Here is a 288358-nt window from a genome sequence, read left to right as displayed (position 1 = left end):
TTATGTTTCTGTTGTAGTATTCCTTTAAGTGCGAACCAATCACATCCATATCTGTGCCTTGTCATAAGTATGTGTGTCATAAGTGTGTATAAATATGCATGCCTCTTCGGATCTATTTCATTTAAGCTTGAAGAAGAACCCTGTGTTGCTTTGAACGCTCACATTAACATCATGTATTTTTGTTAGCCATTAAAAGGTATCATATCTACAAGATTACTTGGTTTCTTTTACTGGGAATAGTCACATTTTGCTCTACTGGCTAACACGGTACCAAACGTTTGTTTTCATTATCTCTAAACATAAATCAATCAGACTTGCGAGGGTAATTTAAAAGCTAAAATCCTTAGGATAGGGTTACTAATTGAGCCACAACACATCACATTGCTAGGACCGTATTTCGAGTTCATGCTGTCCTAGGCACTTTTCATGCTCATGTCGCCTATCAGTAAGTCAGGTAAAAACTGTTGTCCATACACTTTAGCTGCCTGCCTGTTACCATGCTGATATTGTGGCACTATGTTCTAAGACCCATTCTACTAAGGTGCTAACTATCAATGCCTCCTGTATTATGTCCCAAGCTGATGATGGCCTTGTAAGAGGTCGGTTGTAAAATTTTAGTCTTGTGGCAAACACACAGCACTGGCCCTTGAGTAGCTTCCCATCCTAAGAGAGAAACACACGGTGCAGCTGCCCATGTCCACCTGTGACAGACAATAGCCACTAAAATATCAGCAAAATTGCATTGGTCATGTGCAGCCAGACATGCCATATTTTTCCACCCTTAACATATGGGAGTCTATGGGAGGTGTGCAAATGCACTCACAATACACAAGAGCATGGGCAATACGCTGCGTAAAACCACGGGGAAAAGAACACATCCGGACCTCATTAGGCTACATAGCCTTTAAAATCAGGGTGATGGGTGTAGCACACACATCTAAACATGCTTTAAGCGTGCGCAAAAACGTACAGCAGTATGCGCAGACATGTACGCAAATTAATCTCAATCACTGCACAAATATGTTGCGCTGAGGTGAACATGTTTGTGCGTATGCTTGTCCTAAACCATCCTTCAGATGAATACACCACTAGAACTAACCTGTGTGTGTATATATATATATATAGCACCAGAGCCAACCTCAGACCGGAAATACAGCAGCAAAGCCAAGTTCATACCATTAAGGCCTCCTTCCCACGAACGGATTTCCGCCGCGTAATTCGCGGCAAAAATCCGCTGCGTTGCCCGCAGCTATTAGGTTCTATTGAACCTAATAGCTCAGGGCACACGGTGCGGAATTCCACCGCGGAATTCCGCACCGTGAAATCTCCCATCCTCAACCGTGGCATGCTCTATTTGCCACGGGTGTACGCGCAGACGGCTTCCATTGCAGTCAATGGAAGCCGTCCGTTCACGCTATCTCCCGCTGTAGCACAGCGGAAGATAGCGTGAAAATGCTTCCCCGCCTACTACCGCCGCGTCATATGAAGTGGCCGGAGCGTCACATGACACGGCCGGTCGCGTCATGTGACGCGGTGTGCGTGTCATGTGACGTGGCCGGTGCATCACATGACGTGGCGGTGGGCGGGGAAGCGTTATGCGGGAGCGAGGACGTCGAATCCGCTGGTAAGTATGGGGTCTCTGGGGGGGCGCCGTGACGGGCTTCGCCGCAGAATATTCTGCGCCGGAGCCCGTCACGGCCGTGTGCAGCCGGCCTAATACTGCAGCAGAACCAAACTCGTAACATAAATACAACCCAGAACCAAGCTCATTACATATATACAGCTCCAAAACGAAACTCATAACATAAATACAGACCCAGAATCAATCTTGTACCATAAATACAATACAGGAATATATTAAGCTCATAACATAAATGCAACAACAGAACCAATGGCATAACATAAATCCAGCACTACACCCAACACCATAACACATATACACCCCCAAAACCAAGATTTTGCCATAAATATAGCACCAGAATTAAGATCTTTCTCTATGTAGACAATTTCAGAGGAGCATATTAAAGTCGCATTTTTGGATTTAAGATGCTGTATGTGTGAGCTAATAAAAAGCTTGAAACTGGCCGGATAGTGTTACAGTGCAGTTACCCCAAGTGACACAGTCAATGCCTCTACAGAGTGGAGCCTCCCACCTTTCCTTTGCTATCTGAACCCAGACTGCTATGAAAACTTCTTCCAGCCAAGACTCATCTCTGCACAGTCTTCTTATCTTGCTACCTTCAATGCCCCTCTCAGCATTTCCCTTATAGTAATAATGTCCACTCTATGACCTAACTTAGTTATAGCGCCCACTTTGTGGCTCCACTTCATTACAGTGCGCAGTCTGTAGCCCCATCTAGTAATGGTGCCCACTCTGTGGCCCCATCTAGTAATAGTGACTTTTCTGTGGCCCCACATAATAATAGTGACCCCTCTTATCTTTAGTAGCCCCTTTGTGGCTCTACTTATTAATAGTCACCCGTCAGTGGTCCCACTTAGTTACAGTACCCACTCGGTGGCCGCACTAGGGAGACAGGGATAGCAGCACTTAGGAGAAAATAAAGTAAAACCTCTTTTATTGCTTTTAGTCCCCTAATTATAGGACGCCCACTACCTACTAACAAATACTCCCTTGCACTTGGCCAAAGATTGCAGTATAGCCCTGTGACATTGCAACTTAATGACAGTGAATGTGCTAGCATTGCAAGGGAGAAGTTGCCATGACCCGTCAATTGCAAGCAATGCAGCAAGTCTAGTCTGTGTGAAACAAGCCTAAGGCTACATCTGCGTGGACATATTTTCTGCTTCAGATTTTTTTGCAGATCCTCGGCAAACTCCGCAACAAATCTGCTGTAAAGTTCGCCTATGTTGAATGTGGAGTTCTTGTGGATATTCGTGCTTGGTCACTGCAGTGTCACCCCGACATTCAAAGGGGTTAAATTTGCTGTGAAAATCTGCAGTGTAACTTCCCTTTAGCCAGTATAGTTTCTCTTTAAGTAGACCATGGGCCGCTGGTCACACAACTTGGGCCGCACAAGTGCCCAATAACTATAGTCAGCAGTACCAGCTTTCTGTGCCCAACATCACTGTTTAAGTCCCCACAGCTTGTTTCTACACACCCTCCTCATCGTGCTGCTACTCCCTCTCACATGGACTATACCTCAAGATTTGCCAATGCCTTACATGGACAGCTCCTCGTCCTCCCCCTCATTAAACACACAACTCCTGGTGCTTCTACCCTTTCTTTATTCAGAAAGTTTCTGAAGGTCCATTGACAGCTTCTCATCTCTCTTCCCTCTCAGGCTGGCTTCACAAGATCAGATTCCTATTGCGGAATCTGTGGTCGGCGTCCATGCGGAGGATCTGCAGGACATCGCACATATTAAAAACTATACTTTCACATCTCTAACCCCATTATAAAACATTCCCTCAAAGTCTGGGTTTCCATAAAGTACTCCGGCAAATTAATCTCCCATCACTTATCCCTCCTACCATTTTTGCATACCTCCACCGGATCTTGACTCCCCATTGTTCTTTGAGAGTTGGATAAGCAAAGGAATATCCAAAATACACCACTTACTTTCGTTAAATGGTATAATTACATTCCCTGCCCTTCAGGAGAAATCTTCTGAAATATTCCGCTATTTACAACTCAAGAATTTTATATCCTCTCTTCTCAAAAATACAAACTCCCCATTAAAAACAATCCCCTTCGAAACATTCTGTCTCAAATACCCATAAACAAAAGGTCTTATCTCACAAATATATTCAGGCCTGGGAAATACCTTGGACCATTCGCAACTTCCATATGTAGCAAAATGGGAGCGAGATATAGGCAACATTCTAGACGATGATGAATGGTCCCAGATTTGGAGATCAACCAATTGGGGTGCCCGCAATACACTGATTTTAGAAACTTCGTATAAAATCCTATTGTACTGGTACTTAGTCCCTACAAGAATTTCTCACGCGATTCCAGGCCTTTCTGAAGACTGTTTCTAGGGATGCTCCTCCCCAGGATGTTCCACATATGGTGGTCTTGCCCTCGAGTCAAAAGACTCTGGATTAGGGTCTACTTCCTCATCTATACAGTAACTAATCATAACCTGTGTAAAAACCCATGGGAAGCCCTACTGACCAAAGGGATTACAAATATATGTCCAAACTCTAGAAAGCTGATTTCGTTCTTATTCCTAGCTGAAAAACAAATTATTGCTAAATCCTGGCAAAAACCCTAACTAGACTTCTCCCAGGTTAACCGCCGCATTAATTGGTACCTAATTAATGAGAAATTAACAGCAATATTAGAGGATAGGTACGACAGCTTTCTAAATATTTGGACCCCATGGATAGTTACACCCTCCCTACAGTGGAGGCTGGCACCTCAACTGCACTATAAATACAAAGCTCGAAAGATAACCTCGGGGATCCCTCCCCCCCCTCCTTGGGTTGCTGCCCCATGAGAGAAGAACCCCCCCTCCCTACCCCATCCCAATACCTGCCTAGCTCCCTCCTTCTCCCCTACTGCAAGTTGACCCTGGCCAGGCCACTGAGATTCTTGAATCGTTTCTACGAAAAAAACAACAGTGAAAGGCAGAGAAGAATCTGGCTATAACGGATTATATTCCTTTGTAAAATGGAAAATTTTCAATAAAAATTGTTAAAAAAAACTATACTTTTGCTTAGTCCTTGTGGAAACAAATTGCGTATTGCACGTGCAGTGGAAAAATCGCAGCATGCTCTATTTTGCTGTGGATTGTGTGCGGACGACCTCCATTGAAGTCAATGCAGGCCGTCCGACCTGCAGCCCATCCACAATTAACATTGCGGATGGGCCGTGGGTACCCACGTCATCGCCTAGTGACCGTGTGGGAAATACAAGTATTTTAAAATAAAATCTAAATCTATACTGTGGTCATCCGTAGTACAGATTTTGCAGGTACACAGGGTTGTCGGCCGGGGCCACAGCCTTTTCCGCTGCGGGATCCCGCATACGGAATTTGACCCGGTGATATGGAGCCAGCCTTACACAGAAGGACCCAGGACCTTCACCTTGGACTGACTTCCTCTGGTTACACTGTTGCTGGTTCTGATCCAACCAGCCAATGTAAGTTAAACTACTAACACTGTCTATAAGTTCCATGGCAGATATCGGTGTAAAGCTGCAGAGTAGAGGAAGGAGTTTCTCTCTGTCTGCTGTTCAAATAGACAGTGCCAGCCGCTACTCCCCCTATCCTGCACAAGCTGTATTGCAAACAGGAGAGGGGGATAGTGGGCTATGTACAGGACATAATTAGACTGTGAGGTGTGAAGATGGCGGGACAGTTAGGGCGCCGTGGACCCACCTCAGGAGCCTTGGGCCCTGGTAACCAACCATTCTGCCTCTATAATAAACTGCCATTAATCCATGGTAGGACAGAGAAAAAGAAGCGCACCAGGTAATATTACTCCTCCTTTTTTCAGCTTGGGATAAATTTTGCGCATTAGGTAGTCAGAGAATTGCTATGGCCATCTTGGAAGACGAAATGGGGGCGCAGGCACCCAGGATCTGCAACACAACGCTAAAAACAGAGTTCGGCAGCTAGTATTACTGTCCACCTACAGACAAATTCAGTTACAGGCCTGCAGGGTTATATTAGGATGCTTTCACAGAAGACAGAATAAGCTGCACAGACATTTCTGCCCTACAATGTTATCCTTTTGGGGCTTGAATTCTGGATCTGTTAAAATCTATGTACCTTTATACCAAAACTAAATTCCACAGCGGAACGTTTTCTGCAGCAAAATTAAGGATGTCTTTCAGAATTGTTGATGTGGATTTCTAACACACAGGTGATATAATTCTGCATTTATGGTCTGTGGAAATTTCGCAAAACATTCTGCAGTTAAAAACGCAACAAAATCCACACTGATTCACAAAATCTGCAACTGTGCTGTGTCCTGCAGACTAATTCTATCACATGTGAAAGCATCCTTAACCCCTTCATGATGCGGCCTTTTAGTTTTTCCATCTTCGTTTTTTCATTTCCCCTTTAAAAAAAATCATAACTCCTTTATTTATCCATCGACGTCGCTGTATGAGGCCTTTTTTTTTGCGGGACGAGTTGTAGTTTTTAATGGTGCTATTTAAAGTACCATATAATGTACTAAAAAACTTCTAAAAAATTCTAAACATTATTCGGGGGCTTTAACCGTCGCTGTCAGAATTGACAGCGGCATTTAAAGGGTTAATAGCCATGTACGGCCGATCGCGGCTATTGCCCGTGGGTGTCAGCTGTAGTAAACAGGTTAGAGGGGTTAAAGGTTTTTTTGTATTAAACTATTGATGACCTATACTCAGTCAGCACAGTTCATCAATAGTTGACTGCTGGGTGTACACCAGGGGTGTTCCTAAAGGCTTGGGGGCCAGGGTGCAAAAGTATAGCTTGGGGCCCCCCCAGGGCCTCGGCCACTCTGATAGATATGATATAGATAGATAGATATGAGATAGATATAATTGACAGCGGCATTTAAAGGGTTAATAGCCATGTACGGCCGATCGCGGCTATTGCCCGTGGGTGTCATCTGTAGTAAACAGGTTAAAGGGGTTAAAGGTTTTTTTGTATTAAACTATTGATGACCTATACTCAGTCAGGACAGTTCATCAATAGTTGACTGCTGGAGGTACACCAGGGGTGTGCCTAAAGGCTCGGGGGCCAGGGTGAAAAAGTTTAGCTTGGGGCCCCTCCAGGGCCTCGGCCACTCTGATAGATATGAGATAGATAGATAGATAGATAGATAGATAGATAGATAGATAGATAGATAGATAGATAGATAGATAGATAGATATGAGATAGATATAACATGTAGATATGTGAAAGATATATAGATAGATATGAGAGTGATTGTGATTTGAAAATCCGCAACATGACTATTTTCCACTCCTGTAAGTGAATGCGCTTTGTTAAAACCCCATTCACTTACATTGTACTGGACATTACTGCAGGATTTTGGCTCGAATTCTGCAGCAATTCCACTCCGTGAACTCACCCCACCTGTGCTCTACATTCTGCTAACTTCCACTCCTGAATTTTCTCATGCTGCATCAGTTCACTGGTATGCGAAACCCCAGAAAATCAGGACATGTTCACAACGTTGTGGAAATACTTCAGGGTTTTTGCAGCATTTTACTGTACCAGCAGTGTAAATGAACTTGCGGTGCAGATTTTAAATCCACATTTTGTAATTTATGCTGCAGATTTTCAGTGTGGATTTCACTTCTTCAAACAGGAGGGTAAAATCTAAATCAAGATCTGACTCCTTTCCTTTTATCCAACAGAAAGTAGTTTGAAGACAGCACAAATTGTGCTTTATCAGCCTACAACGGGATTGTAACAGACCATAAAGCCATGTCAATCTACCCCAGCTTCAGGACCCCAAAATAACAAGCTTTATGATCCTCACATTGTGTTTATGATATATTAAGAAGACCATGAGGATATGCTGACATCACAAGACTTTTAATTTCCTTTCCTTCTATATTTCTTCTACATTCTTACTCAGAAGCGGATCTCTTTATTCAACAGTATGCCTAATGCACCCTATATCTACACACACACAGATACTAGCTGATGACCTGCTCATGCAGCTTTATATATACTATCCTTTTGTATAAAAGATGGCTGGACCATAATACAGAACAAACACTTTTTATCTTCTGAGTCATTTGTATTTCCTCAGATTGCAAGCTTTTGCAAACAGGGCCTCCCCCCTACTGTTTGAATTACTTTTAATTTGATTTTATGTTATGTCTGCTTTTGTCTCTACATGTACCCTCTGATTTGTCAAGTGCTGCTATGTTGTCACTATATAAATAAAGATGAATATTAAAAAGACTATTAACTGCTAATTATTCAACTTTTCTAAAGTTTTCTATAAATACCTCCCAAACTCTGTTCACTGCTCATCTGATTTAGGCTATTTTTACATCTGTGTCAGAGACTCCGTTCGCAACCTCTGGTGCAGATCTGGCACAAAAGCCAGATAGATCCCATCATAGCCAATTGGATAGCTTGGATCAGGCATATAATGGAACCAAACAACGGAAAAAAATGGGAGGCCGTCGGTGCATGAGTAAATATGCCCCGAAAGAGGGCATTTATTTTTGAGAATCCATTTTCATAAATTTCATTAGGGAAATCTGAGTAAATGGGGGCGTCCTCTGTTCAGGATACTGATTATTTGGCCAGAGTGAAGAGTGGTTTCAAGGAGCATCTCGCTTTTATTCAGTATTACACAGACAACCCAGCAATTTGCTTTACACAGGAGTGATAGTCGTTCAAATGAATGTGGGGTGGCTGGTGATCCTTTTGGGCAACTGCCTCCATTCACAGTATACAGGAGTCGCTCAAACATTAAGCGGCTCTTGTGTACACAACCTGACAGTTGCTTGATTTTTAGTTCTGCTAAAAACCAAGCGATTGCGACAGGTGATCGATTTCCAGCTCAGTGGCCTGTCAGAGGCCACGTGAAACACGGGAAGATTATTGCCCGAATTCTCTGTTTCCAGTGAGAATTTGGGAGATAACCACCCAGTGTAAAGGTATCTTAATAATTAGGGATTGTCCACTATTGAGTGATACTATTGATATCAGCTTTTTATGTCTGTATGATATTTCCCTTCTGTGATTTTTCTGATATTAGCTGGTGTAAAAGTCCAAGATAATCAATGAGAAACAATAAAACTGTTGTTTATCGTTGATTAAAATTGGTCACACAATTTGCAAATTTGCTACATGAAAAGGTTTGCCTTTCGACCTTTCCAATTTATGTACAATTTGGCCACATCAAATTAACATTCGCAATGGTGGCACCTGTACAATAATTGTAACAATGTCAACATTCACTCAATCATCATAGCAATATTCCGAACTATTGTTTCATAAATTGTGGTGTGGAAATAAAGCTTTACAACTATCCTCTTCTCACACATGTCTAGTGGATTTCTCCTATGCAGCCTGCTGTATGGAATACTCTATCTAATCTTATTAAACTTACCCCTACCCTTACTATACTCTTCTCTACCATATATTATGTCATCAGCAGGGATGCAACAATGGCTACTGCTAGCATATTGTAACTTTATTTTACCAGGACTCTTCTTATTTATGTGTTTCTATATGGATTTAGCTGAAGTGTGCATTAAACTTCTATGTCCTGCAATAAACAGCACTATTTAAATTACAGTAGCATATTATTAGCTTTTATTTTTAAACATTTTTAGTGGTGATTTGCTAGATTGTTATTGCATTATTATAGCTATTATCATTGACTAATAATAATAACTTCTTTTAAAAGAAAAAGAAAACCTGAGTTATTATTAATCTGTCTAAAATCTGTAAACATGAACATGAACATGAAAAAAAAACTCCCCAAAAGCACATACACCACCAGCCAATATTCTTTGCACTTATTTAATAAAAACAGGAAATGGACACAGACAGGACAGAGGGCATACAGAGACTAGAGACATAGTGTGAACAAAGCCTTCTAGTAGTTATTTAGATTTTTTTTGCAATAAATAATAATCCAAGAGTTATGGATAGGCTAATACATTGATAAAGATATCCGCTAAAATGCCTTGTGCAAAAAGTTTCTTTCAAGTGGAGTGATAATTGAAAATGTGTACATTTTATTGAAAGATCAGAAACCATTAAGTGGTATAAAAAAAATCAATAAGGCTAGGGCTAACCGCAACAGAACCGCAATAAGTTGTAATACATAGGCTGATCACAGGGCTACACTGCAATCTTTGGCAGCGCGACCCCTGTTGCAGCCAAAGTAGCCCTAGCCTAATGGGAAGCATGTGTCATGGTACAACGCACTATAACGGAAGCCGCATCTACAGTTTATGATGGCCCCCTCAGACTAGAATATCTCTGTGTAGCCATCCCCTTCATCATGCCGCTTATTATATAATGTGATCATAACTTTAAAATAAATATTGCTTATTTAATACCTTTTAAAGGATAAATCTCTATTTGCAGGTGTGATAAGTAGTGCATATATCAGAGTGAGTATAAACCAAGAAGCAGTGATTCTTATATATAATAAGACGCTAACATTGTGCTTAAGCTAAGTAGCAGTACTGCCTTCTTACCGTCTTGAGGAATTCATCTTGATTTTGTCCAGGATATGACAGCTTATTTTACTCCTCAAACTTTAGTGTGAAGAGCTCTTTCAGTGTCTCAGGGTATGCGCCTTTGAGGTCACAGATATTTGATTTAGCATCTTTCTCCGTTCCAGCTTGTAGTTAGTCAGAGTTTATTTCCAGAGTTCTTTGTCTATTACACTGGTCCACTGGCTCTAACTATATCTGGTCCTGTGTTTTCAATGAATACAACCCCCTAATCCTTAGGACACTCCCAGTTAGAATTCCTGGCTGGAAGTGCCCATAAAGATATGACTGATGTTGTCAAGCGTTGACTTTGCAGCTGCTCTCAAGAAATGTTTCCTGAATAAGCCAAGAATGATCTCACTACAGTTTCAGTAGATCTGCCAGCGGTCTTTTTATTGCCATAAACGAGACAATCAACATATTTCTACCATGTTAAGAGAAGTTGTACATGAAAATACTGAAACTACGTAACACCTTTAGGGCTCCTACACACTTGCGTTTTTTTAACGCAAATGTCTAATGTTAAAAACGCACAGCACAAAAATCGCAAAGCACAAACTTGCGATGCCTTTTTAACATTAGATAGTCCCATTGACATGTACGTTAAAAAACACAGCGATATCACAGCGTTAAAAAAACGCAAGTGGGTAGGAGCCCTTAAAGCTGTTGTTAATGAGATTTGATGATAATATCTACTAATTAACCCCTTAACGACCAGCCCATAGTGATTTTACGTCCTCCCGAAGTGGGCTTTATTCACTGAGGACGTAAAAACATGCCTCCTGCGCAGAATAAAGCCCCTCGGGCTCTGGACGTGACAGCTCCATGCTGTCGGTGCCCGCAGGTAGCCGACAGCATGGAGCTGTCATCCTGGGCTGCGGGCAGTCCCCCCCCCGGCATTGCGAATGGCGCTATCCAATGGATAGCGCCGATCACAATAAAGTGTAAAAAAAAGTAAATAAAGTTAAAGATTCAGCTGCCCTGATGGATCGGATCCATCAGAGCAGCTGAAAATACTCACTCAGGTTCCCCGATGTCTGCTGCAGAGAAAGGGTCCTCCGGGACCCGGCGCGGCTCTTCTGCGCATGCGCGCCATACGAATGACGTCACACGCGTGGGCAGAAGAATGGGAACTCCGGGGAGTTTAAAATCTCCTGGTTCCCGGCTCCTGAAGGTAGCCGGGAACCAGGAGATGTCCCCGGGGACCGCGGTGATCGCGAAAAACTTTTAAAAAAGTAAAAATCAGCTTAATTTCACGGATCCATGAGGGGAGGTGAAAATACTCACCCCCCGGTCCTCAGCGGCGTCCCGGTCTTCCGGGACCTGAGTCCCCTTCTGCGCATGCGCGCCCGATGATTGACATCGGGCGCCTGCACAGAGGGGCTCAGGACCCGGGAAATTTAAAATCCCTCTGCTCCTGACTGCCATGTGTAGCCCGGAGCAAAGGGATGTCACTGCAGAGATGATCACTGTTATCCAATGGATAGCAGTAATCATTTAAAGTGAAAAAAAGTGTAAAAAAGTAATAAAAAAAAAAGTTTAAAAAGTAAAAAAAAAAGTTTCAAAAGTAAAAAAAACCTTTAAAACGCTTACATTTCATCTCCCCTCACGGATCATATCCGTGAGGGAGGATGAAATTACGTACCTAAGGCCCCCGGATTTATCCGCGGACCTTACCACAGCTTCTGCGCATGCGGCCGTCGCCAAAGCGGCAGACGCATGCGCAAAAGCCGTGGATTGCCAGGATAACTTAAAATCTCCCTGCTCTTGGCTACAAAACTTAGCCGAGAGCCTGGAGATTTCACGGGGGGCCGCGGTGAGCGGTTCCTGATCACGTGTTCGCCGTCATCTAATGGATAATGGCGATCATGTAACAGTAAAAAATAAAAAGTTAGTTTCATCTCCCCTCACTGATGCGATCGGTGAGAGGAGATGAAACTTTTTACCGGAGGCCTCCGTATTTGCACCCTGGCGCGATCTTCCTCCGTGAACTTTCCCGGATTCTGCACATGCGACTGCCGGCAAAACACCGGACACATGCGCAGGAGTCAGGGAGCCCAGGAAACTTAAAATCTCCTTGCTCCCAGCGACCAATGGTTGCCGAGAGCCTGGAGCAGTGAGCTTATTGAGCGGTCGCCGGTCACGTGACAAAAAGGTAGCGATCTACCTTAGGCCAGTCTCACATGACCGGATACGAATTACGGATTCCGCATGCGTTTGATTAGCGGTAATATGCAGATCAATCGCATTGGATTACACAATTTCGCTCACATTAGTGGGTCGGAATTGCATAATCCACTCGCAGAAAAGAGAACGCAGCAGGTTCTATTTTACTGCGGATAACCGCAACATAAAGCCCATTGTGCTCCATAGTCGCGGATATACCCGCTGCCCATACGCAACGACATTGTACTACTGGTACCCGCGTCATCGCTAAGCGACGGTGCGGGAAATACAAGCAAAAAAAAGTACTGCGCATGACCGCCCGTGTAAGTACGCAGTTATGTGCAGTACATTATGTGGCCGTACGTAGGGTCACAGCCGGGCTCACAGATGGGATCTTCTGCGGGCCTCCACAAGCAGATTCCGCCTACGGCTGCGTGAGCCCGGCGTTATTCAGACCGCTACCTGTAATCCGTAATTTACAAGAAGCCCCGGGAACGTTCGCCTTCATGCAGTTCCAGGAGCAGCTTGTTGAGTGCCTTCTGTGTGAGACCGCCGCACTGCAGCAAGATTACAAAGCCTCACAGAGCGCCACTTTTTACACCCCATCCCCGCCGCTGAGGTCACGAAATACCCCTAAGCGAGAGAGGAGGGGGGATACCCGGTTTTCTTGCCCCATGTACCCATCTCAACCAGCCTCCGTAATTACCCCTGTCTTTGGACATAAAATGCGGTTTATATTATTACTTTTATCTAATATTTAGGGAATGTCAAAAAATGGGGATGGCGGAGGGGGGGGGGGGGATTATTTTTAGGAAGTCAATTATTTTTCCGGATAAGTGGGCAATGGGGCCTTGAATTTATTCAGTTGTACCCTGATATCCAGCGGGCATTACCTCCATTATGGGCCTAGCGATGTGTCTTGTAAGTAGTTTAGGGCCACAATGGGTATGTTTCTGAACACGGGACAAATGGGGGTATCCATTTTGGGGTGAAAGTCTTCATTCCTATGTACACTGTACAAAAAAAACAGTTTTTAAATTGACAAAATTGCCAAAAAATGAAAATCGTAATTTTTTCCTTCTGCTTTGCTTAGATTCAGTCAAATACTGTGGGGTCAAAATACGCAGTACACCCCTAGATGAATTTGTTAAGGGGTCTAGTTTTCAAAATAGGGTCATTTGTGGGGGTTCTAAATCGTTTTGGCCGCTCAATGTCTCTACAAGTGGGCAAGGGGGCCTGGAATTTATTCAGTTGTACCCTGAAATCCAACGGGTGCTCCTTTCATTATAGGCCTAGCCATGTTTCCTTTAAGTAGATTAGGGCCACAATGGGTATGTTTCTGAACATGGGACAAACAGGGGTACCCATTTTGGGGTGAACGTCTTCATTCCCATGTACACTGTATAAAAAAAACAATTTTTAAATTGACAAAATTGCCAAAAAAAATGAAAATCGTAATTTTTTACTTCTGCTTGGCTTAGATTCATTGAAAAACTGTGAAGTAAAAAAAGTCATCGTACCCCTAGATAAATTTGTTAAGGGGTCTACTTTTCAACATGGGGTCACTTGTGGGGGTTTTAAATCGTTTTGGTTACTCAAGGGCTCTACAAGTGGGCAATGGGGACTAAATCTCCTTCAAGCAAAATTTCTGTTCCGAAAGCCACCGGTTGCTCCTTTCATTTTGGGCCCCATTGTGCATACAGACGTAATACTAAGGCCACAATGGGTATGTTTCTGAACACGGGACAAACAGGGGTATCCATTCTGGAGTGCAAATCCTCATTTTCATGTGTACTATAGAAAAAAGTCCTGTCTTTAAAATGACATATTTGCAAAAATATAAAATTTTAGTTTTTCTCTTCTAAATTGCATTGACTCCTGAAAAAAAACTGTGGGGTTAAAATACTCATGACACCCCTCAGTGAATACATTAAGGGGTGTTGTTTTTAAAATGGGTTCACTTGTGGGGGTATCTATCATTTTGACTCCTATGAGCCTTTGGAATCTTGGCTTAATGTAGGAAAACAAAGTGTTCCTCAAAATGCTGAAAAGTAATGTTAAATTTGTACGTCTTCTAAATGGTTAAAAAAAAACGAAAGTTTTTCCAATGTGTACCCAAAATATAAAGTAAATGGATGGAAATATTTATCTTAGCAAAAATTTCTATATTATGTTTGCACATATTTGAGATATTGCAGTTGGAAATGTGAAAAAATGATGATTTTTTTCAAAATTTTCCAAATTTTGCCGCTTTTAATAAATAAACACAAATTCTATCGGTCTTTTTTTCCGCCTAAATGAAGTACAACATGTGGCGAAAAAAACAATGGCAGAATCGCTTGGATATGCAAAACCTTTCTGGTGTTTTTCCATGTTAAAGTGACACATGTCAGATTTGCAAAATTTGGCCTGGTCATTAAGGCGCAAACAGGCTTGGTCACTAAGGGGTTAATAAAATAAAAATAACACTAATAATATGACCATTTGTACATGGAACATTCTAGTGAATTGCACACATATTTAAAAGGAATGGTTTACTTTCAGCCAAAAATATAGCGTTGTTTACTTACTGTATGTAAATGTGAAAGCGCTAAAATCATACAGGGAAAAAAACTAAATATGTAAGGAAAAGATCAAAATTGCTAAGGAGGAGAAAGAAAGATTGATCGCCAAAGAGAGCAAAAATAACCTTAAACTATTCTTCAATTATATTAACAGTAAAAGGATTTGCACTAAGAGCACTGGCCCTTTAACAAATAATGCAGGAGAAATTATAGAAAACGATGGGAGGAAGGCAAATCTATTAAATAGTTTCTTTTCAAGTGTATTCATGAACGAAAAAGGAATGTCACACGAGATGCAGAGGAATAAAACAAACCCCCCCACTAAATATTCCATGCCTAGCACAGGAGGAAGTGCAGAGCCAGTTAAAGAGGATTAAAATCGATAAATCGACGTGCCCAGATGGAATACACCCAAGGGTTCTAAGGGAACCAAATGACGTGATAGCTAGACTGCTATTTCTTATATTTATGGACACTATCAAGACAGGGGTTGTACCATTGGATTGGTGTATTGCCAATGTGGTTCCAATACGCAAAAAGGGGTCCAAAAGAGAGCCTGGTAACAACAGGCCGGTAAGTCTTACTTCAATAATTGGAAAAATATTCAAGGGGTTTCTAAGAGATGCCATCCTAGAATACCTCAAGGAAAACAACGGAATAACTCCTCATCAGCATGGGTTCATGAGGGGTCGATTATGTCAGACCAATCTGATCAACTTCTATGATGAAGTAAGCTCTAGGCTGAGAGAGTCTATTGATCTCGTATATCTGGATTTCTCTAAAGCATTTGACACCGTGCCGCATAATAGGTTGATATATAAAATGAGACAGCTCAGTCTTGGCGAAAACGTGTGTATCTGGGTTAAGAAGTGGCTCAGAGATAGAAAGCAGAGGGTACTAATAAATGGATCATGCTCTGATTGGGCCACCGTCTCTAGTGGGGTGCCACAGGATTCAGTATTAGGCCCCATTCTGTTCAATATATTTATCAATGACCTGATAGAGGGACTGCACAGCGGAGTATCAATATTTGCAGATGATACAAAATTATACAAGGTAATTAATACAAAGGAGGACTATATACGGCTGCAAATGGATAAACTGGGAGCTTAGGTAGAAAAATGTTAAATGAAGTTCAATGTTGATAAATGTAAGGTTATGCACATGGGCAGAAGAAACGGATGTCCCCAATATACACTAAATGGGGTACTGCTAGGGAAAAGTGATATGGAAAAACACCTGGGGGTACTAGTGGATTGTAGATTGAATTGGAGCAATCAATACCAGTCAGCAGCTGCAAAAGCAAATAAAGTCTTGGGGTGCATTAAAAGAGGCATAGGGGCGAGGGGGGAGAATATTATTCTTTCACTATATAAGGCACTTGTCAGGCCTCACATAGAATACTGTGTACAGTTCTGCACACCGGTGCTCAGGAAAGATGTTGCGGTGCTTGAGGGGGTTCAAAGAAGAGCAATTAAAGGGAATGAGAGGACTGGAATACCCAGAGAGGATAACAGAATTGGGATTATTCACCCTGGAAAAAAAAAAAGACGGCTAAGGGGTGATCAAATAACTATGTATAAATACATGAGGGGACAATACAAGGATCTCTCCCATGATCTGTTTATACCCAGGACTGCGACGGTAATGAGAGGGCATCCACTACGTCTAGAAGAAAGCAGGTTTCATCACCAACACAGAACGTTTTTTTTTTACTGTAAGAGCAGTTAGACTGTGGAACTCTCTGCCTAAGGACGTGGTGATGGCAAAATCCATAGAGGAGTTTAAGAGGGGACTTGATGTCTTTCTAGATCGCTACGATATTACAGGATATAGACATTAGGTGACCAGCGGGTTGTTGACCCGGGTCTTACATTCTGGTAGGAACTATCAAACGTTGATCCAGGGATTATTCTGACTGCCGTTATGGAGTCAGGAAGGACTTTTTCCCCTGAATGGGCTGAATGGCTTCTGCCTCGTTGGGGTTTTTTGCCTTCCTCTGGATCAACAAGGGGGGTTGAAACAGGCTGATATAGATGGCCATTGTCTTCATTCAGCCTAACATACTATGTATGTTACTATGGGTGCCACCTTTACTGGGTGTAATGGATACCTGGAAGAGGATGAGATATGTCCCCCTGATACCAAAACCACTGGTAATATATATAATTTCCTATAAAATTACACAGCATGAAATGACCCTTGAGCACTTTACCATATCATTACTCAACAAGTACAGTGAATCAATTCATATCCGTATCATAACCTATAGGGCATGCTTCATTGTCTTGAAGTGCTCTTAGTCTTAGGTCTCTTTCACATGGGTGTAGGCATTTTTACGTTTGACTTCTAATGCCTACATAGAGGCAATTGTAAGCTTTGCGCAGAGTTGGACGCTGCAAAAATGCCTCCCCCTCCCTTTTTTCCCCTGCTTCCATAGGAGTCTATGGGACCGGCCTATATTGGCCAAAAGATAGTTTCAGAACTATCTTTTTGCCCAACGTATATGCGTCGGCGCGTATTTTCGATGCATATGTTCCATTTTTAAATGCGTATGTTCCATCAGCACCGGCCCCATTGAAAGCAATGGGATAGCATTGCGAACTTCTGCCACAGCTGTGGCAGAGGATTCATTCATCCCCACACAGAAACGTCACTCCCCGGCCGCCGGCTCCACTCTGCGCATGCGTCTGCTGCCCGGCAGCCGGCACATGAGAGAGCCGGAGTTGCTGGAGCGGGTGAGTTTCGCGCTGCTCTCTGCAGGCGCTCGGGTCCCGCTGCGGCCTTACTCTTTAACCCCTTTCTGAGATTTGCTGCACGTGTATGTCAGATTTCGGATGTCAGTGTATGAAGTAGGCTGAGGAGCAGAGCCTGCTACAAACCTTGCAGATGACAGCAGACCCCTGGACACAATTGCCAGGATCGGAGTGTGCAATGCAGTGAATGAATTCTGTGGCGAAAATCTGCACCAAAATTTGATTGGCTAACTTCACACAGGTGAGTGTGATATCGGGCCGTGAATATCGTGATATGGCGCTTGCCACCATGTGAATTCCCCATGGATGTGAGGCGCTTTTATGTCAAAAATGGCTCGCATCACTTTGGGGATGTAATGATCCTCCTCCGCAGCTGATTGCGGTATTTCTCTCATTGTTTTCAATAGCAGACATCGCATCGTGTGCACGCAGAAATATAGAACATGCTGCGATTTGTTTCCCTCATTGCATCGCAGTGCCATGTGGGAAATGTTGCTCATCTGTATGACCCCATTCAAAAAAAATGGGGTCCATGTTTGTGCAGGATTTCTCACATCGCACAAATCTTGAGTGACTTTCTCGCCCGTTTGAAGGCAGCCTTAGGGTGCATTCAGACGACTGTATATCGGCTCGGTTTTCACGCCCAGCCAATATACGGTGTCCTCATCTGCAGGGAGAGGAGGCTGGAAAAGCCGCGAGCAGTCCTCTGAGCTCCCGCCCCCTCTCCACCCCCTGCACTATTTTCAATGAGAAGAGGCGGGACGGGGGTGGGGCTAATTTCTGGAATTTAACCCAGCCCCTGTTTTGCCTCCTCTCTTTGCAAATAGTGCAGAGGGGCGGAGAAGGGGTGGAAAGGAGAAAGAGAGGGGGCGGAAGCTCGGAGCACTGCTCCCGCCTCTTCCAGCCTCCTCCCCCTGCAGAGAGAGACGTGAAAACCCAGCTGATATATGGTCGTGTGAATGCACCCTAAGGGCGCCTACCCACTGGTGTTGCCGATTTTCATGCGTGAAAAACGCAGCGTTTTTCGCACGCTTTCCGCACGTTTTCCGTGCCTTTTTCGTGGCGTTTTTTGCGCCTTTTTCGCTGCGTTTTTCGTTAATTTCCATTGACAATCATGGGTGCATTAAGAGAAAAATAAGGACACATATGCAACTGACAGTTCCTATGTGAAAAATTGCAACGAAACGAAAAAAAAACCCAAATGGACAAGAACACATTCTATGCTAATTGCTCTTCAGAAAAAAACGCAAAATGCAATTTAGCATCGCAGGAAAAAAAATCGCCAGTGGGTAGGCGCCCTTAGGCTTGTGTCACACGAGCGTATTTGCGTGTGCATTTGCACGGGTTTTTGTCCATCAGGCATTGTGTATTCACATGCGAAACAGCGTTTTTTACGGTACTTTTTATGCGCAAAAAAACACACCGATGCTCTGAGGGTGCATTCACACGAACGTATATCGGCTCGGTTTTCACGCCGAGCCGATATACGTTGTCCTCATGTGCAGGGGGGGGAGGCTGGAAGAGCCCAGGAGCAGGAACTGAGCTCCCGCCCCCTCTCCGCCCCTCAGCACTATTTGCAATGAGAGGAGGCAGAATGGGGGCGGGGCTAAGTTTTGTGAATTAGCCCCGCCCCTGTTCCGCCTCTCCCCATTGCAAATAGTGCAGAGGGGTGGAGAGGAGGCAGAGAAGGGGCGGGAGCTCAGTTCCTGCTCCTGGCTCTTCCATCCTCCCCCCCTGCATATGAGGACGACGTATATCGGCTCGGCGTGAAAACCGAGCCGATATACGTTCGTGTAAATGCACCCTAGGGCATTGAAATGGCCAATTAGTTCAATGAGTTCAAGATGTCTTCTTTTCCTGTGTTATTGTGCAGGAAAATAGAGCATTCTGCAGGGTTTCTTGCGCGCCCAGAACGCGTATGTAATACATGCACTTGTGAATTAACCCATTGACATCGAAGGATTCTATTTTCCGTGTATTTTGTATGTGCAAAATTTTTGTGCGCAAACACACCTGTGCGACAGATTCAAACGGACATATTTGCACGCGCTTTTACGCCTGAAGAATTTGTGCATGCATGATGCAGGAAATAGAACCTGTTGATTTCAACTGGTTCGCTCACGTGTGTGTATTTGGCGTGTGCAATTCCATCATACAAAAAAAAACTAATTGGCCATTTCAATGGCTGAGAGCATTGGTGCATAACTCATGCACGCTAAAAGTACGGTAAAAAACGCTGTTTTGCAGGCAAATACGCAAAGGCGGAAGCACAAAACCTGGTCCAAATGCGCACACAAATACACGTATACTTATGTGAATCCGGTCTATGATGTGCGATCCTATCCTTAGAGGGTCGCATTTAATATAAAGTAATTAAGGAAAATAATAGGAAGAAAAGGGTAAAAAAAGAAAGCATAAAATACAGCTGTTTCTCTCCATGCAACCCTCTGAGGAATGAAAAGAACACAATGACTATCAGCCTGCGAGTGGAGGACGACTGTGGCCGGATAGCGATCCATTATTATCACAGTAATTGTAAAGAAGGTCCTTATGGAAATAAAACTACACTTCCCATCAGGCATTGCTGTACGTCCTGCACGTACACTCCGTGGTCTTTAAACCAACCAATCACAGCTCTCTAACTCCTCACGTGGCTCTTTCCGAGGTCGGCGAGAAGTTTGAATTGTGCAGTCGTTAGTGGTGTCCGGTGTGAGTCTCCTCGGACTACCAGGTGCGGGGACTTCCGTGGTGGGTGCGGCGGCTCTGCGGCTCGCATTAGATGTGTCGCACTAGTTCCACATCGGCGGCTTCTCCCGTGTACGCGGTGCGGCGGGGCTAGCTGTATTCACTGGTGTGCGGACACGACGAGCAGCTGTGTGCAGTAGTGTCCCAGCTACCGGGTGTATCATAGGGGCGCCGCCCGCTGTCAGCAGGACCGGTATGTAGGCTTCCTGCACACAGGCAGATTTGTATTGCCGAGTACAGAGTGGGGTTCAACCTCCGGATTCTGCAGCAAATCCAGTCCATAGCATGCTATGAGAAAACCACTTCCTACCCACAGGGGAGAAATCGCAGCATGCTGCAATATAGTGTGGGCACTGAAGTCAATGGGAGGCAGCCGTTCCGCAGTTCTCCTTGCGGTATGGCTGCAGGAGCCGTGTCATAGTGACTGCGCAGCGACCTCTCAACTGCGCATGTGCCAGCTGGCACATCTGCAGCGGAGCAGGCTGCGTTATTGGCATAGCGACGGTGCAGCGTCCCCTGTATTGCCCTCTGAATGGCATATTTGCAGCAGAGGAAAAGCGCGGTGGAGCGGTAAGCTGTGGGCACCAACCTGGCACAGTAGTTCAGTGAGACTTCTGCAGCCGAGGCAGAGTCACAGCCTGCCCTGTCCGGCGTGGGTTTTTGAGCGGCTCCGCTGCCTGTATTCTGCTGCGGCCATCTCTCCCCATAGAGAAGAGAGCCCGCAGTGGATATGGTGATGCAATTGACCTGTTGCGGCTCTGAATTCCGCGCTGCATGTCGGGTTCAGCACGGTTGACTGCAATGGATCAGCCGCAGCATGCAGACGAGGTTTTTGCAAATCTCATCCACTTTGCTGCTTAATCTGGGATTAAAATTGCAGGTGGAAATTCTGTGCAGAAAGTCTGTGTGGAAATTCCGCCCCGTGTGACACCCCCCCCCCCCCCCCCCCAGCCCCGGGGCTTCTGCACACTTGTGTTTTTGTCGCGTAACCAGTTATGACCCTGCTGCACCGGGTGACAAATCCTTTAGATTCCTGCGAGAATCGAAGCAATTCTGGTTCAGTGTAAGTGTGTGCCTGAGCGATGAATGAGAATTCGTTCATTCGGTTTATGCATGCAGAAAACTGATCGCTGTATCGGCATGTTTACTGTGAATGAAGGCGGTCTGGAATGATGCCCAGCCGCTCCACCTCCGTTCACTGAGCGATGATCGCCCCTGTATCCAAGCGCAGCAACAGTTATTGGTGGGTGACGTGTTGGGTATCTGTGCCCAAAGGGTCGCCTTATGTAAAAGGGCCCTAAGCTGCACCTCCCAACATTTGAACACTGAAAGGACAACTGTAGTGGTGTGCTGCTGCCAATTTGTATGACAGACCATGCCACTTTTTATGCAAAACTAAACCTCTGTATCCCATAATGGAGAGCGGCAGCTCTGGATGAGTTTCATAGGTAGTATAATACACTGCAATACTTCTGTATTAGGCCGGGCTCATACAGCCCAAAGCATAAAACACTGTGGGGGTCCTGCAGCGATTTACAGCTGTTGAGTCGGCCGTGACCCTCCTTACTGCCATGTATGGTGGCAAAATTGTAAGGCGCCATGACCGCAGACTCACATGTGCTGTCATGCACACATATAGGCCGCCTGCAGACGGGCGGGTCGGATCCGGCGTCGAGAATTCTCGCCGCGGGACCCGACCCGAGCGCCTGCAGGGAGGAGCGCGTACTCACCCGCGCCCCCGGCTCTTTCATGTGCCGGCTGACGGGCAGCCGACGCATCCGTACACCGGAGTCGGCGGCCGGGTGAGTGACGTTTCTGTGCGAGGCTCTAGGAGCCCCGCACAGAAATAGGACATGCCGCGGTTTGTTTGCCGCGCGACATTTCGCGCGGCCAAACCGCGGCCGTCTGCATAGGAGTACGTATTGTAATGCACTCCTATGCAGGCTTTCAGTGGCGGAAATCCCGCGGGATTTCCGCCCGTGTGCAGGCGGCCTTACGGTGCTCATATGCAATGTAATTGTGTATAGGCGTGCCTATAAAGAACAAGGGGCTCTATATCGCGTGTATACGCAGCAAAGTGGAACATTGTAAATAAATAGCCATGCCAGAATTGCAGACTTTAGCTTTTTAGTTTTGAAAAAATATATTAAAAAAAAACCAGTGATTACTGTGACATGTAGTGATGCCAGGCAGGCAAAACTACATGCAGCTCACTGCAGATTGCTATGGTTTTGCAGTCAGTCACTGACCACTTGGTTTTCACTGGTGAAAATGTGTTTTGTTTTGTTTTTTTTAAAAAAAAACAAACAAACTGCATTGTATAGCCACAGCAAATGGTAAAATCCCTGCAGTTTTGCTGCACAGTAACTGGTGGCACGCTGCGGTACGTATGAACCAGAAAGGGCTGTCACCAGGAGCATGAACGCTTACCAGTCTGATGTAAAAGTACAGGTAAGTACAGTTTCTCACTGGGTTGCACTTAATAAATTAAAATAAACTAGGCTACAAAGTGTGCCCGTGCCAGCTTACTAGTGCAGCAAACTGCTTAGCACTGATGTTACCCCTGGCCAGACCCCAAAACTATATTGGATATTCTATACACAGTGGAAATGTCATTTGCATAACCTCCATACTGTCACTGAACAAAACCTGCTATACAAAGACCAACATGACTAATAATACTATAGAAGGGCTAATAATACCGTCATACTGTGATCTCGTAATACTAATGCCACCATACGGTTACTGACTAAAGATCAATACCCCACTGCATGAGGGCCAAATACTGCCACACCAAGACCATGTATTACCGCCACATAGTGATTGAAGAATACCACCTTATTGTTACGCAAAAAACCCTCCAGTAAGACCAATATTGGTCTTTGACCAATGGAAGACCAATATTACCGAAATTCAGGGATCATATAGCGGTAGCACTACGTAGGTGCTCTGCAGATGGTATAAGTAGTGATTGGCGGGAATCCCGAGCAGCCGATCTCCACCAATCGTCTGACTGTGCCGCAGCACCCGTACAAGCGCGGTGACCCTTCAATGTTTTCATCGGGATGTGGTTGTAATGGTGCTGCAGAGCGCTGCATTGTTTGTAGCTGCCGTTCTGAGTACTGCAAGCTTGCTTCGAGTGAATGGGACAAGCCACTAGTATTTGGAAGAGCCGCTATCAATGGCGGACTGCTGTATGAACATTGAAGGGGCAGTAGCGCTCGTACAGCTGCTGTGGCACCTTCATTCAGCTGATCGGCCGGGATCCTGAGTGCAGATCCGCACCCTGAGGATAGGCCATCAATTTTACTAAGTTGGATAACCTTTTAAGGCCGCAGGATATATATTTATATTGTGGGGGCACAGAGTTTATATAGAGTGGAATTGAGGGGCCAATCCCACTGCATACATAATGGGTGCCAGCTGACACCCGCCCACAACAGCTGCAATTGGTGCTCATGTTAACCCTTTAAATGCAGCAGTGACTCTTAACGACATTTATATGCCCCAATTTCTATTTGGGGGTCCCAAACGGGGCTAGATGGCAATTCTCAGCTGCTCAGCGTGCTTTGTGGGAGGCCCGGCCTGACCCTGCAGCTAGTTTTCTATGACTTTTGCAGCCCTAAGCTTGCTGCCGGTTGGGCAGATTCCCAGTTCAGGTCTGTATGTATAACTAGAGGTAGGGGAACAATGACTTCCGAAATCCAGGACTGGCTGTTGGGGGTGGCATGCTTAAGCACCCGATTGCTATCCCAGCTTCTATGACTTCACACTGAACGGAGGCGGACTGCGCCGGAGATCTCTTCCAGCCGCCCGCCTCCATTCAGAGATGAACGACTGCCTGTTTGCATGGGACAGCTGGCAGGTTCTTGCGTCTCCATGAACTGAACGGCAAACAAATCGGCATTTGTTCAGTCATTGATGGGGTTTACAGTGAAAGATCAAGCGATGATATCTGGTTCATATAAAAGGGCCCTTAGTGAAGGCAAATACACCTACTTTATGGGGGAGAACAACTGGCTCAAATCTGTCAAAGCCTTTTTATGTCACGGCAGGTTTAGTCTAATATCGAAGTCCTGTGAAGAGTGATATTTGGGCAATTTACTCACAGCTGGACTTCTACTCTATTGGCCAATGTCGGAGAAGCTGCAGATTCTGGCCATTTAACTCCTTGATGGTATATCTAAATGCTGTAGAGGGAGGGGGGACTACTGTCATCCATCTGCTTCCCCCTGTAATGTGATCCGTGGGGTGCTAAGTGACTGTTAGTTCTCTGACTGCCGTGACAAAGGCACCAAGTCCGCCATGTAACTTGGCCCATGTTGCAGGCAGGGTCTAATAAGGCTGCCTGTCATAGACATAGTACACCGCACTGCAATATTGCAGTGTAGTGTGTACATTCAATCAAATGTAAAAGCCCTCTTGGGGCTGAAAGTGGTTAAAAACGGTTTAATTAAAAATAAAAACATTTCCCCTTCAGAACCCCTCTTAGTTATAATCTGCATTTATCTAGAAATATTTTCTGTAGGACAGCTCTTAGGGAGTCAAAAAGTAGGGATTTTTGTTTTGGCGTAGGGAAGGGAAACCACTGGTGGCTACCAGCTCAGCACTCTGACAACTCTGCCGGACCAATCCCTGTATTCAGGTTCTCGATGGGTGACATTGTGCACCTTCTGTGCTTGGTCGGTCATTCATCATTTAGAAAGATGTTTAGTGAACTTTCAGAGTAATCCCCTTGGATGTGGGATCCATGGTTCCCCTGGCGTGTGAGCTAGAGGCTTATTCCCCACTACCTGTTGAAGTTGGGATACAGCTGTTTTCTGGGGGGATAGCGTTATTGCGAACCAAATTGAAGAGATGACTTTCCCATAAGTATGCTTGTAGTACTCTCATTTACGTTATATCCTTTCTCTAGGTGGAATAAATCCAGACGGTTTCCACAATGGATGCGGGTCGCGGTAAGAATGCTCTGGTTTAGTTTTATGACAAATATTTCATTACTAAATTCAGATTTGTTAATAAGCAATAATTGGACTCTATTCATTTAAAGAGTTTGTCTTGTTCAGTAAGCTTTTTTTGTATGTCCTTTTTCAGAGCATTTTAGGCCAGCTTCACACCTGTGTCAGAACCTCCGGTTGGTGGTGCCATCGCAGATCCGGCTGCAAATGCCCAAAAAATGCTGCGTGCAACGCTTTTTCTTCCATCTTAAAACCAGGCAGCTGGGTGTACCCCAGTATAGTCAATGGGGTCCACCCGGCGCTGTTGGGTTCACTACACAAACAGAACCGTTCAGCCGCAGGGGTTACCCTTTCCTGCTCCACAAATGGATCAGGAAATCGGAATCCCCGGTGCAGGTGTGAAAGCACCCTTAGGCCTCCCTCACACACGTTTTTGTACAGTGTTTTCAGTGCTGCAGTAAACACTGCACAACGCTCCCATTCATTTCAATGGGGCTGCTCACACAAGTGTCAAAACACAACGTCTTCAACACTGAGCTTTGACATTGATGCATGTTCTATCTTTGGCCGGTTTTGGCTCCGCGTTGCCCATTGAAATGAATGCACAGCGGTTTCAGCGCTGCCAAAAACGCAGCACAATGAATGGCTGTGATTGGTGCATCCAGCGCTGGTTGTGATTGGCTGAGTGGCAGCCAGCTCAGTCAATCAAAGCAATCTTTTGCTGGAGGCAGGGTCTTCAAATTCCTTCACTAGCAAAAATCCTCTGTCTGCTAGACAAGTGCCCAGCAGCCAGCCCAGAACTACGGAGAACACTGGTGGGGACTCTGACTGCACCTGCTAGGTGAGTATTTATTTATTTTTTATATTTTTTTTCCTTCGAGCGTCTTTTGGCTGCGTTTTCAGCAGTGCTGAAAACGCAGCCAAAATGTTAGCATAATGCATGCCAGCGCTGCTGAAACCGGGCTGCAACAGCAGTAAACACAGCACTAGCACTGAGAAACGCTGCGTTTCTGCAAACACCTGTGTGAGCAAGGCCTTAGGGCTTATTCACACGTCTGTGATTTCACTGCATATTACGCACGCAATGCACTGCCGTGTGATACACGGTTAATGGAATCAATAAAAGTAAATGGATTTTCATTGATCCATTCATATTAGCATGTAAAAGCTGCGTATAGATACGCGCTTGAAGAAGGTCGCAGCATGCCGTTTTACTGCGTATCACGCAGCGTGAGCTCTAGATCTTTCTATGGGTAGTGTATGTAACACTGTCAATGTGCAATACATAAGCAACGCTGCTTTTAGATAGTGGGGAATTTTTGGCTGTGTTAATAAAAGTAGCTGTACTCAACTAATTGCAGACAATAGGAGGCCACAACAGTCATGTGATCTCCTGGCATCATGACTCCCATCTGAGCTGTGATGCCAGGAGAATTGCATGTGACCACTGCAGTAATCAGGTGGGTAGCCTTCTGTCAACAGAATGGGAGAACCACAGGAGCTGCAGCACTGGTTCATGGAAGGAGTAAACAGGAGAGTATGGCTACTTCTGTTCTTTTAACACATTTGTAGCCATGTTTAAAAAAAAAATAAAATTTTAAATTGTTCTTCATGTGGGCAACCCCTTTAAGACAGATATATGAAATACCAAGCTAAGTAAATCTTTCTCATAGTTTTATGCAAAACTTCACTGCCTTAAAGGGGTTCTCATTAATAAAAAAAAAAAAGTTAAAAAATTCTATACTTGCCTATTCCTCCTCTGTCAGTTTACTTACCTAATCTTCACCTCCCTTATCTTCTCCTGGCTCCTGCAGTGCAGGGGGTCACCTCACCTCCAGCTGGCTGATTCTTCTGCTTCCTGTGAGGCTAAGTACACTGGTTGGCAGTCTTTTTCCTGCCAGCCAATGTATGTTACGTCACAGCTCACAGGCCAGCAGGGGGAGTGCCGATCTACTTTATTGATTGCTCATGCGAGCTCTCTGAAATAGATTAGCATTCCTTCCTAGCCAGTGAACACTACAGCACAGGGACGTGACCTTCACTGACCCGGCCGGAAGGAATGTGAGGAATGCCAGCTTCATAACAAGTCAGCCAGCGTGCGATGAGCTGACCCGGGGCACTGCAGAAGCTCAGCTTGGAGAAGATGTGGTAAGGAGACTGACAAGGAATAAAAAGGTGAGTATAGAATTTTTTATTTTTAATTTCCTATATTTTTTTGTGTCAAACTAGTGCACATATATGCCTGCTTACTACAGGTGCATGAAACTGTATTGTTAACATGTCACAAGGATAATCCTAATCAATAAACTGAGGTTATTTAGTTTAGAAAAAAAAAAAACGGCTGAGGGGCAACCTAATAACTATGTATAAATATATCAAGGGACAATAGAAATCTCTCCCATCTATTTATACCCAGGACTGTGATGGTAACAAGGGGGCATCCTGTACATCTAGAGGAAGGAAGGTTTCTACACCGACATAGAAGGGGTTCTTTACTGTAAGGGCAGTGAGACTATGGAACTCTACCTGAGGACATGGTGATGGCAAACTCGATCAGTCTAAGAAGGGCCTGGATGCCTTTCTTGAGTGATACAATATTATGCTATCATTAACTTCAAAAGGGTTGTTGAAACCCTAGGATTATTCTGACGGCCAGATTGGAGTCAGGAAGATTTTTTTTCCCCCATAAGTGGGGGAAAATTGGCTTCTACCTCATTGTTTATTTTATTTGTTTTGCCTTCCTCTGGATTAACATGGGGGGGGGGGGGGGTGATGAGCTGAACTGGATAGACATGTCTTTTATTTTATTTTGGGGGGGGGGGGGCTTACACACTATGCAACTGTTACTATGGCATGTCATAAAGACATGTCAGAAGGTTTGGGAAAGATTGGTTGCCATTAAGTCCTACGTTTTACTTCAAGTTGATGAACTTTTTCTTTATTTAAATGCTTTAACTCTTATCTTTTTTTATTTTCTCTAGATTTTACTCTTCTGACTGATGAAAAATTCGACTTTGATATAACTCTGTCTCCTACAAGGTAACTGACTGCCCTCTGTATAGAGGGGTTGTCTGCCTTTTCTACTGGTGACCTCTGGATAGCTAATTAGTAGTTGATGGATGGGGGGGCTGCCACTCCGGAGCCCCATCCAGCGTGCTTTCAGTGCATCGGACCTGACATGGTAATCAGTGGACTGCCAATTTCACTCCCATTAAAATCGTGAGAGCCGTGCTGCTACTCCACTGGTCAGGAAATCACATCCAGTCCTGACCAGTGGAGGAACAGCACAGCTCTCCCATTATTTCAGTAGTGAAGCCTGCACTTTCCCTCACCTGCTGAGAACGTCTGGCTCACTGCACTGGACGATCAATGATGGATGGTCGGAGCATAGGTAATCAGTGGAAAAGAGGGCAGACTACCTCTTTAATTCTGAGATTTATGTCCTAGATTCATACTTACATGTTTTTTCCAATAGTGCTAAAGAAGACAATGAAGACTGTGATGATGAAGTGTTCATTGGGCCATTGGGGCATAAAGAGAAATGTGTTAGTGCTGCATCAAAGAGTCAGCAGTCTGAGGAAGAAACCTCTCCGCTGAACACGGAACAGGTGGTGTGGAGTCCGCTGAGTGGTGATAAATTTGTTGAAATTTTTAAAGAAGCCCATTTACTTGCCCTGCAGTTGGAATGTTTTACGGTCGATGACCAAAAGAAAGGAGAACCTGCACAAATAGTACCAAACCCAGCTGTGGAGAAATTTGTTCAGGAGTCCAAGTCAAAACTGAATCTTTTTGATGCACTTAATGAATTTAATAAAACTCCAGTGGCCATTAAAAGAGAGACTTATTGTATTCAGGATAGTCCGTTCCACCAGCTTCCCCCATCAGTTCAGCAAAGCCTTACAGGATCTAACAGAAAAGCTGAAGAGTCATGTGCTGCTGTATCACAGAGCCTCAGTACCCCCTTGAAGGTACCAAAGCTGATAAAAAGCCACTGTTCATCTCCACTTGCACAGAAAACTAAAGCTCTTCAAGTAAAAAGTGTTGGGCCGTTGGCAAACAATAGTAGAACTGTAACCAAACTTCAACCGCTGAAGGCGCCTGCTGTACACACGAAAAACAACCGTTTAGCTATTGAGAAGGTATCTATTAAAATGATTTTGTTTTCATGACTGACGTCTTTGTATATACTCACAATTAAGCTTTTCTGCAGCAAAATCTTCAATACAGCGTTAAGGATGAGATTCTACGTAGCAGATTTTGGAGCAGTTCTACAATATTTGGTGTTAGTTTTGAAGCATTTTTTTTTTCAGTTGATCCACAGATTTTACCCTTGCAATTGAAAGGGTGAATTTTGCTGCGGATCCATGTGAAAAGTTGCACCAATGGTGTAGTTTAACATGGATTTTGGCATAAATTCTGCTGCAAACTTTCTGCTGCAGCAAATCTGCACCAATTCCACTGTGAACGTACTGTAAAGGCTTAATGCCACTCTAGGCACTTCTAGCGTATACACAAAATATCACTGTAGGCCGTAGCTTGTCTAAGAACTTGTAATTTTTTTTTCTGTTAATGGGTTTACCATCATAGAAAACAGATAAGCTTATACTTGCGTCTCCTGTGCCATTCTCTGTGCCTAGTCTTTGTTTTGCTGGCTGCAGTCGGTCTGTATACGGTATGTGAAGGCTGCTGCATTCAATAACAGACCTCAGTGTTTGAGTGCTGAGGTGTGTGATTGGCTGTAGTAGCCTGTGATGTCCCATCCATGGGCTGCTGCAGCCTGTAAACACTGTTTTGGGGTGACCCGGAGGTGTTGGAGATGCTGGGACCCAGGAGGAGTCTGCATTGCTTGCCTGTTGCCTTCTATGATGGAGTGTGGAGTTAGCAGTTATTTATCTGCAAAACGGCTGAAAGAATCCCTTTTTAAAAAGGCTGTCTGCCCTATCTATTTAGGAAGGAATCATAGCTTTTATTAAAACTGTCAGGTGCAATGGTGAATTTCATCATTAATTCCCAGCTGTCAAAGCCCACCCAAGCTTGCTTTATACAGACCTGAGTGCTTGATTTTATGTAAGATTGTCACCTTATTGACCATTAACTTGGGTGTAAATACTGTGGGGAGTCATTCAGTCGCATACAGCTGAGCCACCACATAACACTAAAGATGAAAGCAGGAACTTTCTGATAGAGAAAGGTTGGAAGAATGTTTAATGTCAGTCTGAATAGATCTTTATATAGATATTTTTTTTTCTTCCTCGCAGCCCAAAACTGTTAGGAAAATCAGCCCGGCTAGTAAGAAAAATATGACCAGTATGGGTTCCACTGAGGATCTGCTTTCTGATAAATCCAGCATTGGATCTGATATCAGCGATTCTTCCATCAATACCAGCATTGTGGGCCCAAGCAAAAGGATTCTGCCAATGCCAAGCAAGGTAATTGCTCGGTTAATAACTTTGATGGTCTGTCCAGCCAACACTACTTAGATTTAAAGGGAACCTGTCGCCTCCCTGCAGCACCATTACCTAAGTTGTGGTGCTGTTTGAGGTGACGGGATGCCGGATGATGTGTATTTTTATACTCTCCTGCTGAAGTCCACACACCACACGTCTGACTTCAGATTGCCATGAGAATGCTCTCCCATAGACTTGTATAGGAGGGCATGTGCACAGCAGTCAAGAGTTGGATTCTTGTGCAGGACTTCAGCAGGTGACAGTGCGGCATGAGTATTAAAACAAAAGACAAGTAAAATCGCCCGACATCCTGTCTCCTCCCCAAATGGCAACATAACGTAATTAATGGTGCTGTAGGGAGGTTACAATAACTGTCAACACTTGTTAAAACTTCTACGTCTCTATAGAAATTCTGTTCAGAATGAGTATTTTTTTCATATTGCATTTCCTTTTGAAAAGAACTTGCTTCAAAGCTTATTAACCCCTTAAGGACACTGCCTATTTTGGGCATAAGGATGCAACGATTTTTTTTGGGAGATTTTCACCTCCACTTTTCAAAAACCGTTACTTTATTTTTCAATCGACTCGGCCATATGAGGGCTTGTATTTTGCGTGGCAAACTTTGGTTTTTATTGGTGCCATTTTTGAGTAAATATACTGTAATGTCAAACTTCTATTCAATTTTTTATTTTGCTAGCAGGGAGACAAAACGCATCAATTCTGCCATTGTTTTTTTTCTGTGCAGGATAACTTTATTTTTATTCACGCGAATAGGGGAACGAGCGCAAAAAGGGTTTTTTTGCAATTCTTTTTTTATGCTTTTTGTATTCCTGTAGGGGACTTGTAACATAGCAGCTATGATAAAGCATTGCGGGAATTCTGTACTGCAATGCCTTATTGCTTGTAATACAGATCATAGGAAATAGCAAGCCAGGACACCTGTATCTGGTGTCCTGATGCCATGGCAACCCATCGGCCCTCCACGATTACATCGCAGGGGTCCGTTGCATTCAGAGGGAGCATCTTCCTTCTGTGAACCCTTTACATCTACATAGATTGTGGCATGCAGGGAGTTAAAAGTGGCAATCAATGTTGTCCTTGATCTGGGTGTTGCAGGAGGCTGGCTGCCGATCCTGTGCCATCCACATGACTTGTGATTACGTCATGTCGTGTTAAGTACCACGCTGCCATGACGTAACGTTAAGGGGTAAAAGTTATAACTAACGTAAACTGAAATGGACATGGTGCCACATTACTTACGAACGGCATGCACTCTTGCATCCTACTGAACTATGTACATTTATTACTAGCCGATCTTATAGATTCTGAATTGTCATTTTATCCTTCCAGTTTGGGTTAAACAAAGCACAGTTTAAAACCCCATCAGCTATGCCCGGCGTCATAAGGAATACATCCTCCTCTTCCTCCTCCCATTCCAGTATGAATGCTAGTCTGAACTCCAGTTTGTCCTCTCCACCTGCAGCTAACGGTAGGACGCACTCCCCTTGATAGTCATTTGTTGTCCTCGGCTCTTTGGATCTTTTACTAATTTAGACTTCTCTTTTCAGCCAAACTAAATACATCTCTGAACACGTCTGTCACCAGTTCAAGACTAAAGCCAAACCCAAATCGGCTTGCACTTGTTCGCCCTCTTGGTGGCATAAGGTCTTCTTTAAAAACCACCACTGACTTGCCTAATGGTCCTCTAAAGCAAAGTGCAGCAGCCAAACCAGCTGCTAATAAGTCGTCTTCAGTCTCTATGTCCCAACAGCGAACTCCAGCTGGCAAAATTCAGAGACAATCGTCTGCTCCCAATCTGCAAAAACTGCTTCTACCAACTAAAACTGAAAATGCTGTAAAAGGAACAAGTGCTAAACCCCAGGCAAAGGTAATGCCTACTCCAAATAAACTGAAGTTTCCACAAAAGCAGGATGGTAAGGGCTTATCTATTTCAGGTCTGAGCTGTCATTATTTTCCCCTTGATACTTGGTCAGTAATACTTTGCTTTTACATATATTTCCATGCAGGACTGTCGCCTGATATTGCTGTGGGAAACTCCAGTAAGCCAACACGGCTACCATCTTGTGGTGAAATTGGCAGGTAATGAGCAGTGCAGCTTTTCTATTATGTTTATTCCCACATTATAAAGTGGTGATACAACACTTTAGGATTCTGGGGAGGGGGTGTCCAACCCCAGAAACCCCCATCAATTCTTAGAAGAAAGGAACCATAGTAAGTCTAGCATTGCCTCACCCTTCACTTTTTATCCATACATAGTGAGACCAAGGTTGCCAACAATCAAGAATTTCCTGGATAGTCCATGAAATTAGGAGACTTCTTCCAGTGTCCTTGAATTTATATTTTTTTCGTCTAGTGGCACTCAAGCAGGTCACTGCAATTTGTTATTGTCCTAGTAAGTGCTTGTAATGAGTTCATATCACTGTCAGACCTAAACATGTATCACTTATACGCTTCATTATAGTTTTCCTATTTGTCTGTGTGCTTTTTTTTTTTTTAGTTTAGAAAAATTAAGGTTGGCAGCCCTGCGGGAGACCCTAGTCATTCACTTAAGGCTGAGCTAACCAGCTGCGTGCGCCACCATGCAGGGAAAACTGAGTGCTGCATCCCTTTCTATTAGCACTCTGGCACTTCCATTCTTTGGTAGGGGTCCCAGAGGTCAGACCACCAGTGATTATAGTGGTGCTGGCATATACTGTACCATTTTGATAAAATGGTACCAACCCCTTGTTACGTTAGAGGCTTCATGGAATTTGATTGGTGTAGGTACAGTGCTGGCTATAGGGGCAGATATATAAAGTTCTGCAATGAAACTTTTTGTTGCCCATAGCAACCAATCACAGAAACTTAAATTTTTCAAGGAAAACTATACTGATTGGTTGCTACGGACAACAGATATAAATCTTCCTCACTGTGTTTTTAAAGACTTCATTATTATTATTATTTTTTTAATCGCTCAGATGCTGTGGTAAGAGTTTGACTACTATTTTTGCTTCTTTAGTAGCATTGCTGAAAGCACACCACTGGCAACCACAAGAGGAAAAACAACCAATTCTAATATAGCATTCAGGGGTATGTCCTCTACTCCCATCTCAAAACCTGTGTCTGCCTTGCCAACACCCATTAGTCGCAGAACTCCTGGAATTGCAACACCGAGAACTATCCCAAGACCCATTTCTACTCTGCGACCTGCAGCAGCTGGCGATAGATCTGCCAAAATGTCTATTGGGTAAATGAATTAAAAGTATTTGTTTGCAATTTACCTTTTTTTATTTATTTTTTTTTCCCGTGCGCAGAACATTACTGGCCAGACTTCTCCGATTAGTTAATGGGTGTACCTGGGTCCCACTGGTAAACTGTCATAAAGAGAAACTTAGTTGCTCATAGCAACCAATCGCAGCATGGTTTTCATTTCTTATACTGCCGAGGTAAAATAAAAAAGGAGCTGTGAGTGGGTGCTGTGGGCAACTAAGACGGATCTTTTAGGGCTCATGTCCACGGGCAAAATAAGAATTAAAATCCGCAGCAGATTTTAACTCTTCTCCTGCCCGCGGATCCGCGCCCCATAGGGATGCATTGACCACCCGTGGGTAGATAAATACCCGCGGATGGTCAATAAAAGGGATTTTTAAAAAAAAATGGAGCATGAAAAAATCTGGACCATGCTCCATTTTCGTGCGGGTCTCCCGCGGGCTTCTATTGAAGCCTATGGAAGCCGTCCGGATCCGCGGGAGACAAAAATCAGAATTTACTCACCCGCTCCGTTTCTTCTCTTCGCCGCGGCGCCATCTTCTCTCAGTCGCGGCCGGATCATTTTGCTTCGGGCTGGCGCATGCGTGGGGCACGTCACCGACGTCATCCTGCACATCCGCCGAAGAAAGAAGATCCGGCCGCGACGCAGAGAAGATGACGCCGCAGCGAAGGAAGTATCCGGAGCGTGCGGGAGGTGAGTTAATTCTGATTTTATTATTTTCAGCGCTCATGTCCGCGGGGCAAGAGGGACCCGCTGCAGATTCTCCATGGAGAATCCGTAGCGGGCCTGATTTTCCCCGTGGACATGAGGCCTTAGTGTTTCGTAAATCTACCCAGAAGTCTCTCCTCTGCCACACTAGGTATCCATGGCCGGCCGTTGCAGCACTGCTAGTTTCTTTATGCTACTTCAAAAGAGCTAGAACAGCACTTCTTGAGACTTCATTCTGCTTTGAAATTTTTGCCTGGGAGAGACCTTGCTGATGTAGTATAATTACCATGTGTCTGTGCTGTACTCAGTGTGACATCGCATGTCTTCCACAAGCACTTTGGTAGCAGTTTAGCTGTTCCTCACCCAGTTCTAGGTGCTTTCACATGTAGCAGAAGCACTGTGGATTTGTTGTGGAATTTTTAAAGCAAAACCGCAGGTTAGAGTAACAGTACAACTACAGGATTTTTCTTTTTAAATACCATTCACTTTAATTGTAAATGTTTCTGCTGCACAAAACACGCAGCGTTTCCACAATGTGTGAGCATACCCGTAAGCATTTTATACTGCGGTTTATTTCCACCTCCGGATTCCGCAGCAATAACCCTCCATAGGTTGAAACAATCACCTGTTTAGTATAATTGGCTAATCATACACCTGGCTATAATCCTACAAAATCCCTGACTTTGTAAAAGTTTACCAAGAAGAATTAATGCGGTTTTAAGCAGAGTGGTCACAACAAATACTGACTTCATTTAGTTTTGTTTTGATGAGCCACTTTCAATTTTGTTAGCTGACAAAAACAAACTATTGACATTTTTTATATTTGGCAGTATTTTTTCCACAACTGCCTAAGGCTGCCTGTCCACAGGCGTAGCGATATCCCACAGCAGTTCTCCGCTGCGGGAGTTGCTGCCGGGGAGCAGGAGCCAGCAGACGGTTCTCTGCACTGAGCCTATCTGACAGACAGGCTCACCGCTGCAAATCGCAGCATGCCACGATTTGCCGCCCACGAGCGGAAATTGCTCATGGACAGGGGGGGCTGCGCTTTCCATAGCGTTGCAATGGAAAGCGTTCCCTGTGGCCGGATTATCTCTGCGGGGAATGCAATGAAAATACGCCTAAAACACTTGCACAGTACTGTATCTGCAAGGGTATGTGCAGATACCAGATTTCTTCTGCTGCAGTGGGTCTGATGTGTAACACAATGCATTTGTTTCCTGCATGCGGAAACTGCAATTGATGAAAAATTTCAGCATGCTCCATTTTCTTGCGGTTCCCGCACGGAAAGCTTCCGTTGAAGTCTATAGAAGCCATCTGACCCGCGGCCCGTCCGCAATTGACGTGGACAGGCTGCAGATTCTGCGGTGTTAATTGACCATCCGCAGTACAGAAAAGATAATATAGGTACGTGTGAATGCCAGCTGGGCACAGTCTGAGTCCGCTGTGGGTTCCAACCAGGACCTGTGCATGTGGCCTCAATCAGTAGCTAATTTGTGTGTGCACATGGAAGGGGGAGGATGACTTTTCACTCACTCCTATAAAGTGGTATCTGAAATCTGCTTCTAGGTCTGCCAAATGTGAACAGAATAAGCCTGAAGTCACCAAGAGTCCGTGCTCACCTACTGAGGAAGACCATGCTGCTTATAATACGATATGCTGCTCCTTGAACTTTTCTCCAGAGAAGACGCCTGCCTTCGTGGCACCAAGTCAGGAGAAACAGTCAATGGCTGAGAAACCATCAGAAGTAAGATTTACCACGTGTACTAGATTGTCATCCTTAGTCTGCATATCTTCAGACACTAACATGTTCAGTTCTTAACTAGGTTTTGTTGATTGACATCGAGGTGAATAAAAGTAATACAAAAGTAAGAAAGCCTTCATCCTCCGATATGGACAGTCAGCCACTTATTGATCTCTCAAATACCCCTGAAGTCAACAAGAGGCTTGCCCTACTAAAACCAGTTAATAATTGGCAGGTAAGTTACTTATATGTTACAATAGCTCCAGCCTAACCCCTTAAGGACCTGAGATTTTTAACTTTAGTTTTTTCATCCCCCTTCTTCCAAGGACCATAACAAAGATGGCCACAGCGCTATTCTGACTACCTCATGTACATGACATGCTGCTCACTCCTTAAAGCGGCATGATGTAGTGCCTTATTCTAATTGGCGTTCAGTGTAAATGCATGCCCTGACTGAACTATGAATGAGAATTTTTGAGTCTCGTTCGCCGTTGAGTTTCTACATGCAGAAAACTGAACTGATTGGCCTGTGTAGACAGGCAGTCCTTGACTTATGAATGACTGTCTGCTTACTGTGAATGTAGAAGGGCAGGCCAGAACGATCCCCGGCCCACTCGTCCTCCATTCACTGAGCGATGCTTGTTCCGATGTAAAGGTGCAGGGTTCACCTGTCTGGCATCTACACCTGACAATTGGTCCTTGTAAAAGGGCCCTCAGTTGCTCAGAGAAGCTGGTGCAGCAATCTTTGTTTGCCCAGGCCTGAGGAGTTGCTTTAAAATGACCAATTCTTGAGTTTACTTCTGGCTTTGGCTAAAACTGCATGAAACTGCTAGAACTGGCTTTATAAAGAAAAATGTGGGAAACCGTAATTTACCAGTTTTCTTTGGTAGTAACCCAATTTTTTTTTCAGTTGATTGATCTGAGTTCGCCTCTCATTGAGCTGAGCCCAGTACGGAACAAGGAGAATTTTGAATATGATTCTCCACTCCTGAAGTTTTAACAAGAAAGAATGCTGGACTGATTCATAAATGAGCAAAGTGGAACATTGCTCACAAGACATCGCCTAACCAAGGGTGTTTAATACTCCAATGGAATTAATGTGTTTGGGTGTTCTCAAATATGATGCAGCTGATGACTTCCTGGGCATCGTGCACTACACCATCATGTGGTTTTATTGTCAATCACATAGTTGTAAATACGAACTTTAGCAAAAGTGGAATAGTAAAAAAAACCTTTTTTGTGCCCTTCATCTGCTGCCAGTTTTCTGTACAACCAGATCTCAGCCTGTACATTTAGCGAAGACGGTAGTTTGCCATGTGAGCATCATGAGAAATAGAGCCGGCTTTGTACTTGTAGAGCCAGCTTTATTGGTGTGTGGACTTGAGTTTTCAGTGCAGAAGACCTATTCAGAGCTTTACATACATTCATGGGGGGAGGGGAAGGGGGTGCATGTACTGGCTGAGCCATAACTGAAGGAGGATAGAGGCTGAAAACACGAATGACACAGTAGAAAAATAACAAAGCTTACAGCTCTGGTTTGTTCCACCGATGGCAGCCTATGATGCTGTTTAGGGTTCAGCATTAAACCAAGGCAGCCTGAAGGGAAGGCTGGATGTGGGGGCGCCTGAACAATGTGTGAATGTAGCCTAAGAAAATGAAATGATCCGCATCTGTCAATTCACAGGAAAATAAGTATTTATTAAACTGGGACATGTCAGGAGAACCCAACAGTCCTTTTGTACAATTTCTCTAAGTCAATGCAGGCTTATTTGTATAGTAGACATGGTAAAAAAAAAAAAACGGGTGCCCAAAGTTCTTAATGCATTTATGGCTATGAACATGCGGTACACTTTAAAAAAAAATAAAAATGTTTTAAATATGCAGTAAATGAAAAGAATGGAATGTAAAACGATTATCAATACTTGATTCTGTTATTTTATATATACCTTTGTGTGGACTAAAGACTTAATAAATCTTTGTATTGTGATTTTTCTCTTATTTGATGTACAGTATATAATCTTTTATAAAAGGGATTTCCTGGGATATTCTAATAATGACCTAGCCGTAAGCATAAGCCAATCACAGCCAGCACTCTGAATGGCTGTGATTGGTTCAATCCCTGCCTTTCCTTGAGCGCTGACTGTGATTGGCTTAGCGGCTTCCAGTCACAGGGAGCACTTCCAGGAGGCAGTGGGGATTTTCGAAACCCTGGCCAGAAGAGATCACTGCCGGAGACCCGAGGAGAATACAGCCTGTGTGTTTGTTTGTGTTTGTGTTTGTGTTTGTGTTTTTTCTGCAGCCAGGGCTTAAATTTTAGCTTTGACAGTAGGATTTCCTACTGTCAAAGTTGCACCGCACAAAATCGCGTTTTCATGCGATGCAACATAGGAAGGCTCCATAGGGAAACAAAACCTTACGAGTCGCGTGCATATAGCGGGACCCGCGGGGTTTTTGTGTCTGATTGTTGGATGCTACTCAATATCGCATGTGTGAAGTAACCCATAGGAAAGCATGGGCTTCTCATACATGCGATTTGTAGCCCGTGTGAACGAAGCCTAAGCTGGCTTCACTCGGGAGTAAGTGTATTGACTTGTGCATTTGCACAACAAGAGTTGCATTTTTTGCATGCCTATATGTATTTTACTGTGTTTTTTTTGCTTGTGCAAGAAAACATGCCATGCTCCCATTAAAATTAATTTTAATTGGTTTGTGCTATTTTCGTGTGCAATATGCTTGAAAATTTAACAGAAATGTGTGCACAAATGCATGTGATCAAACTCCTTAAAATCAATTTGTTCTTTCTACTAGATAGTAAAGAGTTTTTAGTAGTGTTAGCCAGTAGAACAAAATGCAATTGTTCTCAGCAAGAGAAACCAAGTAATCTTGTAGATCTGATACTTTAATGGCTAACAAAAATACATGTTATAGCAAGCTTTTGAACCTACTTGGGGTTATTCTTCAGGCTGAGGCTGCATTCAGACGACCGTATATCGGCTGGGTTTTCACGCCCAGCCGATATACGGCGTCTCTCTCTGCAGGAGGAGGAGGCTGGAAGAGCCGGGAGCAGTGCTCGGAGCTCCTGCCCCCTCTCCGCCCCTCTGCACTATTTGCAATGAGGAGGTGGAATGGGGGTGGGGCTAAGTTCTGGGAATTAGCTCTGCCCCCATCCCACCTCTCCTCATTGAAAATAGTGCAGGGTGGTGGAGAGGGGGCGGGAGCTCAGAGCACTGCTCTTCCAGCCTCCTCCTCCTTACTTACAGGCGGATCGGAGGGCAGTGGGTCAGCCTGTCCTCCCTTCCTTGCCAGACGACTCCCGGGACGCCACATGGGGTGGTAACCCCCGGGCCAGGTTCCTCCCGCGGCGGCCCATGGGGGTACAAAGCGGGAGCCTCAGTCCCCCTCGTCCTCCCTGCAGAGTTACAGCGCGGCACTCCAGGAAGCCCTTCGGCGGGGCGCCGCGTTACGTGTCCAGCGCGATGACGTCATCGCGTCTGCATCAGGAGCGGAGGGGGCAGGGCTTAGCGCAGGAGCGCGAAAATTTAAAAAGATAGGAACCTGAGAGAAGCCAGAACAGACCAGCACTACAGGTCGCAAGGTGTCTGCAGCACCAGTATAGTAATGAGTGCTCCAGCCCCAGAGACAGCTGAAGCCTCAGCGGCCGTAAGTAGCCAGTGCGGCAAAAAATACAATGCAAATATCCAGTGTATTGTGTATGGAAAAATTGCATATTTACCTGCAAAAATGCTTTATTTGTCAGGGGGATAAAAGACAATTTCCCCCCCCCCCCCCCCTCCCAGAACAAAAGAAAATGCGTGGAATGCGGGACAAGACTGTCAGCTATGTACCGGAGGCCTCTATGCAAAGCATGCGTAGCTAGGCTACTCAAAGAGGAATCGGGGGGGGGGGGGGGGGAATTCATGGAGGAAGTTAGGAAGCTGGTGAAAGAAGAGGTTAGATCAGCCCTAACGTCACAGCTGGCGCCGCCAGCGAAACGCCAGAAAAGGGCGTATGTTCCTGACGAGCCTTCTGACTCCGAGAGTTCTATTGGGTCAGAGCAAGAGGAACAGGCGGCCGAGGAGTCCTCAGATAAGGAGGACTACAAAAGATACTTATTCCATCAAGACGACTTAACGGAATTGATTGTCAGTCAGGGCTACACTAAAAATGGAAGAGCCCAGAGAACCACGTACCTTACAAGATGAGATATTTGGGGGACTAGGGGAGAGGCGCAAGCATACCTTCCCTGTCCACAAGAATATCACCAAAATAATCCAGAAAGAGTGGAGGAAACCAGACGCAGGCTCCTTCTCCACTAGAGGAGTAAAAAGAAGGTACCCATTCGAGGAGGAAGTTTGCGCAAGCTGGGAGGAAGTACCTAAGGTAGACGTCCCAGTGGCCAAAGTAGCCAGGAAAACGACCCTGCCCTTTGAGAACGCCGCACAGTTAAAAGATCCCATGGATCGCAAAGCTGAGGGCCTTCTAAAGAAATCATGGGAGGCAGCGGCAAACATACTTAGGCCAGGGATCGCAGCCACTTGTGTGGCGCGGACTCTGGGGGTATGGCTAGAACAGCTACACCTAACCAATAAGACGCCGAGGGAACAGATGCTAAATTCCCTTCCGATCCTGCGTATGGCAACAAATTTCCTAGCGGATGCCGCGGCCGAAACTGTCAATCTCTCGGCGAAAGCTACAGCCCGGTCTAACTCAGCCAGAAGAGTGTTATGGCTGAAATCGTGGTCAGGCGACCTAGCCTCAAAAAATAAGCTATGCGCCCTCCCGTTCTACGGCCAGTTTTTGTTCGGACCGGACCTTGACAAGATTCTAGAGAAGGTGGCCGACAAAAAGAAGGGATTCCCGGAAGAAAAGCCACAGAGAGGGAAGACCTTCTTCCGGGCCCCAGTGTAACAGCCCGAGGCCTACCGAGGCAAGGGCAAGACAGGCCGCTGGAGTTACCCCAAGGGGGGCAGAGGAAGGAACATCCTCTTTAACCCCCACCAGGGGGAGCCAAAGCAGAGACCCTGACGCCATCCCCCCAGGGGCCAGGCTGGGGGGCTTTGTGGATCAATGGGCCGTGATTTGCGAAGGCCCATGGATCCCAAAGATCTTACAGCAGGGATACCGGATAGAGCTGGTGTCCCTCCCCAGAAGAAAATTCGTTATCACGGGAGGCTCCAAACAACAGTTACACCTACTAAGGCAAAGCGTTCTGGACCTGCAACAACTAAACGCAATATCCCCCGTACCGCAAAACGAGGAAACCCAGGGCCATTATTCCAGGCTCTTCCTAGTAAGAAAACCCTGCGGGAAACAGCGGATGATAGTGAACCTGAAACCTCTGAACACCTGCATCAGATACAGAAAATTCAAGATGGAGTCCATCTCCTCAACGATAAAGTTGATTCCCAAAGGAGCCTACATGGCATCCATCGATTTAAAGGATGCTTATTTCCACGTACCGATCCATGAGGGGTCCCGGAAATACCTAAGGTTCGCAGTGGATATGGGCAAAGGAATAGAGCACCATCAATTCAGATGCCTGCCCTTCGGGATCTCCTCAGCACCCAGAATCTTCACCAAAATTATGGCAGAGGTAGCCGCCTACCTGAGGAAGAAGTCGGTCCTAATAGTACCCTACCTGGATGATATTTTAATAATAGCAGAGTCCAGAGAACTCCTAATGAAACACCTGAGGATAGTGCTAGAACTTCTCCAGCCTAGATCCCGACAAGCAGAAAATGTTTCTGGGTATAACACTCAACTCTGAATCGCAATGCTCCTGCCTACCCGAGGAGAAAATACAAAAAATCCGACGGCTAGTCAAAACCTTTCTACGTAGACGATTATGCACAATTCAGAAAGCCATGTCTCTCCTGGGAAGCTTGACGTCATGCATTCCAGGAGTGGCATGGGCCCAGGCTCACACCAGAGCCCTGCAAGCCTCAGTCCTATCCACGTGGGACAAAAGGCAGTCCTCTCTAGGGACTAGAATGTACATCCCAAGCGCGGTGAAAACATCCTTGCGTTGGTGGACATCTCCAGAGAACCTGCGGAGAGGGGTTCATTGGCTACAAAACCCAGCCACTCACATCACAACAGACGCAAGCGCCTGGGGATGGGGAGCGCATGTGGGGAACCAGTTCTTTCAGGGCCCATGGCCTCGAAGGACAAAAGAACAGTCCTCAAATTACAGGGAACTACAGGCCATATGGCAGGTCCTACAGCAGTTAGGGAACTCGCTACGGGACCAGCATATAAAGATACTGTCAGACAATATCACCACGGTCGCCCATATACGACACCAAGGGGGCACAAGATCTCCCGCCCTGCAAAACATCGCACAGAAAATTTTCCACTGGGCAGAGGGCCGGATCCTCTCGATCACGGCAACCCACTTGAAGGGGACGCTAAACCAAAAAGCGGACTTTCTCAGCAGGAGGCAAATAGACCCAGGAGAATGGTCTCTCTCCCTGGAAGCATTCAGAATCCTGACCAACCAGTGGGGGACCCCACAATAGGACCTGTTCGCAACCAGGGAAAATGCCAAAGTAAGCAACTTCTTCTCCCTCCGGCCAGGAGATCGTCCGACAGCAGTAGACGCCCTAGGCCAAGACTGGGGAGAGGGGCTGGCGTACGCCTTTCCTCCTATACCGTTGATCCCCAGAGTCTCATAACATTTCAGAACCCAGGTATGCACACTAATCCTGGTGACCCCCTTCTGGCCCAAGAGAAGCTTGTTCGGTCTTCTAGCAACATTGAGCATCCAGGACCCAGTCACCTTCCCTACCTGGACAGATCTTCTATCGCAGGGCCACTGAACCATCCGAGCCTAGACAAGCTCCACTTAAAGGGGTTGTCTCGCGAAAGCAAGTGGGGTTAAGTACTTCTGTATGGCCATATTAATGAACTTTGTAATATACATCGTGCATTAAATATGAGCCATACAGAAGTTATTCACTTACCTGCTCCGTTGCTGGCGTCCCTGTCTCCATGGCTCCGTCTAATTTTGGTGTCTTCTTGCTTTTTTAGACGCGCTTGCGCAGATGGGTCTTCTCCCTTCGGCTCCGCTCGGCAGCAGCGGCGTTTTGGCTCCGCCCCCTTGTACGCATCATCGCGTAGCTCCGCCCCCGTCACATGTGCCGATTCCAGCCTCCTGATTGGCTGGAATCGGCACATGTGACGGGGGCGGAGCTACGCGATGACGCGTACAAGGGGCGGAGCCAAAACGCTGCTGCTGCCGAGCGGAGCCGAAGGGAGAAGACCCATCTACGCAAGCGCGTCTAAAAAAGCAAGAAGACACCGAAATTAGACGGAGCCATGGAGACGGGGACGCCAGCAACGGAGCAGGTAAGTGAATAACTTCTGTATGGCTCATATTTAATGCACGATGTATATTACAAAGTGCATTAATATGGCCATACAGAAGTACTTAACCCCACTTGCTTTCGCGAGACAACCCCTTTAACAGCATGGCTCTTGAGGAATCCTCACTAAGAGAGAAGGGATTCTCAGAGAGAGTAGTAGAAACGTTAATGTCCAGCAGAAAAAAGACGACCCACCTTATCTACCAGAAAGTTTGGAGAAGGTTTTCCTCATGGAGACAGGGAAGGGATCGCAGGGATTCTATCCCGGACATACCTCTAATCTTAGAGTTCTTGCAGGAGGGCCTAGAGATGGGCCTCTTTCCAAGCACCCTGAAGGTCCAGGTCGCAGCCCTTAGCGCCATATGTGACACAAAGTTCGCAGACAACAGATGGGTCAACAGGTTCCTAGCAGCAGCAACTAGATTACGGCCTAGGCCCATAAATCTTTTTCCAGACTGGAACCTTAATTGGGCTCTAAGGGCCACGACAACGGTACCATTCGAGCCGATCAAAGCACTACTGATAAAAATGCTTACTATCAAGACCATTTTCTTAGTAGCCATCACCTCCGCAAGGCGGGTTAGCGAGCTGCAGGCCTTGTCCATTCGCCACCCGTTCCTGAAAATCTCGGACACCAAATTAGTATTTAAAACGGACCCGGCTTTTATGCCAAAAGTAGTATCACATTTTCATAGGTCCCAAGATATAATAATCCCCTCATTTTTTAGTAAACCTAAAAACGAGGAAGAAAAAACCCTAAGCTGCTGGATGTTAGGAGAGCAGTCCTAGGCTACATAGAGGCGACAAGCCACTGGAGGCAGGACGACAACTTGTTCGTCCAGTTCAGTGGCCCAAACAAAGGGAGCAAAGCAGCGAAAAGCTCCATAGCCAGGTGGATCCGCCTAGCCATCATAGAGTCCTATAAGGCCCTCGGGAAGGAAATCCCTTTAGCTCTTAAAGCCCATTCTACAAGGGCAGTGGCATCTTCATGGGCTGAACACAGCTCAGCCTCGGTCGAGCAGATACGCAAGGCCGCAGTCTGGAAGAAACCCCACACGTTCGTTAAGCACTATAGGGTAAAAGTGCAGCAGGACGAGGACATGGCCTTCACACTGCTAAACTCCCTTCCACCTGCATTCTCCGGCCATTGTCATTGGCTCCCAAAGGAGCCCATGCAGCAGCTGATGTATTCCAGCCCAAAGGATAGTTCCAGGACTATCATTTGGGCCTGACGGAAAACCGCCCAACGTTATATTGGCCGGCCAGGCACTTTTATGTCACGGGAATACGGCCATGTGATCTGATGCATTGGAATGCAATGCATTAGATCATAGCGTATATCGGCTGACTGTGAAAACGGCGCCCGATATACGCTTGTGTGAAAGAGCCCTCAATGTGTAATGGTGACTTGTATTTCCCTGCACATATGCATAAACTTACAATTCTCAGTGTTAAACCTCATTTGCCACTTTTCTGCCCACGCCCCCAGTTTATCCAGATTCATTTGCAACCACATCCTGCCCTCTCTTGTGTTATTACATTACATAGTTTTGTATCAAATGCAAATGTTGATATTTTACTGCATAATCCTTCTACCAGTTCATAAATAAATAGATTAAAAAGAATAGGGCCCAATACTGCCCCCCATAATACCCCACTAGTAAAGGTGACCCAATCAGAGTATGCACCAATTATAACCACCCTCTGCTTTCTATCACTGACCAGTGACTTACCTACTTACACACATTCTCGCCCAGACCAAGCATTCTCATTTTATATGCCAACCCTTTATGCAGCACAGTATCAAACGCTTTGGAAAAGTCCAGATACACAAGATCCAGTCTAGTACTCACCTCTTCGTAGAAGCTGATCAGGTTGGTTTGACAGGAGCAATTCCTCATAAACCAATGCCAATATGAAATTTTACAGCTAATTTCCTTGAGGTTCTCCAGGATAGCGTCTCTTAGAAACCTGTGAAATATTTTACCCACAATAGACTTACCCATTTTACCCATAGTTAGACTTACCAGCCCGTAGTCTACAGGTTCGTCCTTTGACTTTTTGAATATTGGCAGTACATTTTAAATGCACTAATCCAGTTGCACAGACCCCATCAGTACAGTCATTAAATATAAGAAAAAATGGTCTGTCTGTATCACATTACTTAATTCCCTTAGACCCCGAAGGTGTATTCCATCAGTACCCTGATTAAAAAGAATTCAAGAATGGTCTGTGCCCTCTTATCCTGTTCTGGAATTCTTCTCAAGTGCAAATTAACCACATCATGTCTGTGCCCTCCCATGTGATCATGTGTATATGTATTTATATAAATGTCTTCAGATCTGCTCCATTAAGCCTGAGGAAGAACCCTGAAAGGCTCAAAAGCTCGCTATAACATGTATTTTTGTTAGCCATTAAAAGGTATCAAATCTACAAGATTACTCGGTTTCTCTTGCTGAGAACAATCACATTTTGACAGAAACGTCTAATCTAATGATATCTGCAGGTTTTGGCTTTCCAGTTTATATCCGGATAATTAAAGTCTCCCATAATGATTCCCTCATTGTGATTTTCTGCTTCATCTATTTACCTTAGTAATAGGTTTTCCGTGGCTTCTGTTATATTTGGTGGCCTATAGAAAACCCCTATGATGATTTTATTACTGTTTTTCCCTCCATGTATCTCCACCCATAGAGGCTCCCATATATATTCCTGGTATGTGAGCTTTAGTGCTGTTTCAGACGACCGTATATCGGCCGGGTATTCACGCTGGGTGGGGGCGGAGCTAATTAACGGAAACGTAGCCCCGATCCATCCCGCCTCCTCTCATTGAAAATAGTGCAGAGGGGCGGAGAGGGGGTGGAGAGGAGGCAGAGAGGGGGCAGGAGCTCAGAGCACTGCTCCCAGCTCTTCCAGCCTCCTTCCCCCTGCAGAGAGAGACGCCGTGTATCAGCCGATAATACAGTCGTCTGAAACCGCCCTTAAACAGGATTTTACATAAACACAAGCCCCTCCCCCTTTCCGGTTTTTACAATTTCTTCTAAACAAACTGTAAACCTGTAAATTCACTGTCTGGTCAGAGCTTTCATCCAACCAGGTCTCAGTTATTCCTACTTTTTTCACATGTGTAATAAGTGTGTATGAAACACGCAGGTCTGAATGGCCCAATCTAACTCAACGGGATTTTAGCTCTGCGTAATACACAGGCTAAATACACTTGTGTGAGTGAGCCCTGATTGTCAGTGCTGTATTGCAACGGGCGGTCTAATGTTACTGTGATCCAAAACTTTTGGAATTTTGGCCACAGGTCAGAGTTGGAATGTGACTTTAACACCAATGACTGCAATGCATCTCCAGTGTGACTTGTCTGCAATTTGGCTGTTTTTTTTCTAACTGCCAAACCGCTGCTCAAACAGTCATGTGACCGCAGGTCACCCATGTATTGTTTACACCACGTTTCTAAACTTAATGTCACACAATCAAAGTCGTCATGTAGCTCTAGCTGTATACATGACGCCCAACGTGACTTTAGTCCTGAAAATATGTAGACCCCATAAATTGTATGATAAGCCTGATTATATAGATGCCCAAGAATACCCATATTACCGGGCTGCTCAACTTGTAATATGAATTGAAGCACCGCCATCTAGTGGCAACTGCTGGCTTTACACGGGCTCTTGTCTGTCTCCAGGAACTCGTAGTCTGGGATGAGTTTCTGGTCGGGACGTTATGAGCCTGACACCGGCACAGTGCTGCGGGGACCGGCGTGACTTTGCCGGAGGAGTACGGGTGACATGCAGTCGGTGCGGCGGGTGGTGTGCGCCCTGTCCGGCGGGGTGGACAGCGCGGTGTGTGCGCTGCTGCTGAAGAGGAGAGGTGAGCGCGCCGGGAGGCCGGCCAGCACTATGTATAGCCTGCCTGCATGTATATATATATCGGGCACCCGGGAGTAGCACGGCGCAGTGTGCCGCTAATGGGGAGGGTGCCCGCGGTTACATTAACCCCTTAACGGCCAGGCTGCTTCGTACCTGAAGGACCAGACACTTTTATGTGGGGGTCTTTTACTGCAGGATCCTTTTTTTCTGTTCTTCAGCTATGAAACTATGAAAATCAGTTTTTTTAAAGCTTTTTACCCGAATAAAACAAAAAAAAAACTCAGTGAAAATAGCCATATATGTCACTGGAAAAAATGTAGCAAAAATAATTTTGGTAGCTGAAGGAAAAAAATAGGGCAGTAAAACCGCCACATGGGTAAATCCCTAAAAAATGTCTGGTCCTTAAGGTACAAAACAGGCTGGTCCTTAAGGGGTTAACATCTAAGTCCCCCGAGACCTCTGAGGTCACTTCCACTATTTTCTTTACTTATTATTTGACACTTTCGGACTGGGGCATCCACAGAGCAGCGGCCGTACAGGGCAAAACATCCCCTGTAGTGATGATAGTCACTGTCAGAGCTGGTCAGGGTCTTCTAGGACCCTGTAGCTCTGTTGTGTCAGGTGATCCCAGCGATCACTGGGATGAATAGCAGAAGTAACACTTCCGTTTCCTCGCTTTACTACATTACGCTTATTGAGCGCTATGTAGCCTTCAAGAGAGAAGGTAGAAGTGGTTAAAAAAACTGCTTCTCCCTTCTCCTCTGGGTCTTTGGCTGTGTATGACAGGTGAGGACGTGACCTGCTCCTTGAACATTGCAGGAGCTTTAATCCAGCGCCACATTTTTTACTATCGGCTGGGATTAAAGCCCAGGACTAAGCGCCATATATTTATGGCGCTTAGTCCTTAGTGGGTTAATAAATGTGCCAATTTTTGGTGTTATTGCATCAAGAAAGAAATGGACTTTCTACTTTGCATGGCTATGAGGGCACCGCCGCTTTTACCAACACAGACTATTTTCCTTTGTGCCTGGACTGGCAGTTAGATGTATTCTCCAATACCACCGGAGAGCTGGCACAGTGCCCACTACGCTGCCCTCAGACTGGCTCATGTACGCAGGAAGACCGAGGAGCGATGTGATACCTGCAGCCCACGGGGATCGGAGGAAAGGAAATGGTCCTTGGCTCACTGAGAGGAGCCATGGCTATGAATGAAGCCCCTCATGGTGTTCATGAAGACGCGCTCCCGGTTTTCCTGCAGTCATGGAATCTGTTCCTGTGGACTAGCACATTTCGCAGCACTGGTCCTCATCTGTGGGACCAATGTCTTCTAGATGGTAATGAACAATCCCCGGTATCACACTCCTATATTTCCATTACTAGGTTATCAGGTGACGGGTGTCTATATGAACAACTGGGACGTGGTGGACGAGCACGGTATATGCAGTGCGGAGAAGGACTGTGAGGACGCCTACCGAGTCTGCCAGACGCTGGACATCCCCTTCCACCAAGTGTCCTATGTGAAGGAGTACTGGCACGAGGTGTTCAGGTGAGGCATCTTCTCGGCACTTGGTGCTTCTCCTATGTGCTCTTGTATAACATACTGGCTCTTCATTTCAGTTATTTCCTGAGTGAATATGAGAAAGGAAGAACCCCGAATCCAGACATCCTGTGCAACAAGCATATCAAGTTCAACCACTTCCTAAACTATGCTATTGATAACTTGGGTAAGACCTTGTGGAACCAACGCTGATCACATTGTAGAGAGTGTTCACACGCAGCAGATTTCTTGCAACTAACAAATCCGTTCCGTGCATTCTGGTGAGATTGTCTGTGCGGGGTTGTCTGCAGGCTTCCTTCAGATAATTGCAGAGATGTAGATAGCAGGGGCCAGTGGCCCTGGTATCACTCCAATTGTGGGGCCCATGCAGATTCCTGGCCGAACCTGACTCTCTCAACTTTATAGGCCATAGAGTCCCTGCCCTACCATTCTACAACCAGCAGGCCGCTTCATAAAGGAAGTCGAGACCACAGACATTCCAACATCCTTGCAATATGCTGCTGTGCCGGGCAGGAAGAGCACACTGCCCCTGTCAGGGTCAGGTAAGTATATGGTTTTTTTTCTGTTGCATAAGTTGCTGTTTGAGGGCACTATATCTTTTTTTTTTTTTTTTAGGGGGCATACAGGATGCATTACCATATTCTAGCGGGCACATTCTAGGTATTAGAAATTGGAATAAGATATCATGGAGATCTGGGCCAGATGGCAAAATTGTTTGACTCCAGTCAGAGAAATGGGCTGTAAGTAACAAGATTGTACTGCAATCACCCTATTTGTAGGGTGCCTGTGTAGAAGGCCACAATATTGGTCTTTATTTAACCACTGTGATTAGAAAGCATCTCTGCAATTACGAATATGGGTTACCTGGATTGGGACCCATTCAGGATGTTTTCCACCCCTGGCTACAGCACCTGGATGATTGGGACAGTCAGGAACATTTCTTCAGCAAATCTGCTGCGTGTGATTCTTCACCTCTGTCTTTGGGGCTGAACAACAGAAAAATTGGAAGTGGTGGACCAAGACAGTGGAGAATTGACTATATGACTAAGGCCTCATGTCCACGGGCGGATTTTTGCTGCGGAATCCGGGGCTGGCACCTGCCTCTGGATTCCGCAGCAATAACCTTCCATAGAATGCTATGGTAAAAGGATTCTTTATTAGAGATGAGCGAGCGTGCTCGTTTAAGCCTGCTACTCAAGCGAGAAGTAGTCTTTTCGAGTAACTGTGTACTCGCCAGAGCAGCATGCGGGAGGGGGGGAGTGGGGGGGAGGGAGATCTCCCTCACTCTCCCCCGCATGCTGCTCCGGCGAGTACACAGTTACTCAAAAAGACTACTTCTCGCTTGAGTAGCAGGCTTAAATAAACACGCTCACTCATCGCTATACTTTATGCACATGAGTGGAAACTAGTCGTGATTGAAAAATCGCAACATGCTCAATTTTACTGCGGTTCCCGCACGGACCGCTTCCATTGAAGTCAATGGAAGCCGACTGATCCGTGGCACGCCCGCAGTTGACACTGCAGATTCCGCGGGAAAAGCTAAAAGCAGGAGTAAAAAAAAAATCTGTACTGTGCATGTTCAACAGCGAGCTGTGCGGACCATCCACAGTACAGACGAAGGAATCTGAATGGCAGGTACACAAGGACACCACTGCCATCAGGGTTAGGATTCCGCTGAGGAGCTCCTGCATGCAGATTCCGACCCGGCCGTAGACATGGGGCCTAAGAGTTATAATATCTTTAACTACAGAATAGGCTTTTCTTTTTACCATAATAGGGGCAGACGCCATAGCCACTGGACATTACTCACGAACATCACACGAGGATGAAGAAATATTTCAGCACCAATATTCAAGGGGTCCTCAGACTCTTTTTAGGAACAGATTTGAAAAAAGAAACTGTAAGTAGTAGTGTATACTATGTTATATGAATAGTTTGTGCATAGGTATAATTGGCGTGCCCCGTCCATCACATACATGGTTGTTAACCTCATTTTTTCTTGATCTGTAAAATAGATGTGAAGCTTCTTCAAGCCGCTGACCATTTTAAGGACCAGACCTTCTTCCTCAGTCAGATATCACAATATGCTTTGAGAAAAACATTATTTCCACTTGGAGGTTTAACAAAGGACTTTGTGAAGAAAATTGCAGCAGAAGCAGGATTCCACCATGTTTTAAAGAGAAAAGAGGCAAGGACTTCTTTATGTGCAAATTCTAAAACTACAGCATCATCAGTCGAATAGTTGCTCTCTGGAAAAAGCTGAAAGCCTCGGTTTTGTTCACAATATCTGTAACCACCCTCATAGTCCTATATTCATCTTATGGAAATGGCAGCATGATACAAAGGGCCTATCCATGCACTAAACCAAGGCGCATGGACAGCTTCAAGTTTATCAAGCTGATGATGATAGTGGCAATATTCGGTATTCCAGAAGATAAAATTTGTTTTCCACCAGCTGTGGATGTCCATTTGGATGGAAGATCCAGAACTAGGATATGTTTCTCGTTTGATTAATTGAAAGGACACTAAGGAAAACAGTTAGCGCCTCCTATGCAGAACATACCAGTCTACAGGCACTGAGCTAATCAGTTTTAACTTGGTGTCAGCAAGAGGCAGGCACCAATCTGGTTTCCAGATCTGTTTCTACCAAATGTTTTCAGTTTTGATAGATTTTCTACAGTTTTTTTTTCTTTCTTCCCTACAGATCAGCGCAACAGAGAAAGAAAGGCCTCTCTGTCCTCCCAACCACCAGACGAGGGAACAGCACTGAAATGAGTCAGACTGTTGCCTCTCTCTTGCTGATGGTCTGACCACAAGGGGACATGCCAGAGGAACAGGAGCACTATGTTACCCTAGCGATGAAGACAAATCCGTGCCAGCTAGCTCCTGCCTGCCCGCCTATCAAAGTGTAGAGCAATGCAGTAGAGCTGCACCAGTGCTTTCAGTCTTCATGGCAGACAAGTATATCTGTTCCTCGGCCCCCTCATTTTCTTTGGTCATTCCTTCAGTCTTTTGGGCTCCCTGTGGAGGAAGTCCTTCTTCCCCCTTTACTCTCTGTTTTTATTTCCAAGTTCTCATCTTGCCAGAAGGCCACTGGGAGCCTTCCTCTGTGTCCCACCCTTTTACTCAAGCCCTTCTGGAACCCCGACCCTCTCCATCTTCACACTCCTACCCCACTGGTCAGCTGAGCCTCTGGTACCCTGGGCCTGCGTCTGACGCCGGAGTGGACTGTTTAATTTAGCTCGTCTCATGGCCTACTTTTCAAGTCTAGAACGTTGGTTCTACTACTATCCCTTGCGCATGGTTAGTCCAGGCCTCTCTTTAGTCTCCTTTTTTCTCGTCTTGGCCTTTCCTAGCTCTAGGTTCTCCTGAGGAAAGACTCTTGATCTTCCTTAAGAGTCATTTCCCATTCTTTTTGCCTCTCAGACTCCTTTTGAAATCTGGACATGCTTTGAGATTCATGGAGGATACTCGTCTTACCGTTCCTGAACAGGGTTCTTGAGAAGGGGCCAACCTTCCCCCACCTCCAAGAGACATATTTAGGAAGGTTTTAGAATCTGTTTGCATTTTCATGTACGTGGTTACACTTTGTATTCAGTCATAGGTTGTTCTAGACAAAGCATCCGATTGGGAGAGGCTATGCAACTGTTCTAGAGCACGTGTGCTCCATTTCAGAAGACAAATGGGTTCTCCTATCCAAAACCAAAGTATTCTGACTGTTCCCCAGTTTTCTGACCCCCCCCTCCCCCCCCCCTCCTTCCCCGTGTGCAGATTCAGAGCATGAGGTACATACATGGGGATGGTGCCTTTTAATGCCCTTTTGGACAACTATCTCCAATTGGACCAGTTCTTTCTGTGGCACCTTGCATGCAAATTGATTTTTCTTCTCCCATCTCCGAACCATGGTCCCTTATTCTTATTTTCTTCTGCCTTCTCAGTTCATAGTGGCAGTACGTCCTTTGTTTATAACTCTCTGGACAAAGAGAGGTTTTTTTTTTGTTTGTCTTTTTCCACTCCAGCACACAAACCATGACCTTGGAACCCCAGGAATGCTTTTTCTTCCCGTTCTATGTTCTATGCTACAGCTGTGACATTTTTTTGTATCCCTGTATCCAGTGTAGCAACCTTCAGGAGTTGGTTGGACCTTGCTGGGGCACTATCTGCCATCCACTCTCCCAGGGTGGCTATTCGGCCAACTACCTCCATTGGTAGCTACTGTTTCATAGTGTTTGGATTTCCTACCCTCTGCATTCATCAGCTCTGCAATTATCAGTACTCTTCTGTCGCTGATGTACTAGTTTTCGGTTATTCCAACATTCCACGAGTAGCACAGGTTCATCGCCAGAATGAATTCTAGAACCCGGATTCCCTCATAAACCTTCAGCTTTTTTTTTTCTTTCTTACTAGATCTGCATGGAACAAACTTCCTGAGTGGGTGATTCAGGCCTGGCCTGATATTCTAGGCATGTGAATGTTGTCTTCCTCATTCAAGACACCCCCTGGGCCCATTTCAACTAATGCTACATTTGCTTTTTTTTCTCTCCACTCTTCTTACCTTTCCACAGTCCCACTGTAGTCATAGAAATAGTCCTTTGTCCTCCTGCTGAGCCTGGTCCCCAGCTTCAAGGTTGCGTTCATGGTCCCCTCTGTTCTTGTGTGGGCTCATTTCTCCTCTGCCCCCATTCTTTGTTTGTTTATTCTCACACCTATACAGGCCATCCCCTACTCTTAAGATGTATTGTCCTTCTGTGGTACCTCTCATTCATCTTTTTTTTAGAATCGGGTGGTGTGTTTTCCGATGTCTCTTCTGCCCCTTTTTTCTGGCAATATATGCGATTTATCTTTCCCCTAAAGGGATGATTCAATAGGATATAATGCAGCGTCTTATATCTGCCTATGCCTCCTTTCCAGGGAGTGTTTTCTCTATGTGAATGCTCAGTTTGACTTTCCCAGATTGTCACTCCCTTCCAGGGTGATGCTGCATTGCCCACCTTCTATATACTAGCCCTTTCCATCATACAAAGACACTGTGCCTGGTTCATCATTCTTTTTTTCCCACCCCAGGACGTCCCATTGTTTCCTCTGTCCCCCCCAATTAAACAAACGAGAAAAGAAGATTTTTGTACTTGCCGTAAAATTTTTCTCATAGTCTTCTTTGGGGGACTTAGCAACCTCCCATTGTGAAGGTTATTTTTTACTCCTGGTGGCGTTTCTTTGTTTTTCTTTTATGTCATGCTTCTACTACTGGAGTATAAACTGATTAGCTCAGTGCCTATAGGCTAGATATAGTCAGCATAGGAGGAGTTAACTTTTTTTGCCTCAATGGTGGTTTACACCAGACGATTATCAAACAAAATGAGTTCAAACTAACGAAAATGTGCGATAATCGTTATGTCTAAATGCAAAAACATCCTTACTATTCATTTACTTTTCATTATCGCTCACTTTCAATCAGCATAAAAATCATCGCTGGATAGCTGACTTGTCGCTGCGTGTAAACGCTCAGCGCCTCGCATAGAATGGGAAGCACTGAGTGTGAAGCCATCAAGAAGTCGGTGGTGACGCTCTGCACGTGCGCTCACAACCTTAGTGGTGATGTTGGCGCTCGTTCAGCCATTTAGCTGACGGCCGTCCCTTGTAAACCCTGCAGTAGTGTCACGCCTCCTGGTGGCAGCAGCCTATACCCATAGTTTCCTGTATCCCCCAATGAAGACTAGAACAGACTTTACGGTAAGTCTAAAAATCCTCTTTTTCCCAATGTGTGTAAGCCTTTTATTCTGACTGACTTTGAGACTCTGTATGCAGTTATGTAATTGTTTGGTTTTCACTTTTTCCTAGAGCATGGGGATTTGTTTCATTGGTGAGAGAAACTTTGAAAAGTTCATCCTTGAGGTTAGTTTATGGAGGTTTGCAGTAAGACTGGAGTATCAGACAGTTTTTGTGGCAGTTTTTTTGTGCCAAAGCCAGAATTAGATTAAAAATAAAGCAAAAGTATTGAAGAAAGACTGACACTGCTCCTGTGCTTATCTCACATCTGGCTAAAAAGAACTACATCAAAAACTTCCGTGAAAACCGTATGTGTGATAAGTAGTAAATGTTATGTGGCATTTATCCCTTCATATAGAATTTTTTTGTATTATTTTTTTTTTAGTATTTAGAGCCCCAGCCTGGAAACTTTGTTTCAATTGAAGATGGAAAAATCTTGGGCACTCACAAAGGTATTGTTGTTCCTGTGCAAATGTGTTTTTAAAGTTTATTTTACTTTAATTGCTTTGAGGTTCATATGTTTCCATGTGTAATATATAAGGGACACAATATGCAATATATAGTATGGCCTTCACTTCTAATATGGAGGAGCATGCGTGCAAAATGGAAACATGCTGTACGCTGAGTAACGCTCGCCATACGTTTGACAATATTGCAGATGATGAATTGGAACTTTGGCACATGTTAAAAATGTTTGGCAGATAGACAGCTGTGATTCCCCACGGAGCTTGTGTACAAGCCTCAAAGTGTGGCTTCACCAAAGCTGCAGTGTGCTCTACAAATGATGTCACGGATGGCTGCTCAGTCCTTTTATACTGCAATTATCTAATTAACTCTGTTAGCGGAATATGTAAGAACTGTCCAATGATAAAGAAGATTTTAAGAAGTCTAATTGTATTCTTGTACCATCAGGTCAGCAGCGACCTGCTGTCAGCTGTGTCATAGACTTGGAGATACAGTTCTGTCTTACAATAATAGTGTATTAGATGAGGATGCCTTTTAACCCCTTAACGACCAATGACGTACCTGGTACGTCATGGAGCGTCGGGGTATGTATGAAGAGAGGTTGCGGCTATTAACCATTTAAACGCCGCTGTCAATTCTGACAGCGGCATTTAAATCCCCCGAACGATGTTCGGGGGTCCCGCGCGGCCCCCCCGCGGTGAGATCGGGGGAGCCTTGCATGTATCATGGCAGCCGGGGGCCTAATGAAAGGCCCCAGGGCTGCCTTAGCAGACTGCCTATCAAGCCGTCCCCGTGGGGTGGCTTCATAGGCTGCCTGTCAAAAAGCAGTATGACGTAATACTATAGCATTACGTCATACTGCAGGAGCGATCAAAGCATCGCATCTTAAAGTCCCCCAGGGGGACTTCAAAGTAAAGTATAAAAAAGAATCAATAAAGTTTTTTTTTAATTGAAAAAAAAAAAAAGTTGTAAAAGTTTAAATCACCCCCCTTTTGCCATATCTATTATTAAAAAATCTAAATAATAAATTAAAAATATGTATTTGATATCGCCGCGTCCGTAAAAGTCCGATCTATCAAAGTAGCACATAATTTTTCCCGCACGGTGAACGTCGTCCGAAACAAAAAATGAAGAACGCCAGAAATGCACTTTTTTTAGTTACCCTGTCTCCAATAAAAAACGCAATAAAAAGCGATCAAAAAGTCATATGTATTCCAAAATGGTACTATCAGAAACTACAGGACATCCCGCAAAAAATGAGACCTTGCTCAACTACGTCGACGGAAAAATAAAAAAGTTATCGCGCGCACAAAATGACCACAGAAAATAATTGAAAAAAATTTTATGTCTTTAAAAAAAAAAAAGAGGAGTATAGTAAAAAAAAACCTAAACAAGTTTGGCATCGTAGTAATCGTACCGACCCATAGAATAAAGTTATCATGTCGTTTTTGTTGCCATTTGTGCGCCGTAGAAGCAAGACGTACTAAAAGATGGCAAAATGTCGTTTTTTTTCCATTTTACTCCACTTAGAATTTTTTAAAAGTTTTTCAGTACATTATATGGTACTTTAAATAGCACCATTGAAAAATACAACTCATCCCGCAAAAAACAAGCCCTCATACAGTGACGTGGATGGATAAATAAAGGAGTTATGATTTTTTTAAAGGGGGGAGGAAAAAACGAAAATGGAAAACGAAAAATGGCCGCGTCATTAAGGGGTTAAGGGGGTTTTCCCTTCATGGACATCTGAGGTGTCGCTGGAATATGCCACCAAAAGTCAGATCAGCAGTGGTCAGACTACAGGCACTACTTCTGGTCCTGAGACCACGGGGGCGCTGTTCTACGTTTTTGATTGATTTAGTCTCTTTACATTAATGCAGTTATTTCTGTATCTCCCATTCACTATAGTGAAAAGTGACCGTGCAGGTAACAGACTTGGACTGAACAGGGAATTTCTGATTTGCAGATCAGAAGCGTTCATGCTGAAGGCATTTCCATAGCCAGTCTATGATGAACGTTCTGAGCTCTGTTACAGATGTTGTAGTGCAACTATTTGGGGGCACATATAATGTATTGTATAACTTTTCTAAATTATCTTTGGAAGGTGGGGATAAATGACAAATAACTAAAATCGGAATTCCACTGCTGTTTCTATGTGTTTTTTTTTATTTTATTTTATTTACCACGTTTACCGTACAGTATAAATATGTTAACTTTATTTTATTGGGAAGCTAAATAGTAGAGGAAGGGGGCACAATCCGAGGTTAGTTGGCAGGAAAATCAGAAGCAACATCAGGAAAGATTATCAGGTGCTTGGAACAAACACCCCACAGACGTGGTTGGAAAATAAGTGAATAAATACAAGAATCCAAGCGTGTCTGGGATAAACGTATATCTATCCTATGAGTACCTGTCAAAGTAGCTGTATGAGGTCGCGTTTTTACAGAATTAATTAGGGCTCATTCACACTACCGTCTCTTCTGTTAGGAGCCTCTAGAGCAGATTCTTTGACAGCGTTCAGCTCTGTTCTTCCTGACAAAACGATGGACACCATGAAAGAAACCCAACGCCCCTTCCCATTATAGGTCAGCAGGGTCCATCGGATCTAGAGGTTTCCACTTTAATGGAAACCATGACACAGATGTGGTAGAGCCTCATGTGTAGTTTATTTTATCCTCCCAATTAATAAAACATTTTATAAGTGAAAATAAGTTTTATTTGGTGTTGCATGCATAATACACTGCAGTAGCCCTGTATTGAGGTGCGTAGTGATCAACAAGTTTCTGTCACATGTCTATCGGTCGTGACAGTTATTCAGGCTGCATTTTGTGAGCGTCTGTGTACTACTGTACTTTGTGTGGCAGCTGAGTGACCTCTTCTACTTTTTGTCAGGTTGGTTTCTGTTTACTTTGGGTCAGAGAGCAAGAATAGGTGGCCTACGAGATGCATGGTTTGTGGTTGATAAAGATGTTGCCACTAGTGATGTTTTTGTGGTGAGTACATCATTCATCTCAAAGTTAAAGTATAACTAACCTTTTAAAAAAGCTTTGACATGTCTTAGTGATGTGTCAGAAGTTTTGATTGGTGGGAGCTTGGGTGCTGAGATTCCTACTGATTGCTAGAATGAGGGGGCAGAACCCTTCAGCTGAGTGCAGAGACCATTCGGCTGTCACTGCAAGCAGAGTACGAACTCCATAAACATTCTATGGAGTCCGTACACATTTTAGTGATTGGTGAGGGTCTGTACACCCAAACCTCTACTGATCAAAACTTCTTGTCACTATCGCATGTCAAAAGTTTTTGAAAAGGTTATTAGCCCTTAAAATGTAATTCTTTTCACAGCTATAAAGTCTTCAGTTTAGAAATGCAGTAAGTCTGCCATTTTGAATAAGTTGTACCAAAATTCAGTTTTTTTTCGCTATAATAATTTTTTTTATTAGGGATCCACAAGACCTACAAAGATAAAAAAGAAATCTTACATAATATACCAATGTTTACATTTTTACATTGGATAGGCACATCTTGAATTATATGTTTACTACGCAGACACATTAGTTAATTAAAACAGATGTTTTAAGATTAGCACATGCATCATGTCATTTATTATTGTAAAATTCAGGGTTTTTTTTCATTTAGCCACAGGATAGGTAATAAAAGTTTGATCAGTGGGGGTCTCTTCGCTGAGTCTGCACTGATGCTCAGAATGGAGGACATGTGTCTTCCTCTTCTCGACATTGTGGAGATACTTCCCCCACCCACAGTGCTGTAAAATCCAACAGAGCGATGGCTTTGCATGCGTAGTGCTGCTACATTCATTTTCAGTAAGGCTGACAGAAATCACTGAATGCTTGCACTTGGTTAGTTTCACTAGTCCCATTGAAAACGAATGGAGCTGCGCATGTGTGGCCATCGCTCGATTCAATTTCCTTCTCATTTTATGGGGTATAGTAAGTCCACAGTAAGGCGGATAGGGGGACACGGGACCCCCATTTGTGATGCTGAGACCCACTCCCATCGGACTTTTATTACCTATTCTATGGATGCGTAATAAAAGTTAATTCTGCTACAGCCTCATTAACCCCTTCAGTGGCACACCTGGAAATTTTCTGGGACTAGCTCCGCTGTCTATAGTGATATAGCCAAAACTGGTTGCTCATTGGGACCTAAAATAGCTTTGTTGTTAAGAGTTTAATACAGCATGTATTTTTTTAGTTAAAGGCTACAAATACCTTATGGGGGGGATTTTTTTTAACATAACATGTATTTTGGGCAAAAAAAATAATTTTTGCAGTAGTGTTTGATTCACAATTTTGCACCGTTTTCTGCAGCTTCTACATATCACTGTATGTAGTAACTGCAGACTGACTTTCACTAAGAGATTCATCAGTGAAGCTGGATTTTTCTCTCTTCTGAACCTTATTACCAGCTGAGATTGATAGGCTGTAGAGTGATCAACAAATATTTGTGCGTATGTTTTATTCTGCGAGGGCCCCGCAGTTTTAGTGTTATCTTATTGAGTGTTTAGGCTCTTTACCTTTGTTGATCTTAAATATCAATAGCAATACTTCACAATATATTTTCTATACATATTTTCATTCATTTATAAGTCTCCTGGAGACCCAGTAATCTTGTTGCTCAATACGGTTTTGGGGGTGTCTTTGGTTGTTCTGCCAAAGCACTTGTTACCATTGTGGAGCCCTTTCATCTACTGTATTTAATGCCATCACTTACCTAACAGGGTGCTCTACAACACTGGGTGAGGAGAGTTGCTGAGCACATGACCACTACACCGCAATCAGGAGCCGCCGTGACCCTTTACTAACACTTTTAGGATTCTTTTACCATTGATTAGTCTCTTTTAAAGTAACCCTCCAGGAAAAATCTGAAGATGCAGTTCTTTTCTCTAAGGGAAGATGGCCACCCCCAAATATACCTCTCCTCATCATTCCGGAGAGCCATGGGGGTCCTTACGTGGACAGCCTCTTCAGTAGAAAGTGTCCAGTTATTTTGCCTACAGGTTCCAGGGCAGTTTATGACAGCCATGGTTTCAGAAATGGTGCAGCCAACCGAGCTGAAGGAGCCACCTACAACACCTTGGGGTTGGGGTAGGTTCCTTCCCTTGGAACCTACCCCAACCCCATTTTCTCAGGTCACTTTTGTCTTTTGAATATGTTGGACTCTAAACCTCACATAGACAATGATTTACTGTTCTCAAATTGTGTTTTGAAGGCCCCGTGTACAGATCACCCGGCCTTGTACAGGGACTTACTGCGGACTGACAGAATGCATTGGATTTCAGAGGAACCTCCTGCAGAGCTGGTGAACACCAAGATGATGGAGTGTCATTTTAGGTTTCAACACCAGATGGCGCTAAGTATGTTTGCTATAGCACATAAACTATTACTGTCTTCTGCCTGAATTGAGCGATCATTATTGAACTTTACATGACTTTTTTCTTTCTGATTATACATCATGTTCAGCTATATTAGAAATGTGTTTACAGAGGATCTGCCTCTTTTTATGATCTTTTATACTACAGATCTTCACATAGTATGTTAACTTTAAACACATGCCCGTGGGACAGTTGTCATGCGATATACATGGAGTCCCGGCATGGACTTCACAATATGTTACACTGATGGTGTGTTTTATTGTTTCAATTTTCTTTGCTTGCTTTCAGACAGCTCAAACATTCTTGTTTACCTCCAACCTGTCCTGATTGTGTGCTGCTCACACAGATTCATACAGGGCAGGTTTAAAGGTTTTCTGGGATTTTACTATTGATGACCTATGCTCATTGGGTTCAGCCTCCTCATTGGGAGCTGTGCCAGTCTTTACCAACCTGGGTTGCTGCAATGCGGATAGGGCTTCTAGGTTCATCTGTACTGACAGCGGGGCTGACAGCAGCTGATCGCCGGGAGTACTAAGTGGCAGACCCCCCCCATCGATCAACTCTGGAGGATAGTTTGTCCCTAGTAAATTCCCAGAAAATCATGGTAAATGGTGTTATATTATGCTGTTGAACCTGAATACAAATTTGCTGTGAAATCAACATGATACATTTGGATCTTGTTCCAGAGGTACTTGCCTGTTTCACCCACTGTAGTGAATGAAATCCATAGTGCAAATCTGCAGCCTTTTCATAACAGATTGGTAAACGGAAAAAAAGGTTTGGTTCCTTGTCAAGCAGTAGAGAAATCTGTCATTGCTCTCAGGGCTTATTCAGACAGGCTTATTATAGCGGTCGGGTTTTAACGCCCAGCCGATATACGCTGCCCATCTCTGCAAGGGGAGGAGGTGGGATGGGAGCAGTGCACTGAGCTCCCTCTCCGTCCCTTGCCACTGTTTGCAATAGGACGGGGACGGAGCTACGTTCTGTTCCGCCCCTTACCATTGCAAACAGTGGAGAGGGTGTGGGAGCTCAGTGCACTGCTCCCGTCCCGCCTCCTCCCCTTGCAGAGATGGGCAGCGTATATCAGCCGGGCGTGAAAACAGGATTGATATACGCCCATCTGAATAAGCCCTCAGTAAGAGTAAAAAAGGGCTAACAAAAAGAAATAATGATAAATGGAGCAAGCTTTCAGGACTGCTTAGGTTTCTTCATCCTGCATACTAAAGACCAGCCTGATGAAGAGACCTAAGCAGTGTCAAAACCTTGCACTATTTATCATTTCTGTTTGTCAGCCATTAATAGTCGTCATGTACAAGATTATCTAGTTCCACAACAGATTGGGCATGCTGCATATTTCAAATTCCGCAGCATGTATAAAATCCATGGGGTTTGTGTAACTTGCGTTGTGCACCACTTTGTTGTGGATTTTCAGTGCAGCTTCTGCCACGTGTGAACCTGCCCTAATGGGCTAGAGAGTTCATGTGCCTGTGTGCATTAACATCTAGTTGGTCTGTACAAGGTTTACCCCCTGGATTTACAGAAGAATGTTTCCATACTTTGATTGTAAGCAGACATTTTGAAAATGTTGGCGAAAGTAAAACTTATTATAAAATGTAATTATTTTACAGTAGTAAGAGTAAGCTGTATTTCCATAATCTAGAACCCCCCCCCCACCCACTAGATATTTTTAAGCAATTTTCATGTGTCAAGCGTGACTTCAGGGAAAGTGTACATATTGGTTAGTACAGGGAGTGCGCAGTGTTTATTATTTCATAGTGCGATAAAAATAGTTTTAATGTGTTAAAACTGATATTTCCAATCCCGTCAGATGTACTCGGCATGTAGTGCTGCTAACACGGGGACAGTTTACAGCCTGCTGCTAAGGAATATGTGACAGAATTGGAAATGTCAAGAAGCAAGTCTCAGCAAAACAAAAAGATATCCTATAATTTCTCTAAGGCTATGATCGCACATTGTGGTGTTTATCCCATGTGCAGCCGCTGCGTTGCAATGAACAAACTCCGCTGAAAATCTGGAGTGTTTCCACAGCAAATGGAGCATGCTGGGCATCAGAATACTCGCAGTGTGACCGTCTCTCGCTGTGGATTTTTTCCGCTGTATGTAATGTCATTTGGTAAAAGTCCCATTCATTGACATTGCTGTGGAATTTCAGCTCATGTCCTGCAGCAACTTCACTGTGTGAACTCTCCATAAGGCCGGATTCACACAAGCGTGTGCGTATTGGCATGCACAATTGCACCATGTTTTTGCACATTGAAGGTTGCGTTTTTTTCCTTTACATGCTTTTTTTCTATTTTACTTTTTGCACGTGCAAATTGTGCAAATTTGAGTGTGAAAAAATCTGCAGCCATGTTCCAGTGCATTGAAATGGCTAGTTAGCCTAATTGGTTTCAAATGTTCATTTTCCAGCGCAATTGCGCAGAAAAATGGAACATGCTGCTTATTTATTTATACACAAGGAATTACAAGCTCCAGCCCATTACGCAGGGGTCAGAACAGTTTTTTTTTTGTGGTTTTTTTTTTTAAGCTCCCAAAACCAAAAATAAGGCAACGTGAAGAAAGCCTAATATTGGCTCATTTAGTCTGCAGTTGGTTAGAAGTCTATGAGTTTTATTAGGACTTGGAGAATCTTCTTCAGGAATCGCCTGTATAGCATCAGACTGATTCGTGCTGCAGAGTATTCAGAGTAAGCCTATGGCCTTTATTTTCAGTTTTGTGCGTCCCAGGTTTAGGATAAAAACAATTGGCATCGGGTCAGACCGCTTCTGCCTCCTGTGTACAGTGCTTGGCTATACGTTCTTTGTGGGACAGGACACACATCCATATTTGTAGCCAGTGCCGGAGGTCATTAGATTTTGGAGGATGTCTTTGCTTGGCATGCCTGTGTGATTCTAGCAGCTCTTGGGAATTATGCTGTAGGACTGGTTGCTTGATGTAAGGCACCCACAGTGTTCTGTAATCCCCAAGAAATGTGCTGCCTGTCACGTCTTGTTGCCTAGCTTACAAATTATGTCTGAGACTTTTATATTTTCAATGGCTACATTGTTCACAGGGTGAAGTAAAGTTATAATTGCCATGGGCATGATATGGGATGTAAACTATAATTAACGCTGTGCACAGGGTTAGAATCACCTGAGCTTCATGCCGCTCTTAAAGATCCACATGTACATTCTAGACACTCATGCAGCACTTTCTACAAGGAACATCACGTGGGTAAAAAGATGTGGAGATGGGAAGATTATTTTGAAAAGTAGGGAAGTAATAGTAAAATGATCTTACTTACATGTGTGTTCTTGTGTAAGTGTGATATTTCCTAACAGACTCCTATATTTACAATTTCTAGTTCCATGTGTACTAACCTTAAACCAGGATGGCACAGTTTGGGCAACATTAGTAAAGCCGATAAGAGCCCTAACACCTGGACAGGTAAGTAAGAGATTGGATTCTATACTTTTTGGCAGTAATTTCTCATAAAGGCAAAAGTCCTTTTTTACACGCATAGATAATCTTTCAAACGATTGAAAGTTTTAGCAATCTTTTTGCATAAAGTGTTAATGGCCACTGCTGGCTATTAACACTTTAGCATCTTTATTTGCATATAAATGGGCTTCCAGGAGCTGTTTGCAGAGCCCAGCCTGTGATTATTCAGCTGGATTGTTCTCATTGCGGGTGTCAGCAGAATACAATGTTAACTGCCAGCTCCCCGCGGAGATAACAGCCTGCGGTCTACTGACAGATAACAATAATATGATATAATAATCTTTATTTATATAGCGCCAACATATTCCGAAGCGCTTACGATAAAGGGGAAATAACAAGACAACTCTTATATGAAGTAATCAATTGATGGAAACAGTAGGGGTGAGGGTCCTGCTCCAACGAGCTTACATACTACAAGTAATGGGGTGATACAGAAGGTAAAGGGGCTGGAAATGTGCACCGTATGGCGAAGTGGAGAGTGAGGGATGCTATACGCACAGACAATGGTAAGGCCGTATAGTGGCAGAATCAGGATGACTAAAGCGGTGCGTTTTTAGAGCACGCCTGAACTTTAGCGTGTCAGGTCTTGCCCAGATATTTTTTGGTAGCGCGTTCCAGGGGAAAGGTGCTGCTCTTGAGAAGTCTTGGAGGCGGGAATGAGAGGTTCGAATTAAAGGGGCATTCAGTCTGATTTCATTAGCAGAGCGGAGGGCACGGGCTGGGTGGTGAATTGAGACGAGGGAAGTAATGTAGGGCGGGGCGGTGCTGTTGAGGGCTTTGTGGAGGAGGGTGGTGAGTTTGAATCGTATTCTGTATTTGTTTGTCACTGAAAGTGCCTGAAACTAAAATATAACCTTTATTAATATTAATGATAAAAAACCAATACTGCTAAGGCAGGATGGTTCCGACCTAAACGGACACAAAATGACAGACAACCATACAAAACAACCACAAAATTAATTGCCTATGGGATTAGCGCAATTTGCTTAAGTAATTAGAATGACTCAAATACAGAATTTTAATATATTATTTAAATTGATAATGATAAGAGGGGCTACCAGATAAGGTGGTGACCGTAGCGGGCCGTTATCAGGTATACAAGGGACCAGAAAGTGGTAGCGCCTACTGAGATAACTCCATGTTGTTATGCATTAATAAGAACATGCCTATTGATGGAAAGACACTGTTCCAAAACAACGAGAGCGTCACTCATAAAACCCTAAGTGGTGGATAATGACAATTAGATCATCCACACTAGACAAATATTATACTAGTACACTCGCTTATGGGAGCACTGTACTGAGTCCGTAACCTTATTTGTTACTAGACTTATTCACTTCCCCATAGGGTCATCGATCTGACAAGACCCAGTTCTTAAATTAGGTCAAAGTCTGTATCATCGGAAACAGGCTAGAAGGCTGGACTTGTAATGACAATTAAGTCAGGAGAAGTCCAAGCTACTTATAATATATGTCAATTCGCAAAATTGCAAATTTGATGAACATATAAATAGTTAGCTGAAATCCAATGTGGACCAGGGCGAACAAGATCGTCCGTAATCGTCAATCGTCAACGCGTTTCCGCAGCGCAAGACAGATTATTTGGCGCGCTGCTTCATCAGGACGAAAATAAGACTGAATGATGCCCAAAAATTGTGCGATGCCAATCAACTGCACACAATTTTTGTTGCAATGGGTTCGAATAGCAAACAGCAGTTGCACAAAAATTGCGCGTAAGAACTGGTTTTTTAATGCGCCAATGTAAGAAGGCTGGTAGATTAATTGCACATTATGTAAAAGCAAATAGAATGGTTTTTAGTGTAGTGTAATTAATAACACTGCTTTACACTAAACAGACGACTGTGGAGGCTGATTTACACAAGCAGATTGATTTGCGATTATAATGCAATCAATCTTGTTGCCTTACACTAGACAGTCGACTGTAAAGGCAACCCGATTGGTTTGCAAATAGTGCAATTGACCATGCTGTTTTATATGAACAGACAGCTGACATAGCAATCCTTATGTTAGATAGGTCCATTAAATTGAACACTATTCAACAAACATAGGTGCTAGTGATTAAACAGTCTGAACACCTGATACTTGGCGTTTATTGTCCCAGACTGACAAAAGAGCCAGGGAGGTCAATTAGAAATTGTGATGATAAATTTTCTAACCTGGCTAAAGTACAATACGGTCCTAGATGGTGACCGCTATCTAAACTACACTACCAGCCCCTGTGAGGCATTATTTCAAACTGTCAGACCATTAATATTAATAAAGGTTATATTTTAGTTTCAGGCACTTTCAGTGACAAATAGTTTAAATTGCTCGAAGAGCCTTGGTTGTCACAGTGATTAGTATTCTGTATTTGACAGCGCCAGTGCAGTGACTGGCACAGGGCAGAGGCGTCCGAGTAGCGGCTGGACAGGAAGATGAGCCTGGCTGCCGCATTCAGGATGGATTGAAGAGGGTAGAGTTTGGTGCAGGAAAGGCCGATCAGCAACGAGTTGCAGTAATCGAGCCGAGAGTGGATGAGGGCAACAGTGAGCGTTTTTAGCGTGTCCATGGTGAAAAAAGGGCATATTCTAGCGATGTTCTTGGGTTGCAGCTGACATGTTCGGGCCAGAGATTGGATATAGGGGGTGAAGGAAAGATCAGAGTCGAATATGACCCCAAGGCAGCGGGCGTGCTGTCTGGGAGTTATGGTGGTGCCACAGACTGAGATGGGGATGTCAGGATGAGGTCTGTTAGTAGATGGTGGAAACAGGAGGTGGTCAGTTTTTGAGAGGTTCAGTTTTAGGTAGAAAGAGGACATCGTTTTAGAGACAGCTGACAAGACAGTTGGTGGTGTGTATCATCAGCATAGAGATAGTACTGGAAACCAAATCTCCTCATGGTCTGTTCAATGGGGGCTGTGTAGATGGAGAAGAGGAGGGGGCCGAGGACTGAGCCTTGGTGGACCCCAACAGCAAGGGGAAGAGGAGGGGAGGTAGAGCCAGCAAAGCAGACACTGAAGGAGGGGTCGGATAGGTAGGAGGAGAACCAGGAGAGAGCAGTGTCCTTTAGTCCAATGGAGCGAAATATACTGAGAAGAAGTTTGTGGTCAACAGTGTCGAATGCTGCAGAGAGGTCGATTTGGCTGTCAGGAGGTCGTTTGACACTTTAGTCAGGGCGGTTTCTGTTGATTGTTGGGGACGGAAGCCAGACTGTAAAGGGTCAAGAAGAGAGTTATCTGAGAGATAGCTTATAAGGCAAGAGTAAACCAGGTGTTCTAGTAGTTTGGAGATAAAGGGCAGGTTTGAGATGGGTCGGTAGTTGGCAGCATTAGTCGAGTCAAGAGTCGGTTTCTTTAGCAGCGGTTATATGATAGCATGTTTGAATGAGGATGGGAAAATGCCAGAGGTCAGAGAAAGATTGAATCTAGTGGTGAGGTGGGAGATGACCACCAGAGAAAGGGACCGCAGGTGTGAGGGAAGAGGGTCGCTAGCGCAGGTGGTGGGGCAAGCGGAGGAGAGCAGTCTGGAGACTTCTTCCTCTCTTGTTGGTTTAAGTGCAGAGAGTGAACAGGAGCTAGATGCAGTACTGACGAGACTAGGGTCAGGGCTAGTCTGAGATTGGAAGGTTATTTCCTGACGGATGTCGTCAATTTTCTTTTTGAAGTAAGTAGCCAGCTCTTCAGCACTGAGATCCGTCATGGGGAGCTGCAGTTTTGGGCTGAGAAGAGAGTGGAAAGTGTCAAAGAGTCTTTTAGGGTTATGGGATAGTGATGAGCTGAGAGAGGTGAAGTAGACTTGTTTGGCATGGTGGAGGGCAAGGTTGTATTTTCTGAGCATGAATTTAAAGTGGAGAAAGTCTGCAGGCTTTTGAGACTTTCTCTATGCCGTTCAGCATACCTAGAGAACCACCGGATGAATCGCGTTTGAAGCGTGAGCCAGAGTTGCCGCAGTCTATATATCGGATGGCTTGGGTTACGGGGGGGCACCACTTTATTCAGGGCATGTTTGAGAGCGGTGTTATAATGTGCGGCAGTCAGGTTGGGGCAGGAGAGGAGAGCGATGGGGGACAGAGAAGACTGTAGAGACTCAGCAAAGTTTTTGGTGTGAATGGCCTGAAGGTTTCTGCATGTACGGGAGGTAGGAGGGTCTGGGGAGATACTAGGAAGCTTAACAGAGAAAGAGAGGAGGTTATGGTCCGAGAGCGGGAGAGGGGAGTTAGTGAAGTTGGAAGCAGGGCAGAGACGGAAGAAGACCAGATCAAGAGTATTACCACTCTTGTGAGTGGGAGAGGCTGTGAGTTGTGAGAGACCAAGGAAGGACGCGAGCGATAGAAACTGAGAGGCAGATGGGGTTGTTAGTGAGGATGTTGAAGTCTCCTAGGATGAGGTTTGGGATTTCTCAGGAGAGGAAGTGGGGGATCCAGGTGGCAAAGTGTCCAGAAACATGCGAGGAGCACCTGGGGGAAGCGATAGATAACTGCTACTCGCATGGACAGCGGACGGAAAAGCGGTAGGGCATGTACCTCGAATTATGGGTTGCGGATAGGTTATCAATAGTTGATCAGCTGGGGTCTGTTGCTCGGGATCTGAACGATTAGCTGTGCAGATGCATCTGTCAGTGCCGCAAATACTCAGAGGTCTGAGTGGAAGCCTCTGCGCCGACCTCCGTGTAGTGGCCAGTGCTTATAACTGCAGGCCCAGCTTGTGTTGATTTCAATGAGAACCATGCCTGGAGTTACAAGCGCCGGCCACTACACAGAGGTCAGTGCAGAGGCTTCCACTCAGACCTCTGAGTATTTACAGCGCTAACAGCATGCACTCGCTCAGCTGATCGGTCGGGATCCCGAGCGACGGACCCCAGCTGATGAACTATTGATGACCTATCCTGAGGATACGTCATCAATAGCATTCTCCCTGGAATACCCCTTTAATGGAATGACATGTAAGGGTGTGTTCACAGCAGATTTCACCCATTCAATTTCAATTCAGATGAAAGAGGAAAATCTACTGCAGATCTGTAGCCAAATCTTAGAGTAAAGCAGCAGCGTGTGAACACAGCCTAAAGTAGGACTTCAGCCCCAAAACCTGAGCCATATGGTTTAAAATGTTGTGCATATCAGATGCTCATTAGTTAACTTTGGTAACCATGGTTATATATAATCTCAAGGAATGTCAGATGCGGACAATATGTCTACCAAATGTTAGCAACAGACGCTTCCAACAATATCCGCTTCCAGAAGAAAATGTATTTTGCATCGTCACCAATCGGAATGATTTTGTTTTTAAGGAAAATATTATAAAGATGAACAATAGGGGGTAACAGGCTGAGCTGGACGGGCATATGTCTTTCTTCAGCCTTACATACTATGTCACTATGAACTGCATTTGAATAGAAGTGTCGCCCATGAGGAGTGGGCAGCAGGCTGGTTTTCTTGGAAGCAAAGAGATTTCTGTCATCTGTTCTTCCAAAACTGTAGTGTAAATGCACAAACGGCGTTTATAGCATGATGACTCTTATCACGCGTCTACTCCTCCCAGCCAGGAGTTAGCTGTGGCCAACAAAATCCTTTCTATGTACACAAAGCATAATTGGTGAAGCTAGGTAACTGTTCAATGCTGTGTAATATAAGAAATTGGCATGCCTGCCTTTAGTTACTAATGCAGATGACTACATGTCTATATTCTAATCTCATAACAAACACATTGTATACTGTACTACTGAGACCATCTCTAATTGCCCAATTTTGATGATGCCCATCATTGATCTGCCCCCTCAGTGTTTCCTCATGAGTTTATTCCCACATACACTTAAAAGCTATGGATGCAGGTTTTTTCACTTACATGCAATATATATATATACTGTATAATATATAATTTTTTTATAAGTGGAAGTTGCAGAAGACTGCAAAATTTTTAATCCTTCGACATTTGCAATAATGATGGTCAGCCCAAGTTACATGCATTTATGTCTAAAAAAAATTGCCTCTCAAACTTGTCCATAGGCCTTTCAATGATTTTTGAGAAATAGCATTTAGTCTTAAAATAAAAAATGAAGCCCCAGTAAATAAAATCCAGGACATGTGACTAGCAGCCCAATGGCCCTGTTAAGCTGCTCCTAAATTATATCTGCATTTTGCCGCTTTCACATGGCCGATAAAATTGCTCAAATCTCACAGGAATGTGAACCCCATTCTTTTGAATGCAATCATGTGCGTGTCATTTTAATTTTAGTTTAATTCTCAGTGAGTGTGTTTTTACGGCCCCGGGGATTAAAACCCAGCAATCCAGGATGTAAAAAGGCAATGAAGATCAGAACTAGAGATGAGCGAATATACTCATTTCGAGTAATTACTCGATCGAGCACCGCGATTTTCGAGTACTTCAGTACTCGGGTGAAGAGATTCGGGGGGCGCTGGGGGGCAGGGGGAGGCGCGGCGGAGCGGGGGGTAGCAGCGGGGAACAGGGGGGAGCCCTTGGGGGTAGCAGCGGGGAACAGGAAGTACTCGAAAATCGCGGCGCTCGGGCGAAAAAGGGGCGTGGCCGAGTAGGTTCGCTCATCTCTAATCAGAACATATTGGTGCAAAAGATACTAATACACTGTCTTAATAAGACAATGCAAACCTGGTCTGAAAATGCACCAGATCTCACAGAAACTCTGCAGGATGATAGATTTTCTGCATCTTTAAATATTCTACTATAATTTTATAACACCCGTTGGTTTAGTTTTTCTACATATTATGGCACATTCTGACAAATAAAGGTTCAATAAAGCCGTGTCTCTTTTTACAGACTTGGCAAACAGAGCATCTAAAACATGTAAAGCATGTAACAGGATTTTCTGGCACATTTTCAATAGTACATTCGCCCCATAGTCTATAGGGAACTCCTCCAGCTAAAAAGCTAGTGAATGTGGGATTGTATAGGTTTATTATTGGCCGCTGAGCAGCCAGTACTGGAGCCTCCAAGCCCTCTAGTCATCCCGTTGTGCGCTTTGGAACAGTTTGTTTGTTTGCTACAAGCTTTCAGCGTTATAATTCTTGTTTATTTTGCTTATTTGCCAGTTTGCGGTTTTCTACAAAGGACAGGAATGCCTTGGAAGTGGTAAAATTATGAGGCTGGGACCTTCACTGTACACATTACAAATGGGCCAAGATAGAATGAAATCGGCGGCAAATCTAACAACAAAGTCTGTTAAAGACGCGGATCCATTAACCTGACTGCTGCAATCTCTCTGGCTAATTGGAAGAATTCAATCAAACCCAAGCCAGCCAATTATGGAGGCACGAAAGCACACACTGTCTCTGCGGTAATTAAGGAGCAAGTTCTGACAGATAGCGGCGTGGCAGCCTACCTCTACCTCTTCCATACACAATGCTGGATTGTGTTCCACAGACAATCTGTCAATCTGTCTGGGAGAAAAACTGTCCAAAGACAATTACATTACAATCCTATTTTTACTTGAAGACTGTCAGACTGGACAACTAGTGTAATATAAAGATTGTTTTGCATAATTTACTGGTTTTAGTAATGTTTTTCAATTAACATTGTGGTAATTTTGTGATCAAACAGAGGTAACTAGAAGAAACATGTTTAGTATTCAACAAAAGATAAAAGACGGAAGTGTTATAAAGGTTCATGCGCATGCTTGTATTACCTCTAACTTGGCCAAAGCCATAACATGTAACCAAATACAATGGGGGTGCAGGGGAGCCCCAAAGTAGTAAATTGATATAAAGACGCCATGTCAGGCCATTACACCACCTCTCGCAATGCACAAATCTTGTGCGATTTTCTCGGCCGTGTGACAGTGACCTTAAATCGACATTTACAGGCTAGAAATTTTTGACCGTAGATGTTGAAGCATCAGCTGTAGCCAATGATGGATCCACAAGGCTTCACAGATTCTGCCAATCACCCCCACTTTCCTTGGTCTATCTACTCATTCCGGAGCATAAAACGAGAATACTGTAACATCCTGCACATGCTTGTTTATAGAATGGCGTGCAGCTCCAGAGGAGTGAAATAATTTCTTTATATAAGAAAGGGGCTCTGCTAGCCTTACTTTTAAAGAGTGTGACGTCTAACCAATGCATTTTTTAATTTGGCACATTTTACATTGGATACACTAAACCGTTTGGCAGTTCATAAGGTATTAATAGCCGTTCTCAGGCCATTGTGCAATTTAACCCATTAAGGACTAAGCACAGTAAATATATGGTGCTAGGTCCTGGGCTTAAAACCCAGCCGTATGTAAAATTACGGTGGGGATTTAAGCCTCCTGCTCTGCAATCAATCAGAGGCACGACGGGTTGTCAGCTGTTCCTTGTTTTATATAATGGGCATTACTACCTGGCCATTTATGCCATGACTAAGGACTGAATAGAAGGAAACGCATAGGGATCCATTGCACTGATGGGCCGCTGATTATCTTACTTTGTTATTAATATTCCAGAATAAACTGTTTTTTACTTTTCCCTGATGCCTCCTTTTTCCTATTCTAGTAAAATTCCAATAATCCAAAATCCTCGTGACCACCAAGTTGCTGGCTCATTAGATTTTTTGGAATGGGTTCATGGGCTTTTTTTTTTTTTTTTTTAAATCAGATCATTTTTATTGAAATCACATTTTTAAATACAACTACCCCTTAGTTTCTATGCATTCATATATGCATAAGTATTAGAGATGAGCGAACGTACTCGTCCAAGCTTGATGCTCGTTCGAGTATTAGCGTGTTCGAGATGCTCGTTACTCGTGACGAGTACCACGCAATGTTCGAGTTACTTTCACTTTCATCTCTGAGACGTTAGCGCGCTTTTTTGGCGAATAGAAAGACAGGGAAGGCATTACAACTTCCCCCTGCGACGTTCAAGCCCTATACCACCCCCTGCAGTGAGTGGCTGGCGAGATCAGGTGTCACCCGAGTATATAAATCGGCCCCTCCCGCAGCTCGCCACAGATGCATTCTGACATAGTTCAGGGAAAGTGCTGTCTTGCTGGAGTTGCTATAGGGAGAGTGTTAGGAGTATTTTAGGCTTCAAGAACCCCAACGGTCCTTCTTAGGGCCACATCTAACCGTGTGGAGGCTGCTTTTTGCAGTGTTGCACTTTTTTTTTTTTTTTTGTATATCGGCCGTGCAGAGCATTGCGTCCTGCAGTAATTTTACATTGTCCAGGGCCAGTAGTGGTGAGGCAGGGACAGAAGACATATTTAGTGTATATAGGCAGTGGGCCTTTCCAAAAACATTTGGGAAAAAAAAATCTATTTGGGCTGCCTGTGACTGTCCTCAGTGTACTGGGTCTCTGCTGGGGCTAGTTGTCCTAATTCATACGCAGCCAGCTAAGTGTTACAGCAGGCTTGCCAAAATTCTTTCCTGGCTCTGCTGTGCGTTCCTCCCAGCCTCCTCACTCCATTACAATGACACATTCTGAGGAGCAGGCAGACTCCCAGGAACAGTTCTCGGGCCCCTGCCCAGAATGGGCAGCAATGGTTCCGAATCCTCTCCCACTGGAGGAGTTTGTCATGACCGATGCCCAGCCTTTGGAAAGTTCCCGGGGTCCGGGGGATGAGGCTGGGGACTTCCGGCAACTGTCTCAAGAGCTTTCAGTGGGTGAGGAGGACGATGACGATGAGACACAGTTGTCTATCAGTGAGGTAGTAGTAAGGGCAGTAAGTCCGAGGGAGGAGCGCACAGAGGATTCGGAGGAAGAGCAGCTGGACGATGAGGTGACTGACCCCACCTGGTTTGCTACGCCTAGTGAGGACAGGTCTCAGAGGGGGAGGCAAGGGCAGCAGCAGGGCAGGTTGGAAGAGGCAGTGCGGTGTCCAGGGGTAGAGGCAGGGCCAGACCGAATAATCCACCAACTGTTTCCCAAAGCGCCCCCTCGCGCCATGCCACCCTGCAGAGGCCGAGGTGCTCAAAGGTCTGGCAGTTTTTCACTGAGAGTGCAGACGACCGACGAACAGTGGTGTGCAACCTGTGTCGCGCCAAGATCAGCCGGGGAGCCACCACCAACAGCATGCGCAGACATATGATGGCCAAGCACCCCACAAGGTGGGACGAAGGCCGTTCACCGCCTCCAGTTTGCACCGCTGCCTCTCCCCCTGTGCCCCAACCTGCCACTGAGATCCAACCCCCCTCTCAGGACACAGGCACTACCGTCTCCTGGCCTGCACCCACACCCTCACCTCCGCTGTCCTCTGCCCCATCCACCAATGTCTGTCAGCGCACCGTCCAGCCGTTGCTAGCGCAAGTGTTGGAGCGCAAGCGCAAGTACGCCGCCACGCACCCGCACGCTCAAGCGTTAAACGTGCACATAGCCAAATTTATCAGCCTGGAGATGCTGCCGTATAGGGTTGTGGAAACGGAGGCTTTCAAAGGTATGGCGGCGGCGGCGGCCCCACGCTACTCAGTTCCCAGTCGCCACTACTTTTCCCGATGTGCCATCCAACATTGTACGCGCCCTCACCAACGCGGTTACTGCCAAGGTCCACTTAACAACGAACACGTGGACAAGCACAGGCGGGCAGGGCCACTATATCTCCCTGACGGCACATTGGGTGAATTTAGTGGAGGCTGGGACAGAGTCAGAGCCTGGGACCGCTCACGTCCTACCCACCCCCAGAATTGCGGGCCCCAGCTCGGTGGTGGTATCTGCGGCGGTGTATGCTTCCTCCACTAAACCACCCTCCTCCTCCGCAACCTCTGTCTCGCAATCAAGATGTGTCAGCAGCAGCACGTCGGCAGCAGTCGGTGTCGTGCGGCGTGGCAGCACAGCAGTGGGCAAGCGTCAGCAGGCCGTGCTGAAACTACTCAGCTTAGGAGAGAAGAGGCACGGCCCACGAACTGCTGCAGGGTCTGACAGAGCAGACCGACCGCTGGCTTGCGCCGCTGAGCCTCCAACCGGGCATGGTCGTGTGTGACAACGGCCGTAACCTGGTGGCGGCTCTGCAGCTCGGCAGCCTCACGCACGTGCCATGCCTGGCCCACGTCTTTAATTTGGTGGTTCAGCGCTTTCTGAAAAGCTACCCACGCTTGTCAGACCTGCTTGGAAAAATGCGCCGGCTCTGCGCACATTTCCGCAAGTCCCACACGGACGCTGCCACCCTGCGCACCCTGCAACATCGGTTTAATCTGCCAGTGCACCGACTGCTGTGCGACGTGCCCACACGGTGGAACTCTACGCTCCACATGTTGGCCAGGCTCTATGAGCAGCGTAGAGCTATAGTGGAATACCAACTCCAACATGGGCGGCTCAGTGGGAGTCAGCCTCCTCAATTATTTTCAGAAGAGTGGGCCTGGTTGGCAGACATCTGCCAGGTCCTTGGAAACTTTGAGGAGTCTACCCAGATGGTGAGCGGGGATGCTGCAATCATTAGCGTCACCATTCCTCTGCTATGCCTCTTGAGAAGTTCCCTGCAAAGCATAAAGGCAGACGTTTTGCGTTCGGAAACAGAGGCGGGGGAAGACAGTATGTCGCTGGATAGTCAGAGCACCCTCCTGTCTATATCTCAGCACGTTGAGGAGGAGCATGAGGATGAGGAGGAGGGGGAAGAGACAGTTGACCCACTGCTGAGGGTACCCATGCTGCTTGCCTGTCATCCTTTCAGCGTGTATGGCCTGAGGAGGAGGAGGATCCTGAAAGTGATCTTCCTAGTGAGGACAGCCATGTGTTGCGTACAGGTACCCTGGCACACATGGCGGACTTCATGTTAGGATGCCTTTCTCGTGACCCTCGCGTTACACGCATTCTGGCCACTACGGATTACTGGGTGTACACACTGCTCGACCTAGAGCTGTGAAGCTGATAAGAACCTCATCTTCCACGGTTTGACTCTGTTAGAATGAAATATGTATGCTCTCAGTTGACCTGCAGGCTTCTTATTCAACCCAGGGTGTGGAAAACAAATATGGCAGGGATTAAGTAGAATAATAGATCTGAATGCAGCCTGTCAGCCATGACATTTGCATATGCTTGATGAGTGAACTGCTGCAGCAGAAGAGAAGGCTGGGAGCTCTGGACACAGGTAGGACATTCTTTACTACTTCCACATTTTAACATTTTGGACTTTTCCTTCACGGGTTTCTTATGTTGGTAACCAAAGTATGCAGCCAGACATTCATTCGTATTCGTATAACTGAAATCCACGCATGGTTACAAGACACGGCTGAAACCTTATCGGCTGGATCAGGTTGCCAAGCTATTGACTCGAGCTTGACATGCAGACAACAGCTCTTTTGCTAGACTAGAATTTCTTGTGTGTTATTGGCTGGGTATCTATTGTGTACATTCACAAAGCTTTAACACACTCAGGCGTACATGACCTAAAAATGTCCAGCACAGAGTCGGTATTATCATGTTTTAGGGGAATTAGTCGTGAATTTTTTTATTCTACACATTCTGCATCACACTAATGCTTGGCGTACCGCACCATTTAATACTCTCACTTGGGTTGACCCCCTTTTTTTTTGTTTAACTAAACTGTCCTATTAAGAAACAAGGAAAAGTAAAACTACTTTCATTGTCCCTTCTTCTTAAAGAGTCAGAAGAGTGAACTTTATAGATGCAGCTAAGAGAATTACATGGTCACCAACTTTTCAAACAGCTTGTGCTTATATGATAACTCTCAAAACTATTTACTTTACCTTAAATGCTATTTTTGTGCTGAAAAATCCTTCTAAAGTGCTGGCCACTAGAGGTCTCCCTTTTAATTTGCTGTCCACTGCCGTAGTCAAGTGTGTCACTGTAGATGGCAGAACAAAAAGTGGAGGAGGGGGATGAATCATTTTGCTCATTGAAATGTATTGCGAGCAGTGGGGAGGGGCGAAGAGAATGAGACACTCACAAAGCCTGCAGCTAATGTAAGTTAATGTTTACAGTGTTTTGGCTACAGAACTCGCATCTCCACTGTTCAGTATTGCTGCAGTGTTCTATATGGTAATGCATGTGTTTGTGTGTGTTGCAGACAGTTTTAGACAAGGATCTGCAGTTCTCTTTGCCCCAGTATATAGAACACAGCATAACAGCACCCAGACTCCACCACCAGTCCCAAGAGAATAAGAATCAGATATATACCCTGCAATGGGGAAAAATACAGAATACAAGTCATATAATTTCCAGAAATTGTGTTATTCCTCATAGACACACAGGGCAGCTTATTCTGAAAAGTTAGGTATGCTTTAAAGCATACCTAAATTTCTAGAATAAGCGGTCGTGTGTGTATTCTGCAGGTTGTATCTCTGAATTTGTTTTCTTTGAGCTGGTGGGAGGAGTGTTATGCTGTGTTCTATACACCATGCAGAAAAGACTGCAGATGGTCAAGACTTCAGAGATTTTTCAGCATAAAAATCTACATTTTAGATGAAGCAAATGGCACTTTTGCTAGTTATTTTTTGCATTATTTTTCAAACAACTCATGTTTGTGTTATCTAAGTGGCCATTTAACATGCTAGGTTGAGAAAAGGCGAGTTCTGGGCAAAATATTGGGGTGATTCAGAGGGAGGGTTTCAGACAAAGCAATGGCCAAAAGTTGAGATAGAAGTGGGTTGATTGCTTTTACACATACTGTAGAACATTTGATTAACATTGACTTCAACAAGAACACAAATGATCCAGCTCTTATAATAAAGGAGGAGATAAAGTGGAATTGACAAATGTGGCATGTGAACTGTTGTGAAGGAGTCTGAAGATCCAGAGCTGTTCACTGCAGTGAAATAGGTGATCATCCAAGAATGGCCTTTCATGTTCTCCTCTAAACAATAAGGCTCTTGCACACTTGCGTTTTTCTTGCACATTTTTTTTCACACGATATCGTTGCTTTTCTTTTTAACACAAAGGTCAATAGGACTTTCTAATGTTAAAAGCACATCGCACAAAAATCGCAAAGCACCAACTTGCGATTTTTGTACAATGCGTTTTTAAAATGTTGAAAAACCTCCCCCACACAGGCATTTGCAAAAACACAGCATTTTTTCAATGCTGCATTTACTGGGGTTTCAGCCTGGTTTCAGCAGCACTGGCATGCGTTATGCCAGCGGTTTCAACACAGCTGAAACACACAGCCAAGGATGCTGGGAAAAAAAAGCCATTGCAGGTGCCATCGGGGTTCCCGCCGATGTTCTCTGTAGTTCAGGGACGGCTGCTGAGCCCTTGCCAAGCCAAGCAGCAGATTGGTGAACGGGGTGTTCTCTATAGAGAAGCAGGGGGCTAGTGCTTCTCTCCTTTTCCTCACCTGGGGATATGTGTCCTGAATAAGCACAGGCACAAAAACCCTTGCGATACCGGCTTAGCGTCCCAGTATGCATATTGCATAGGACGAACCGGCTATCCAATCTCTGGACAGAGACGGATTGCTCCAATACTACTTTACTCACAGCATAATACTGCATCCCTATGGTATGTTTCTGTGAGTAGTAGCAGCTTGAACATTCCCGTATCAGTCCTGAACACCCCACGCCAGACATTCGCATTCAAGGCTGATTTGGGTCATTAGGATACGCTATCTCTGGCAAATCTCAAATTATTGCTTTTGTCAATAAGAGAAATTTGAGTATCGAACTTTCTACCCAGGCTAGACCTGATCCTTTGAGAAACCTGCTGCATGAACAGGCCCTCCAAAAATTAAGATATTCGTTTCTTTATCAATTGGTCTATTGGTGACCTCATGATATCATCTATACTGTCTCTACTCAATCCCGATTTATAATGCTCCTGATGATCCACGAGAATTGAAGTGGTGAAACGCGTCGAGCAATTAAATACGAGAATCAGCATACTAAAAAGGGAAATTTGAATACGCTTGGGCCAAGTATTTACACTACGACCCTTATCTATAGAGGCGAGGCCGTCCTATACTAACCGGGAGACTCTCTCTGGAGGTTGGCATCATACATATCTAGCAACCTCGGGAGATGATCCCTACGGCCAAGGCCAATTCCGACTATCCATTTAGGAATTGGTCAGGTACCTCTACCCTCCTTTGAAAAAAAGGGGGGGGGGGGGCAAAAAAGAATTGTGAAGAAACGAACGTTCAAATCACTAAAAATTGCATCCATCTACGGTGTGTGGGCTTTATAAATAAAAAAGACCAAAACAACTGGGGATTATCTTACAAACCCCAAGTACCACTATACCCCTGCCTCATACATTACCGGCTTTAAGCAGGACAAAAAAACTTCGTGGTCGCCGGTGACCAGATCACACAAACACCCACACACACAGCACAATTGGATGCCCATCTTTAGTGACGGTGTGGTTGGATGGTATTTACCACGCCCCTTACTTACTTTTTTTGTTTTTGTTGTTTTATGTGTTGTGCCCCTATATGTGCATTTTTAAAAAGTTCAAAATAAAAATTATATTTTTTAATTCAAGTCACCACTGTGAAAGGGCTACTCAAGTTAAATTTGGAGACTTTTTGCTCTGCCTACTCTGTGAAATATTGTTGAATGTATATGTTCTTGCACATGTATTACAAAGGGGTGTGATGGCCCGCGGGTCTAGTGACCTGAGCTCACGGTATCAAAGATCCCAGAAGGGAACAAGTGTCTTAATATACCTTTACATGGGCCGATAGTCGCCCAAATAATTGGTCAAATGAGTGATTTCAGGCAACTGTTGTCCCATATACACATGGCCACAAACAGGGCACTGAGCGAGAGTCCCTCGGTTCTCGCTAGTTGTTCTTTTTCAGCTCACTGAGGGAGAAGCCGCTCAGCGGTCGTTCTTTTTCAGTGTTCCGCCTCCATTCCCTTGAACGGCTATCACTCCTGTCTGAAGCACAGGAGCGGGAGTCACTGGATCAGCTGTTGGGCACACAGTTGTCCAGTGTTAAGAGTGCTTCAGCCTAAACATATATAGCCAATAGTGAGGCGTTTTGTCTGCCTGGAATTCCCCTTTAATCATCACATAAATAAAACATTTTGCAAATTTGCAATTTACTTTTGGTTCAGTGTTCCTTACCATTTCAATAAATCTTGCTATGACTGAATGAGAACACTCAGACAGATTTACTAATTCCGTCTAAGAGCTAGACAATGCAAACGTAGACCAGGTAGTCTAAAAGTATTTAGCTACAGTGCTTAATCTGAAGTAGTCTGGGACACAACCTCTGCCTGCCATCTCTGTAGCCTGAACCAATGATGAGACAAGGGGCATTTCCTAGACTACATCACACTTGGCACTATAGCTAAACTATAGAATCATAGAATGTTAGAGATGGAAGGGACCTCCGGGGTCATCGGGCCCAACCCCCTGCTCAGTGCAGGATTTACTAAATCATCCCACACAGATATTTGTCCAGCCTTTGTTTAAACACTTCCACTGAAGGAGAACTCACCACCTCCTGTGTTGACCTGTTCCACTCATTGATCGCCCTCACTGTCAGAAAGTTTTTTATAATATCTAATTTGTGTCTCCTTCCTCTCAGTGTCATCCCATTGCTTCTAGTCTTTCCTTGTACAAATGAGATTGGGGCTGATCCCTCTGCACTGTGACAGCCCTAAGACCTGTGCGGCGTGAGCACGTTGGAGCGGCCCCTTCAACGCAAGCGCATCTAATCCAGGGGGAAGGCGGCTTTGGTCGGCGCCATGGAGACGGGGACGCCAGCACCGGAGGGGATAAGTGTATAACTTCTGTATGGCCAATATTTAATGCACGATGTATATTACAAAGTGCATTAATATGGCCATACAGAAGTGCTTAACCCCACTTGCAATCGCAGGACAACCCCTTTAAGTCTCCTCTCAGCCTTCTTTTTTGCAAGCTAAACATTCTCAGATCCTTTAACCGTTCCTCATAGGACATGATTTGCAGACCGCTCACCATCTTGGTAACTCTTCTCTGAACTTGCTCCAGTTTGCCTATGTCTTTTGTGGGGTACCCAGAACTGGACACAGTATTCCAGATGAGGTCTGACTAAGTAAGAGCAGAGGGGGATAATGACCTCACGTGATCTAGACTCTATGCTTCTCTTAATACATCCCAGAATTGTGTTTGCCTTTTGGCTGCTGCATCACATTGTTGACTCATGTTCAGTCTATGATCTATTAGTATACCCAAGTCTTCTTCACATGTGCTGCTGCTTACCTCAATTCCTCCCATTGTGCTTTCTTTATTTTTCTTGCCCAGATGTAAGTCTTTGCATTTCTCCTTGTTAAATACCATTCTGTTAGTCTTCGCCCACTGTTCAAGCTTTTCTAGATCTTTTTGAATACTCTCTCTCTCTTCCCTAGTGTTAGCTATCCCTCCTAGCTTTGTGTCGTCGGCAAATTTTATCAGTTTCCCATTGATTCCCTCCTCCAGATCATTTATAAAAATGTTGAACAACACTGGGCCTAGGACCGAGCCTAGTGGTGCCCCACTTGATACATTCTTCCACTTGGATGTTTCAGCCATTTATGACCACTCTTTGAGTACGATCACTCAGCCAGTTGTGAATCCACCTAACAGTTGCTTTGTCAATCCCATATTTGGTCATTTTTTCAATAAGTATGGTATGAGGTACTTTGTCAAATGCTTTACTAAAGTCAATATATACTATATTCATTACAAATACCTGATCAACCCAGTCGGTGATTCTGTCATAGAAGGAAATTCGATTCGTCTGGCATGACTTGTTTGTTACAACCCCATGCTGGCTCTGGTTAATTACTCCATTTTTATCCAAGTACTTGCATACATGCTGTTTAATAATTTGTTCAAAATCACAGTTCTATCCTACTAGAGCTGAGCTAAAAATGGGAAGATCACCCCTGTAGGTACTAGACATTTTTGAGTAGCTGACTGGAGATCGCTTTAAGGAGATTTATCTGGAATACAGACTGTTAACCGTTATGGGGTGTAATACCCGAGTGTCCTAATAAAACCGGGGTCACAGATTAAAGTCATTATTAATTCCCCCTCCACTGTGGCTAACTCCACTATATATACCTTGCAGCGCACAGGCATTAGTGGTTGAATCTGTGTATGAACTATACACTTTGAATTCACTTCCACATACATTTGTCACTGGCAGATCTAATAATAAAGTAGTAATGGGCCAAGACACAGGGACAAGTTGAACATTTTAATTTACCATTCCATCTTATCAGTTCAGTTTTTTCCAGTGTTTTGTACATTAATAAATATACATGTAAAAAATCCAGTGTTTAGTATTTGTCATAAAAATAATTTTAAAAATTAAAAAACACCTTGTCAATATTTAACACTTATTTGCTTTTCCAATCATTGAGCAGGGTGACAATATACATTTTACATTCTTTCTCTGCAGTGGACCTATGTACATAGATACTGCATACCATCTGACTCCATGAATGCACTGACGTAGACAGAAACAGTATAAAATATTCTCCAATGGACATTTTTTTTAAAAACCATCAACTCTAAAACAGGTATGAAGGCAATAAGAGAATGTACACAGGGAAAAACAATGATTAAACAAGTGACTTGCTATAAGGCACTTCACGGACCTCATATATCTATTACATGTGGAGCAGTTGAGTTTCTTTCAAACGAAAAAACCTTCCTACTTAATCAGTGCAAACCTCACATATACTTGGCCACGCTGGGGAGATGTTGACACACAGCGCCTTGGGGGAAACTGCTGAATCTAAGGCCGCTGTCAGATAACTGTGATACCCAGATCTCTCATGGTTCTACTGAACCAGAATTACCATAGAATCCTATGGTGATCCAAGTCCACAGCAGTGACATTACCAGTGTATTTACAATTCTCTGTATACAGTATAAATGTTATTATATGCCATACTGCATGGCAAGTACAAACTATATAAATTACCCGATACTACAGAGGGTTACAAGGGCTTAAATGGGTTGAAACGTGTGCGAAAACAGTTTCTCTATGGCAAAAACACAATAAAAAGCTCATACTTGCCTCTCCCTGCTGGTAGCTCTGAGTCTTCCCTGTGACATATTGATTACAGGCTGCAGTCAGCCTGTGATATCCTGTAAACAGGCTGCTGCAGCCAATGACAGAGCTCAGCAAACACTGAGCCCTGTCATTGGCTGCAGCAGCCTGTTTATGGGAAGACAGAGGAAACCCAGAGCTAACAGTGTGGGACTTGAGAGGAGAGGAGAGTATGAGCTCTTTATTATGTTTTCACATAAAAGTTTTAAATTGGACAACCCCTTTAATAATAAGGTTAAAAGTGCTAAAACTTTGCAGTACACAGTCTTTTTATGTATTTCCTACATTTAAAAAAATACTACAAAATTCATAATATAATCTCCTTTAATCCTGCCCTTTCTCATATTGGAATCAAAACAGTGCCAAATATATAAAGAACAAGATTCTGTGCATCTCGGGAGCACTTACCTTCTCTCCTCACAATCTGTAAGACTCTGGCTCAAAGATGAGGCCCGTTACCTGTACTATCAGTAGGAATATGGAACCCTACCCTCAGCTGCAAATTAAAGATATCAGGGAGCGCCATGGTCAACTTTCGGTTTACTTTTTTCAATACTTTTTAGGCTTAAATGCTCCTTTAAAGTCTATGTAACCAACAACTCTTAAGACTCGTTGTTCGGCGATGCCTTGGAAGAACATTGACCTTCACCACACTGGTTCCCTGTGGACAATTTTAACAACCTTTTAACAGAATGCACAGTAGAAAGTTTCAGCACTTTTTGCAAATCCCAGACAACTCCTTCAAACTACCTTGACCTCTCTGTAGCACAAAATGGCTACCTGGTGTATGCATAGACTACAATGACTGAAAAGGAAAACAGAAATGCTATGTTGTTCCTTCCAAAACAAAAGGATTCAGTAAAATGAAAATAACACATCCAGTGATTGGTTATTGCTTTGTTAGTTGTATAATAAGGGTTCCTTAAAAGAATAGCAGCACCCAAGACGTGCGGGACAGGACTTTGAAAGGACATGTACTGCAATACAAAGTATTGCAGTACATGTTGATTCTGGGTACGATTCACCGCACACAGTTTGTGCCTTTTTTACATGGAGCCGGACAACACATTCCAGCAGTACACGATATGGAGGAAAGCTCTGGGAAGATTTACAACTGGACGGATATTCATAGAAGGCCTCAAATCCCAATACAAAAAAAAGAAGGCAATCATAGTGAACTGATGTAACGACAAGGACAACAATTACTTGGCAGCACAATTACAGGATTTTTGTCGTGACTTAGGGCACAGATTTGTAGAATAATCACCATTAAAATTTTCACTTTAAAATAAAAAAATGATGAATTTTCTGAAAAATAAATGGTTAAAATTCAAGTAACATTGTGCAATCTGAATATAAAAATATCTCATCAGCAGGTCTCAGTATCAAAGGAACAAACTAGTCCTGGTGGAAAATGTACAAAAAGAGCTTAAGTCTTCATACAAAATATATAAAAATATCTACAGTCCGTGTTATAGATTTTTACATCGGGTGAGAATTTAAGACACATTAGAAGTGGTGAAATGAATGAAGGGCACTTGGTGTCGTATTCCGGTGCATATTGTTCAGAAGGCTGGAGGGTCACATTGTGACAGAACACAAGAAAATCAGCACTGACGGGCCGTCCGTAGAACGCCGATTTCAACATAGTAGTCCCATTGTATTTACATTAATTCAAGAGCCGTTAGCTTAGACTGAAGCTCGGAGCAGTCTGCTCTGCAGTGTATGGCTGTGGGGGTCCACCAGTCTCTACGGTTATGTCCTTGTCATCCAGGGCAATGGAACCTTGCTTATCGTCACACATTTGGCACTGGGTGCTGATAGCACAGCCTTCCGATATAGATGTGTATTAGGAAGCAGTCACAAGTCTGCCATATTAGGTCATTGCATTAGCAACAATATATCCTCAACCACGACACTCGTGCTTTTCTGTATTATCCCAGGTGTTGAGGGCATCACAAGCTTGGGGCGAGGCTTCCTGATCACTACCAGCCTTCACGGTTTCCTGATGATTCAAATTGAAGTTTCATTACTGCCGCTGTTCATAAAAGAAGGGATCATGCGAGGTTAGGGTTAGAGAAGAACTTCATATGTGCATGATGTTAGTTTGTCGGTCATGCAAGAAGGGAAAGTACTGACAGAACAAGCATGGAAATAGAACCCTGCCCGCACCAACTGGCCGTGTTATGTCCCGATGCAAGGTCACTAGTGATGCGGAGATCTATTTACCAATTGTATTGCTTTACAACATGTTCACCATATGTTAAAATCTGACTTCATGTCCAAGGGAAATCAGATTGCTTGTTACCCTATAAAATAATAGGACAACTTGCCTAATGCTCACGGGCGGATTTGAATTGCAGAAGACCCACAATTTAAGCAGCCCATTGGGAAGCATAAGAGTCCACACATGAATTAAAGCATGCAGACTTGTTTTGCGGACCTTTTGGTCCGGAAAACAAATCGCAGCAAGCTCCATTTCAGTGCAGTTCCCCCACAGACAGCTTCCATTGAAGTCAATGGAAGCCGTCCGGATCAGAACAGCTGACACTGCGGACGGGCCACACATCCCTAGGGAAAGAAGGAGTTTAAAAAAAAAACAGACAAAGAACTCCACTGCGCATGTGCACCTGAGCTTCCACACACATCCACAGGGAAGAAAATAGAAGTACCGGACAGGCACGTAGAAGACCCGGATGGGTAAGCAGTGTCTTCAGTTGCGAACAGGGTCGGATTCCGATGCGGGCTCCCAAATGCAGAATCTGATCTGCCCGTGGACAGTGGTCTTTAGGCCCCCTGTCCACGGCCAGCGATATTTTGCTGTTGGGGGACGAGAGGGAAGGGCTGTCAGGTCTCTCTGGTGAGCCTATCTGACAGATAGGCTTACTGTGAAGAATCGCAGCATGCCGTGATTTAGATTGCTATGATTCTCCGCTCGTGGACGCCGCCGCTGCGCTTTCCATAGCAACGCTATGGAAAGCGTTCACTGTGTTACCCGCGGCCGGATTATCGTCACGTGTAACGTAATGAACAATGGCCTGTGGACTGCAGCCTAAATCAGAGTGCCAGTACTCTGACAATACACGGGACAAGTGGGCAATCCAGTGGCATACAATGGAAGTAGAATCTGAAGGAGGGGGTTAAGCAATGTGCTTGTATTTGTTTTTCCAATGTGCTATGTTATTAGTACTGCTGCTAACACCCATGAAGTGGCGAGGGTAGATGTGGAATTAAGAGCACAACATTCTTGCCTATACATGTCAGGGATGTATACAGTGTACACCACCGGCTTGGATGATCAGTGCTGATGAAGAGCTCACACGGCTCATCTCCAGGGCAGCACAAGTATTGAAACACTTTCATACTGGTCTTATTCCACACACAGGGGAATGTATTGGGTAAGACGACATAATCATACTAAGTGCCTTGGATAGCACAGCTGTTAAAACAGCCTTTGGTGTTACTGTAGCTATCATGCACCCACATTTAAGGCCAAAGACACATCGCTACATTTTCAGGCCATGTGAGGTGTCTGTATTCCGCACACAGCCCTATTATGGTCTATGCGGGCTGCACCTCAGTTTCTTGGGTGCAACCCACATATGGCCGTCTGCTTTTAGTCTTCGTGTGATACATTTTTAGAGACATTCTGCTCCATATACCACTGAGGCACTCACGGTTTCGGCACCATTGCTTTATAGAGCAGTGTTTCATGTATTTGATATAGTCCCCCATTTATGCATATTTATACTTACTCTGAATCTGAAGTTTCACCATTGGTAGGCGCCACCTGCACACTCATTGCTATGCCGTTGAGCTGTTCTCGAGAATGGTCTCTCCGTGAGTTTTTCAGGGTTATGGCATTGTCTGTTACTGGACGGACACCATCATTCGAACATACAGAGGAAGTCCTTGATGAGATTGTACTTTGATTATAGTCGGCCAACTTCTCGCGCAGACGATTTTTCATATTCTTGTCCGTCAAAGGTGGCGGGTACGTGACTTTGTTCTTCAGAATTCCTATTAAAATCAATTTAAGAGGTAATAGAACGTAGTGCACATGAATAAAATATTATGAGCCGACTCAGGCCACGTTCACATAGAGAGTTTGTGTGGCGGTTCATTGGCTCGAATATTTTGCTGTGATTGCCGCATATAGCATACTAGTCATGGAAGGCCAGGAGGTCTTCGGTTTCCCATTTTGCTAGTGAGGCTAGATTAGGACTAGCTGTAGTCTAGAGTATTTTGCAGTATTTATATCTTATCTTATCATCAGTAAATGAAAACTATGGGGCAGATTTATGAAAGCGGTTTAAAAGAAAAACCCTTTATTGCCCATAGCAACCAATCACAGCACAGCTTTCATTTTTCAAGAGCAGTATGAGTGAAAGTTGTGCTCTGATTGGTTGCTATGGGCAATAAAGAGTTTTTCTTTTAGACCGTTTCATAGCTTTTCCCCTTTGTGTTGTGGGCAATCTGCCAGTCATTGTCTTCTGTTGTAATAGTACAGCAAGACCATGGCCTCTCCTTTATAGATCACTATACAGGGCAGATAAGAGTCCGTTTACCGCATTGTGCTCTGGGCACCATTACAACATGCCATGTTATATTCTGCCACAAATCTTATACTGTACATTTTAAGAGGGGCCTTGGGTGACGCACGAGGAATGGGTCATGTATGGCTTCTGTGTTCTCGAGTAAACCTGACATGTCAGGTGAATATATGGGCAGGACGCCTATGAAGAGAACACATACATCACTGTCACATGAGAGCTGGATTGTTATTGGCTATATAAACAGAGAGAATCATTCCTAGAAATTAAAGGGGTTGTCCCGCGCCAAAACGGCTTTTTTTTTTTCCCAATAGGCCCCCCGTTCGGCGCGAGACAAACACAAGGGATGGGTTAAAAAAAAAAAAAGTTTAGTACTTACCCGAATCCCCGCTCTGCGGCGACTTCTTACTTACCTTACCAAGATGGCCGCCGGGATCTTCACCCACGATGCACCGCGGGTCTTCTCCCATGGTGCACCGTGGGCTCTGTGCGGTCCATTGCCGATTCCAGCCTCCTGATTGGCTGGAATCGGCACACGTGACGGGGCGGAGCTACGCGATGACGCGTAGAAGGGGGCGGAGCCAGAACGCCGCTTGTGCCGAGACCCAAGAGAAGGGAGAAGACCTTTAACTTCTGTGGACAGCAGTCTCATCTGATCCAAAGATGTCTAAACATGGTCCCAATATTCAAGCCAATGTGGCGCCAAGATTCAAAAAGGGGTCAAAAAAGGAACCTGGAGATTACAGGCCGGTAGGTTTTTATGCTTCGCCTAGACTGAACTGATCATTCAGCAAATCGTTCAAACGAGCGAAGCTGAATGATTACATTGTGCTACACATTTTTAAAACATTTCCATACCCGAAAGTAATTGATATGTTTCTGTAAAATTAAAACATACTGCTTACACTGATAAAACTGACTAATAAACAGCTGACACGTCTCACTTTCAAGTTATTCAACCTCTTAGTGGCCAAGCTTTTTTTAACCATTTAAAAAAATCGTAACTTCTTTATTTATCCATCGACGTCGCTGTATGAGGGCTTGTTTTTTGCGGGACAAGTTGTATTTCTCAATGGTACTATTTAATGTACCATATAATGTACTGAAAAACTTTAAAAAAGTTCTAAGTGGAGTAAAATGAAAAAAATAAATAAATACAAATTCCGCCATCTTTCGGTGGGTCTTGTTTTTACAACACACAAACTGCAACAAAAATGACAACTTTATTCTATGGGTCAGTGCGATTACTACAACAAAGACATTTAATTTTTTTCTAAATTTTCTGCCGCCATCTTCTGCGTGCAATAACATCCACATAGTTGTGGAGGGGCTCATTTCTTGCGGTAAGTCATGTAGTTTGTGTTAGTACTATTTTGGAATACATACAACTTTTTGATCGCTATTTATTGCATTTTTTCTTGGAGACAGAATGACCAAAAAAGTGCATTTCTGATGTTCTGAATTTTTTTTTCAAACGACAATCACCGTGCGGGATAAATAATGCATTACTTTGATAGATTGGACTTTTATGGATGCAGCAATACCAAACATGTATTTTTGTTTTATGATTTTGATTCTTTTTATTTAGTCTAACCAATGACCTGAAAAAAAACAGTTCATTAATTACAACTAACTGGTGGATGATACGCAGTGTTTATGCCACGTGGAAACATACCCTATATGTTACATAAACCTACCCTTAGCGTTCATTCAGTATGCGGTGTGTAACAGTGATTGCAAAATAGTTGCTCATTATTCTTTTTATTAGGCAAGGTTAATGGCGAGCCGACTGGATTAATTGTATAATTGTATCGGCATATTTCCAAAAAATACAATACAACGGCAATTGGATTACATTATTCCCCATAATTGGAAAACCTTACGTGGCAGAAAAAAATGGATATCATATTTGAATTCAACTCACTAAAGTTACTATAAGCCACCTATCTGCTTATCGGTTACAAAAATTGTGTTGCACAGTGTAATTGTCCCGTTTAAATGAAGCCAATGACTGAATGACCAATGAGGATCATACTCTTATCATTCGTCGTTCAGTTTCACTCGGCATAAAAATCAGCACCGGTTCATGCACTTATTATGCAATTTAAACACTGAATATTCAGTGTTTCACATACGAATGTGCAAATAAGGAAGATGGAACAATACCTCTGCAGCGCCACCTATTGGATGACAGCATTCCTTCAAATCAATGCTTGACCTTTTATACTGAGCAATGATTGGGAATTGAAAGTGTAGCCAGAATCCACACATAGACATGGATTCTGGCTTGGCTTTTAATTCCCAATCATTGCTCTACAGACCTGTATAAAGGGTCAAGCACTGATTTGAAGGAATGCTGCCATCCAATAGGTGGCGCTGCAGAGGTATTGTTCCATCTTCCTTATTTGCATATTACTCAGAAGAGCATGGGTAGCCTTGTAAGTCTCCTCACTCACCTTCTTGGTGCTCTCCCTAAGGAGAGACATTACCACTCCCAACATAGGAATATGAAACACTGAATGATTAGTGCACAAGAACTGCACGATCTTCAAAGAGAATCATGCAGTCTAAACACACTGCCCAAGCGCAAACAAGATGGTGATGACATCACTAGCTCATTCGCTTGGACAAACAAGAATAGTGAGATTCTCAGCCCATGTAAAAGAGTCATTACTTCTATTGTGGGTAAAATGTTTGAAGGGTAACTAAGATGTAATCCTGGAGGACTTCAAGGAAAATAGCTGTAGAACTCTGTATCGGCATGGGTTTATGAGAGACTGCTCCTGTCAAACCAACCTGATCAGCTTCTACGAAGAGGTGAGTACTAGACTGGACCATGGAGAGTCACTGGATCCTGTGTATCTGGACTTCTCCAAAGTGTTTGATACTGTGCCGCTTAAAAGGTTGGTATATAAAATGAGAATGCTTGGTCTGGGTGAAATGTGTGTAAGTGGGTAAGTGCCTGGCTTAGTGATAGAAAGCAGAGGATGATTATAAATGGTACATACTCTGATTGGGTCACCGTTACTAGTGGGGTACCACAGGGGGCAGTATTGGGCTCTATTCTTTTTAATGTACTTATTAATTACCTGATAGAAGGATTGTACAATAAAATATCAATATTTACAGATGATACAAATCTATGTAAAGTAATGAACACAGGAGAGGACACAAGGCAGTTGCAAGAGGATCTGGATAATTTGGGGGCTTGGGCAGAAAAGTGGTAAATGTGGCTTAACACTAATAAATGTAAGGTTATGCACATGGGCAGAGGAAATATACACTAAATGGGAAACCACTGGGTAAAACTGACATGGAAAAGGACTTGCGGATGAGCGTTAACTGTAAGCTTAACTGGAACAACCAGTGTCAGGCAGCTGCTGCCAAAGCAAATAGGATCATGGGGTGCATCAAAGGAGATATAGGAGCACGAGATGAGAGCATTGGGAAAGATTTATAAAATTGTCTAAGATGAAAATTGTCTTTGTTGCCCGTAGCAACAAATCACATAGCAGATTTAATTTTTAAAAAAGCAGACTCTGAAATGAAAGCTCTACTGTGATCGGGTTGCTATCTGTAACAAAGACAGTTTTTTATTTTAGACAGTTTTATAAATCCTCCCCATTCTTCTTCCTCTTTATTAGTTAATAGTCAGAGCACAAGAAGGACATATCAGTGCTTTAACGGGTAAAAAGGTAGGCAGCTAAAGTAATTAATGGAATGGGTGGACTACAATACCCAGAGAGGTTATCAAAATTGGGATTATCTTGTTTAGAAAAAAACAGCTGAGGGCAACCGAATAACTATGTATAAATATATCAGGGGACAATACAGAGATCTCTCCCATCATCTGTTTATACTAACGACTGTGATGGTAACAAGGAGGTGCCCTCTATATCTAGAGGAAAGTAGGTTTCTACACTGACATAGAAGAGGGTTCTTTACTGTAAGAGCAGTGAGACTATGGAACTCTTTGCCTGAGGATGTGGTGATGGCGTATTCGATGAGAGTTTAAGAGGGGCCTGGATGTCTTTCTTGAGCGATACAATATTATATATGTTATAATCATTTATAACTTAAAGGGGTTGTCTCGCGGCAAACATCAAAATTTTACTTTACCCCATTCCCCTTGTCACCCCCCTGGCATAAAATAGCAATTTAAAGCATTTTTTAAGCCGCTTGCTACTCACCGATGTGCTGAAATGTGAAGTTTTAAAAATCTTCTGCCTAAGATGGCTGCCGGTCCTTTCCCAGGGATGCACTGTGGTTTTCTCCCATGGTGCACCGTGGGTCTTCTCCCATGGTGCACCATGGGCTCTGTGCATTCCATTGCCGATTCCAGCCTCCTGATTGGCTGGAATCGGCACACGTGACGGGGCGGAGCTACGATGACGACGCGGTGAGCAGCTCTCCGGCACGAGCGGCTCCATTCACCAGGCAGAAGACCGCACAGCGCAAGCGCGTCTAAAAAGCAAGAAGCCAGCGAAATTAGACGGATCCATGGCAACGGGGACGCTAGCAACGGAGCAGGTAAGTGAATAACTTCTGTATTGCTCCTATTTAATGCATGATGTACATTACAAAGTGCATTAATATGGCCATACAGAAGTGTATAACCCCACTTGCTGCCGCGAGACAACCCCTTTAAGAAGGGTCGGTGATTCAGGGATTATTTTGATTGCTGATTTTGGAGTCGGAAAGGAATTTTATTTCACTTAAAATGAAGAAAATAAGCTTCTACCTCATTGTTTTTTTTGCCTTCCTCTGAATCAACGTTGGGGGAATATAGGCTGAATTGGATGATCATGTCTATTTTTCAGCTTTACACACTATGTTCCTACTGGATGGTGTGTCATTCCCAGAGCATACACTTATGGCATATCCATAAATGTCTGATAGATGCGAGGCCCACCTCTGGGACGCCCACCTATCTCTGGACAAGGATTCCCTGACTCTATCCCAGCTCACTTCTGCAGACACCAGTTACCCGGATTTTGAAAACAGACGAACTAGTTGTTCTACCCCATTTCCGTAACTACCACTCACGTCTATGGAAGTTACAGAAACATCATAGAACTGTCAATCCCGCTGTTTACCTGTCCAGCATGCGTGGCTGCATCATTAAGATCAGTTAATGATAGTCAACGTTTTCCATCCTAAAATGGGCTATAAACGAATAGTTTGTATTGGCATCCTCAAGACAATAGCAATAGATGCAGCATTGCCCACAGCTGCCCATATTGAATCGCCATGCATGTGTTAACAATAAAGAGGAGAGGCCAGTCAGTGGGCGGCCCAACCCCTGGCACCCCTACCGATCCTCACAATAAAGAGGCCACAGCTTTTACCAGCTGTATGAATAGCTGTACCTTTCCTGAGCTCTGGCTGCTGGTTATTTTGATTGCTGATCAGTTTGCCATCTTTGTTCTGAGCTTCATTCTCCTTGTCATGAGGGGTTTCTCCACAGTGATTGACCTTGTTTTCATTGTGCATCTCAACATTTACTTTGGTTTCCACTTTCAACTTGCATTTGCCATTCTGATCCTCACTGTCGCTGGCCGTCACGCGGTCAGCTGGCCAGTAGGGTTTAACATGATTCGGCACTGCATCCACTGTACACAGAGGTAAGACAGGAGTTTGTTAGGTAAAGATATTAACCCTCTCCAATCCAATTTCCCCACCACTCGCACACTCCCCAGCTTTTAATTATTTTTGGTTCATTTTGGATTCCTGGAAATTACTTAACAGAAACACATCAAAATGAACTGTCATAATGATTTTATTAGCAATTTTTTGAAATTTTCTAATTTCGAATCCAGTGTCAGCCCTCGACATTAAGATTTCCCTGCATAGCTCTGATTAGGGCCGACATGTTTCTAACAGTATGCAGGACAGAGCTCCGATGTCTGAGGCGGTTCTGCATATGTATGCTACAGTAACAATACAATATGTATGTCAGAGTAGCAATTTTAAAAGAAACGTAAATGTTGCAATCCATTTTGGTGAGGCAGTCTGCGCTTTTACTGCAGTTTAAAAAATGGAATGCAACGGAGAATTGACAAACTGATTGGAACTGAAGGGCTTCAGGTTTAATGCATGTCTATAGGCACAAAAACGGAAGCATTTCCTTACCATTTAGCTGCTTCCATGACAGAACAGCTATACGGAAACAAAACCGCTAATGTGAACAGGCCCTAATCACATCAGGTTGCTTTTTTGGTGTCTCTTCTGCTACTTTTTAAATAAATTTCCTCAAATAACTTTCCATTTTCAGGACTTGTTTTGCACCAGCAGATTGTGTTGGTTCTCAGTAAGTAATCTTGTAGATATGATACCTTTTAATGCATTAGTGCTTTCTGATTACCTGAAATTGGAAGTACTGGGTGATCATTACCTTTCGGGGTGCTATGAACTGGTCCCCGCTCATTATTTTTAGGGCTAGTTGGCTTCCACTGTTGCTCCGTTTCAATCTCCTCCTCTTCGCTGTCCGAAGAGCGAGAGGAAGCGTATGAGCTGCTGTGCTCATCCATGGAAAGCTCACTGTCCGAGTCAGAGTCCTGCCCTATAAAGAAGAAGCAATAGTCACAACTGCTAACAATGTTCATGGAATCTATTAGACTATTCTAAAAAGAAATTGCTGGAGCAACAACTCATGAAAGTGTAGGGAATATTAAAAGGAAATATACATGATAATGAAAATTATTTTAGAAGGTGGACCAGATTTCTTACCATGAGAGTGCATGCGGTTTATGTGGAAGAGGGCAGCGTCAACTTCTGTTACCCCGGCACGGGTCTGTCCTGAAGACAAGCTAAGCTTCTGAGCCGCTTCATCCCTGTTTTTAGTAAGCATTGTAGAGTTCATTAAAATATATCTCAAATGGCTTACACAGACCAAGAGACCTGCCATGCTCTACTTCTGACAAACAGTAAGCAAAGGAAAAAGTATATTATGTATTACATGTAGGAGATACATGGGGGAGTAAGTTCTGTCTGCCACAATTATCAACTCAGCTTACTAACATGCAAGCCAAGACCATTCAAGTCAAGGAGACAATCATTTATTAAATAGGCTTATGGAATTACATACATAGAAACATGTATTAAGCTAGTGGATAGTACAACATGTATTACACATTTTGTACTATACAACAGATTAACACAAGGGGAAGCCAGCCATGCAGAAAGCAGCACCTTTATTTTGCAGTACATGTAAAGAAATGTAGTAGCTGTATTTCATTTCACATTTGGGCCTCGTATGTTACGTCTGATCTATACTCTTATATATAACAAAAAAACATCTTTCTATGGACCAATATATGCCAACGGACTTTACAGGTAAAGTCAGTGAATGACTATATAGAAAACAAGTGTGTGTGGATCCAATATTACTATGGCATATGTTTTTAAAGTTTAAGTTCGGACCAATCTGAAAAGGTGAAGGAAAAAAGAAAGAAAACAAACCACCCCGCCTTTCTAAAAAATTGGTCTGAACTAATACCGAGTTTTTACCAAATGCATAAATTGAGAGAAGGGTCCATTAAGCTGAAGCCTGAAAACAGGTTACAATACACCTAAAATGTTTTGATCATATTTCTGCACTACCGGTCGAAAACTCTCCACCATAACTACATGGCCCAAAAGTGCAGTGAACAGATCCTCAGCTATCGAGATTGTTACTTAAATAGACAGTTTGCAGTCTGCAGAGTAAAGACTTCTAATTCTGTTACCCAGCAGTCCTGGCTTCATACTGTCATTCAGTTGTTTAGAACTTTCACAAATCCCACTTTTAATACATCAGCATTATTGAAAAAGCACACAAGCCAAGCGCCATGCACCCGCCACCGCATTACCTGAGGATATAAGCAAGGTAGCTATTGTGGCTCTTGGCTGACCTGACGGTGCTCTCCAGCGAGACTGTAGATTCTCCAATGCCTGTCCTGAACATGTTGGGGTCATAGGTGTTATTGCAATTTAGTGTCTGCTACAAATGAAAAAAACAATGAAACTCTCATTAATAGTTTCCACGTTTCTATTTCTCAATAGCTTTTATAAATGAAATCTACTTAGTGGCAGCTGAACACCTGCTAAGCTCAAAGGTTGACACTTATCACCCTTGGTTCACAAGTTCTACTGACAACTGATGAGCAATGCTTATATAGTTTGACTTGAAAATGTCCTGCTAAATTTGGCAAGATAAATCAAGTTAAGGGGGTTGTCTGGGAAGCAGACAACATTGCAGCAGACAGGTTTCGTACTACAAGCATAGCTCCCATTAAACTTAATGGGAACTATGTCTTCAGAACCAAACCGGCCTGCTGCAATATGGACAGTGCTATCTGCAAGGTCCATGTTGACAGTGGTCAGCTGATCGGTGGGGACCTCATCTGATCAACTACTGATGACCTATCCTGAAGATTAGTCACCAGGAGTAAAAGTCCCAGACAACGCCTTTAAAGGGGTTGTCCCGCAAAAGCAAGTGGGGTTATACACTTCTGTATGGCCATATTAATGCACTTTGTAATATACATCGTGCATTAAATATGAGCCATACAGAAGTTATTCACTTACCTGCTCCGTTGCTGGCGTCTCCGTCACCATGGCTCCGTCTAATTTCAGCGTCTAATCGCCCGATTAGACGCGCTTGCGCAGAAGGGTCTTCTCCCTTCTGGTCCGTCCGGGCACGAGCGGCGTTCTGGCTCCGCTCCCTTCTACGCGTCATCGCGTAGCTCCGCCCCGTCACGTGTGCCGATTCCAGCCAATCAGGAGGCTGGAATCGGCAATGGTCCGCACAGAGCCCACAGTGCACCATGGGAGAAGACCCGCGGTGCATCGTGGGTGTAGATCCCGGCGGCCATCTTGGAGGAAAAGAACGAAGAAGCTGCAGACAGGGGATTCGGGTAAGTAACATTTTTTTTTTTTATTTCATCACATCCCTTGGGTTTGTCCTGCGCTGAACGGGGGGCCTATGCAAAAAAAAACAAAAAACATTTCGGCGCGGGACAAACCCTTTACCTTTATGTAAGAAAAAGCGTATGCTCTCACAAGATGCAATCTCTCTCTCTTTACTACTGAACCATGGGTGATGACAGTATTATGTGAAGTAATTATAACAGACATGCTAGAATCTACACATATTTGACATTCTACAAAAACTCCATGAAGTGTGCTGAACAATCTAATAACATCACTACTAATACTTTAGTCATGTTGCTCAAACTGTTAGGCGCCCCCTATTTGTTGATAAGACACATCTCATCCGCGGAGGCAGTTTGGAAAAAAATAATCAAAAGCTTCACAGTCACTTCTCTGGCTGCACCAGTCTCTGGTGTATGAACACTACAGACTCATTCTGTGAGTATGTGTGAATATATTCGTGTCAGCATGGACTTCGTACAACAGTTTGATGGCCTAGGCATCATCATGATGTGGTTGACAGCCCGAGAAGAAAACATTTGAGAAGCTATGCTTTACAGTTAAACACGGGGACCATGGGGGAAAAAAATCTAATGACATTTAAATATTCCAAGGAGAATTATGTAATGACTTTTGTAACATAGGTGCTGCAAAACCACAAAGGGGAATTAAGGCAACAAGCACTTACAAGGCTATTGCTAAATGTCTTCAAAGCTATACAGACCCAGATACATTTTCAAAATGAGATCACAACTTTTAAACAGGACTTTCCACAAACTGCTCTGAATATTCTGAGTGGCATCCACAGAGGGCAGTAGAGAGACATCAGGGAGGTGACTTACAGTTAACAGCGTGGCTCTTGTTGTCGCACTGTCATCTGCAAGGTATTTCTTTCCAGTAAACGTATTCTTTAATTGCTTTCTGACTTCTTTGTTAAATACACAGTGGAAAAAGAAAATGAAGAGTCCCTGCAGTTAGAAAAGGTGAAGAATATGTTCAAGTTAGCGGTCTTTTTAATGGTCCAAGAACACAAATAATGTGACCTGAAGAACTTAATGGCGGCATTCAAGTGACATGGAGCAACCAGCTATGCACACTTTGGTTCAAACCTACATGTTTAAGGTCGGCTGTCTTGCCCCAAGACCAGAATGAGCCTACAAGACTAGTTAATCTGTTAAACAGCCTACGAGGAAATTAGTAGAATTATTTGCTATATCAGTAGTGTTGGGTTTACAAACTACAATTACACTAAAATCTAATGTCCGTATCTGATGACACATTTTTAATAGGTCACATTGATTTAATTTACACACTGGGATCACAGAGACTGCAGACTTGTCTCAACCCCCTTGCATACAATTTTCTGGAGAACTTCAAAAAGTGTTTTCCCCCTGCATTGCTTTAAAATTCAACTCAACTTCTGATCAAAAAGGACGTACAGGAGAGCAGATCTGCATAATGTCATATGAGGAAGCCTAAGGAGGGACTGGCTAAAAAAAGTGGTCATCACAAGGGGAAAAAAAACCCACCCACTGTGCCTGTGACATATCTGAAGGGGTGTAGATGGTGGCTTATACTGAAGCAAAGTCAAAACTAGAGATGTGATGACTGCCAAAAGAGGTAACAGCCCCACGCATGTGTCTGAGCAGTAAGCACACATGGGGAACCAAAGAGAAAGATTGGGAAAATTGGCTTTAAGAAAAAAACAATGTGGAATGTGAATTAGTCACTCTAGATGTCCTGGTTAAGTTGACTTTACAGGTGAACAGACTATCCAAAGAGGAACAAAGTCAAGATGGGTTGCAGGATGTGATAAACGAATGGGTTACTGTGACAGAATGCATAGTTAATCTTAGGCAGCTTACCTGCATACAGCTGAAGATTGCGAAGAGGTAGTGAAAGGTCATCACATCGCTGTTGACAGCCATGAGTCCCAGTAACCACGTGGCACTGATCAGAAGCAGCAGGAGGAAAGCTGTTCTCAGTGTTGATCTAGAAACATCAATTTCTCCATTAACATGGCATCTATATCATGAAATGCACTAAAACCCTTCTAGAAGTTCGCAGTCTTCAGTATCTGTTTATATTTATGACATATACTACTTTTTCTTATTAAAGGCCAGGTTTGTTACTTCTATGTATGTTATGTACAACTGTATGATCGACATTGGTTTAAATTCTCTAAACTTACAAAACACCGGTTTTCTCAAACGCCCGTTGCCTCCGTCCACATGATCTCTTCACAGCGAGTACAAAGATGACGGTATTTATCTGGAGATGAAAAATATCATGGTAATGCCATGCCAGTAAAATGCTCACTTAATATCCACGACACCTTCAGCAGATCAAGATACTTCATACAACCACATTCTATCTTGCTGGTGCTATTCTCTACTCACACCCATTGATACAGTTACTAATAAAGGAGCTCTAAGTCCACAGAATTCAGTCTATTTCCCCAGTACAAAATATATTGAGAATTCTCTTGGGACTAAAAAAAAGGAATTAATTAACATTGAAAAATATTGAAAGACATATCTTGGCCTCACCACTAAAACTGAATGGTTCTGTTCTACAATTTATTCTGATTACACTTACGGCAACTACAACACCGATGGGGCCAGCAAAACTCCAGATTAGGGTGTCATGTACTGAGAGCCAGCAGAAGTCCGGGTTTCCATAGCCTTGAGGATCCAGGCCAACAGCAAGCCCTGAAAGTGAAGCATGAAATGCAAATTAATTAGAATTATATCAAGCAGATGAGAGAGATTAAGAATAAAGAGATGCATTATGGGAATGCTAAAGCCATGTATTCAGCTCTGTTCCTATAGGGAGATTGGGATTATAGCATGGCAAAAAATACTAATGGTAATAGACTCTTAAAGGAAAATCTGAAGTGTGAATGCTTATCACATTGCCCCATGTACAGCTGTAGGCCATTTTTTATATTACGAGTTAGTTCTATTTCTCTTGCTTTGTTTTATTGTGATTTTTAGTATAAAACAGGTTACATATACAACAGTTACAGACTAATCATTGGAAGTATGCGTTAGCAGAAAAGATGTAAAACCTCTGATAATACTGCTAAACTTACCAGAAGTTATACTGGTTTTACCCTGAGTCACAAAAATGAACCGATTTATAAACATTGTAGTTCTGCATCACTTACAGAATTTCCCCAGCCACTTAACCAATATATAAATCAGCAGAAGGAACTGTAATATATTCCCCTACAGACAGATGTCTATGTTACCAACATACAAGAGGTATTAGTGTACCATGTCTCCACCGGAACTATGGGTGGAGGCATAGGTTGGCAGCCTTGAGTTACAGGGACGGCCCATGTGATAGGCAAATTTGGTGATTGGCTGCTGCAGACAGACCTTCTCGGGGCTGGACTGCCTCCACCCTCAGAGCGACGGCCGCGCTAGGCTACAGCCTCCATCATCCTCTTTCTTCTAGGGCTTCTGCTGTACAGCCGCTATCTTCATCAGCCAGTGGCTGTATCACCGGCGGCGGTAGCTGACGGCCGCCTCTGTAAAACCCGGCAGCTCACGGAAGCAGAGATAGGAGGGGGAGAATACACTGCAGCCCGTAGACAAGTGGCATTGCTGCTGACACCAGGGCAGCTGGAGGCAAGGCCGGCATGGAGGCAGACAGCGGGTCCGGCATCACCGAGGGATGGGAGCAGATAATGTAGAGCCCCAGTGACGTGTGTCATTGGAGGACGGGAGCGGACATCGGAGAGCAGCAGGTAGACTGTCAGAGGGAGAGCGAAAATCTGAGAGCGCCAGTAACACCTCTCAGCAGGGACAGCTGTAAGCAAGAGGGAGACGAGATCCTACATAGGCAGGGACAGCTGTAAAGTGGATGCTGTGGGCATCACCTGGAAGTCAGGACAGCCAACCCATGTCTCCACCCATAGTTTCAGGAGAGACATAGTACACTAATACCCATACAAGAATGTGGTGGAGGGAATATTGCAAGACTGCTTAATAATGGTAGATATCAATAATTAATTAGTGCAACAAATACAGTAACACAGGCATTAGTAACACTGGGTGGTTCTCCATCTGCTGCTCCAGTATTATAAGCAAAGGGTCAGAACATGTCATACCATAAAATAGAAGATGAAGCATGCACTATGAGCCAAAGCTCTGTGCTGCGCCTCATACCTGTAATAATGGCTGGTATCCCATAACCAATCACGTAGTAGAAGCGCATGTGACCAGTGTCAATGTTCCTCACTTCTGTCAGCATACGGTAAATGTGAAGCCCTTCCACAAACATCCAGGCAAAGGTGCTCATGTAGAAGTAATGCAGAAGGATGGCAATCACTGTACAGACAAACTATAGCAAAGATAGAAAGCCAGTTAACAAATTGGTTGGTGCAATCTTCATCTTAAAACATACCTAATTCTGCAGAATAAGCTGCCGTGTGTAGAGTAGTACCGTACTAACACTATTTCTGGCCATTATATGACTAGTATCCTGTATTTTTCCTCTTCCTCCCCTCCGTAGGGTGTAAATCTGATTCTTAATCCTTTTAACTGGTGGGAGAAGCTACACACATGTAACATCATCATGTAAGAGTGTACAGCAAGACTGAGCAATGTGCATGTGAATAAACACCAGCAGATATCTCACCATGAGCTCCTATAGCACCTCTCCCCTTCCCTCCTCCCCCTCTCCTCTGCTTTTATAGACATCAATGAGCAGATGACTCTTTGCACTCCTACACTTCCTGTTCTAACATAGTGTGTCTCCTGTCATTTGACATCAGGCAGTGGACAACACTTTAGTGATTTTTCAGTACAAAAAACATCATTTTAGGTAAATAAAGTAAACTGCAGTTTTACTAGTTATTGCACTGGCTACAATATAAGCTCATGTTGTCTAAGACGTAGTATCCACTTCAATCTATGCCTAAGCAGTTAACCCTCACATTATTGTTTTAGGAAGAATGACAAGTTGTTCATAGTAACAGGACTCAACACCAGGAGAAAAGTCAACACAATAGGCGTATGACTGCAAAGCAGATCAACCCAGGACATCCGAAGGACTGGTTTCTTTCCACTATTGATACTTGCGTAGAGTTCAATGCTAAATAAAGGCTGTTTTTCCACTAATTCTGCATCTAGAAACTCAAATAATGATGCCTTTACTAGGAAAGAAACCCGATGTAGAGCAAAATTATTACTCACTTAAGTCCTTTTGTTAAGGGGGTTTACAGCCGCTCCCTGAAACAGTATTGTTTGCTAACAGAAAGGCAATAAATCAGGCTGGGAGCCAAGCAGTCATGAATTATTTCAGCTCCAGCATTCCTGCCCCGTCTTGGGTTTACCAGTGCAGAACGTGTCAGGCAGCAGATCAAGTGCAGGTACTTAGATGATTAATCTGGTACCACAATGCCAGGGATGCCTGACGGTACCAGTGCCAGATGGAAAAAACATCCAGTTGTGAAATAGCCAATATTAATTCAGGCATGGGAATCTGCTTGTAAAATTAGACTCTACACAGACACCTCATATACTGGCCAACAAACTGCACCATTCACAGATGGCAGATCAACTATCAATGCAGAGGACATAAACTTCCATAAGTTGGGATTTCATCCATCAGTACAACACAATGCACATGGAAATACGCTCACTTACTGGATTTTCAGTCTGGTTGATGCCAATGAGAAATATCAGCTCAGAAAAGAAGAGGGTCGCCACAAGGTTTTTGTGGATATTGTGGATGTTGGATCGTAAGGTTCGGATGATCATAAGCAAGATGAAAGTCAGCAGCAAGGCCGCCAGTGAGACTGACACAGACGTGTAGGTGATGATCTTCAGAGGAAGCACCTCACCATTCTGTTGTGGAGACAGTTCACACATCATTGTGGCAAACACAACATTGGTTTGGACTATGCATACAAATGATGTATTGAGAAAGGTTTTCAAACTATCACAAGCAGGGCAAAAGTAAAAAAGGGCGGAGCATTGTGGCAAATGGCCCAGGGCCCCCCATAATCTAAGGGTCCCCCGCTCCAACACTACTTTCAGCTGCCCATCCATAGAAGGAAAACAGATTGTGAGCTTCTGAAAAACACTCCGGCAACACCACATCGATCACACATGCACCCTCCTATGGCATCTCTTCAGCTCCATCTCGGGCACCACTCTACTATGTCATGACGTTGTCCAGTGTCAGGATGTGGCGTACAGTGGCACAGACAATGTCCTGACATTGACCTTCAGGACACAGTACACTTGTGCCCAGACTGATGTGGAAGAGAATCTATAGGAGGGTAAGTATATACCATATGGATGCAGCAGCAGCAATAGTTGTCTAGTCTAGGGTCAGATCATAACATCTAAAGAAAAATAAATAAATTAAAAAATTTATATAACAAAAAAAGTCTTAAAAATGTTAAATATAAAAAACAGATGTATTTATTAGATCATTTTTGGATAACCTATACCCTTTAAATTGTCTAAACTCCCCAGCCTATCAGACATACCAGATCTGATGTGAAAATATAACCCTTCTTTCATTTGGTAGACGATACCACTAACTGCTGTCCTAATCCCAAACCAACTTTAAAAACAGTGTTTTGTTAAGCCCCCCGTCCACAACTATCCGGCCCCTAACTTTTTTCCTATTACCATGTAAATTTCTATATAAATTATGAGCACTTTGGACGGCCATGCTGCCCGTAGTTTTGACCTTCTATTCTACATACAGTATACGCTACTGATAAAACTTCTGTTTTACCAAAAAGATTTATAGCAGCAAACAATGCAGGGAAGAATGTCTACAAAACGCTTGTGCACCAGAAGGCTGGTGGCTTTATGAAATACCCATAAAAACTTCATTTAGGTTCAGACCGCCAAGTCCAGTCTGCCAAGTTCTCTATCAATGAAGAACTGATACTGTGAGAAAGTTAATCGGTAAGTTCTGCTGTAGAATAGGACCGGTGGTGGTTAGCACTTTTGCATGCAAGAGATAGTTTTCTTCTCTGCAACTTACCTCTCGCTTGGAAATGTCCATCATCACTGCAAAACTGGTCATATGATTACACTGGCAGGTAATGTGGCTTTTATTTCTGAAGACCAGTTCGCAGCCTTTGGAGGACCACCCTCCTGTGCCACCAGTTCTTTTTGGAAAAAGAAAATAAAAATGTTCTAATCTTAGTCAACTGATACAACTTTCTTAATTGTGGAGGCAGAAACCAAAATTGGCAGCAGCACACAAAATAAATTCACTATCAGAGGTATACAAACCTATAATCTAACCACATTAAATAATGCAAGGTTCTTAGTATATAATTTGATCAAATTACATTGGCCCATCTACCAACGTCCAGGTGACCAAGCTCTCAGATGGGTCCTAACATTAATACCAGGTGGCTATCTTAACCTGGGAAAGCTGAGTTCCTACCTCTCAAAATGCTCCTCTCTTGGGACTAAGCCTACAAGTAAAACCGGTGAGGGTAGGATACTATATAGATGTTTCAATGGGAGGGACAGGAGGTAAATGGGCGGCAGGTGTGCACGACCCAGTGAAGGCAGCCAAAGCTTCACAATATTTGTATAGAAAGAGAAAAAAGGGGGGGTCAGCACTACCCAAAAAAATTGGAAATATATCCCAATAGAAATGTATAGGTGCACGCTAAACCATGGCTGCAACACACAGTAGAGGCAGAAACCAAAATTGGCAGCAGCACACAAAATAAATTCACTATCAGAGGTATACAAACCTATAATCTAACCACATTAAATAATGCAAGGTTCTTAGTATATAATTTGATCAAATTACATTGGCCCATCTACCAACGTCCAGGTGACCAAGCTCTCAGATGGGTCCTAACATTAATACCAGGTGGCTATCTTAACCTGGGAAAGCTGAGTTCCTACCTCTCAAAATGCTCCTCTCTTGGGACTAAGCCTACAAATAAAACCGGTGAGGGTAGGATACTATATAGATGTTTCAATGGGAGGGACAGGAGGTAAATGGGCGGCAGGTGTGCACGACCCAGTGAAGGCAGCCAAAGCTTCACAATATTTGTATAGAAAGAGAAAAAAGGGGGGGTCAGCACTACCCAAAAAAATTGGAAATATATCCCAATAGAAATGTATAGGTGCACGCTAAACCATGGCTGCAACACACAGTAGAGGCAGAAACCAAAATTGGCAGCAGCACACAAAATAAATTCACTATCAGAGGTATACAAACCTATAATCTAACCACATTAAATAATGCAAGGTTCTTAGTATATAATTTGATCAAATTACATTGGCCCATCTACCAACGTCCAGGTGACCAAGCTCTCAGATGGGTCCTAACATTAATACCAGGTGGCTATCTTAACCTGGGAAAGCTGAGTTCCTACCTCTCAAAATGCTCCTCTCTTGGGACTAAGCCTACAAATAAAACCGGTGAGGGTAGGATACTATATAGATGTTTCAATGGGAGGGACAGGAGGTAAATGGGCGGCAGGTGTGCACGACCCAGTGAAGGCAGCCAAAGCTTCACAATATTTGTATAGAAAGAGAAAAAAGGGGGGGTCAGCACTACCCAAAAAAATTGGAAATATATCCCAATAGAAATGTATAGGTGCACGCTAAACCATGGCTGCAACACACAGTAGAGGCAGAAACCAAAATTGGCAGCAGCACACAAAATAAATTCACTATCAGAGGTATACAAACCTATAATCTAACCACATTAAATAATGCAAGGTTCTTAGTATATAATTTGATCAAATTACATTGGCCCATCTACCAACGTCCATCTGAGAGCTTGGTCACCTGGACGTTGGTAGATGGGCCAATGTAATTTGATCAAATTATATACTAAGAACCTTGCATTATTTAATGTGGTTAGATTATAGGTTTGTATACCTCTGATAGTGAATTTATTTTGTGTGCTGCTGCCAATTTTGGTTTCTGCCTCTACTGTGTGTTGCAGCCATGGTTTAGCGTGCACCTATACATTTCTATTGGGATATATTTCCAATTTTTTTGGGTAGTGCTGACCCCCCCTTTTTTCTCTTTCTATACAAATATTGTGAAGCTTTGGCTGCCTTCACTGGGTCGTGCACACCTGCCGCCCATTTACCTCCTGTCCCTCCCATTGAAACATCTATATAGTATCCTACCCTCACCGGTTTTATTTGTAGGCTTAGTCCCAAGAGAGGAGCATTTTGAGAGGTAGGAACTCAGCTTTCCCAGGTTAAGATAGCCACCTGGTATTAATGTTAGGACCCATCTGAGAGCTTGGTCACCTGAACGTTGGTAGATGGGCCAATGTAATTTGATCAAATTATATACTAAGAACCTTGCATTATTTAATGTGGTTAGATTATAGGTTTGTATACCTCTGATAGTGAATTTATTTTGTGTGCTGCTGCCAATTTTGGTTTCTGCCTCTACTGTGTGTTGCAGCCATGGTTTAGCGTGCACCTATACATTTCTATTGGGATATATTTCCAATTTTTTTGGGTAGTGCTGACCCCCCCTTTTTTCTCTTTCTATACAAATATTGTGAAGCTTTGGCTGCCTTCACTGGGTCGTGCACACCTGCCGCCCATTTACCTCCTGTCCCTCCCATTGAAACATCTATATAGTATCCTACCCTCACCGGTTTTATTTGTAGGCTTAGTCCCAAGAGAGGAGCATTTTGAGAGGTAGGAACTCAGCTTTCCCAGGTTAAGATAGCCACCTGGTATTAATGTTAGGACCCATCTGAGAGCTTGGTCACCTGGACGTTGGTAGATGGGCCAATGTAATTTGATCAAATTATATACTAAGAACCTTGCATTATTTAATGTGGTTAGATTATAGGTTTGTATACCTCTGATAGTGAATTTATTTTGTGTGCTGCTGCCAATTTTGGTTTCTGCCTCTACTGTGTGTTGCAGCCATGGTTTAGCGTGCACCTATACATTTCTATTGGGATATATTTCCAATTTTTTTGGGTAGTGCTGACCCCCCCTTTTTTCTCTTTCTATACAAATATTGTGAAGCTTTGGCTGCCTTCACTGGGTCGTGCACACCTGCCGCCCATTTACCTCCTGTCCCTCCCATTGAAACATCTATATAGTATCCTACCCTCACCGGTTTTATTTGTAGGCTTAGTCCCAAGAGAGGAGCATTTTGAGAGGTAGGAACTCAGCTTTCCCAGGTTAAGATAGCCACCTGGTATTAATGTTAGGACCCATCTGAGAGCTTGGTCACCTGGACGTTGGTAGATGGGCCAATGTAATTTGATCAAATTATATACTAAGAACCTTGCATTATTTAATGTGGTTAGATTATAGGTTTGTATACCTCTGATAGTGAATTTATTTTGTGTGCTGCTGCCAATTTTGGTTTCTGCCTCTACTGTGTGTTACAGCCATGGTTTAGCGTGCACCTATACATTTCTATTGGGATATATTTCCAATTTTTTTGGGTAGTGCTGACCCCCCCCTTTTTTCTCTTTCTATACAAATATTGTGAAGCTTTGGCTGCCTTCACTGGGTCGTGCACACCTGCCGCCCATTTACCTCCTGTCCCTCCCATTGAAACATCTATATAGTATCCTACCCTCACCGGTTTTATTTGTAGGCTTAGTCCCAAGAGAGGAGCATTTTGAGAGGTAGGAACTCAGCTCTCCCAGGTTAAGATAGCCACCTGGTATTAATGTTAGGACCCATCTGAGAGCTTGGTCACCTGGACGTTGGTAGATGGGCCAATGTAATTTGATCAAATTATATACTAAGAACCTTGCATTATTTAATGTGGTTAGATTATAGGTTTGTATACCTCTGATAGTGAATTTATTTTGTGTGCTGCTGCCAATTTTGGTTTCTGCCTCTACTGTGTGTTGCAGCCATGGTTTAGCGTGCACCTATACATTTCTATTGGGATATATTTCCAATTTTTTTGGGTAGTGCTGACCCCCCCTTTTTTCTCTTTCTATACAAATATTGTGAAGCTTTGGCTGCCTTCACTGGGTCGTGCACACCTGCCGCCCATTTACCTCCTGTCCCTCCCATTGAAACATCTATATAGTATCCTACCCTCACCGGTTTTATTTGTAGGCTTAGTCCCAAGAGAGGAGCATTTTGAGAGGTAGGAACTCAGCTCTCCCAGGTTAAGATAGCCACCTGGTATTAATGTTAGGACCCATCTGAGAGCTTGGTCACCTGGACGTTGGTAGATGGGCCAATGTAATTTGATCAAATTATATACTAAGAACCTTGCATTATTTAATGTGGTTAGATTATAGGTTTGTATACCTCTGATAGTGAATTTATTTTGTGTGCTGCTGCCAATTTTGGTTTCTGCCTCTACTGTGTGTTGCAGCCATGGTTTAGCGTGCACCTATACATTTCTATTGGGATATATTTCCAATTTTTTTGGGTAGTGCTGACCCCCCCTTTTTTCTCTTTCTATACAAATATTGTGAAGCTTTGGCTGCCTTCACTGGGTCGTGCACACCTGCCGCCCATTTACCTCCTGTCCCTCCCATTGAAACATCTATATAGTATCCTACCCTCACCGGTTTTATTTGTAGGCTTAGTCCCAAGAGAGGAGCATTTTGAGAGGTAGGAACTCAGCTCTCCCAGGTTAAGATAGCCACCTGGTATTAATGTTAGGACCCATCTGAGAGCTTGGTCACCTGGACGTTGGTAGATGGGCCAATGTAATTTGATCAAATTATATACTAAGAATCTTGCATTATTTAATGTGGTTAGATTATAGGTTTGTATACCTCTGATAGTGAATTTATTTTGTGTGCTGCTGCCAATTTTGGTTTCTGCCTCTACTGTGTGTTGCAGCCATGGTTTAGCGTGCACCTATACATTTCTATTGGGATATATTTCCAATTTTTTTGGGTAGTGCTGACCCCCCCTTTTTTCTCTTTTTTTTTCTTTTTCACTTTCTTAATTGTGGGTATCCATAGAAATGGATGTCTGTGTAGAATAATGAGACGACTCTACAAATGATAGATATTAGAGGAAAGTAGATACTTACATGATAGAGTGGTTCCAAAATACGCACACAGGTTTGGTCCTCTCCTCAGTTTCCAACATTGTATACTCCAGTATAATTGGTTTGTCCAGCTGAGATGGTAGTGGATCCCCTTCAATATGCACAGATGCACTTACAATGGCCGTGTTTATAACTGGTCGGTTAGGAACCCTGGGGCAAAAGAGATACAAAACTACCAATGAGTACAAGTTTAACAAATGATTTCTTAAAGGGTCATCATGTAGCTATACCCCTCCGCCCCATGTACATATAAGTGGGCTAGTGTTATCTTGATCAGTTATTTTTTTCTATCTGAAACTCCTGGTCCCTTTATCTCCAGATGGTCATGTGATCTCAATTCTGACCAGCTCAGATTTATTTGGAGTTATGCTGCCTAAAACAAGTCAATTTCACACTCTGTATGATGCTGTTACAAGGGCCCTAACACAGAAACTGCATAGAGGGGGACACAGGCACTTCAGTCACAGTTATTGGTGATGATCACACAGCTCTTGTCACACAGTTATAATAGAGGAGATCACAGCTCAAGTCACACAGATATAATAGAGGAGATCACAGCTCAACTTTCAGACCGTATAATTTAGGTCTGTAGCTTAGTTAGTTGAGTATAGAAGGTAATGATAATTAAACTGTCCCCCCAGCAGGCAGAATGGTATAACCTCAGCTAATGCATCATGGAATAGATTTGAAAGTGAAAATCTCACTCTCATCATGGTAATCATCAGACAGTGGGCTGCTCTGCATGGAAGTGATTGCAATACCCAGAGGAATCATCTAGAGTGTGACAGGCAATGAGATGAGGGGGAGGCAGGCATGAAAAAATGTGTTTTGTCAGAGTGGCCCTTTAAATTGCAGTTAACATCCCTTTCAAAATGTGCTTTACTGAGGTTTATTTAACACTTAGGCGTTACATTTAGTTTGTTTATAAAGCAGCATAGTTTTTCAAGGAGTTGAGCCTCTCTTTACTGTTCACGGGTTTTGCTTATGAGCACATGATTTTTCATGCTGGCCACACAGGCCCATTTTAACGGTCCAGAGAAAAAGAAGCATTGGTAGGGAGAAGTGCTTCTGATTTCAAAAAAGTTCCTAACCATAGACCGATATTACAGTATCACATTTCCCTCTTCTTATAGAAAATGGGAACGATGATGTTCTCAATTTCTGCATCCTTGGCCCATTAGCAAACACACCCACATACCAGCCTGTCTATGTTCATCTATCCTTATGCCTAGGTTTATTACTCTTCTGGCTTACTGGACTGTAAGCAGTTACGTTATATTCCACCATCTTGAGACATATACAACATAAACTACAGACTCACAGGACAAGAACAGCATACATGTACATGGCAAAGGGGAACTGGAAAGGTGTTGTTCACTCTGAGAGTACCTTAAGCTCCTGCGGTCAGGATCATAGTGTTCTGGTAAGAGCTGTCCCAAGGACCGGTATACTATGACCATAGCAATAGCGTGCTGATTGGATGGATCCGGTTGCCTCTTTTTACGTTTGGAGAGATGGGAGTCAAATTCCTCATCACTGCTGGGATATTTCTGGTTGAAAGGCTTAACAGTGGGCAGAGCTATAAAAAACAAATAGTTGGGGTGTAACCATGTGGATTATTACAATGTAATTATGTAAGCATCAAACTTTACATCAGGCTGTACACAAGAGTAAAATGCTGGGATTAATAGGCAAGGCAGCAGAGTAAAATAAAGTTCCACAATGGAATCTGTGGACAACTAATAGAATTGCTCTGTTTCCATGGAGATCATTAATATACAATATATACAATGTAATTCTCTGCAATGACAGATGTGGACAGTCACCGAAAGAACTGGTATTTATTAGCTTCCCGGCAGTCCTGTATTACACATCTACGAGAGCACTGTAAGGTTTTTTTTTAGTCGCCGAGATGGTGTGCATGCCATTACATTAAATAGCAATGGTATATAATCAGTTCCATCTCAGCCTATACCAGTACATCATTTACAGCATTCACTATATGTCAATCATGAAAGGATAACTTGGTTTCCCTCTTATTTTCCCATCACTATGAAAGCAAGTAATGAAGGAAAGTGTTCACATAAGTGCTACATTCATCTCTTGACGAGCTGCTAATCCCCATTATTCAGCCATACATTCAGTCAATTTCCCTATAGACTGACCAAAGTTAATTTCCCCAAGATAAAGATGACCGAGGCTCCGTTGTTTTCCTCGGATGACACCAGAGCTGGCTCATGTATTTGAAGTTTACACATCTAGATCTTGTAAAAAGATTTCCTTTGGAATCACACGTCCGGTCATGTCTTTTCTGCACCGTCACGCACATTTTACAGATGACACATCTATTATATATTCACAGTACTGTACAAACGTTTTAGGCAGGTGCGGAAAAAATGCTGCAAATGAATAATTTTTTTCAAAGTTGGTTGACTGACCCCAATTTTTCTCCTCCAGCAGGACAACAACCCAAAAACATGCAGCCAATATAATAAAGAACTAACTTCGGTGTAAAGAAGAACAGGGATTCCTGGAAGTAATGCTATGGCCCCACAAGGCCCTGATCTCATCATCAACTTTACCTGGGATTGCATGCAGAGACAGAAGGATCTGAACAAGCCTACATACCTAACACAGGAGGAGGTGCGGAAGCGTCTAAAGAAAACTAAAATTGATAAATCGCCGGGCCCAGATGGATTACACCCAAGGATACTAAGGGAACTAAGTGACGAGATAGCTAGGCCGCTATACCTAATATTTCTAGACACTATCAAGACCGGTGTAGTACCATTGGATTGGCGCATTGCCAACGTGGTTCCAATTTACAAAAAAGGGAGCAAAAGTGAGCCTGGTAACTACAGGCCAGTAAGTCTCACTTCAGTAACGGGAAAAATTTTCGAGGGGATTCTGAGAGACGCCATCGATGAGTACCTCAAGGAAAACAAGGGAATAACTCCTCACCAGCAAGGATTCATGAAGGGTCGCTCATGTCAGACAAATCTGATCAGTTTCTACGATGAAGTAAGCTCTAAGCTGGACCAGGGAGAATCTATTGATCTCGTATATCTGGACTTCTCTAAAGCTTTTGACACCGTGCCACATAATAGGCTAATATACAAAATGAGGCAGCTCGGACTGGGCGAAAACGTGTGTACGTGGGTAAAAAATTGGCTCAATGATAGAAAGCAGAGGGTGGTAATAAATGGTGCGTACTCTGATTGGACCATAGTCGCTAGTGGGGTGCCACAGGGTTCAGTTTTGGGCCCCACTCTGTTCAACATATTTATCAATGACCTGATAGAGGGGCTGCACAGTAAAATATCAATATTTGCAGATGACACAAAATTATACAATATAATTAATACAACGGAGGACAATGTGCGGCTGCAAACGGACCTGGACAAGCTGGGGGCTTGGGCAGAAAAATGGCAAATGAAGTTCAATGTTGAAAAATGTAAGACTATGCACATGGGCAGGAGTAACGGATGTCACAAATATTCACTTAATGGGGTACCACTAGGGAAAAGTGATATGGAAAAGGATCTGGGGGTATTAGTGGATAATAGACTAAACTGGAGTAACCAATGCCAGTCAGCTGCTGCAAAGGCAAATAAAGTCTTGGGGTGCATTAAAAGAGGTATAGGGGCGAAGGACGAGAACATCATGCTTCCATTATATAAGGCACTTGTCAGGCCTCACATGGAATACTGCGTACAATTCTGGACACCGGTGCTCAGGAGGGATGTTGCGGTACTGGAGGGGGTTCAAAGAAGGGCAACTAAACTAATACATGGAATGACGGGACTGGAATACCCAGAGAGGCTATCCAAATTGGGTCTATTTACTCTAGAAAAAAGAAGGTTAAGAGGGGACCAAATAACCATGTATAAGTACATGAGGGGACAACACATGGATCTCTCCCGCGATCTGTTTACACCCAGGACCACGACGGTAACAAGAGGACATCCGCTACGATTAGAGGAAAGTAGGTTTCATCACCAACATAGAAGGGGATTCTTTACTGTAAGAGCAGTTAGACTGTGGAACTCTCTGCCTGAGGAGGTGGTGATGGCAAAATCCATAGAGGAGTTTAAAAGGGGACTTGATGTCTTTCTGGAGAAGAAGGATATTACAGGATATAAATATTAGGTGAAGTGTCAATCCGGGTATACAGGCAGGTAGGAACTATTAGGGGTTGATCCAGGGAACAGTCTGATTGCCATTAGGGAGTCGGGAAGGAATTTTTTCCCCAAAAGGGCTAATTGGCTTCTGGCCTTGGGGTTTTTTGCCTTCCTCTGGATCAACAAAGTAGGATAGACAGGCTGGACTAGATGGACATTGTCTTCATTCAGCCTTACATACTATGTTACTATGTTACATGTGCAGAAGATCTGTGGTTAGTTCTCCAATACAATAAAGGAATGTGAGTTCCTTCAAAAACTGTGTACAAGTATAACTAGAAAAAGTGATGCTGTTTTCATCACACCAAATATTGATTTGATTTGGACTCCTGTTAACACTTTTACTTTTGAAAGAATTTTTAATTTGCAGCATTTTTCCCTCAGGTGCCTAAGGGCTCGCACACACTTGCATTTTTTAAGGCAAATGTCAATAGGAGTTTCTAATGTTAAAAACGTAAGTTTGTGCTTTGTGTTTTTAACGTTAAAAAGTCTCATTGATATTCACATTAAAAAAACGCAGCGTTAAAAGACGCAAGTGTGTGGGAGCCCTAAAGCTTTTACACAGTACTGTATATATAAACATTGGCAGCTTTTACTGTCCATCGATATATACTATGGTATATCTCCACTCCCACTTGATAGCAGTAGCTCGTATAGTGTTGTTAATATTTGTGTGGCTGTTTCTGGTACTGCAACTTAATCTCAAGTGAATGAGAGCTCGAATCATAGGATCCTGCAGAAAAGAGCAGTCAAGGACCCTGCTGATAAAAAACTGGAGTAAGGATAGGCCAACAGTGGTTTACTGTGGAAAACCCTTTCAAAATCACAATTCACAAAGTCTGGAAGCTTAATTGCATTACTGAAATCACAATTGTGAGATTAGCAACTATTTGTCATTTGATAGTCACCCACAGTGGCTCAGAGTCCGAAACTGATCATTTGTAGTACTGCGTTTCCTTGAAAATAAGACACCGTCTTATATTAATTTTTGCCCCAAAAGAGGCACAGTGTCTTATACTTACCTAGCCAACGACTTCCCGATCCCTCGCACTGGCCTGTGGCACTGTGGCAGGCTGCCATGTCCTCTACGCTGACAGCATTCTCTTCCAGGTAACTAACGGGTCTTTGAATGCCCCGCCTCCAGCAAGTGAGTGCTGTAATAAGATCACGAGTGCCCTGGCTCAGCCAATCAGAGCTGGCGCTCAATGAGCCAATCACAGTTATTAAGTGATGTCATTCACTGAATAGCTGTGAATTATCGAAAGCCGGCTGCGATTGGCTCGTGATCCAATCACAACACTCACTTGCTGGAAGCGGGGTATTCAAAGCCCCGTTACCAGGAAGAGAATGCTGTCAGCGCGGAGGACACAGCAGTCTATTGCAGCGCCAGAGACCAGACTGGGATGCCGCCGGCTAGGTAAGTATTGCTTTTTTTTTTTTTTTGTGGGTAGCTAGGGCTTATTTTTGGAGGAGGGCTTACATTTCAAGCCCCCACCTCCCCTGGGGTAGGGCTTATTATCGGTGTAGGTCTTATTTTCAGGGAAACACGGTAGACCGCCTGACTCTTTTGACTAAACTCTAGTATAACTTTGTGTTTTTAAGGTGATGTGTGGTACTGACATAAATACATGTGGAAGTTAGCAGCAGTGATTACTCCCAAGACCTTGTTTGTGCTGGCTTAACTTCATTAGATATTAATGTGAATAGGGAGGCAAAGCCTTGTAATATCTAGAAACAGAACTATATCAAATTACAGCAAGTGTCAAGAAATACCCATTACCACTGTAAGCGTATTTATGCGCACATTTGCGCGATGTGTGTTGCATGTTTGCACACGTCTGTGCGTATTTTACTGTATTTTTTGGGCCTGCATGCCCTGCCCATTTGCGCATGCAAAGAAACATGCAACCATGCTCCCATCGATTTCAATGGGCGATTAAGTTTCATTAAATCTGTGATATTTCCGTGCGCAATATGCATGAAAATAGGAGATGCTGCGCTTTTTTGTGCAACTGAAATGATTTTGCAAAAAGGCATGGGTGACCGTAAGCATTGAAATCAATGGATTCTATTCACTGCGTATTGTGCGTGCAAAATTTGCATGCATAATACGCAGCTGAAATGCATTCATGTGAATAAGCCTGTAGTTGTATTTACGAAGATGAATGAAAAAGACTGTAATTGTACCTTTTCTTTCAGGGGGCTTAAACAAAGTATCCGGGAACAAGACTGAGGACTGCAATTCTTTAGGGTAATCTTCATATATCTCATTAAACTCGGGGACTTTGGCTCCACTGAAATTCGCCTTGTCAAATATGTCTACAGCAATAACTGGAGGGAAAAATACAGAATTAAAGGGATGAATTACATTCTAACTGCAAACCAAAAGCCTTAGTGGAACATTATTTGTACAACCCCAATTCCAAAAAACTTGGGATGCGGTGCAATGTTTAAAAATGAAATGGAAAATGTCTCCTTTTATGTTCTATTGTGAATAAGATAGGGGTATGTGAGATTTCCACATCATTAAATCCTTTTTTCCCATTACATTAATGTACATTTTTTTTATTTGGGGTTGTATTATATCGTTTTCAGTTTTCCTCCAGGGATCTTCAGAAAATATATGATGCGATCGTGAAACCCTAAATAACTTATCACTGGAAAGAACTAAATTACCATATAACTTTTATTAATATCAATGGATAAAATGATCTCGGCATATCAGCATCAAACTAAAACTCAGTATTTCAATTTCTATATTAATAGCATATAGAGAGAACAGTCTAGAAACTCCTGTGCCACTCAATGATTTACTGTCATTTAGACCAAGCTCTATAGAGATGAGCGTGGATTCACGGGAGCCAAATTACCATAGGGGCACACTGAGGACCCCCTCTTAGTAATAAACGTGCAGTGATGATGACAATGTGTCCAAATACTGAGGAATAAACCCCAAGTCCGTATCCTAATGTATAGTTGGACTACAGCAAGGACATAACGGTTCTCTCCTATCGTTATTAAGTCACTCCTACTATCTCATAAGATGTTGACCAACATAGGGAATAGAAAGTCTATGAAGAGGAGAGATGGACTGTTGTTATCAAGTTATCCTTTATTCTTGATAGATCTATAGATATGAATATCGTATTAATAGGTCTGTGTGTACAGATGGTGAATTGTATCACTCGGGCCACATGGTATACATTGATAATAATACCCCAACCCTAATTCACTGAAACCTAATAGGTGATGCAAGATATTAATAACAGCATCATCAAAGTGGATCAGTAAAAAAGCCAAGCACTCCAAGTGGAGGATGCAGAAGACAAGCGGGGTGGCCCCGTTTGTCTTCTGCATCCAGCTGTTCCCCGCTCGGTGTGTCCGTCTGTAATAAAGTTGAGCGCTCCGTGCCGGGTATGGAGAACACAGCTGGACCGCTCTGTTCTTCATACCCAGCCTGTAATCAGGGAGCGGAATACAGCTGAAACAATAATATCTGAAATAAATGTAAAGAGCTGCTGTTCTTGAAGTGGAAATCCATAAAAGCCTTTATAATAAGAAGTGCTACATAAAAAGGGTCAGATGCAACATAGACATAGGACGCGTTTCGACTCTGTAAAGAAAGAGTCTTGATCACCTAATTTGGGAAGTTACATCACTTCCTTAAATATCTGACCATTTTTTTTTTAATTCCTGATGGAATCCTGAGCCAGACACTATACTGGGAGCAGCACAGACATCAATGGGTGAGCGCTTTTTCCTTTATTTATCGTGAAACAATTGTATCAGCTGTATCCCGGTGTGAATTGCTGATAACTGATCGCTTATCTTTCAGCATGCTGAAAGACAATGATGATCGGCGGCTTAACGAAAAATGCACGATATCCGTGCAGTTAGACACTACGATTATCGCTCAAAAGACGGCTTTGAGCGATTTTTAAGCGAAAATCGCTGCGTCTAAAAGGGCCTTTACTGATGGATTTACTATTGCAGGGTAATACTCACTGATGTTTTTAGTGACAATGACAAAGGGCTTCATATACGTCTTTTTCATGTTCCGTGCCATGTTGTTGGCATAGTCTTCATAATGTTTCAACAGGTGTGCTGTGCCCCCTTCAGTCCTCTGGATCTGGTCCCAATGCTCTTTGTTGCTGTGATCTAATATTATGCTGCCTGCATAGATGACATTCTGTAAAATGAAGTATCAGAGTGACATTAACATTACAGAAACAATTAAAAAAACTTAATTACCAGGATGTCCTCATCTATATTAATTAGGCAGTTTTTTTTTAATTGTGTCTCAGTGGGCATGTATTTCACCTTCCTTCTTTCTCCCCTCAAGATTGCCAGATTGTGCAAAACAGGGAATTTGGGAATACGGGAGGGGCTTATACTCTGCTTCACTCTTCTGTCAGTAACCGTGGCAGAGCAGCTAAATCCCCTGCCAATTCCCACTTCAGGGTAGCAGGTATCCAGGAAGATATAGACCCTATATTTTCTGACAGATAGTACTAGGTTTGGTAACCTGATAAAGGACTGAAACTCAACGTCATTTTGTCTCTGCCATATTGGTTGCAAAGTGCATTACTTACCAGTAATCCCTTAAGAAAGCTTTTCAGTGGTAATTCTTAGCCAAGTTCAGAGATTACGGTAATTATTTCACTAGAAACCCAACACTCCTTTGGCTTCAAATCTCAGTGCTCTTAAATTATTAGGACTCAGTTTCCAAAACTCTTGAGAAGAGTGAAAGCGGCTTAAAGCCCCAGGCAGCAGACATATTAACCTGTCTTCAAGGAACACTGATGATCTTTAGATACTGACCGCCAACAATCTGCCTTATATCAGACTTACATGTCCCATTATTTACCGTTCGTTAAGAGTTTAGTTACCATAAAACCTCACTGTATTCTATACAACTGCCATCCTCAGAAATCCAATCTGGAGACAGTTGGGGTTGCAAATACACTATAATCATAAAACATAGCTATTGGAAATAGTGGAGACATAAAATCAGGAGTACAAGCGCGTAAATTGAGAATAAAGGCTGTGAATTCACTATTCACTATATGTATACATATGAGGTCTAAAGCCATTCAATTGTTTGAATGACTCTTCATTGTTTTTAATTATTTGTATATTTTATATATATTTTTAAGCACAGAAAAATATGCTTTTTTTGCCATTTATACATTCATCAACACTAGCGTTTATAAGGTCCAATACTTTACTCAGTGCTGTACAATGTGTATGCTGTCACTGGTTGCATGATATAATAATACATTACAATGAAGAGGACACAGTATATCGAATGAAGCAAGATGCGTTCTGCAGTACCATGAAGTGCTATGTAGAGCAGGTAAGTATACCTCATTAAATTCCACATCTCTAGTTGCAGCCAAGTCAAAGCCTTGCTGCTGGCTCTCATATTGCAGCACCCTCACTAGCATCTGATAGCTGGTTCTGATGTCATTCCCGTAGAAAGACGTAGTCTGGTTGGTTGCATTCTGCAGGACTCTGGCGATCTCAATGGACTTGACGCCATCCAAAATAGTCTCGTTTCGGTGAAGCTTTTCATTCTGCAAAAAAAAAATCGAGACTTAGCTGCTGAGTGTACAATAAGCACAAAGTATCACGTTCACAATCCATATTATTTAACTTTCGTAAACTATTGAGTATTTACAAACTCACCAGTTATAATACATGTGAATGAGAAATGTCATGCAAAAGCTGGTGTGAGCTCATTAACAAGTTTATGTTACTTTTATGCAATTTCTGTGTGAGCTGTGCACAAAACTCCCCATTATTGGCACTAACCGCACAAAACGTTCTAAGCATACCATCAAGTATATTGGTGTTGTGGAATTAATAGGAGACGTATAGCAGCAGCACAAGACATGCACATTCCTGGCATTCATCTCAACAAAGTGTGTTTGTGGAGCTGTGTACATAGGCTTCAGGCCGTCGGTGAGAGAAGAGTCACTTTACAAGAATATCCATTATTGAGCAGTATTCAGACTAAGACAGGCCATGTACAGAACCAGGGCGCCCATCAGCATATGCTAGTAAAGACTAGTTTTAATGGGACACAAATCGTTTTGGACAAATTTGTTTATTATGAGAACTTATTGTAGAGATTGCAAGTAATAAAGAGGAACCAGTCACAGTGACAATGTAGTCCAATCTACTGACATCATGTTATACGCTGGAGGTGCTGAGCAGATTGATATATATTTTTCTGGAAAAACATTTAGTATAACTAGTAATTTATCCAGTTAAACCTCTGCTCATTCTGGGTTTAGGAGTCCAGTGGGTGGTCCTTCCAGTGATTGATAGCTATCTGTATGCATAATGATACAGGGAAGGCTGTCAATTACTTAGTAGTACCGCCCACTGGACTCCTAACTCTAGACTGAGCAGATATCTTCAAGCTGCTTGTGTGTAACGGTACATAATGGATACATGAGCTGTTCTGATAACAAACTGCACCACAGCGGGCTAACATGTATACATATTAGATCTGTTTAGCAATAAATGCTGCCCACAGATTGGGCTGCATTCACGTTAAAGTACAACTAAGTATCCAGTACCAGTGACATCCAAACATCTGGCTGCCTGGGTAATTTGGGTCAGATGTAGGCTTCATAAATAGTTTAACTGCTTTGTTGCCTACCAATGGTACATGAGCATGCTGAAGAAGAATACCACGTGAGATCGTCCATTCTGTTTGCAGCATTTCTGTGCAATCTGATGCAGCTTGCCCCTGAAAGGTGCGCTTGCATAAAGGAGTTTAGGACAGGGATGTTAAAATGGACTTTGTGTCTGGGAAGCTTAGTAGGGCTCTTACCAGGGTTTTTAGTTCCAAGAAGGTCAGAGTGGTGCAGTTGAAGAGTTCGGGAGGGAGCCAACCCTTTTCCTCACTACAGTGCCGGATCGCATTCCCTAAGGAAACAAATGTATGGGCTAAACATAATCCTAGGTACTCAATGCTGTACAATATTTTATTTAATCATAGGCTAATTATTATTCATCAAGAACCAACAAGAATGCAACATGTTATAAAAATAGAGAATACACGGCTGTACTGGAATGTTCTCTCCAGTTTTTCATGGCTTTGATCAAGACCACTTGCCTCGCTTCACTTCTGAATGGAGGAAAAGAATGGACATCTTTTTTGGGCGCCATACAATTTTGTACCCCTGGATTGGCACCCGGGCCAATGATCTACGCATCATGAAGACTTCAAGGCTTCTTCCTTTCAAGAAGGCACTACATGAATGCACCACAGCACTGATAGCCGAGCCCATAGCATTTGGCTTGTGTACATACAGATTATTAACCCTTTCCAATCCACTGTCTGGCGTCTGAAGACATTCTGATTGAACGCTGTACAGCTCCGATGTCGGAAGACGTCCGGCAGGGTATTCTTACTGTACATTACTGGCCGCTCTGTTGTTGAGGGCCTCTCCAGCATGTCCTATACCACAGTACTGGCTCTAGCCAGCAGATGGCGCCATTGTATAATGGCAGAAAGAGAAAGCCCTATAGGAAACCCTGAATCCAAAATTGGATTGCAAAGGGTTAATATAGGAGCTAAGTGTCTGATTACTGATAAACATTATAATATTTTACACAATTTGAATACACAAAGTGATACGAAATAACTAAACTAAAATAAAGTTGCTTGAGAAGATCAGGCGTTTGGTCTTATCCAATGGTGTTTTACATCATGCTAATTGGATGGGCGTTTCTGACACAGAGCTGGTGGGATCTATGAAACATCTGTCAAGTCTTTTGGCTGGACGTTTTATATTATAGGTCACTCTGTACAGATTTCCCTCAGCGAAGCAATACAATGACAATCCTTTCACGGCATTTAAACGGTCAGTTCTCAGTATAATCAAACCATAGTAACACATAACCGAGGACTAGCTATCAATGGAGACTCATGAAGCGCAGAGTGTTATGGCAGCATAATGCAGTCCTAAGCTCTTGCTCATGACCTAAAGGCTGCGGATTCAATCCCCGCATGGTTCAGGTAGCCGGCTCAAGGTTTACTCAGCCTTCCATTTTTCCGAGGTTGGTAATATGAGTACCCAGCTTGCTGGGGGTAAAGATAACAGGGAAAGGCAATGGTAAACCACCCTGCAAAAACAATCTGCCAAGAAAACATCACCCTAGGAGTTGGTCATGACTTGGTGCTTGCACCAGGGGGCTTTACCTTTAGCTTATCACTATGACTTTACCTTTAGCTTATCACTATACTTAGTATTTTTTTTTACACTTTTATGTTTCTGCTTTATAAACTCATCTAGTAAAGTGGTCCTGTTTTTTAAATCAAAAAGCATAGTGTTACAAAGCTCTATGAGTCTCATGCATCAGTAGCTGTCACATATAGTATAAAGCATTTTCCCAATAATTACATTGCCATTGTACTTGCTGCACTTCTGAGGAGATGAATAGTCTGAGGTGTGCAGGGTATGACTTAGAGTGTAAATAATTTAGTGTCTAGCTTGTCAGGCCTACTGTGCACTAAACTGGCAGTGCATAACTCTGCAAGTAATGGATGGGGAGGGAAAAGAAGTAGTGGGTGAAAAGGAACCTTCTGTAATTATCAGCAATTATAGTGTCTACCGCACATATGTTTACCGTGTCAGTGCTCTTTAAAAATACATTATGCTCTGATTTACAATGGAAGCTTCCTGAACAGTTTTATTCCGGAACATAAATGAGGTAAGTAATCCTATAAAGGCATCAACAGCATAAAATAAAATTCTCCGTGGCTTGCAGGGCCAGCATAAAATCAGTTGTGGATGTTACAAAATGTTGGATTCCTTAGTCCCCCACATAAAAGGTACTAGAATGCCAATATAATCCTCAAAAAGGGAACTATTTTTTATTGTTGCTGTACAAGCCCTAAGAGCAGCAGATTCTCATCAGCTCTATGGTATGATTAATTACAACCACTTCTAAAGTAACATAATATAGTATGCAAGGCTGAAAAAAGCCAAGGTCCATCCAGTTCAGCCTGTTTCCACCCCCTCCATGTTAATCCAGAGGAAGGCAAAAAAAAAAAAAAAAACAAATGAGGCAGACATCAATTTACCCCAATTGGTAGAAAATCAATTTCCTTCCCGACTCAGTCAGAATATTCCCTGGATCAACATTTGAAAGTTCCTACCTGACTCCAGGACCCGGATCAACAACCCTTCGAAGTAAACTGAATTAAACATCTATGCTGTACGGAACTGCACTAGGTCTCTCATAGTCCACTAGTGGTCCATACAGGCACTTTTATATGGATGCAAACAGTTGTTTTTCTCACAAATGCCAGAAGAGTATAGTGCCTCATATAGGCACCGTATGACTACAGATGAACATTGCAGTTCATGAGAAGCTGTTTTTGTGGAGAGCTGGGCCATCAAGACTGGGATCTGGTTTCAAGAATTTTAAGAATAACAGGTTAACACACTTTTCTTGTTTCTTGATTCCTTAAGGACCAGGCTGTTTTGTATGTTAAGGACCAGACACTTTTTAGGGATTTTACCCATGTGGTAACCCGTCCTTCTTATGATTGACTGCAGAAGCAGGAGGCTTTAATCCCTGCCGTAATTTTATATACAGCTGGGCTTTAAGTCTGGGACCAAGTGCCGTAAATTTACAGTGCTTGATCCTTAATGGGTTAAAGTTCATCATTCTATGATAACATATTGTTGACTCTCCAAGCGCTTTCCACTTTACTGTATACTGATACAATTAGGTTTTGTAGCTACACTTACCGATAGATCCCTTGGGACAAGGAACAGCAGCTGGTTGACCAAACTTGGTCTGTGGCCACCAAATTCCAGCCTCGAAGGCTTTGGGACATGCATTATAAATCACTGCGAGAAAAAAAAACACACATGCACATGGTTCATACTGATGTCTGTGATTGACTGTTACAGTTAACCTGCCATCTAAATAATTAATTTATCTAATCTTCAGAAATAAAACATAATAAGGAAATGACAGCACTATAGAGATAGAATAACCATGTATCATACATGTCTGTGTTATTATACAGAACCACAATGGTGAAAAGACAATACCAGTGCAGTCAGACTTTCTTTCAATCTACAATAACATTTAATTTCTTGTCACCCGCTACTATTCATGAGCCAAGAATAATAAAATGGTCATAGACTCTGCAGCTGTTCACTGCTGACTCATCACGTGCCAAAAAGGGCTTAAAATAGGAAAATTGACAGTTGCTTGTAGTCATTTAGTAGGAAAGCTGGTGATGGAAACACACATGGTTTCCGGTCTTCTGAGATTATTGTAGAGGAATACATAAACCCCTGTGGAAAACTGGAAACAATCACTGATGGTGTGTTCACAGGTCTACATGTGGGCAAACTAGAACCTGACCCTACAGTACGCATTCAATCCCACCCGCTGGAGGCCTGGAAAATCAGCTAGAATTCCAAGACTGATGAACACATTGTAATCAAATTTGGTCAAAACATATCTTATGCCCCATTTAGATGGAGCGATTATCGTTCAGAAAATCGTTCAAACGAATGAAACTGAACGATGATCCTTCAGTTTAGATTTGGGCAAACAGCTGAATGATTCTTGCTCGCGGTGGCTCGTCAACTTCTCGTGCCATTTAAATACTGATCTTCAGGGTTTCTCATAAGAATGTGAAACACTTAACAGTAAATGCCCAAGGATTGCACAATTGTCAACGAGAATTGTGCAGTCTAAACGGGTTGGCCGAGCGCCGATGAGCTGGTGATGACATCACCAGCTCGTTCCATCGGGCAAACAAGAATTATGAGATCCTCAGCTCATGTAAAAGGGCCAATACTGAATGAGTATCAGGAAGCCATCATAGCATATGCTGGAAGCATCCTCCATTTGCAGTCAAGCACACCTGAACCCAACGCTCCATAATGCTGAACCTGCTGGTAAGCAGGTCTGGCGTCACTGCAGCTATTTCTTGCGGGATGTCCCTTTTCAGTTGCTGGATAGTTCTTGGCTTATCCAGTAAACTTTCCCTTGGGTTAAATCAGGTCACTGCGGTCACCAAACTCCCTTAGAAATAATCTGATCCCACTAAAAATGCTCAAGTCTCAGGCATGATCGCATTGGAGATGTAGCAGGTCGCTCCATACTGTTGGAAATAGTCGCTGCTAATTTCCTCATTGTCCACTGGTCACAGTACTGTCAAATCAGATATGATTCAGTTATGCGTCACAGGATATCACACACCAGAAGCATATCTTTTCGGCATGAAGCAGTCTCATGGATTTTGTGAGTATTTTCACCTGCCCACATCCACCTATTCTGAGCATTTACATGGTCTGATAAGTGAAACCATGCCTCATCTGTAAATTACAGGACATCAAGAATATTCTGACTGTTGGAGACAAATACTTCAAACCAACAGCAGTACACAAGATCTTTTCTTTGTTTTTATTCGGGACCTTTCAATTTATGCACCAGTCACTTGGTATGCATGAGGATGAGCTCTCCTTGCAGCTGTTCGCCATGTGCTCTTGGATGTCCCCATCTGCTGAGCCAATCTGCATAAAGATGCCAACAATCTGTCTTTAACGTTCTTCACCATTTCTTGGGGCATTGACATCCTGCCTCCAAGAGGGCACTGTCCTGTCTCCATGTCACAACCACGTTTATATGCTCCTGAAGGGAAGCAGTCACATGGATAATCTGTCTTTAACGTTCCTCACCATTTCTTGGGGCATTTTCATTCACCTCCACCATGTAAATCCAACAACGTTCTGGTCGTTTCCAGTTTCCTTACTATTCTCTGAATACATGACTTTGTTGACTTTAAATTTCTTCACAAATTCAGTTTTCCAGGACTTGATGGATCCTGTTCTCCAATAGGTAGGCACAATGAACACACGCTCTTGCACAGTATAGGGAGACATGGCAGCACAAGCTCCTACTGACTACATGGCTGAAGCGAAACATGACTGCTGGGGTGGCTTAGTGTGCCGAGTGAGACACCCAGACTAGCAGTTCCTTGCTGGTGACTGCTGCCATGAGAATGGAGGCATTTGGGTTAAGGAGTGCTCAACAAACATGTTATAAGGTATGTGTTGACCAAATTTGATTCAAACATGTTCGTTGGTCTTACAGTTCTAGGTGATTTTTCTGGGCCTCCAGCCTACGAGTAGGACACCCGGTACAATGTCATGACCTATCGAATAGGGCAGAAGGCTTTGATATTACAGATTTCAGATATTAAATGATTTGTGATCTGGTGGAAAGCAAACATGGGCTACAGGCACATAGTTCACCAAATTACAGAGGGAATTCATTCTGGAGATGATATCCATATGATATAGACATGATACAGCAGTGAAAAGAAAGAAGGATTCACACAAACAGTACATTGTTAACTGTGCAAACAGAGTTTGCATTTCATGTAAATACCTTCACAGCCGTCATTAGTGACCTCAGCAAAAGGATTGTCACAGCGGTTACACTGCCGCCCAATAACGCCCGGTTTGCATGGGCACTGTCCTGTCTCCATGTCACAACCCCGTTCATATGCTCCGGAAGGGAAGCAGTCACATGGATAACAAGTGTCACTGGCTTGTGGCTTGTAGTAATTTTCCTGCAAAAGAGAAAAAAAAACGTATTGAAACAAAGTATTTATCTGATATTTTTTTACCGTACTTCCATGTTTAGGGCTCCTGCACACGAGCGGATTTGCGGAATCTGGGGCTGCCGGCTGCCCCTGGATTCCGCAGCAAATACCACCAATAGCCTCCTATGGAGAACCGCTGCATCCTGCACATGAACGGCAGAAAAAAACACAGCATGCTCCATTTCTGTGCAGTTTCCACTTGATCAGCTTCCAATGAAGTCAATGGAAGCCGACTATGCAATCATCATTGCCGAAAGATCGTGGGATCCCCGTCATCGCCTAGCGACGGCGCAGCTTAATCTGTACTGCACATGTGCGCAGCCCGGCGCTTCCACAGTACAGATAAAAAAGAATCCGGACAGGTAAGTAGAGTCACCGGCCAGGCACGGGATCTGATCCTGCTGCGGGATCCTGTATGCCAGATCTGACCCCGATGTGTGCAGGAAGCCTCAATGTAGAATCGTATATAATAATTTGGATGAGTGATAAACCGTGACCTCTGCCCAAATAGTAGTTCAAAAACACACAGGGATGCCGCATCTATGAGGCAAGTTGAGTACTCTGTCTCAGGCGGCGCTCCGTCCTCTCTGAGAAAGGACCCTCAGAGGTCCGAAAGCTTGCAATAACATCATGTATTTTTGTTAGCCAATAAAAGGTATCCTATCTACAAGATTACTTGGTTTATCTCACTGAGAACAATCACACTTTACTGTACTGGCTAACACAGTAACAAACCTTTTTTCCATTTTGGTTATGTAATGGACTGTTATAGTATTAATGATTACAGTTTTATATAAAATGGTATTTCTTCATTTTCTTTGTTGTGAATGAAATATCAAGCAGCAGAAAGGCTAGGGGCAACATGAAGGTCTACCATATATTTATATAAATATTGTATTCGTGTACACATTTTTGTTACATACTAGAGGTGATTGTAACACATCCTTACCTTACACCGGCATTCTCCATTGGTCTTATTACAGTCAGGGTCAAATCCTTTACTGACCTCGCAGTTACAGGGTCCACAGACAGGATTACCCCACCAGCCTCTGGGACAGGGCAAATCAACTCTAAAATGGGAGATAAGAGTCAGTGCAACTCTGAACATTAAATAAAGCAAAGATGACAAAGTAGAGTAACCACTACAGGGTGGAATCCAAGGACTGCTCAGTGTGAAGATGGAACATTTGACAGGGATAAGACAGACAAAAGTAGTTTATTCATTACTTGTTTTCACAGTATTGTCCGTAGTAGCCTGCTCCACAGTCACACGTGTATCCATGAGAAGAGCTTGGCTTTCGAGCACAAGTAGAGACATGCTCACAGGGGTTCAGGCTGCACACATCTACACAGTCCCTCCCAAAGAACCCTAGAGGAAAGTAGAGGATTCAGTTACATGTGCTACTGGAGAGATGCCATATCAGACACAGAAATCCTTCAAATGACTAGATGAATATAGAGATAATGCTGCGTGTTTTATAGGCCTGAGAACGAGTGCAGATCAATCACTGGAGTCAACCGTGTAACTGTTCTGCATACAAGGACTGGGTAAATGAGCATCACACAGTAAATACTACTGTAGTATTACAGTAGTATTAATACAATTATACAATTACCAGTCTTCAGCCAAGGTATACTGATACATTATTGCAGTTCTTCACTAGTAGAATAAAGTACTGTTATTTTTAAGTAGATCTACCAATTATGGTTAAAAAACAGCAAATGGTAGATATAGTTTTTCTAAACTCAACCATTCTACACCTGTGCGATAGTGAATATGAAAGACTGTCCATTTTATCTGTTGCCTCTTAATTAAGACAATTCTGGGGATGCCTTGAGTTTGATCATACCCAGAGGTCAACAGTGAGCTCTTCTTTCATGATCTCAGCCTCTAAAGGACTGAAGGTCAGTACTTGTAATGATGTGGTTAGGTGTGCATATGGTTGGGAAAGGATATTGTAGCACTTAAAGGGAACCTGTCACCAACTATAAGTACCATAAACCAAATTATGGTGCTTATAGTTTAGGTGACATGAAGCCCGGGGAGCCTTTTTTATACCCATCCGATCCCCTGGCAAAGTCAGTGCAAGCACACAGCAAGTTTGATTCTTTTCGGAAGGCTGTATGTGCGTAGTCCCATTCATCTCGGTGTGATTGTATGAAACAGCATTCTGTGAAATGTCAAGCTGGTGTGCATGCACAGACTTCCTCAGGGTACACCCCAGCAACAAAGGACCAAGTGAATATGAAAAGCAGCTCATTAGACTGCACATCGCCTAAACTATAAGCATCATCACTTGGTTTATTAGTGCTTATAGTTGGTGACAGGTTCTCTGTCTCATAAAGGACAACTCCTAGGCATATTACATGGTTGGCTACTGCAGGTGAAATGTAAAGTCAGACAAGGCCCCCTCCAATGATGGCAACCGATTGCTGGCCATTGGAGAAACCAGACGCTTGGTGATCAGTTGACTGCCTAAAACATTTCTAGTTTTTTAAAAATATTTGTTATTTTTATTATATTTTCCAAAAATGAATGCAGAGAAAAAACAAAAGAACAAAATAATCAAATAGCAACTTGTAATCAAAATACAGGAACAAACAAAATATGAGGGCAAAGACAGGTCAGCAGAAGGAAAATAAGTCATGTCACAAAATTTGTTGACATATCTGAATAGAAATACAGTAAAATATGGCACAATTTCAATTTAACCTAACCAAGGACCGGGTATAAGACCTCCTTTAATAAAAAAAAAGGTTCAACTTAATGCAGCAAAATACAACCAAATGAAAGGCCCTAAACCACAGCGCCATTTAACACCAACCATCAAAGAAGGCAAAACAAACAGAAAAAAGGATAGGAATGACACAGAAAAAAAGGTTTCTATGTAAAGGCCCATTTACACGCAAAGACAATTGTTCAAATTATTGAAAGATTGACAGTTTTAGCGATCATTTTGCATAAACTGTTAATGGACCCTAATGTCCATTAGCACTTTATCAGCTTCATTTGCGTGTGAGACGTTTGCAGATCACAGCATGTGGTCCAAGGAGATGTTTGCAGATCACAGCATGTGGCCTGAACTCTGCACACAGCTCCTTTGTTCTTGCAGGAGCTGTTGGCTAAATACAATGTAATCTCCGACTCCTGTGTAAAACACAGTGTGCGGTCCCTGTTATCTTCTCTCTCTGGCTGAATGATGAATTTTAAGCTCACCTTAAAATCCTCGTTCAGCTGAATAGTGAACAATGGCAACGTTTACATGCAACGATTATCGTTCATAGGCCATCGTTTGAACAAATTTTGAGAGATAACAGTTGCATGTAAATGGGCCTTAAGAAGGGTTCTCTTAATTAGACATATCCTATAAAAACACATTTTTTTCATAATACTACAAAATTTACTCATAGTATTATTTCAGAAAACTTTAATACAAATAATGTATTTTAAATGTCTTGCTAGATTTTTTCACTAATGCAAAACATATAAAGTGAATCTTACCTGGCTCACAGTTACAAGAAAAACTGTGCCACTCATCAGTGCAGTCACTATTGTATGGGCAAGGATTTGCATCGCAAGGATTTTCCACTTCGCAGCCACTTTCCACGTTGACAATCTCAGCTTTATTCATGTTGAGGGTTCCTATATTCGTTGAGGTTTCTCCCATTCTTACTCCCTAAAAGACATTGAAAGAAGGCATTTACACCAATAGCCAATTGATGAAGTGATTCATGACGGCAGTTTAGTTCGTTTTGCGGTCTACTGGTAACAGCACAAGCACATAATGAGAACTATTTTCTTTGATTATTCAAGAGAAAACAGGAGAAGGACAATTTCATGTTTTCATCTTGTCAAAAGCAACATAATGCTGGGTAGAATACTACAGTACCAATGGCCAAGTGAATACGGAGTTGGATGGCTATTTACTTTACTAAGTTATTTAATACAACAGTTAGTATTAGTTAAATCGTACCTTCATGCAACCAGTAAAGCCCTGTGTTACAAGGCCGTCTGAGTCAGACAAACCCCCAACAAAAATGGCCTTCAGCTTCAAGCCCGGCAGATTATTGCCAATTTCCACCGAATTCTGTCAATACATAGAGAAAAACAGCGTGAGCAAATAATCACTGAGTTTCAGTTGCTAGTAAGGGTTATTAAAACTAGAAACACATACCTGATAAACGCCATAGTCCAGATACATGATAGCTAAATACTTGATGTCCTTCCCATCCTTGGAACTCTTCAGCTCTATGAGCAGGTGATGCCATTCGCCATCACTGACCCTCATCTGCTGGATCTTCATGCCCCCTATACGAGTGAAGCCACTGTATACTTCAAAGTCGAGGTAACTGTTCAATATCTGTTTGAGAAATATAGTCTTGATAATGCAATCCTTAACAGGCAGTGTGCCATCAAATATTACCCAAACTGCAATCTCACGAAAGCTCTTTTCGCGCATCAAACTTTTATCTAAATTGCCACAGATTTCTAATTCTGCTCGAAAAGAGAACATTGCATGCCATGAAACAAGGCTTCCAGAACATGGTGGATGAAAATGGCTTGAAGAAACCATGGACACCCACAGCCTGGTTTCTACATCCCCCTAATAGCATACTGTGCAGTAAAGCTCAGTGATAAAGTAACCAAATTCATTAGTAGTCATCGGCTTATAAAAGCACAATTCATAAAAAGAGTGGCTTATCAGGTTTAAAAATACATCCTGAATTGGCACTCTATTAGACACTAATCTAGTAGCGCGATGAGCGTACTTTAGCCTTTGGAACCATAGCAATTCATTGTGGCATAGATCCAACTAGATGTTCAAATTGTTCTGCAGGGGAGGGGGGGGGGGGGTGCCAATAAAACTAACTTTACTCCACCTTCACCAGCTTGAACTGCTGACACCCAACAGGAAGAGCTCATCGATTCCTCCTGCTTGTGCAAAATTCTGACCCTCCCATCAGTACGGGGCAACAGACATCTGGATTATTTCGAGCCGGCAATATTTTTCCACTGTTGAATAATCCAATTTCTGAGCGCTTTTGCCCACTGGAGTGTTATACTTCTGTTTCTGTTAGACAGCAATGGCACTCACTTGTTGTCCACTGTCATAGCCAATCTGTGCTAAAGAATGACAAGTTGTGCATTCACACACAGTAGTCAGAGCACCCACATTGTATTTGGCTGCTGTTTGATTGACCATGAACCGGCTGTTGGTCAGCTCTGTCATCAAAGAGTTGTTCAGGATCCCTTTTTGCTGGATGCTTTTCCTTGATCACACCAGTCTCAGTATTCACTGTTGTATAAGAAAACCCCACAAGAAATACCGATCCTGAATATTCTGGAACTGGGGACCCACAGTGTTCAAAGTCGCTCAGATCATTCGATTTTCGCATTTTAATGTTGTTCACACTGAAACTAATTCACAGAAAACTCTGATTTGCTGCACTCTGCATGTGTCTAATTTCCATACAAGGAGGCTCCAATCACAAAAGGGAAGATGCCTTTATTTAATAAAGTGGCTATTCAGTGTACATGCAGATGTGTCTGCAGGTTCTTCAAAACTGGGAACTAGTAGGCCCATGGCGATGGGTTGTCATGGGCAGGTTCTCTACATCACTGTGTTACGTAAAGAAGGGTTGCCATTAATGGATTCATTAACGTATCTACTAACCATTGTGAAATTATGCTTTGTGATTGTGTATTTCAGCTTCCACATCCTGTACAAAAATTATTGTGCCGAGACAGACGTATGGAACCAGAAAATATTGGGAACTGAAAGTAATCTGCTGGCATTACCCGTAATGCTGTTACCCCTGTGCCTGGAGCCGGATGTGGAACTTTTTGTTTCTCGTGAGGGCTACAGATGTACTGCTAGGCATTGCTCTATACTGACACGGACACTTACCTGGATGTTAATCTTTGTTGAGGAACCTGCATTAGCCTGCATCAGCATCCCGTTAGGTCGACGAGTTCTAAACATTATCCCAATGAACCACGGCACAGACACTGTAACATCCAACTCAGGCCAAATAACAATTCCATCCCCTTGGAACCGTTGTGGAAATGGCATTACTGCGAATACATTATTAGCAATTATTAGAAACGTTAAAGATGAAAAAGACCACAAAAACATAATAAAATAAAGGGGTGCAACATATCAGAAGCTGCTCCAAACACGCTATGGTCAACATACTGCTGATTAGGCTAAACTGTAGGCAGTAATGACAGTAACAGAGGCACTTACCTTGCTCACAGTTCTTTCCTCCATAATGCAGAGGACAGTCACAGTAGTATGTGTTCCACCTATTGACACAGGTCCCCTGGTTCTGGCACAAATTGGTATCACAAAAGTTCCGCTTTGCAGAACAACCTTTGAATAAAATTATGAACAAGGAGCCATTAAAAAACGATGCAAGGACATTTTTATATCAGCTGTATTCCATGTTATTCCAGCTATTTCACCTTAGATGCCTACTGAAATTACACTTAATCATTGCTAATCATAGGATATAGATATTCTTTATTAGAAACTTCCATTCTCTGTTCAACAGTTTAAGTTTAATTCATTATATATTTTATAAATTAAACGAACCCACAAACTTTTGCATCTGTACCTGGTAAAGTGCCATTGTTGGCGATATAACTAGCCATATCAATCGGACTACTGTCAATTGTTAAATTCCTTATGCAGCCAATGAACTGTCTGTTCTGTACAGGGAAGTCCTCAGGCAAGTCTGGAACGCCTCCCAACAATAGTGGTCCGGTTAAGTCAAGAGACCTAGAAAATAAGATTACATGTTACATACATAGCAACTTATTCATCCGGTCAAGCAAACCAAAATAGCTTGCCGAGATGCATTAGACACTGGCCAATACTAAAGTATTAATGGCTATGAGTAATGCCTAAACAGAGCAAGCAAATTATATGGAACTGCCAAGAAATATGAACTTACTTCTTGGAGCCAGTCTGGGTCCCCTGGGCAGCACATGTGTAGTTCTTGATATGGTTCCCAAACCTTATAGCTACAGCTGTGTCACAGTCATCTACAGTAACTACAGCCACCTTCTCTCCAGATGGACCATGAGGGATACCCAGTCTTCCAATGTTGGGCTTCAAGGAAACAAAATGTAAGTTATACATCAATGTATAATATTAGTAAATGTTTAGAAACGGCAAGTAAAGAATGAGAAAATATCTGTCAAAGGTTTCTTGAAAATATTTCCCACCCCCACTTGACCCCAGCAGGGCTAAGTATATTCTGCTTGACTTTTCTAAAACAGCCTTAGGGTGAATAGTTCCTTGACTTCTGTAGTTGTTGAACTGGGTCTGGACAATGTTTGCTATAGGCTAGTGCCGGCCGCTTAGACATTGCTGTTTTTAGTGCAGGTCTGGGATTTACATGGATCTTATACCTCTCTGTAAAGTAGATTTATAAAGTGGACTGGTGGTTTGTGTGAGCTCCTGCAGCTATGGCGGTCTGTCAGGTATTCAGTAAGACATCTGCATGTCAGATTTTAATGACCAGTGACAATAGGGCAAATTTACTAATACTGTCTATTAGTTAGACAATGCAAACTTAGACTAGACAATATTTAAATGTACCTGATTTATCACAGCTCATGCTGGAGGATAAGCCTGGTGCATCCTTAGACTGTCTAGTCTAAAACCTCTATTACATAGGACGGCTGTCCCAGTGATGATCGCTCGTGTACTTTTGCAAAGGAGCGACAGTCACTCTTAAAATGAAGGTGTAGCGGTCTGGGAATCATTCTAGCCCGCCCGCCATCATTTACAGTACACAGGCAGTTCATAGATCCACTGCTCAATTATCATGCAAACGGCTTGATCTAATGATAATCTTCATGTGTAAAAAGGGTTTAACTTTATATCACCTATTAGTTAGTTTAGGCCTCATGTCCACTGGGAAATTCAGGCCCGTGCGGATTCTCCATGCAGAATCCCGCAGCGGGTCCCTCCTTTCCCGCAGACATGAGGCCTGAAAATAGATTTTACTCACCTGTCTGGACACTGCGGGTTCCCATCCGTCGTGGTCGGATCTTCTTTTTTTCTGCCCGGCGGATGTGCTCGGCAGCGCGCCGTGCACATGCGCCGTGCATTTTTTTTTTTTTACGCCTGCTCTCCTGCTGCAGAGCAGAAATTCAGCTGCGGGTGTGCTGCGGATCCGGACGGCTTCCATGGAAGCCTGCGGGAGCCGTCCGTGCGGGAAACCCACAGAAAAGAGAGCATGCTGCGGATGATTTCCCGCATGTGCGATCCGCGCGGCACTATAAAATGACATCCGCAGGCATCTATTTACCTGCGGGTGTCCAATGTATCCCTATGGGCGCTGATCACGCTTGTCGGACACCTGCGTGGATTTTGTAAATAGAATTATCCAGTGGACATGAGGTCTTCGTTTTAGGCAAAAAAATGTACCAAAATTAGCTGCAATTTTTGGCACAGTGTGTCACATGTAAGCCATGCCTCCTTCTCCCACAAAGCCATGCCCACTTGTCAGAAAAGTTATGAAAAGTGTTCAAAAGTGTCTAAAAACATATAATAAATGTGGTGCAAGCCATGTAAAACAGTTTTCTGGTGCAATTTGTGCCAGAAAACGAATACATTTTGATTAGTAAAACTGCCCCGGTAAGGTTCATAGAGGTGACCCACGCTGTGACAAAGGAATTATACTGTTATCTACAGTGGATATAAGACGTCTACACACCCCTGTTCGAATGCCATGCTTTTGTCATGTTAAAAAAATGCAACGAAGATGAATAATTTTAGATTTACTCCCGCCTTCAATGTGACCCGTTATCTGTACAACGCCAGTGAAAAACAAATGGAAATCTTTTAGGGTGGAAAAATAAAAATAACAAAAACTAAAATAATGTGGTTGCAGAAGTGTGAAGACCCTCTTATATTTGGGGATGTGCTTGTGTTCAAAAATGAACGTCCCTCAAAAATTGATGAAAAGAGCAGAAGAAAATTGGTCCAAGTGGCTGCCAAGAGGCCTACAGCAACATGAAAGGAGCTGCAGGAGTTTCTGGCAAGTACTGGTTGTGGGACAACCATCTCCCGTGTTCTTCATATGTCTGGGCTGTGGGTAAGTTGGCAAGACTGGCTAGATTTTGACAACACCTCCATTAAGTCTGCCAGAAGTATGTGGGAGAACGTGTTCTGGTCTGATGAGACCAAAGTTGAACTTTTTAGCTATAATTCTAAAAGGTATGTTTCGTGCAAAGCCAACACTGCGCATCACCAACAGAACACCCTATCCGCAGTGAAGATGGTGGAGGCAGCACTATGCTTTGGGGCAGATTTTCTGCTGCTGGAACTGGGGCTTTAGTCAAGGTGGGGGGAATTCAACACAGTCCCAAATATTAGTCCATTTCTGCACAAACCCTTCAGGCCTCTGCTGAAAAGCTGAAGAGGAATTTCACCTTTCAAAACGACAACGACCCAAAGCAAACCTCTAAATCAACAAAATAATAGCTTCACCAGAAGGTGGTCAAGGTTTTGGGATGGCTCAGCCAGAGGCCAAACCTGAATCCCATTAATCTGTGTATTGACCTGAAGAGGGCGCTACACACAGCCAGATTTGGAGCATTTTTCCAAGGAAGAGTGGAAAAAGATTGCCAAGTCAAGATGTGCCATGCTGATAGACACCGACCCAAAAAGACTGAATGCTGTTATGAAGTCAAAGGGTACAACAGCAAAGTATTCATTTAGGGTGTATATATTCCGGAGTCTACATTATTTTAGTTTTTTTTTATTTTTCCACCCTAAAGGATTTCAGTTTTTTGATGTAATTGTACAGATAATGGGTCACATTAAAGCTGGAAATAAATCTGACAGGATTCATCTCAGTCGGATTTTTTACCATGACAAAAACATGGCGTTTTAGCAAGGGGGTGTAGATGTTTTATATCCACTGTAGTAAGCAGCATTCAACCCTACAAATAAGCTGTTTGTAATGGGCACACAAGTATTTCTATGTACTCCCAGCTATAAATGCTTCCATGACCATCTGTAGTGAAGCTATATTGGATGTATGCTGTATAACCCCATGATCCATCATTTACTGCATTTGTACAGAAATATTTAATATAGTTCAGAAGCAACAATCACAGACATCAATTTTCTACATCCCAGTCAGATAGTTAAATAGTTAAACAATACACATGCCTTCTTCTGCTTCTTATAAGTTATTAGATCATCGTTGGTTATTCAGAAACATCAGGTCGTCTACAGAAAATTGAGGAAACTTTCACTTGACCTAAACTGGAGCCCAGATTCCTGCAGCGCTGCGAGGCTCTGCTATTGAAACCACCAACAAAAGTTCCTTTGGCGTAATATTACATTTCAAGCCTCACCTTCTGCCACTAATCCCTACATCAGCAGCTTCAGGGACGGACCTCTCACTGCAGCACCTAGTCCAGCATTTCACAGCAATGTGACCTACTAGCAAACATCTCTTGTATCGGTTATTATGGCTGTTTCCATTACGGATCACTCGGCATTCCTGCTTCCTACTCTATTATCTTTATCTTCCTGGTGGTGGAAATAGGGATGTTTAGGCTTCAGTCCCCGGTGAGGCATACCAAGAGCCATCACATCCCACACCGAGGCCCTAACTAATCATACTTCACTGCTTATGAACTATATGTCATATACACACATGGATTACTGATATAACGTGTTTAGGCACTGCCTCGATAAGACCAGCAATGGTACAAGCACATGAATGAAAGCTGCGGGGAACAATGATCTCCTTCATGCTACCAGCCTGGAAGGAACAGGACCTGGCTAATAGTCACGCTCTGTAGTTTCTGTGCAACCTCTACCTGTATTAAAGGTAATTCATTGCAAAGCGCTCAGGTAATTGTTGTCCTCCTCGCTACAGGGAGCTTTGGCATTCTTGTAGAAAAGGTGTAAAATAAACTGCTTAAAAAAAGTTTGAGAAAAAGTTTTAACCTCTTCCTCCAGTTGTAAAGTACATGCAGTAAATGGTAGCGATGTTAACCTTTTAAAACAAGCTATCTTAAAGTGATACCGGCTCTTTTGTGTGGACCAGAGGTCAGCCTATATATTCCTATCACACACTCTGTGTAGGTCTCATAGGAATGCATGGAGTGACTGATTTGCAAGCTTGTACAATTCAAAGAGTCAGTCATGTGGTATGACAGAGGACTGGAACAAAGCTGATAAATCATGAATAAAGCGCCTGGTAAGAAACTTAAAGGGGTTTCCCAGGATAGTATTGATCACCGATCCTTCAGATATGTCATCAACAGTTGATTAGTGGGGGTCCATATGGGTCCACTGTCAGTGAAGGCAGAGCCAGGAGCAGACAGCTCTATCCATACTGCAGTGGCCCAGATTGGTATAGCAGGCACAGCTCCTATGGAATTCAATACCAATCTGGGCTGCTCCATTATGGGCAGAGCTGTCTGCCTCCGGCTGTGTTCCCATTGACACTGGACTAAGCAAAATGCTGATCGGCCAGAATCCCGAGCAGTGAATCCCCACGTTCAATTATTGATGACCTATTCTGAGGATAGGCAATTAATAGTAACGTCCAGGAGAACCGCCTTAATTGCACTACCCCATTTACCCCATGTGCCTTATATGGAGGAAACAATAAAAAGTTATCCTGCAGCGAGGTTACAACAATCAAAATGAATTTCATGCAGCGAACTGCTGATGCAAGCAGTTTGGAGGACAGCATCGTGGAGCACTAGGTTGGCTGTCTACAGGCGATAGTTCATAGTGTGATCCGCGGCGATAAATCGCACATGGATCCCGCTTGAAATGCTTTCCATAGGATAACTATGGGAAACACAGCCCTATGTACACGAGCGGAAAATCCAATTCAATTTTTCACTCACGTCTAAAAATTACGACACGCTGCGATTTTCCGCCATAAACCTATCATAATGATAGGCTCATTGCGGTGACTTTAAATGATCTCCCGGGGTGGCAAATCTGCATATAATGAGATTTTTCTTATGTGAAAATAAAAATAAAAGGCTTAATCATTATATAACGAGGAATCCTACAACTTTGTAATATACTCTGGGCATATTCATAGATGGACCTCAGTGTGGGTTCTGTTCCACAATCCATATGAGAGTCCAAGTGAAAACCACGTGTGTAACCCACTGCCCATTGTTCTCAATAGGAATCTGCAGTGTTCTTTGTGAAGATTTCACATCCAAAAAGAAAAAAATGAAATGTCACTTCTTGAGGCAGATTCCAGACGGAAGCCATCGTGGGTAACCACACGTGGATTATCCTGCATTAGCCCCTAATCCCATGTGGATTTTGCATCATGTCTGACTGCAAATCTACTGAAGATTTTCTTACAGGAAACTCATGTTTTGGCTTTTGTGTTTTGTTTCTATTTTCAGGATATCTATCTGAAAACCCCGTCCATGGAGTACTTATCACTGCTGAAGCAAGAATTGGGTCCAGTCTAAGCAATAAAATACAAAATCACAAACTCGAATGATGTTCTGTTCTGATGGTTTGCTGCGTGTAAACCGTATCAGCCTGGAGATCACAAAGCATTGGATAAATTTGATACATTTGTAAAAATAGATGTAAACAAACATTTTCCTCGCTTACAGCAAGCAGAGGTCTTGAAAACAGTGAGGATTGAAACACAATATATAGTAGAAAGTTGGAGAACTTTTTACTATATATTTATTAAAGCTTTATTTGTAGAAGACCTGAAAACTCCTGCAAAATATTGATTGATTTAACAGATATTCGCTAGACTGAATACTACAGGGTGCTGCAGCCAGTGTCTGTGCTTATTGGAATACACTGCTATTATAAAGGTGGCATAGCAATCTGATCAGATAATCTCTCTAGTCTACAGTTCATCTGTATAAACAGGATGTAAAGTTAGCACAGTTCAGACAGGAAAATGGAAATAGCCAAACAAGTTCATGTTCCATTAAAAAAAGAGGTGGCAGGTTATGTGTCCATCAGTCATACTGGGTGTTATCACCACTCTGCTGGACACATCTACAATTGGGCGTGAAGAAAATGTAACAGACGTAGGCTGCTGGGATTCATGTAACCAATTATTGTGTATGTTAACACACTGTAACATAGTATAAAAACATTAGAGCCATTATGTATGTATTGATGGGTGGGGAGATAAAGAGTGATTCATCATTACTAAACAATCATACTACTTCATCAATAAACAAAATAACAGTTTGGTACGGTGTTAGCCAGTAGTGCAAAATGTGATTGTTCTCCGCAAGAGAAACCAAAATATCTAGAAGATGACTTGGTTTCTCTTGCGGAAAGCAATCACATTTTTTTCATCAATAAACTTTTTATTCTATGCCCCTCACTGATTGGGTTTCGGCCGTGTTCCCTTATAGCAGTTGTGTCCAGCCAGGGATATCATGTCAGAGCTGGAACCAACCGATGTCACGTTGGTGCATGCTCGCTAAGTAGCGGTCCAGAACCCATAGCCTTGCATTGAGCGTTTCATTATAATATCAGGGGGGAGGGGGGGGGAGTCAGACCACTTGATGTATGGGAACCTGGTCTAAGAGAAGGTATCAATGGGCTTCCACCAACCTAAGTATATACCTAATTTATATCCAAGTATGAATTACATAGTAGATATTTGAAGGCTCTACTATTTGAGAGAACAGTAATACCGATTTTCAAGCTTTCTATGAATGCCCCTTAGCAAACAAGAACCCAAGAGCAACTGATAAGTCATAGGTTATAATTAGAGGTGAGCAAATTGATTAATTATTTTCAACTAATTTGGTTGTTCACATAATACAACAGGAGAATCAATTCAACTTTAATCATCATAAGGCCTTAGGGCTTATTTACACAAGCGTATATCGGACGCCATTTTCACGGTCGGCTAATATACGCTACCATCTGATGCTTTGGATACCAATGCATCAGATCACACAGGCATATTCCTGCGGCGGAAAACAGCCCAGCTGGCCAATATATCGCCAGGTGCTTTTACAGTCCTTGAACTATCTTTCTGTTCAGAATACATCGGCTGCTGCATAGACTCCTATGGGAGCCAATGACGGCAGCCTAAGAAGGGAGGTGTGAGGGAGTTTAGCAATGTGACTGCTAAACTCCCTCCCTCTTCTCTCCTCCCCTCCAGCTGTTTGCAATGGGAGGTGGTGGAGCTAAGCTCTGCCCCGCACCTATAGCTGCCTATGCACAAGGGGTGGGGAGGGGGCAGGGGCTTAGCTCTGCCCCAAACCGCCCTCTCCCATTGCAAACAGCTGGAGGGAAGTGGAGAGGAGGTGAGCCAGCGAGGGGGAGGGATGGGGGCGACAGCTTAGCAGAGTTAAGCTGTCTCTCCCCGCCCCACGGCATTGCGGCCTCGGCATATATGCGCTGGGCCTGGGCCATCTGAAAGGGTTCACAAATGTTAGATTTGTAAGCCCGTTTGTGCGTCTTTACGTCGCCGGCGGGCGCCGTAAAAATGCCCACGGACTTGTAAAAAGAGCCCTTATCCACACAAGCGTTTTTATGTGGCTATTTAGCCGCGTTTAAACGTTAGCCAACAATCGTGACCATCTAATGCATTGGTTTCCAATGTATTCGTTCAGCGGACCGTGTTTTTTGCCGCATAAAAACACAGACCTGGCAAAAATAGAACAGATGCAACCAAATACAGTACACTATCTTTTGGCTGATATATGCTGGCGGCTCCCTAAGTCTCCTATGGGAGCCGCAGAAAAAGGGAGGGCGAGTGAGTTTAGCTGTGAAAACATGACAGGCGCCTGCATTTAGGCATTAAAAGTAATTTCGAGGATTAATGCCAACTGAGGGATTTCCGGGCTACAGCGTATTTTTTCACTAATGCGTCATACCCGGCCTTGTGAGTGGACGAGAAAAAGCTAGTTTTAGCTGCGACTCGATTGTGGCTTTTTCCCATGCATGCGTCTTTCACCTGCGATGCGGCCAGCGTAAAAACGTAACACTCGTGTAAAGGAGTCCTAAGTGTGCCAGGAGTGGAACTCAAAACAGGAATCATTTTGTTATTCCCTCTTAATGGCCCAAAAATCAGCAAAATGTAAATAGGGAATGGGTTCTTATAATTTACAGCTTGTGGTAGTACTGTAAATGTTCATATAAAGTGCGTTTATATGGAACGATCACCCTGCAAAAGCAATTGTTGGGTCGTTCAAATTTGAATGCTAGTCGTTCATTGTAAACACAGGCAACGATTGAATTATGAACAATAGTTCATTCGCTTATCTTCATCATTCATTTTATGCCAGTATGAAAATCATGTTTAAATACCGATCGTTCAGTCGTTCTCATTCATTTATACCGTGAATGTGAATGAACGATTTAGCGAGCCAACGATTTATCTGCCTGTATAAATTGCTCCATCTAAAAGAGCCCTTATGCAATCTGATTTTATCTGAAAATAAGCATAAGTTCATAAAATCTAGTCCATACTGCAAACAGGAAGGCAAGACCGGGATACTTGGCTGCGAGTCATAGAAATGTGGAGATAATCCAAAGGTCTCCAAAGTTAAGACAATCTGCTCATTAGTTGTCCAATCATCCCTGGAGAATCATTTCATTAACCTGCTGGCCTCAGCCCAACAATCCAGTAGATAACATGATGGAAAGTAATTTCCCAGGCATCCCCTTCCTGCTTCACTGCTCACTAGTCCCCATTACCTTTTATGCAATAGCAATAACATACATTGGGAGAAACATTAGTAACTACCTCTGACAACAATTTCAAAAGTCTGTGACATGTCCCATCCCGGAAAGCATGTTCCCACAGGATCCACTTGTGGATAATTGTATACAGAAGGTAAATAGCCCACCTAAATTTCTTATGTATCGGCTTTACTACAACATCACACATAGCAGGACAGACGTTAGACGGCCATCAAGTAGAATGTAAAGCCCTATTCACCCAGTGGAAATCTGACGCAGATCCGCTTCATAATCTGTGGCAGGAAAATCTCGGCTGAGCTGTGGATTTGCACATGCAGTTGCAGCTCGGATTCCCATGTGAATTACTCCTTTTTTTCCAATCAGGCGACTTCAAGTGCAGATTTTCTGTCACGGAATCGGGATCACAGATTTCAAATCTGCACAGAAAATAAATGCCCCATTGAAATGAATGGGATACTAATTTGTAAGAATTTTGCTGTAAATTTGATGTGGAATTGGTGCCAAATACACAGTAACATCCACCATGTGAGCAGGATCTAAAGCTTTGATCATCCTGATCTTCTGGATCCATGGAGTAACTCTGCAAATGATACTACTAGCATACAGTATTTAGCCTATTAGGTTCAATTGGTTACACTAAGGCCTCGTCCACACGGGCGACATGGCATCGCCGCGAGAAAATTGCAGTGATATCACATCGCTGGTCCATGCGCAACTTTGTAGCACCATATGCAAGGATTTTCAGGTGGGGGGCTTGAAATATAGGCTGTGATTGGCTAAGCGTCAGCCAAATCACAACCAGTGCTTCCAGGAGGCAAGGATTTTTCAATCCCCGGCCAGAAGATGATGATCAGAAACAGTGCTAGGACCCGTGAGGAGCTGCAGTAGTGTCGGACAGCGCTTCTAAGGTGATGTATACAGTTTTTTTCCCCTGCAGCCAGGGCTTAGATTATAGCTATGACAGTAGGATTTCCTACTGTGAAAGTTGCATTGCACTGCACGAAAATCGTGGCATATCACCGGACCCGCAAGGTTTCTGTGTTGGGTTATGGCCTGCTACAAAACATCGCACAAGTGAAAAAACGCATAGGAAAGCATGGGCTTCACATACATGTGATTTTTAGCATTGTAGCAACGCAATAAAATCTTGCGAGTCGCCAATGTGAACGAGACCTAATGGACCATGTAGTGGCTACATGAAGGTTTAGTTTAAAGCTCCTGGTGCAAAAGCTATACCCAATAACTAAAAGGTGCCATCTGTGCTTTCTGCTGCTCGTGACATTGTCATGCCATATATAGCTTCAGTGCACCCTTATGTGATTAGTGCCTTCACTTCACTTGTATGTAATGCCGATGTTCTGCTATGTAGCCTATGGCTGAATGCACACAACCATAACTGTGAGCTGCCCCTGAGAGACCCGGGAGCAACTCGCATTGGATGGCACATGGACACCAATCGGTTTGCTGTCCGATATACACGGATGGTGCAGATTATGGGGCATTGCAAGTCTAATTTCTCGTTCATAAAATGGACATGAAAAATTGCCCACGTGTGTAGCCTCATAGGCTATAATGGGTCCACGTGCCGTGCGTCCATCTGTGGAATTACGTGGAAAGCACGCGGCCAGACGTGTACACCTATCGCAAGGCTGCTATTACACTGCAGGGTTTCTCCCGCAGGGCTTGTCCTAGTGATTGAACTGACAGGTACAAGTGCTGCCTGAAATCAGCGTTTCTCTGTAAGTGTGTAATAGTAGTCCAAGGGCCCTCCAGGAGTCGGGGGTAACGGCTACCTCTGAAAACCTTAGAGCTATGCCACTGTCACTCAATAGGGTTTATAGGGGAAGGAGAGCAAGAGAACACTAATCACCAGGACAAACAGGGAGGCGGGTATTTATCTGGGCAAATATTACTGAGAGCTTTCCTATGTGTTACCACAATGCACTCTAGATTTAAAAATGTGCGCTCTAAGGGGACGTCACAAGAACTATTTTTATGCAGTTTTTGAAGCCAAAGCAAGAAATGGCTGGTAAAGGGAGTTTTGGTTTCAGTGTGAATACACCCTACCAGGAATACAATGATCTGACATATCTATAAAGCAAACTGTTGGCGAACGGTAAATGGAAATGTATCTACTAATTCTCATAAAATTACCATCACTACATGATTCTAGGGGTGTTGTGATTGCCTCTCTCACATATGGTTCCTTAATGTTCCTATAAGGACCACTTTAGCCACAGAAAAAATAGTGCCCATGCCCCAGACCCCTGATGGCGGCGCTGTTTTCAACTGTTTTACGATTCTCAAGATTTGAATGTAGTTGAGAAAAAAGTAGGAAGAATGGAGGTGCTAAGGGAGTCCGACTGTCATGTTACTTCTTCTCTAATCAGCTCCTTCCCAGCAGTTGTTACCTCTATGGTGACCTGGCCTATCATATATGTCATGACACACGTCCTGGTATTGTGTGCATCTATAATCCTGCTCCCCTGTCGTCTGCTCTCTGGTTCTTCCTACTTTGAGGCACTGAAAAGAGGAGCAGAGTTGAAGATACACACATTGCGGGGCCATGTGTCACTATGTATGAGAGAGACCAGGTTAATAAAGTAGTAATAATGAGAGGATGGAGCTCATTCACAAAGTATTGTAACGGCATTCAGGAAATGAAGGCGGAAGAAAGATGGTAAAAAGTTACTGTGGAAGCACATAAGGGACTAGAAGGGACATCAAGGAGCCATTATTATTCTGTGATAGGCAGAGTGGAGGAATTATAACTGTCTGAAGGTACTATTAAAGTGTAGGAGGTACTAGGGTAGCAGTAAAATAGGGAGCTTGCGAGTCAAGTCATGGCTAGAAAGTCTTCATGGTGGTCTGGGCCAGATAGAGAGCGAGGCCTGTTCAGAGCATTGGGGTGAAGAGCTAGCTTGCAGTGGAGCAGGCAAGACGGAAGAATGGAGTCCTGGAAGGAGTAGAGCTGCTGCACTGGAGGAAGATAGAGAAGATTAGGAGCTACATCCAGAGAGATGAAGCATCATTGCCGGGTCACACCAGGAGAGCACAGTAACAGTTGAGTGCTACTCATGTGGGGCCAGGTGATCATGTGAGGCTCAGATACCTATGGATTGGCCTACCAAAGGCCATGGCTCCTATGGATGAATAACTATGAAGAGTCAATAAATGAATGTTGTACTAACATCATGTCAGTGTCTTCTATAGATAGCCACATAGATGATGGAAAAAAGTAATACATTTAAATCAATGGAGATGCAAAATGGTTCATCTTCAAGTAAAATGTGAGAAATGATACTAAGATGCAAGTCAATCCAAAAGAACATCACTGGTATTTATTCTACCTGAAGGCCTGACCCACAAATCATTTCAATGCCATAAGATGAACATAATGAATTTGGCTTTCTTTCTGCGATACACCACATTTTCTGCTGTATCTGCAGTATTTGCTATATCCAGGCCAATATGTCAAAGTGGAAAGAGTAAAGGGACTAATCAGAGAAGTATTTAATATGATTGATGTGCATGTCAATAACAAGACAGTAGCAGTTGACAGCCTTTGAGTTACTTTGAATTATGCCTGATGATCAAACGTGATTGGTAGAAATCTCACAAATCAATTACTTGGAGTTGTAGTAACGAGTACCTTCTATGTGTAATGAATAACCCCCTTGGAACACTTATCTGGCTTAGTTTATGTTTCAGCTTGCTGAGCAGCCAAAGGTCTAGGACATACATGTAAGAGCCCCAAACTCAAACAGAACCACAGATCATCTCACCAGAATGCTTCCAAATTTACCTATAGGGCCAGTCTGGTGAAAACACATTTTTCTATGCCTGCTGCCCTCACCTGATTGCCTGTCACATTCTAGAGGTCTTCTTTGTGTATTCCAACCATGCAGTGCAGCCCTCTGTCTGCCACAATCTTGACATTTTGTACTTTCAGTGTCATATCTATCCCATGATGCAATGAGCCCAGCATTAGCTGGGGTTATACAATTTTACCTGGGGTGGGGAAGGTGCAGTTTGCTTATTATTACCATCTATATTTACCTGGGTAGGCTACAGCCCATATATGTACTGTCAGCAGGATGAGCTGTTGTCTCCTCTGTTATAACTGTGTGACAGGAGCTGTGAGATCATCATCAGTAACTGTGATAGGAGTGTCAGTCTTTGCCTCTAGACAGTTTCTGTGGTAGATCCATGCAACAGAATCACACAGACTTTGAAACAGACTATAAACTGAATTCATAACCCCTAGTAGATCTGAGCTGGTTAGAATGGAGATTACATGCCCATCTGAGGAGAAAGAGGCCAGGATTTAGTTATTTCTTTCAGGCAGAAAGAAATAACTAACCAAGGTAACACTAGCCCACTTATGTATACTGAAGGGATAGCTGCATAATGGCCATTTGAACTAATCAGTAAAACATGCAGAAAGGTGGTATCTGAAAATGTACTCTTTCACAGATGGGAGAGGGAGAGAAGGGGAGACCCCAAATCTATCCCACTTCCATCATAGATTTGTTACAGATCGACTAATTCAAGCGCTCTCACAGCTGTGAACACTTGTTATGGCAGAGCCTCGATCGATCACGCTATCGGGATTGCAAGCACAGAGTCGTTAGAATACAGGCAGATTTGTACCAAGCTTTACAAGGCTTCTGTACGCATGCAGAACGAAAGCTCAAATCACCCCCTGATGCAGTCTAATGAGTCCCGCACTCTACAATACCCACACACACACACTCGCTGCCACCACCAGCTTTGGTTTCCCAGGCAAGCTGGAACCTACACAATCTTTGGGCGTTATGATTTATTTTAAAATGTACAACGTTTGACTAATAAATTGCAGATTTATTCTAAAAAAAAACTAGCAGTGCCAAACAGTGATGTACATACAAAAATATACAGAAAAACATGCTACAGTAGAGATAAGGTTCACAGGCATACACAATAGACAATACTTAAAATAAAAAAAAGAAATAAAGAAGATACCAGATTTGGGATGTTTGGCTCAAGGTTCTGATTGTGTAGAGTCACTGGAAGCAAACGGGAAAGTCCTTACGCTGTGGTATCTGTGAAGGTCTGACAATCGGTCTCTCTAACCCACCAGTTTGTAATGTTTTCCCAGAATCCACCTCCCCACGCCCCCTCTGAGGTCATTCAGAGGAGGGAGAGGTAAATGTGTTTGTACCAGTGAAAAACCATAACTCCCCATTTAGGAGCATATCTCCACATATCTCTGATTGAGAATATAGGCCTGGCATATTTCTGGTCATGATTTTATCCATTCAACGACACCAAACGTGGCACATAAAATAATAACCAGGTACGCGGATACACCATTTGGGGGTGTTCGGGGCCCGCACCTCAGTAAGTTTAGATGCATTCTATTCAGCTGACTCACCCGATTCCGAAAATATAATTCATATTGGGCTAGGACCTACACACGACCAATAATCCTTATTAAAAGATTTTTGCCCCAATATGAATCTTGTAGCCAAAGCATCTGTGAGAATCCAACTCCTAGGTGAATGATTTACCTTAGACTTCATAAACAAGTAAATGGTCACACAACATGAAAACATTCAAAAGGCCATAGGCCTGAATGGGATTATACCGCAGATACCAAATGGAATCTGAGATAGGTCTGACACACACACAACAAAATAGCTGACAGCGTACCAGTCTCTATATTACACACTCAACTCATGGTTTTCTCAGTTACTACATATTCTTACATTAGCTATGTTGAGATATATATATATATATATATATATATATACATATATACACACACATACACACTAGCTTACCCGTCGCACGTTGCTGCGAATACATACATACATACATACATTCGTTTTTATACGAATATAAAATATTTATATATTAACTTTTCCTATTTATGACAATCAATGCTCGTGCCAAATTTCAAGTTTCTATGACATTGGGAAGTGAGAAAATTAGATTCCGTACGTAAAATATGGACGCTAATTCTTTGGCGCTTAGAATTGAATAATCGAGTTGGAACCCATTAACTTTTCCTATATATGACATAATCAATGCGCGTGCCAAATTACATCGGGAAGTGAGAGAATTCGATTCCGTACGTAAAATTTGGACGCTAATTCTTTGGCACTTAGAATTAAATAATCGAGTTGGGACCCATTCACTTTTCCTATTTATGACATAATCAATGCTCGTGCCAAATTTCATGTTTCTACGACATCAGGAAGTGAGAGAATAAGCGGCAATGATGGAAATCGAACGATCTACATGGGGGGGCGTAACTGTCGACGACTCTCGCACGCGCACCATTTATCATAGGATAGTTGTACTATGCCTATAATCTTCCCGGGAGTGTACTCAACTTCACAAAGTTTCATGGCGATCGGATGAATGGTGTAGTAGCGCATAAAGGACAAACAGACAGACATGCATACATTCAATTTTATATATATATATATATATATATATATATATTTATATATATTACATTTACACATGCATACATACATGCACACACATATATACATACTATAGAAATGAATCATAGCATAGGATCCATGAGACCAGGAGAGTGTTCGGTAAAATATACAAATAGCAACCTGAAGATACACATATAGAAAACAGTTTCTGGGAGTGTACACCTGCTCTCTGAACAGCAGGATTCAAATTCATCTGACTGGGTGCATGAACATAGTTTGTATATGTTACAGTAACTATTGCTAATATATGAAGAGTTAATGACTTTTGAACAAATAGTACAATTAGCCGCATGACTGATACAGTAGTTTGAATTCTAAGCCATGTTTGCTGTCACTGAATAAACAATTCCTTATCGTACCATTTTCATCAGTTAGGTTAGTTTTTGTGGCCAAGTCTTGTCCCTTATGACTTTAAGAAGAGACCTACTGACCCCTGAGCAGTGGCTTCCTGACATGTCTAGCTCTTTAGACAATACATCACCTCCACTGGGTAATATAAAACAATAACGAGGGATGTCAAAGGTTTCTGCACTGAGCACTACTCAAACTAAATTCAACAAGAGGCTTCTTGCTAAGCGCTCTCCCAGCTTCTAGAACATTGTGCGTTGAATGCACTATTCCTATTATTTTATCCCGTACATATAATTAACTGTTGTTTTCCTTTCTATTAAATTTGCTGTTGGAGACTTAAGAAATGTTCTGCATTTTCTTCCAAAGAAATAGAGCCACATTTGACCATAGGTTGTGTCTGGTATTGCAGCCCAGATTCACTCAGTAATATCAGGACGCAGAAGGAAGTCTTCATTGATGGTAATAAGGGAAAAAATGGTGCACTGATAGGCAGATCGTATGGTTTCTCCATTGACTTCTAAAGAGGCTAAGACTTAAAAAAAATAGTCTGGGAGAAGGCAGTTGGTGAGGAGAAACCTTGAATTTTTTGTATTTGGGTTGGGTTTGTACCACAGTAGAACTACGTCCAGTGGATCCATCACAGGGTTAATTCCTGAAGAAGGGATTCAAGTGGAAACCTGGGATGGAACCACAGGCTTCCACTGCTGTAACAGAGACCAATAAGGTTTCCATTTTAACAGATTTCTGGTCATTTCCAGCATTTGTGTCGAATATTAAGCCAAAGAATCCCTGCTCAAACTTTATTGGTCTCGGTCTCTATTTCAGAAGTGGAATCATATGGTTCCATCTCAGCGTTCCATCTGAATCCTATCTTCGGGGATGTGATGTAGTTACGTTGTGGTATAAACTCAGGAGTATCAATCATTGGAGATATTGCTGTATAATTGAACAAAGCAAAAGTAGCATGAGATAAGGCATAGTAAAACACATATATGGTAAGGTGCTACCTGCAGGGACCAAAATCAAGAGTTATGCATACATACATGTATATGGTGGCTCTTCTCTCACTGGTCCTTTCAAAACTTGCCCACTGGCTGAGGGGGATTCTGGGAACTGTTTTCTTCTTTGGCGTTCTCAAGCCAGTTACATGCAGGTATTAGGAAAAGGGGCCCCTGCATGTGATTATGGACATATGTAGCAAGATTCCACTTGAACCTATAAGGAGCCATTTAGTGGGTGGGATTATTCTCATTAAATAGTTTTAGTGATTGTGGATGCAGTCTTCTATGCTACTGCAGAATCTATTAGAACAGATGCTACGGTCTCAAAAAGTTATGACAGCAAAAAGCCTTAATGGCACAACTGAAAAAACCAACATCAATGTGTGTAAAGTCACTACAGAATAATTATAGGAGTGTGTTATAATAAAGTATCCCTTTACTGTGAGGACACAAAACATCTGCATTGCCGGCAGTGCGGCCTTAAGGCCTAATGAGACCTGTCATCTGAGGTATCACAGACTTGCTGATCTCTTACTTGAGAGAGAAAAATATGATACTTTTCATTGCCACAAATTGCTCTAAGGTAATTAACTTCAAAGAGGCAAAAAAACAAGACGCGTTTGCCTGTTACATTGTATATAATTTGGAGTTTTCATGTAGACTACAGAGTAAAGGTTTGTCTCATTGTTATTCTGGCTTGTTATGACAACACTAAAGCTTTAAATCCAAAGGCAAAATCCCTAAGACAGCAGAAAAATATAATTACTGGCACCTTATGGATTGATGATCATTATAGTTAGGACTGCAAATGCATGGGCATTATAGAGTGCATCTCAGCTCTGTAGGACCACCAGCAATCAGCTTCACTTCAAGGGACTTGCTATTACCTTTAGTGTACCTACATATACTTGGTATTAGTGTACCTTGACACCACCGGAAGTTAGGGGTTTGACAGGAGGAACGCCCCTCTCACATCCCCAGCTCTCGATAGGGTGAAGGTAGAAAGGTCCTAGCAGCACAGTGTGGATAGATTTGTCCCAGCACAGCCTTACACTCAGGGTTACTACAGTTATTAGCCTTACATTATAATCTGTGAATGGTGGCCTGTTACCGCTGTAACATGGCAGCATTTACATGTCATAATGTAAGGCTAATAACTGTAGAAACCCAGAGGGTAAGGCTGCAGCACTGGAATGCAAATCTTTCGAGACGCTGCAGTATGTTTTTTTGGTCCATTACGGGCGGTATTTAAAGCAAGTCTAATACTCTGTTGCCTGCTCACCTATCAGTACCGGCTGACACCGCCGTCCCCACTGCTTTGGCATTACGCCTTGGTCCTGGGCGACGGCTGTCATTTACGTTGCGGTGGCCGCATCAATGACCCGTGACGGCCGTTCCCGGCTTAGGTTTCCTCTCCCTGCTGGCGACGGCGTGCAGCGCTTAAACCATGAGGGGACTTCTGGGCTGCCTCCACCACCAAAGAATCCACTTGTTGCTGCCAGGGCTTCTACACTGACGGAGCCTTCCGCCTCGCCGCCACAGCCGATGCTGCTGGGCAAGGCACTTGTTCCTGGGGATTTCACGGCTGCAGCGCTGGCGTCCGCTGTATGGATTCTCTATTTTTTGTGTAGTGCCCTTGCAGGACCTGGGGGCTCTCCCCCTGTGCAGCCAAGCAGTTCAGGGGGTGTCACCCTCCTTTCAATCTTGATTCCACCTGGTGGCGTCAAGATACACTAATACCCATATACTGTAATATTATGTATTTTAGCTGTGGAAACACAACTCTTTAGACTTCCAAGCTTTTAGTTTCCTCATCTGTGAATGGTGGATTTTGAATGCGAAAATTCAAATAGTGAAAATACATGTTAACTTCATTCAATTTCACTTATTTCTTATCATTCCATCCTTGATTTTTTTGTTCGTATTTAGAGACATAATCCATCCACCATTACTGTTGTGCTGGAAACCGTGCAGAAGGAGCCCACCAAGGGGATCACAATGTGAATGGGGCATATGAATTCTAGAGCTTTCAAAATATTTACACAATGGTATGTATTGCACAATGACATTAGCCTGGCATTTGCTATATGCTTGGAGGATTGTTTGAAAGCCAAGTCTATGTAAGGTATTCTTACATGGTATTCATAATAATCCAGGAAAGACACTGACCCTTATAAGGCTGGCAGCTGCTTATGGTGATAAATTGTAAACCTAATCTGAAGTCAAAACTGTAAAAGCCACAAGCTAGAAGAAATAAATCTTCTCAACCATCAACCTGACTCCTGCTGTCTTGTAAAAGTGAAGTGTCTTTTACTCCAGCTGTCCTGCTATTTACAAGCATCTATATTAGAATAATGATTGTAGTGCCAAGATTACCGTTATGCTGATTGGTAAATCAGTGTCGCAAACATCACTTAAGCCGTGTTGAACATGTACTTAAATTATATGATCAGAATAGAAAGAAAACTATTAAACAAGTCCCACTTCAGACTGCCGAAAATGTGGATGATGCTTTAGTGCTAAAAAATAGTTAAATGATAACTACTGCTATCACTTTCTTTTTTATATCCACAAAGTTAAAGGGGAGGGGTCATAAGAAAATGATTAAATGAAGTTAAACACATTCTTCCTAGAATTCTTGGCAATTTTTTTCTACATTTTTGGTGTCACAATTTATATATTTTTTTAAAATCCTAATATCTTGCAGTTTTCACTTTGGCCACTAAGCCTAATAATAATAATAATAGTCTGACACTTCCTGTCCAGAAGCCTGATGTATCATAGAAACAATAGAAAGGAGAGGCTCATTGACTTTTATAAGAAACTGTTCTAGGCATGCTCTGTGACCTGTGCAGAGATCATTGTGCAAGCAAGTTAGATCCAATGTTATCCATGAACACAGTTAAGTCACATTATAATGATCAGCTCCTACTTTCGACATCGGCAGCACATGAAAGTGTCGTTGGGCTGGTTGGTGGGTATATAAAGTGTGCGATAGGCTGTTTGCTCACATATCACTCGCTGTTATCATGGGTAAAAAAAGCAATTTATCAGAGTTGCAAAAAGGGATGCTTATTGGCTTTTGAGCCAAGGGTGGCAGTATTTTCCAAAACACCACAGTTTGTTAACGTGCTGCTGTAGTAAAAGTGCGTCATGAGTGGACAAATGGCACCATTGGGAAGAGCTGACGTGGAAACTGTGGAGCACCACGGGCCACTGATGTGAGAGGGTAACGTTGGCAATGAAGGTGTGCAAGGGCTGAGTGATACGCTACAGTAGAGCAGCTCACCGTGAAAATGAACCAGGGGGCTACTACAACAACAATCCGGCTTACCGTACTGCATATGGAGCTCCAAAGCAGACGAATGGTCACTGAACCTGTGCTAATAAAAGTGCATTTCAAGTACTTCAATTTGCATGACAGTTTCGGTACTGCACCACCGCTGATTGGCAAAGAGTTACCTTCTCCGATAAGTCTTATTTTCTACTTCATCGAACAGATGGAAGTTGGTGTGTCAGGTAAGAAACATCAGAGAGCAATCACCCTGCAATGACTGTTGGAAGAACACAAGCTGGTGGAGACAGTGTTATGGTCTGGGGAATTTTTTCATGGTATTCTCTGGGTCCGCTCATCCGTGTGGAGGGCGCTCTTAACAGATTTGGTTATGAATCCATCTTGCAGCGGTTGGAAGAGCACGACTAAGACTTCCAAATACTTCTTTGGCCCTCTAATTTTGCAGACTTTAACCCTATTGAGCATCCGTGGGCCCAGTTTGATTGTTGTGTTTGCTCTATGGATCCTCCCGACATGAACCCTCCAGTAACTGTGGGATGCACTGCAGTCAGTATGGCTCCAGATACCTGTGACCACCTACCTGCACCTTACAGAGTCACTCCTAGCCCATCTAACTGCTGTCTGTGCGGCACACGGCAGTTGGTTACTTTGGATTTCGGCTAATGGTCATAATAATGTGACTCGACTCTGTATATAGGTGTTACCTTTCATTGTAATCCTGTTCTGTAGAGAAAACTTTTGTTTAAGTGGCCTAAAAAAATATGACCAAACGCTCTAAAAATGTTTAACATAAAAACCTGATTTAAACAATACATTAGGTTATTTTCGGATTCCATATAAAAAGTAAAGTTTTTTTTGGATTTTGTTCAGACAAATGCATGTATCTGTTGCTCTAAATGTGCAGTCTGACATTGGCCTCACATGGCACAAGTACACCAAACTACAGCCCTTTAAATATCCACACATACAACCAAACCAACCAGAAATGGGCCAGAGCTCGGTCCTCCATGCAGTCATTACTGTCAATAGATTTTCTTACACTTTAGAAATAAATAGAGTAATGGAAATGTGGTAACTGTGCAACTTTGTTTTTTTTTATTACGAATTGGTCATTAGTAATGATATTAGTGGTGCCCCGACACCATCATTGTGTATCATTACAGTACAGTGACACCAATGTTATATATGGACTTCGGTGTAAGAAAAATTGTAGGGATTTTTCCCATTGGCTGTACACGATCCCCAACCTGGAGGTGCTAATGTTAGAACCAATCAGAGTGTCTAACTCAATACAAAACATTACAACTGTCATTAGATGGGGTCTCACCCGCCATTGATAGCAACTTGCAGGGAGGTGTAGAGCTATGTGTTATGGTGCATCTGAGGACATCTTAATACTGGTACTGTACAACAATCAGTAGATACAAATACTGTATCATTCATAATAGAACTATTTTACATCCACCTGAATAAAAACAGTCTATTGCAAACATCCAGGAACAGGAAAATGCATGAAAAGATGGAAGTGTAAAATCTGTGAGCCTTTATCTCTAATTGGGAATGCCATAAAATGTAGAACACTTGTCCTCATTATGATCTATTCTAGCAGCTTAACACTATTTAAATTCCAAAATGTTGGAGTGCCTAAAATTAGCACATATGTAGTGCTTTTATATGTGCAATCTGTCTCTGAACCGCCGTGTTGTGTCACTGCATTTTTAATCACTTGGATCAGCATAAAAATTAGCCTTCTAATTGTATTCCTATAGAGAGGCTCATGTGTCCTTGCTATTTGCATGTGCACAAAGAGCAATGAGCCAAGGTACTGTCATTAGTGGTCTCAGGAAGTCACCCCAAGAGGGCCGCACAGGCCTCCTTTGTAGTGCATATGCCTGCTGCACACAATAACTCAGTATGTATTAGACTACTAAAGTGAATTAAGCATCTGAACCCTCGAAGGATCCAGGTCAATGAACTACATCCAATTGGTCAACTCATTGTCCACTTTACTGGATCACTGCCTTTGTATTGGAGGGATTTTATACATTTCTTTCCTGAAACAGAGATATTCTGCTACACATATGGTCAATAAATAAGACAATAGATCATCTAAATATATACCAAAGATGGAAAAGGTTTTCTTATATAATAGTCAGAATTTATGGAATTAAAAACCTTTGACTGCAGTCCAGTGACCCCTACTGTGCCTCACAGGATAGCATTACCTCCAAATCCTTTGTGATGGAAGGTATCTCGGCTAGGATTTACCATAAAAATAGGTCAATGCAAAGAGAAAGGAAGGAGTTCTTAATTTTAGATATTATCGCACACACATACTATATATATATATATATATATATATATATATATATATATATATATATATATATATATAGTAGTTGTAGGTATAGAATAAATGACTTTATTATAAGCTGCATAACGCCACACTGTCAAGACCTGAAATCTCCCTAGAACACCATGTGAGGCTTTGATGAAGGGGTTATGGAACTACCGAATCTTCTTATTGTCATTATTATTATTATTGTCAGGATTGGACGTCCTTCCATTTTTTTAGTGCAAGAAAAGTATGGGTAAGACATCGAAAAGTTAAAAAAAAAAAAAAAGAGAACGCATGAGGAGGCAAAGTGCACATACACCACCTAAAATGCTGCAATTCCATTCTCCACAGACCAAAATTGGACATGCTTGTCTGGAGAAGTCCTTCTTGTGATAATGCTAACAATCCATGTGATGGATAGGGTACACATCAAGCATTATTATGACCTGTTGGAGGGAAAGCCTCCTTCCAGTGAGTTGTGACTTCATGGCCTCCTGGAGTCCACTACTCAGCATGAAGCTGAAGACGGATGATACCTGCTGGCAGCAGATCCCAGGAACACCTTCACTCTTTGTATTTGCATGTTCAACACACAACTGTCTCACATGAAAATGCAGAATTAGGAACAAGCCAACAATTGTAGAGCAGCACTGTATACAAGATGTTATTTTCCTCTTGCTACAGTTGCCTCTGTTCTAAAACCGTCCACAATGGGATAAGACTGCTCCCCAGCAGCCAGCGCTCCAAGGATGATACGAGTTACAATGACCTCATCTTGTGGAGAAAGTTGCTAAGAGACAAATGGGATATTCCTTTAAAAAAGGCTTTCATGGTTCATGGGTACATTTGTCCCTGAAAAGTCAATAGGCAGAGACCGTGCCCTCACAGCGGAGAAGCTCTGAATAGAGAGCCGAAAGGTAAAAAATGCAATTTCCTCCATTTACTCAGCAAAGAAAACTCAAAATGTGAGATTCAGACTTTTTGTTCAGGGACACTGTACTTCACATAGTCAGGGCGGTGAGATGTTAACCCCTTCAGGACCAGGGTGTTTTGATCCTAAAGGACCAGGCACTTTTTAGGGATTTTACCCATGTGGTGGTTTTACTGCCGTATTTTTTCTTCTTCAGCTACCAAAATTCTTTTTGCTGCTTTTTTTCCCCATTTCATATAGGGCTATTTTTAAATATCTTTTTGCTGACTTTTCCCCCCTGTTTTTTAGTTTTATTAGGTGTAAAAAGCTAAAAAAAAAAAAAGGTGTTTTTTTTTAAATTTATAGTTGTTTATTTTTAAAATGAGTATGCTTACGCTAAAGTACAGGAATGGATTCCTCATTTTGTTTCGGACGCTTTGATATAATATGTATGGTTTCGGATTACAGGGCGCATACGGCGAAGGTTTTGGTTGGTGTCGGTGGTGGGTCATTTACATATATATTTTTTTTAATTATTATTTATTTATTTATTTTTTAATTTTACTTTATTCTGTAATTTTCTTATACTCATTTTTGTAACTTTTTTCTTAACATCTATGTCCTCCATGACCTCATATAAGACCTATGGGGGTCATTCACATTGCCTTTTTTTCCCCACATTTTTCCACTGTAGCTTGGGGATCCATGAAAGCCACAGTTACAGAGGAAAACATCCCCCTGTAGTGACAGTAGTCACTAATAGAGCTGATTAGCGTCTACTAGGACCCTGCAGCTCTGCTGTAACAGGGAGCACCTGGTAGTCATGTGACCGCCGACTCACATAGTGGAAGAAACACTTCTACTTTTACTTTTCCGTACACAGCACTCATTGAGCACTATGTACCTGGTAAAGGGGAAGGCAAAAGCAGTTCAAAACCGCTTCAACCTTCTCCTTCGGGTCCTGGGCTGTGTCTGACAGCTGAGGACCCAACCTGTTCCTGCTTCATGGTAGGAGCAGAGGCTTTAATCCCGCACCGCATTTTTGCTTTTGGCCGAAATTAAAGCCCAGGGCCAAGCGCCGTAAATTTGCGGTGCTCGCTCCTTAAGGGTTTAAAAGGCAAAGTTTCAGGTTCAGTAAGAAAAGCAGTATATGGTCACTGTGATAACAATCCATTTTCCATCTATACACATATAATACACAACAGGGGTGTTACTTGAAGCTCCTGACCCCAATGCAAAACCTGTAACAGGGCCCCCAACTATAATGCTTTATTCATACTACTAGGCTTACTATATGTAGAAGGGGGGCCTTATGGGCCCCCTAAGGCTACTGGGCCCGGGTGCAACCGCATCCCCTGCATCCTCTATAGTTACGCCAGTGATACACAAGAAGAACTGCACAAATACATACGTTAAAAGTGAAACTGCAAAGCTGACCATAAATTTATCCCAGCAACAGAAGTTCTTGGTTTTCCTGAGGTTAGCTTGTGAAGTGAAATTCTCTCAAGCCTCCCAGCCTCGTGTGTCACAAGAAAGGACTATTTAATAACTTCATTACATTTATATTATCAGAATGTATGTAGTCTCTTGTATACTCTTATGCAAATCAACCTTTTTTTAACAGTCACCCAAATCCATCCTTAGAAGTTCTACAAAGGGATTATAGAGTTTACCAGTTACTCTTTCCTGTTCAAAATTTGAATTAAAACATGAAACATTTTCTTTCCATAATTCTACATTTAGACTAGGAATGTTCTTTACCCTCAAAATCCCCAGAATTCCCAACATGTCACTGTAGTTCAGCCAGGTCACAAGCATGACTTGCATTGTTTGCCGTACTGAACAGCTGCAATGCCCGGAGAGGGGAACAATCAGCCAACAATTACTCCTGGGAAGGGGGTGCAGCTGAATGCCATTTTTTTCTGCTAACAACACTTAGTCGTAGAGGACCCAAGGGGGTGGGGGCAAACAAAGGGTCTTAAAGACAACGTTTCACAAAATGGCATTTTTTATAAACTTTACATTTTGGGTACAAGTTGCCCAAAAATAGAGCTTTCATTAAATGCAATTTTTGAAATTAAAATTTCAAAAAAAAAAAAATAATTATATATATATATATATATATATATATATATATTAAAATTAGAACTAAAAAACAGTTTCTTATAAACGTGGGCCTTTTCTTTTCTAGATAACACTAACATCAATCCTAAACTATAAACAAGCATGATGACTACAAGTCATTACTGAAAGTCAGATTATTCCCAGTGGGAATGAATGAAAAGTATCTAGAGTCGAGGATCGGTAACACCGACTGAAACTTACTCAACTCGCTCTAGAAACATTCTGGATAATTAGCAAAAACAGATTTTCAAAGGCTATTCTGGTTTAATATAAAGGCACAGTACAAAGAGCTGATACTAGGGGTTGGACTCAAATCACTCGGGATTGCTGCCCACTGACCTGGAGGAAAATGGAACAAGAAAAAATGTCATTTTAACACTTGGGACTGAACATTCCAGAAACATTACCAGCCCTTCCATATGTACAGGAGTAACACTATCCCCAGCCAACGTCTGGTTAATACGCCAGTGAAACCTGAGCAGCCCATTTACGAGCCCTGGCACACCTTTTGTTCACCTCTCCCGCATCATTCTAGTTCTTAGTTTTCAGCTTATTGTTCAGCATGAAATCAAACACACGGCCACCATCAACCACTCTTGTGTGTCAAAATGAGACAAATTTTCGAGACACTTCAGTATGCCTGCAGGTTCAACAAGGTCTTGGTTCCCTCAACCAATCAGAGCAAAAAATAACTTCCCTTTACAGTGGCTGTTACATCATGTACGCTTGTTACTTGGACAGAGAAAGCTGCTCCGGGTAAATACATACAACCTGCCTGGAGGCTGCCGCTTTCATTACCTATTAAAGGGGTTTTCCAGGACTAAGATATTGAAGACTAAAGGACCTTTTACACACAACAATTGTCGCTCAAAATTTGCGTGATAATCGTGTGTAAATGTGCCCATCTTTCATTTTACTGCCAAATGATGATTTTATGTTCGGCATAAAATCCATCGTTCGGCAGAAGAGCCGATAGCAGGGAATTCACACTGTGTTCTCTAAGGGGAGAGCTGGTAACATTGTCTCAGCTGTCAGCCCCGCAGCAGAACAAAGGGAAACTATTCAGAGACCCGACCACCTGCTGTTCTCTGAATATAGCTTCTGGCGACTCACAGTACCAATTAGTAGTTTATGGAAAATGATCGCTCAAAAGCCATCTTTTGAGCAATCATTTTTGTGTGTAAATGGGCCTTTATCCTCAGAATAGGTCATCAATATCAGACCAGAGGGGGTCCTCCACTCATGACCCCTGCTGATCAGCTGGTTGTAGATTGGCCTCCTTTCAAGCACGTCACATCAACTAAGAGCAGCTCAGTCCCATTCAAGTGGGGATTGAGCTGCTATACAAGGCACAGTCGATGTAAAATATATGGCGCTGTGCCTTATATGCAGTGAAATGGAAGCGGAGCTCACCCTGCTTTCAGAAATAAGTAATTTATGGCACATAAAGTTTCTTTAGAAAACAAATACAGTGACATTACTTTAATCCAGCATCCATGGGCTAAGAAAAGTTACAAACTATTTCAGATTACAGGTAAACGTATTGGACGTAACCCTCTGACAGTGTACAGCAGGTTTCCTACCTTGTTGTAGTACTGCACTTGTACAGAATGCCACTGTCCATCGCTCACCCCTCCTTCAATCACTGGGCTGACTGTAGTAGTGCTTTCCCCTGGAACAATGAAACACAGCAAGTGTCAGTTTTCAATTAAAATCTCCAACAATGATTTTCACATTAAGACCAGTTTCAGACGAGTGTCTAGTCACACGGAGTAATAGGAATCCGAAATACAGAAGCATTGCGGATTTTATAGCAACCGTATGTCATCAGTGTTCCATCATTGTATGATCTGTGTTTCCCTGCATAGTTATTGTCATTGGTTTTATTTCCAACTGAGTAAATACTGATCTTCATTTGCCCAATAGAAAATATTACCAATGAAAGCAAATATAGAGGCAAAAATGCACAAAAATAGTGTATGCTGCATGTGAGAGAGAACATCAGTGCAAACATATACAAAGATTTACCTTAGTCCTCTGTAATGGTAAAACACAGACCAAATACAGAGCAAAAATACGCTTTTACCTAAGAGCGGCCAAAATGTCTTCACTTACAACACCCATTTATGTTTCCCCACTTCATGTGTTACAGTCCAATAGAGAAACTGACAACAGTCAGGGCTGTTCACACTGGCGTTATTGGTTTCTGTTCCGTTTTCAGAGCAGAGAAACAGAAATGAAACTGAATTAAACATTTCAGTTTTTTCCCCATTCAAAAAACGTAAAGGTTTCTGTTTGATTGCATTCCGTTTAATTTCCGTTTAAAAACGGAACAAGTAATGCAGAAGTTTGCATTGTTTTTTCTTACAGTGGTCACTGCATGGGATTAATAATGCGATGGTTTAATAAACTGAACTTATTAAATGTTTTATTTTATTTTAGATGCAACAACTAAGAATAGATGGGGTTAAACTTGACATTTTAATAACTTTAAAAAAAAACAAAAACAACAAAAAAACAACAACTTTAATTTACGTGTTTTTCCTTTCTTCGTTAATTTCAGTCCCTATAGGGGACTTTAACTTGCGATCATCTGATGACTTATACAGTATAATGCAGTATAGTATTGCATTATATTGCATTCTGACCACATTCTATTAAGACGCGCTACAAACAATCATTCATGGCAGCCCTGGAAGCCTTCAGAAGGTCCCATACTGCCATGACACCTGGTCGGCACACAACTATTTCAGAACAGGGAGGCATTCTGGGCATTAGAATCTCAAGCGAGGCATTTTAATGCTGTTGGCAGAACTCAAAGTGGCATTTGAAAGGTGTTAACAGCCACAATAGGAGTCATCCGCTAGTGGCTGTTGCAGGTTTTTTTAACAGTCTGCTTTTCCTGAGTCACCGCCAATGTGATTGCAGACGGGCCGGGGATTGGACGGCTTCCATTGACTTCAATGGAAGCCATCAGTGAGGAATCAGCACAAAAATGGAGCATGCAGAAACCGCAATTGGTTTCCACAAGTGTGTAGGAAGAATCAATTTCCCATGACATGCAATGAGCGCTATTTTCTGTGGATCCGCGGAGCGGACGCCCCTGGCGGAGACTCCGAAGCAAATATCTGTCCGTGGGCAGGAGCCCTAAATCCTTCAACTACTTCTACCTAAGTGCAATGTTCCTCTGCAGAGGATGCAGGTGCTGAAAAAAGGGACAAAAACAAAAGAAAACAAAAAGAAAAATCCCATCGGCATGCAGCAATGTGCCCTGCAGAGATCGGGGAAATCAAATGGTCTAACAGGTGAACAAAACAAACATTTACAGAACCTTAGAGAAGCGGGTAAATAAAGGCAAGGCTCTCTGAAAGTCAAACACATTCAGCTTCTCGGCCAGATTTCATATGATAAACACTTCTGTGTGAAAAGCATTGATACACTGAGATAATGTACCGCCAGCTTCTTACATCACACCGGGCTCTATGGGGACACCACTATTTGATGGTGAACCCATATGAAGCTTTTAAATTAAATGGCCACTAACACTGCATTATATGTGACAGGCAACGGTGACAACTACAGTAGGAAAAGAGCAAGTAGCTTGTTCTCCATGGCAAAGTTACTTATGAGGGTGTTCTACAGAGAGACAGAAGAGCGGGATCACTTCTCTGTGCACACAGTGTATGGGAGACACTAGAAGGGTACTTTACACGAGGCGATTATCACCCGAATTCTTGCTGGAAACCACTAATTCAGGCAATAGTAGCCCGTGTACGCACGGTCACCGATAGGGCACTGATTGAGAAATTGCTGACTTTTTGGAGTCGCTTGGTTTCAGCAGAGTTAAAAACCAAGCGACTGTCGTGCCGTGTAAACAAGAGCCGCTTAATGTTTGAGCGACTCCTGTTCACCGTGAATGGAGATGGGCAGACCAGAACGATCCGCTCCAGCTCCACCTCCATTCATTTGTCCGGTGGCAGTCATTTGTAAGGCTGTGGGGTGCTCAGAAGTAGAGACCCTGTTATTCCTCTGGTACATGTGTGCAACTTATTTACTTACTTATCTTCCCTATATAGCGCCAAAATATTTTACAGCGCTATTCACATTTTTTTTCTCATAACAGTCTCTATTAGAGATGAGCGAGCGTACTCGGAAAAGCACTACTCGCTCAAGTAATTTGCTTTATCCGAGTATCGCTGTGCTCGTCCCTGAAGATTCGGGTGGCGGCACGGCGCGGGGAGCTGCAGGGGAGAGTGGGGAGGAACGGAGGGGAGATCTTTCTCTCCCTCTCTCCCGCCCACTCTCCCCTGCTCCCCGCTGCGACTCACCTGTCAGCCGCAGCGGCACCCGAATCTTCAGGGACGAGCACAGCGATACTCGGATAAAGCAAATTACTCGAGCGAGTAGTGCTTTTCCGAGTACGCTCGCTCATCTCTAGTCTCTATCCCCCATGGGGGCCACCATGTTACTTATTCTGAAAAGTCACCCAAAAAATTGGGTTAATTTTTAATTCTCAGACTACCTTATATAGAGTGTGCTTCAGTTGTCTAATATACCCCCTCTACTTTTAGATGAACCAGCGATGATCTCAGGTCCCTTGCCTTGAGAGTAAGGGGGGTGTCTCAAACTCACAAAGCCCTCTTTACTATAAGGTAGCTCTCTCTACTATAAGGTAGTCTCAGAATCTGGTGGCAATTTTACATAAAGAGGAATGGGACTGCAGCAGCAATATTAATAAGGAGTGCCCCAGGTTTGTTACCTGTAAATTCTGCATGTATGGTGACATTTTTACTGTGAAACAGTGGGTCATTTTAAGTCAGAAAGTTTCCAGCGTCACCCCTAAGGACCCTTATACACGGGCGTAAATGTATGCCACAACCAAACGACAAACGAGAATTCTTTCGCTACTCGTTCAGTTGCAGCATGCAGAAATATGAACTAGGGATTGGCCTGTCTAAACAGGCAGTCGCTCACTTATGAACGACTGCCTGTTTACTGTGAATGGAAGCGGACGGTCCGGAACAATCCCCAGCCAATTGTGCCTCCATTTACTAGCGATACTCATTACTGTATAAAAGCACAGGAAGGATTACTGCTGGGACTACTTGTTGGACATCTGCGCCTGACAAGTCGTCCCGTGTAAAGGTGCTCCAAGTTTTGAAAACAGGCCCATGAAAACCAGTAGCATGTATCTGCTCCTTACTTGTCTATAGGGTGTTGTCAGTTCATATACCAATTCCTAAATATTTCATATCTCATGTAAATCAGGCAAAACAATAACGGATTAAAACTGATCAAACAAGCTAACAGTTTGATAGTATACATTTGTACATAACCGTAATTTAGGTGGAAATGGTTTTTCAACAATTGCCTTATTTGTATGCCAATTCCCAGCGCCACTTAGATTTTTCTAGCGTCAAGGTTTGTATATGCTGTATATCTAGTATTCATGTAATAAATCATATAAAGCTCATAGTAAGATATCTACAGCCACAGACAAACTACTACACACGGTAGCTCCCTCTGCTGATGACAGCGGGCTACTCTCTGCATAAACCCTGCCAGCACGGATACACAATTTACTAGTTTCAAAGCGAGTGGAGGGGGTCATTGTCTAAAAAACGACGGCATGTCACTGAAGGTCTTTCGAGCATTCCCGATTCATTCCAGTTTGAATGGCATCACACTTGATTTTTTTCTCTCGACCTTGTTTTCCCAACTTCTTACAGTTTTGTAGCCCGGCCCTTTCAAGTTCTGACTTTGCACCTCCCACATGAACACCCAACCGCAAACTCCAAAAATCTATCCAAATGACTTCTATTAGGAGCGGGTTCCTGTAACAATGCAGTCAACTGATTTTCACACACCCTTTATGGTAAGAAGCTTCTAACTAATTCCAAGAAAACATTGGGAGTCTTGGTTCAGACTTGAAAGCCAATAAATTAATCTTCAACCAGCAATAGATAAATAAATGTGTCATATTCCCCCTAGGGTCTTGTAAAACCAGAAACAAGCTGCTGCATGCTAAACCGCCCATAATGGAGGAGGCACAACACTTCAATACAATATGGCAGTGGCCGTATTTTCAAGAATTAATACAAATCTAACTTAATCTCGACAAATTACAGAAAAAGGAAATATCCGCAAGACGTGTCGGATGGGAATAATATAAAACACTGCAGAACACAAATTAAAAACACAAATTAAATGGAGACTGCTTTGCCGAGGCATGCAACCATTCCGAGCACTCTGTAATTATAACTTTCCTAGCGAGGTTATATGCAATTACGTTATATCCAGAGGCGGCGAGGAGCACAAAATTCGTCTAAATATTATGACAGACGTTCATACAAGCCGGATTGTATATTGTGGGCTGATGGCGTTTGCGCTATTCTTTAAAGAAAATTGTGAACCCGAGCAAAATATAGACATTTTGGGGGGAAATAATTGACAACTACAATGAAGATGAGAATAGCTTTAATTAAGGCTTATTTAAGCAATAAAGACTTCATAAGAATCAGGTCTTACCAACTTCCCCTTCTTTATCTCCAAATTCACTCCCATCACACCTCCGAGGTGAGAAATGCTATCTGTTTGGTTAGTAGTGAACAGGGCGTACAAAGACAAGAAGAGGTACATAACAGAAGTCGTAATGGGCTACAAGTTGACGCTATTTCATAACATCCCACCCGCTACTTTAGATGGGAGGGTCCAATGCTTGCTGAAAACAAAAGTTTATTCGGTATAGGCAGCCATCATGACAATTCGGCGGGATCGGTCCTTCATAGGGGAAGCCATGGAGAGTTTGTCACTGCCAATACTGTAAAAGGGGAATAATACAGACTTGTACCAGAGCCCCTTCTTGTCATGGACCTCATAGCAGCTAGAATATGTCCACCCTTGGTTGCTGCCTAATGAGTAATACCCTTTATATGTATTATCAAGCTGAGAGAATTTCAATTATAAAGTTGACAGACGATTTGGTAGTTGTACGCCACAGATGTTACATACCTTTGGTAGAATGGTTCCATGTTCAACAAATGCCAAAAACACAATCCTATGCCGACATTTGCCGTTCTACACCGATAGATCGTCTGCTTTTTTACCTTATATCAGAGCTTTGAATAATCTGACATTATTATATATATGTGGAGTATAAAAGCACTACCATGATCACAAGTAACACATTCACCGAGTTCCCAAAGTAAGGTTTGTTCTACTGAATCCAGGAGTGAAATGATTGGCAAACGTAGGGCTCTGGCCAGCAAGGTGACCCGTTGTATGTCAGGGTTCCCATTCCTGACCTACGTCAGGGTGACATGGTCCAGCATCGGCGACTACTTAGATAGATGGGTTACAGGATTGCTGTTAGAACCTAATCTGCTGGTAATTGCTCCTGAAGGGTTCTATGGCAAAGTAGCTTAATCCTGTGATAATAGTCTCACTTCTGCTGGCAGCTACCTGACCTTTACTGGTCATTTACATGTGTAATTGCATTTGGCCTAATAGGGTATTGACTACTTAGTTGTGTAGGGATGAAAGACTTAATCTGTCATCGGTTGTTATTAATATGTGTAGACTAAAATAGTCATTCCTTCTTCCTTTAGAGCAAGAGGACTGTGCAAAGACCTAAAATATTACATTCAGACATGGAGTGCAACGATGATATAAAATTATGTTATATGCCATAAGATATTCTAATTTGAGATATATTCTGTGTATAGTAAATTAAATTAAAAACTTTATAAGAATTAAGAAAAACTCTGTGAAGGTGACATAATGTCATAATGACATAATGTTTCCCATACTTCCACATTAAAACAACGGTTTAAAAAAATTCCTTGTACCAGCGCTGGGGACTGGTGATCAAGAATGGCATCAATATTCTTCAGCATAATGGGTGACCACAACACAATGGTGATCCAACATGGTCATTGTGTGCTGGCGGCACTTGTTCCTAAGCCACCTCCCGATTTAGGCCAGTTTCACATTTGCGTTAGAACCTCCAGCCGGAGGGTCCATCACAAATCTGGCTCTCTGCAACACTTTTTCTACCAACCAAAAGCCAGGCAGCTGGACAGAAAGCGGGTGGCCACATTATAGCCCATGAAGGTCCCCCCCGGCACTGTTCGGTTCTGTCCAGAGACGGACCTGTTCAGCCATGGGGATTCCCTTACCTGCTTCCCGAATGGAGAAGGAAAGTGGATTTCCCAGTGAAGATGTGGACCCTCCCTTATTTGTGCCATAGTATTCACCTCTTATGAGCAATAGTAGCGGCACAGATACAATGCCTTGAACAGAAATACTATACACAGTCCAGATAATATCTACATCATCTCATCACCATATTGAGAATACTACTGGAATTATATTCAACAGCAATGCAAGTATTTCGGAAATGAGTTTAGAAAGTGTAATTGATATTATCATTAGCATATTCAGCTATAGGAACAATCCTATAAAAGACTGTAAACCATAATGGTCAGAACTCACCTGCTGAGAAAGTAAGTTGTATCTGCTCCTCAATAATCTCTAGTGCGATGAAGTCATGCTTCTCATTGAAGCGACCATTGTAAAGTATCAGTGCATTCCGCTCCCTGGTAGCAAACCTGAAATACAAAAGCCACCGCATTCTTTACATTCAATGACAGAGCGAGAGGTCAGAAGTCAGGCAGAAACCAAAAGAAGCCGCATAACACCCCAGAGTCCACTCCTAGGTAGGTGTCATCCATGTAGCGCTGCCAAGTCTCACGTGCGTTGAGGCCATCAACCGCTGCATGTGCAGATTAAGTGTCCTTATTGTGTGCAAATTTGCATTGCTCATCTTTGCATACGCCAGGGTTGATGACTTCTCCACGTACACGAGACTTGGCAGCGCCATGTTAGACGATGCCTACTGCATCATCCATGTCTGAAAAGGAGAGAGGGGTGAACTGCCAATGCCAGGAAATGCCAATGTTTAGCTATCTGAGGGATGCTCAAGACCACTGGCTAAGCCCCCTTCACACAGGTGTATTCGTGCGCAAATGCACAGAGAATAGAACCCATTGATTTCAATAGGTTGGTTCACATGCCCATATTTTGCATGTGCATTTTGGTCGGGCAAACAAACCCCCAGCATGCTCTATTTCCAAGGGTCCCCATAGAAGTCTACGAGGGGTGCGCAAATGCACAGGCAATACACAAGGAAATGCATGATATACTGTGTAATGTGTTGACAAAAAGAACACAACTGGAACTCAGATTTATTAGCCATTTCAATCGGTTTGCTACGTGCAAATGAACATGCCTTGTGGGCGGGGGAAAGTACAGTAAAATATGCCGATACCAACGTAATAAAGCACCAATCAGTGCAGAAATAGGTCGAGCTAAGGCATGCACAAATACACATGCGCTCGTGTGACGGGGGCATTAAGCAGATGCACTTCAGTCCACGGCTAGTCCAGCTTTATGGCACTGTAAGACCTTGGTGTAATCATTGAATAACATGGATACACTGATGACACGGAGCACTTCATCGTGGTATCCCTCACTCCAGTGCCCAATATGGATGAATAAGAAGGATTTGGAGTCAGAAATGTGGGCTCTATTATACCAATAGATTGCTGCTGTTCCGAGACACACATATATATATATATATATATATATATATATAATATAAAGATATATAAATAAACAAAACTTTTTTTTTTTTTGCAGAAATCCCCATCCATGTAATCCTGATTTATTTTCATTTTCTGTAGCACCTTATATCCCCAATACTGTAGACTTACATAAGAGAGACTGTAAAGTGGAAGCGCTGCCTTAATCCTTTGAAGGTAACAAAGGACTGTGGGGGGAAGCTTCTTGTGGTCATCTCACAGTATGGCTTCTCGAACTCTCCAGGGGGACACTTGCACTTAAATCCCCCAATAAGCAGGTTGATGCAGGTGCCGCCATTCTTACAAACCCCGGGAACACAGCGGCCGGACCTCGAGCTCACGTCACAGTGTTCTCCTGAGGACAAGAAGGACAAGACTTTAGTATTCAACTAGCTTCAGAAAACTCTACATTTACTACAGTTCCTATGACTGACGTTAGAACATAGAAACCAGGTGGATGAAACAAAGGTTGGACATGCTCATATGTACACACAAGATCAGGTTATAAATCACATTTTGGAGTTATTAAGATACATTTTACAATTGGCATTCCAGAGAGACAATGTATTCAGCAGTTGGAGACATCCAGGTTTGAGGCAGACATAATGGGATCTGGAGTGCAGTAAGGACTGTAAGTCCATCTAAAACATACTAATCCTGCTGTCCTTGTACGGCCATCATTTGTTCGACCCAGAAGAGTCACAGGATCCATTATTAGTAGCATTCATACTTTGGCTAACACTTTAAGGGACTGTTTAACGATTGCTCCATTTTCAGAGAGCTATCCTGTCGGCACAGTCCCCTATATTCTGGTAAGAAGATAAGTGTAATATGAAGCCAACAAGACACTTAATTAGTAGAATCTAAAGTGTAATACAAAAGAACCTGAAATACCATGGTGAGAATTGACGGAAAAAAGCAATGTACTGTTTTCCTTCCTTCTGACACAGAGGTCATCAGAAGACACAGTTGGTGAAAGTTGTTCAGCTAGAAAGTCGAATGTTTGACCAACAGAGACTAATCCCTTTACTAGAATGCACCCTTGGGCCAAATGAGAGAATAAAGGGAAATGATAGGGGGCTGGAAGACAAAACCCTTCACACTTATGGGTCCCAGACATCGGCCATTCCTTATCACAGACACTATGGTCTTCTGATGTTAGTGAGGCAGAGGACCAAGTATAAAGAGTAGTAGCACCATTATTTAGGAGGCACCCAAGAACAGTACTTTACAGAAGTCTCTGATCACTGGCAGACTTATCCCTTAAAGGAGATGTCCCGAGGCAGCAAGTGGGGTTATACACTTCTGTATGGCCATAATAATGCACTTTGTAATATACATTGTGCATTAATTATGAGCCATACAGAAGTTATAAAAAGTTTTTTACTTACCTGCTCCGTTGCTAGCGTCCTGGTCTCCATGGTGCCGACTAATTTTTGGCCTCCGATGGCCAAATTAGCCGCGCTTGCGCAGTCCGGGTCTTCTGCTGTTCTCTATGGGGCTCCGTGTAGCTCCGTGTAGCTCCGCCCCGTCACGTGCCGATTCCAGCCAATCAGGAGGCTGGAATCGGCAGTGGACCGCACAGAAGAGCTGCGGTCCACGAAGATAGAGGATCCCGGCGGCCATCTTCAGCGGTAAGTATTGAAGTCACCGGACCGCCGGGATTCAGGTAAGCGCTGTGCGGGTGGTTTTTTTAACCCCTGCATCGGGGTTGTCTCGCGCCGAACGGGGGGGGGGTTTAAAAAAAAAAAAACCCGTTTCGGCGCGGGACATCTCCTTTAAGACACAGGAGACTGTGACAACAACAGGTGGCAGAAGCACCGCAAGTAAACACCCACAGGACGTCTCTTCAGTCCGCGGACAGCGGTTACTTACTGTACATTAAACCACAAATTGCTCTTGAATAGCTTAACTGCCGTGTCGAAAAGCAAGTATGCTATACTGGTGGCCTAAAAACAGCGATAACCTGCGCCAAGATCAGCGATAGAGAAAATATTGTGGCCTATCGGAGCGATTCACAACCAGTCTAACTTATTACAGGTCTCCAATGAGAACTTCTGTAGACAGAGAATTAAAACAACCAGAAGGTTGAGGTGGCCAATGTTATAGGTATAATGGCTACTAGCTCCTGAAAGCACTGATTAAAACACATCTGCAACAACAAGTAGTATATGTAAAGGCATTTAGGAAAAAAGCATTAAACTGGATGAAGTATAAGCCGGCCATAGACATGAGATATTTATCTATGAACATTTGGCAGATCCAGCTATTGGATGAGCTCTGCTAACAATTGGATGTCTCTGGTTATCACACACCTGAGGATAACACCAGATGTTAATACAATAAGCTGGATTCATGAATAATCAGCAGGTCTGTGGCCAGCTTAGGTTGCCCATATGCATGAGATAGTTGCTAAACTCCCTCCCACCTCCCTTCTCCGGCGGCTGTCATTAGCTACCATAGGAGCCCATGCAGTGACCGATGTATTCAGGCCCGAAAGATAGTTCCAAGACTATCTTTGCAGGCCAGCGTGAAAGTGCTCGGCACTTTAGTGGCCCAGCCAGGCGCTTTCACGCCGCAGGAATAAGGCCATGTGATCTGATGCATTAGAATCCAATGCATCAGATTGCAGTATATATCAGCCGGCTGCGAAAACGGCGCCAATATATGCTCGTGTGACAGAGGCGTTAGAGCCCAGGTGTCAAACACAAGGCCCGTGGGCTGCCTCATTTTATGTGGACCGCGGCGTGCTGACGGGCGCTCACCACTGTAGCTATTACCAGCTGCGGTGTCGCAGCTTCCCGCTGGTAATCATGCTGGCAGCGCTGATCCCGACGCACACTCTAATGTTAGTGTGCAGCTGGGATCCTCCTCCCCTGAGTCCCCTGCTCCTCAGTTCCGCAGGAGAGGACTCAGGGAGGAAGCATGCTGAGTGCACACACTGATGTCAGTGTGCATCCGGGCTCAGCGCGAGCAAAGGTGGAGTGGCGCTGACAGCAAGGAGGAGGTAAGTATATGGGTTGGGGAGAAACTATTATTACTGAGGGGGGTTAATATTGGTATTGGAGGCTAATATTACTGAGGGGTGGTTAATATTACTGGGGGGGGGTTAATATTACTATTGGGGGTTAATACTATTACTGTATGGGTCGCTATTACTACTGGGGCCACTGTGGGGTACCCTGTTACTACTGGGGCCACTGTGGGGGTCGTTATTACTACTGGGGCCACTGTGGGGGTCATTATTACTATTGGGGCCACTGTGGGGGTCGTTATTACTATTAGGGCCACTGTGGGGGGTCGCTATTACTAATTTGGCCACTGTGGGGGTCACTATTACTAATTGGCCCACTATGGGGGTCAATATTATTAAGGAGGCCACTATGAGAGTCAATATTTTTACTGGGACCACTATGAAAGTCACTATTTTTACTGGGGCCACTATTTTTACTGCGACCACTATAGGGGACACTATTACTACTGTGACCACTATAGGCGTCACTATTAGCGCTCATTCACATGATCGTATTTTGGTCACACAAATACGCTGCGTATTTGCAAAATCGAAACTCGCTTATGCCTGCATATTTGGGCACGCAAAAAAGAACGCAGATGGGCCCACTGAAATGGTACGCATATATGCAGTGAATACATAGTTCTTTCTCACTGAAGTCAGTGGGCTCGACCAATCTACATTTAATATGTATAGCCACCATTAGTCTTCATGCTTTATACATTCTCCACAATCATCTGAATATATCTTGCTGAGCTTTCCACTTGATCCTACATAGGACTTTTCGGGTTAGATCGGAGGAAGGAAGCCTTCCTGTGGTAATTAGAACTTATTAATATAACAACTAGCTTTGCATTATTTAAAGTGCCTAAAATGAGTAGCTGCCAGCCCAGAGACGTGTTTGAGGAACGTTATGCTAGAACAACATTAGAATGGTTTAATTATATATTCAGATAATTCAATATCTTTTGCAGAGAATGCAAATTAAATACATAGTTAAAAGGAAAATCTAACTTGATACTTGGTTCAGCAACTGCAATCATTTTTTTTAACTACAACTCAATATACTAATTACAAAAACCAATATGTAACCGAAACGCTGGTGCAGAACAGGCCAGAAAAATCCACATCAAAAGCTGCATTTCTGGTTGTCAAAATCAGCCTCCGCTATGCGAATGGCAAGGAGAAAAAAAACGTGCAAAATTAAAGACAAACTTTCAAACTAAATGAACAAATCTACAACATCTCCTTTCTGCCATATTTGAATCCACAAGAAGTCTGCCATGTGTGAGCAGGACCATATCACAAGTCTACAAAAAGGAAAATGATGATCCAAACAGAAGACCAACAATCACCAAACTGAAGGCCGGGCTCAGACGGCCTCTATTCACTGCAGAAAGTATGGAAGGACATTGTGTACTTGCTGCGTGCCGCCAATCGCCATGCACTATATTGGCGTGTATACATGTTATACGTGCCAAGGTAGCACATGCTGGCATTTTTCTTGCATGTGCATTTCAAGTGAGCGCCAACATGGGAGCCTATGGGAGATTGGTACAGCATACTACACGTATAATAAACTGTGACCATGCGTTCGTGTGGGCCCAGCATAAGGGTCCTCTACTCCGCTCTTCAGCCGCTCCTGCGGGTCCTCTACTCCGCTCTTCAGCCGCTCCTGCGGGTCCTCTACTCCGCTCTTCAGCCGCTCCTGCGGGTCCTCTACTCCGCTCTTCAGCCGCTCCTGCGGGTCCTCTACTCCGCTCTTCAGCCGCTCCTGCGGGTCCTCTACTCCGCTCTTCAGCCGCTCCTGCGGGTCCTCTACTCCGCTCTTCAGCCGCTCCTGCGGGTCCTCTACTCCGCTCTTCAGCCGCTCCTGCGGGTCCTCTACTCCGCTCTTCAGCCGCTCCTGCGGGTCCTCTACTCCGCTCTTCAGCCGCTCCTGCGGGTCCTCTACTCCGCTCTTCAGCCGCTCCTGCGGGTCCTCTACTCCGCTCTTCAGCCGCTCCTGCGGGTCCTCTACTCCGCTCTTCAGCCGCTCCTGCGGGTCCTCTACTCCGCTCTTCAGCCGCTCCTGCGGGTCCTCTACTCCGCTCTTCAGCCGCTCCTGCGGGTCCTCTACTCCGCTCTTCAGCCAGTCCTGCGGGTCCTCTACTCCGCTCTTCAGCCAGTTCTGCGGGTCCTCTACTCCGCTCTTCAGCCAGTCCTGCGGGTCCTCTACTCCGCTCTTCAGCCAGTCCTGCGGGTCCTCTACTCCGCTCTTCAGCCAGTCCTGCGGGTCCTCTACTCCGCTCTTCAGCCAGTCATGCGGGTCCTCTACTCCGCTCTTCAGCCATTCCTGTGGCTCCTCTACTCCGCTCCTCAGCCATTCCTGTGGCTCCTCTACTCCGCTCCTCAGCCATTCCTGTGGCTCCTCTACTCCGCTCCTCAGCCATTCCTGTGGCTCCTCTACTCTGCTCCTCAGCCATTCCTGTGGCTCCTCTACTCTGCTCCTCAGCCATTCCTGGGGGTCCTCTACTCTGCTCCTCAGCCATTCCTGGGGGTCCTCTACTCTGCTCCTCAACCATTCCTGGGGGTCCTCTACTCTGCTCCTCAGCCATTCCTGGGGGTCCTCTACTCTGCTCCTCAGCCATTCTTGTGGGTCCTCTACTCTGCTCTTCAGCCATTCCTGGGGGTCCTCTACTCTGCTCTTCAGCCATTCTTGTGGGTCCTCTACTCTGCATTTCAGCCATTCTTGTGGGTCCTCTACTCTGCTCTTCAGCCATTCTTGTGGGTCCTCTACTCTGCTCTTCAGCCATTCCTGGGAGTCCACTACTCTGCTCTTCAGCCATTCCTGTGGCTCCTCTACTCTGCTCTTCAGCCATTACTGTGGCTCCTCTACTCTGCTCTTCAACCATTCTTGTGAGTCGTCTACTCTACTCTTCAGCTATTCTTGTTTTTCCATTACAAACAATACAACAAACTACAAATATCTGTCCTTGAATTATAAACTTCAGGTATTTTGATTATTACATTGTGAATTGTAATTTAGAAAACGTTAATTACCCTGTTGTCATGTTACCACAAAAATGCACCTTGTGGATCGGTTTACCTTCGTGTCAGTAACAGAAGACACTGAAGATAAGGTAACTTTCATCATGTATAAATTGCTAATAATTACTGTAGGCCAAGTAAGGGCCTTCAAAGACCGGGGAGGAAGAACACTGACATTAGATGATGATTATCCTTCGAAAAAAATGGCTAAGGGATTTTTAAAGTTTGGTTACCAACTGTGATTTGTGAGGTGACCGGCTATCTCTGCTGCTCTCCATCATCAGTTCTAAGTAACGCTTATCACAAGGATGACAGATTGGAACATTCTGCAGGACCAGATTTCTGTAATGCTGTCTGCTGAAAGGGTAATAAGAACATCATGGAGTCCCCCGGCCGACGAACATTCCATCCGGCATTACCCCACCAACAGGGTTATTCAACTGCAAGTTCATTCACAGGCCGAACAATAGTTCACATTAACATGCAGCAAGTGAGCGCGGATCGCAGTACACACATAACATGGCGGTTAATAACAGGCTTTACCGGGCCGGAAATTCACAGCAAAGATTATTTCCAACAAAGGAACAGAGTCACCCGGGGCTCACCCAACACAAAGTCACCCGGGGCTCACCCAACACAGAGACACCCGGGGCTCACCCAACACAAATACACCCGGGGCTCACCCAACACAGAGACACGCGGGGCTCACCCAACACACAAGACACCCGGGGCTCACCCAACACAGAGACACGAAGGGGCTCACCTAACACAGAGACACGCAGGGGCTCACCCAACACAGAGACACGCAGGGGCTCACCCAACACAGAGACACCCTGGGCTCACCCAACACAGAGACACCCGGGGCTCACCCAACACAGAGACACGCGGGGCTCACCCAACACACAAGACACCCGGGGCTCACCCAACACAGAGACACGCAGGGGCTCACCCAACACAGAGACACCCGGGGCTCACCCAACACAGAGACACCCGGGGCTCACCCAACACAGAGACACCCGGGGCTCACCCAACACAGAGACACCCGGGGCTCACCCAACACAGAGACACCCGGGGCTCACCCAACACAGAGACACCCGGGGCTCACCCAACACAGAGACACCCGGGGCTCACCCAACACAGAGACACCCGGGGCTCACCCAACACAGAGACACCCGGGGCTCACCCAACACAGAGACACCCGGGGCTCACCCAACACAGAGACACCCGGGGCTCACCCAACACAGAGACACCCGGGGCTCACCCAACACAGAGACACCCGGGGCTCACCCAACACAGAGTCACCCGGGGCTCACCCAACACAGAGTCACCCGGGGCTCACCCAACACAGAGACACCCTGGGCTCACCCAACACAGAGACACCCGGGGCTCACCCAACACAGAGACACGCGGGGCTCACCCAACACACAAGACACCCGGGGCTCACCCAACACAGAGACACGCAGGGGCTCACCCAACACAGAGACACCCGGGGCTCACCCAACACAGAGACACCCGGGGCTCACCCAACACAGAGACACCCGGGGCTCACCCAACACAGAGACACCCGGGGCTCACCCAACACAGAGACACCCGGGGCTCACCCAACACAGAGACACCCGGGGCTCACCCAACACAGAGACACCCGGGGCTCACCCAACACAGAGACACCCGGGGCTCACCCAACACAGAGACACCCGGGGCTCACCCAACACAGAGACACCCGGGGCTCACCCAACACAGAGACACCCGGGGCTCACCCAACACAGAGACACCCGGGGCTCACCCAACACAGAGACACCCGGGGCTCACCCAACACAGAGACACCCGGGGCTCACCCAACACAGAGTCACCCGGGGCTCACCCAACACAGAGTCAGCCGGGGCTCACCCAACACAGAGTCAGCCGGGGCTCACCCAACACAGAGTCAGCCGGGGCTCACCCAACACAGAGACACCCGGGGCTCACCCAACACAGAGACACCCGGGGCTCACCCAACACAGAGACACCCGGGGCTCACCCAACACAGAGACACCCGGGGCTCACCCAACACAGAGACACCCGGGGCTCACCCAACACAGAGACACCCGGGGCTCACCCAACACAGAGACACCCGGGGCTCACCCAACACAGAGTCACCCCGGGGCTCACCCAACACAGAGACACGCAGGGGCTCACCCAACACAGAGTCACCCCGGGGATCACCCAACACCGCAACACAGAGACACACGGGGTCTACACTACGATGCACAAGACAGAAGGTGTGTGATAGTGGAGGCTGCGGGACAAGCTAACCCTTGTGTCATGGTTGTCTCCATAAACTCAAGACAACACTGATCTGGTTCCCTTTCAAAGTGCATCAACTACTTTATAGCATACAACCAATGGTGGATGAGAATAGGGGTGACGGCCCAGACCCGAGGGGGTCCACAGACGCTTAAACTGCCCCCATTATAATCCGCTGATCGTAGTTAGGCCAATCTTACGCAAGCGTTTTACAGCTATTTCAAACAGCGTTTGACAGCATTTTTAACACACCCCATCACTGTAATGGGTGATGTTATGCGTTAAAAAGAACTAAAACACACAAATAAAACAGACAACATTCTATCAGCGCTAAAAACTGCGCTAAAACGCTCCACTGAGAAGCCCCATTAAAATCAATAGAGACTCAGTACAGCGTTTTTAGTGGGTCTTTCAAACGCACACCACAACGCTGTAAAAACCGCCTGTGTGCGAGAGGCGGCCCCGGCAAAGCGCCGCGATTTCAGGTGTTCCTGCCTCCGAAAGCGGGTTTAGCACACCCAATCATTGACAAGGTGTGCTAAACGCTAAAAAATTGAACAGACAGCGCTTGAAAATCGCAGCGCTGAAAAGCGACATGTTCGAGCATGTCTGCGAGGCTCCATTGAAATCAATGGGAGTGTTATACCGTAATTACCGCGGCTTCAGCCTGATGAGTCTGGACAGCTAGTGGCCGACAGATATCTAAAGTATATGGACAGCTTAAAGGGGTTTTCCACTTCAGACAAGTCCTACTTGTTTAAAGGGTCCTTTTCAGTAATCTGATCACAAAGTGTCCCACAGCAATTAGCTGTAATCTGTGCAGAATTTTCCTGTAGCGCCACCACAGGGAAAATAAAGCATTACACCGTGTCCATTCAAGTCAAGAGGGTGTCAGTGTAATGTAGGGCAGAGAGATCCTCTCCAGTCTGGTTAAAACACTAGAAACTAGAACACGGAACCCCTCTATTAACGCACAGTACTCTGAAAGGGTGGTACGAAAAGCATTGCTTTTAACCTGAACAACCCATTTAAGCTAACCCCATTCCCTTCAACCGATTAACCGAAATATGGAGACAACCAGAATAATAAGGACTGTGTGTTAAAGAACTGTGGAATAGTCTTGGCGGGCTGACCAACAGGTCTAGGATTACTGATACCTTATCATTTTGCCCTATTGCTCCAAAACAGCAAAAGAACTGCCCAACAACTCCAACATAAGAGGTTAATTCACTGCACACTTCAAAGCTAGGAGTATACGCGCGCAGACAGCCAGCGTACGAGCATAGGCGCGCAGACAGCCAGCGTACGAGCATAGGCGCGCAGACAGCCAGCGTACGAGCATAGGCGCGCAGACAGCCAGCGTACGAGCATAGGCGCGCAGACAGACAGCGTACGAGCATAGGCGCGCAGACAGACAGCGTACGAGCATAGGCGCGCAGACAGACAGCGTACGAGCATAGGCGCGCAGACAGACAGCGTACGAGCATAGGCGCGCAGACAGCCGCGTACGAGCATAGGCGCGCAGACAGCCAGCGTACGAGCATAGGCGCGCAGACAGCCAGCGTACGAGCATAGGCGCGCAGACAGCCAGCGTACGAGCATAGGCGCGCAGACAGCCAGCGCACGAGCATAGGCGCGCAGACAGCCAGCGCACGAACATACGCGCGCAGACAGACAGCGTACGAGCATAGGCGCGCAGACAGCCAGCGTACGAGCATAGGCGCGCAGACAGACAGCGTACGAGCATAGGCGCGCAGACAGACAGCGTACGAGCATAGGCGCGCAGACAGACAGCGTACGAGCATAGGCGCGCAGACAGACAGCGTACGAGCATAGGCGCGCAGACAGCCGCGTACGAGCATAGGCGCGCAGACAGCCAGCGTACGAGCATAGGCGCGCAGACAGCCAGCGTACGAGCATAGGCGCGCAGACAGCCAGCGTACGAGCATAGGCGCGCAGACAGCCAGCGTACGAGCATAGGCGCGCAGACAGCCAGCGTACGAGCATAGGCGCGCAGACAGCCAGCGCACGAGCATACGCGCGCAGACAGCCAGCGCACGAGCATAGGCGCGCAGACAGCCAGCGTACGAGCATAGGCGCGCAGACAGCCAGCGTACGAGCATAGGCGCGCAGACAGCCAGCGTACGAGCATAGGCGCGCAGACAGCCAGCGTACGAGCATAGGCGCGCAGACAGCCAGCGTACGAGCATAGGCGCGCAGACAGCCAGCGTACGAGCATAGGCGCGCAGACAGCCAGCGCACGAGCATACGCGCGCAGACAGCCAGCGCACGAGCATACGCGCGCAGACAGCCAGCGCACGAGCATACGCGCGCAGACAGCCAGCGCACGAGCATACGCGCGCAGACAGCCAGCGCACGAGCATACGCGCGCAGACAGCCAGCGCACGAGCATACGCGCGCGGACAGCCAGCGCACGAGCATACGCGCGCAGACAGCCAGCACACGAGCATACGCGCGCAGACAGCCAGCACACGAGCATACGCGCGCAGACAGCCAGCACACGAGCATACGCGCGCAAACAGCGCACGAGCATACGCGCGCAGACAGTGCACGAGCATACGCATGCAGACAGCGCACGAGCATACGCGCGCAGACGGACAGCGCATGAGCATACGCCACAGACAGCAAATGTACGAGCATACGCGCACAGCCAGCGTACGAGCATATGTGCGCAGACAGCCAGCGCACGAGCATATGCGTGCAAACAGCCAGCGCACGAGCATACGCGTGCAGACAGCTAGCGCACGAGCATACGCTCGCAAACAGCCAGCGCACGAGCATACGCGCGCAAACAGCCAGCGCACGAGCATACGCGCGCAGACAGCTAGCGCACGAGCATACGCGCGCAGACAGCTAGCGCACGAGCATACGCGCGCAGACAGCCAGCGCACGAGCATATGTGCGCAGACAGCCAGCGCATGAGCATATGTGCGCAGACAGCCAGCGCACGAGCATACGTGCATGGACAGCCAGTGTACGAGCATACGTGTGCAGACAGCTAGCGCATGAGCATACGCATGCAGACAGCCAGCGTACGAGCATCAATGCGCAGAGGGCCAGTGTACAAGCATAGATGTGTAGACAGCCAGCGTACGAGCATACATGCGCAGGCAGCCAGTGTACGAGCATACATGCGCAGGCAGCCAGTGTACGAGCATACATGTGCAGGCAGCCAGCGCACTCCTGTTGACTTCTATCTTTTGTCCCCTTTTTTGTGTATTGCCATACCTGTATATTCTTCATGACACTCACAAGAGTAGCCGCCTTCCCTGCTTCTACACAGTCCATTCTTTCCGCAAGGATTAGAGTAACACAGATCAATTTCGGTTTCACAGTAATCCCCGGTAAATCCAGGAGGGCAGCGGCACCGCAACCCATTGATGGGGTGAATTGGGCGGAAAAGTACAGTATTGGAGCTTATGAAAGGAGCTGAACTGTCAAACTTTAAGACAGACACGCACTTCATGTAATTTTCACAAGGTTCTCTCAAACAAATGTTATCGTCAAAAGGCAAGACGCGCTGCGTGGAGATCATGGTGAGCAGAGTTCTGTTCAGGTAGATCTGTTCTTGGAGATCTTCAGAATGGAAGAACTTGTTTCGGACCCCACCCGGGAGTAAGGCAGAAAACGTCACATTAAGTATGTTGGAGCTCACGTCAGTATCGTTTTGGATATTGAAGACGAAGATCCCCTCCTTGGTGGTAGACAAGACGGTGGCCACTCCTTCCACGAACAGGGATAGAAGCGGGGACAGGAACCTCTCCTGGGACATGTTCTCTAGCCGGACGGTGATACTGTTGGTCAACATGTCATCCGTAATGATAGTAACTCGTAAGGTGCAGTGAGCAGTGACACTGTGAACCCCGTCTGCAAGGGAAAAAACACTGAATCAGTATATACAAGACACCAAAATGACATCATCTGGAAGGACAATTAGACATCGGTCAGCTCACTTACTTGTGGTGTAAAAAAAATAAACTGAATGAAGTACTTTATGACATTTGGACTCTTGTATTCTGTAAAGACCTAAAGGGGTTGTACCAGAAAACATTTGTATCGCCTATAGATGATAAAAGGGTGACTGGTGGAGGTCTCACCGCTGAGAACCCGATGAATCCCAAGAGCAGAGGTTCCGTGCCCCCTCTTCTGTCACTGCGGGTTCTCTGCACCCTCCTGCAGTGACATCAGACTGAATGGCGCGGTGCAGAGCAAGCATGGCCGCCACTCTATTCATGTCAGTGGGGCTGATGGAAATAACCAAATACAAGTACTTGGCTATCTCCAGCAGCCCCTTTGAACATGAATGCAGTGGCACAGCACATGCGTGACCACCATTCTATTCAATCTCCTCCTCATTACGGGGGGTGCAGTAGGGCCGCAGTGAGGAGAAGAGAAGACATGGAATCCCCCCCTCCCCCCATTTTCTGGATTGTTGGGGGTCTCAGCGGTGAGAACCACACTGATCACACTTTTATCACCTCTCCTATGGATAGGTGAGAAGTGTTTTTTCTTGTACAACCCCATTGAAGGATTTGTCCAGGACTAGAAAAGCTTCCCTTGAAGAACAGTGCCACCCCTTTCCATGGGCTGTGTCTGGTATTGCAGCTCAGCTGCATTGAAGTGAATGGGACAGAACTACAATACCACAAACAAGATGTGGAGAGGTGGCTTCAATTGCTGGAAGAAAGCAGTCATGTACAATCCCTTTAAAATCTCTAGATGTTCAATGCACATTTTACATCCGTTTTATGAGATCCTTGATCTGTTGAGATCATCTCCTCCCATAACAGTCTTATCATAGCATTAAATTACATATCTTATCCACTGGTTATTACTTTTGTCTAGGCACAAACTTTCCCAGTATAAATACTATTTCTATACAATCCTATTACCAAAGCAAGGACTTCTGAAGGTCTGTACAAAGACAATGCAAAAGCCTTTAAAGCTGGCCATACACATAGATGCCACCAAGAGCAGATCTATGGGGAGCAGCCGAGCCAAGATGAGTGATCTTCCGTTCCCTGGATCTAAGTGGGAAGGAAAACTGATTGTCATCTCTTCTTCTGTCCCTCACAATGCAGTTGGCCATGTGTCTACAATGGTTTGTCCTTGTGATGAAGCATCCACAGAAGCTAAACAAAGGGACATGATGCTACTCAACAACTCCCCGGTGAGCATCTGTCAGACTCATAACCAGCCATGAATAAGACACAACCACCGTCTGCAATCGTGAGAGAACTACATTATGTCCAGTGAGTGATACAATTATATAGGATATATACAATATATCACAATATACCTTTTGGAAGAGGCATTATTTTTTTAAATAGAAGGATTATTTGTATGTATGTATGTAGAAAAGATATTTAAATGGTTGCTGACTTTTCAAACAACGTGTGTTTATATGATAACCAATGTGATAACTAGCAAAACTGCAAGTCAATTTAGTCACATAAAATGGCATTTTTGTGCCGAAAAATCCCTCTGAAGGTTGGCCGCTAGGGGGCTACATTCTTCTAATTTCCTGTACACTGTCTGTTGTCAAGTAATGCCTGTCTCTAGTAATAAGATGACAAGACAACAGAAATGATGACTCATGCTACCCATAGAAGTCTATAGAAAGGAGAGGGGAAGAGAGAAAGACTGACAGAGGCTCGCACAAATGTTGTAGTTAAAGAGAGGTTATACCAAGATTACAAGTTATGCCCCATTCGTAAGATAGGGAATAACTGGCTAGGTAGTGCGGGGTCTCACTGCGAGGCCCCGGTGATCTTTCGGTCATTGCGTCACTGTTAATGGAGCGCTGGCTGACCATGCGTAGTTGACGCTCCATTCATTTCAATAGGAAACAGGCTGGGGCAGAGGGGAGACCCAGAGCGGCAGTGTGAGACACACATGGAGAGTACATGTCGGTTAGTTACGTTATAGCATGGGGAACAGGGTTTTACTAAAAAATTCAACTCAAAAGAGTTGGCCTGAATAGAAACATTTATTTGCCCGATCATCATATGATAATCCCCCCAATCAGTCGCTGAATAGGCAAATGCTCGTTTATTAGCTAATTGGATCTTGTATGTGGGCACAAAAATACATTTGTCAATAGCACAATTCTCCCATGTAAAAGGGCTTTAAAGTGGTTTTCCTGGGCTAATACATACACCCTTGGGATACATCATCAATATCAGATTGGTGGGGGATCTGCTGCTCGAGACCACTACTCATCAGTTGATCAAAGAAGCTGTGGCGCTTGGGTGAGTGCCGCAGCATCTACTCAGGCCTCTGGTGTCACATTCATGGCCTAAGAGCAGCTCCGTCCCATGAAAGTGACTAGAACTGAGCTGCTATACCAGAAACAGCCACTATACAGTGTACAGCACTGTGCCTGACCCTCACCAATCTGATACTTATAATCTATCCTCACCAATATCTTAGTGAAAACCCACCTTTTAGATCTATCATTACAGCAAGCATCCTAATGTTTCACCAAATGAAAATATATTTTAGATATTATACATTCTTTTTAATCAATTGACATACTGTTATATTTGCATAGTGAAATCCCTCATTGTTTCTACGTCCCCTTAGTAAGTTCCTGTTTACTATAAAACTTGTCATACGGATTGAAACATACAAGGCTAGATAATCTAGCGGAACCAGCCACACCTTACAGATCCATTTAGTATAGAGGCTGCGACGATCCCTGTGCAAACTCAGCAGGTGTATGAGGGCAAGTTTACATAATGACGGATGGCGCAATTATCCAAACATGTCTTGTTTGCATTAACTCCTGGCACTAGTGACATCATACACATGTAAGGGAAAGTGACATTAGTTTTGGACCGCTGCCACTAGAACCATGCAAAACACTTTAATCAACAGAAAAATGTGTTTCCTGTTTTCCGAAAGATGAAAACCTGCGATTGTTGTACAGGACATCATTTTCCAGAGTCTGAGGTCTCGGTAAACTCTTCTGCTAAACCCTGCAGACCAACTATCCATCCCATAGATATGTGGGAGTATTACAATGGTGGTCAGGCAGGGGTGATGGGGCTCTGCTGTCCTGGCTCCCTCCAGGACCAAGAAACCTTCCTGGTCTGTACCCAGATACATCCCATTCCCATAATCTACTGAGATCTCTGGGGGAGGACGAGGGACATCAGGACACGGTCATTCAAGACGTAATGATCCCGATGAGGGGGGAAGAAAAATTCCCAAGATCTCCTCATTGCAGAACCCCAAACAAACTAAGTTTGGACTTTTAGGACTTGACAAATCTTCTTGATGTCCAGGTTTATGTTCTAATGTTTTTTAGTAAGGGAGCAAAAGCTAGACTAAAGCCTAGTAGAGCAAAAACTGCCAAATCTAGCAAGAAGGTTATATTCATGTAACATATACAACTCCATACCGTAGTAATGTAGACGTCCTCCTCTGACCTTCACAATACAAGAAACCTCTACAGGCATAGCAAAGAGGACTATCTAATAGAATGACTGCAATGTTAATGCTTCAAAGCATCATTATGAAATGGGAGACAACGGGTCATTGTTCACCTCAAACACAGAGGTGCTAAAATGGCCAATAAAACCCGCAGAATTAGTAGCTCCTTTTTGTACAGAGAACATCTGCCAACAAATGTGCTTTGTGCTACCGGCTAATGTGACAACAAGAGGGATTAATGTAAAAAAATCATTGTTAAATAATTGATGAAGCAAACCATATGTAGATTTAGGCTATGGCTAATAAGATGTTACTACAGCCCTGTCACCGCCGAAATACAGCAATAACCATTATATAGTTCACTGGGCAGATAAATGACTGAGTTTACTGAATAGCAAACCGTCCCCCAGAACTGCCACGGACAGCAGGTGAATGGGGTAACGTGGGGTCTAGTAAGTGGATGGTGTGGGAGCAGGTTTATTCTGCGCATTGGAACAAAGGCTGCATGTCTTCTCATAGGACGTGATTGATCTGACAACCTTTATGTCTACGGTTATCTTTAGGGTATGGCCAGACGTACACTCCTTGCGGCAAATTACACGGTGAAGCAGCTGCCAAGGATTTGCAGAGATGTCGATCTGGGAGAACCCTTCAGAGAGGAATACATGATCAGCAGATCTGAGCTAAATCTAAGTGGCTTTTCAAAGTTGGGTGGCTTATATAAGTGGGCAGGGTAAATTATATTCAGACCTCCTTTATTAAACTCTAACCCTAGATCAGAGCCTTAAATTAATTTCGAGTTGTACCATCTGTGGACCAACCCTTCCCCATGCGATAAACTGTCATATACTCACTGTGCCCACGCGGGCACTCGGTCACCGGCTCCGGTCTCTGCTGACAGCTGTAGTCCCACCCGGTTTACGGGATGTCACAGGGGCTGCAGCCAATAACAGAGCTCAGGGATTGAAAAAAAAAAAAAGTTTATCATTTGTAAGAGTAGTGATATATAACAAAACCTCAATAAATGTGGTGTCATAAATTGTAATGACCAGTAGAATAAAGCAGACATAATTTTTATAACACACAGTGAATACTGTAAATATAAATCCCCAAAAAGAATGATGAAAAAGTCACCTTTTTGGAAGGGTGACTATTAGGGGAACAAGTGCTCATTCATCGGAGGATCGCATCTTTTGTGCAGCCGTAAAAGATCATTGTTGTCAGCCACTTTGGCAGTCGTGCGACCAAAAGTGGTGAAACCGTACAGGGAGCGAATGGTAGATCATCGTTTGTCTCCCATACTTTCTTTATCGCCCCGTTAAAGACCAGTTAAACAAGCGCTAATCTTGTTGATCTGCGCTAGTCATCGGGATGCTACTGGACGGCATAAAAGAACCCTTAGGATGGCTGCACACAACCAGATTTACATTGCGGAAACCATGATAGTCACCGTGCCAGACGATCCGCGATATTCTGCACCTATTGAAAAAAATAGAACATTCATTCGTATGTCCGCTCAGATGAGTAGATAGTGGTCTCAATTTCCACAAGCAAATGTAAAAATCGCAGCATGTTCTATTTTTGTGCGGAATCTGCACGGATGGCTTCCATTAAAGTCAATGGAAGCCATCTGACCTGCAGCCTATCCGCAATGTCAATTGGGGATTGGCTGCGTGTAACGAAAAACAAAAATTTACAAAAAAATATCTAAACTGTACATGTCCGACGACGAGCGTCCACGGTCATCAGCAATACAGAAAACAGAAGGTATGTGGGGTTCCCGTCTAGGGTCAGAGACGGATTCCGCTGTGGGCTCCCCCATGTAGAATCTGACTCGCCTGTGTGCAGCCGGCCTAGGGATTTAAGGCTATTGTGAGTCAGGAGGCTGAACATTGGACTTTCATGCTCTGCTCACATGTACGTCGGGGCATTCCATTTCCATTCTGTCACGTTACGGAATGCACTTCACTGGGAACCAAAGAATAGAATGTCCGTGGAGAAGTGATTGCCACTCCCAGAACCAAGTACCAACCATGCCAATAGCTTCCTCACAAGTAGACTGCCATCACTAATACAGAAGGAGCAGACAAGAAATAGTGCCATGAAGCACAAGTATGAGCATGTCCTTGTTAAGCCGGGCTCACACGAGCGGATTTGAATTGTGTATTACACGCATATAATACATGGTATATCACACACATTTAAATACATTGATTTTCACTTTTACGCTCACGCTAACATTTTTTCATTGTGTATAATACGTGAGTAAAAGAGAGAATGCAAGTTCTATTTTTCTGCGCAATAGAGCCCTATAGTTCTCTATGGGTGTGTACAAAATGCAGTACATAGGCAATTACATTGCATATGTGGGGCGATTATACTCAATGTCGCTAAGCAACAGAGTGGAAAATTAAGAAAATAAATAAATGAATCCAGGAAGCCTGAGCGTGAGAGCCTGTGTGAGGTCCGCTGTCAAGTACAGGCAAAAATCGCTGCCATACGCAAGTCCATACTGTTCTATACGCAGCATTTTACTGCCCTTCCTATACTCTCCAACGGCCAAGGTAAAGCAGCAGAAGAAGTCATCCAATATGGAGAGTCCTGCTCTGCCTAACTGGAGTATCACTTCCACAGCTTCCTTTGGGGCAAATATCAGGACTTTGTAGACATTGTGGAATTTAAATTTAAAGAAATACTTTTTAAGGGCTAATGCCCCAAATAGGAAATTCCAGGATATGTTCATACAGGGCTTACGGGGAAATCTTGTTTAACTTGATACATGGTGGGAATGAGAACACTAATGCCTTCAAATCCTTCTGGAGTGGAAACATTCTACAATGAAGATGGGGGGTCAGAGGAGTAGGATAATGGGGTCCATCATCTCGTCTGGCATGTTGCTCGACAAAATCATACAGCATGCCAAGCCATTTTATCCAGGATTTTGTGTGGCTTCTATGTTGGTGGCACGGAAATCAGTTTGTGGCGTGGAGGTGCACAGAGCCTTACCTGTCCCTGCACCTCTACCTATTCAGCACACAGTTTAGTCCTTCCAGTCCAATACACCGAAAGTTCAGTCAGTATATTTCAAAGGGACTATAAATTAACGGTGAAGTGCTTCTTAACCTAAGTTCTGCTAAACTATGTCGAGACGAGATCAAAGGATCAAAGAAAGTAACATAAAAGCCAAAACACTAGCAGTCAATGCCATTGGTATGTGTACATGAAAACAAAGCATCGTGCTTTAATAGTTTGTGGCTGTTGACTTCTACTACCATGGAAATGATGGGCTTCTCTCGGCTGCCTCACATCTACAAGCTGGGTGGTTAGGGAGCGATATGTTGTGGTCTTCAGAAAGAAGAGTCACCAAGCTATGGCAGGATAAGGGTTAATACAGGACTTGTGCTGGTATGCCACCGCCTGCAGCAAATGCTGATTTATCCCAGATACAGTTAGTTCCAGGCTTTGGGTGGTCATGACTATCGACTGATAGTGCAGCCTCTGACCCCCTCTACAAACTAATAGCAAGAGCTGAAATCCATAACTCTCTTGCTGTAGACTGGCATCAGATCCAAGGTAGACACCTAACCAGCACTACATTTTAGTGAGACCTTCCTAGTATCAACAGAAGTCTATGGAGGCGGACGGACAAGAGGGATTGGAAAAATGAATGTTTATGTATCAAATCCAACTGTTGGCTGTGGAGGTAAGAGGGACAAGACGAGTCTGTAAGCTACTTATCTCACTACATGCTGATCTCAGAAAACTGCACAAAAAAAATTACTAAATCTTAGTAAAAATGAATTTTGCATTTTTAAGTAGTCCAGCTCAGGTAAGAACGCCGACAACATTATTCAATGCAATAAGAAAATGGTGAAATTATTTCATGCAATTAGTACAGGAGCTCCAACACCTTGTGTCCTTGTAGACCAGCAGATATGAACATGATGCCAATGCTTAATCATCATGATTAATACACTGAATTATGCCTCCTGATTGGAGCTTCCCTGTATGGTAATTAGTGTGAATTCACATTAGAATGGGACAATCAAGTGATCTGAGGGACGGGATAATTATGTTAGACCAGCCACGGCCAGTATTTCAGAGAACTCTCATGCAATGGAGCCCAAAGTATGTGAAGAATGATGTGATCAAGGAAACACATACAGCAAAGGGGATCCTGTGTCCATAAACAACTTGTTGACGAATGGAATCAGCAGAGGATGTAAAGATCCTTCTGACAATCAGGCGCTGCTTAGTCAAGCTGATTATAACCAAATACAATGCTGGTGCTCCAACTAACACACAACTTGTCATTCTTTAGCACTGTTAGACTAGACGACCTACTCCAGTACAACTGCTGTCTAAGGTCGGTGTCACATCTTCTAATATATAAGCCTACAGGCTTTTTCGTGCACCAAACTTTGACCCCTTTGCTTGACCGTTGGTGGATGATTTTGGTGTTATTAGATTTGTAACATCCTCACCACCGCCGTAAAATCATAACATTCGAGTTTTGTACATTGAAGGACTGTCAGGCAAGGGCAAAGTCCCTATGTGAAGTCTAGCTGCGCTGTTAGGGAGAGTCAGGGCTCCTTCACATTGGCAAGATATCACCCTCTTAATCCAAGTGGAAACCCCCTGGATGCGAGGCATTTTCACATGGAAACAGCCTCGAATCACTGCGGGCTTAAGGAATCCCTTGGGGTGGCTGTGACAGCGACAGCAGGCGATCACGATGATCTCTCATTATTTTCAATGGTGCTGCTGCCACCGGTCCTATTGAGGACAATGGGAGATATTGCAAAAAGAAAGAACATGCTGCAATTTTTCCCCCCGCATAGCATCGCAACGCGCTGCCATGCAGGAAAACATCACTAATGTGAATGAACCCATTTTATGGTCACATAGCGAACATCGTGCCAGTCTGGTGTATTAAACACATTTAAGAGCGCATCTGTGTATTTGTTGCGTATACAAAAAAAAAACCACACGCAGGCATGCTTCCATTCACCGAAATGGACAATTAAAGGGGTTTTCCAGGGAGAATACTACTGATGACCTTTCCTCAGGATAGGTCATTAACCCTCTCCAATCCACTGTCTGATGTCTGAAGACATTCTGATTGAGGGCTGTACAGCTTGGAAGATGTCTGGCAGGGTATTCTTACTGTATATTACTGGAAGCTCTGTTGTCTGGGGCCTCTCCAGCATGTACCATACCGCAGTACTGGCTCTAGCCAGCAGACAGCGCCATTGTAAAATGGCAGAAAGAGAAAACCTCCTAGGAAACCCTGAATCCAAAATTGGATTGCAAAGGGTTAATAGTTGATCAGCTGTGGTCCATCGCTCAGGACCCAGACCGATCAGCTGAGTGGGCACATGCTGTCAGTGCAGCAAATACACAGAGGTCGGAGCGGAAGCAGCAGGAGTCTTCACACCGACCTCTGTGTAGTGGCCAGCCCTTGTAACTGCAGGCATGGATCTCATTGAAATTAACGTGAGCTGTACCTGCAGTTACAAGCACCGGCCACTACACAGTTCGGTGTGAAGCCTCCCGCTGCTTCTGCTCCGACCTCTGCGTATTTTCAGTGCTGACACCATGCGCCCGCTCAGGTGATCAGTTGGAGTCCTGAGTGACTGACCCCAGCCGATTAACTATGGATGGTCATCAGTAGTATTTTCCTTGGAAAACCCCTTTAAGTTAATTAGTTCATACGTGATATTTTTTGCGCAAACAAAATGCATGTTCAAAATCCGTGCATGAGAACAAAATCATTGAAAATTATTGGGTTCTATTCACTGCGTGTGCAAATTTTGCACGCACAAACCGCTGCACAAATACATTTGTGTAACACGGGCCTAAGATAAGCAGAAAGGCAAAACTCTAGAGTGCAAAAAATTGGATTACTGTACAGTGCAAAGATTGCCTACTCAGACAAATCAAGATTTCTGTTCGTTGCACCATGCTGAAATGAGGGTCAGATTTTGGTGCAAGAAGCATGAACTGATGAACCCTTCCTGTCTGCTATTTAAAGCATGTCAGTGCTTCCACTTGGCAACTGCAGGAGGCCATCTTGTCAGCGTGGGTTAATATTCCAGTACAGAGATCTCCAACTAGACCCCAACGACCAGCTGCGGGGTTCTGAAAGCCAGAGGAGGTCCAATGTACTATTATTAGATGGGGGTCTTTAATAGAGAATATATAAAATGGTTCACACAAAAGAAGTATAAACTAGGAGGGTAAAAGATCACTAACAATTCAGAAGACGGAACACGGGCTGCTGTATAGTTATTTCTGGATAGCTGCAGCTGGTAAATGAGGAGATTGTGACAAATTTAGTCAGTCCCAAAAATATTCATTTGGTGAACCGTTACTAAGAAAGGCATCACCACAAAGTGTGCAAATACACACAGCACACTCTAGTTCTATGTGCCATTCAGAGAGCAAGCGTTTGTGTAGCTGTCGGGACAGGATACATAGCACCAGGCTCGTCTACAGTCAGCGACTACTAATGGAGAACAACATACAACAGAGCTACATATAAGCAGCGCCCCCCCCCCCCCTCCCCCTCCGTCCTGTACAGCAGATGCAGGGGCTTCTGCATATAACATGACATGAGCCTTCCAGGTTGTGTACATTTCATTTCACATTGTCACACAGGGGAGGGGATAAACGAGGGGCAGTCAAAAATTATCCACACTCCAGCCGAAGAATTTATTTTAGTCAACTTTCAGAAAAAGACAAAATACATTATCTTTCGACAGAATCTCTCTGCTTATTAATACATTCTGCCCATCTATCAACAAGCTTTTGTATTCCCTCATTAAAAAATGTTTTCGACCGGGCTGCGAGTCACAAATGCACCGCTGTCCTCACCTCTTCATCAGACGTGACTCTTATCTTAGGGCTTCTTTCAGGGATCGTCCAATGGGGCAAGAACAGGACTATAGGGGGGATGATGGGGCAAGATCAAGACTATAGGGGGGATGATGGGGCAAGATCAGGACTATAGGGGGGATGCCCTAGCACTTCAAAACTACATTTTTTCTTATTCGTCAAGTGAAAGTTATGGAGCGGATCTCACCGCCCCCCCCCCCCCCCCCAATCACTCCTATTGTTAAGTATTTCTGAGTTTAAATATTCCAATGTATGGGAAGCCCAGTGTAGTCTAGAATTATATTCCGTGTTAACAGGTCTGTTTTCAGGACCATCCTATGCTTTGAATGATAAAACTGTTATGCTTTCCTTAATAAAAAGATGGAACAGTAACAAGAAAAATGTTGTTTTATTGTTCAAATGCTGGCCCCTGAGAATCCCGGAAAACTGGAAGCATCATTTTTCCAGCTGATGGTTGACTATTGAATTTTTACTTTGTCGGCGATTGAAGTTGTTTCCATTCCATACTCTGCAGTCTATTCTCAGGCTCAAAATATGAATCACAGCACGCTGCTCGCCTTTGTGCAAATTACAAGTGGGGCAGACAGTTTTTCTTGCACTGCAGTCAAAAGTTAGGTATATAAAAAGGTATGAAAACTGGCATCTAGAGAAAATATAAGGGAGGCTAGTAGAAGTCCACAGTCTCTAATAAAATATTTTCTGAACATAGGTGTAGACCCGGGGTACAGCTGCTCCAAAAGATACCATTATGCATTTTGTGGAGAAAAGACAAACAAGCTGTACCCAGAAGGTTCCAGCACACATCCCACACACTTTGTGAAATTCATAAGGGTATTTTCTATTGTTATTGCTGATCTATCATCAGGAACAGGGGCGTAGCTAAAGGCTTATGGGCCCGGGTGCAAAGGTTTATCTTGGGGTTCCCCAACTTCTCTTAACCCTTTAACGCAGAGGCGTAACTTGAAGCTCCTGGGCCTCAATGCAAAACCTGTAACAGGCCCCCCAACTATAGTGCTTTATGCATAGAATGGGCTCCCTATATGGGGAAGAGAGGCCTTATGGGCCCCCTAATGGTCCTGGGCCCAGCTGCAACCGCATCCCCTATAGTTACACCAGTGCTCAGGATATCCTGAGTACCAGACCCAAGCCTGTCAACTATCGATGACGTATCCTAAGGATAGATAATCAATAGTATGGTATTATTGTATCTTGATGCCACCATGAAGTAGGGGTGGAGACAAGATTGTGGGTGCTTGACAGGCCGGTGAGGCCCCCTGTTCGTGACTGGCTGGACAGCTACCTCCCCTTCCTCGGCCTCACAGGTCCTGCCACTGAGCACTGCAGTCTCCTGTGGTGAGTGTCCCGCTACCATAGCTCTCTCCCCTTACCATGTCCCCTTTGCGGCCCCGCTATCACTACACTCGCACTCTCTACTTTAGCACCTGTACTCTGTAGTCTCTGCAATGGTAGTGTCTCAGCTCCTGCCCCGTTGTCGGCCTGTGACACCTGCGGCCCCCCTACCACCTGCACTTTGAATGTCACCGGTGGCTGTAATCTCTGCAACTGCAGTGTCTCACCTCCTGTCCCGCTGTCTGCCTGTTGCACCTGCAGTCCCCTTTACCGCCTGCGCTCTGACTGTCCCCGCCGGCTGTAGCCTCTCACCTCCTGCCCCGCTGTCAGTCTTCTGGCTCCTGCTGCTGTGGGGGAGAAGGCAGAGAAGAGACCCGGCACTCGGCACATGTCAGCGCTGCTGAGCGGAGCTGGGATGGTGGATGCAGTAGAGGAGTAGGCAGAAAAGAGACCAGGCGCTCGGCACATGTCAGCGCTGCGGCGGCGGATGCAGTGGGGGAGAAGCTAGAAAACACACCCGGCGGTTTATGCCTAACTGGAAAATTAACAGTAAAGCTTAAGTGCTAGGACCTTCTCGAATTGAGCCAATTGGGAGCTAGGGGTGTTACAGGGGAGTTTCTGCATCCAAGCCCTGTGAAATCACTAGCTTCCGGTGGCGTCAAGATATAATAATACCCAATAGTATTTTGCGTGAAAACCCCCTGTAAAGATACACATGGGATAATGGTGTTAACCACATTACGTCATTGGGCCATAGTTGGGAGTTGCACCTATGGCCCTGCAATGTAGGGTTTTTGCCCATTCCAAACAGATGTGAGATAACATTGGTACGGGATATATAAGTGAATAAGTTTATTGTTTGCTGGTGAAGAAACTGCCAAATGAGATTCTATTTCGCTATTCCACTCCTCACTAGTATGAGGGAATGATAGCTCTCCATTTATACTACATTTTAAGTCAAATACCAGCAATCTTTGACCAGATAAAATGGGTGCATAAAATGGAAATTAATCCCTTAGGATCCTGTGTACGCAATATATCAAAGGGTAGCAAGAGATGGACATGGCTCTGGGTACTGGGCATACATAGCATGTCGTACTTGGAAAAACCTAAAGATCCATGACGTAGGTATCTGGTGCACCGGCTGTAGCTGCTCAAACGACTCGTACGTGTACCAGAGAGGTGACCGTTCCACCCAATATTGTGAATGGAGGCTAAGTGTGGAATTTCTCTATTTCCCCACAGGAGTCTCCGCAAAGCGCCTGTGGTCTGCTTAGCCAATTTACATACCTGGGAGGCTTGTTTATGAATAGACTAAAGTTGTCTAAAAAAATATAGCTAATGGTTTTCCGGGACTGACTAGCCCAAATCCCATTTTAACTAATATTGCACTACTATAATCCAGTTGGTACTCTTCAGTTATGTTTCAGAGTTTACTTTATGCTACAGTTTATTAGTTTATCATTTATTTTACTACTACCCTTTTACCCTGTTCCCACGATGCACAACCCTTCTATGCATTCAGATAACTGTAACAACATCTACAACAGACAGTGCATTATATATGACCGCAGTGATATAACCGTAGAAGAAGAAAATGCTAGAGTCAAGGTAAAAAAAAAAAAAAATGTCAAAAGCCAATAACTAAAGAAAGGATTCTCAGCTTTTAAGTAAAAAAAATGCAGAGAATACATAAAAAAGAAATGATGCTGTGATGTGCCTACAGATTATGTGTAAAGCGGCAGCGAACCCCACCCCGCTCCGTGCCTGTAACCGCCACTGCCGCACACACCCTTCAATAAAGTCTGGGCCTCAAGGAAGAAAAACCTGTACAATAGTTAGTCACCTGTAGACCAACATTTACTGAAACGCTGACTAATGCACTTTCAAAGATGAGCTACCCTGGAAGGAAAATGCATTGTATGAAATCTAGGGGCCGGACCCAAAGTCTGGGATAAAGTTATAGGGTTCTTTACAACACTTGTGAAATCATATAGCCAAGGATACACTGTTCACACTTGCATATATGCGGCTAATGAATAGAGGAATATGGTAGAGGAAGGGGCTTCAACCAAGCTACTTCACCACAATATATGTGCTCTATGAACAAGGTAAAATTGGACGTGAATCAGCGCATTGTGTACTTTTTGCACACGCAGGAGGGGGAGGGGGGTTGTGCTTGGCCACTACCATGGCCTGATTTAAATGGCTCTTCAGCCTAATGAGTTCCAGCTGTGTTCATTTTTTCATGGAAATGTGTAGTGCATCTGTGTGCACATTGTGCGCCTCCCATAGACTTCTATGGGGACACTTGGTGCAGAGATGTGCACCAAAATAGAGCATTGAGCGCAAAAAAGGAGGTGAGAATGAACCCACTGAAATTACTGAGTGATATGCAAACCAGAAACCGGCTCCTCTGCAGTCGCTCCCACACAAGGACTGGCTGGAAACCCCAACTGATGCACAGGAAAAGGGAGTAAGTCCAGCGTAGGGTAAAAGCTCTCACTCTTTATTGAAGCATCCAGACACACATAGAGGAACAGGAAGCATGTGCCGTCTTACATGTTTCAGGCAAACGCATAGCCCTTAATCATGATTAACAGGAAGCTTGTGCCATCTTACATGTTTCAAGCAAACACATTGCTTTTATTCATGATTAATGGAAGCTTGTGCTGTCTTACATGTTTCAGGCAAACGCATAGCCCTTAATCATGATTAAGGGGAACATGTTTGCTTGCAACATGTAAGACGGCACAAGCTTCCATTAATCATGAATAAAAGCAATGTGTTTGCTTGAAACATGTAAGACGGCACAAGCTTCCTGTTAATCATGATTAAAAGCAATGTGTTTGCTTGAAACATGTAAGACGGCACAAGCTTCCTGTTCCCCTATGTCTGTATGGATTGTTCAATAATGAGAAAAAGTTTTTTACCCGACGCTGGACTTACATTTTCCTGTGCATTGAAATCAATGAGTTCTATTCTCAGCGTACTGGGTGCGAAAATCATATCTTAGGATTTAAATGCCCAAAGTTTCCACAGCTTGAGTTCTACGAGACCCAATAGCCCATTTAATACGGTTATTAAATCACTACTGTCATTCTAACCCTTGGTTTGGCTGTCCAGCTCCATGTAGTGTGACAGGAGGTGTTTCTGTTATTAGTACAAGCACAGGTAGCTGCAGGTGTTCATATGTTTACTTCCACTGTTTATACAAGCAGCATTTGTCCAAGTCTGGGTGCAGCGTCTTGGAGGACTTGTTTCAAGGTCACTTGAAGGTCTGACGCACTGGGAAGAAACACCATTACATAAGGATCGACTTCAGTGTCATTTCCATGGATGTAACTAACATTTCTCACCTATGTATTGATCTATAACAGTACTGGTCTCTGACAAGTGTGACAGCGTATATCTACAATATAGAGATTAGCTTCCGTCTATACCTAGGAATGGATGCATTCCATTATGCTCCTTTTACACCTAACCAAAAGCTCGCGATTCTCATTTGCCCGAGTGTACAAGCTGGTGCCCGTTTAGTCAGGCAAATCATCGTTTGGAATTGAGAACTTCTCGTTAAACGAAACACGAAGCCAATGAGCCGGCGATGATCTTTATGGCAGCTGTAACTGAATGATGACAGAGAAGCGCACAATCCTCGCTTAGTCATTGGCCGTGTTTAAACTGAACAATTAGCATTCACTTTCGTTCGTTTGAACGATTTTTGGAAGGATAATTGTTCGGTCTAAACACACCCTAAGGCCTCATGTCCACGGGCCCGCAGTGTTTCCCTGTGCAGAATCCCGGACTCCACCCGACCCGCAGACCTGAGGCCAAAAAATACATTTTACTCACCTGTCCGGATGCTGCGGGGCTGTCCACTGTCGCAGCTAGATCTTCTTTCTTCTGCACAGCGGATGCGCTTGGGAAGTTTGCTTTTGTGGTCAGGAACCACTTGTGGTCATAATCCTGCACTGGGTACTGAAATGCAGAGATAAAAAAAAGGAGCAGCATCCAACGACGTTAAACTGAAGATATCAAATGTATAGCAGACACAGCTTGTATATCTCAAAGCATGGTATCTTTTATTTGCAGCTGCAAATTGGTGTGTGGGAATAAAAGATACCATGCTTTGAGACATACAAGCTGTGTCTGCTATACATTTGATATCTTCAGTTTAACATCGTTGGATGCTGCTCCTTTCTTTATCTCTGCATTTATGGATCTACTGGGGACGCCATTCTAGTCCTCACAGGAAGCTTGTATCATTGTGCTATTACTGAAACAGAACCCCTCCTGAGCAGGATTTGTCGGTGAGTGCTGCTGCCTAAAAAGATCTGTCTGCACTGGGTACTGGTGCATCTTGTCTCCGCCACAAAAATGGGTGGAGACCTGGGATTGTGCTGTGAGAGCTATAGGGTACGCCCACAGCTGCTGATTGGCTGATCTCCTGTCTCAGCTGTGCGCTATGTCAGCTCCTCGATGCCCTCCTTTCTCAGCTGCAAGCGGCTTCCCCGCCGGGCTCCCTGCAATGCCCCCGGCGTAGAAGCTGCCGGCACTCCCACACCTTCTCTGGTGGTATCATCCGCCGAGCGAACAATGTCACAGTTTGCTTGTTCGTTTGGAAAGTCAGTTTAGACACCAGGATAAATCATTATTTTCTTTTGAACAAGATCGTTCGGCTCGCTGGACCAGTAAATGAGAACGGCTGAATGAGTGCTGTTTAAACCAAACGACTCACAAACGAGCCAACAATGATTTTTGCGCCTGCATAAAATGACCGATAAGCGAACAAATTATCATTCAATGTTGAATTGTTGGCCATGTTTACACTAACGATAATTGTTCCGTGTAAAAGGGCCTTAACATATGTTATTATGTAGGGGGAATGACATGTTCCATACATGCTCACCATCCACATAACTGAGGCAGAGGGGACATTCATGTAAGGGCCATGGGAGAGTCTCATCCCCATATTATTTAAGGAGCTACTGAATGTACAAGGAAACAGCAATCCTTTCATTTTGCCTGAACTAGTTATCTAGAAGAAGCGGGCATCTGCTGAGAACACATCTCTGCCATCACAGAAGCTCAGGCTGCTATTAATTACAGGCTGGCATGGGGGAGACGTGGAAGAATGTAAAGCACTGCCAATTATGTTTTGCCTTCTTTTCTCATGTAAACATGTCCCGGTCTTACCAGAAAACTAGAAGAGATAAGAACATGGAGAAATACTGGGCCAGGCACATTCCTACTAACAGCCAACTAAGTGAAATAGCCGAAGGGGAAATGTCGTACAACTGTAAGAGTGATATGTTAGCGCTTGTTCACATCCGCATTAGGGATTGCGTTTTCTTGTTCCGCCATATGAATCCTTGTCCAGAACGGATCTGTCCTATAACATAACCAAATGGACCCATTGGCGTCAACAGCCTTTGTGGCTCCCGTTCTGCCCGTGGGCATTCTCCCGGATGGAGCAGCTCCGCAAGCAGCGCTCTCTAGTCTGGGAACGTAACTGCAGTCTGTGCCACGGGCTCCAAACATACCCGCCCACCCAGATGTGAATGAACAATCCCTTAATGGTCGCCTGGACCATCTTTACAATTCATTCTCCAGTGTAAACATTAACAAGGACCAATGAATGAGAGTTCGCTCATTTATTGTTGTCCCACAAGTGATCATTAGCAGCACATCCCATCGTGTAAGCAGACATCCGTCGGCATTTGTACTTGAAACCGCAAGAGGGCGAAAACCAAGCAATTGCACAAACGTCACAGTTAAAAAACTTGCTAATGTCCACGATTGCTGCTTTGTTTTATGGCAATCCATGGACAACGCCCCTTAGGTCTTGTTCACATCCCTGCTGTTCAAGCAGTTCACTTGCTCTGCCAGACGCGCAGAAACTCTTGGTTGTTCCTTTATACTTCCCATCTATTTTGAATCCACTTGGCTTTGGCCCAAAAAAAAAAAAAGATTCAGTTTTGACGCAGTTTTTTGAGCCGAAGCTAGAAGTAGATTGAAAAGGAATGGGAATCATAAAGGAAAGCCTTTAATACAGGCAGACAGTCATTCAGATTCTCGCTGGATCTCGGGATTCTGTAAATGTCAGCAGCGACTGAATGACGAACGAGAATTCATTTGTCAGTTTCTGCAGGCATAAAAAGAAAATTACGATCGGCCTGTTTACTGTACAAAGAGGCGGGCGACTCCACGATGTTTACAGTACAAGACAAGTGAACGGGCTTTTATAAATCGCTTTCACACATGGCAGATTTTTTTTCTGCAGCGCAAATGTAGGAAATTTGAAAGCATGTAGGATGCAAAAAACTGCATGGAATTGCAGCAGATTTTCGTCTTCGAGACCAATGGGAACATAAAACCTTCTCCAATATCTGCACATACACCTTTGTTGCTGTCTGGTCACACCCCAGAATGCTGGCTGGGTAAATACTGTCTGCACCCATATCTCAATCACACTGTATCTCAATCGTCCACACCAGATAATCTTTTATCAACTGAGATAGGAGGGCATTATAAACGCATCAAACATAAATCACTTCTTGTTTGGACAAAAGCAAAATAAAATGAGCTAGAAAGGCTGGAAGAGGACCGTTCGTGCAGGGGCGCCGCAGCATACGGCATTTACTGGTGACCAATCCCCATCAGAACCCATTGGGAGCTCATCACTAATCCCCAGCAGCCTCTGCCATGACCGAACTGAAGACCAACACCAAAGACAGAAAGCTTTACCACTGTGGCCAATCATGTGTAATATGTATTAGGTTATAGGCCTGTATACAAGATCTCATGGGCTGCAGCTTCCCTGCCATTCCACACTAGTAATTAGGGAGTTACTTCATTTACAAGTCTCCAATACTTACATATACATGTGGTGGAAAGGGTTATTTTTTTTGTCCACACACAAAATGCCGGAAACAAACCGAAACCTGCCAGAATGGAGTCATTTTGGTCTTTGTTTCAAGAGTTTTCATTAACCCCTTAAGGGACCCCGATGATTCAGTCCAGAAGGACCAGACACTTTTTTAGGGATTTTACCCATATTGTGGTTTTACAGCTTTTTTTTTTTTTTCTTAGCTACCAAAATTATTTTGGCTGCATTTGTTTTTTCTGTGACATATAAGTATAGATTTTTTATATCCTTGTTCGCTGAATTTTTTCCCGTTATTTACATTTATTAGGGGTAAAAAGATTTTTTTTTAAAGATTTTTTAATTTATAGTTTATTTTTGTAGTTTGTATATCTAGACTGAAATTAATTAAAGTACTGGAATGGGTTTCTGATGTTTTCATTTATAATTTGTATAGTCTCGGATTACATAGCACATATGGTGATGGTTTAGGTTGGTGTCAGCAGTGGGTTGTCTTTTTTTTTTTCAATCTATGTCTCCCATAACATCATATAAGATCTCTGGGGGTCATTCACATTGTAACTCCAATTACAGGGGAAAACATCCCCCTGAAGTGACAGAAGTCACTGTCACAGCTGATCTGGGCCTGCTAGGACCCTGCAGCTCTGCTGTGGCAGGGGGCACCTGGAGGTCACGTGATCGCCAAGTTAAATAGCGGAAGTTGCACATTTGCTTTCTCTCTTCACTACATAGCACTCATTGAGCACTATATAGTCTTCTTCTTCGGGTCCTTAGCTGTGCCCAACAGCCAAGGAACCAAACTGGTTCTGCTACATTGCAGGGGCTTTAATCCCACGCTGCATATTCGTCAAAGCCCAGGACCAAGCACCATAAACTTACAGCACTTGGTCCTTGTTGGATTAAAGGTTTACCTCACTTTCAACAAACATGCTTATGCAATAACTGGCAAAAATGCAAATCGCTTTCTTTACCTAAATTAATGTCAGTTTTTTGAAAAATACTCTAAACTGTCTTCTACCATTTGTCAAGTGAAACCCCTCTCTAATAACAGAGACACAGACGAAACACAGGAAATTTGTCTTTGCTTGCTCATGCTGCCAATACAAGTCTATGCAGAGAGAGCATGAAGCAGGAGGAGCTGCTGGATGTTAACATAGACACTCATTCCAATGTGGCTGCAGCTTCTAGTGTTTTATCTCTCCTCAGTGCTGGATTCACATCTACACTGCTCAGTACTCCTGCTTAATGTCCTCTGTGCTGCTGCTGATTCTGAGCATGTGCTACAGAGAATTAGAAGAGCAAGATTTCCTTTTCTCAAAGGAAACAGCAGTCTCCACCCACCAGCTTAGGAAAAACAGAGAATTAGAGATAGAGCCTGCATAAGGGAAAACTGGCAAAAAACGTAAGTCATATAATGGTCAGAAAAACTGTTATTACTCATGCACACACAGCAGCTTATTTTGAAAAGTCACCTGAAAGTATGGGTACACTTTAAGGGGCTGTACAACAGCTACAACAGAAAAAGGCTGCACCTTAGAGTGACACTGACAGCAGTGTATACACAATCATAAACTACCACACAACGAAACGTTCTATGCAAATCAGAAGACTACAATGGTCATGATTTAGACAGAAGCAGATGGAGCAGGTTCTGTGTAATACATTCACTTGATTGGCTTATAATTAGCAATATGAAGTTATTACTTACTGGCTAAAATCCAAGTGTCTAGGTTGTAGGGATTGCGTCAGGAAATAATAGAGAAACATTCCTGCTTATGTAATAATTTGCCAGGGTCAATGATGCTTCCTATTATCACTTACGGGCTTTTAAAACACTGTTAGTCAATACAACCACAATATGCACTGTACGTTATTGTAAAGTGATGGTCTACAGAAACTCTGTGGGGTTACAGTTGTAGTCCATGTGCAAATGTCTCCTGAACCAGTCGGGCTGGTAAATCAATACTTCTGGCAAGAGACCGGAGATAAGAGCAAAGGAGACATGACTGAGAAGCATGCAAGGATCGTGCTCTTCTGGAAGACACAGCAGCGAGCATCCGTTACATAAGACGTCATTCTCTACACTTATTACACTGTGGACCCCATTGTTTTCCATGTCTAGGTGACGAGTTCTTGAAGTGTAAAGAATGCAATAACTTAGAGAAAGAAGAAGTCCACTGAGAAGTCCACACCAGCTCCATGCAGTGTTGTCCGGGCAACTTCTAGAAGTCTAAAAAAGTGAAAGCCCCTGCAAAACAGATGCCCTCCTGGTGTGTGTGGGGGCGCTAGGTAGAGACCCTTTTGTACATTCCAACCTGCATCCAAGCAGATGGTTGTCAGAATTGCAGCAGCAGGAGACAAAAGTGCTATCATGTCAATGCTCTGTTTACTGGTGATTGAGGGCACAGCTGCATATGCCAGTGGTTGAGCCATGGTGATAGGAAGACAAAAGAAAGAAGTAGGTGGTAATAGACTGGCAGAGCATAAAAGGACTAGGGCACCACAGAAGAATGGAGCAACATTTCACACATGCCTGGCCGTACTGCCTCCCTATAAACATGGACAATGAGATTAGTTGAGCGGATGTGCTTACTGCCTTAAGGAGAGGAGGCTAGATACTGCTTATTGCCTGGGATCAGATTATAAAGCCAAGCAGTCCAATGCTCGTTCCCCCGACAGTAGAAGGCAGACACATGCGAACCTCCCCAAACAGGACTTGTGTATCTCTGAGGCACCTACTGTATACGTATGGCCATATATACCTTACTTATTGTATCTAAGCCATGGGAAAAATGGAAGCCTCCCCAAACAGGACCTGTGTATCTCTGAGGCACGTACTGTATATGTATGGCCATATATACCTTACTTATTGTATCTAAGCCATGGAAAAAAAATGGAAGCCTCTACATTCTACCCCAAAATACAGCATGTAAAAGCAAAGGTATTTTGTTATATTTTGTGGCTGTCTGTAAAAGGCTGCTGATATTTACAGTAGATGGAAGCCAGCATAGTGTTTGCTGACTTATCTACCTAGAGGGATAAGCCATTGCAATAGGTAGAAGAGAAGCCACTGACAGATCGTTCCCAGCATACCATCGGTTACACAGTGTGTATTATTCCATGCCTAAACTTTATATTCGTGTCACGGAAAAAAGAGAAGTGACAAGTCACAGTCAATATATAGAATCCATATTGAGAAATCTGCGCGCAGACCTACGGCTGCAACAATGGTAAATCCGCGGCAGAACACTAGGTTAAAGGCTTAAACAACCGAGCGTGTATTACCGCCATTTTGTGCACAGAAGAATACCAGCCACAAAGCGTAGAGAACAGAACCCAGTGATGTCAAGGGGCTCATTCTCATTTACTGTATTATTTGCGTGCCCAAGTTGTGTGTCCAAAAAAACACAATTAATTTAATCAATTCAATGCGCATAAAATGCACCTATTGTGAACGAACCCATTGAAATCCAAGGGTATTCACTGCGTATGGTGTGAAAAAACCACTGCGCAAATACGCCCGTGTTACACTGGCCTAAGGGTATAGCCACATGCAGATTTCCTGCAGAGATTTTTGGATTCTATTTACATGAACGGGAATTGGATGGATTCTACAAGATTCATTTGTATGTAGAAGATGTCTGCAACCATCCCCAGCGTGGGAAGCTATGCTGAGATTGTAAGCACCAATTATAAACTCAGCAACAGCTCTAATAGTTCTTCCTGTAACTCTGTATTACAGCTTTAATGCAGTTATGTCATCTATAAGCCGTCTAGATGCAACAGGAATGGCTCCATCCTTGCAAGTGGATACAATTAAGTTCAGTGTTGCATGTGATCTTCCTTATTAGATGGCCCCTAGGCACACATAGCAGACATAATGCAACATTGTGGTTACTTCTGACTGATGAAATCAACTTTATTTTGATCCTCTTAGAGGAAAACCTTGTAAAGGCACATCCAGCTTTCAAAACATTTTCATTCCATCAGAGCTGGAGCTGTGGATATATGGTGAAGAATGAAGCCTTGACTGCAACTAGCAAAACTGACCTCATTCTTTATCTGTCCTCCGCTAACAAATCTATACTGCGATCCGTCCTCACCAACACCATGGCCAGATGTTACCTGTAAGGTAATAGGCGCATCCCAAACGCACTAGTCAGCTGAGTGCATACCTACTGGATGCACAGAGGTGCCCCGGGCACTAGAAAAGGGGAAGTCCGCCATCCCTGTAAACTTCATACAAGACCTTATTGTTCTTTGCAGTGTTTTTCTTCACTACGCTTTTTCTCGGGTCCACGGAATGTTTTATCTAAACACATTAAGCTCAACTATGTGACATTTTTCCATAGGTTTCTCTACAGAAAAAAAGAGGCCTGAAAAAATGTATGGATGAAAGGACCACCACCAAAAAACATGGTTTTTACAAACCAAAATGATGGTCTTTTTTTTAATAAAATCAAAATTCATGAAAATGCAATTCCAACTGTGCAATTATTTTATAATATTGGGGTATGTCATTATTCAGAACTTTTGAAAGTCCCATTAATTCCAGGGCACTGTACGTATAACAAGGGTTTCAGCAATACTAAGTATGACTGCTACATTAGTGATAGACTGCTACAGCCAGTAGGACGCTGTATTACCATCTTCCAGTTTGTTGAGGATGTCCCACCGTCAGTCCATGAGAATAGTCAGCTGACCACATCACTGCGGTGCTTCCGTTATAAATCTGCATGTACGACATGTGAATTTGGTGCGGGTTCTGCTGCAGATCTCACCGCCCTCATTGACATGGGTGAAATCTGCAGTAACACCACGCAGCATAAATGGACATGCTGCAGATTCTGCCAGGACTTGATCTGCAGCATATAGATAAGATCTGTAAATATATATTCTTCACACATCCAGAAAATCTGGAAGGGAAATCCGTGTGAACACGCCCTAGGAGTTGTTTCATGCATTCTTTTTAACTGGAGTTTTTGATGCAACTTTTTGAGCCGAAGTCGGAGGTGCATCCAGCAGGAAGGAGAAGTAGAACTGCTTCCTTTTTATTGCATATTCTATTTTAACCCATTTCTGGCTTTAACAACAACAACAACAACAACAAAAAGGAGAGAAAAAAATACATCCTTCTAAAAAAAATGAGTTGTGGGGCAAAAAACTAAAAACAAAACAAAAAAAACCATGAAGAAAGCTGAAGTCTGTAACCAGGGCTACACTTCTGTCTACTATGGGACCTAAACTGCAGAGGTGACTCAGTGAGCACGTTAAATAGGATATCCGAAAACAATAAACAATGAAGACTAAAGAGTTTCTTCATATAGCAGGTTACCCGCTCTGCCATAGTCCGAAATATGATCCAGATCCGAAAGGTCACAACGCAGACAACGTAAAATCCTCAATCATTACCCCACAATACAACCAATTAATTTCCAGAATATGTGCCTTCACAATGGCTGGCCAGGTACAGGGAGCCAAGAAATAAAGAAGCGCAATCATCCATTATAGCTTTATTATGGTGGAGGGTAACACTTGACCCCCCAGTGAGAACGCGGAGGTGGTGGAGGCACAATTGGTGGCCTCTTGTAAAGTGCTATTTCTAGTGAGATTAGCGCCTCTTCTATAGAAAGGATCCTGTTCGGGACACTTTTATTAGCAACTTTAATCTCAATACCAGTTTAACGACTGCACACATCACACTATGCATACTAATTACAGGGGGTGGAGACAGGGGACAAAGAGGAGAAAGGCTCGGAGGCTCATCCTTTACAACAGCACATGGATGGGGCTCCCCAAGTTACTCCGTCCTTCTCTGTGTAGTGGCGGACCAAGAAGATTGTGATGTCAGTAGTATTTCTGGAATGCCCAGTGCTCAGCGGGGAATCACACAACAAGCAATGACTTTAAGCTTCTTAAGAGATAACAAGATAATAAAGCTACTAAATATTTCACAAACTAATCTTCAGTTTCTTTCCATCCCCAGAACTGCACAATGACTGACATGGGGGATGGGGACTGACAAAGAACCCTGCCATGCTTCTGACAGATCAGTACAATTATCCCATCATTCTTTAGGAGCAACCAAAAATGTGTATTCTGTGAGCACCTCCTGACAATCCCATAAACAGACAGACTCCACAGTGCTATGGTCCTTCACATCTACCAACGTCTTACAGTCAATATCCTTCTTCACTGGGAACCAGTCCACAATTGTGGAAGAGACTACAAGTCAACATTCTGCACTGAGACTGATGAAACCGCGCGGATATTGTAGAGGATACAGGATTATGTACAAAAACTACAGAAATGTAATCTGAAAACTTTATCTTTCTGCACTGTTTATGCCAAATTCCAAAATAAAGCTACCTGCACATGAGCGATAATCCGGCGTGTATTTTGTGTGTCGCGGGACGCACAACTCACACGAATGTGAACTCCATTTTTCTTGAATGGAGTTATTCACAGAAGTGATTTTTTTCCCCTCACAGCGACACAGAGAGGTTAAAAATGGCGGCACATTCTATCTCTTGATGTTCTCTCGGAATGCCTCGCCCCTTGGCCTCAATTGGACCTTTAAAGACATTACATGGGACTTGCTTGCCGTGTGAGGTGCATGAGAGTTCGATGTGATGTTTCTCATTGAGATCAATGGGAAACACTTGTGATTCTCCAGTGCGCATGAACCGCGTCTGATGATCACAACTTCACAGAAGTGGTACGAGGCCTTTTTGAATGAAAAACGCCTTGCATGTGTGTGTAAAATGCGTGTTGGCAAGCGCGATATTTGGCCGAGTTTCTTGGCCCGATATCGCGTTCGCCTGTGTGAATCTAGTCTAATAATTACAAAAAAAGCATATCTGGGGAGTCAAAAATCTAAAATGTTGCATTTCACTGCTTTAAAGTGTACCTTAAAAGTTAAAGCTGCCCCTTTAATTCAAACTTCTCATTCCCGCCTCCAAGATTTCTCCAGAGCAGCACCGGCCCTCTGGAACGCACTACCAAAGGCTACCCGGGCAATCTAGGACTCGCAGAACTTCAGGCGTGCTCTAAAAACGCACCTCTTCAGGGAGGCATACCGCATTCCCTAAACAAACCCCTCTGTACTCCACCTGATAACATGCTCCCTGACCTACTGACTGCAATCCCTGCTAGCCGTCATAAACCGCTCCTGCAGTCATACCGTTTCTGCCGTCACACGGCTAAATGTCTGACCATTGTCTATGTGTATAGCATCCCTCACTCTCCACCCCGCCATACCGTGCACATCTCCAGCCCTTTACCTTCTGTATCCCCCCATTACTTGTAGTATGTAAGCTCATTGGAGCAGGACCCGCACCCCTATTGTTTCCATCAATTGATTACTATGTAACCGTGGTTCTGTAATGTTTGTACTTTTGTCTTTCTGTATCCCCCGTCTATGTAAGCGCTGCGGAATATGTGGGCACTATACAAATAAAGATTATTATTATTAAAAAGCAGACTGACATTACTTGGTTGAGTTAGTGAATTTTACGGGAACCAATCAGAACAACTTTTTTAGTTTGAAAATCCCTGCAGAGATCCTGTTGGCTAGGCCTTCATATACAACTATTAAGGCACGAGGACGTCACAGATGGGGGACCCCTTGGCAATGTGCTTCCATCTGGCAGCCCAGGCACGTCCCTACTTTACATGGACGGCCGACAACTCACTTCTCTATGGCAGCTGTCACATGGAAAGTGTAGAGGCAATGAATACAGGCGTCAGACCCAGGGGATTACTAGGTAGGATAACCCTTTAGAAGGGCTCAGTGGATGGCACTACTACCACTACTGAAAACACGGGAAATAAAGTTTTATATCAGTAGGGTATTTTAATAACCCCCTCATTAGTAAGAAAACCTTTAAACGCTATATACAATATAATGTGTGGTCTTCTTCCTACTAAAGAAAGCTCTTTGCCTGGCAGAAAATGGGCCTTCACATTCTCTTGGGGTCCCTCATGTTAAGTGTAATTAAAGCGGCCATTGATGCACAAACAGTGTTCCAGAGCACCATTGATTTGCTGGTGACAGAAATCTGCATTAACACAATAACATGGATTCGTCGATTTAAAGGGTCTGTAGCTCCAAAAGGGACTACAAAGGTAAATCTTGCCGGCTGCATTTACTGTGAAATGCTTTTGTGAAGATTCCAGTCACTATGGTGACCCCTTTATTACACCAACACTTTTTCTAAGCCAGACAACCATTGTCTTTTCAAAGGGCATGTTTCGAAATTCTGCCAAAACTCAACTTAAAAGCATCAGTGACAAGAAGATAATGGATGAGGTTACACGTTTGGCAATCTGCACCCTATTTATACCCTGGAAGATCCCAAGCTGGCAGCTCCTGGATTTTGCCTCTATGCTTTGCTTCACACATTATGTTTCACATTTAATCACATGCACAACCATGTAGGCCCCTTGGCACATCATACCCAGCAGGTCAGGGCAATGCCCCCGTCTCCACTTCTGAAATAGAATTAGTCATATCCGCTCCTCTATGCATCATAAACATTGTGCTATATAAACTATAGGCTGAGAACAGGATACAAATAGGGGAGTCGTACTCCAAAGTGGTCAACTTAGAGTATCAACAGCAAAAAACGGCTAAAGGCCCATTTAGACCAAACGATAATCGCTCAAAAGATGTCGCTCAAGCAACTTTTGAGCGATAATCGTTGTGTCATTTACAGCTCAAGATAAGCGACCACCTTGCGCTGCCAGCGCAGGATGCAGAAGACAAGTGGGGTGTCCCCACTTGTCTTCTGCATCCAGCTGTTCTCCGCTCCGAGCGCCTGGCTGTTACACAGTTAAGAAATAGGTAAATTGCAGAAAACAGCAAAAATTTCCAAAGAACACAAGTTCAATAAGTATTAATCACACTAATAATTACAATACACTGGAGGGGGGGAGATTTTCTACTATTGTTTTGGTGTTTTTTCAAAAAGTTTTTAGGCATTCTAACCCGGCTTGGGAGGGGTATCATCTCCTTATGCCTCATGCCCACGGCCGGGTCCCCCAGAGACCCTATACTCACCTCTCCGGATCCTCGGAGAGTGTCTCGCCCGGCAAGCAGGGGGGCATACATTATGCACCGCATGACACGCCGGTGCTGGGCTGTGACGCGGATTCTCACAATACTTCCGCAGTGCTCACTGCGGAAATATCGTGGGTTGGACGGCTTCCATTGACTGCAATGAAAGCCGTTCGCGCAATTTTCTGCACAAGATAGAAGATGCTGTGATTCTCCCCCGCAAGCAGAATCGCAGTTTATTTCCACTCGTGGGCAGGGGAGAATCATTTACCACAGCATGTGTATGGATGGCATAGCTCAGCCCCTGTCCATTGCAATCAGCCGGAGGGGAGGAGAGAAGAGGGAGGGAGTTTAGCAGTCACACTGCTAAACCCTATCCCACCTCCCTTCTCCGGCCACTGTCAATGTCCCATAGGAGCCCATGCAGCAGCCGATGTATTCCGGCTTGCTAGAACAGTGTTTACACCAGTATGTAAAGCAAATTATCTGAAATCATGAATGCCTTGCTGATACTATAAATCCAAAGATACCCTCCACTTCATCATTCATCCCCACTATGGTAACAAGAGTTCGGCAGCCACGTCACTTCTGTGCACCTGAAGGCAGAATGAGGATTTACCAAATGCCTTAATGTGCATCTCATGGATCAGTCCGCTTAGTCCTTCACCAATGGTCCTACATGAATGTTCTGTATCTGCAGTTTGTATTATTCAATGTTGGGGGTCCGCTGAAATAAAAAGATTCCAGAGAACAAGAACAGGCGTGGTGACACGGAGGGGGACCGCCTGGCAGGGTCCAAACTCCTAGGCACAGTGTGAGCAGTCAATACTGTAGTCCCACAGTGCTTGAACTCACATACCAGCCTATTAATAAGTGACAACGAAGACAAATAAAAGCCATGAGAACTTCACTTGTTAGAAAAGACACTTAAGAATACACAGACTATTGTGACAGGAGAAGACACCATTAATTACACATTAAAGAATTACTTTAGGTGTAAGAAAAACAGGTCCTGTGGTTCTCCGCCACTAATCACCACTGGTGGCGCCCGTCAGACGGCGGGCAGGTAACACCACTCACCACAAGGGTCGGGGGCTGTTAGACGAGCCAATTATGGTTTGTGCAAGGGACGTCACCACTGTTTATACAGGCAGATATATCGCTGATCTCTCACAGTCGCTGTATAACTGAATGAGAAGGACTGAATGATCGCTGTTTAAACTGACCGATAAGTGAATGAGCCAACGACTGTGAAATGAATGACGAACCAGAAGTGAACAATTATTGTTCGTTGTTCAATTGCTGGTTTGTGTTTAGGACTGAACGATTATAATTATCATTCACTTTCACTCATTTGACCGAATTATTCCATGTAGAGCCCCTTCAGGTAACGAGATGACGATGTACTCCCACCTCCACCGCCGGCTAGGCAGCAGACAGATGACACTACCGTGCATTCTCTGGGGGTCAGAATGCCAAACTGATTCTTCTCAGAATTGTCTTTTAGAATTCAAATGAGGTTTCTTAACAGAACTTTTGCAATTTTTTGAGAACTCCCCGCTGCCTACAGATCTTCAGCCTGTAATGCCTGGGGTTCATCTTCACATATAGGTGTCTTTTTGCTAGTAAGCCTTATACAAACCTCCTTTGTTGGACACGTTCTAGCATCTGCCTTGACAGAAGTGTACTTCCAATTTCCACATACTTCACCCTGACATGCTGCGACTCATACGCTGCACCCCCTGGTGCAGCACACCCTACAACGTCCCTAACATGTGATTTATTACAGGTTAGCAACTGACAAGGAGGTGAACGGAAAATTGCTCCTCGCTTATTGCTTTTGAAAGAAACTATAAATTAATCAGACACGTCTCTGGCGCTCAGGGCAGACCGCCCGTCAACAAGACCTCATTTTACTAGAAAATACTATAGGAAAAGACAACGTAGATAAGGAAAGACAGTAGAGATGAGCGAGCGTACTCGCTAAGGCAAATTACTACAGCGAGTATTGCCATTTTTGAGTACATGCCCGCTCATGCCAAAAGATTCGGGGGCCGGCGGGGGTGAGTGGTGAGTTGCGGGAGTGAGCATGGGGGAGCGGGGAGAGATCTCTTCCCCCTAGTTCCTCTCCGATCTCCCCTGCCGCCCCCCCGAATCTTTTGGCACGAGCGGGCATGTACTTGGAAATGGCAATACTCGCTGAAGTAATTTGCCTTAGCGCGTACGCTCAGTCATCTCTAGAAGACAGATCTAATGTTCTAAAAGCTCCATATCTACGGACATTCTTACACGTCATTCTCTTTATCGGGCCTGAACGCTGTTTATTTACCACACATGCAGTATCATCTGCTGTATGCCAGAGAAGAACCAGCAAAGCTACAGCCGGCTGCGACTGCCTGAAGAGCCCCTCATCGAAAACCGCACAAGGGAAGAAAAAAAACTTAGTTTGCAATGAGATTCATAATTTGCTATGGACCTAAAATTAACATTTGGCTGAAATGTTTTTCATCAAAAATACGTCAAGAAACGCTCGTAAAAACATGCAGTCTTTATGGAAAACGCTATATGTGAAACGGCCCTTAAAGGGATTGTCTGAGATCCAGTAATTAAAGGCTCTGTTCATATCATATCCTGCTTGAGTTCTGGGAAGTGTTCCCGAGGTATATGCCAAATGTATTCCTAGCTTCTAATGAGCCCGTCACATTCCATGTCCTTCTAGGCATTTGCCCAGGTAGGAGGCGTTGCCACAACTTTTCTCTCACTGCATTTACTATGTATTTCAATACAAAAGGATTTAAATAAACCTATATATTATTACATGAAGTGGTCTGCATGATGATTGTTAGGTGGAACCGTCCGCAGTGATAAAACGCTGATCAAACCTTTCATGCAGACCTAAAACTCATCTTTGGTCTGTTGCTGCACCGTCCTGTGTAAATAGGCAGACACTGGGGGGCGTCCACGCGGAAATTGTGCAAAAATAGAGCATGCTGCGATTTTTATTACGCTCTCAGAAACTACTATTACTAACCCCGTCTCTGAGCGAAGCTGCAAAACGTCATGCCTTTCAATGGCCGCGTATTACTGTGCATCATCTGCACAGGTGCTGATTACAGAATACGCAAATCAAATCACGTGCAAGTCACCTATGCTGTGCGCAACTCAGCAGTTAGAGGGCTATTATGGTCATTTAACCCTTTGTAGTACTAATGAACTATCCTGAAAATAGGTCATCAGTAGTTGATTGGCGCCGCTCGGGACCCCTGGTGTTCAGCTGCTCTTACTGCAGCGGGTTGGTTAACAGTAGATATAAATGAATAAAAACCAAGCTATTTTGTGTAGTTCCCCATAAAACTCTCTGAGCACTGGGGCTGCAGTTTGTATAGCATGTTCCAGCTGCCCATTCCCCTTTACAGTCCTGCGCCCCCTGCATTACACCACTCTACCCCTTATGTAATGGAGTGATAGATTGTGCCAGAAGGGCTCTCACCAATACAAGTGTATGGAGCGCTGCATTACTCATCCTAGTAATGATTAGCTGCCGGTTTATCCCTAATGGCAGGAAGCTCATGGAATATTTATTGGGAAGTGGCGGCTAGCAGATGCTTAACCATCCTCATCACAAACCATTCTCCCTCGTACCTGGTACTGCAGCTGGCATATTAATTGATGTACAAGACATCCTTTTCATCATCAGCGGTCCAGGATTCAGGCAAACAGGTGGCATGCTACTATTCGGGAAAAATCAACATTTATTGGAAGGTTTAACGCACACGTGTTGGCCCGCCACATCATCGTATGTGGTCTGGACACAGAGGGACCGGCTACTCGCTTTCCCCGAAGGGCATAGCCAGCACTTGGCAGAGTGGGCAGCACCAGGCAATCGACTAATTCTGAACACAGCCACATTCCCAAGTATAAGAGGGTGTTCACATTTATGCAACCATATTATTTTGTTTTTGCTATTCTTAAAATTTCAGTTTCTTTTTTAGTGGAATTGCACAGGAAATATGTCTTTCCAAGAAAAAAAAATACTGTTTTTGGAACAAATAAATGTAGGTTTCAGGCTGCATATGATCCCCATCCTCTTGTAATGAAGGCAGCACTCCTTGCCATTACACTATCCAGCCGCCCCGTATTACACAGTGTCCGCTGTAAATCACCCATACAGTACAACACACATTTACCTTCCAGATCCCTTTTCCAACAAATCTGGAATAAGATGTATACTATACACACACCACCCAGGAATGTAACCTTTATCACTCATTTAGGCCGCATGCACACGGCTGGGTTGGATTCCGGATGTGAGATCCCACACCAGAATCTGACCCTGTACCCCCCCCCCCCCCCCCCCGGCGGTGACCCCTGTGTACCTGTCATTTGGTCATCGCACAGTACAGAGTTACCTGCGCCATCACTGACGCGGATCCCGCGACCCTCCTACTTGCTCACTGTGGAAGGGCAGCAGGACGGACAGCTTCTATTGACTGTCACCGTCATCGAATTCCGCACTGCAAATATGGCCTTGTGCATTGGGCCATACCCAGTGTAAAGGCTCATTTAGACACAATATCGCTCAAAAGCGGTCTTTTAAGTGATAACCGTTGCGTCTAAACGTGCGGCCATCGTGCACTGTTCATTCATCGCTCATTTCTAGCTTTCTAGAAATGAGCGATGACTCTTATCAGCGGGGACGATATCTCAGCAGTGCTGATAAGATTCTCTCAGCTGGTATCCCGCTGGCAGTTCTCAGCAGGACACCAGCTGAAAGCGCAGAGAACAATGCAGGTGTTTGCATATGCAAAACAGCTGCATTGTTCTCGTAGTGATTGCAGTGGTATCCAGCTCGACATGCATTAACTCTTTAATAGCCAATTAGCTACTTAGAGTTATGCAAACATGATTACTCAAACTGTCCTTTGAGCGATTATCTTTCAGTGTAAATAAAGCATGATTTCCTATCTATGAACAGATAACATTCTACTGCCCAACGCATGAGAGCCATCAGAGCAGACACAGCTAGAGGGAGAAGGCTGTGGTACTGGGCTGTGTTAGTGAGCATCCAGCATCCTCTTCTGAGGTTACAATAATAATAATAATCTTTATTTGTATAGCGCCAACATATTCCGCAGCGCTTACATAGACAGGGGGAATACAGAAAGACAAGTACAAAAAATTACAGAACCCCGGTTACATATAGTAATCAGTTGATGGAAACAATAGGGGTGCGGGTCCTGCTCCAACGAGCTTACATACTACAAGTAATGGGGTGGTACAGAAGGTAAAATGGCTGGAGATATGCATGGTATGGTGAGTTGGAGAGTGAGGGATGCTATATACAGACAATGGTCAGACATTTAGCCATGTGACGGCAGGATCAGTATGACTGCAGGAGCTGTTTATGACGGCTAGCAGGGATTGCAGTCGGTAGGTCAGGGAGCATGTTATCAGGCGGAGTACAGAGGGGTTTGTTTAAGGAATGCGGTATGCCTCCCTGAAGAGGTGCGTTTTTAAGTCCTGGATTGCCCGGGTAGCCTTTGGTAGTGCGTTCCAGAGGACTGGTGCTGCTCTGGAGAAGTCTTGGAGGCGGGAGTGAGAAGTTCGAATTAAAGGGGTGTGCAGTCTAGTTTCGTTTGCCGAGTGGAGAGCCTGGGCTGGGTGATGGATTGAGATGAGAGAGGCAATATAGGGGGGCGCTGCGCTGTGGAGGGCTTTGTGGATGAAGGTAGTAAGTTTAAATTGAATTCTGTATTTAACGGGCAGCCAGTGCAGTGACTGGCACAGGGCAGAGGCGTCTGAGTAGCGGCTGGACAGGAATATGAGCCTGGCTGCCACATTCAGGATGGATTGGAGAGGGTAGAGTCTGGTGTGGGGGAGGCCGATCAGCAACGAGTTGCAATAATCGAGCCGTGAGTGGATGAGGGCAACAGTAAGCGTTTTAAGCGTGTCTGTGGTGAGAAAAGAGCGGATTCTTGCGATGTTCTTGAGATGCAGCTGACATGTTCGGGCGAGAGATTGGATGTAGGGGGTAAATGAGAGATTGGAGTCGAATATGACCCCAAGGCAGCGGGCATGTTGTCTAGGAGTTATGGTGGTGCCACACACTGAGATGGAGATGTCAGGATGAGGTCGGTTAGTGGAGGGTGGAAATACCAGTAAGTCAGTTTTAGAGAGGTTTATTGTTAGAGACGGCGGACAGACAGTCGGTGATATTTTGGAGGAAAGGTGCAGAGATGTTACGGGAAAAGGTATATAGCTGGGTGTCATCAGCATAGAGGTTTCAATTGTGCCTACAGTCATAAATATTCTTGTGGCTGGGACAGGATGGTCAGGACAGGAAGCTGAGAGCCCCTGACCATGCTCATTACATCAGGGAACAATCTCAAAACCAGGACAGCAGGGGTCATGTGATTGCAGCACAAGCCCTCATTTAAGGTACATAAAAGGCATTGTTGAATGCTTCACTGAGGCTGGAAGTGGTAAAAGGTAAGAAGTTTGCAAAGTCCTGAAATACCCCTTAAACTAGTTATAATCACCTAGTGTTGTTATAAGAAATAATGTAATCCTTAGGACCCCTGCACACTGCAGAGCCGGATTCCACATGTGAATCCAGCTCTGCTAGCAGTGGCGTCCGTGCATATCTGCTTGTTTTCATTTTCTTCTGTACGGAGGATAGTCCGCACGGCTCGCTGGCGGACACGCACAGTACAGATTTTTTTTTTAATTCCTACTTTTCCCACATCATCACCTAGTAATGACGTGCAATCCGTGACCTTTCTGCAATGTCCGTCCACGGGCAGGAGCCCTTAAAAAGGCCTTTCCCAAAATTGAAACCTACCAGACCTATTCATGGGATGTGTAGTAACTAATCAATGGGGCTCAAAGTGCTGTGGCCCCCTTTGACCACAAGAGTTGTGTCTCTGTTTAAATGTTGGGGCAGCAGCAGAGTATGACTATCTCCGGTTGTCCTATAGAGATTAATGGAGCAGCAGCAGAGTAGGACTATCTCTGGGAGTCTTATAGAGATTAATGGAGCAGCAGCAGAGTAAGACTATCTCCGGCACCTCCAGCAGTGCGCATACTCAACTACAGCTCTATTCATTCGGAGACACTCAAGACACCTGTTCTTGTGATCAGTAGGAGTCTCAGCAGTTGGATCCCATCAATCAAAAATCTATCCCCTCTCCTAAGGAGAGGGATAACCTTCAACCTTGGGAAACCCCTAAGTGGTTTTTCGCGCTTTGAGGAACATTAGAAGTAAATACATATCACTTATAACTAGCCCTGTCTAAACATTCCTCTCTACAAACAGTGTTCAGGGCCTTCCTTCGGTTGCGTGAATCACCCAGACTTTAACCTCATCACAATGGCTGACTTCTATAGGCTGTATATTACATACCAATCAGTATGACTATAATCTACTTCGTTATCACAAAGCAGGAGTTTTTCCTTTGTCTGGTCGGCTGGGTCCGCACGTTGCTACAAATCAAAGGACTTCATTATTTTTAGTTGCCTTTGGTGATATGGAAGCATAACCTGCAGATATGATTATGGGTATTATAGATTATAGACTGTATATTTACATGGCTCTGCACTTTGTGACAACTCGTGCTTATATGATAGCCAATATGATACTTATCAAAAGTACAATCCACTTTATTTACCAGAAAGGAGCTTTTTGTGCTAAAACCCCCTCTAAACTGCTGGCCAAGATGATTGGCCTCCTTAGAATCTGCTGTCCTCTGCTTGTTGCCAAGTATGGCCTGTCTCTAGTAACGGGGATAACAAGACAGAACACAAGAAGTGGAGGAGGGTGGTGACTCATGCTGCTCATAGACATCTTGCCAGAAAGGAGGGAGAGGGAGTGGGAGAGAGAGGAAGCCCCATTTACACTGGACGAGTGTTGGGCAAACGATGCCCGACACTCGTCCCTGTATCCCCGCACTCCTGTGCTCCTGCACGGGAGCTAGCAGAGCTGGCTGGGTCACGGAGCGGCCAGTAGGGGGCGGGGTATTGCAGGAGATTTCTCTCCTCTCGCTCCTCCACCCCCCTCTATTCACATAACACAGCGGCCGTTCGCTATTGAAACTGCAGTGTGAGCCAAGAGCTTCATTACTGATCGTTTATGCAGCATAAATGATGAGTGATGAAGCTCATCGCTCATTGTGCAGTTTAAACAGCCGCCGTTCAGTAGTGAACGGCCGCTGTGTTATCTCAATGGAAGGGGGCAGGGGAGTGAGAGGAGAGAAATCTCCTGCACTGCCCCGCCCCCTGCTGGCCGCTCCGTGTGCGAGGCAGCTGTGCTAGTTCCCGTGCAGGAGCAATGGAGCGCGGAGATACAGGGACGAGTGTGGGGCATCGTTTGCCCGACACTCGTCCAATGTAAATGGGCCTTTAGTGATGTCTGGCTAGTGCCTGCTGGAAACTACAGAAGATCCTGTAAAAGTGCTTTTAGACAAAATGATTATCACTCAAAAAATTGTTCAAATGAGCAACAGTGAACGATAATTGTTCGGTCTAAACACCGCTAACGAACACTAATCGCTCATTCATTCAATGTTCATTTTATGCAGGGATACAAGCCATCATTGGTCGTTCACTAATCGTTCAGTCCTTCTCAGTCACTTCTACAGCGAACCTGAAAGATGGAACCATATTGGTGTGAAGGAGCCAACAATGTATCTGCCTGTCTGAACAGGCTGTACGAGGGCAAACGAGCTGATGGTGACGTCATTCGATCGATCGAACGATCATTGGCTCGTCTAAAAGGCCCCAAGTCATATAATAGCGATAGCCCCTATGTACACAGGATCATTGGCTCGTCTAAAAGGCCCCAAGTCATATAATAGCGATAGCCCCTATGTACACAGGATCATTGGCTCGTCTAAAAGGCCCCAAGTCATATAATAGCGATAGCCCCTATGTACACAGGATCATTGGCTCGTCTAAAAGGCCCCAAGTCATATAATAGCGATAGCCCCTATGTACACAGGATCATTGGCTCGTCTAAAAGGCCCCAAGTCATATAATAGCGATAGCCCCTATGTACACACAGCGGCTGATTATGGAAAGGCAGCTACACTTCACTACAAAGACACTAAGAACAGCGTACTGTAGAATATACAGATTCTCAAAGCCAACATAACCGTATACAAGTAAGACATACTTGTGGTCACGGGATATCAAAGTGGACTTGTCAAGCCGAAAATACCTATTTTATTGGATACTTTTATTACCCAGACATAACAACTCTGAAGACTTTCTTAGAACGCTCCTTTCTGCTGTTTCTCAACCTTTCCTCTTACCAAATAATGTGTTTCCTCATATAGTCTGACAGTCCTCACTGATTGGAGATGTATGGCGCCCTATGCGAATTCTTGCGCTGTTTGGCCACTAGGAGTACAGACCTGTAGCTGTACTAACATAGGCCCTCCGATCCTGGCAAACAAAGATGGCCGCACTGCTTCCCTGACTACCCTGAAACATGCTGTGCATAGTATGTATCATTAGTCTAAGACAATACGCAGTGTACATCAGCTAGTCAGAGAAGCAGTGCGGCCATTTTTGTTTGCCAGGATCGGAGGGTCACTGTAAGCTAATAGATCTGCTGTAAGGTGAATAAGTGCAGACAAATGAGGTAGTTATCTGCCCCACTTATCTATGAACATGCATCCTGGACACCCACTATGCACTAAACATTCAGCATTAAAGGGAACGTGCCATATGTATGCTGCCTTCACGGAGACAGCAGGAAGTAGTGACAGACTTGCCGATTCCAACAGTCTATCAGTTACGGACTAATGTTTTGTGGTTTCGGAGAACTTACATGTTCCTTCCACAGTGCTGCATAGCAAGAAAATGGTCAATGTCGGCAGGCAGAAAGGGGCAGGGAGTGGCATCTCATGAATAATCAGGACTCACCTCTCGGATGGAGGGAGAAAGAAAAGGGGGGAGCAAACCAAATGAATATCCAGAACCCAAAAGCCTTAGAGAGAGTTGCAAAAATGAGATGGAGGGGCTGCCAACCAGATGGACCCACCAATGGTGGGCAAGCTAGATGTGTAAGGAATAAAAAAACTGGTATCTCAGCGCCACTCTCCAATAAAGGTAGTAAGACAGTAGGATGTAATATTCAACTTCTCTATTATTAAATAGATTAAACACCAGCATAAGATACGCGCTTTGGGGTGGACCTCTTCATCATTGAAGCTGGGTAGGACATCACTCCTTGGACTGGAGGACTATGGACCCTAAAGTGCTGGTGATAGCAGTGGTGGACAGAACCGGGGCTGGGAACACCCTGAAATACTTATCTCATGCTGTTGTTTAATCTATATAATAAAAGAGAAGTTGGATATTACATCCTATGGTCTTACTACCTTTAATGAAGAGTAGTGCCGACATACCAGTCATTTCTGGGATGAACATGCAAGTTGTCCCAAACATTAGTCCATAAGTGACAGCCCGCTGGAATCGGGGTGTCCGCCACTACTTCATGCTGCCCACGTGAGGGAGCATAAACAATAGGACGTTCCCTTTAACATCCTACCCCAAAGTCACAGCGCTGTAAGCAAAAGAGGAATAAAGTCCCTGCGCTGTAGGAGTCATTGTTTATTTTGCAGGCTTTGTTAGCCACGATCCTTAAAAATGTTTGCAAGAACAGGTAAGGAGCGGCCTGTGCTCATACAGAAGGTGAAGTAATAGCGCATTCAAGTTACTGTTTAATGGATCCAGACAAAGACCGGTACTTGAGCAGCTATACAGTGCCAGGCCCACAGGAACAGAAAAGCAAACATACTGGTGCTAGTCTGACAATTGTATTCCTCTGGGAGTTGACTGGTGTAGTACCGTCACACCTCTAACTTCCTGCTCCTTGCAACGCTCAACTTCATAAGAAACACACAGGCGAAACTCAAGATGCTTCGGGCGAAAGCTGAAAAACTATTTGGCCCATCCTACCCCAAAACTGAGCTTACATCTATCCTGCCACTTCACAAGGTCTTTATGCAAAGTGCTTGTTGCAAGTTCAGACCATAAGCACCGCTACCGGGACAGTACGGCTAAGTAGCGGCCGCCCTGGATGGGAATTCAATGGGAACTTTGCTTGTAATACCAAGCCGGGTCACTGCAGAGAGAACAGAGCTGTCTGCTTCTAACAGCTGATTGGTTGTGGTCTGACCTATTACTGATGGCCTAACCTGAGGAGGGGCCATCAATACTATACAACTGAACAGCTCTTTAAATATAATAATGACCTATCACATTACTTAAAGGGGTGTTCCAGTTAAATACTATTGAGGACCTATCATCAGGATAGGTCATCAATAATCACTCGATTGGGGTCCGCCGCTTGGGATCAGCTGTGCAGGCTCAAGCTGTCAGTGCCACAACACAGAGGTCGGAGCAGAAGCCTCCGTGCCAACCTCCCATGTAGTGGCCGGCGCTGGTAACTGCAGGCACGACTCTCATTGAAATCAGGCTTCCGCTTCAACCTCTGTGTTATTGAAGTACTGACAACTTGCGCCCACACAGCTGATCGGTCGGGGTCCCGAGTGGCGGACCCCAACCGATCAACTATTGATGACCTATCATGATGATAGGTCAGCAATAGTATTTGACTGGAAAACCGCTTTAATTCCCTTAGAAGCTGGGAATGAATGCCATCTGGACCTGGGGATTTGTCGGTTTTAGTCTTTGTAAGACGGCTCTGCACTTTCTCCTGGATTATGGCCCTCTTACACAGCATGGTTATTATTCAGAATCATTGGATTCCCGTGCTGCCATGGCAATCTGAACAATAATCGTCGGGTGTAAATGCACGCAGCGACTGAACGACGAGTCGTTCTGTAGAAACAGCAGTCGCTCACTTCTGAGCTGTCTGTCTGCTTACAGTGAATGGAGGCGGTGGGGGAGAACAGTCCCCGGCAGCTCCACCTCTATTCTGAGCGATGCCAACAATACTCGCTCCGGTGTAACGGCCTAGGAGGGAGCATCACTGGTAACAGGCCATTAGACTGGCGACATTTAATGGAGAATTTACTCTATCACTCTGCATTTCATTTTCCTCTGTGAATATTGTGGGGGGGGGGGGGGGAAACTATATGACAGTTTTGCTTTCTCCTCATTGCCCTCTAAAATTGTTCCCTCATTACTTTTTAAAAATTCAGTATCTTCACACTCCCGGACAACCCCTTTCACTATTTTGCCATTTATATGGTTGATAAACATGTAAGGGTTAGTTTCACTCTCTGTGGTAACAGGTCTCTCGGTCTCAACCTTTGCTGCCATCTACTTTTTACATGTTTTAATTTTTCTTACAGCTTTTTGATGCTTCTTTGCTGCGCCCCGAACATCCAGCTGTTCTCTGCTCGGAGCGCCTGGCCGTTATACAGCCGGGCGCTCTGAGCGGGGTATGGAGAACATAGCTGGACCACTCTGTTCTTCATACCCAGCCTGTCATCAGGGAGCGGGATACAGCTGAAACAATAGTATCAGCTGTATCCCGCTGTGAATCCCTGATGAGGCTCATCGTTGTCTCTCAGCACGCTGAAAAAGAACGATCAGCGACTGCTTAACGAAAGCTGCACGATGTCAGTGCAGTCACACACAACGATTATCACTCAAAAGACGGCTTTTTAGTGAATTTTGAGCGATAATCGTTGTGTCTAAATGCACCTTAAGTCATTGTGATTAGCTGCCTCGCCTATTTGCCTAAGTAACAGATTTTCTTTGGATTCTGTTATATCTGGTGGCTTATAGCAAACTCCTATTAGGATTTTATTATTTTTCCCCATAGAGGCTCCACTTAGTGGCATCCATTACCCACAGGCCATCACAGTAAAACAAAGCAAAAGTATACCATGTGTTATCAGCTTTCATCACTGGATGCTTCTGTAAGGAATTCTGCACTATTCCATGCAGTTAAAAACCATGTTAACCCTAAAGGACACCAGCAGAATGGAGGCCAACGGCCTCCCTTGGGTACATGGGGGTCTGTGGATCTATTTATCTTTAGTGCCATGAGCTTTCCTGGCACGTATGGTAAACCTACCCTACATGTGCAGTGTGAGAAGCCCCTTGGTAGTTTAGGCTTTCAACTCTTTCATATGCAATTCTGATTTCTAATGCAACAAAGCCAACAATTGTAGATCATCTTATATTGTATCAGGTTTCATTCAGTGCGTTGGCCAGGATGAATGTGGTTATCTAGACAATTTAGCGTAAAACAGATTTGTTTCATTATCATGCCATGGCCCTTGGCCATTTTATCAGCTGTGCGGAAAGCCCCATGGGGTCTTAATCCAGTTCTGGACAGATTGCATATCTGCTTAGTACTATGACAAGCCTCACCCTCCTCCTGGCCTTATCCCCCTCAGCTTACACTTTCTCCACCACCTGGTGTTATTTACCCACCGCGGTGTGAAGAACGCACAATCCCCAGGGCTACTTGTCAGAAGAGTGCTACATCTCCACCGGCCCAACAACATACTATACGCACAGAGAGGGGCCTGAGTAACCAGCATTACATAACATTGTAGGAGACCCCTGGTACATAGCCGGGCAGCAGAAAGAAATGCCCTTATCTACTTCATATCCAGCCATATTAACTCTTTTCAATCAGATCATCTTTACGGAAGTTACAATTCTGAATACAATGACACCTTAATTTCTAGACATTTATACATGCATAAGTATAATATACACGGAACATAACACTATCCCACCCAAACAATGCCAGGCTCACACAAGCGTAATTTCATCGCATATAATGAAAACAAAGATCTGGTACCGTGTTAGCAGATTTAGCGTTTAAGCCGGAAGAAGTACCCTGCGTTGGTACGAAAGCTCGCTATTATTACATCATGTATTTTTGTTAGCCATTAAAAGGTATCATATCTACAAGATTACGTCGTTTCTCTTGCTGAGAACAATCACATTTCATCGCATATTACACGCACAATGAAAAAAGAACGGAGCATATTCTATTTTAGCCCGTATTACACGTGATAGAGCCCTACTGCTCTCTATGGGCATGTAATAAACGCTATACATAGGTAATTACATTGTGTATGTATGAAGTTTATACAAAACGTTGCTAAGCGACAGAGTGGGCAAGAGAAAATAAAGGAACAAGTCAGATTGTACATAAGGGTACACTGTCAAGGGCAATCCAAAATCACTGCCCTATGCAATGACATGCTGGCTGCAGCATTTTCCGTATACCCTCGTGAGCCGACCCGGATCACAACTAGATTCAAACAAATCAGAATCTCCTCCGTCCCCAGTCAAAAAATATTTAGACACATACAAAGGAAAAAACAATGTAGCTCTTCTCCGCCTTCTCACTTCTCTCCCTCACCCTCTCTGAATCCCATTAACTTTACTACAATACCTCAATGCAGCCAGCACTCAATATACAATACATATATTAAACCACTTCCCGCAGCGGATTCCGACTCTGACCCCGGCCAGCGCCCCCGCGTACCTGCTCTTGCTGTTCTGCGGAGGACCGCGGACACTCACCGTTGGTCACACGCAGTACAGATTCTTTTTTATATATTTGTTTTTCCCGCACTGTTAGGCGATGACGCGGGTACCGCAGCGTATCCTCAATGTCAATTGCGGATGAGCTGGGAGTCGGATGGCTTCCATTGACTTGGAAGTGTTGGTCCTGCATCCCTTTAACTCATTCAGTGTCAGAGGAGCCTCAAATATCACTGATCATCAGACAAAGTTGGCAATTGATTTCCACCTGATTAGTGGGTGAATATATATATATACAAATGCTCAGCATCTAAAGCTCGTCACTGAAGGGCCCTAATGACATCCTGAGATTTAGGCTTATGTAGGCTAATCTTCTGTATATAATGGCCACATAAGTACCTACACTACAGACAGTGAGGAAGAACCAATATTAATCTGAAACAATTCTAATAGAGCCCCCCCTGTTCTAGCATTACCATCAAGCAGATTCAACCAAATGGGATTTAACCTCCAAACTCTCCAAACCAAATCCGTCACGACTCATAATCAATGACAAGTAAGGCGGAGAGCGATCAGACCGTTTGCGGTAGATATGCCACTCTACGGACATAAGGAAGCATAGATGGAGTACCCATCAGGCGATCTATTCTAGAAAGTGAGAAGTAGAACAACAAGGGTACAGATGGTCCCCTACTTGCAGGGGTTCCAGGAACCTGTTTGCAAGTACATTTGTTCGTATGTTCGAACAAATGTTTGTATAGAGCAGGATCGCGGATGGGTCCCGCTCCATACGTGGGGTGCTGGCTGTTTCTTACAGTGGACACCCGGCGGCAGCAGGTCCGATGAGCCCCGACAGAACTGCTGCTGCCAGGTGTCCGCTGTAAGAAACAGCCGGCAACCGGTGTTCAGGGGCCCGTATATTGTCCCGTGATAAGATCGCGGGACGCTGTGCAGTTGCTAGGCAGCCGGGGCCTTCTGAAAGGCCCCAGGGCTGCCTATGCAGAGTGCCTATCTGACCGGACAGGCTTCTATCAAGCCATAGCCTTACATCATACTGGGCAGGACAGATTGTTTGCATCTTGTGAAGTTCGTAACTCGAATGTTCACAAGTCAGGGACTATCTGTATTGTCAAACTTCTGGATTTCTCCACCTCCACAGATCACACAAGCCTAATTTATTAATAAACGTAAAATAGCATTTGGGTGTCCCGCACAGATTCTGCAATTCAAATCCGCCCGTGGACATTGGGCCTAATTTTCTGCAAATCGTGTCATATAAATTCAACATAGATCGGATTCACACAAGTGTAATTTAATTGCGTATTACGTGTGCAATGTACTCAAGCATAATACATGATGAATGGAGTCAAGGAAAGTACATTGATCGATTCCCACATATATCCATTGTGTCTAATACAATCCATGGTATCTCGGCGCACACACTGCAAGCATTAGGGCCACTCTCAAGCATCCCCTAAAATGCTGTACTGAGCCTCCCTTCATTTCAATGGGGCTTCTCAGACGATTGTTTTAGCGAAGCGTTCTAATGTGCTCTAAAACGCAGGCTCTATGTTCTATTTTCGTGCATTCAGCACATTTTTGACGCACCACATCACCTATAGCAATAATGGGCTGCGTTAAAAACGCTGTCAAACGCGGTCGAAAATGGTGTTTTTACAAGTGCCCTGTGGGAGCGGCCTTACTGCCACGTGGTTGCTGCTACGCCGCAGCTTCATGCAGACATTCCTAAGAGATCTGCAGCTTGCATTGACGTTTTATGTCAGAGGGGCAAGTAAGAAATTGTTGGGTGATGGTTAATAATTGACTACATTGCTTTCCGAAAGCAAATCAGCCTGTCAAATTACCCTGCAGATTTAATGAGCAGCAGCCCAAGAACAGACAGACAGCCGCCATGTCAGCATGCAACAACTGCCGCCCTCATTGGATATATAGATTAATAAATGGCCAGCACCTGTGACCCGCATGCTATATATATATATATATATATATATATATATATATATATAAAAAGACCTGGAACAAGAGGTCAGTATGCATGTGCTATGGGCAGACATAGGACAGGCTCTGCTCAATGCCCACATCTGGATCCCTTCCTGCCCTGAAGAGTAGCAGCTGTGAACATTAACAATCACCACAAAATGTATGTGTTGACATATCGCTTTTATCATAATGGATGTCCCTACCAAACGTGTCCATTGGAAAGGATACATTTGGATCCATCTGAAGAAAAAGAATAAGTGTTCAGTCGTCCATTGTCGTATGCATGTATCGCATATTTGTGTGGGGAGACGTGCGTGTTTGCGCACCTCCCATAGACCTCTATGGGCCTCCTTGGTGCGCCAATACGCACAAGATAGAGGAGGTCCTGCCTTTTTTTTTTGCTCGCTGTTGCAAAAACAGGAAGTGAGAATAAATCCAGTGAAATTAATGGGTTCTATTCTCCGCATTTCACAGGTGGGATTCTCCTGCGTGCAAAATCGCGGCATAACACGCTCTGCGCCGTTAAAGTAACATCAGGCTGCAAGAAAAAAATTAACATTAAAAAATCCTGTAAGAACTGCTAAATGGTGTGTGTGGATGCAGCCCAATCTCCCCATGTAATGATGTTACCTTGTACACAGCGTGGCATCTGGGATAGGATATGTAGCCCTGCCAGTACTCCGCTGCCCATACACAAATATCAGAGATGGTGAATGAAATATCGGTCGTTCTCTCAATCATTGGCCGGGTATGTACTTGTGAGACACGGCTCTCAGTGGGATTAGGTAACAGAGCTGGCAGTGCCAGTAAGGAGGAGTGCCAGGAGGAAGACAAGAGTGAATAAACCCTGCTATCTATCAGGCCTGGACACAAAGGGCCGTGGAGCGGAGGAGAGGAGCTCAGGTGAGCCAGGGACTGCAGCGCAAATCAAAGGACCCATTTTAAGGTTTAAAAGGCAACGCTTTTCCCCTTTGTTAAGCAGCACATACCGAACTCTTCTTCTGCCGCGGTGGACTCATCGGTGCCGCTTTATAGCGTTTTACACGTGGATGGGAGATTTTTTTCGTTCAAAAACTCCTCGCATCACTGCTGTGAAATAGCTTCATATCCGTGTGCGTTTTGTACGTCTCGCAACCCACAAAACCTGTGCAAGGTTGTCACCCATGTGAATGTAGCCTAAGGCATTCTAGAAAAATATAGAAAAAAAATCTGTGTTGCAAATTAGCGTACCAAACCTGACTTGTCCACTACACTGGCCTGTCCAGGGGTGAGGAGAGGGACTAGAACCGGTGTACACCCTGCGAAGTCTGATGGTGCTATAGAAACTGGAGATAAATATTAATTATTGACATTACGATAGCTTTCTTTCCACTATACCTACATATTCTACAGCACTGCACAAACATCACATTAGACCGGCTTACCACTAACTTCACCTATTAGTAGACTTCTCTGTATGAGCCACAGGTCATCCCCATACTGCCAGAAGACCTGGACAGAGCATAGGCTTCCACTAATGAAGGCCATTGGGTTTCCATCATTTGCAGCAGCTGCTGACATGGAAGCCTACTGGCCGCAGCCCGAGCAGGCATCATCAATGGAAGTTTGCGGTTCAGGTTTCGGTCTGGACGCGGTTATGAATGATACAGGCGAAGAGCGGCGACAGAAGCCAGCGAGGAGAGAAAAAAACAGAAGTAACTTCACACTAGTGTAGGCAATAAGGGGCGGTGAATCCTGCCCCCATATAGCGCTCCCCAACATGTGAAATCCCCATGGATGCGAATTAATTCAGGGATCCTTCGGTGCTGCTGTCACAGCCGCAGCCAAGGGTCGTGGAGTTTCTCCCATTGCTTTCAATGGGGCCGACGCTGCTGCCGCTAGCCCTACTGGTAGCAATGGGCGCTGTGATGCGAGTGCATGGACAAGATAGAACATACTGCGATTTGTTTCCTGCATCGCATGTAGAAAAGAAAAAAAAAAGGATCGCTCATGTGTATAACCCCATTCAAAAGCATGGGGTTCATATTTGTGCGTCTCACAACGCACAAATCTCATGTGATTTTGACGCCCGTGTGACGCAGGCCTTATTAGCAGACATATCTGTTAATGGTTTGGTTTAATTACATAAATATCGGACACGCGAACACTCGAACACATTCACGTGCATTTACAGAGGTGTTCCCAAAATGGTCTTTTATATCCAACCTTAGAATAAAAGTCTGATTGGTGTGGGTCTCACCACTGTGTCCTCCACCAATCCTGCGACCAGGGGTTCTGTGGCCCCTCTCTTCTGCACTGCAGGCTCACCACACCCCCCGAGAGGAGAATGAATGCAGCAGCAGCCGAGCATGTGTGGTGCCGCACAATTCATTTCAATGCGGCTGACGGAAATAGCCAAATGTAAGCGCTGGGACGTCTTCGTTAGTTCCACGGAAGATGAATGGAGCGGCACCGCACATGCTCATCCATAGCTTCACTCAATCTCCTCCTCACTGTGTGGGGGGGGGGGAGACAAGGGGGACAGGAGACCCCAGTTCTCAGGATTGTGGGGGGGGGGGGGGGGGTTCTTGATGAAACCCTCACGGATCCTATGGATAGGTATTAAGAGTTATTGGGGAATACCCCTTTGACACTACTTATTTGACTGCTGGATACTCACATATGAGGAGAAAACAACAATGTAACCAAAATGTACAAAGTATCAGTTTTATCAACTGCAGTGTGTGAAATGCCATGCAGAAGATATACACAGAATGGACCGCTCCACCCATATAGCCAATGTAGGAGAGTGCATGGTGAGCATCCACATACCATACACTAATATACATCTGTTCCATAAGTGAGTGATCAGGAGCCGCTGCAGGGAAATCCCATCCCCAGAGTTGTTCTTTGGGTGCCGTCAGCATTACTATGTGAAGAGAGAGCCCAGAACAGTCACAGCCTTTACCAGCCCTGCTAGCCAACAGACTACTTCTTGGGCGGCTTCTTCATGAACATTCTAACTGACTAGACAATAAAAATGGTAACTTATCTTCTTTAGTGGATCCTGAAGCGTAGAGTATTTTTTCACCCGTTACACCATTTCTACCTGCGGGCAACACCATAGTTGGCATTCAGGATGCTCATTTAGAAGCATTATTGCCCCAAGTACAGGTTCTAGGATTTACACCAAATGTGAACTATTATATCACAGCGACTATCATTCTCATATGTGATCACCCGCGTTTATTATATATTACCCAACACAATAGTTACAGTACCGCTATCATTTCCTTTAAGTCCGAGCATCCAATCACTGAGATACACAGATTACATGAAACCGTTTCCGATGCCAGAAAGTCTAATTGACCCCTGTGACCGGCTCCGTCCTGCACTGGGGAGAGGATATCGGGTCATTCTGCACATTTGTGGAGGAAAAGACAACAAGAATTCCAGCAATTTAACATGATACAATAAAACGGGCCACGATTTAATGAAGTGGATTACGGAAACTGTCAGATTTCACTGTTCTTTGATGTGATGGCAACAAAGTCATGTATGAACCACGGAGTAAGGGCTCATTCACATTGGCGCTATTCAGGGAGCAGGAAAACTGTAACGCCTGACTGAATGGAACAGAAAGGCGCCAAGATGGACCCCATTGGCAATAATTGGGTTTGTAACATTTCCGTCCATCTGTCATTTTGCTAAATGAATTGTGGCTGCGTGTGGCGCTACTAGAGGGCAGATTCAGACGATCGTATATCGGCTGGGTATTCACGCCCAGCCGATATACGGAGTCCCTCTCTGCAAGGGGAGGAAACTGGAAGAGCCGGGAGCAGTGCACTGAGCTCCTCTCCACCCCTTGCCACTATTTGCAATGGGAGGGGCGGAGCCAAGTTCAGTTTGAGCAGCTACATTATATTTTGGTATTACATTATATATATATATATATATATATATATATATATATATTATATAAACTACATTATATAAATGTTCACACCAGCACCCAGTTTTTTTGTTTCCATCCTAAGGCCACTCTCACACAGGCGCTTTTTACCGTAATTACCGCAGCGTTTTGAACACCGTGATATAATGCTTTTATTGATTTCAGAATCATGATGCAGAATCCGTGACCTGCCACGGGTCGGACGGCTTCCATTGACTTTAATAGGAGCTGTCCATGCAGACACAGCACTAAAATAGAGCGTGCTGCAATTTTTCTTCCACAAGTGGAAAAATCGCAATTGATTTCCGCTCGTATGCAGGAAAAAGCACTTTTCCATGGCATGCTATGGAGGGCACTTGCTGCAGAATCAGTCGCGGCAAAGCCAGCAGAAGCCGGCACTGCAGTGCGGATTCTCCAGCCGCAGCATGTCAGTTTTTTACGTTGCAGCTGCGTTCTCCTCTATGGGAGCACCGGCTGCAACGGAAAAGTGGGTTTTGAAGCAGCGCTTTCCAGGCGGAAATCTTGCATTTTTTTGCTGCGGCCAATCTGCGAGATTTCCGCCAGGAATACGTCCCATGTGACCCCAGCCTTAGTTTGCATCAGCTGGGGATCAGTATTTTTTGTTTTGAAAAAAAAAAGGGAATCCATGAATAATGGATAAATAATACTGATGTGAGCATAGCCTAGAGAGACTAGCACCATCTTTTTGCACCCCTCTTTGATGGCAGTATAAGGTGGTGACAGTCACACTGATTAGAGTGATATGTCTGCTGCATGCAACTGTGCAGTAGTTTAGGAGAAACTTACATTTTATTAGTAGCAGCACATGTATAGAGCACTACTTAAAGTAGATCTGGACATTGATGAGTCAGTCGTTCCTATTCCCTTGAACAGCCCGCTGAAAGACTAATAATGGTGCGAGTTAACGAATGGTAAAAAAAACATTAAGGATTATTTGTTTGTGTAAACTAACAGCATTTTAAAGAAAATGACAAGGTCATCATTTACTTATTCCAACGATTTCTTGCTCCATGTACAAGGACCGGATCGAACATGCTGCATTTGGTGGGGCACTTAGAAGATGCAGTCATGCCCATTACTTTATCTTCTACAGGGCATTGTACAGATACCAAAATCTAAAAGAAGGTTGTCATAGTTACAGGCTCCTTTCTTCTAAGAGCTCCAACACGTTAGCGCTGAGGAGCAGAACAGCACCCACTTCCTGACGCGTCCATCCTAGCAGTGTCAGGTGCAGCACACTGACTAGAATGGGACTAGTAGACTACTCTGTCCGGTACTGTAGAGGACCTCAGTGACTGAGGCTGTGAACAGATGTGAGCCGAGCCCTACATGCCCACTATATAGTCACAGGTATACTGTGTCAGCTCAGGACGAAGCGGTTCACCCATCCCAACACACTACACTACCGGCAGCCCAAGGATCCTCCGAAAACCTACAAATATGCTAATGAGAGCCCCGATACACAACGCAAAGAAGGCATTTCACACCTAATATGGTAATGGGAAGTATAAACATTACTATATGCGCCCATTTCTTTAACAATATTTCATCCATAAACACAAAACACAACAGTCCGAAACAGTAACAATGATTGGACCACAACACATTAGTATTTACTTTATCATAAGGTGATTGTTCCCAGCAAGAGAAACCAAATAATATTGCAGATAGGATACCTTTTAATGGCTAACAAAAATACATGATGTTACAGCGAGCTTTCAGAGCTTCCATGGACCCTTCGTCAGGCTCAATAGAAGATCCGAAAGCTCGCTATAACATCATGTATTTTTGTTAGCCATTAAAAGGTATCATATCTACAAGATTCCTTGGTTTCCCCTACATCACACTTTGTTCTGCTGGCTAACACCTTACCAAACTTTTTTTTTCGGTTTTATCACAATGGCACAGCTATCAATTAGGATGTTTACCAACAAATCTCCATCCGCCTCCCAATCATAGTCTTCTAGGGAGAAGTTATAAACACAACCAGCTTAGTAAACCCCAGGAAGCCACAGAAGCTGCATGGAGGGTTGTATATTGGTGATCGTGGACTCTGCCAATATCCGTCCCCCATAGAACAGACATGCAAGCTGCCCATTTGGCTACCCTTCCACACGTTGTGTGCCGCCTCACACAGTAGTTTTGTCTGGAGGGGATAGCACGATTGGCTCGTAGGAACTTGCTTCCTTTAAAGTCTCAGGTGAAATCAGGTTATGGCTGAAGGGATTACTACACTGAAATATCTTGTCACCCAGATTACAGGAGCGACCGGTTCTTACATTCCGCTGACTAACAGCACACGGGGCGAAGCACTTTATCCCCAGTCTACAGTATCCAAGAGCTACAGAAAATACCCAATAAAACTTCATGGGATAGGGAGGTTCTCTGACAAGTACTGCCATCTATCACATGAGCAGCTAGAGCGTTATAACCCAATAATAACTCATGTAAATGTATGTATGGCCATTCCATCAACCACACCGTTGTCCGCTCCCAACAATTACACGTAGGGCTCGTTCACACGGGCATCAGAGGTTCAGTCTGGAATGTCAGTTGCCAATTTCAGATAGAAAACAGAACTAAATAGCACAACAAATTGCATTATTTCACCCTGTAAATTCCAGCAAAATGCTGGACTTCTGTCTGGAAATCGAACGGACCCCATTATAGTTAACAGTTCTGTCACAAGGCGGGACTGTTTGGCCAATGGGTGCCGTTTCCTGGTCCGCGAACGCTGATGTGAACAAATCCGAAGCCAACAACGGATACGTCCACCAATACAGCTCCCGCAGGGGTTGTCATCCTGCTTTCCTGACTCTACGATGTCCAACCCACCAAGCCATACAGAGATCCATGCCTAGATCTCCTCATCCCTGTGTCACTAGATAGCATTGCCAGTCAGGACTGTAGGAAAGCTGAGTGACAACTGCAGTGGAAGAAGGGATGGCACTCATACAGTTTCTTGCTGAAACCTTTAGATAATTGTAAAGTTTTAGGGAACAAGGAGAAACGCTGCCAAGTCTAGTGTCTTCCACCCCATGAGACCTCTACAGGGGCAGCTCCCCTGCTTTATGTCTACAGTAACACTAAGTAGAGCCAGTAGGTCCCTGCACGAGCCAGGTCCATCCACCGGGGCCGGGCGTTCTCGTGGCAGCATCAGGCTCCACACGAATCCTCCAGATAGAACAACTAACAAATCACGGGGATAAACTGCAAGTAAAATAAGCTGACAAACTGTAGAAGACGGGATTAAACTGCTCGGTGAACACATTCTCCTGGCATTCCAAGGCTACAAGTCAGGCTCCACAAACATGAGAACGCTGGATTCACACACCGTTTGCAGCATTTTTTGTAAGATTTTTTTTTTACCCAAATGCTACTTTAAAGTTTATAAAGGCAAATAACCTAAATGTCTTTTTTCCCCAAAACATTGCACGCTCTAGGTACGGCGTTGGGCTCCTCTATGGGGCTCGAGAACCAGCAGGACAAAAATGCAGGTTTTAAAGGTTAGGAAAATAAAAAAAAATTCTATGAAAAATGCTTGAACCGCACTGACATTCATCAAGTTAGAGCAAATGCTGGAGTTTGCAGGAAGGGAGCATTAAACAAGGCATATTCGCAGTCCGTCTCTGGCCCCTCTCTCTGAGCCGTATGTGCGAGCTCTTCCCTCCCTACACGCTTTATTTTGGAGCCGTAAGATCATATAAGTGGAAATCGATTGTGAGCATGCTGCGATTCTGTGCAGCTTCCGTGCGGACGGCTTCCACTGAAGTCGTCCGCCCCGCGACCCTTCCGCAATCATCATTGCGGAAAGGTTGCAAGATCGGCGTCATCGCCTAGCAATGGCGTGGCATTATCTGTACTTTACATGTGCACCGGCTGGCACATCCGCAGCACAGATTTGATGACGGCGGTCACAGGGTCGGATTCCGCTGCAGCCTTCATATGGATGTACTTGCATGCGCAGTATGCATAGAATAGAACCCATTGATATCAGTTCATTCTCATTTCCCTTTTTTTTGTGCACACCAAATTGTTCCAAGTCTACTGCGCACGCAATACGCAACGGGATGCGTGGAACACAGCACAAAACCGCGGAGGGGAAAAAAAACACATCTGGACCTCATTAGGCTAAATAACCTTTTAAGTTAAGTCTGGGGAGTGTCCAGCACCCATGTGAACATGCCCAGCATGAGCAAAAAAGTACAATAAAAAGTGCCAATATACGAGCAAAAGTGCCTTATTCATGGTGCAAATGCGTTGTGCGGAAGCAGGTGCAAAAACGTGTATGCCTCTACGAAGCCGCCCTAAGAAGAACGTAAGTAACGATCAATACTCCTCAAGGATAAGCATTCTCTTGTTGCCCTGGACAATTACTACAATCACCCCCAGACCTACAGAACTACTACCTTGAAAACCGCCAACACAGCGAATATTCGTGACCTTCTACACAATCTTACTCCACATTCTGCCATCAAGCCCTTTGTGAATGACGGCCTGCGCTCACAGCACCAGCTAACGGCTCTGTCCTTAATATAGTGTAAGGGACCATTCATGCGAGACGGAATCAGTCCGTGCGGACATTTCTGCGTCACAGCGTTATCCCTATGAGGTTTCAATTCTGCATCTGTTAAAAGTTGCGCATATTTACTTCAAAACTAAAGGATTAAATTCCACCGTGGAAAAGCTTTTTGCTGCGGAATGAAGGACATTCTGCGGAATAGTTCTTGTGGATTTCTAACATACAGAAGGTGTAATTGTGCAATTGAAGTTTGCGGGGGAGAAAAAAACTAAAATAAAAAACGCAAGAAATTCCGCAAACTGTTCCTCAGAACGCACTCTGCAATTAAAGGTGCAAGAGAATCTGCAGCCTTTATTGTTGCAAAAAATGTCCACATTCCGAGACCTCCGAAATCGCCCCCACACGGCTGGTACCGCAAATGCAGAATTTTCGCAGCGTTTACGGCCAATGTAAAGTTGCCCTAAGGGTATGTGCCCATGGGGCAGAAAGTCTGCACCAAATCTGCCCCACAGTTGTGAATTTCCATCTCACCCACATATCTTGTACTGTGTGGTAAGTCTGCACCCCCCCTGCGGGAATTAACTGTCTCCACAAGCCAGAAGTCCTAACATTTCCAGAGAGATAAGGTCTGCATGCCAGAGGTGGGGGGGCCGTCTCTGGACCCTTGCCGTCATATACAGAAGAGCAAGGTCTTCTTGCTGTCAGGAGGCAAATGCTGCCAAAAGCTCCTTTTCCCATGAAAAATCTGCTCAATTGTGTGAGAAGGGAAGAAATGAACACGCCGGCATTGCGTTTCGTGATTAACTTGGTTTTGACTGATACCTCTGTAAAGTGAGACAGAGTTTCCTTATCCAATCATACAAAAGACTAGTTCTGGGCGATCTGTCCCAACATGTCAGCGGCAGGAACCCTCCAGGAGCTGTTTAGTCTGCAGATAAGAGGGAGGATGGGGGTGGAAGGTCGCCCCTCTGCCAGGACTCCATAATGACTTTCACCTCGGTGGAAACAAGACATGGGTCGGGGTAGTATCCATCACCGATGCTTCCATGCAGAGTGAAATATAGCATATACACTACACACCGTGTGATAAACATATCTCCGGGAGCTTCTCCACCGGGAATGGAGACGTATCCAACCACAGAAACTTAGGGCTCGGATCTGCACTGCATGCAGTGAATAGAACTCATGGAATTCAATGAGTCCGTTCACATGAGCGGATGTTTTCAGGCGATGTGCATTCATGTCCCATCTTGGTGCGTATTACACGCTGTAAAAGCCCTCCGAAACCAATGGGCGGGAGAAAATATCTGCAAGATATGCATGAAACCTGCACATTTGCTGTGCATTTAGGCACAAGATCAACGAGATTTTGTGCGTTTTTTGAGTGCGCAAATACAGTCTATTTGTGCACACGAAAACACACTGCAGCAGGAATACCTTTAAGCCCTTAAAGGGGTTGTTTAAATGATGTCACTGCATCCCCCATAACTTACAATTCAAAAAATAACAAAAAAATAAATCAGCAGTAACTCCCCTCCCCCATTCAAACTCCGCCAGCAGCTCAGGTCTCTGCTGTCTGTTTACAGGTAGACGTGACATCCCGTAAACCTGCTGTGGCAGCCAATGACAGTGCCCACCCATGATTGCTGAGCGCTGTCATTGGCTGCTGCAGCTTAGAATCTAAAAGGGACCTCACAGAGCAGACCGGAACCGGAGGACAAAGGGGGAAGCGGGGATTGGCGAATAACTGAGGAGTTTTTTATTATTAAGGCATGGGGAACCTGGTTACAGGGGTGTCCTTAACACAAACAACCCCTTTAAAAGGTTGACCCACCATATACAGACAGTATATTTCCAGATTCCAAGAGTCGATCGGAAGATTGAGCGGTGTTAGTTTTGTTTTTCAGCTCAATGTACATCACAAAGCATCAAGAATCTTTACCATTTCTTCCTATTTTACTCTTTTAAACGGCATTTCCAAACTTCTGCAGAGTATTGCACACTGGGTCCTTCTCATATTACTGAACGGACAGGCTCTGGGGACAATGTACAGGGGGTGGAGTATATCCGCTACAATGTGAGAAGGTTTCCACGGTTTGGTTGGCCCACTATTGGCACTCACATAAGATCCTCCACAGCCGGGCATGAGGTCAGCAGCCCACTTACTGCATGGGATAAGCATTTATTTGGGTCATAACACAACCTATATTGTGGACTGTGCAATCACAGGCTTATTAGTAATATCGGGACAATGGCGTACCAAGGTATCTCAGTACAACCTACACAGCAGGTAACAGGAGGTCCTACAGCAGACACATAATATCCACCTGTTGTGTCTAATGTATTGGAACTCCTGGAATATGTATAAGACCTGTCCAACATCTCTGATCTGGGAGACCGAAGAGGAGACAGAATGCTAATGGCTTACACATCTACATCCATAGAACATATTGGCAGTATATATAGATGGATACACATGGTAATACAGTGATCTCACGACGAGCTACCAGCAAGCAGATCCTACAAGGTTACAGTACAGATGAAATCCCCAGATCAGTAAAACCAACTCACAGGTACATATAGTGCCGCGTCTTTACTGGTCTCTCTCTATATGAATATATATATATTGTTCATTTACATAGTGGCAATCTAAATCCCAAATTAAGACTACATTCACACTACATCTGGGTGGCCGTCTGAAATTCCAAAAATGTCATTGAGACAGAGCCCTGAGCAGCAGCGTCGGCCGTCATTACCAGCCGGCTGCAGAATGCTTCTGGACACATTCGTGTATTCCACCAGCTTCCATGAAGAATTCTAGGATTGTCTGCACCGCCTGTGATTTACTGACAGCTTTCCTGCCCCGACCCATATCCCCAGGAGGTTTGCCATGCCTCCTGGAGTGACAGTTCTTGCTGCTACTGTCTTTAGGGACCCCGTGACCAGGTCCTAACAACCCGAGGATGCTGGGAACACAGCCAATATAACACATGACCTGTCAGGAATCATACATGCAGACATACCTTGCTACGACACACCTGATCTATCTATGAGGTCCTGGGCAATGGGAAATTCTGGACAGGGATCATTTACATTATTGTAATATTATACAGTGATTGATCGTTAAGGCACATCTGATAATCGAGTGCCACCATACACACTAAAGCAGCAGCCACCATTAAAGCGAGTCAGTGTAGCGCTAATGATGCAGCATAAAATACAATCCCGCTGCTACTGTAGCGTTCTACATCATAGCCAGCAATATACTAACAGCCGTGTGAATACAGAAGCCGTGCCCTGCCTGTATCCAGAATACATCAGTATGTATAATAACACATCACATATTGTGACACCCTGCATCTAATAAATGCAGCATGCAATACAAATACGGAGTTGTGAAATATCCATCTATTGTATATAAGCTCTAAAGCATTTCTGGAGCCTCCCGGCAGACAAGACGGTACAGGCTGGAGATCTCCAGCAGGTGGTCCTCCAGGCTGACGGCGGCACCTGTTACATACATCACCGGGACCTGTCATCTACATGCTAGACACATACAGACACCCACCTGTAACAGAGACTCTCATCAGGGCTTCCAGGGGTCTGTTGTTGTCCAGGTCTCTACTGAGCTTCAGGTCTCCGGTGGACGGGTCCAGGATCAGAAGATTTAGCTCGTTGCCCTGGATAAAGCTATAGTGTAGTGTATCAGTCACATCAGGGTCATAAGCTGGGATCTTCCCGATGACTCCCGATGGGAAGCTGTTGGACTTATTGGTTACGTAGTTGTTAAAAATAATTTCAAAGTCCTGTAAGACGGGGTCATTGTCATTCTTGTCCAGCAGTTTCACATGGACGGTAGCCCTGCTCACCAATGGTGCCGAGGTGGCCTGAACCACAATGACATACTCGGTCTTCACTTCATAGTCCAGGTCCACTAGAGCTGTCAAGTCTCCATTGAAAAGATCCAGCTGGAAGACTTCTGGATTGTTACCTTCAACTATCTGGTACATGATTTGGGCATTGGTGCCTTCGTCGGGGTCTGTAGCAGTTATCCTGGCCACGACAGAGCCCACCGGACTGTTCTCCTCTACGAATATATCCAGCTCATCCTTCTCGAACACTGGAGGGTTGTCATTGATATCTAAAACAGTCACCTGGATGTCCACAGGAGCTTTCAAAGGTGGGTTACCCCGGTCTACTGCAAAGGCTTTGAGGTTGTACACGGGTACATTTTCCCTGTCCAATCGACGATTTGTCCTAATAATACCAGAGGTGGGCTCAATGTAAAAATCACCGTCTCCATCATCCCCTCCCTGAAATGTATACATGACCCTCCCATTCATTCCAGAGTCCCTGTCTGTGGCAGAAATCTGAAGCACACTGGTGGAGACTGGTACATCCTCAAAAACAGCACCCTGGTACCTGTCCCGTAAAAACTGAGGCATATTGTCATTGGCATCTAGAATTAGTATCTCTACGTAAGTGGTATCAGACTTCTGGGGAATGCCATTGTCCTTAGCAGTCACAGCCAGGGTATACGATGCCTGGTCCTCATAGTCTAGCTCTATTAAGGAGGTAATGGTCCCAGTATCAGGATCTATCTTAAATTGGGGAATGTTATCCTCCATGATGTATGTTATCCTGGCATTCTCCCCTGTGTCTTCATCAGTTGCACTGATGGTAACTATGGACGTGCCTATGGGTTTGTCTTCACTCACACTCACTGTGTAATGTGAGCTCTGGAACACTGGCCGGTGGGTATTGGCATCGGTGACGTTGATGAAGACCAGCACAGTGTCGGAACGAGTGCCATCGGAGGCTGTGACCGTAAGAACATACTGCCTCTCCTGCTTGTAATCCAAGGGTAGCGCTAAGGTGATAAGCCCACCCCCACTCTGGCTAGTAATGGCAAAACGGTTCCTGGTGTTGCCACTAGTGATCTGGTAGGTCACCACACTATTGACATCCCTGTCCACAGCGGTCATGGTGAGGACACTACTCCCCACAGCAGCATCTTCATTGAGCCTCAGTTGGTAGACCTTCTCGGTGAAGGTGGGGTTGTTGTCATTGACATCCAGCACAGTAATGGTCACGCTGGCCGATGAACTCATGACTGGTTCTCCATTATCTCGGGCCTCAACCCCAAAAGTATAGGACTCCACAGATTCCCTATCCAGCTCCGCAGACACAGTAATCCAACCAGTGTTGTTGTTGATAATAAAGGGGAAATTAGGAGGTATGTCCGTTAAACTGTATTGTATCCGAGAATTCTCTCCCGAATCGGCATCGTTGGCTTGGATGTGAACGACAGAGTAGCCTACGGGAACGTTCTCCAGGACGGTGGCCTGGAACGGAGTGCTAACAAAGATAGGGGCATTGTCATTAACATCCACCACTTGCACCGATACCATGCCGGTTGTGTTGATTAACGGAGGTCGGCCACCATCTTGGGCTTTTATTCTTAATGAGTATTCTCTGACCGCCTCAAAGTCCAGAGGGTAAATAACATCGATGTCTCCGGTGAATGAGTGGATGTAGAACTGGCCTTTGATGTTGCCACTCACAATGCTGTAGTGGACCATGGCGTTGTTGCCCTTGTCCTTGTCAGTGGCTTGGACCTGCAGAATTTTGGTGTTGGGATTGACGTTCTCCGGGACCTGCACTATATATCGCTTCTCCGTAAACTGAGGGTAGTTGTCGTTCTCGTCCTCTATGTAGATGTACACAGTGGCTGTGGCACTTTTTGGGCCTGGGTCCTTCCCCTGGTCATTGGCCTCCACTATGAGCTGGTAGTCAGCCACGGTCTCCCTATCCACCTGCCCCCTAGTCCTCACTACCCCAGATCGAGGGTCTATCTCGAACACCGCATTCACCCCATCACCATTGACCAGTCTGTAGAGCATGTTGGCATTGGAGGGGGCATCCCCATCGGTGGCCCTGATGGTCATCACTTCATAGCCCACTTCCAAGTTTTCCCTTATGTTCTCCCTATACTCCGACTGCTCGAACGCCGGGACGTGGTCATTGGTGTCACTTACTGTCACTGTCAGGTAGGTGATGGCTGACCTCCTTGGAGAACCGAAGTCGGTGGCGGTCACCTTAAAGACATGGGTGTCCTTTGTCTCCCGGTCCAGAGGCTGGGTGGTGGTCACAGTCCCGGTCTCGGCATCTATGTGGAAGTAGTCGGCCGACCGGCTGTCGAACAGAGCCTCCATGTAGTACTCCACCCGGCCCGCATCGCCCTGGTCCTGGTCGGTGGCCCGCAGGGAGGTCACCCGGGTTCCTGCAGGCTCGTTCTCGGGCACTGACGCCTGGTAGTTGTGCAGCTGGAACTGCGGGCTGCTGTTTGGGCTCCTCCTGAGCCTCGTGTGCCCCCCAGATGCCCTCGCAGAAGGCAGCAGCCTGACCCGCACCGGCAGCGCCCGAGGGGAGGCAGCGGAGCGGCAAGCCAGGTGCGCCGAGGAGTCCCCGCAGTGCGATGTCCGCAGCCCGCAGCCCGAGACCCCCAGCACGGCACTCAGCAGCTCCGCAGTCCGGTTGACGAGCTCCGGGAAACAGCCCGACATGCCCGGGGGCGCCGGGTACTCCACGTCCACAGCCCGGTGCTGAAGCTGGCAGCTCCGCCCGTGTGCCCGCACATCCAGCCTGATGCTCAGCGCCGTCCGCCGGCTCCGGGACCGCATCTCCACGTCCAGCGGGGACAGCCGATCGCAGCGGGCTCCGCTCCTCAGCCTGAGCCGCCCCTGCTCCGTCTGCTCCGCATCCCCGCTCATCACCCCCCGCAGCCGGTACGTCCAGTCCGAGCCCAGGGACACATTCACCGCTGCCCCGGGGTACAGGTGCCCGTCCAGCCCGTCCGCCGGCTGCAGCAGCCCGAGCACACACAAGCACAGCGCCCACATCTCCGGCTCTGCGGCGGTCAGCGCGGGCTGCGGGGCGGCATGTCGGCTCTCCGCAACTTCACCTACACGTCCCACGGTAACTTTACCAGTGATTCCAAGATGGCTCCCACCCCCTCACAGGCTGCCGCTCCTCCGGCCTCCTCCCCCCGCAGGCTCATTACCATAAACCTGCTCTACTGTCCGCCCTGCTGGGAGCTGCTACAGCGGCCCCCGTCACCTCACCGCCGGCCCGGGAGGAGGAGGAGGGGGCGACGGAGATACTGCAGCGTCACCGAGCACGGAACATCACATCACACAGCAGTCACATCACACCGCACCTCACAGTCACCTCACTACATCCACCACATCACACCTGATTACATCCTCCAACACATCACACTGCACACCTCACTGCATACATCACACTGCACAGCAGTCACATCACACTGCACCTCACTACATCCAACACATCACACCTGATTACATCCTCCACCACATCACACTGCACACCTCACTGCATACATCACACCGCACAGCAATCACATCACACCGCACTTCACAGTCACCTCACTATATACATCACATCACACAGCAGTCACATCACACCGCACCTCACAGTCACCTCACTACATCCACCACATCACACCTGATTACATCCTCCACCACATCACACTGCACACCTCACTGCATACATCACACTGCACAGCAGTCACATCACACTGCACCTCACTACATCCAACACATCACACCTGATTACATCCTCCAACACATCACACCGCACACCTCACTACATACATCACACTGCACAGTAGTCACATCACATCACAACGTAGGGCACCTCACTACATACATCACACTGCACGGCACCTCACAGTAGTCACCTCACTACATACATCACATCACCTCATTACATCCTCCACCACATCACATCACACAGCAGTCACATCACACTGCACCTCACTACATCCAACACATCACACCGCACCTCACAGTCCCAACACATCACACCTGATTACATCCAACAACACATCACACCGCACACCTCACTACATACATCACACTGCACAGTAGTCACATCACACCGCACTTCACAGTCACCTCACTATATACATCACATCACACAGCAGTCACATCACACTGCACCTCACAGTCACCTCACTACATACATCACACTGCACAGCATCTCACAGTAGACGCCTCACTACATACATCACATCACCTCATTACATCCTCCAACACATCACACCGAACACCTCACTACATACATCACACTGCATACATCACACCGCACAGTAGTCACCTCACATCACAACGTAGGGCACCTCACTACATACATCACACTGCACAGTAGTCTCCTCACTACATCCTCCACCACATCACACCGCACAGCATCTCAAATCACACCGCACAGTAGTCATATCACTACATACATCACACCTCACATCATCCTCCACCATCACACCGCACAGCAGTTACCTCACTACATCCTCCACCACATCACACTGGACGGCACTGCACATCATACCTCACAGTAGTCACCATCACATCACCTCACTACATACATCACACCGCACGGCACCTCACAGCAGTCACCTCATTACATCCTCCACCACATCACTAAGCATGGAACCTCACATCATACCGCACAGCCAATAACATCACACGGCACCTCACATCATACATCACACCGCACAGCAGTCTCCACTACAACACCTCACTACATACACCACACCGTACCGCACCTCACTACATACACCACACCGTACCGCACCTCACTACATACACCACACCGTACCGCACCTCACTACATACACCACACCGTACCGCACCTCACTACATACACCACACCGTACCGCACCTCACTACATACACCACACCGTACCGCACCTCACTACATACACCACACCGTACCGCACCTCACTACATACACCACACCGTACCGCACCTCACTACATACACCACACCTTACCGCACCTCACTACATACACCACACCGTACCGCACCTCACTACATACACCACACCGTACCGCACCTCACTACATACACCACACCGTACCGCACCTCACTACATACACCACACCGTACCGCACCTCACTACATACACCACACCGTACCGCACCTCACAACATCCTCCACATCACATGGCAACCACTACATCCAACAAATCATACCGCACGGCACCTCACAGTAGTCACCTCACTACACACATGACACCTCACATTACACAGCACAGCAGTCACATCACACCGCAAGGCACTTCACAGTAGTCACATCACATCACACAGTAGTCACATCACTACATACATCACATCACACCTCATTACATCCTCCACCATATCACACCGCACTACATACATCACACTGCACAGCAGTCACCTCACTACATCCAACACATCACACCGCACAGTAGTCACCATCACACAACCTCACTACACACATCACACCGCACAGCAGTCACCTCACTACATCCTCCACTGCATCACACTGCACATCATACCTCACAGTAGTCACCATCACACCACCTCACTACACACATCACACCGCACAGTAGTTACATCACTACATCCTCCACTGCATCACACTGCCCATCATACCTCACTGTAGTCACCATCACATCACCTCACTACATACATCACACCGCACGGCACTTCACAGCAGTCACCTCATTACATCCTCCACCACATCACCAAACATGGAACCTCACATCATACCGCACAGCAATCACATCACATCATACATCACACCACCTCACTACATCCTCCACTGCATCACACCGCACGGCCGCTCACTACAACATATCACACCGCAGAGCACCTCACAACATCCTCCACATCATGTTATACAGTAGTCGCCTCACAACATCCTCCACATCACACTACATGGTAGCCCCTGTAACCAGCATTGTCAGACCGCACTCGGTCATCACACCTCACAACATCTTCCTTATCACAGTATACAGTAATCCCTGTACCCTGCACCATCATACTGCTCAGCACTCATCACACCTCACAACATCCTCCACATCATGTTATACAGTAGTCGCCTCACAACATCCTCCACATCACACTACATGGTAGCCCCTGTAACCAGCATTGTCACACTGCACTTCGGTCATCACACCTCACAACATCTTCCTTATCACAGTATACAGTAATCCCTGTACCCAGCACCATCATACTGCTCAGCACTCATCACACCTCACAACATCTTCCTTATCACAGTATACAGTAATCCCTGTACCCTGCACCATCATACTGCTCAGCACTCATCACACCTCACAACATCTTCCTTATCACAGTATACAGTAATCCCTGTACCCTGCACCATCATACTGCTCAGCACTCATCACACCTCACAACATCTTCCTTATGACAGTATACAGTAATCCCTGTACCCTGCACCATCACACTACATGGTAGTCCCTGTACCCAGCACTGCCACATCAGTGATCACACCTCACAACATCATCCACCATTATACTACACATTAATCCCTGTACCCAGCACCATCACACTGCACAGTAGTCATTACACCTCACAACATCCTCCACCATCACACTACACAATGCCCACGATGATATCACAGGGTGCCATTCAGTTGCCATGGCAGCTGAGGGCCTTCTGAAAGCCTCCAAGGCTGCCATTGAAAATCACCCATCAAGTCATGCCTGTGACTCGATAGATTACGATATAATGTAATACTATGGCATTACATCATACTGCAGGAGCGATCAAACCATCGCAAGTTCATGTCCCCTGTGGGGACTTAAAAAAAAGTGTAAAAATCAGTTTAAAAAAGTTACGAAAAAACCTTTTGCTATATTTATAAAAAGTTACACATTATTTACCCCACATGGTGAACGTCGTCAGAAAAAAAACATCAGAATTGTGTTGTTTTTTTTTTAACCTCATAGATGATCTCCATTCAGGGGTCCGGCCAGGGTTTCTGTTTAAAAACCCCGAAAACCGGATGAGCCCCGAATGGAACCTATGTCAGCCATTAATGAAAACTGCCGCAACCGAGATAGATCGGCAGCTCTCTGATTCCAGAGTTTTGTGCAGACAGAATAATGTGGTGGAATGTCTGATTTTTTTTCCCACGCGAAATACCAGAAACAAACAGAAACCTTCCAGAATGGAGCCTCATTGGTCTCCGCGTCAGCAGCTTTCATTAACCCCTTAAGGACCCAGGTGATTCGGTCCTAAAAGGAGCAGACACCTTTTTAGGGATGCTTTTACAGCCCTATTTTTTCTTCAGCTCCCAAGATTCTTGTTGCTGCATTTTTCCTGTGACATATTTTTGTAATATCTCCTTTCACTGTATTCTTTTTCCATTTCTTTTGTTTTATGAGGGATAAAAAGCTAAAAGAAAGATGTTTTTAAAATGAATAGTTGTCTATTTTTTAAATGAGTATATTTACGCTAAAACAAAGTCCTGGAATGGGTGCTTCCCTTTGTTCCGGATGTTTGATAGATCCTTGTCTAACGCACAATCCAATGATTGTTTTTAGCAATAGTTGTTCCGTGTAAAATGGGCCTTAGGAGTGGAAATAGGGGCTCCCTGCGGATGTCCAGACGGTACCCCATGGCTGTTAGTCTGGTAGTACATGCACTACTCATTACAGCATCATATCATGCATAGTTACTAGAGATGAGCGAGCATACTCGATAAGGCAAACCACTCAAGCGAGTAGTGCCTTATTCGAGTACCTGCCCGCTCATCTCTAAAGATTCGGGTGCCAGCAGGGGGCGGGGAGCAGCGGGGGAGAGCAGGGAGATCTCTCCCTCTCCCCCCCGCTCCCCCCTGCTCACCGCCGCAACTCACCTGTCACCCACGCCGGCAGCCGAACCTTTAGAGACCAGCAGGCAGGTACTCGAATAAGGCACTACTCGCTCAAGTAGTTTGCCTTATCGAGTATACTCGCTCATCTCTAATTGTCACCCATCTAACACTCGTAGTTCCTATACACAATAAGTCACTAGAAACATCTATAATGCTTGGACAGATCAGTGGCAAAAGAAGACCCGATGGCTGATACTGTCAGAGCTGATACTTGCATGGATATCACACAACTGAAAGAAGCAAACCGAACAACATGGAGGGAGCTCGCCTTTAGGGTCGCCGAGGGTTGTGAACGAATAAACGGCTAACATATACAATAAGACGAAAATCGCATGATATGACCCGAACATTTGCAGAGAGCATTGCATGGTGCACATCGCCCTTTAGCTGGAGCCACACAGCACATACATGGCTTCCATGCATGTTGGTAGATGAACTATGTCCTCGCCAGTATGTTGCATTACAAGTCTTTCTTGGATGTATTTTCGGTTTGTCAGCTCCATCCCCCACCCCACACGCAGAGTGCTTGCCCCACCTGTTCCACTGGCTGAATAGCCCACCGCCCGGGGGAGGCGCTCAGGAGCAGGCATTCACCACTGCTTATTTTGTATCAATAAATGGTATATCCCATGTAATAGACGAGGACCTATATACATGCAGGCTTTATCACACAGATACACTCACACACATTAGGGGCTGGGAAGAGGGCGTCCTGCTGTTTGAGGGGGGAGGGAGTTTCTATTCATGTTGGCATTACTGATTAACTATTCCAGCAGGCATGGGCAATTTAACCCTTCCTTCTTACTGCCTGCTAACTGGATGTGGTCATTGTGAGTTTTCCCTAGGAAAGATTCAGGAATTCCTATTTAGACAAAATGAGTGAAATAAAATCTTCTATTTGTAAAGGGAGTGAAGAGTTGTGATATTTCCCATATTCTCCTCCCTTTTGAAGAACCTGACAAAAGTTATTTAAAAGAGAACAGGCAGAGTGTCCTCCTCCCGCTGAAGTCCCAGCCAATGAGCGCTCAGCCAGCGCTGAAAGAAACTTTGTTGCATCAGTTTAAATCTATTGTTGAGAACACCGAACGAAGCGTGTGAGTTATTGTCTCCATGGAGATGGCAAGTCACTGAAGCGTCCCCAGGGAGGGGTATACCCAACACACCCATAGCCTTATCACAAGCTGCTGGAATCTATCGCCACCTAATGGGAACTTGGAGGTTGCAGCCGTTACATCCTTGTTCATTTTACACCAATGGGGCTTTCATTTTAGTTGTTAAAACATATTTCCAGTGATTTGGGGGATGTACTAACTATAGCCGCAGCAGCCACAGCAGGTGCTATGGGGCCCAGAGGTTGAAGGAGCATACTCGGTTGAAAGAACACTACCCCTAATTGTAGGGAATAGCACGTTATTGGCTTTTTGCTGCACAAGGATTTGGGTTCTTTAATATATGGTGCTATTAGCCATACTTTTAATTATTGCAAATTATGCTGCTGCTCCAGTTTTTTCTGGATAGATGATAGGAGCCCATCTCATTTCGCTATGGTGCCCTATGAATTCTATTTACACATCCTGCTCACAGGGTATTACTATAAAATAGCTATAGCTGTTCCTAAACTGGCCTTCCTCCCTTATTTTTTATACACAAAGTTCATAAAAGTTAAATGACTTTAACAAAACTAAATTCAGTTTAACAAAATATTATTGTGTGCCCCTTCTTTGTTACATAATGGTATTCTTTACCAGCGCAAAACTATTTCCTGCATCACAAAACTATTGTTTTACAATATGGCATAATGTGATGCATGATGGCACAGCGTATGTCATGAACAATGATAAAGAATCAGCTGGCCAATCATAACGATGCTTGTATCCGCATTTCATGAAATGTGACTATTATTACCAAGATGCAAATTAAAGGGATTGTCCAGCATTAGACACATACCTATTAAATGGTCTGCCTGCACTAATATACTTTGGGGCAGATTTATTACTGATGTTTTCTTACTAGCCGGTGTTACCTGACCCCCAGCGGTCACATGAACGTCGAGCCGGGAGCCTGCACCGTGGGGGGACCTGCTTACCTGTCCAGCGTCTTCCACATCCTCCCTTCTGCCTCTTGGCCGGCGATCATGTGACCGCTGGATGCCACCTGACCCCAGCGGTCACATGATTGCCGAGCTGGGAGGCAGAAGGAGAATGCAGAAGACGCCGGACAGGTAAGCAGGATCCCCCACAGTGCAGTGAGCACCTGCACCCTCCTGAACTCTGTCAGTTCAAGAGGGTGCAGGGAAATGTATTTTTTCTCATCCATTCTCCCCAGCTCCGATTTATTTGGAGCTGGGGAGAATGGATGAGAAAAAATAAATGGATTGGAAAGGGTTAAACCTTATACTGTACAGCAAAATTGTCTGATAGAAAATCTTCCTCCATCACCCCTGCCATCATGGCACACTAACAGTATTAACCCACAAGCCCTTACACCTTCACGGAATCAAAGTTTTGGGATTTCCGTTGCCTTCAGTGATTTATTACTCTTACCGTTTCAGTATTAACCTTTAAACCACTGTGAGATGCAAGAAAAAGGAAGGTATTAACCCCCTGAGTGCAATAGTTCAGTAGAGAGCTTTCAGTATTAGTATTGTTAGACACTAATTAGCCATAACATTAAAATGCCCTACCTAATCCTGTGTAGCCTCCCTTGTGCCACTAAATCATCACAGACACATGGAGACATAAAAAGCACAAGACCTCCACATGTGTCCTGTGATATCTGGTACCAAGGGGTAAAGATGCTCAAGTGAACATTGATCGTGCAGCACAAACGCCGCCAACGACTGAACAGCAATCACTCACTTTTTATTCATCATGCATTTTCTGCAGGCATAAAAACCATTGTTGGCTCATTTGTTTATTGCTCAGTTTAAACGGCGCTCGTTCAGACTTTTGGTGGATGATTTTGGTGTCATTAGATTTGTGACATCCTCACCATCGCCACTAAATAGAGTTGAGCGAACGTTCTTGATGCTTGTTCAAGTATTAGCATACTCGATGGTGCTTGCTACTCGAACGAGCATCACGCCGTGTTCGACCCCGCACCAGTTTTTGGCTCCTCCCCGCTGTGACGTGCCTGTTTTGGCCCCTTCCCCCCGCAACGCAGCGCTTGCGTCAATGGCAAATTTTTGGGCAGGCAGGGAGAGAGAGGGAGAGAGAGAACACACGAACCAAGAAAAAAAAAAGCTCGGGACCGGGCGGGTCCCATACAAAAATGCTCGAGTCTCCCATTGTAGTCAATGGGGTTCGTTACTCAAATAGCGCTCTCGAATTTTACAAAAAGCTCGACTCGAATAACGCGGACTCGAGCATTTGGGTGCTCGCTCATCTTTACCACTAAACCATAACATTTGAGTTTGATACATTGAGTTCCCTGTCAGGCCCGGTCAAAGTTCCTATGTTAAATCTAGCGGTGCTGCTGTGCTTCAGCCAACAGCGCCGCCAGGGAGAGACAGCCGTTGCTGAGCGACGTTCATATCAAGTGCTTACCAGTTTGACTGTTGCCATGTCCCCAAAACGTGGAAGACCAAGCCGCAGATGGCGTACAGTTCATCGAAGTTGGTACACTGAAAATGGAGCTTATCCTGAAGTCCTTGCCAATTAAAATAATCAGTTCTTAAAACATTTACAACCATTGTTCTAAACATTTTATGTTCGTGTAGCGAAGATCGTGTCCATCTAGTAAGATATAAATCTTTTACACAACCTGATTACTTTCCGACTATGCTCTGTCGGTGTACTCCACGGACAGCACATAGACCAATAATAGCCAATGAGGCTATTTACACTATAATACCGATGGTCTGTGTGCAAAAACTGTGGCATTTCTTATTCTGGTCCATGTCCATGGATGAGAGTCGGGCATGCAGTGTATGGACCTCTGAGCAAATTCGGCCAGCGTGCAGTCTGCGTTTGTGTGTGGTCTTATTCTCAGGGCTTAAACACATGGACATGTTTTTCTCCCCTTATATAGCTATGATAATCACGGCCGTATAAGGAGACAAAACCAAACCACTGATTTCAATAGCAGTTCAGTGGTTTCGTTTTTACTTGTGGGATTTCTCAGCCGTGATTTGTACGGCTGAGAGCAGATAGGACCTGCCCTATGTTCCCCGCACGCAGTGAATACATCATGCAGGGAAGATATCAGCCGCCATCATCCCACTAGCGTTGAGTTTGAACTGCCATTGAGGGAGAAGAAATCTCCCTCGTTCAGGCGCAGCTACGCTCCGTACAGCTGAGCGTAGTTTGCGCCCACGGCAGTGTGTTTTAGCCCTCAGACCGAACACGGCAACAGCCATGTGAGTAAGCCCTTCATGACATGTTTCCACTTTACTTAATAATAAAAGGCATTTTAATGCCATAAAGTTGGCCTTCCTGAAGTTTAATGTTCTCTAACATAACTCCTCTACTAAACTTTTAAAGGATACCGTAGATAAAAACTTACTATCATTATTACCTAAGTGACTCCTGAGATGCTATCAAGTCTGTGGCTTCAAATTAAAAGTTCCCCCAAGTTGGTAAATGGGGTTTTGACATCCACTGCTGCGAGTCCTGAAATGTACAGCATTGGCTGCTATTAGCTATGGGGCCATGGACCTATAGAAAGTAAGTAGAGCCTAGTAACCTGTGTGGACCAGAGTTAGAGAATTACATTACATTTTCTTTAGAATAAAAAGTCACTGTGAGATAGATATAAATATATGTATACATGAGTATGCATTTAGATCCATTTGAAGAAACACAAAATTTACCCTTAGAAATGCATTTCAAGAAAAAAAAGTGATATAGGGCACAGATGTAAGGTGGCATTAAGTCTCCGTACGGGACTTGGAAATATGTCAGCACCATAATTCTACATCAGCCTTGTCCTCAATCACTGATACCGGTACTAATCTTCAGAATTCTATTATCTATAGATGGCATACCGGATTGTCCACTGTATAAGGCTTAAGGGTGAATTTTCAGTAACGCAAGCACTGAATTCCAGAGTGCTGATAGAACAGACAGGCTCAATATGACATCTTTTGAAGTTGTCTGCATGGGGTTTTATAACTACATTTGCCCCTGGTAATGGGGAAAACAAGCATTAAAAGAAAGCGATTTAAATAGAAATACAAGCGATATTTTGGAAAAATCCCTTATAGGGAACCTGTCATCAACTATAAGCACCATAAACTAAGTTATGGTGCTTATAGTTTAGGTGATGTGGAGTCCGGCATGCAGTTACATCTCAGGCAGATATACAAATGATCAGAGTTGTGGTATGATTAGATGGACGGTCTTGCCACCTGAGGCCCTAAAAGTGGTTCCACCCTTGGTCTATAAAAAGACTCTCTGAGGCTCCTTGTGTGTAGTGACTAGGGATGAGCGAACGTACTCGTTTCGAGTAATTACTCGATCGAGCACCGCAATTTTCGAGTACTTCAGTACTCGGGTGAAAAGATTCGGGGGGTAGCAGCGGGGAACAGGGGGGAGCCCTCTCTCCCTCTCCCCCCCACTCCCCGCTGCAACCCCCCACTCACCCACGGCGCCCCCCGAATCTTTTCGCCCGAGTACGGAAGTACTCGAAAATCATGGCGCTCGGGCGAAAAAGGGGCGTGGCCGAGTAGGTTCGCTCATCTCTAGTAGTGACCTCTTTTTCTGCTTATGTAGAGCTTGTTGATCACTAGACGCCCCTATGATGCAATCAAAGAGACTTCACCCAGGTAACAGAGTTTGAGAGGGGCGCATTATTAGAGTGCAAGAAGCTGGATGGTCGTATTGACGAATTGCCCACAACCTGGGCCGTTCTGACCAGACTGTTAGGAGGTGTTGGGACCAGTGGATGCATGAGGGCACACAAGCCAACGGGGCTCAGGACGCCCCCAACAGACACCAGTAGACAGGATTGTCTGATTGTCCGACAAGCACGGGCAGCTCCAACTCTTTTGTTGTGTACAATCCAGACAGGTGGATACCAATACATTTGTGGACATGAGGCCTTAAGAAGTAGAGGGTCACAAAAATTATATTTGTGCTTTGGCATGTAACTCTACACAGTCAAAAACAGATGCTTAAAAAAATTACACTTGTAAAGAAAATGATACATCAATAAAGCCCTCTGTATCATAATAAAGCTGTATGTACCATACTAATCTGCAAAAATTGCAAACAGAGCTGCTAGAGCAAACTACATCCAGATACACACATTAGATGGAACACACTGCAGTTGTCAGGTGTATGTCTTTATATATGCATCCTTCATAAAGTTGTGTGCAATAAGGCTGAAAGTATACTTCATGTATTACTGGTGCACTTTAATGTATTTAATTTGAAAAGTAGTTTAGTACAGCTTTATCGCCCTCTGCTGGAAAATTGGTAACTGCAATGAGTTCTAGCATCAAATGAAAGTCTGCAAGAACTGCAGAAGAAAGAAAACTGTCTCTAGTGCCACCTATAGGCAAGTGCCATGAATATAAATATATAGATAACTAGGAGATATAAACATGCAACGATTTTATGAATATCGGACCTGGAATATACAAAGTGGGCCACAAAAATGAGCCCAGCATCGCACTGTTATAAAAGCTGTCCCAAAAAAAAAAAATCTGTGTTGCCCATAGCAACCAATCACAGCACAGCTTTCATTTTACCTCAGCAGTATAAGAAATAGCAACCAATCACAGTACAGCTTTCATTTTACCACAGCAGTATAACAAAAAGCAACCAATCGCAGCACAGCTTTCATTTTATCTCGGCTGTATAAGAAATTAAAGCTGAGCTCTGATTGGTTGCTATTGGCAACAAAAATTACAGGAGAAGTCGGTGAGTTTTTGATTTTTTTAAATTACGCCAGTATTTGTCGCCTGGCGCTGAAGAACGATCGTGCAAAATTTCAATCAAATCAGACCAGTGCACTGTGGGCGAGAATTCCTATAACCGCGGTCAAAAGTCTAAAAAACCAAGTTTCATAAATGGGGCTCATAACTGTATGTTAATAAAGATGAGGGAACAGTCTGTTCCGATGGGTAGAGTCAGGTTGTTTTCCGGTCACCACTCGTCTGATGCAATCGTTCCAAGTCGCATCTTTTTCTTATATTTCTGATTGTGAATTTGCTGTTTTTATTCTTCGTTTTGCACGATCTCTGTGTAATACGGTTATTTATGTTTTATATAAGACGTGATTAATGAAAACAGTTAATTAAGGGATGGATTTCAGAATTCTGTTTATTAGTTTGCTATTAAAATTATCTGTTTTTAAAAAATAGGGGGTAAGTGGACCTAAAAATAAGAGCTTTTTCAATATGGATACTTGTTCTTCCACTAGACCTACAAAATCAGTCTGGACGAGTCCGGCTTTATATTGTTTATTAAAACAACCATTTATATGTATAGAAAATGATTCTGTCATTTATTTTTGCTGATGCTTGCATAATACCGAGTTATGATATACTTTCTCTGATAATGACGAGTGTTCAAATATACCAAATAATGTACCAAATGCGTATCTTGTCTACGCCGCGCAGTACTGAACATTAGGCATTGTAGAATTTTCCGTAATATATTTCCGCAAGATTATAACTAGAGATGAGCGAACGTACTCGGATAGGCACTAATCGTCCGAGTAATGTGCCTTATCCGAGTACCTCCCCGCTCGTGCTGAAAGGTTCGGGAGCTGCCGCTGCTGACAGGTGAGTAGTCTCCGTTCCTCCCCGCTCTCCCCTGCAGCTCCCCGCTCCGTGCCGGCACCCGAACCTTTCAGCACGAGCGGGGAGGTACTCGGATAAGGCACATTACTCGGACGAGTAGTGCCTATCCGAGTACGTTCGCTCATCTCTAATTATAACATAACTAGATCTGTAAGATTATTTAGTTAATAAGGCATTAACGCTTCAAATCCATTACATCATAGGGATAGCGCGAGATCATAGCAGATCTCGCGCTATCCCACAGCGGGAGCTAGCTGTCACTAGTAGCCGACCTCCTGCTATGACAGATGCGCCCCCGCTGTTAACCCCTTCCCTGCCGCGATCTAAGTAGATCGCGGCAGGGAAAGGGTTCACAGAGGGAATGCGCTTCCTCTGTGACTTCAGCCAGCACTCGCGATTTTATAGCAGAGAGCCCGGTTGGTTGCTATGGCAACAGGACGCTAGATACCGGCGTCCTGTATTACCATTGCCTATGATCGCTGTAATAAGGGATAAGGCATGGCAGGAGAGAAGTCCTGCCATGCCTTATCGTAGCAATTATCAGTACTGCAGTGTATGTCCCTCAGAGGGACACAGATGGTGTAAAAAAAATCAAAATAATGTGCAAAAAATAAAAATGTAAAATAATTTTAAAAAAACAACCCTATTTTTATGCTTTTTCTCATATTAGCATAAATCCCACATATTTGGTATCGTCGTGTCCGTCACGACGCGTACAATAAATCAAACATGCTTTTTATCCTGCACGGCAAAATGTTTACCGTGAAAACAAGAAAACGCTAAAAAACTGAGGCAAAATGCTACAAAAAATGCAATAAAAGTGATCAAAAAAATCGTATGTACCCCAAAATGGTACCAATAAAAACTTCAGCTCATCTTGCAAAAAATAAGCCCTAAGAGAGCTCCGTCCATAGAAAAATAAAAAAGTTATAGCACTTTGAATGCAGCGATTTAGAAAAAAATAATTTCCAAAAAAAGGGTTTTTATTGTGAAAAAGTAGAAAAACCTAAAAAAATATAAGAATTTTGGTATTGTTGTAACCGTACTGGCCCGCAGAAAAAAATGTAGCGGGTCATTTATGCTGCATAATTAACGCTTTAAAAAAAAAAAAAAATCTATGGCAGAATTGATGCGTTTTCTCTCCCTACGATCATAAAAAAAATTATAAAAGTTTTACAATGTAGTCTATGTACCCAAAAATGTAAACTACAGTTCGCTACGCAAGAAACAAGCCCTTATACGACCGCGTCGACAGAAAAATAAAAAAGTTATGGCTTTTGAAAAATGGAGATGAAAAAATACCAAAAATCGTTTGGTCCTCAACACCAAAATAGGCCATGTCATTAAGGGGTTACAATCCATAAAAAGTTTTAAATACCGTATACACTTGAGTATAAGTCGAGATTTTCAGCCCAAAAAAATGGGCTGAAAATCTCCCCTCGACTTATACTCATCAGTCAGACCTGCCATTGAAATCATCAGCATCAGCAGCAGAATCCGAAATAGACAGAGAGCTCAGATGATGATTCATACCGTTATATATTACATTATTAGAGCTATGAACAATACAGAAATTAATTATTACGTGAAACCACCCTTCAATATCAAAACTCTTATATCTCCTATGTCATGTCGATGGTTAGAAAAGTGCTCAGCCACAGGTAATTCTCTCTTTCTGTGTTTAATCGTGTGGCGATGAGATCTCATCCTCGCTTTCAGTCTTTGCCCTGTTTCTCCAACATAAGGACCCCCAACAGGTCATTAAAAACGTATCATGTCTACAAGATGACTTGGTTTCTCTTGCTGGGAACAATCACATTTTGCTCTACTGGCTAACACGGTACTAAACCTTTGTTTTCATTATACTCGCAGGTTACAAAAATCCACCAACTTCGATGTCTGTGAAAGATCACAGGGCTACACAGCAATCTTAGTTGTCCTGTAGCACTAGCCTTAAATAACAAATAGTGGGACATTGTAAACCCCACCCTGTGCTGCCTGGAATGCCTCCGAAGCGGCCAAAAACCATTTTCAGTTCAAATTAGCAAATAACCCAATGCCTTTTGCAATTTGGTTGACTTGACAGTCCCATTAAGTACAGCGTTGTTGGCAGGTATCCATTTATACATAGTCAAATGTTTGTCTGACCTGAAGTAGTAATGTTTATGTAGATGGAAGACAGTTATGTTTAATAGAAAAATGTTCACAAAACAGAAGTAATGTCTGCAGCACTACCACATACCAATAATGGGGAAGCTGGGAAAATGCATGCTCGTTTGAAGGATTCAGACTTGCAGATCCACCATAGATTTCCTGCAGAATTTCCGCCCATGCCCGCTGCCCTAGGATTGCATTAGATAATGTAATTCTATGCAGACAGCCACGATTTGACCACGTGAAAACTTGTGCAGTAAACAAATCGTGGCATGTCCGATTTCTGTGCAAGCCACGCAGATGCGGCTCTGCACTGTGCATGTGCGGCTGTGCGCCAGCCAGCACATCGCAGTGCAGAAAGAGAAGACGCCGGACGGGTGAGTATAAGGTCAATACCGGGGCATGGGTCCATACCGCTGCGAGAATTCTCGCAGCAGGATCCGACCCGGGCGTGTACAGGCGACCTTAGTGTAGTAGAGGGTCATTGAGCAGCACTCAGGAATCCAAAAATTCTTCCCCACATCTGACGCTGTAGTTTTTATTAACTCCACATACAAAAACAACGTTTCGACCACTAGACGTGTTCTTTATCAAGTGGTTGAAACGTTTTTGTATGTGGAATTAATAAAAACTGCATCGTCAGATGTGAGGAAGAATTTTTGGACTCCTGAGTGCTGCTCAATGATCTTCTACTACTATAATAAAAAAATGTTATCCCTGATGTAGTAAGATGGTAACATGGAAGGAGTTAGCAAAGTGCATCTCATCCACTGTAGTTTTAGTTACATTTAAAAATACCAGAAAAGATTACGATTTCAATCAATAGAGCCATGTAGGAAAACCACTGTTCTCCTGTGTAGGACTTGAGGAGGCAGGAGTGTAACTAGTGGGCAGTGTTGGATTACAAACTTAAGGCTGGGTTCACACGGGACGGAAATCTCATGGAATGTCCGCAGCGGGAATGTCTGCATGGAAATACCGCAAGATTTCCGCAGCGGAAAGGCCACTTCAAAACCCACGTCATTTGGCTTTTTAGCCTGTATCCCACTGCGAAAATCTCTCCCCATAGAGAGAAGAAAGCCCACAGCAGAAACGGGGCCAAAATTGACATGTTGTGGATTTGAATTCTGCACTGCATGTCAGTTTCCATGCAGCATGTCCACAGGGGAAAGTCAGCAGTGCATGAACAAGATTTTTGTAAATCTTGTCCATTTTGCTGCTTAGTCTCAGTTTTAAAAATGCAACGGAATTTCTGTGCGGAGTGTCCGCATGGAAATTCCACGACAATTCCGCCCTGTGTGAACACAGCCTAAAAGGGCCCTGAAAAGAAATCTAAAAGTGATCTCATGTTGTAGGTGGGCCCAAATTACCAGCAAGTAGGAGGGGTCAGGAAAACATAAGGTGGCCATATTGGTGATAGGTGGGGTCTAGGAAGTTAGTATATAAAGTGTGTAAGGTCGGGGTACTGGCCCTTTAAATCCTGCTTTGTCCCCCTTCTTCATGTATGTTTTTATCTTGTACATATGGTCCTGTGCTGTCCCTGTTCCTCGACATGTTTCTTCTTTGCTCTTCCCATCCTGTTGGTGGTCCCTCTATGGTGGGTATCCGGCTGTTGTCTAAACCTCCATAGAGAGAACAGCGGCTGCAGATTATTAGAGGGATGAGAAAATGACATGAAGGAGGAAGACAATGAGAGAGGACCGTGTGAAGGAAGAGAGAGAAGGACATAAAGGATGAAGAAGAAGAGGGAGGACATAAGGGCTGAAGAGGAGAATGAGAGACGATATGGTGGTATGTGAAGATACCACCATATCGTTTAAAGACCACTAGATCAGCAGCAATGACAGAGACATTAAAGGGGTGGTCTCGCGGCAGCAAGTGGGGTTCAGCACTTCTGTATGGCCATATTAATGCACTTTGTAATATACATCGTGCATTAAATATGAGCCATACAGAAGTTATTCACTTACCTGCTCCGTTGCTAGCGTCCCTGTCGCCATGGTTCCGTCTAATTTCGGTGTCTTCTTGCCTTTTTAGACGCGCTTGCGCAGATCCGTCTTCTCCCTTCTTCTCCCTTCGGCTCCGCTCGGCAGCATCGGCATTTTGGCTCCGCCCCCTTGTACGCATCATCGCGTAGCTCCGCCCCCGTCACGTGCCGATTCCAGCCAATCAGGAGGCTGGAACCGGCACACATGATGGGGCGGAGCTACGCGATGATGCGTACAAGGGGGCGGAGCCAAAATGCCGATGCTGCCGAGCGGAGCCGAAGGGAGAAGAAGGGAGAAGACGGATCTGCGCAAGCGCGTCTAAAAAGGCAAGAAGACACCGAAATTAGACGGAACCATGGCGACAGGGACGCTAGCAACGGAGCAGGTAAGTGAATAACTTCTGTATGGCTCATATTTAATGCACGATGTATATTACAAAGTGCATTAATATGGCCATACAGAAGTGTATAACCCCACTTGATTTCGCGAGACCACCCCTTTAAGATGTGTGCAATCTGTGTGCAGTATCCAGCACTCCTTGCATATGTATTATAGAAGAGCCTGGGCTGCCTGATGATTCTCGTGATCTGCACTTGCAGTCACCAGTTGTCTCTATGGCTGATAATGAGCTGCAAAAAAGCAATGCATCCCTCCTTCCCTCTGGCATTAGCCCTGGCTCAGTAGCTAAGATGGCATTACTGGGCGATCTCCTGTTTGCTTTCATCAACCTGAGGCTAGGTTCAGATGTAATTCACTGTGTGCCACCCACGGGAGACATGCATGCAGCAAGTATGCAACGACATTGCGTACTTGCTGTGCACCGCTAATTGCCATGCACCATCTTGGCGTGTACAAATTGTGTCAGACAGACATGCATGATGACAAATAAAAGACATTAATAAACATGTATAGAATTTATATGTTTTCTAATGCTATAAGAAACAGGTGAAGTGGCTATTTCTCCTTGGAAATGCTTGTGTGTGTTGTACAGCACTGCTCCTCAATATAGAGGTTAACAATGGGTCACACATGAGCTGGAAATTTCCAAGGATACTATTGTCTCAACTCAATTCCCAGCTCCAGTAAGGAAAGGTAATTGTACACTGACCTTGTGTTTCCATGTCACGCATCTGTCAATCGCTGACTCACCATTCGTCTCATCTTCTACTTTACACAATAAAGTCTGATCTAGCTGGGAATGTAATGTGATTAGGCGGCTATCAGAACATCCATTACCCAAGTGCTGAGTGCTGGGAAAGAAATGACCGTATTCGCCTAGAAACCTCCAGGACAAGTGATGAGCAGCGCCCATTCTGACATATTTTAATGTTGCTCTTGTTAAAGGGGTTATCCGGGTTTTTTAAAATTGATGATCTATCTTCAAGAAAGGCCATCAATATCCGACTGGCGGTGTGCCGACTCTGGCACGCCTGCCGGTCAGCTGTTTGAAGGGGCCGTGGCACTTCTGCGAACACTGCAACCTCTTCAATGTTTACATCGGAGTACAATCTTGTTTGTACTTAGAATGCCATATTTGTTCATAGCAGCCGTTTTGAGTCTTGCAGCTTTGGCATCATTTTCCCATTCACTTGAATATGCTACTACTCAGAAAGGTCGCATAGATGTTTCACAGTTGTATAGGCTATGCTGTAAATCAAACCAGAATAGCGCATGCTGTGATATATTGTTCACAGAGACCATCCCGCCATGTGGTATGTGCAAAATACAGTGCAAAACCACTGGGAAAAGAACACATGAAAATTACAGTCAAGAGCTGTTTTAGAGTTGCATAATGTAGCAGTGAATTGAGGTTGCCCAAAACTTTTACGTTATACAGTAAGGCCAGATCTGTCCACGGGAACAGATCCGCAGCGGGTCAACGGCACGCGTGATCCGCACTCTATAGGGATGCATTGGACACCCGCAGGTAATTACATACCTGCGGATGTCATTTTCCCTTGAGGCGCGGATTGCGTGTGCAGGAAAACACCCGCAGCATGCTCCATTTTAGTGCGGGTCTCCCATGGGGACGGCTCCCGCAGCCTTCTATTGAAGCCTATGGAAGCTGTCCAGATCCGCGGCACACCGGCAGTTGAATTCCTGCTCTCCGGCGCGGGAGTGGAGAGAGCAGGAGTTTAAAAAAAAATGGAGTGCACGGCGCATGTGCGCGGCACGCTGACGGCGTGCCGAGCACATCTGCCAGGCCAAAGAAAGAAGATCCGGCCGCGACGGAGGGCAGATCCGCAGCGTCCGGACAGGTAAGTAATGCTTACTTTTTAGCCTCATGTCCGCGGGAAAGGAGGGATCCGCTGCGGGATTCTGCATGAAGAATCCGCGGCGGGCCTGATTTTTCCCGTGGACATGAGGCCTAAGGAACACATATGAACCTGCAACTCCTGCACCCAGAGTGGCAGCCCTTCATATTGAGATATTCAGCATGCTGGATAGCTCCCTCTGATTCTTAGTCTAATGTTCCTTGTCTCCTGTTCCTTGTTCCTGGTTCCATGTCTTCCCTGTCTAGTCCACCCTGTGTCTTGTTCCTTCCCCAATTAGCTCTCTGTATAAACCTGGCGCTGTCACTCACTCCTTGCGTAATTATTCTACTTCACAGCACTGTTTGATCTAGCTCCACGTTACCTGCTCCTCCACTATTTCTGCAAGACTACCCGACAACAACTCCTGGCGTCCATCTGTCTACGCTTTCTGCCTCACCCATGGTACTGCAAATGTAACTACCCAATAATGACTCCTGGCTTCCATCTGACTATGCTTTCTGCCTCACACATTGTACTGCATCTCTGACTACCCAACAATGACTTCTGGCTTCCATCTGCCTATGCTTTCTGCCTCATCCATTGCACTGTAACTATGACTACCCGACAACGACTCCTGGCTTCCATTTAACCACGCTTTCCACCTCATCTATTGTACTGGAACTGTGATTACCTGCTGATGACCTTCATCTTACTCCTGACTACTCTCTGCTACCGCATGGCTACTACACCCATGGCTCCTATCCATCGCCAGCAAGACGTTACAAAATAATCACGCCCTAAAATGGAATCCGTAGTGCCCACGCTCAGCAAACAGGTCACAGAACTCCCAGAGTTTTGTGCCTCCTACCAGGAAAGAGTTGCTGCTATGCAACAAAAGATCGAGGGGTTACAGAGGCAACTCTTGGAGATGTGCAATTCAGTGCCAGACATCTGCATTCCACTGCCACCAAAATTTGCAGGAGATCATCGCCAATACCGAGGTTTACTAAATCAATGCCGGATTTCCAGATGCAGCCCACCTTGTTTACCAGCGACAGGAAGAAGATGTTTTTCATTATTAACCTCCTCACTGATGAAGCGGTCACATTGGTCTTATCATATGTAGAGACCAACAGTAATCTGATCGATAGGCCCGATGCCCTCACAACCACTATGGGTCAAATCTTTGATGATCCGAACCGCTGTGCCATGGTCGAAGGGAGATTACATAATTTACGATAAGGGTGACGTCCCACTGCAGAGTATATGGTGGAATTTTGTCGCTGGGCAAATTATACTACATGGAGTCCAGCTGCACAACAGAGCCAATTCCGTCAGGGATTATTTGAGTGTGTAAAGGATGAACTTGCCAGAGTGGACACTCCTGATAACCTAGAAAGACTTTTCTTCAGCTGTGCATCCGACAAGAGACTTTCTGAGCTATGAAAAGAGAGACTGCATGGTTTGGGCACCAGCACCCCTTGTTCCTTCCATCAATCCATATTGAGTCTTCCGCCGAGGACTGAAGCCGCATCAAAATTGATGCAGGGCAATGTCATCTGCAAACCCCTTTCCACGACTGAAAAAGAAAGACATTGTGCTGATAATCTGTGCCTTTATTGTAGAAACTCTGAACATTAGGCATTAAACTGTCCAAACAAGTTCCAAAGGACTCTCGCCCTAGCCAACGTCAAGGCCACAACCAATCTAGCTGTCACGAAACAAGGGGATGTCACCAAACACACATCGGTAATTCAAGACGGTGTGAAAACCCTTCCCTTGCTCCACCATTATGTCCTCTCATTAGAGATCTTAATGGGTATTCAGTAGACATAGTGTTCAGCGATGTTGGATTAAGGAACAGGATGAAACTTTATGGATTTAAAATTTGATTGTGACAAAAACATTGCCATCAGACTGAAGCCCATACTGATTCATATGGAAACCATAGATGGGTCACTCTTGTCCTCGGGACCCGTCATACAGGAGACGGTCGAACTGGAGCTCTGCATGAAACCTCACCATCAAGAAACGATCATCTTCCAGCTCATCTCGTCCTTTAAATTTCCGGTGATTCTCAGGATCCCCTGGTTCTTTACCCACAATCTCTCTATCAACTGGAAATCAAGGACCATTGCTTTACCTTCAGAATTGTGTAAAGAGAATTGCCAGATAGCACCATCCACCCTTAAATCAGTGCAAGACCTCGAGGATGGTCAACAGGATTTTGAGAAATTACCAGTTCACTACCAGATGTTCAGAGACGTCTGCAGCAAGGAGAAAGCTGACCAGCGGCCACCTCATCAGCCATATGACTGTCCTATTGAGCTGCTCCTTGGATCTTCTATTCCATTTGGGCGTATCTACAACAGAACCAGAGTTGGGGTCCCATCAGGAACATTTGGATGAAAATCAAAAGAAGGGCTTTATCCATCCCTCTTCATCCCTGGCAGGAGCACCCATTTTATTCATTAAAAAGAGACTACTCTTCGACCGTGCATTGACTACCGAGAACTAACAAGATTACTGTTAAGGATCAATATCCTCTCTGGTTATTTCCAGAACTGCTGGAGAGGCTTCAGGCAGCCAAGGTCTTTACTAAACTGGATCTCAGATCAGCATATAATCTGATACGGATCTGCCCCGGAGATAAATGGAAAATGGCTTTCAGAACAAGATATAGACATTTAGAATCTCTAGTAATGCCGTTCGGTCTCTGCAATGCTCCTGCTACCTTCCAACACTTTATCAATCATGTATTTCAAGACCTATTGGACATCTTCATTTTCTCTGACAATTTAGAGGAACATTGCAGGCATGTTTGGGTGGTCTTGGAACGACTCAAAAAAATTAACCTCTACATCAAGCTAGAAAAATGTGAATTTGAACAGACCCAAATTCAATTCCTGGGTTACATTATCTCTCCAGATGGCCTAAGTATGGATCCCAGCAAGATTAAAGCCATCCTGGATTGGCCTATTCCAAGAAATTTGAAGTAAGTACAGCGCCTGATCGGTTTCGCAAACTTCTACAGAAAATTTATTGTGGACTTTTCAAAAGTCATCTCTCCCATCAACTCCCTTACAAAGAAAGCACACGTTTTCCTGGTCCCCGGAGGCACAAGTCGCTTTGGAGAAACTAAAGGCTCTGTTTACTTCAGCACTAGTACTGATCCACCCAAGACCAGAATTACCTTTTGTCGTGGCGGCTTACACCTCCGACTCCGCTGTGGGAGCTATCCTATCACAGCGAGTATGAGATAAAATGCAACTACATCCTTGTGCATTTCAGTCCTACACCCTATCGCCGGCGGAGAAAAACTATGATGTCGGGAACAAGAAACTTTTGGCCATGAAGGTGGCTTTCACCGAATGGGGCACCTCTTGGAAGGAGCCCATTATCCAGTAACTGTTCTTATTGACCATGAAAACCTAAAATTTCTCAGTGCTGCCAAGAGGTTATCTGTTAGACAAGCGCAATGTGACTTGTTCTTCTTCAGGTTTAATTTTGTGCTGTCCTACCACCCGGGTTCTCGAAACGGCAAGACAGATGCCTTGCCCAGGATATTGTCAGAGTCTGAAGAGCAGTTAAATACAGACCACACAATTCTGTCCCCAAATAATTTTTGGGTATCCTGCATTCTCAGGACCACCTAAAAAAGCACAAGGGAGACTATGAAAGTGGCCCTTTCCTGAGTCGTCCTAAGGATGTGAAGCTCTCCTTCAAGAATGGACTTTGGTGCCGAAAACACCAGCTATATGTTCTTGAGGCTGGTCAACTCGAAGTCATTAAACTAGTCCATGATTCCAAGCTTGCTGGTCACCTTGGAGTCACAAAGACTTTAGAACTTTTACTTTGTTCCATCTGGTGGCCCAACTGCAGGAGGAATGTAAAGAATTATGTAACCTTTTACAAAGTACGTGCTCAGAACAAGATGCCACAAGCTCGCCCTCTGGGTTTGCTACAGCCCCTTCCAGTCCCATCCAGACCACGGGGATCTATATCCATGGATTTTATAGTCGATCTGTTCGTCTCAAAAGGGATGACTACTGCTTTTGTGGTCGTTGACCGACTTACGAAGATGGCTCACCTCATCCTCACAGGGTTCAGTATTGGGCCCCATTCTGTTCAATATATTTATCAATGACCTAATAGAGGGAATGCACAGTAAAATATCAATATTTGAAAATGATACAAAATTATACAAGATAATTAATACAATGGAGGACAATGTACGGTTACAAAAGGACCTAGATAAGTTGGGGGCTTGGGTAGAAAAATGGCAAATGAAGTTCAATATTGATAAATGTAAGTTTATGCATATGAGCAGGGAAACATATGTCAACAATACCCCCTAAATGGGGTACTGCTATGGAAAAGTGATATGGAAAAAGATCTGGTGGTACCAGTGGACTGTAGCTTTAACTGGAGCAATCAATGCCAATTAGCTATGGCAAAAGCAAATAAAATCTTTGGGTCCATTAAAAGAAGTATAGGGCGAGAACATTATTCTTCCACTATATAAGGCACTTGTCAGGCCTCACATGGAATACTGTGTACAGTTCTGGCGCTCAGGAAAGATGTTGCAGTGCTTGAGGGGGTTCAAAGAAGGGCAACTAAATTAATAAATGGAATGAGAGGACTGGAATACCCAGAGAGGCTATCAAAATTGGGATTATTCACCTTGGAAAAGAAGACGGCTAAGGGGCGATCTAATAACTATGTATAAATACATTAGGGGACAATACTAGGATCTCTCCCATGATCTGCTCATACCCATGACTGCGACGGTAACAAGAGGGCATCCTCTACGTCTAGAAGAAAGCAGGTTTCATCACCAACATAGAAGGCGGTTCTTTACTGTAAGAGCAGTGAGACTGTGGAACTCTCTGCCTGAGGACGAGGTGATGGCAAAATCGATAGAGGAGTTTAAGAGGAGACTAGATGTCTATCTAGAGAGCTATGATATTACAGGATATAGACATTAGGTGACCAGCAGGGTTGTTGATCTCAAATGTTGATCCAGGGATTACTCTGGCTGCTATTATGGAGTCAGGAAGGAATATTTTTCCTCGAAATGAGCTAAATTGGCTCGTTTTTTTTTTCCTTCCTCTGGACGAACAGGGGGAAGCAGGCTGAACTAGATGGATATCGTCTTCATTCAGCCTAACATACTACGTTATTATCTCATTAACACATATGCGATATTGTCCTGATTTTCTTGTGGAGATATCGCACTCCCCCATGTGAAACTAGCAAAAATGAAAGTCAAATAATTCTTTTGTGGCACAGCTGATCCACATCCGTTGTCTTGACAGCCGGATACATTGCATAATGGACAATACCATTGCCTGACAGACCACATTGACTTAAGGGGGTGTTGTCATTACAACAAAACACCATCCCCCCTCCAGACCCGGCCTAAAATAAAAAAGTGGGCATACTTCCCTGCCCCGGAGTCCCCGGGACACAGTGATTGCCGCCGCTGATATCGGGAGTGATTTCTGGGTAGACGGCCCGGTGGAAGTCAGGTGTCCGCTGTGGCCAATCAGAGGCTGCAGTGTGACTGTACATACGTCACCGTACACATTCTTGGTAGGTATGTATGGTGAAGTTATAGGCTCTGACTGGCCACAGCTGACACCTGACTTCCGCTGGGCCATTTACCCAAAAGTCGCCACCAATATCCGCAGCAGCTCTCAGCTGCATCCTGCAGCTCCAGGGGAGGTAAGTATGGCCTCTTTTTTATTTTATGCCAGGCCCAGCAGGTGAAGGGGGTTTTGTTGTAATGACAAAACCCCCTTAAGGGAAGTAATGTGTTAGACAGATAATTGTTTCTTATTGTTAAGGACTCTTGAGTGACAGGGTCTGTTCCACTAGATTGGAGCATAGCAAATGTGAAGGTAAAATTCAAAAAGGGGTCGAAAAGTGATCCTAGAAACTACAGGCTGGTAAGTCTTAATTGTGGCTAAAATGTTTGAAGGGATGCTGTTCTGGAGACCTCAAGGAAAATAACTCCATATTAGCATTTGTTTATGAGGGGGAGGGGGGTCGCTCTTGTCAAACCAATCTGATCAGCTTCTATGAGGCGGTAAGTTCTAGACTGAACCATAGAGAGTTACTTGTATATTTTGATTTTTCCAAAGTGTTTGATGCTGCACCACATAAAAGGTTGGTATATAAAATAAGAATGCTTGGCCTGGGTGAGAATGTGTGTAAGTGGGTATGTAACTGGCTCAGTGGTAGAAAGCATAGGGTGGCTATTAATGGTACATACTCGGCTTGGGTCACCGTTACCAGTGGGATACCACAGGGGTCAGTATTGGGCTCTATTCTATTTAAAGGGGTTGTCTCGCAGCAGCAAGTGGGGTTATACACTTCTGTATGGCCATATTAATGCACTTCGTAATGTACATCGTGCATTAAATATGAGCCATACAGAAGTTATTCACTTACCTGCTCCATTGCTAGCGTCCCCGTCTCCATGGCTCCGTCTAATTTCGCTTTCTTCTGGCGTTTTTAGACGCGCTTGCGCTGTGCGGTCTTCTGCCTGGTGAATGGGGCCGCTCGTGCCGGAGAGCTGGTCATCGTAGCTCCGCCCCGTCACGTGTGCCGATTCCAGCCAATCAGGAGGCTGGAATCGGCAATGGACCGCACAGAGCCCACAGTGCACCATGGGAGAAGACCCGCGGTGCATCCTGGGTAAAGATCCCGGCGGCCATCTTGGTGAAGGAAGAAGTAGGAAGAAAGAAGAAGTCGCGGAGCGGGATTCGGGTAAGTAATATATAGTTTTTTTTTAACACATCCCTTGGGTTTGTCCTGCGCCGAACGGGGGGCCTATGGAAAAAAAAAAACCCGTTTCGGCGCGAGACAACCCCTTTAATATATTTATTATTTATTAATAAATTTATTTATTATTAGAAGGATTGTACAATAAAATAGCAATATTTGTAGATGATACAAAACTCTGTAAAGAAATTAACACAAGAGAGGACAGTATACAGCTGCAAATGGATCTGCGTAAGTTGGGGGTTTGGGCATAAAAGTGGCAAATGAGGTTTAACACTGATAAATGTAAGGTTATGCACATCGGCAGGAGAAATGCATGTCACCAATATACACTAAGTTTACTCTCACATGAGCATCTGTTAAAATGTTGCGTTTTAAATAAGCCTTATATATTGGCTCCTGTGATGTCAGAGGTTATGTCCTGGAAGAAGCCAGACTAAAAATGCAGAAGCAAATCACAAAAAAATGATGGCATTCCAACAACTTAAAAATGAATAAAAATTGTTCAATACATTATATATATCCCATTGAAAAAGAGAACTCAGCCCACAAAAACAACCCTTATATGGCTGTGATCGAAAATTATGATTTTTGGATTGCAATAACAAACAAAAAACCTCAAGCACTGCATTCTTGAGGCCCAAATGAGAGGCGTATTTAGACACAGATTATCGCTCAAAATTTTCTCAAAAGACATCTTTTGAGCGATAATTGCTGTGTGCATTTACACGGCAAGATTTTCACTGAAAATTCACTTAAACGGCCGTTTGAGTGACAGTTTTGAGTGTTCACTTTGCATAAGTGTGTAAATGAAGGCTCACACTGTATGCAGAAGACAAGCGGGGCCGCTATCTTCTGCATCCAGCTGTTGTCTTCTCGGACACTCAGGTGGTATACAGCTGAGCGCTGCAAGCGGGGTATGCAGAACACAGCTGGAGCGCTGTCTTCTGCATACTCCTGCTGTGTTCACGGAGCGCACAGCTGGAATACAGCTGAGCACTTTGAGCGGGGGTATGCAGAAGACAAGCGGGGCTGCTTGTCTTCTGTATACAGCTGTTGTCTTCTCGGGAGCGCTCAGCTGGTATCCAGCTGAGTGCTCTGAGGGGGTATGCAGAACACAGCTGAAGAGCTGTCTTCTTCATACTCCGGCTTTGTTCTCCGAGTGTGATACCAGTTGAAACAATAGTATCGGCAGTATCCCGCTGAGAACTCAGTGTGTGGCACTGATAAGGCTCATCGTTCTCTTCCAGCTTGTTGAAAGAGAACGATGAGTGAATCATGCACGAACAGCGTACAATGGCCGTGCGTTTAGACACAATGATTATTGCTAAAATGATGGCTTTTGAGTGAATTTTAAGCGATAATCGTTGTGTCTAAATCGTTATGTCATGTCATGTACAAAAGTGCTGTCTCATTTCGTTTAAAAGGTCAGGACAATGGAGGGGGAGATCCCATGACTGGCAGATGGGACCTCTAGCTGCACTTTTCTGGTCACAAAGAGGGAACATGAACCCAAAGTGAACATTGGGCGGATTGTAAGTGTATTACGTATTGCCCACACTCACATTGATCTTTTTACTTGACCAGACAACCCAAAAAATAAACCAATAAACAGACAATGTGCATATTCAGTTGTTATGTACACAGGCTCATACATTGGAGTCCTGCATAATTTGCAATTTCTTAATATAGAATACAGCGACAAATGCACCATATGTGCAAATTAGAGACATTCACGGCAGTCCAATAGGTAAGGGACGCAACTGTGGCGGGAGTCATTTAGGTTATATAAGCATATTACTGTATTGCATATCATAGTATGAACTTAAGCACCTCTGAAGTGAAGCCACATTAACCAGAAACATGAACGCATTTACCTCCCACAAGCAGCATGCATAGAGTTGAAATCATTAGAGTAATTAATAGTATGCAGAACTTTTATTGATTAGTGTTACATAACAATCAAAGCCTAGAGGCAAAGCTGAATGAAACATGTATATGTATATTATCACCCTGTATAAGTATGCCCCCAACAGGGGATTTTGTGTGATATATGAGTGGTAATATCTGCCAAGAAAATGCCCGTAGGAAAATAAAGGCAATTATGTGCAAAGCATTGTCTTGTATCTTTATCACATCAGTGGGACATTAAAATTGATTTGCTATGTTCTCAGAGCTATTAGACACAGCTTCACTAATTTGATAGAAGCCAGAATACCCGATATGAAAGGTTTGTAGAGATCAATTTTTTTAGTCTTTATATTATTTTTGCAACAAAAGGCATGTAAATAATTGTTACAGTAAATGTCAATTGTATTTTATTTGCCAGTTCTGTGCATCAAAATATTTCAAGAAACCCTCCGATCCTGGACAAACAAAGATGTTCAAACTGCTTCTCTGACAACCTGATATACACTGTGAATTAGTATGCACTGGTAGTAGTCTAATGCCCAATTTAGACAGGACAAGCTGGTGGGCAAATGATGCCCGACAGTATGTCCCAGTGATGCTTGCTCCTGTGCTGTTACACTTTTATTAATATAGATACAAGACTAGAATGAGCAAATATATAAAGGAAAGATACCGGATAATATAAGACATAGGGTAAAACAGGCTATAGTTGTCTTAGTATTTATGTCTGATAGCCCTACCCAAGGGACATTTCCAGTTTGCGGAGAAACTGTTCTAATGATATCGAGTTTGGGATTGATTCTGGAAAAATTAAAAACGTAGATTCCCCCATCAAGCATATCCATCGGAGGTTATAGTTCAAGCCTTTGAGTATGCTAACACAAAAAGGAGGGATCAAACTCTGGTCCCCAGGGCAGATCAAATAAGAATTATTGGCAACTATGATAGTGGAGCTAAAAAGATACGTTCAATTCTGGCACGTTACTGGGACATTCTGAAAAAGGATAAGCATCTAGAAAAAGTACTTTCAGCTACACCTGCGATAACATACCAATGTGGCAGAAATCTTAAAGATCATTTCCTTTATAACCAGTTGGAGCCAGTTGTGAATTCAGGGACCTGGCTTGACGTAAAGAAACCAAGAGGTACCTTCCCTTGCTCTGATTGTAGAGCTTGTACATTTATCTGGAAAAGTGACTCTTTTTGCAGTATGTCTACTGGTGTTTCCTACAAAAACAGAAGCTTTATCAACTGTAAATCTCGGAACATTGTGTATATGGCTACTTGTTCTTGTCCTTTAAATTATGTGAGCAAAAGGACTCAAGAATTTCGGCATCATATCCTGGTCAGGAACATTAGACACAAAGAGAGGACTCTTGCCTGTCACACGAGGACAGTCCATAATAGCGAGGTGAGCCTTCTGAGGTTTCAAGGAATAGAATAATTACGTTCGAATAGAAGGAAAGGACCGGTAAACAAAAAATGAATGTCTAAAGAATCCTCTTGGCTATATCGGTTAGACACATGCCACCCAAGGGGACTCAATGAAATCTTGTTATTTACCCGCTTTATTTAAATATCATTTCTATGGCTTGTTCAACAAGCATTATTTTAGATTCACCTTATATAGACATTCTAAGTCTGTCCACAACTATACTGGGTTTCTGTATCCATAGAGGAATGGTCATGTCATTATTGTGTTCTATTTAAGTTTGTGCAGTATAATAGTTGCCAGTGATAAACATACTTCAACTTAGTATATATTTGTTAGCTTATTCAAATAAAAGAGAACATTGATCCCTCTGAGCAGTGAGGTTTTTACCTTTTCATACCCATAATTATCTGTGCTTGTGAAAATTCTTACTAATATATACTGCAGGGAAAAACATATAATTTTCCACTAGACCCTATTTGATAAGTGAGGCGCTCCCTTTCTGTCCTTACTATGGATGCACAGCTCCGTGGTGTTTATCATCGGGGTGCTCGCCTTAGGCGCATGCCCGCGGGGTCACTCAGTCACTGACGTCTTTTTTTAGGCATCCTAACATGTGCTCTTGTTTTATTAGCATCGCTGAAAGTGCTGCCGACATGGAGGTGAAGCAGGACAGAGGGCACTCTTTTCCCCCGCCCGCTTCCATTCAAGCCAAAAAAATCTGCATTTTTGAACACACCAATTTACTTCAGTGGGTCCATATGCGGTCTGTAATGCACCCGTGTTAAAAGGGCCCTTGTATTTTAGCAACCTGGTTCTAGTGAACTGAGTGGCCCTAACAGCCTAGCTCCCCAGTTATAAAAAAAAAGAAGCTCTGATACATTTCTGTGGCAAATCAGAACCTTTCTACGAAAGAAGATATACTTTGCCAATATTCACAATGGCAGATTCATTGTGGATTTCAAATATGACTTTGTACAAAAAATCTACACCAAACTATGGTGCAAATTGTAGTAAATGGGGTTTTTGAGAAAAATGACATTCACATATGGCAGAAAAATTCTGCATGAAGTAGCAAGTTCAGAGGATGTTCATAAAATTTGTTTGTCCATCTTAAACCGGTTACAAGTTTGGTATCGTAGTAATTGTACTCACCCATAGAATAAAGTTATGTCATTTTTGTTGCAGTTTGTGCGCCATAGAAACAAGACGCAGCAAAAGATGGTGGGATGTCTTTTTTTTTCTTTTTCATTTTACTACACTTAGAATTTTTTTTAAAGTTTTTCAGTACATTATATGGTACATTAAATAGTAGAAAAAACGAAAATGGGGAAAAAAAAGGGCCGCGCCCTTAATATGTTATTCATCTCAAAATTTGCATGACACGTGGATTTTGGTGAGGATTTCAACTCCTCATTTGAAGTGATGAAATCCACGATGAAAATCCCGGCATAAGCTGATATACTGCGGATTGCAGGTGTGGACAGCTGGGCTATTTTCATGAAAAGTCCACCTAAAAGCACCAGGAGCCTAGCATTAGAGCGTGGTGTGAGTCAACCAACTGTCATAAGGAGCCTCTAGACACGAGTGGCAACCATACAAACTGCATCTCCAACAGAAACTGTGCAAATATGACCTCGACAGATGTTTACAATTCTGTCAGTGACATAACAAAGGTGTGAACAAGGTGCATGATACACAAGTTCTGTCTTGTATAGTGATAAGGCTGCTGACACCTGGGAACAGGATAACCAGTTTTCAGTTTGTTCTGAACTTCTGAATTTGTTTCCTGACACTTCATGCGCTCACAGGCTGTCTTCCTTGATTGAAAGCCTTGGCCACCTCACGTCAACTTCTGTCCTGGATTACTAATGGCATCTTCTGGTACCTGAAAAGACATGATTTAGTGTTTTCCATACTACATAATTCAACATAACAGGGTCATTCCAGGGCAAATTACCCAAGATGTAACACTCAGCCATCCACGATTTTTATGAAACTTTTCACATTTGTTTATTACCAGAATGTATATATTAAAAAAAAAAAGTGAAATTTTCAGACCTATTGGGCATGGGATCAAAAAATACACGGAGGTCAATTTTCCAAAGGTCACCAAGAATCTTTTTTTTTTTTTTAGAATTCACGTTTCGGAAACTATTGGGCGTATAAAGATGTGGGAAGGGTCTCTCTTCATGACTTATAACATATTTTTCCTAACACTAGCTTGAATACAAATTCAAAGTTAAATTAGAAAAAAAAATTCTAATTTTTTTTTTTGGAATTCAGCTTCTCCAGAAAGAAAGTTGAAAAAATGTATATGTTTATTTTACCAGTCTCTTACCCAATTTCAGGTAGGTGTTCTTGGTAGTTTTTATGAAAAAAATCTTGATGGTGACCAACTCTATACTTACAACCATTTTAGTGGTATCAAATATTAGCAAATATACCTGAATATCTTTTATATCATGAATTGGGTGAGAAATCTGCTTTTGGATATTCAATTTGTTTAGCTAAACAAACTTTGTTTTATTAAGTAATTTGATGCACCAACCTCTGTTATTGCCATTTTCATCCCAAATGGAGACATGGTAAGAATCATTAATCTTTCTTGGTATGAGGATTGCAAATTAAACTTTTTTCTTTTAATTTCTGATATACAGTTTCATATTCTTTTGAAGTCATTCAACCTTTGCATCTCAAATTTTCATCTTCCTCATCAAATTGGACATCATATCACATGAGTGAACTTGCGGTTTATATTGCCCACATATTTTTTACGTGTGTAACATAGAATCATAGATTGGTAGAGTTGGAGGGGACCTCCAGGGTCATCTGGTCCAACCCCCTGCTCTGTGCAGGATTCACTAAATCATCCCAGACAGATATTTGTCCAGCCTCTGTTTGAACACTTCCATTGAAGGAGAACTCCCCACCTCCCGTGGTAACCTGTTCCACTCATTGATCACCCTCACTGTCAGAAAGTTTTTTCTAATATCTAATTTGTGTCTCCTCCCTTTTAGTTTCATCCCATTGCTTCTAGTCTTTCCTTGTGCAAATGAGAATAGGGCTGATCCCTCTGCACTGTGACAACCATTCAGATATTTGTAGACAGCTATTAAGTCTCCTCTCAGCCTTCTTTTTTGCAAGCTAAACATTCCCAGATCCTTTAACCGTTCCTCATAGCAAATGATTTGCAGACCGCTCACCATCCTGGTAACTCTTCTCTGAACTTGCTCCAGCTTTTCTATGTCTTTTTTAAAGTGGGGTGCCCAGAACTGGACATAGTATTCCAGATGAGGTCTGACTAAGTAAGAGCAGAGGGGGATAATGACCTCACGTGATCTAGACTCTATGCTTCTCTTAATACATCCCAGAATTGTGTTTGCCTTTTTGGCTGCTGCATCACAGTGTTGATTCATGTTTAGTCTATGGTCTATTAGTATACCCAAGTCTTTTTCTCATGTGCTGCTGCTTAGTCCAATTCCTCCCATTCTGTATGTGTTTTTTTTTTTTTTTCATTTTTCTTGCCCAGATGTAGGACTTTGCATTTTTCCTTGTTAAATACCATTCTGTTAGTCGACGCCCACTTCTCAAGCTTTTCTACATCTTTTTGAATACTCTCCCTCTCTTCCCTAGTGTTAGCTATCCCTCCTAGCTTTGTGTTGTCTGCAAATTTGATCAGTTTTCCATCAATTCCCTCCTCCAGATCATTTATAAAAATGTTGAACACCACTGGGCCTAGGACCGAGTCTAGTGGTACCCACTTGATACTTTCTTCAATTTGGATGTGCAGCAATTTAGGACTGTTCTTTGAGTACGATCAGTCAGCCAGTTATGAATCCACCTAATAGTTGCCTTGTCAAGTTTTTCAATAAGTATGCTATGAGATACTTTACTAAACTCAAGATATACTATATCCACCGCATTTTCCTGATCAACCCAATCAGTGATTCTGTCATAGAAGGAAATTAGATTTGACAGGCATGACTTGTTTGTTACTCACTTTTTATCCAACTACTATCATAGATGCTGTTTAATCATTTGTTCAACGATCTTTCCCGGTATAGAAGTCAGGCTCTTCCTTTTTTTGAAGATAGGGACAACATTTGCCCAAGTCCAATTTTCTGGGACTTCTCCTGTTCTCCAGGGATTTCCAAAGATTATGGCAAGTGGTTTAGCAATTACCTCCTCTGCTTCCTTTAGTATCCTAGCATGTAATTCATCTGGACCTTGAGAATTGAATTCATTTAAGTGTTCCCTCACAATCTCTCTGCTTATAGAGATGGCCTGCATTCTTTTAGTCCCCCAATAGCATAGGGAATACCAGAATGCACAGGGAATAGGCAAATGATCTTACTGCAGCTCCAATCTCTGGTCTGGCGATGTCCTCTGAGCAGCTAGACCCGGCTAATCCTGGCAATCTTCCCGCTCAAAGTTATTCTTTGCTCTTCCCAGAATGCACTGGGAATATGCAAATGATCTTCTGCAGCTCCAATCTCTGGCCAGCATAAATCCTATTGATTTGCATTCAGGTATTCAGCCATGCAAATTTAATGCAAACGAAAAAAAAATCATAGCATGTCCTATCTGGTTTGTATTACAGACCAAAATTTGCCCATTAAAATTTATGGGATTATGTAAAACCGCAGTGAATACAAGATACATGCGTATCTGCACATAAAGGTAAGAGAAATCAATGGGACCTTCTTCCGCTTTTGTTTTTTGCGTGCATGGAAAGCACAGTTAATATGTGCACAAGAAACCTTGCAAAAACAAAATATACAATAAATACGTGGATTTGGAGCGTCAAATCTTGATTTTCACTCACCGAAGCTGCATACGCTTGAGTGAATATGCCTTTAATTTTCTTCTGTGATGCAGAAAGTTCTTTGAGTTTTACAAGTGTTTCATTTAGTAAGAATAAAACTGTGTTCACTGCAATAACAGTAATGCACACGGGCAAATTTTCGCTGCAGAACTCCCGGTGGGCCTCTGGCCATGGATTCCGTAGCAATGTCCGTCCATAGCATGCAATGTAAAATGATTTTTCCATGCACATGAGCAGAAATCACTTGCGATTTATACTTGCGGAGGAAGAATTGCAGCATGCTCTATTTTCGTGCAGGACTCACATGGACGGCTTCCACTGCAGTCAATGGAAGCCGTCCAATCTGCGGAGATTCCAAAATGTCAATTTCAAAATCGCCATGAATCCACATCATCGCAGCTGTGACATTCTCTGCACTGCGCATGGGCTGTCCGTTACATCCGCAGCACACAGAAGACCAATCTGGACAGGTACACGGGGGGTTGGGGGAGTGGTGGTATGTCACTGGCCGGCACAGGGTCCAATTTCGCTGCGGGATCCTGCAGCAGAATCAGTCCGGCCGTATGCAGTCAGCTTAATATAAGTGAGTTTCCATCTCTTTTTGTGGGGATCAAATCCGGTGTTAATGACGGTGATGATCCAGCTTCAGATCTATGTGCCCAATACCCTGGCTCTTCCTTACATAGTAACATAGTATGTAAGGCCGAATGAAGACAATGTCCATCTAGTCCAGCCTGTTTATTCTTCTGTGTTGTTGATCCAGAGGAAGGCAAAAAACCCCAAGAGGCAGGAGCCAATTAGCCCTTTTGGGGGAAAAATTCCTTCCCGACTCCCTAATGGCAATCAGACTAATGCCTGGATCAACCCCTAATAGTTCCTACCTGCCTGTATACCCGGATTAACAATTAACCTAAGATTTATATCCTGTAATATCCTTCCCCGCCAGAAAGACATCAAGTCCCCTTTTAAACTCCTCTATGGATTTTGCCATCACCACATCCTCAGGCAGAGAGTTCCACAGTTTCACTGCTCTTACAGTAAAGAACCCTTTTCTGTGTTGGAGATGAAACCTGCTTTCTTCTAGAGGTAGCGGATGCTCTCTCGTTACCGTCACAGTCCTGGATATAAACAGATCATGGGAGAGATCCTTATATTGTCCCCTCATGTATTTATACATAGTTATTTGATCACCCCTTATCCGTCTTTTTTCCAGGGTAAATAATCCCAATTTGGATAGCCTCTCTGGGTATTCCAGTCCCGTCATTCCATGCATTAGTTTAGTTGCCCTTTATTTGAACCCCCTCCAGCACTGTAAACATCTTTCCTGAGCACCGGTGACCAGAACTGTACGCATTATTCCATGTGGGGCCTGACAAGTGCCTTATATAGTGGGAGGATAATGTTCTCGTCCCTCACCCCTATACCTCTTTTAATGCACCCCAAGACTTTATTAGCTTTTGCAGCAGCTGACTGGCATTGGTTTCTCCAGTTTAATCTACAATCCACTAGTACCCTCAGGTCTTTTTCCATATCACTTTTCCCTAGCAGTACCCCATTTAGTGTATATTGGTGACATCTGTTTCTCCTGCCCATGTGCATAACCTTACATTTTTCAACATTTAACTTCATTTGCCATTTTTCTGCCCAAGCCCCCAGCTTATCTGGGTCCGTTTGTAGCCGTACCTTGTTGCATTGATTATATTGTATAATTTTGTGTCATCTGCAAATATTGATATTTTACTGTGCAGCCCGTCTATCAGGTCGTTGATAAATACACTACCGTTCAAAAGTTTGGGGTCACCCAAACAATTTTGTGTTTTCCATGAAAAGTCACACTTATTCACCACCATGCGTTGTGAAATGAATAGAAAATAGAGTCAAGACATTGACAAGGTTAGAAATAATGATTTGTATTTGAAATAACATTGTTTTTACATCAAACTTTGCTTTCGTCAAAGAATCCTCCTTTTGCAGAAATTACAGCATTGCACACCTTTGACATTCTAGCTGGTAATTTGTTGAGGTAAGCTTGTGAAATTGCACCCCACGCTTCTAGAAGCATCTCCCACAAGTTGGATTGGTTGGATGGGCACTTCTGGCGTACCATACGGTCAAGCTGCTCCCACAACAGCTCAATGGGGTTCAGATCTGGTGACTGCGCTGGCCACTCCATTACCGATAGAATACCAGCTGCCTGCTTCTGCTGTAAATAGTTCTTGCACAATTTGGAGGTGTGTTTAGGGTCATTGTCCTGTTGTAGGATGAAATTGGTTCCAATCAAGCGCTGTCCACTGGGTATGGCATGGCGTTGCAAAATGGAGTGATAGCCTTCCTTATTCAGAATCCCTTTTACCCTGTACAAATCTCCCACCTTACCAGCACCAAAGCAACCCCAGACCATCACATTACCTCCACCATGCTTAACAGATGGCGTCAGGCATTCTTCCAGCATCTTTTCATTTGTTCTGCGTCTCACAAACGTTCTTCTTTGTGATCCAAACACCTCAAACTTGGATTCATCCGTCCACAACACTTTTTTCCAGTCTTCCTCTGTCCAATGTCTGTGTTCTTTTGCCCATCTTAATCTTTTTCTTTTATTGGCCAGTCTCAGATATGGCTTTTTCTTTGCCACTCTGCCCTGAAGCCCAAAATCCCGCAGCCGCCTCTTCACTGTAGATGTTGACACTGGTGTTTTGCGGGTACTATTTAATGAAGATGCCAGTTGGGTACCTGTGAGGCGTCTGTTTCTCAAACTAGAGACTCTAATGTGCTTATCTTCTTGCTTAGTTGTGCAACGCGGCCTCCCACTTCTTTTTCTACTCTGGTTAGAGCCTGTTTGTGCTGTCCTCTGAAGGGAGTAGTACACACCGTTGTAGGAAATCTTCAATTTCTTAGCAATTTCTCGCATGGAATAGCCTTCATTTCTAAGAACAAGAATAGACTGTCGAGTTTCAGATGAAAGTTCTCTTTTTCTGGCCATTTTGAGCGTTTAATTGACCCCACAAATGTGATGCTCCAGAAACTCAATCTGCTCACAGGAAGGTCAGTTTTGTAGCTTCTGTAACGAGCTAGACTGTTTTCAGATGTGTGAACATGATTGCACAAGGGTTTTCTAATCATCAATTAGCCTTCTGAGCCAATGAGCAAACACATTGTACCATTAGAACACTGGAGTGATAGCTGCTGGAAATGCGCCTCTATTCACCTTTGTAGATTTTGCACAAAAAAACAGGCATTTGCAGCTAGAATAGTCATTTACCACATTAGCAATGTATAGAGTGCATTTGTTTAAAGTTAGGACTAGTTTAAAGTTATCTTCATTGAAAAGTACAGTGCTTTTCCTTCAAAAATAAGGACATTTCAATGTGACCCCAAACTTTTGAACGGTAGTGTATATTGAACGGAATGGGACCTAATACTGAACCTTGTGGCACCCCACTAGCAACGGTGGCCCAATCAGAACCATTTATTACCACCCTCTGCTTTCTTTCTCTGAGCCAATTCTTTACCCAGATACACACGTTTTCACTCAATCTGAGCTGTCTCATTTTATATATCAGCCTATTATGCGGCACGGTGTCAAATGCTTTAGAGAAGTCCAGATATATAAGATCAATAGACTCTCCCAGGTCCAGCCTAGAGCTTACTTTATCGTAGAAGCTGATCAGATTGGTCTGACATGATTCACCGTTCATGAATCCATGCTGTTGAGGAGTTATTCCGTTATTCTCCTTGAGGTATTCTTCGATGGCGTCTCTCAGGAACCCCTCGAATATTTTTCCAGTTACTGAAGTGAGACTTACCGGCCTGTAGTTACCAGGCTCACTTTTGGACCCCTTTTTGTAAATTGGAACCACGTTGGCAATGCGCCAATCCAGTGGTACAACCCCAGTCTTGATAGTATCCACAAATATTAGATATAGCGGCCTAGCTATCACATCACTTAGTTCCTTTAGTACCCTTGGGTGTATTACATCTGGGCCTAGCGATTTATCGATTGTAATCTTCTTTAACCGGCTCTGCACCTCCTCCTGCATTAGGTATGAGATATTTTGTGAGGGGTTCATTTTATTCTCCTGCATCTCATGTGGCATTTCCTTTTCGTTTGTGAATACGCTTGAAAAGAAACTATTTATTAGGTTTGCCTTCCCTCCATCATCTTCAATGATTTCTCCTGCATTATTTGTTAAAGGGCCAGTGCTCTCAGTGGAAATCCTTTTGCTGTTAATATAGTTGAAAAATAGTTTCAGGTTGTTTTTGCTCTCTTTGGCGATCAGTTTTTCTTCCCCTTCCTTAGCAGTTTTGATCTTATCTTTGCATATTTTGTTTTTTTTCCCAGTCCGATTTTAGGGCTTCTTCGCTGCCTTTTTGCTTTAGTAGTTTGAATGCTTTCTTTTTTTTCATTTATTGCCCCCCTTACAGTCTTGTCGAGCCACAATGGTTTCCTTTTACTTGAAGTTCTCTTATTTTTAAAGGGAATGAACTGCTCACATAAGGCGCTTAGGATCCTTTTGAACTTTTCTCATTTGTCCTCTGTACTGATATTTTTGAGGATGTTGTCCCAATTAATGTTACCGATAGTAGTTCTAAGCTGATCAAATTTTGCTTTACTAAAGTTTAGTTTATTTGTCGCTTCCTGATAAGGCTTCTTATTGGATGACAGCTGGAAGTTGATTATTTTGTGGTCACTGTTCCCCAAGTGCCCCTCAACCCGTACCCCCTTTATTCGGTCCGGTTTGTTAGTACTAAGTCCAGAATGGCCCTCCCTCTCGTTGGTTCCCACACAAGTTGGGTAAGGTAGTTATCTTTAATTGATCTCAAGAACTTATCACCCTTGTGAGATTTGCAGGTTTTGTTTTCCCATATAATATCTGGATAATTAAAGTCCCCCATGATAATTACTTTGTTGTGGTCCTTAGGTTGATGTTCTTCAGCATGTAAGAACTCCTTTCTTACGGCATGTTATGCACAGCTTCTTACCTGACATAGTATCTGGATGCACAAATGTCAGTTTCTCCTACAAAGCCAAGCTAATCATATTCAGAATTTTGGCCTGACACTATGGTTTTTGAATGGACTGCAGCAAGCTTTTTGGTGGTACACAAAATTCTTTAGCTACCTATTAGCAAGGTATGTGCAAATATCCTCCAGTTCTTTATTGGACTTGTCTGAGTGCACAGCATTGCCTTTTCTTTGTCTTTTATATCCTATTTGCTATAGATTTGTTTTCTGACACTGGTCTTCAGTTAACTATAACCTGCATTTCTTCTTTCTTCTATTTAATTCATTGTTGTAGATCAAACCAAGTTTAAACACTGGATGTTTATCCTTCTACTCCAAGATTAAACAGCCAAAGGAGCAGAACCTTGCATATTGTGGAACAACCAAACGTATCTGGCATAGTGACTCCCCATGACAACTGGTCATTTGAAAGATGGGTAAGTGGAATGTCCTAAGCTTGTTGCTTGACCAATCAGCTCACAGAGTTGTGAGAAATCCCCATGTAAAATTCAGATTTTTAGTACTTGCACAGAGTTGGCAAAAATCAAAATAGATTTATATTATACACACATTTATTACACAAGCTTCCAACATTTCCCACAGCACCATATTTATCCATCACCTGCTAGTATCATTCACTAGGCATTATTTTGTCAGTAAGAGGTCAAGTTTTATTTATTTTTTCGAATTACAAAGAACAATTTCCCGAAATGTTGTGTTAAGAAACTTCAATACTTGAGGCATATATTTTATATACTGTTTTTCTAGTTTTCTCTCTGGAGTGGCTCAATTCAACCCCCCAAAAAATTGAAATTTGTTTAAATTTAGCTTCATCTTGTATTGAAATTACAGTGCTAGGAAAATGGTTATTAATCTGCATATTATTAGGAAGAGTGACACCTTGCACGTCCTCCTACACGCAATATTATCGGAGATATGAATTATCAAAGATTAAGGTTCTCAATGACCTTCAGAAGATCGATCCCACTGTATTTCTTGACTTCATGAAAATTGAGACTTTTGTATACATTCTGCTACCGTGTCTCCTGGAAAATAAGACCTATCCCACAAATAAGCCTTACCCTGTTTTTTCGAGAAGGCTTCAAATAGAAGCCCACGCGACACTACATTGCTAAAAACGGAGTACATTACCTAACAGGCTTGGTCCAGGTCCCTTACGCTGCTCTCTGGAGGTCTGCAATGTTCCCGCAGTCCTCACTATTCGTACCTCACTTCCAGTACACAGGAAATCCTGCCTCCAGGAAGCAATGGCTGTGATTGGTTCTCGAGCGCTGCTTAACCAATCAATGCAGCACTCGATGAACCAATCATAGCCATTGAATTGGTTCATCCAGCACTGCATTGATTGGTTCTTTGAGCACTGTGGCTCAGCCAATCAATGCAGCGCTGAATGAACCAATGTGATGGCTGTAATTGGTTCATCGAGCACTGCATCGATTGGCTGAGCAGCGCTCGAGAACCAATCGTTGCCATCGCTTCCTGGAGGCAAGATTAATGAATTCTGTAACCAGGAAGGAATGTTGTACGAGTGGCTAGGAATGAAGAACAGCGCGAACCTCTAGAGAGCGGCGTGAGGGACGTGGACCAAGTCTGAGTGATTTGTCCTAGAATGACCCAACAACTGTATTAACACTCAAAATGACATCATCCACAACTCAAAAATGGTTGCAGGTACTGAAAAATGACTAAAGCTATCAATTTCTAATGAAATTCTACCTTTCAGTGCTTCTTCACATGACTATATTTGCATGTGTGTAAAATATTTGTGCACAAAACACAGAATCAGTTGATTTTTATGGGTATGTTCCCATGAGTGTATTTAGTGCACGCGGAAAAAAGTAGACCTGCTCTCTTTCTGCGTTTTGCGCAGGAAAAACCTCTTTGGAAGTCTATGGGAGAAGTGCAAATATGCAAGGGGAAGCTTGAAACACCGCGCAAAACCGTAAAAAAAGACTAATAGCCTTAAAATGCACAGAAAAGGTGTGTCGCGCGCACATGTGAATTGGCCCTGCAAAAGTACAAAAAGGACTTTCGTGCAGACATGCATGCAAATCTACCTCGTTCATGAGCAAATACGCTGCGGAAAACATTCTTGCACATACGCACATGTGAAGCAGTCCTAAATCCCTGACCCCCTTTCCATTGAAGTTTCTTGGGCTGAATCTAACGGAAATTGAAGATGGCTGCCACCAAGGTTGCTGACAGGAACCACAATAGTGCCAAAAGGTTTTCCCCACCCATCTAAGTGTTCTACAAAGTTTCCTGCTTATATCCCTCTCCGGTCAAAACATATTCCGGGTGACCTTGACTTTTCAATCATCCTGTACTGTTATGACCTGCAGCTGTTGGGAGTATTTCAAGAATTTGCTAGACTAAAGATGTGAAAATCCTTGCAGTGGACGCAGGCTCTTACTGGCTATAGCTTACAAAGCTGCATGCTGTCGAATCTCTCCCACCACTGACAAATTTTTAAAAAATGATAATGCAATGGACCTTTTACATTGATGTGTATGTAAATCACATGTGTATAATGGTCACATCAGAATGCTTCATGAGCTCTGGGATTCTAGAGGTGATCAATAACAGGTTGATTCCGACAGATTCTATTCTGACTTCTGACACAAAAATTGAGCTTTTCCCTTGAAGTGAGAAGTACAGGAATACCAAACCGGTATTATAGGACATTGCCGCTATTGTAGGGGGTACTGTGGCTGACTGTTCTGGAGGCATTGCAGGTGCCACTAATGCGTGGGCACTGTGAATACAACAGTTTTGCGGGCAAAAGGTAAACAATTTTCTTCATAATATCTGCTACATAACTTCCTAATAGACTTCAGCTGCTGCAGTACCTCTTTAACAAAATAGTGTTTCCTGCTAATTAGTTACTAACAAGCAACTATACACTCTAGGCCATATTCAGATGGCTGAGTGCGAGTTGTGCCTGTGTGCTGTCCGATGACTATGGGCAGTGCACACTGTATGTCCGATTCTGGTCCATGAATCAGACTGGAATAGGATATACTGCAAGTTTTATCACGCAAACTATCAATCCGCATTAAAAAACACTCATGTGAACAGCTTTATTGGCTAGAATAGGTATGAGTACTGGGCCATGAAATACACGGGACAACACTCAGATGGGAAAAGGGGCAGTCTGAATTGGCCCTCATTCAAAAAGTAAAAAAAAAATTTTTTTATAAGAATAATATACCGCATATTTCCGTAATCAGCAGCTTTCATCAGAAAACTCCTCAGGAACATTAAGCGTATGATCATACATCATGGAGTAAATCCACATGTGAATTTTAACCATAGAATTCACTCAATGCATTCCAATGAATGAATTTCATGGTGAAAATCTGCAGTATTTCCACAACAAATAGAGCATGCTGCAGATTTGAAAAAGCTCAATAGGACCAGAGATTGGAGCATCGGGAAGATAATTTGCATATTCTCAATGCATTCTGGGAAGAGTGAAGAGTTGATGAGCAGGTAGATTGCTGGGATTAGCTGGGTCTAGCTGCTCGGAGGACATCACCAGACCAGAACGTTTATACTTAGTAGCATCTTATAGGTTATATATCACTAGAAGTTTGGAAGTGGACATCAACTGACAACATAGAATTGGAAAGTTGCCATGTTTACAGACCTAACAGAGGAAAAGCCAAACTTCACCTGCCAGAAATACAAGCTTGCATCTCTATTGGAGGTAAAGGTGCAAAGTCTTCAGGAGAGAATATGTTAGGGACTGTGAATGTGGATGCACTGTGCCAACCACTGTTTTGGCTTGGCAGCTGACCCTCATTGGTTAGAGGGGAAACCTCACCCTTTGCTAGTCGGGAAGATGGGGGTACCCCTGCCTAAAAGCGGGATAGGGGGTCTTAAAAGGGATGGCCCCACAGTCTTGATCTCAGTCCTGACTATTCCTGATAGGACACAGGACAGGTCGGTACACACCAGAGAAATGGGAACAGTGCAGGGAGTGGGAGGCAATGAAAAAGCACACAAAGACAAGGGCAAAAGACGGAGGGACAGGCAACGGTCTGAGACAGGATCTGAACAAAGACAGAGGCAGCAAACAAACGAATATAGATATAAATACAGAGTAAGTGCAGACAAAGTAGTCGGAGACCGGACCTATGCTGGGTGTCTGAGACAAACACACACCAAAACTGAGGCAATGCGGGAGGATTCCCAGCTCAGCTAAATAGGGAGGTAATTTCCCATGTCCTACAGCTGAGCTGAGAGCACTAGAGAAGTGCTGGCGGGAAGTGTGCAGCAGTTCATGCTATGGAGAAAGAAGGACGACACTCACATCAGCCAGAAACAGCAGAGGAAAGGCAAGTCTGAGAAGCTGGCCTAATAAAATAGCTACATTGAAACTCATTAAGAAAGAGGAGGATTTCATTAACAGAGCAGAAGTAAGTCTTCAAAGTGTTAAAGGAAAAGAAATGTTCAGTGTACCTGCAGAAGCAGAGGAATGAAAGAATGTGACCCAAAGATCCAGGAGAATCAGGAGTCAGTCAGCAACCATACTGCTCAGAAACCGGTACCAGGCTCTCATGCAGGAGAACAATGAAGAGGTACAGCAAGAAATTACTGTACCCACAAAGAACTATGTAGTAAGCACCCAGGGTCCTCTTGGATGGAGAAAAAGAAGTGTTGCTGTGAAATAAAAAAAAGAAGAGTGGTGGTTGTAGGGTATTCCTTATTGAGAGGAACAGAGGCCGCTGTCTGCAGACCTGACACCTCACGAGAGGTGTTCTGTCTTCCAGGTGCACAAATCAAAGATGTGTCTGATAGGCACTCTATGGTCCTACAGAACACCACCCATTCCTACTAATACATGTAAGGACATATGACACTGCAAAAAAGGACCTTGCAACTATCTACAGAGACTTTGAAGACCTTGGAAAGAAGGTGAAGGAACTAGGAGCACAGGTGGTCTTCTCATCCATCCTCCCAGTGGATGGCCATGGAATAAGAAGTGGAACAGGATTCTAGAGGTGAACAACTGGCTTCGATGGTGCCATCAACAAAGATTTGGATTTATAGACCATGGAGTGAATTACCTATATGATGGACTCTATGCTAAAGATGGGTTGCACCTTACAAAGAGGTGGTATTTCCCGCAGAATTTTCGCCCGTGCCCACCTGCAGAGGACTGCATTACAAAAAGTAATCCTATGCAGACGGCCGCGATTTGTCCGCGTGAAAATCCACGTGGAAAACAAATCGCGGCATGTCCTATTTCTGTGCAGGTCTCACAGGGGCCAGGACAGAAATGTCAGTACTGATGGGCCTGCTCCGCTCTGCGCATGCGTCAGCTGGGTGGCAGCCAGCACATCACAGAGCCAGAGCCGTGGGAGCAGGTGAGATCTGCACTGGTCCCTGCAGGGACACGGGTTGGACCCCGTTGCGAGAATTCTCGCAGGGGATCCGACCTGGCCATCTGCAGGCGGCTGTAAGCATATATTTGGTGGACGCCTTGCTTCACTCATTAGGAGAGCTTTAAACTAGAACAGTATGGTAAGGGAAGTAAAAGGCCAGATAAAAATATACAGCTAATTAATACATTTGAGAACCTTGCTATTAGAAGTGGAAAGAAAGAACAAAGACAAAAAAATCTGAAGGAAATTAGAGAAGAAAGAGACACTAATCACAAAATGCTTCTACACAAATGCACAGAGCATGGGAAACAAAAGAATTAGAGCTCCTTAGGGCTCCTGCACACTGGCAAAAGCAATATCAGGCCGCGATTCATGGCCCGATATCACCCTCGCAGTCCTTCTGAAAGCCACTGGATGCGACGGGTTTTCAGATGAAAATGGCCTCACATCACTGCAGGGCTGAAGGAATCCCCCATAGCGAGGAGAGAGAGGGGTCAGGCCTACAGGGGGATCTCCTTAAGATTTCCCCCTGTTTGGAGATCAGGGGTGGAGCTAGAGGGCTTTCCCAAGAGCAGAGGGGCGGGGCTAGAGAGAGCTTCGCCCTCTAGCTTCACCCCCTCTCTTAGCTAGAGAAGAATCGCTATAAGAACCCTCTCTAACCCCACCCCCTATCTCTGCAAATATGGGGAGATCTCTAGAAGATCCCTTGTAGCTCCACCCCTCCCCTCTTCTCTATGTGGGTTTCCTTCAGCCCTGCAGGCTGTTTTGCGATCTTTTCCCATTTCCTTTCATTGGGCCGGCGCTGCTGCCACCGCTGGCCCCATTACAAGCAAGGAGTGATATCGAAGAAAGGAGATGCTGCGTTTTTCTTCACGCAGCATCGGAGATGTGAAAACATCGCAAATGAGAATGAAATCATTGAAATTCATTGGTTTCATAATCATGCGTTTTCACTCCCTCTCGCAACGCAAGAAAATCATTTGATTTTCTCGCCTGTGTGCAGGAGCCCTAACACAGGAAGAGAAATATGATGTCATAGGCATCACGGAAACTTAGTGATATGATACACATGATTCGAATACAAGGCTTGAAGGATACAACTTATTTATTAGTAACAGACCTAAAAAAGAAGAGGTGTGGCGTTGTATGTTAGGTAAGCATACATCTCCACAGAGATTTAGTCCACTCACACATGAGCTTCTGACTGCAGCGTTTACTGCTCGATTTTTTAACGCACCTAATCACAATGATGGGGTGCGTTAAAAGATGCAGTGACCTGCGGTTTTTAAAATGCTGATGAAAATGGCAGTAAAACGCTGCAATCAAAATCGAAGTGTTTTACTGATGCCGTATGTGAGAGTGGGCTTAAGCTTCAGAGCATTGTAGTTCTGTAGAAACTTTTTGGGTACGAATAAAAGGAGAGAAAAGAAGAAAGGACACTATTGTGGGCATTTACTGTAGGTTACCTGGACAAGCAGAAGATATGGATGAACTCTTTCTACATCAGATGGCCAAGCTCTCAAAAAAGCACGTCAAAGTGATCAGACATTTGTTGCAAATCTCTCTCAGGAAAAATTATGGGTCCAACAACTTCTTATCTGCTCTTACTGGCAACCTTATCTTCCAAAAGGTAGAAGAGAAAACAAGAGGATCTGCGATCTTGGACCTAATTCTTACCAACAGGGAGAGAATGGTTAAGGAAGTAAGAGGGGCGGGGACCTTAGGCGGCAGTGATCATGCTATACTTGAATTTTGGATAATAAGGGGAGGAAGACCTGAGAAACCTCAGACCTTAAGGTTGGATTTCCTAAAGGCAGATTTTAATGGATTCAGAAAGAGGGTAGGAAGAAGCCAATGGCTGGATGTTCTTAAGGACAGAAATGTGTAAAAAGGTTGGGAAATATTGCGAAATGAGATTCTCACAGCACAATCGTTAACAATCCGTAAAAGAAGGGAGAATGGGAAGCATTTAAAGAGACCAGGATGGATGAACACAGAACCTAAATACATGCTAAAAAGGAAGATAAGCATGTTTATCAAATGGAAAGAGGACATATCTAAAGAAGAATATAATGTGATCTGCAGAAACTGAATGAATTGAGGATTGCAAGAGAGTCCAAAAGCAATAAAAAAGGATATGGGGGAATGTCAAAAGCAAAGGAAAAGTCAAAGCTGATTTTATGATGTTTACAGGATGAAAATGGTGAATTGGTTAAAATGATGTTGACAAGGCTGGACTTTAAAATTCCTATTATGTATCTGATTTCTCTCAGAAAGTAAACGCAACATCAACTGATCTTCCCTGTGCTATGGGGGAAAAAAAAAGAACAGAGGCTATATATAAACAGAGAGATGGCGAGGGAACACTTCGCTAACTTAAATGAATTCAAGTCTCCAGGTCCAGATTAATTACATTCTAGGATAATAGAGGAAGCAGCAGAGCTAATTGCTGAACTACTCGCCATAATCTTTGAAAATTTCTGGAAGGAGAAGTCCCAGAAGATTCGAGAAAGGCAAATATTGTTCCTATCCTCAAAAAACAGAAGGTGGATCCAGGAAACTACAGGCCTGTGAGCCTGACTTCTATACCGGGAAAGATCTTTGAACAAATTATCAAACAGCATGTGTACAAGTACTTGTTTAAATGAATTATAAATAAACACTTGTTAAATTTCTTCAAAGATTCAAATACAAACCAAGAACATCTGCTGTAGACTGCTATGTGTCTTTCTTCAGCTGGTGAGAGGAGCAGACAAGCAGCTAAGACAGGTGAAGGGGCACAGCGCTCGCACGAGCGCTGCAGCCCCATTGTTACAGTGAGAGGTGGGCGTGTGAGCAGTGGGACCCCAATTGATCAATTCTTTTGACACGTCTCATGTTTATAAGAAGTGTAGTTCCGCTTTCAGCACCCCACATCCATAATGAAATTGTACTCCCTTTAGAGGGGGACACCGCTGGATCGTGCGAGTATAAAAAGCATACATCACAGAGATTCACATCACTTCCCCTATCAACACCATAACTTAGTTTATGGTGCTGCAGGGAGGTGACAGGTTCCCTTTAAATTGGTTTTCTGGGGCATTAAAAAGTTATAAAACTGAGGCTACATTCACAGGAGCATGAATCTCGCACAAGTTTTGTGTGTTGCAAGACGCACAAAACGTGAGCAAATATGAACTTCATTCTTATAAAGAGTCATACAAGAGTGATTTATTTTTTCTCTCACAGTAATGCTAAAAAAAAAAATCATGGCATGTCCAACTTTTTTCACATCCCTCGGAAAGCATTGCCCATTGTTTTCAATGGGACAGTCAAACACATCTCATGCCGAACGATGTGATGTTTCCCCTTGAAATCAATGGGAAACGCTTGCTGAAACTCTGATGCGCCTGAAATAAGTGCTGGAGGGTCGCATTTTCAAAGACACAGGAGCAGCGTCCGACGGGTCATATTATGCTTGAGAAAGGAGCCGTGAGCTCCGAAACGCGTTGCACTACTTTGTCCTGTTTAATAAAACTCCACTTTTTCATGTCATCACCGACAAGTCTCTTCACCTCATTTCATGAGTTATTGGACTTGACCATACCCACGTATGGCCTCTTGACAAGGTGTTTCCCCTGAGGTTACCCTGAGCGCAGGAATTTTTTTCTTTCCATTTTGTTATTTGTCCTGGGGGCCCACCTGGCTCCCCAGCCTTTATTCCATGCATGCTCTCATTTGATGTCCCTGCAAAGGGACGAGGTTTCCTCTTTTTACACCACTCTGACTGCTTCAACTATCACTGTCTGTGAAGCATTATTGGTCCATCAGGTCAACACACATATAGAGGCGCTGTCCAGGCCACCACATTTTGCAATTTCACAGAAGTGATACGAGGAAAAATACCTCGCATTCAGGGGTAAAACACACGTTGACATGCCCGATATCGCACTCGTCCGTATGAATGTAGCCTTAACCCATTAAGGACCAGACACTTTTTAGGGATTTTACCCATGTGGTGGTTTTACTGCCCTATTTTTTCCCTTTAGCTACCAAAATTACTTTTGCAGTGTTTTTTTTCCGTGACATATAGGGCAATTTTTTAAATATCTTTTTCACTGACTTTTTTCCTGCTTTTTTAGTTTTATTGGTGTTAAAAAGCTAAAAAAATGCTTTTTTTTTTTTAAGGGTATGCTTTTTTCCCCAGTAGATTTACGCTAGAATAAAGTATGGGAAGGGGTTCCTTATTTTGTATATTTTTGGATTACAGGGCGCATACGGCGATGGTTTTGGGTTAATTTCATATATATATATATTCTTTTTTTAATTTTGTTCTGTAATTTCTTTTTAAACTTCTTTAACACATAGGAGCCCCAGTTAAAGGAGAAAACATCCCCTGTAGGGACAATAGTCACTGACAAAGCCGATCAGGGTCTACGAGGACATCTCCACTTTTTAGTACATAGCGCACATAAAGCCCAGAACCAAGCACCATAAATTTACAGCACTTGGTCCTTAAGGGGTTAAAATAAAAAATTAAATGCCATCCTATCGCGACGGCTCTCCGTCTAGTTGTCCGGCACATGGAACCTGGAAAAAGCGTCATACCCATTTATTGTGACGGCTCAGACTGCCACAGGTG

General features: G+C 44.0%; 3 protein-coding genes across 10 annotated transcripts; 2 read left to right on the top strand and 1 right to left on the bottom strand.

Moving 5' to 3' along the window:
• The first annotated feature begins 20293 nt into the window (after positions 1-20293).
• On the top strand, positions 20294-38495 carry GTSE1 (G2 and S-phase expressed 1). 3 transcript variants are annotated; one of them, XM_066591901.1, is made up of 12 exons: positions 20294-20373; positions 25303-25345; positions 28327-28384; positions 28821-29484; positions 30604-30774; positions 32143-32281; positions 32361-32726; positions 32820-32892; positions 33815-34039; positions 36338-36515; positions 36595-36747; positions 37423-38495. In XM_066591901.1, exons 2-12 carry the CDS (start codon positions 25330-25332, stop codon positions 37510-37512), a joined length of 2133 nt encoding a protein of 710 aa, XP_066447998.1. In that variant the 5' UTR covers positions 20294-20373; positions 25303-25329; the 3' UTR covers positions 37513-38495. The 3 variants fall into 3 exon arrangements, with proteins under 3 accessions (XP_066447998.1, XP_066447996.1, XP_066447997.1); XM_066591899.1 differs by having other exon boundaries at positions 33812-34039; XM_066591900.1 differs by having other exon boundaries at positions 20307-20390; positions 33812-34039.
• A 9077-nt stretch (positions 38496-47572) lies between these two features.
• Positions 47573-71945, top strand: TRMU (tRNA mitochondrial 2-thiouridylase). Of its 2 annotated transcripts, none has more exons than XM_066591897.1 (11): positions 47573-47752; positions 49132-49297; positions 49369-49475; positions 51087-51209; positions 51325-51497; positions 55148-55201; positions 55461-55527; positions 58433-58533; positions 60770-60914; positions 64297-64379; positions 71492-71945. In XM_066591897.1, exons 1-11 carry the CDS (start codon positions 47671-47673, stop codon positions 71645-71647), a joined length of 1257 nt encoding a protein of 418 aa, XP_066447994.1. In that variant the 5' UTR covers positions 47573-47670; the 3' UTR covers positions 71648-71945. The 2 variants fall into 2 exon arrangements, with proteins under 2 accessions (XP_066447994.1, XP_066447995.1); XM_066591898.1 differs by lacking the exons at positions 47573-47752; positions 49132-49297 and adding exons at positions 49715-49851; positions 49925-50049.
• A 10535-nt stretch (positions 71946-82480) lies between these two features.
• Positions 82481-239466, bottom strand: CELSR1 (cadherin EGF LAG seven-pass G-type receptor 1). 5 transcript variants are annotated; one of them, XM_066591892.1, is made up of 35 exons: positions 236067-239466; positions 179137-179775; positions 167694-167916; positions 166414-166529; positions 159504-159592; positions 132646-132803; positions 132307-132470; positions 131937-132062; positions 131598-131764; positions 129864-130049; positions 129663-129776; positions 129191-129365; positions 126916-127057; positions 126638-126758; positions 125472-125655; positions 122807-122908; positions 119875-119969; positions 118397-118606; positions 117036-117219; positions 115218-115361; positions 110239-110428; positions 108832-108999; positions 103838-103964; positions 102478-102678; positions 100996-101170; positions 99419-99531; positions 99012-99091; positions 98686-98812; positions 97663-97788; positions 95758-95888; positions 94637-94740; positions 94302-94469; positions 93277-93519; positions 87110-87374; positions 82481-85392 (listed from the first exon to the last, which is right to left on the bottom strand). In XM_066591892.1, the coding sequence occupies exons 1-35, from the start codon at positions 239398-239400 to the stop codon at positions 85368-85370; spliced, it is 8916 nt and encodes a 2971-aa protein (XP_066447989.1). In that variant the 5' UTR covers positions 239401-239466; the 3' UTR covers positions 82481-85367. The 5 variants fall into 5 exon arrangements, with proteins under 5 accessions (XP_066447989.1, XP_066447991.1, XP_066447992.1 ...); XM_066591894.1 differs by having other exon boundaries at positions 82481-85359; XM_066591895.1 differs by having other exon boundaries at positions 95800-95888.
• Positions 239467-288358: the final 48892 nt, after the last annotated feature.

This window comes from Eleutherodactylus coqui, chromosome 2 (assembly GCF_035609145.1).
Source record: "Eleutherodactylus coqui strain aEleCoq1 chromosome 2, aEleCoq1.hap1, whole genome shotgun sequence".
In the NCBI taxonomy this organism is placed as follows: domain Eukaryota; kingdom Metazoa; phylum Chordata; class Amphibia; order Anura; family Eleutherodactylidae; genus Eleutherodactylus; species Eleutherodactylus coqui.
This window is presented reverse-complemented; position numbering and strand designations above follow the sequence as displayed.

What these genes read in the sequence shown, in the direction of transcription:
- GTSE1 (XM_066591899.1), top strand. An exon ending in ACCGTTTAGCTATTGAGAAG is followed by an intron (nt 29,485 to 30,603) that starts GTATCTATTAAA and finishes TCTTCCTCGCAG; the next exon opens with CCCAAAACTGTTAGGAAAAT. An exon ending in AACCAGTTAATAATTGGCAG is followed by an intron (nt 36,748 to 37,422) that starts GTAAGTTACTTA and finishes TTTTTTTTTCAG; the next exon opens with TTGATTGATCTGAGTTCGCC.
- TRMU (XM_066591897.1), top strand. Translation starts at nt 47,671, where the DNA reads ATGCAGTCGGTGCGGCGGGTGGTGTGCGCCCTGTCCGGCGGGGTGGAC. An exon ending in AATCTTGGGCACTCACAAAG is followed by an intron (nt 55,528 to 58,432) that starts GTATTGTTGTTC and finishes ACTTTTTGTCAG; the next exon opens with GTTGGTTTCTGTTTACTTTG. An exon ending in GAGCCCTAACACCTGGACAG is followed by an intron (nt 64,380 to 71,491) that starts GTAAGTAAGAGA and finishes CTTATTTGCCAG; the next exon opens with TTTGCGGTTTTCTACAAAGG.
- CELSR1 (XM_066591892.1), bottom strand. Translation starts at nt 239,400, where the DNA reads ATGTGGGCGCTGTGCTTGTGTGTGCTCGGGCTGCTGCAGCCGGCGGAC. An exon ending in ACCCAGACTGGCTCCAAGAA is followed by an intron (nt 132,471 to 132,645) that starts GTAAGTTCATAT and finishes CTTATTTTCTAG; the next exon opens with GTCTCTTGACTTAACCGGAC. An exon ending in TGGACTATGGCGTTTATCAG is followed by an intron (nt 129,777 to 129,863) that starts GTATGTGTTTCT and finishes ATGTATTGACAG; the next exon opens with AATTCGGTGGAAATTGGCAA.